The sequence below is a fragment of the Anguilla rostrata genome, chromosome 10 (genome assembly GCF_018555375.3).
Source record: "Anguilla rostrata isolate EN2019 chromosome 10, ASM1855537v3, whole genome shotgun sequence".
Lineage (NCBI taxonomy): Eukaryota > Metazoa > Chordata > Actinopteri > Anguilliformes > Anguillidae > Anguilla > Anguilla rostrata.
In genome coordinates this window covers 13,801,456-14,089,813 of record NC_057942.1, presented here as the reverse complement: position 1 = coordinate 14,089,813, position 288,358 = coordinate 13,801,456, and the positions used below count along the sequence as shown (strand labels likewise).

The 288,358-nt window shown below is 45.0% G+C and overlaps 5 protein-coding genes and 1 long non-coding RNA gene across 18 annotated transcripts in view; 4 read left to right on the top strand and 2 right to left on the bottom strand.

Annotated features, from left to right (window-relative positions):
• The window catches only part of LOC135265079 (serine/threonine-protein kinase Nek7-like), a 61,909-nt gene extending 52,132 nt beyond the window's left edge, over positions 1–9,777 (top strand). For all 5 annotated transcript variants that reach the window (XM_064354318.1, XM_064354316.1, XM_064354317.1 and 2 more), the window contains 2 exons: positions 4,063–4,176; positions 7,064–9,777. In XM_064354318.1, the coding sequence (XP_064210388.1) occupies positions 4,063–4,176; positions 7,064–7,174 (225 nt within the window). In that variant the 3' untranslated portion in view covers positions 7,175–9,777. The remainder of the gene's footprint in view (positions 1–4,062; positions 4,177–7,063) is intronic.
• A 30,948-nt stretch (positions 9,778–40,725) lies between these two features.
• On the top strand, positions 40,726–82,877 carry adgrd2 (adhesion G protein-coupled receptor D2). 4 transcript variants are annotated; one of them, XM_064354308.1, is made up of 27 exons: positions 40,737–40,863; positions 46,110–46,270; positions 46,580–46,650; positions 47,009–47,051; positions 47,565–47,810; positions 48,071–48,700; positions 56,458–56,580; positions 57,977–58,071; positions 58,806–59,087; positions 59,828–59,939; positions 60,552–60,686; positions 60,802–60,910; positions 61,378–61,483; positions 62,170–62,225; positions 64,992–65,118; positions 65,291–65,394; positions 65,576–65,678; positions 65,784–65,937; positions 67,314–67,447; positions 67,831–67,946; positions 69,586–69,706; positions 71,753–71,794; positions 72,242–72,295; positions 73,141–73,288; positions 73,409–73,467; positions 80,521–80,551; positions 82,303–82,877. In XM_064354308.1, exons 2-27 carry the CDS (start codon positions 46,261–46,263, stop codon positions 82,308–82,310), a joined length of 3,219 nt encoding a protein of 1,072 aa, XP_064210378.1. In that variant the 5' UTR covers positions 40,737–40,863; positions 46,110–46,260; the 3' UTR covers positions 82,311–82,877. The 4 variants fall into 4 exon arrangements, with proteins under 4 accessions (XP_064210376.1, XP_064210378.1, XP_064210379.1 ...); XM_064354307.1 differs by having other exon boundaries at positions 40,763–40,840; positions 46,027–46,270; XM_064354306.1 differs by lacking the exon at positions 46,110–46,270 and having other exon boundaries at positions 40,726–40,863.
• A 1,200-nt stretch (positions 82,878–84,077) lies between these two features.
• LOC135265078 (nuclear receptor subfamily 5 group A member 2-like) lies at positions 84,078–110,533 on the bottom strand. Of its 4 annotated transcripts, none has more exons than XM_064354312.1 (8): positions 110,460–110,533; positions 110,307–110,348; positions 106,749–106,867; positions 106,382–106,523; positions 104,187–104,842; positions 95,980–96,099; positions 94,835–94,982; positions 84,078–88,118 (listed from the first exon to the last, which is right to left on the bottom strand). In XM_064354312.1, the coding sequence occupies exons 2-8, from the start codon at positions 110,329–110,331 to the stop codon at positions 87,865–87,867; spliced, it is 1,464 nt and encodes a 487-aa protein (XP_064210382.1). In that variant the 5' UTR covers positions 110,332–110,348; positions 110,460–110,533; the 3' UTR covers positions 84,078–87,864. The 4 variants fall into 4 exon arrangements, with proteins under 4 accessions (XP_064210382.1, XP_064210383.1, XP_064210381.1 ...); XM_064354313.1 differs by having other exon boundaries at positions 110,443–110,461; XM_064354311.1 differs by having other exon boundaries at positions 110,307–110,501.
• A 16,850-nt stretch (positions 110,534–127,383) lies between these two features.
• nr6a1a (nuclear receptor subfamily 6, group A, member 1a) lies at positions 127,384–251,686 on the bottom strand. Of its 3 annotated transcripts, none has more exons than XM_064354303.1 (10): positions 251,407–251,686; positions 228,331–228,378; positions 143,794–144,024; positions 140,447–140,502; positions 137,968–138,134; positions 137,281–137,511; positions 136,098–136,352; positions 133,732–133,853; positions 133,281–133,433; positions 127,384–132,965 (listed from the first exon to the last, which is right to left on the bottom strand). In XM_064354303.1, exons 1-10 carry the CDS (start codon positions 251,471–251,473, stop codon positions 132,829–132,831), a joined length of 1,467 nt encoding a protein of 488 aa, XP_064210373.1. In that variant the 5' UTR covers positions 251,474–251,686; the 3' UTR covers positions 127,384–132,828. The 3 variants fall into 3 exon arrangements, with proteins under 3 accessions (XP_064210373.1, XP_064210374.1, XP_064210375.1); XM_064354304.1 differs by having other exon boundaries at positions 133,732–133,847; XM_064354305.1 differs by lacking the exons at positions 228,331–228,378; positions 251,407–251,686 and adding an exon at positions 157,877–158,093.
• LOC135265074 (uncharacterized) lies at positions 197,478–216,986 on the top strand. Its single transcript, XR_010332842.1, has 2 exons — positions 197,478–198,130; positions 214,170–216,986. It is a non-coding gene; the product is annotated as an uncharacterized LOC135265074 (long non-coding RNA).
• Positions 251,687–255,244: 3,558 nt separating the features above from the next.
• Positions 255,245–281,198, top strand: LOC135265073 (olfactomedin-like protein 2A). The gene is made up of 8 exons (XM_064354302.1): positions 255,245–255,576; positions 268,693–268,956; positions 272,268–272,375; positions 273,292–273,468; positions 273,814–274,069; positions 276,991–277,257; positions 277,544–277,729; positions 279,244–281,198. The coding sequence occupies exons 1-8, from the start codon at positions 255,505–255,507 to the stop codon at positions 279,846–279,848; spliced, it is 1,935 nt and encodes a 644-aa protein (XP_064210372.1). The 5' UTR covers positions 255,245–255,504; the 3' UTR covers positions 279,849–281,198.
• The last annotated feature ends 7,160 nt before the right edge of the window (positions 281,199–288,358 follow it).

The window sequence follows — 288,358 nt, the reverse complement described above, 5'->3', positions numbered from 1 at the left end:
CTACTTTTTCCCTCCAGATTTGCCATTCCCAGACATACTGTATTTGGAGGCCCAAACATGTTTCCTCCCGGACAACAAAAAAAAGCTAACCCAACAAAAGAGGAGTGCTGAAACACACACGGCGTTTCAGTGGTTTAGCGTGTTTCATGAATTGGCTGCAGTCAGCACTGGCAGCGCGCTCCATTTTATTGCACTGTATGCAGCAGCTTTATGTACTGCTGTTATATGCATTCTCTGGTTAAGTGCATAACCAGTCACAGCAGTCCTGAGCTCATGCAGCTCTCAGGTCTGGGCTTTACTTCCAGCTCCCCTCCCTGGGAGATGCCATGGCCCCATTGTTTGTTGCCCCAATGGGTCAAACATGAACTCCAGACCGAAAGGGCTTGTCATTGGTTCTTGGGCCTGTGCATCAGCCAGACACCTCACCAGGGAGGCGCCCAACAAGCGGTTACCTGAAGGGGGGCGCTGCTGTCTCGGCCCAGCCCTACCTCCGAGGCAGGAGGTGTATGGAAGGGCGGGAGCTCGGAGCCCCGCCTTCGAGGCGGCTCTGGAGGCGAGAGCGCCCCCCTCAGGCGGTTTCCGCCGCGCTCCAGCGCCTGGCAGCGGGCGAGACCGTTCCCCAGCAGCGCGGCGAGGTGTCGGCGCCACCATCTGGCGGCCGGGCGGTGGCGGAGGGACCGGCAGGGTGTCCCGCTTTGCGGGGCCGACAGCAGGAGCTCGTGGGAGCGGGGGGGAGGGGGGGGTTGTGGGATTGCCTGCAGCGTCCCCTGGAGGACTGAGAGGGAGAGGGAGGGGGGAGATGAGAAACGTCACGCGCCGCAACATGTGACAGGCGCGAAGACTTCCGAGCCCCCGCAGGAGAGAGTGTGTGTGTGTGTGTGTGTGTACATCTGTATGTGAGAATGCGTGTGTGTTAGCGCGTGCGCATGCCTGTGTACTTGTGTTTTGCATGAATTAAAGTGTGTGTGCGTTTGTGTGAAACTCTTGGCAGTCCACTCTTGGGAATACTACCCAAGGCCTTTACTCTGGGCCCTGACAGCAGTCGCTGAGGAAGGTGAAGGTGGGGTGGGGGGGAGGAAGGCCCCCGATGGTGTTTACGGTCAGGAAGCCCCGTCACTGGGAGCACCGCGCCGGAACTTTCCGCTGGCCCGGCACACCGCGCGGCCCCCTCCGCCGGGGCCGCTGGAGCGTGCGACAGCCAATCAGTGTCTCCGCCACGTCCCTGCAGGAGGGGGAACTGGAAGAGTCAGCGCCGCAAAAAAATTAGCCGTCGTTTCGGTTAAAGAGCGCGACGTTCCCAGGCGAGCGCGGAAAAGGACGGCGGGCCTCCGTCTCCCGGGACGCGTCCGTCCGAGCGTTCCGGACGGTGCGGCCGCCGCCGCCCTCGCCGCCCTCGCCCTTTCCGGCGGCGGGGAGCCGAAGCCAGCCGTCCCGGCTCCGCGCGGCTCTGCTAAGACTCTGACGCGCGCTAATCCGCCGTCTCCCTCCACCGAGAGCCCCTTCCGTCTCCGGCAGACGTAAAGAGCTCTGAAAGCGCCGCCGGTTTGATCAAAGAGGGGGATTATCGTTCCCGATGACTTCCTTCGGCACTTCGGGAGCGCAAATTAAACATTTTTCAGTCGGGCGCGTCTGCCGCTCCGCGAGATGAAAACGCGGCGAGCTTTCAGGAGCGGCTCTCCCGCGGCTGCGGGCCCCCGTGGAAGTGACGAGCGCCGGCGGAGTGATGGATGTTTCCGGAAAAGACACCAGCTCTCCTCGCTGCCGCCGCCAAACTGTTGGAAAAAAAAAAGAAAAGAAAAAACTCTTTCTCCTGAGCGTATCCTTCCTTTGTTATATAGTTTTTTTTTTTTACATTTTCAGCCAAGAGTTACGTCCGCTCGCTAGACGGCGCGCGTACTCCGTTCAAAACTCGAACGGACTCAGCGGCGGCGGAACGCCCTGCGCCGCGGTCAGGATGATATTTGGGCTGGCTCTACAGCAGCCTGCTGGAGACGGTTGTGGGGGGGGTGGGGGAGGAGTGGCGGGAGTGAAGGGTTGTGGGGGTGGGGGGGGGGGGGGGGGGGGGGGGGGAGGAATGGGGTGGGGTGGGGCGAGGCCGCCCTGCGGGGCCCACAGCTGTGAGAAGGAGCCCCTCCGCACAGCCAGCATCACAATGTGACTGGCCCCGCACATTCCAGTGTCAGGCAGGAGTGGAGTGTGTGTGTGTGTGTGTGTACGTGTCTGTGTGTATGTGTGTGTTTGTAAGTGCATGTCTTTGTGTGTGTGTGTGTGTGTGTGTCTGTCTGTGTGTACGGCGTGAGCAAGTGAGAGAGAGAGAATGTGTGTGACGGGGGGACGGACGATCACAGTCTTGCAGTCGAGTTGTGGAAAGGTAGCAGTGCCCCCCCCCCCCCCCACCCCCCACCCCCCAGCGCTTCCTTCGCCTTCCTTCCCCCCCCTAGACTAGCGCTCACTGATCATGGTAATGAGCTTCAGTCACAGCTCAGGGTTCAAAGGGCAAAACGATTATCAGACATCTCCTTATTAAAAATGTAACACGTCGCCAGGGCGGCCATTTTCAGCTTAGCACTTCTAAAGCACAATTAGCAGACGAGAGAGGGAGAGAGAAAACAATGAGGAGACAGTCGCGGTAATACCATCAATAATAACACTTTCCACAAAGCTACTGTACAGAATCTGGAGATTATATCGCAGAAGCTGAAGTCTAGGGCCCGGTTAGGAGTGGCCGGGGGTTAGGAAAGATAGAGATGGAAGGATGAGAGAGAGGAAAGAGGTAGAGCATGTAGGCAGAGCATGAGGACATCAGCACACCCATCGCTGCTTCATCGGAGGGGGGTTTTTATTGCCTTTATTTGTTATGGGGAGGGGGGGGGTGGCGGTGGTGGTGTGAGCATAAGCCAGAGTGACAGGAAGCACTTGATTGGCATTAGGGGATAATGAATAGGTGTGGGGGCAAGCGGACCGCACGCTGCGATGACGCCCAGGAAACGGAGCGCTAACCGCACCTCCCCCGACCCCCCCCCCCCCCAACCCCCCGCCATCTCCGCGCGCGGCCGGGACACGGCGACAGCCCCGGGCTGCTTCTGACATTGTCAGAGGAGCACGCCGCGCGAATTACAGGCGAAAAGAGGGGAAGGTTTCGCGGCGATATTCCCGCACACCGTTCCCTTAAAGAAGCCTGTCACTTTTTTTTCGCCCTCCTCCCCCCCTCCCCCCTTGCTTGTTTTTGTTATTTATGTCACAGCAGTTTCCTCTGTAACGCTTCTAACACAAGCCGCTTTTCTCCGGGAGAAGAAGAAAATAAAACTACCGGGACGAAAAGAGAGAAGGAGAGAGAGAGAAAAGAAAAAAAACGTCGGCGGCATTAATGTGGGGGAAAGCGTTCCCGGGATCGCCTTTATCCTCGTAAACGGCACCGCGAGGGACGGGCTGTGTGATGGCTTGCGTTCGGGTTTAGGGTTTAGTGCGCCCGCTCTACGGGGTGCAGTTCCCCCCCCCCCCGCCCCCCGCCCCCCGCTCGCCGGTCCTCAGGACCGTTTTGCGGCCGATTCCCAGGTTATTCTCGGGTTAAGTGCAGCGGCGCGGAACCGGAGTGCCATACGGTTTCCCTCCCTTTCCTGCGCGCGTTTCCAGGTGCCAGCCGCTCGTTCCATCGAACGGGAGCGAGGTGAGAAGCGTGGCGGTCAGAATTCAGCTCGTGAGCGAGGAGCCATTTTGGTGCATTTCAGCTGCACGGGCACATCAGTCTGGTACGATGTCTGTGCCCTCCTGTTAGACGACAGAGCAGCAGGCGCTCATGCTACATTTCACGTTAGCTCGCCCGCAAACAGAATGGAACGGCTCTCATCTTTTTCCAGCGAGGAAGCATCGGTTAAACCCGGAAACAGACCAAGGAGACGAACCTAAAGTTTCCTTCAGAACTGAGCAGGATGAACAGACAGGCTTCCAGACGCTGGTCGGCGAGCAGCACGTCACGCTTAAACGGGTGCTGCTGCTCCCTGCCCGTTCCGGGGTCAAAGGGCAAGCGCTAACGGGCTTCGCTCTCTCTCTCTCTCCCTGCAGATGGCTGCCCTGCAGAGCCCGTTCTACGGGGACAAGATGAACCTCCTGTCCCTGTGCCAGAAGATTGAGCAGTGCGACTACCCCCCGCTCCCGCCCGACCACTACTCTGAGAAGGTGAGAGCGTACCTAGCCAGGAGACGTCAAACAGAGCCGCGGGCCTCAGTAGCCAACCCCTTCGGCCAGGCCAAGAGTCTGATGAAGGTTTCTTAGTGGAGGGACTTTGGTCTGTAACAGACTTTGGTCTGTAACCAGTTGAAAATGAGACCTGCTTAGACCACCCAGACCGGTGCCAGCCATAGCATATACAGCTGAGTGGAAGTGGTACTAAAGATTTTAAAAAGCCAAAACAATCCCAACTCATCTACAGATAACTTTTTAGGTGACCATTTTAAGACGCAGTGCTATCGTTCTTATCGTTATCATTCTTAATAACTATTAAAGAACCAAAGAATACAAATACTGTAAAACTGAGCTTGCTTTATTCGTTTGAGATTTTAAATAGATTTTAATTGAATAAAATACATTTTTTAATTATCCTGAAACAACAAAGCTCTTACACTGCCTGCTACATGAGGACTTGGTGTTTGTCTTCTGGAGACCATATTGTTCATGTAGGTAACATGGAGATTTACAATTTAACCAATCAGCAGTACGTCAGTTTACCCGGCTGCCAATCAGGGGTGAATATCTGTTATAGAACACTTTCCATGTCAAATCTCCAGTTGTTTACAAATCTGTAGATTTGGAAAAAGTAAGTATGCACCTTTAACTTATGGCTTAATGAATGCAACAACAAAAAAAACAATTGCACAGGGTATTTATACTACACAGCGATATTCCAAACAGGGTCTGTAAAACTCTGGGTTGCTGTTCGTGAATTTAAACCCCAAAAAAAAAAAAATTTTCTCATTAGCACCTCCAGTTGTAGCGCCGCTGCTCCTGCTCACAACGTGCCTGCTGAAGGATGCTATTTAAAGTGGAAATGATTACAGCGCGGGGCAGCTGTGCGCCTGGGATTGTTCCTCAAGCCCCCTCTTCATTTTAATTGTCCTCTCTCCGCTAAATAGCAGCCGGTTGCGCTCCGGGCCAGATTGCATTGTGGGTGCAGCTATTTCTCCAGTTAGCGTCTCGGCACGGGCGGATCGGCGTCACCCACGGCGACCGCCTTGCGTGGACGGCAGGGGATGGCGTGAAGTGGCGGTGGGGGGGGGGGGTTGTGGGAGGGGAGGCTGGGATGGTTGGGGGGGCTCCAGAGGCTGCAGAGCCCAATGACAGCCACCCTCTGTGGTCTGGGCCCAGTGCCTGTGCGGGACACTGAGGACAGTCCTCACGCGGCTCTGGAGCTGCTAGCTCTCCCGCCTTTCTCTGTCGTCAGCAGTATCAGGCAGAGGGGGAGTCTGGATCTGTGCCCCCTCTGTACGGGAGGAGAAGCCGGCCCCACGCTGGAGCCGGTGACAGCCCAGCCCAGCACTGCCCCACCTACCCTCCTGAGCAGAGTGTGTGGAGCTGTCCCAGCACAGTGAGGGACAGGGAGAGACACACACACATACACACACCTCACACGCACACACACACACTCCTCACACGCACACACACATACTCCTCACACACGCACACACATACACACACACACACACACGCGCACACACACCTCACACACCTCACACGCACACACACACACTCCTCACACACGCGCACACACACACACACACACACACACACCTCATACACGCACACACACACAGTGCAGCTCTGTGCCTCCCCCTCTATAGCTGCAGCTGCACAGTCTCCCAGACAGAGCTGTCAGCCTCCCTGAGGTCCGGCAGCTGCACACGCTCAGTCCAGCGGGCTGGCAGGCAGGCAGGGGTGCAAAGGAAGCTTGGACCCGCTTCCACACCCCCCTCACCCCAGCTGCGGGAGTGAGGAGCTCTGTACACTACAGGCTACTGCACGTCCTGCATTTTCATACTCCCAGTTTTTACCAACCGGATCTCATCCCTGTTTTTCCTCCCAATTTGGAGTGGATCCAGATGCACAAATCATATTAGTTCCCATGCTGACTGTATTTCCACACTCCCCTGAATGCTCTGCTGTCGGCCTCCACTTCAGGTGGGCTTGGCGATGGCAGGCTTCTGCCCCTCTCTCACCCAGAGCAGTTTCCCTTGCCTACCGGGACAGGGACAACGCAGGCGACTTTTTGCCCTCCCTGCCTCCCCCCTCTGCGGTTACGTGCTGCCCCACGAGCCCGTCAGCCACAGCGGGCACCGGGGGCACACTCCAAATACTGCGTGTAGCCTTCGGTCGGTCCCGCCGCAACCCGCCCGGCCTCACACACGCGCCGTGCATTCTGGGTGTGAATGAAAGCGTAGGGGAGGGGAGGGGAGGGCAGAGAACCAGAGCAGAGATTGATGGCAGAGGTGTCCCGGCGGGTCCCCTGGGTGAGGTAACGGGGGCGGTGGTGGGGGGACAGAGGTGGCCAGCTGTCCTGGCGAGCAGGGGCCGGCCGCTCTGACAGGACCGGGAACAAGTCCAGACTCGAGCCTGCGGAGGTCCCTGCGGAGTTACTGCAGCACACAACCCGCTTTCTGTCTTCCTCACTCTGTCCGTCTTTCTCTGTCTCTCTCCCTCTTTCTCTGTCTCTCTCCGTCTTTCTCTGTCTCTCTCCCTCTTTCTCTATCTCTCTCCCTCTTTCTCTCTCTCTCTCCTGAACTCCTTCAGCTGTGTGACGTGTTACTGTAGCTTCTCGGCTTTTAAGGTCTGAAACTCAACATTTTGCTACAGCACATTGTTCTTTATGCTAATCTGTGTGAATAACAAGCTCAGTCTTGCTTAAGGGTATCGAGATGTTTTGCAATCCTCTGGAATGAAAGACATTTAAATTATTTTTTTAAGTGATCCGAGTACCAGGAACCAGGCCTCCGACACAGAGAGAGAGTGTGTGAGAGCTAATTTTAGCTGTTCCCCTGGAGTCTTAGCCTGAGCATGCTCTGTATCTCCTCAGCTGAGAGACCTGGTCAGCATGTGCATCAACCCTGACCCAGGTGAGCGCCCGGACATCGTCTACGTGCTCCAGATCGCCAAGCAGATGCACCTGTGGGCCTCCAGCACCTGAGGTCCCCGCCCCCCTCCTCCCAAACCACCACCACCCACCCACCAGCTCACCTGTGGAGAGGCAGGAGATGGGAGACTGTGGTCAATTGCGAGTCAACCTCATGGTCTAACTTGAATTGAGTTTGTTCATTTTGAGAGAGGGAGGGAGAGATGCCATGTTGTGTGTGGAGAAGCTTTGACGCGAGCGGACTGCGTTTTCCCTTTTCTTTTCCTCGGAAAGCCACTTGTCTTTATCGAGGCCCTCTGTAGTCGTCTGCGTCATGCGCTTAGTTCAAATTTCTCTAGAGCGCAACGCAGCGATTGGTGGAAAATGATACGAGGGCAGGGTGCCGTTCCCCCGTTGGCACGGCAAAAAGGGGTGGAGCTTATGCTTGTGCGATGGACACAATTGGTCCCTCCTAAAGGGTGAGGTAAGATATTAGACAGGCTCATGCCCGCTTTCAGAGCAGTGCGCGCTGACCAGGGGCGGGGTCCTGGCTGGCATGCGCATACTAACGACGCCATTTTGAAATATTGCCTTTTAAGTTTTCATTCTTTTGCTTTTTTTAACGCTTTACTTTCTCCAGTGCTACATAGCCATGTGTCAGAAGGACTGCACTTATATGTACAAGGATGTGGTTGAAACGCCTGGTGGCTCCAAATGATTTCTTGCTTGCTATGGATTGGCGTTCCCCCGCTGTAGGCCGGAAAGCTGGGGGAGTTTGAGCCTGGTAATGCTTTGCCGAGTGCTGCAATTTCATATTGCATTGTTGTAGATGGATTTAAAAAATAATAACTTTAAAGCTTTTATGCAAGCCTTGTTATGAGAAGTATTTTTCTACTGTGAAATTAAGCATAATAAACATGGATTATTCTAACAAGACACATTAAGACGTATAGCTAATAAAACTTATCTAATCTGAGTGGATTCTCAGATGTCTTGATGCTTATGTATGAGTATAGAAAGCCCTTCCTTTGTCCATATGGGCCAAGATGGTGAGGTGTAATTGGTCCTCCTCTGTACCGCAGACCCTATCCCTTCCTGTGTCCAATGAAAACAGCGATGCTTCTTGCAAAAATATTACAAAGATCCTGACCAATCAGTGGTTATCCTACAGGGATTGAGTGGGGAGACTAAGTGGGCATCTTTGAAGACACTGTGTGATCAGCTAGCAAACTCAACACTAGCTAGCTGCAGCCAGGTACCCATTAAGGAAAGTTTCAAGGAGGACTGATCAACAACTAATATTTAGCCAACCCTGAAACTCATCAAGTCCTTATAATCCATTAAAGAATGGACAAATATGAATACGAGATTACTACATGTTGTAGAGACACCCCAGGGAGGGGCATACATAGTGCCTAGCACTGTGTAATAAAATGAGGCTTGATATTGATTGCTACATTAGTTTAACTGAAGAAGCAGAACAGGAGAATTTTTTACGTCCCATCTCCAGCATAGAGAGCATCTTCACTGGTCTCTGCCCTCTCTAGTAAGCTTGGCTAGCTAGGCCATTTCCCAAACCACAAAACCAATAGAGCACGTAAGACTAAATCTTTTAAAAAGTCCAAGGTCATATACTTCTGTCACTCCAATAAGTGTTCGCACTTCCCGGAGCGAAGACAAAACTTTCCGTCGCCCTCCTCGCTGTTCCCCCAACAGGCGAAAAGTCTGTGCAGCGCGGCTGAACTTTTATCTGTCGGCTAATTGATTGCAGGCTGCAGTTAGCAAGTTCCAATGAGTTAATTGATTGCAGCTGTGCCTTGTTGTCCTGGGAGCCCATCCACAGCTCTACTCCTGGGGCTCATTCCGATCGCTTATTTTATCCGTCATGTCACCTCGGTCCTCGCCTGACCCGGGGAAAAAATCGAGGCCCACCATCTTTAAGGATGTTCCAACCCATTAAATGCTCCTTGAAGGAGCTAGGAGCAAGGAGCTAGGAGGCTCCCGAAGGATACTTGAGCAAGGAAGCACGAGTGCATCCTTTGCGAAAGTATCATTTTCGGAACGCGTCGACCTGTGGATCCACCTGTCCCCATCTGCCGTGTCTGTAATTTACGTGGCTTCAAAATGACGCTTGACTGAACGAGGACGTTCCGTTTGCCTGATGCATGTTTCCACCATTCCTCAATCCTCACATCCTTTCCTTGCGTCCTCTGATGGGTGGAGCCAAGGAATGAGGAAAGGACGCAAGGAAAGGATGCAAGGAAGCAAAAATAAGCAATTGGAATGAGCCCTTAGTCTAACCACGACACATATGAAATACAAGGAGCTGGTTTTAATGGCTCAATTGGATTTGTACCTGTTTTACTTTGTTTTTGCATGTCACATCAGGGTCTTCAAAGGTGTACACATAAACTGCCCTCACTGTGTGTCCCTAAGGATCCATTTACACATCATCTCAAGATTCATGGCATTGATTCTCTTGTGGGGCTGGTTTGAAGGCGATCATGTGATCGTGTGTTCACCGTCGCCGCCGAGATGACCGCCGTATAATGATGAAAAGCTTAATGAGGAAGCTCTCAGCCGCGCGGGTACACCGGTCATTAATATCAAACACACCTCCACAGCTACACTGAAAAATGTAAGATGGCAAATGTTCATTAAAAATCAACTACAATTTCCTCTGTTTCCTTTTTTTTTTCCCCCCCCCCCCCCCCCCCTTCATCCCCTTCCTCCGTTTAACAAGTTGCGTGCATCTTGATCTTGTGGAACCTCATCGAGGTCCCTCTTTGATCGCGCAGGTGAAGATGATGATGAATGGAATCCCGGTCCCGGCCGAATCCCGATCCCGGCTTCTCGGCTTCGCCGCGGCGGCCGCTTTTAAACGCCGCAAACAATCGCGCGGAAGTTTCATCCCGTGAGAAAAACCGACGCTCCGCCTGGACCCCGCGAATCCTGCGCTCATGAGCCAGTGCGACCGCCTACCCGCGCCACCCCTTCAAGCCTTATAAACTAGGATGCACATCATCACATCGAAATGTATACCCAACACAGCTAACAATGATACCATAAACTGCAAAATGTCAGGCGGAAATGTCAGATACGCTGCACATTTCTATGGTTCTGACCTTTCCCTTGCTGTTCTTTACACACTCATTCATTAGACTGCCGCGGCCCGTGCAGGCCGGCATTGATGTAGCGAACTGGCCAGGCGGAGGCGCGGACTGTCGATTCCCGGTTTAACCGCTGACATTTGCCACGCTCGGCGACCTCTGACCCCCCTTCAGAAGGAGGCTCTATCATTCTCCGGCCGGATCTATGGGTGCGGGGAGAGCGGTCGATAAACGCGCTCGAACTCGTTTGTTTTTAGGCTCCGAGCCGGCCGAGGCGAAGCGGATATATTCGAGGACGGCGGGATATCGAACGAGGTGGAAAAAAAAATGTAATGTTCTCACGAACGCGTGAGCTTGCTCGTAGCATAAGCTTTCACTGTAAACCAGAGGGACCATATGATATCTGTAGCGGGGTGTTAACAGGAGCCCGCGCGGGGAATGTTCCGGAATCGGCGCGCGGTCTCCAGGAAGCGCCCGCCGTCCACGCCGTGTCTGCGACAACCTCTGGGAGCGGAGGGGTCGCGACCTCTGGCGGGGCGCCAGTCGTGCCATGCTTGTACCTGTAGCTGCCAGAGCTGTTTGAGCGTGGAAATGGAAATTACAATACGTTAATGCGATTCACGGGAGGGGGGGTGGGGGAGGGTGCGACAGCCATTTCGCTGCAGGAGGCAAAAATAAGTTAACCTATCGGACGGGTTTCTGGCAGCAGCAACGCAGAGGACAGAGGGGTCAGTGCTTTTGGTCAGCTGTGGCGGGGAGATGGGGGGGGGGGACTTGACTGGAGTAAAACACCCGGGATGGGAGGGCTTGCGGGTGACTAAAGGATTCCTGCACGGCCTGCAGTGCACATCTCCTCTGTTCCCACTGAGCGCACAGGCAGCCACTGCTGGCAGGGAGTCACTGAGGCCCACTGCAAACAAGGGGCTCTGAATCACCGTGCACAAACATAATCTCTCTCTCTCTCTCCCTCTCTCCCTCTCTCTCTCTCTTTCTCTTTCACTCTCTCCCTCCCTCTCTCTCTCTCTCTCTCTCTCTCTCTCTCTCTCTCTCTTCTCTTCTCTCTCCTCTCCTCTCTCTTTCTCTTTCCTTCTCCTCTCTCTCTCTCTCTTTCTCTTTCTCTTCTCTCTCTCTCCTCTCTCTTCTCTTCACTCTCTCTCCTCTCCTCTCTCTCTCTCTCCTCTCTTCTCTTTCCTCTCTCCCTCTCTCTTCTCTCTTCCTTCTCCCTCCCCTCTCTCTCTGTCTGTCTCCTGTCTCTCTCCTTCCCCCTCTCTCTCTGTCTGTCTGCCTCTGTCTCCATGCCCCCCCCCCCCATCTCTCTCTCACACACACACACAGGCCTGGCTCACTTTTCTCTTCACTGACAGCCTCTGGTCATATTGGAAAGGTCCATTCCTGTAAATGAACTTTATTCCTTTTTTTGGAAGCCATAGTTAAACCCTACTGGACCACATGCACACCTAGTCAAGCTCTTTTTTAAGTACTGTTTTTTTTTTTTTTAAATATAAATTACTGATGCATGAAGCCTGTCAATATCCATGGGTTTTCATTTTCTCATGGGATCATCTTGGGTGCTCCTTAACCCTAAGAATACCCTCTGACATCACATCCCCTGTGGAATCTTTGGGTCTGTCGCTAGTTCAGCGCTCCACTGTTCTCTATTGAGTTTTTGTTTAAATTAGAACAAATCCAAGCATGCTGCATTATCGTGCATTCTACACTTGACTATTTATACTACACACACCAAAGCTGAGGCAATAACAGAATTTGGGATTGCTTATGTAGTAATTAAAAGAGTAACGGGAGTGACTGGAAGGGATTAAACAGGTCGGCAGCAGACCCATTATAATGTGCGTTTGTGGTAAGCAGTAACGGTAACCCTGCTGAAGGATTAACTGGAATTCGCTCCGATTCTCAGTCTCTCAGGAACACACTCAAGCTCATTTAATTTAAAAATAAAACAGGCATGACGACTAATTATAGATAATTTTGCTCCCAGAACAAAACAAAAAAAAAAAAATACTCACCCACTTGCTGTGAAATTCTAACAAAGAAATGCATTCTCAAGCAAAAAAGAAAGAAAAAAAATGATTAAATGTTGTATATTCACAGAATATATGAAATAAATGTGAATGCATTATTGTGTTTCAGACTAGTTCTAATAAGTATTATAAATATAATAATTATAAACCCTCTTTTAGCCTCAGGATATACCCACAGGGCACAGGCTGGTTTCAAAGCAGCGAGTTAGTGGAGCTGTAGGACTTCTCATCTGAAATATCTGCTTGTTGTCTGGTCATCAGCTTCTCCACCTTACTCACGACAAGAACACAAACGAGAGCATAGAACTTGACTAGAACTAGATCTTTCTTTCTGGAATCGACAAGGCGTACAGATATTAAAAGGCACACAGACATTCCACTCATGTTGATATTACTTAGTGAATGTTATCAGTGATAATTATTAGCTTTGCAACTACTCTGGTCAATAATAACACTTAAATTATTGAATTGTAATGAATTATTATGAACGGCTGTGTGATTTAAGATGCATTTGAGCCTTGGACACAGTGCTGCATGGAGGGACGTGGGCGGGACGGGCAAGACCCTGCTCCTCACTCACCCGTGAACTCTCCCATTAACTTCAATTAATGTGATGGTTCATCCGGGCTGGACTGCCCTGTCACGGCCAATAGTAGAGTATTTATCTGATTCTGTTCTTCGCCTGAGAATGATACACAAATTCAATTAAAACTGACCTATTTTTAATGACAAGGATAGAAATGGGGGGCTGTTGAAGATAATGGAATTTAGTCATTAATTTCTTTTTCATTTTGGTCAAAACATTGATTGTGCATGAAATGATCCCTGTAAAAGTTTCCCATTCCATGTAGAATGTACCTAATATTACATGTAACTTTAATTATAAATAACCACTTTTTAAAATGCTCAACTCAGTTGAAGTAATAAAGGTATGAATACGCCAGTCCCTCATTTAACATCGGCATCAGCAGTTCTACTTCTATAAATCTGTAGGCTGTTCATTTCCATGTATATTGTACATGACATTGAAAGTTTTTAGCCCACTATTATAAGTGTTAACTGATGTTGCGTTAGGCTGAAGTTAATACACCGTTTACTGCATGAATATGAGAATAAAAGTGCTCCACATAAACGAATATCGTTCAAATCCATCCCTTTAAAGAAAGAAAGAAAAACGATCAACGCCTGTGAATCCAAGCACCGTTTTTGAAAAAGCAAGGGCTCCCTCTACTGGTAGCCCATACGGCATGCACAATCAAATCAGTGGCAGAATTTAACTGGTCGTTTTTAGAACCATCTTAAAGACTGCTACTGTCATGTCATGGAAAGATAAATGGGCCCGACCAACGCCATTTACAATATGGATAGATTTTTCACATGAGCAAAGAGGGGGTGGGGGGTAGTATCTTTTCTCCAGCAATGTTGCTGCCCTGTGACACTCCAGTCACCATGAAAAAAGACAATAGATTTTCTGAAAAATGAGAATTTTTTCTCTTGACTTCATCTCCAGGCTGAGATGACCAGTGATTCACATTGAAGATGGAATAACTTCCCATATTAAGCAATGCTGCAGAGTATGTGTGTGCGCGCGTGTGTGTGTGTGTGTGTGTGTGTGTGCGTGTGTGTGCGCGCGCGCGGGCGTCTGTGTCTGTTTGAGAGAGCTCACTGACTCAAAGGATCGATGGTGTGAGGGGATTTGGAGCCAATTATTTTTAGCTTAATGGTCCCTCAGGTAAGTGGGGGAAACAACAAAACGTTGAGAAGAAAGCAGCGTACGGACAATCAAACTCCGCTTTGTCGCCACTGTTGACGAGACATTAAATCCGAGCAGTTTGTACCTTCAGCCCACAGACCGGGGGTGGCTTGGGAGGGGCGGGGGCAAGGGGCATCCTAGTAACTGCGCAGTTGAAGCGGATCAAGCCACTGGACCAGCAAGTAACTGAAATGTTTGTGGATTTCACTTCCTTTATCCTGGAGTGATGAACCATTCTGACACCTGAATGGCACAAGGATGGAACGGCACCGTTGTGCCAGACGTGAAATGCACTGAAATCTCTGAGGGTCACATAATAAATGATCACATGATCTTTATTTTACCTTCCATCATTTTGCACAAGATATGAACATATTTTTGCAAAATGGTTAGTACACTACGTGAAGCATAGGCTGTGTTCTTTTGATTTATTTATCATTTTATTTTATTCAGATTTTCCCACTGAAATGCATTATTGTGAATTCATATTGTATGCTTATTGAAGCTGTTGCTTCTGGCCAATTAGATTACGTATTCAAGTTTTACATGTTGAGTCAACTGAAAAATACAAAAACAGCACAATATGCAGGTGCTTGCCTTTTACCTTCTGGCTATTTTATTTATTCTATTTTTTCCACTACAAGGACTGTACTGCTGACGAATATAACTTGTAATTAATTATATGTATACCTCTGGCTTTGTTTTTATAGAGACAGCATTGCTAACAAGCTAGGACTACATTCCCATCTAGACATATATCTATATTTTACCTTTTTTTCTTGCAACTATTAATAAATATCAATTATTACATGGCATAACGCTTGTCATGCATTTGCATTCACTTGGTCATGCAATGGTTTATGACTAGTGACCACGAGTTTTCTGGTGAGCTAAGTTATTCTTGCTATTCTTGTCACAGATTCAAAGTGACTTAGTTTGCTGAAACCATAGTGCAAGCTACAAGCTACAGGCCTTAGTAAAAAAAAATATCCCAGGGGGTATTACCACAGACCCACACCTACTTAAATGCACACACACTTGTCCTCCCATTAAAAATAGTAGGTGTGGTATCATACTACAGCTGCTACCCTACTGACATTGTAGAAATACAGTAGTTTGTAACTGGTTTGTGCTTTTCCCAAAAGCACCATGGCTTGCTTACCAATGATCCACTCTGGGAATGGGATTTTATTTCCAGGAACTTTCACCACTGACATATTTCCATCCATCTACAGTAGCTGCCTAATTCTAGACAGAAGGGCTAGAAAGCTAGTTGGATTATAAAAAAATAAGTCACTTACAAACAAGTAAACTTTGCTGTATAAAATTATATTTTACAACCAAATTTACAGCTTCTGTCCAATCAATTAAGGCCTCTTATGGTCACATATGGTCATATGGTAGTTAGGCTTGTATTATTATTATATTAAATAACCAATTATATATAACTGTGACGGTGTCCATGACCTAATGTTCTTACCCGAGCAGTGATTCAACAGAGCGATAGTCGGAGAAAATACACCCTTAGATTTTTAAAGTCTGTTTTTTTTCTTCTTCAGATATTTGCATTTTCATTTCAGTGAACATTTTTCTCATATTTCACTATTTTCAAAATAAACTTTGATATATTCCAGATATGTTTTAATAAAAGCTTAAACCAAAAGGGGCTTCAGCAGACAGTATATCCCAAAGGCCCAGTTTCAAGTGTAGAATGAAATCCACAAGGAGCTAGAGAAAACCGTAGGAAAAATAGTCTTAATCTGTATCGCCCTATTCGTTTTAGTGAAATCTTTAGGTTTGAACAACTAAAACGAACAAGAATCCCGCGGTATAAATCTACAGCGTGATGAAATGAAAGCTGAGAGAGGTGTCGACACCATCTCTCTTCCTACCAATCCCTGTCTCTTTACCAGCAGGAACTTGAGTTCTTTCAAGCGTTCCCAGAAGGGATCTTATATGCATTGTTCAATGAGCTGCCGCTGGCAACACTTTCTCAGCAGCTTATTCCTCATAAACTATTTAGGTAGACACTTAATACTAGCGGATAACTAAACATCTACGGGCTACAGGGCCAACAGTGAAGGTGCTCACACCTACGGGGCTGTTACGTAATGGACAGCGCAAGTACCGTGCTCGAATTTTAGTTTTTATTTTTTTAAATGCAAAATGCCTAATATTAAAAAAAAAAAAAAAAAAAAAAACGAATCTAATTCAAACAAACATACACCCCATACTGCCAAAATCCAAAAGACACCAGAAAATAAATGCAGGAGATGTTTGGATAGTTGAAGGAGTTTTTAAGAGAGCGGCGGGGGTATTGCACGCTTGTCTCTCCTACAGCAGGAGCAGCCGGTAGAAGGAGGGGGTAACCTGGGGAACGCGGTCTCCAGGGCTCTCCCAACTCCCTCTGTCTGTAAACGAGTCCACACCCACGGTGCTGCAGCGAAGCAACCACTCATCCGTGACAGGCCTGCCTCTGCGGACGCTCTGCTCTCCCTTCCGTCAGCGCTGCTCCGCAAACGTGTCCCCGGACTCCCATGTGCGGCTCTATTAAGTGCTGCATGACAAATGGGCGGCGGTTGCGCGGGAGGCAGAGGGCCCCCACCGGTCAGAGAGCGATGACCACAGCTGCCACAGCGCTCACCGGGGGGACACGAGCGCCGCCCGGAAGAGTTCATTACCGCGACCGACAGGCCCTCCTCCAAAACGCCGTCAGAGGAATAAACACTGCGTGGGACAAAATAAATAACGCAGCGCACGACACCAGCAACGTTCCGGCCCGCATGTGGGTTTGATAAATTATTTATCGCGCTGGAAATGCAGCGTGCGTGTTGTTAATATCCGCACCTGCTCGTTGCGTCTTTTAAAAGATGATTTATGTGTTATGGCGACGCTAAATTTCGCACCAACCGGCTTGTGGCTGCCGGGGTCTGTGGAGACACAAAGTGGTGGTTAAAAACTGGCAGCGCAGGGGAGAAGGGAATCAAACCGGGCCGGCGGACCTGCTACCTGGAGAGCTGTTACAGCAGTTTGTTGCGTCTCACAAATGGAGAGATGAACAAAATCCTCTCTGGCGAGGACGACGAAGTTTGATTGTGTATGCAGGAGAAATCACAAATGAGTTGTTGATGTTTACAGTATGGCGTGCCTCTAACAGTATGCACAATACAGCGCTGTCAGATTTATTATGCTTAATATAAGAATGTAAATGAGATCTATTTAAAGTGGGAATTGTCAAATCAGATTACTTTCTAAAACAACCAATAGTTTACCGACAAATCAATCCACATCCTGTCTGTCCGTATTTGTAGCTGCTTGACATAAGATGTTTTATAATTTGCACGGAAATTTGAATAAAAACGAATTCACGTTGTGACCCCTTGCCAGAACTACATAACCGAGCAGAGGGTGTCTCTATTTAAAGCAAGAAAAAAAACCCCGACGCATTCTTCTGTGCTCGGTTTAAGCATTGAGCATGTGCGACGTGCCACCCACCACAAACTGTAATCTATCCTTAATATCAGCCTAATTCTGCTCACACCAGTGTCACGCACAGAGCTATATTTCAACAATGCAGTAACCAGCACCACGCCAGTGCCACAAACCATCTTAATATTTCATAGCCATATTAAATATGCCTGAGTTTCTGTTCAGCATCTGCTGTCTTTGGGGTATTGCAACCCCCAGGAGACCTGTTTGATCTGTAATTGGGTAGTATACTGAATTAATCAGCAGTTTATCTTATTTTTAATTGAAATAACTGTTTCAAAACACTGCTTACATATTGTACATTGCCAGTATTCCCTTACTTATTGTCAAATTCCATTTGTACTTACTAAATTTTAGCATTTATTTTTTTAAGGGATCCGTAGGAAAAAAAATGACATTAGAGACTTAACCCAGTTATGGAAAATGACTGAAAGCATGTTGAGGTGCTTTTCTTCTACCCAGGCACAAAAGAGCATCTGTAATCTACAGTAGTAAAATGAAAAAAGAGGTCATAAATAAAGCAGTGTGTGCTTGCGTGTCTGTGTGTGTGTCTGTGTCTGTGTCTATGTGTGGCTATGTTAGCGAATACATCGATAAATGTGTGAGCTACACCTCCACATTGAGATTTTAATTTGTCTGGTGTACACCAAAAAACATATACAAGCAAAATATAATATACTGATTTACAATCGGTTTGACAGATTTGGAATTAAATGTAGTCCATAATGTCTGGTGAGCCATGAGCCCATCAGCACTACAATGTGGGCCAAAATGCATTTGGATCACTGTAAACTCAAAACCCGCTCATTGGTCTCCGGCAAGGGGCAGCATGGTCCCTGTACCCCCCTCCCCCCCCCCCCCCCTCGCCCCCGCTCACCCACCCCCACCCCTACCCCCTGAATGGAGAACACCTCCACCCACAGAGTCATTAGAGCTCCAGTGTCAGCTGGTGATTCTCGCCCGCAGGCCCCTAAACCTGATCCCTCTGGCACCGGCTCCAGCAGTTTAGAGCTACATCCCCCACAAACACAAAATTCATATGCAGCCTGTCAGCACAGGACCCCAGTGACACCCCTGCAAGACAGATGTCACCCTGGCCCCACCCCAGACAGGTGCTGGGGGGGCTGGAGGATGTAGACGGTAGACTGGGAGGATCTGGCAACAATATCATTACGTTAAATAAATAAAATAAAAACAGACACTGACGACCACGACACTGAGGGGTTAGACAGTGCTTGTTTGGAGTCAGCACGTCAATAAGCAGGCACAATTTATTAGTGCACTGCACCATGATATGTGTGCAGATTTCTGAAGACCCTTCGCCTCCAATTAAAAATATGGTATCAGAACAATAATGTATACAATCTCTATGCTGCTTTGATTCAAATGGTAATAACATATTGATATTGAAATCATTGCCAAAAACAGTACAACACCAATTTTACTTGCCTAGTATATATATATATATATATATATATATATATATATACATCCATTGGTCCTGAAAACACAACCCCCAGAGACAAGCATGACCATTCATTCCATCACTTTCTCCCAACAATAAAGACATAATAGAAGTTTTTAAAAGCTGCAGCCGTGGAGATCAATGTTCGCAGAGAGGAGGAGGCGGCCGTAATTCCCCCCCTCCCCCCCACCCCTTCCATCCCCCCCTCCGCCCGCTCCGCTCTCCGTGTTTAAGGGAGATCTATGGCTCCCGCGCTTGACAAATGAAGATCATTCTGGAGTAGCTGTTCGGTACTTGGCATCATGGCGGTGCGGAGGCCTGCGGGCCTTGAGGGCAGAGCCGCCTCACATCTTCAGCGATCCATAAGCGTCCCTCCGGAGGCCCTCGCCGCGCCTCGCAGCCAAACGCGGCCCCATAAATCAGGCCGGCGGACTGGCACTCCCGCGCCGCGCCCATCTATCTTAGCGGGGGCGGGCCTCCGAAGGGCGTCCGGCGGAGCCCCGCCGTCCCGGCGGACCGGCCGGGGAAGGAGCCGCCGCCGCTCTGGCAGTGACAAAGCACGCGCTGCTCGCGGCCCAAAGACGCCGCCGAGACGTTCGCGGGGGGACGGGGGCCGTTGGGCTGGGCCGGTGGGCGGTGGGGGTAGAGGGAAGGAAGGATGGAGGGGTGGGGCGGTGGAGGGGTAGAGGGAAGGAGGGATGGAGGGGTGGGGGGGGGTAGAGTGGGGGAGGTACAGGGAAGGAGGGATGGAGGGGTGGGGGGGGTGGAGGGGCGATCCAAATATAAAGAGAAGCGGCGGAGGAGGAGTGCGGGCGCGGACTCCGCCTGGGGGGGCGCTAGTGGAGGCTGGAGCGACTCATCTTCAGACGGTGCCAAGCCGGGGCTCCAGGACCGCACAGAGCGGGGCAGCGCCCCAGGCCCTGGGCCCCGGTTTAGTGAAGCCCCACATCTTCAAAGAGGGGCCCGCGCTACTGCGGGGCATGGCAGCTGGGACAGCTCGGCCTGATCCTCCCCGCTTTCGGGCAGCGCGCCCCTCTCAAAGTTTCCCCGCGACGACGACGACGACAACAACAACAACAACATCGGCGATGGCAAACAACAACTACAAGAAAGGGAAGAATTCTTCAAGTTGCCATTATATCCCGTTATGCACATTCTATGAATATTGCTGTGCTGTCTGCAATGGCAAGACTCTCGTGGGACCTCGAAGTGTGCCAATAGCAACAGCATAAATAACAGTCCCATTCTTCAAATGAATGCAAATTTTTTTTCCCCCCCCAAACTTTGTTCACATATTGATGCGCTCTGCAAATCAACTTCAATGGCGTGAGCGATACAGCTGAGAAAGGGAACCCCGATTATTTTTTCAGCAGTATTCAAATGGCGCTTTCATTAGCCTGGCATTAATTAGACTCCTTGTGCTAATTTGCAAGTCGATACCAGTGGCTGCAGGACAGGCGGCTTTGAATTGCACCCCTGTGATCTTGGGGTCTTGCAGCCCCACCACCCTTAGACAGAGCATGCAAGCCTTCCTGACAATTAGTACAAAAGGGATTAATGTTCCACTTCACAGATACATTATTCATATTTTCTCCCTACTTAAATAAATCATAACATTCTAGAGGGTTTCACTTTAACCCCACCCCACCCCCACCCCCTCCCTCCATCTCCAAATAAGATGCAGCACAAAATGACCTTGGCACCATCTCTGGTACATTTCCTGTTAAAAAAAGAACCTTAGATGAAGATTGATTCAGGAGTGATTCAAGCAAGACCTAGTCTTATCTGAATCCTTTCCCAGATAGGAATGTCTCGGAATGGTTGAGGGCTGGTCAAATGCAGCATGCTGAAAGTCCGCTAGCATCTTTAGCAGAATTACACACCTGCAAACGAGTATTTGTCCAGGACCAGCTATGTGGTTCTGGCCCATGCTCGAGGCCCACTTCCTGTCTGTTCCACGCTCCAATTACCGTGGAAAATCATCATCATCGTTAAAGGAAACTGATCTTCATCCTGGGTTTTTCCAACACACACCAGCATAATACAAGTCTTCCTTCCTCCATCAATATCTACTTGCACAAACCTTTCCTACAGACAGCTAAGTGGGTGGGTCTGTGTTCTTCCACAAAGTGTCCAAATTGCTTGGCTCCTGCAACAACAGGTTTCACAGACATAAGATCAGATAAAATCCCGAATGTTTTGCTTTATGAAACAGTTTTACTGCGAGTAGATGGATGTTCCTCTCGAGACGTAGCTAAAAAAAAAGAATGAAAAATGATGCAGTGAGCAGAAAGAAGTTTTAAAAGTGAACTACTGATTTATATCTTGTGGGCCAGGGGGCATGTCATGACATCAGTGTACTGTATCATGTCATGATGATGTGATTTGCACCTTGGGGATTTACTCCCTGAACACCTCCTGGAGATCCTCAAGATTCCTTTACTTTGATATCTATGGAAAAGCAGCATTTTCTCTTTTTTTCATAGAATTTATTTTACGTCAGGAATCATGGAACACCCCTAGCAACAAGGGACAGAGGCTAAAATCACACAGACATAGATACCTTGGGCATAGATTTCAGTGCAATCCTGAAACAGAATTGGCCATCCAAATATACCTGAATGTGACATGCTTTTTATAACAATTTAAGATGAGTTGTCATGCCTCCTAGTTTGACTTAGCATAGGTTAGGTTGAAGTAATGTTTACTGTGCGAACTGGACTTAATATGTTCTTGGCTATGAATGACTGTTAAAAAATTTGTATTGTACCTTATTGGACCTGTGTTTTGTACTTTTTCCAATGACCTTCGGTATGCACTTATTGTACGTCGCTTTGGATAAAAGCAACAGTTATGTAATGTAATGTAAGCTGGGTTGTCAGAACTAGGCTTCTGAATGGACAATGCCCTCACTCATTTTCAAATGCCTCAACAGCCTTTCTTCGCTAGCTTTAAACTCAAGGTCCTTCCAAAGTACCATTCTGGTTATTGCTGTTCTTTATCAATAGCTTTCGGTTTCTCAAAAAGTAATTAACATTCTTTTCATAACTGAATTTACATCTTTTTAGACAATGGTTCCCACCCATAACCTCTACATGCAAGCCTTCAGTGCGGAGTCCAGTTCCCTATCCGCTACACCGCACTACAACCTGCCTATCTGCCATCGTAATCGGAATGTATAATACAAATCATAAAAGTTCACTTTTCCATTAATATGCGTTAAGTACAGTGACTCTAAACCCATTATTTGTCTAGACTTTTACCTGTCCTAAAAGACGAGTCTGAGCCTAGAAAAAGACAATCTCACGGTTAATCAAAATGCAGTGTGGGAAGGTTCAGTGGAAACTTGGAAGCTTTTACTTTTCAGCTTCCTTACTTTGAGAGTTCAAATGTGGGGTCAAACTCACCACTTCTTAAAAAACTGCAACTGCAGCTAAATGTTTGTGTTTCAGCTTTAAAAGGTCAGGCTTTTAAAAAAAAAAAATGCCCGCGATTGGAGGAGCTCTATGAGCTTTGCTGTGTGCGCTTCTGTCACTGGAGACACGGCCCTGTAACAGGTAAAGCAATTAGCCCAGTGTGAACGCGTTTATCTGTGACAGAGGCCAAAGAGGGAGAAAGCCTGCAGACAAGCTCCCTTTTTATGGAGGCTATTAGGCAACTTCACAGCGCTCTTTTTTTTTTTTTGAGCGGCAAAAAAAAGGAGGGAAAAAACGAACCTCCATTTTTCTACCCAATTAAGGGAGAGGGTTTCTTTTTTTTTCGGCGTTTATTGCGCTTTTACGGCGTTCTGCATGCCGCGATCAGTTTCTGTAACTAGGCAGCGTTGGGGAAAAAAAAGAAAGAAAAAAAAAGCGCAACGGCTCCATTTGCTGTGATTTGTGTGCGACGCTTGACCACCTCCGCATCTGGGCCGGGGCGGCGGACGCCCAGATTAAGGGGTTTGGAATGGGGCGCCCCTGCTGTTTTATCAAGTCTGCCGAATCGGTAATGAAATAAGGAGGGCTGACAGTGACGGGGCTTTTTTTGGGGGCTGGTGGGCGGGGGGGGGGGTAGCGGGGGGGGCGCCGCCGTAGCCGAATCATTTAAGCAAGGCCCCCAATTATGGATCAAGTCTAATAGGAGGAAACAGCATGCTTTAAAAAAGAGGAGCAATAAAGGCACACAAATCAATGAATACGTTGATGGTAATCGGTATGACAGAAAGGCCTGTCAACGGATATGGCTGTGCCCGAGGATCATTACACACCCTATACCCAATACATTAGCGCGCAGAAAGAGACGGAGGACAAACAAAGAGCAGTGGGGAGGCTGGAAGTGTTCACTGTGCCATCTGTATTATGGGCAATGACTGCTCATTTGCAGGCCGACGACGACGCAGCAGTTCAATTTTAAGAATATATTCCCTGTTTAGTGCGCTGCGTTTCGCTTCGCTTAAAGACCTCGACCCCGACATCGCCGGGGTCAAGGTAATTAAGCGAAAAATCTTGTTTTGGCACCGTCTTACACGTACGTTCCCCGCTATTGTTGTCCGCAGTAAAATATCAACTGTTCATTTCCATTTCCTCTCGGTCCGTTCGGCGAGAATTTATCGGCCCTTGCCGCCGATGCGATTTCAGAACTTTAATTCTTTCTCGACAAAACTACAGTAACAAAAGCCCTCGACGGAACAGCCAAAAAGCAGTCTTCGGTAAACAAGATTAACATAGGTTTGGATTTCTCTCCTTCTCTCAGACCGTGTATTAAAACTGCATAAATAACCATCTGTAGTGGTTTGGATCTAATGACGGTGGGGGCCTCATTCAAATCCCCACCCCTGGGAGTGAGATGGTGGGGGGGGGGGGGGGGGCTGGGGGCCCTCTAGCTTGGCCTGGAAGGGCTTGTTCAGCACCAGTATCCTCCCGGAGCCTGCGTTTGCCATCTGCTGCAGTCGCCACGCCTGTCCGCTGGCTCCAGCCATTGGCCGGCGCACTGGGCGGTGAGTCACTCCGAGTTTTTTGGTGGGAGACCAAGCGATGATATTCTGACCAAAAACGGATAGCATTTTTTTAAAAACAACTCAAATGGCACATTGCGCACTCATATTGACAATGAAACCGGGTAGAAGAGGACCATATGAAATGCACAAATACAATTGTCGCTGGAGAACATTGGCAGTACGCTCCCTCTTGTTTTAGCGGGAACTCATTCAGCTGGATGTCTATCGGCTGCAATAGTTATGAAGTGGTGTCAGCGAGGGAAGGGGCGGAAATGATCAGCTGACTGTTGCCTGTTGGCACAGGCCACCCACATCAGCTGATGAGGGTGTGGCTTCAGAGAAGTTGCTGTCCATCCAATGGACCATCCAGTGAAAAGGAGTGTCCCATTTTCTGCCAACACACCTGTGTTTTATCTTCAAACTCTCATGTGATCTGCAAATATAATTGGAGCTGTAAGTTATAATATATGTTGTCAGAGTGCAAATAAAATTTTAGAGGAAGTGTTCAGTTGGCCATGGAAAAACCGAAAATGAAAGGAATTATCTATGCAAGGCTAATCTGAAACCTCTCCCGACTTCAAAGGGTACAGCCGATGTGTCCCCTTGAATTTTACTGTTTCATATAAAATCCTATGTGCCTTTTAAAAATACACTTTTACATAATATTACATAATACACATTACATAATGGCGAGTCTACTGGCTTTAGTGTTTCATACATCGTTGTTGTGTTTTCAATATGAAAGCTGAAATCTTTCAAGCACTTCTTTGCATAGAACAACGGCATCCGCAGCACTGGATTTATTCTACTCCAACAGTTTCATAACTCGTACTACTGAATTATATGGTGGTTTGATTATGTATCGGAACCTAAGCAATGCAGAGTGTAAAAGGATTTAAGAGAACATGAGATGTGTAGCCTGGTTATATTGATGAGAAGGTAATCAGTGAGCGTGGTGATAAAATAGAGTTGATTTGTTAAAACACAGTCTTGCCCAGGTGAAACTGCATTACACTTAATTGAATGTAAGTGGTCTAGTGAAATATAGGAAGACATCCAATCTTTTGGTTTTGATACTGTAATTACTCATAAAACTGTATTTAATGGCAAGAAAATGCTGTTGGTGAAAAATGCAAAAATCTATATTGATTAATGGGTAAATAATTTGGAATACTCCTCGTAGAACGACAATTGACAATCATCAGCAGTCAAGATCATTTTTTCATAAGAATTATGATGTTGTGGTACTGTCATCTTAAACTTTTAAATGGAGTGCACTGGATTTTTTAACATCAGATGAGGTATTCTATGTTATACTGTCAATATTAAAATGGCCCATTCTGTGTGATTATTGTCATTTTTTCATGAATTAAAGAGATTTTTTTTTTAAGTAGGAAGAAAGGTGCACATACACAATAGGTTTCATCTTCAAGTCAAATTATTATTATTATTATTATTATTATTATTATTAGTCCTTAATGTTTAAATATGTTTAAAACTTTTTTTTTGCCAACATGTCCCTGAAGCAAACAGGAACAGAAAATGGCTGCAGTACAGGCCTAGCAGTACAACACCATGCATGATACCCAGTGTCTGGTAATGTCTGTAGATCACAGACTTCAGGCAGTTATCGAATTGAAAGGGTATACAACCAAGTAGTAAATATGACAACTTTATATCAGCAGTTAATTTATCCAATTACTATTTCTCCCCTAAAATGGGGGGACTACGTATAAAAAGGGTATTTCCTGTAATTCCTACATGGATCACCTGATATGGGCTCCAATACCCTCAAATTAAAAGTTGAAAGTCTGCATTTTAGCTTCATATTTGTTGTTTTGTTTCAAATCCAATGTGCTGGAGTACTGAGCCAAAACAACAAAAATTGTGTTTGCATTTAACTGTGTCTATCAAGGTGAATTGAGTGAGAATAGCTTAACTATCAATCAGAATAAATTAGCGCACTAATGCAGTGTAATTTCACGTAAATAAATACACAGAGTGAGAGATTGCAAGGCATTTAAGTACCTGACACTGAGATAAACAAGCCACATTTTTATCCATTATGGAGCATGAGCAGCACATCCAAAAAGGTGCGCACAGATTCTTAGAGGACAATCGGAGTAAAGAGAAACTTTGAGGAGGGGAGGTAAGGATCTCGGAAGAAAAACTGGGAAATGCTGAGCAGTGTTTGGGGTCACTGCGGCCCTGCACCAACCCTCTCCTCAACTCTCCCCTGTGCCCCAGGCCCAAACTGCACCCATGCTTGCTGTGGAGACCTTCGCAGGGCCCAGAGAAAACCCCACCCAGGTCCCCTTGTTCATCCATCAGTGACAAAGCAGGATGGCAGAGTGCTTATTCACGCTTACTCATTGATATTCATTTTACCGCTACTCCTGGCGAGGAAAAACATATATATGCACGGTACGCACGCCTATGAAAATTGGGAGCCCGTCTCCGGCCCCCATCGATCTGGATCATTTTTCAAGCCCTGCTTCCCAGGCTGAGGGGGCCCTGTCTCCCGGTGCTGTACCCAGCCCACGTGGTAACGCTTGCCAAAGCGTGAAATTCTGATTTATGAATATGAAAGAGCTGGCCGGGGCCAGCGAGCGGCGAGGAGGGAGGGAGGGAGGGAGAGAGAGGGGGTCCAACGCCCACCGGAGGGAGGAAGGGAGGCCGCGCTCAGAAGCCGCTGCACCGGTGCAGCCGAAACCTTGAGCTGCCCGCCTCCGTGCGCCCCCCTCGCCCCGCTCGCCCCGCTCGCCCCGCACACCCCCGCGCCCTCGCTCTACCTAATCTCATGCACACATTTCATTAGAGCCGGCATCGGCCAGGAGACATTTATTTCTTGACACTTTTAGCAACTAGACACAATCTTGCATCGTTTGCCAGAGGGGGGAAAGAAAATACACATTTGTCCTTTGTCAGCACAAACATTTTAATTTGATGGTTTCACTCCTGAGTAAGCACCAAATATCTCCTAAACTCCTCAGAGATACAGGAAATGGTTGTTACTCCCCCACCCCCTATGAGAAATAATGCTACAACAACCCATTTTTTTTATGAAATAACATAAACGAATAAATGCTGAATGTTATGGCCATTGTACAGACTTACATGACAGCAGCGTAACCACCAGACCAAAATATTATAAGGTTTTCTACATCTGAACCCATTTTTGTTTCACGGTTAAATACTGTGCAGTTTGATAGTTTCAAATATATAGTATAGCATATAACCAAATATATAGTGCTAACACTAGGAACACTAAGTTGTAGTTTATCAATTTTTAAAAAAAATTGTCAATATGCAGTTTGTAGTATTTTACATGCATACTTTAATCCCATGGCCCATTTTTTAAGACGTACTGTATTTTGTGCATCTGTTTATGATGATGTAAATAGATTACTGTCCATGTCCATTTCATGTTGGCTGGGACCCTGAAAGCTAAATAATGTGCAATTAATAATGGCATCATTGAAAGTAATTTTATCTGTAAATCATGGCTGCCCTGTGCCATTCCAGCCTGTACAAGCTTTTCCTCGTGTTTCTGTAGCCTACATATAACACGCTTTGAATGTACTACAAGAGATTTGTTTGTATGATGCAAGGTTATTCTTTAATAACGGGGTGCTTGACATGTTTAGACTCTTCCCTTGGGTGATGACTCAGAACCTGCTTTAAACAGCCCCATTGTAGGCCAACGTGTCCGCAACAGCAGCCCACAGGCCTGTCTGTTGCCGACATGCCTGTCCAGTTACAGCGTACAAAGCACGGAGTCATGCCTGCCTACCGCATGCAGACCAACCATTGCCTCCGCTTACACCCGTTATTAGGACAGCCGAACCCTAGCGCTCAACACGTAGCCTCCGAAAAAGCAAACGTGCGGCCACGTGCAGAGCACCCTCCGCGTGCCCTGAAACCCGCCGCTTGCCTCGTTGCCCGCCGCTGAACCGAGCATGTGACACCTTTGGCTGTCATCAGAGTTAAAATGGCGTCATAGCATAGCATAGCATCAGCTCTCCCATCACCCAGAGCATCTCCTAATAACGGCCTTTGTTTTATTCATATGGGGTTAGAGACAGCTTCAGCAAAAGGGCTAGATAGCAAATGTAATCTTTAAGATCACTGAAACCTGACATTTTATAAACCACTATAAAATGCACGTGGCTGCACAGTATTGACTGTAGTGTGTTGCGTGCAGATCTAGAACTGTCAGTTCTCTTTTTTTTTTCTTTTTTTTTAAAATAACGGTAAAGCGCTATAATCTGAGTCAACAATTAAATTTCTCAGGATGTCCTCGATGACTAATGAGGATAATGTGCTCAAGTTCAACAAATCTTGTCATCCTATGCAAAAATATCTAATTATCTCATTTACGGCTTGGAGATCAGCTACCTTGCAGGTGCGGATGCGCGGTGAATAGGGTAATTCCAGTGGCTGCAGAGGATTGTGGGGGATGGGGTACACAAGTCACAGTGTGGAGGTGCTGAGCTGTATTAAATGGAAGCTTCTGTTCTCTGTAATTGCACAGCTGTCCTGACAAATCTGTCAGTGTTTGTGGCTGTAATTGCCTTCCCTTCATCAATATACATGGCCCGTAACTCCAGTTTGTAAAAGGAAGCACAGGTGAATGAACATTGCACTTCCTGGGCGATGCTATAATGAATGGCAGCACTACGAGCATTCATTACCGGAACAGGTGCACACGGGTATGCTTCATTTGATGTTAATTATGCATTATGTGTTGGTTACTTCACAGTAATGAAATAAGCTATATACAGGCCGTTTACTGTAAACATATCAAATGAATTATGGACACGTAGCATACATTTCCAGAAATGGGGTTTATAACAACCCTTAAAAACATCAGTTACATTTTAAGAGCAAGGGTGTCTAATTAAAATGCGAGAATGAGCAGGAAGCAAATATAAGTGCACAAATGCATTTAATCCTTTGAGTAGGGTTTTTGGAATGCTTTTCAAAACTCTAAAGTCAGTGTTCTAGGACTCCACTACTTTCAATTACCAGAGGTGATTGTTACATCAGCATTAGAAATTTCAGTTAAGAACATTCTAATCACACATTTGTGATTTTACACCTTAAAGGGTTAATAACTGCATATTGAAATGCCCCAGCAATACAGAGTGCACTGGGGAGTTCTGGCACCACAGCAGCATCTAGTGGAAATTTTGAGGCATGCATATAGGAATGTGATATGCATGTGTTCTGGGTGTGTCTTTTGGATTGTCAAGCATTTAACTGTGAGATCTGAACACTGAAATTGTTTTTAAAAATATCCCCATTGTAGAGCAAACCTCTTTTTTTCTCTATTATTATAAGCCCTTGCTGCTATTCAAAGTGTATTAAAAATATATTTTTTCCTACACGTTTAAGACACTGCTGCAGCCTTCTCTGGGTAATGACCTAGGGACCTTGACACATGTTCCTAAAGTGATTCAGAACAGGAGCGCTGGTCTAGGATCAGCTTCCACAGTCCATATCCTAACCTTGTCCATTATGGACCAAATGTAAAACTTATACCGCACTCTTACTCTGTGTTCCACACTTGTAATGTGATTTGGGTGTGATAAATAGCGATTAAACGGTGATTAACATAAGTGATTAACATAAAAAAAGAAAACATTCAGCACATTTTTGATACAGAACAGGAAACAACGCTACAATTCACAAATGTGTTCTGCGAAACCCGTTTAAGGCAGTTTAATTATTTTATTAGTCTAAATTAACGTTTTTTGAAATGCCAAAATTCTATTTTCTAAATGAAAAACACATTTCATCTCTTCATCTCATTCTTATTCCTTTGAGGAACATCCCAGTCTTCATCTTCCGTGCAGTATTTCATTAATAATTATCTTGCCATTGTTCAAAACACAGAGGAGAAGAAAAAATGTGGGGTTGCGTGAAACCTTGGGAGCAGCCAATGGAACTGGGTTGTTCCTGTACAAGATTGCAGCAGCATGCGGTAGCTTTCTTGTTCATGGTGGTTTTGCATAAGCTGGTCTTAAAGTACTCGTAGCAAGCTAGGCCCAAATCAAGAAAAGGGTAAAGGTTGAGCGAAAATAGTGATTTATATCAACTAAGATGCTTTGTTCTATCAGTTTCCCTTTTTCCAAAATCCCATCAATGAGTTTTCTTGGCTTTGGGGTATAAAGTACGTCACGTACACTAGGATCCAAAAAGAGCAATGCTGACACGTAATGACTGAGCACTGTAATACCATGGCCATGTGAAGCACTAATCTGCCATATGTAATACATTGACTTTGTACAGCCTATAATGATTAGCCTACTTTAGCTGTGATAAAGGATGTAAATTCATGGTCAGACATACAGTAAACAAAGAAAAAGCCATGCGGGACTGACAGAAATACTCAATACTCACAATTTGTTTCTGTTATTGCCATTTGCTTTGGTTTCACTTAGAACAATGGACAATCTGTTTGGACAGTGTCTGTTTTGTTTTTGGCAGAACACTTTCCTGTTTGTTGGTGCGAATCTGTTGTAATGGCATTAAATTGTCTTGTCTAGATGCTAAATTAATGTTGCATTCTGAATTCAGTAAATGTTTATTTTCCTTCGATGCAGGTTTGTGTTCTTTTAAGTGTCAACAGCAGTTTTGGGGCATCAATTTGAGGCATGTGAAATTATTTTTAGTACACAGAATTTTGCATGTTGAGTTCAGTGTTTTGAAAATTGCACTTAAGGTTTAAAATGTGTTGTGTTCTCAATGTATCAAAAACTGTAGCATATCATCAAACATGTTATACCATTCGCAACTTAAACACTGTACATCAAAATCCTATCTGCCTTACTATGAATTACTATGAATGAATACTCTGCATTCCCTGCAGGGAATTTTATTCCTCCATGGAGATCCATGTGAAATGAATCAAAAGTCTTAAATGTGACTGAAAATGCATCAGCGCATCATATTAAACAGCACCAGCTGACATAAAGATACTGATATCAGCAAATGCATGCTTTTGTCTGCTTCCAGTAATGTGTAATGATACTGAATGTGTAAATTATCTTCAAATGGAGTTTTTGTTTAATGTATTTTAGGAACTTTATTGGTTATCTTGCCCGATATCATAAATGCAAGTCTTTTCTTCAACTGCTTCCCATGCATATTTCCAATACTTTTCCTTATACTTCATTTAAAAATCCCATATTGCTAATAATGAATGGAGTCAATAAAATCAATGACTCCATGCATTTTACTGTGAAACTTCCCCCATGAATATTTAATGTGTTCTACATTATGATAAAACCCCCTCGTCTGGCAACCCTGAATGTAGTCTGGACAACAAATGGCATGAGAGGTGCAGACCAATAGAAAAGAGGTGAGCATGCCCCACATTAATAATAATTTACTTCTGTTTGCTTTTCAACTATAAAATAAGTGAAAGAGCTGGGCTTTAAGGAAAATCCTGCATTATTTTCTGAGTGCAAGCACTGCAGCTAAGCCTTTGATTGCTCATTTGTAGCTTTTAGCACACGATGTCACACCTTGAAAATTTGCCCCACCATACTGCTCCACATTAGGTATTTAATAAAGGATAAAGCATATTTGATTACAGTGTAATAATGCATAGAGGAACAACAATATTGTCTAGGTGTGTTACCAAAAACAATAATTTTGCATTCTTTTATTCTTTTATGTCTGTCCATGACTGCCCATTTATTATTGCTTCATCTTACATGGTCTAGTATGGTTCTGGGATTGCAAAGTGCGCAACTGTTGTGGCATTTAAGCACTGATATAAATGCTAGGTTTTTTTTAAAGATCTAATATTATGACATGTGACACAGTACAACCTGTAAATCTTATTGACATTTTAGTCATCCGGAGAAATGACAGAGGTTGACGTCTGAGCTGTGAGATCAAGTGGATTTGGCAATGTCAGACAGTGATAAGAAGATATATTATGGAAATCAGACCTTGGCTTGCTACATTCCAAACACACTGCCTACAGGCCTACAGGTAGGCTCCAAAAGACTCCAACTCCGTGGATCCGATAGTGATTCCCTTCAAAGGAGAAGTTCAGCAGCGAGGAAGAAAACGAGCACAGCGCTTCAGAAAAAAAATGGGACTCCGTTATTGCGTGCGCTATTGACACGGATCAAGGCAGCGATGGTGCCCGAGACTGATCTGATTTTCGGGAGATGTTATAATGATGCTCACCTCCAGTCTGCCTGCAGATCAAAATGACGAGGTGTTTGCGTATAACTGTTCGACAAAAGAACCGCAGAACTGCTTCCTTCATTATCACATCTGGTCCCGTAATATTTAAGTACGAAATTCAGCCCACTGGATTGTCGAACTCTTCAACTTTAAAAACTTGTGAGAAGTTGCACATTTATTGCATCTGCACAATGTTTCAGTTGAATTATTAGAAATGCACTATAATACACTTTAACAGCTTTCACAAGGTCAGTGACATTAGTGTTTTCTTACATAAACAACTCTTAAGTTATATTAAATCCGTGCTGAGGTGATAAATTAAATTTATCTTGATGTTTTATCTTTCAAACCCAGTAAAATTACCCTATAGAATTATCATACTGGTTTACTACCAGTATTATCATTTTAAATGATGTTTTTTTGGTCCTGTTATATTCAAAATCATAAAATATTGTGGTTGAAACTCAGAGAAACCCATCTCCAAATTTAACAGCACATAGATTAGTGGCCAAGAATCCCATGACTCAATTTTCTCAATTCTGTTTTTTTGCTCCTAAAGTCCAGAAAATCTCCCTTGTGATCTTCCTAATGAACCATTTTAGAGGTGTTTTTTCTCTCCTAACACATAGCTGGGATATGCAAGTCCCCTTTTATTCACCAACTGAGTGTTATCAGACCCCAGGCTCCTATATGACACATTTTAAAATTTCATGATAATCAACATACTATCATTACAGTACTGTGCTCCACAGCTATTTCAAAAAGATGATGAAGCATATTGTATTAGCAATTTGTATCATACTGCAACATTTATCTTACTGAATGTGATGGGTGGAATTACACATTTTAAATTAAGTCTTCTGAAGATGCCCAGATGAAATGAATCCTGTTAATTATGTTAATTACACATGTAAATGGCCACTCAGTTCCCAACTGACTCCGTCTTGTTCACTCACAATAGGCTTATTCAACTCAAAGCAATAATGTTCACTTTGTGGTCTTTGTTCTGCCAGTTTTAGGCAAGGTCAAAAGGTTTTATTGAAGGGAATAGACAAGCCTTGAATAAAAGGAAAGTGTTAAAACCATAAATACACTTTTGCCCAGTATCATCAAAATGGCGGCTAAAACACTGTACATAAAAATCCTATCTGTTTTACTCTGAATTACTATGCATGCTTTTCATTCCCTGCAGGGAATTTTATTCCTCCATGGAGATCCATGTGAAATGAATCAAAAGTCTTAAATGTGACTGAAAAGGCATCAGCGCATCATATTAAACAGCACCAGCTGATGTAAAGATACTGATATCAGCATGTATGCTTTTGTCTGCTTCCAGTAATGTGTAATGATACTGAATGTGTAAATGATCTTCAAATGGAGTTTTTGTTTAATGTATTTTAGGAACTGGATCGGTTATCTTGCCCTAAGAGCCCACCTGAAAAGCCTACTGCAGAAAAAGCTGCACCCATGAAGTTTTACTCGGATAACAATGAGCATATCCTCCAGGAAGTCACAGCTTTTCCACACTTGAGAATTGAGAGAGGGAGAGAACACAAGAGATGGGGAAAGGGAAGACAGAAAGAGTGAAATAATGAAGTGTTGATAAGTCACTTTCGGGCTTTGCATTTCTACTCTAGATTGACAGGGACAGACACCTCTCAGCTACAAATGGTGTGTGTGTGTGTGTGTGTGTGTGTGTGTGTGTGCACGTGTGTGCGTGTGTATGTGCATACGTGTGTGTGTGTGTGTGTGTGTTTGCTGCTTGCGGCTGCTTGGTTCATAATGCACTTGCACAATGCATCCAATGAGCAGGTGAGCCAAATATGTGTGTTTGTTTGTGTGTGTGTGTGTGTGGGTGTGTGTGTACGTGTGTGTTCTTCTTTTCAGAACTGTCACTGGTTCTGTGAATGAGAGGTAAAAGAATGATAGCCAGACCAATGAAATGGCAGGAGTCTGTCTGTTTGTCTTTCTGTCCCTTAATGCGAATATGATATTCCTCCAGTCTGTATTTTCCTGAAGCTCTCAGAAGCTGTCAGACAGTCCTCCCAAGTAGCCACTCTCTCGCCACTCAGAAAACAGATTTTGTGCTTAAATTGGGGGTGGCTGATGTAATTAGCATGAACTAGACCAGAGGCCTCAGCTGTCCCCAGTGATCAATAGCTTTGCAGCTTTTTTAGAGTACCAAGATAAACGTTGAGGTGTCGAGCACAAGGAGGGATGTTGCTAAAAAAGGGCACAGGGATTTCCACTGCCTCAAAATAATTGGTGCAGCAGAGATTTTACCAGACAGATCTTGATGAGGAAACGTTGACAAATTATTCCACAGCTTCTCCTTTCTCTCTTCCTGGTTGAAACACTTTTTTTTTTTTAGAAAAAAAAAGGATTCCTGTCCTGCTTATTTACCAGTCTCACACGTTATTTTTAGCCTCTAAGCAGGGTACAAGAAGCACTGCTTCCCAGTGCAGTCATCTGGTTTATTCCTGGGTGTGCTCAGTGCTGTAGATGTGTAGGGACAGGCAGCTGTTGGCGTCGTCACGGTGATTCGCAGGAGGGCCTGGCGTATGGACAGTCTTGCCACATGGTGTCAGCATGTCAAAGGGAATCTCTGAGCCGTTCCTGTTCTCCGTGTAGCGCAGGATACAGTATGACGGGCGATTCAGACGGGTATGTTCGCAGGGACATGAACTGGCGGTGCCCGCCGTAGGCATCCTTTTGTAGCTGAATTCATTTTTAATTCAATTTCTCCCTTCTTCCGTCTCTAAATTTGCTACAAATGCACACGGTTCATCAAAATTATCTGCCGGTATGTAGATAGCTAAGGGAGTAGTCTACGTACTTAATGGCCACATGCTGTGGCAGTGGCCTTACTGAGGTACTTCAGCAACTGTTTTTATTTGACTTCTGAAATTTCTGAAATACGCTTTTTTCTCATTGTTTTCTAGTTTTTGTACGCCACCTAAATAACCACTCATATAGACTATTTGATGTACAAGCTTATTATTTGCATTCATTTTATTCATTTGCACTCCTGTAAAAAGGACCATAAAAAGCATTGATACCTCTAATTGGTTTATTGTATCTGTACCTAATACCCCTGCTAGGTAAGGTAAAAAAGTTATTGCATACTGGTGTACGGTGTAAATCTTCATAATATACGTAAGCGTAACCTATTCAATTGATTCATTTAAAAATATGTTTAAAGATGTTATTCATCAAAATCATTCATATTTTGTATATAGGCAGCTGCCTTGAAGATGAATTCAGAGCAATTAAGTGAACTGCTTTTCCAATTTTCCTGAAGTACTATCTTTATAACTTCTTTTTTTCAGCGGCCTATCAGCTGTGTTGAAATGAAATCCCGTCCTTAAAAATATTTAATGAAATAGAAAAATTATAGAACACTGGTAGGAAACATTTCTCCCTCACTTGGATACAAAGTGGCATTCTACCTGTCACATTTGTGGCCAAGTAGACAGAAAGTATCTTTCTGAATTTAGTACCTTTTTAAACTTTCAATATTAAACAAAATGGCCCTTCAGCTTTAAACACAAATGCCAACGTTTTCTGGAAAAAGAGGACAGATATTTATTTGAGACAGCACTTATCCTCACCCCTACCCCCCATCCCCCCACCCCCCCCCATACCCCCCCCCCCCCCCAAACCTCAAAGGCCTTTACCACAAGCGTATAAAGGAGACCTGGATGAACTCGCATATAGAGAGAAAAAGAGTCTCTTTTTTCCCCCACAAATTTTCATTTCCTCTATTGCTTTTCTTTCAATTGATTTTTGATAAATGTGAGGTTTATGGAGTTTGAACATTTGAAAGCTTTGAACGTGCAACAAAGAGGTCTGCGTTCCTGTCTGGAAAAAACGACAATGGTTCACCTTCAATCGGAGCTGCCAGTGCAGGCAAAGAGGAGTGTGTCTTTCTAAAGGTCAAGAGACTGGGATCATAAAACTTTCCATCTTCCTCTATTTTATTCCACATCAGCACATGAGAATAGTTCTTATTTTTTCTTTATATATTTCTGTTTTATATTTCCTCAGATCTCCAGCCAGTAAATGAAATGTGCAAATTACTAAACCTGCAAAGGGATTAAGTGTTTGTGACTTAAGGAAACTGCTGTGTTTTCACTGTGATGGGTAGTTTGTGTATGTGTGCGCTTCTGAAAACAAAACATTTTTATTATTAAGATATGATGTCGACTATAATTATTATTGTTGTTGCTACATACAGTAACAAAATAACAAGTCAGCATCATCATGATCATCATCATCATCATCATAACTATTCAAATAATTGCCAAAATTCAAAGGATTTTTTGTGCATTCCAGAATACTGCAAGGCCATTTTCAAAATATTTAAGATGTCCTCCATCTGCAGTAGAAGCCCCATCTGGCAGTAAAAGTGAATTGTCACACATACAAACCGCATAGAAAAGAGGGATTTCTGACTGTTTAGTGTGCAGCATAAAAATAAATGTATGAGAGCAGTGTCCAAAATGTTGACAAGCTTTTAATCAGTGGCAAAGCAAAACACACAGCTGCTTCTTTTCATTGGTATAGTCTTCTGGTACAGTAACAATGCAGTAAGATTCCATTGGTGTGCATAAATTAAGGAATTGAAGTAGCATCTGATTGTGTGTTCTTTTCTGAGCTCCATGTGTATATTCATTGGGCTGTTTAGTACCATTTCATAATAAACAGACCTGATAATAATAAATTTATTCAACATAGCGCTTTTCATGAACTCAAAGACGCTTAATCTGACCTACATCTGTGATTACAAAGCAATGGTAGCTTGCTTCTTTTCTATATGGTATGTACTTTTTTTTTTTGTTCATTGCTACTTCTTGACCAACTCCCCAGCTTCACACTGTCACATTTGAGAAGAGGCAAGAAACTGACAAAATATACACATTTTCCAATCAGCTATGCTTCTTATTGCAGAAATGAGATTCCAATCATTCCAAGAATTAGATTACAATGTGACCCAGTTTGCCCACAATGTACTGGGGTTGAGGTTGGGGGGTGGTGGGGGGGGGGGGAGCACCAGGCCATCTCCTTGCGCCGTCTTTTGGCCGCGTCCCTGCCCCTTTGTTCCTCCCCTCAGCGTTTATGGCGGTGCCTCCGAGCCCGTCGCCGTGGAGACGATAGAGCCGTCACCCTCGGCAGACAGGGGCCCTGAATGATGGGCTGGAGGGTCGGCCATAAAGCGCGTCTGCCGAGGCCAGATTAGGGCAGACAAACATGCTCCCAAAGGCCGGCGTGGCAGGAATGTTTGTTTACGAGGGAAGCGTTCCGCCATTTTCCCCCCGGCAGATTTACAACAGCGCCCGGCTCCTCATCCATTTCACCAGATTATTTATTTATTTCTTATTTTATTTTGGGTCTGTTCTGGAAAAAGATCCATTTCAGAAAGCCCGAGGATGGGACAGATCCTGTTGTGTCACCCAAATCTCGTTGGGCGGCCGCATGGGGGTCGCATATAATGGCTTTCCCCTATGTGTGCTCATTCTCCTCTAGTGAATCACCTTCAGTAGGAGGCTGTTTGTCATCTTCCATCCAGGTGGCTACCTGCACAGTTCAAAAAAACCTGCCCTCGCAGACCTTGTGATAACTTTATCAGTGTTATGTGCATTTATGCCCTCATTTTTCGGTTTCATAGTCACAGAGTTTCTGGATGGGAAGTATATGGCTTAAGTTCTGTGAGCCAAAATGATATAGCAGTATAGTTGAGCAGTACAGCATAATCCTTTAACTCAAGTACACTCAAAAGCAAACTTAATCTTTTCTCTTCATTGCATATTTTTAGATTATACATCATATAAACATAATTATCTTGAAGATACCAGCCTGCGGGCCGGACGATAGAAGTAAGTAAAGATTCTGAGAAGTCTACTTGTCTTCCTTAGGGCACCTCTCTTCAGGTGCACTAGTGTCTCTTTGCCGATGTATGCTGAGTTCTAGACCCACCTGAATTCCACCCTTCCATTGCTCCTGTGGTCTGACTATAAGAGTTGCTTGTGTCAGAATGCTTCCTGTGTTGTCACTGAATTTCCACTAGGTGTATTGCCTTCTGGTAGGAATCACTGGGACTGGACAGATCATGAATGTCCCCCTAGGAACCGATGGTGAACCATGTTGATGCACAGATTCATTACAAACTACCGGTATATTTCTCCCATCAATTAGACCACTCGGACCAGACATTACAAGCCTATAGCTTGCTAACTAAACAAGTATAGATAAATAGCAAACTGAATGTAGCGTTTCACTATGCTGTACCTACACTCAAATAATGAACTATTTCTGAAATCTTATCTGCCTAGTGGGAAGGATGGCTCTGACTCTATGATTGAGTGCATTTCAACCGCTCATTTCTAACCTCCTTGCTTTCTTTCCTTGCCTCCTTTTCATGTATGGAAGGCAAACATTTGTGAAATGGACATCTGGAATCACATATTGTCAACTTTGATGCATTTCTATTATTCTATTTGTCCTTTGTTTCCAAGGTCCTTTCAAGGAGCTAGGAGGCTCCCAAAGAATTCTTGAGTGAGGAAACGCACGTAATAATACATAACACATATAATGATCGAGCCGTGGATCCACCTCTCCCCATCTGCTATGTTTGTAATTGACATGGCTTCAAACTGATGCTTGAAAGAGCAAGGACGTTCCAATTGCTTTATACTTGTTTCCTCGATTTCTCCATCCTCGTGTCCTATCCTTGCATCCTCTGATGGGTTTGGATAGGAGCAAAGAAAGGAAACAAGGATATAAGATAAACAAATGGAATGAGCCAACATTGACAATGCGTGATTCCAGACATCAATTTCACATATTTATGACCCGTTTGGCCTTCCATACTAGGAAAGAAGACAAGGAAAGGAGAAAAAATAAGCGGTTGGAACTCATCCATTGTCTCAGCAAGATCCCTCCGTAGACCCCCCAGGTTTAAACCTCGGCAGGCAACGGTGGACCGTTCTGTACATGATCCTCACCCTACATGTCAGCACTGCACATCATCTCTTCAAGTGGAAATTCCAGGACAACTCAGTATGTAATAGTGGCCGCCCAGATCAAAGCATTCCTCTTATTGTGAATGATAGCATGCTGAGGAAATTCTCAGGGGGCATCAAGGAAATCCACCTTGCGATCGATGATGTTCTGACCTAGCTCACCGACTTGGACGTGTCTCTATGTTGGCTACTGCAATGGTCAATAGCAGTGTCTCTGCCCTGGACCTGTTCTAAGCACCTGTAGTCCAGGAAATGAGAGAATTTTGCTCTATTCTCCTTGATAACATGCCTCAGATTGTCCTTGGAGAAAGTACATTATTTCAGAGATGAAATTTGTCAGGCAATGACCTCCAAATACCTCTCATATTTTTCTTGGTTAGCTTGCTATGTTGGCTGAAATTAGATTTTACAGGCATACGATGAAAGACAGAAGAACTTTAATGGCAAAAACAATGACAGCGGGACTGCTCTATCCCAGAATTCACTGCTCCACACTGCTGGTACTTCTGGGAAAGAACCTCCTCCTTGCACTACACAGAGGTCACTGCCCCTTTGTCTCCAATAATGTGGGCCCAGAGAATGTTTGACGTTGCCATGCCATTCTTAGAACTTTCAAGTTGCCATGGAAATGTGCTGGGTGGCAATGGATGCAATGGCTCCAGAAGAAGAAGTCGGGGGGTTCAATTAACTTAACCACTTTATGTCTTTTTTTTCCTGTAGTGGGAAAGCTAGAACTATGTTTCCCTTTTTTGTTCACTCTGGACACATGGTGAGCTAATGTTGATTAAAAGGAGCTGTTAGCCTGCCCTGGCATGGAGATGCATTTTAATTGAAGCAAAGCAAGAGAGTGAGAAATGACTTTTGAACACAAAAACAGATGCCTTAAAGAGACAGCAAGGCCTGATTGTTTGGAGAGGCAACCTTAGGACCTCGGTTAGGGACTATAACATTATTTTTATGAGTTCAAAACAAAGAGAGAAAATGATGAGGAGAGATCATTTGTGTTCATTGACGTTTTAACTGCATTAAACTGTAGCAGGGTCCTGTTTTACATCTGTAAGCAATCAATTTTGAGAATGGCAGGGCTAACTGCTGCTCTTTAGGACACATCACGTAAACTGTGATTGGCGACGAGCAAAAGATACCCCCTGTAACAAACAAAATGAGCTAAAAAATAAAATTAAAATGAGAACAAAGAAAATATCAACAGTTTGTTTCTGTGTGCAAGCTAACATCCCACATCAGATGCATGAAGAATACCAGAAATGATCACTCTGTGTTTGTACGTAAGCGCTTGAATAAGTCTGTGTCTGTGGGGTGGGGGGTGTCCGCACTTTAGCCTGGCTAGCAATCCCAGGTTTGTCTCACTGTTAGCGACTAACAGTGATAAAGGTGAAAATGACTTTGCCTTACAGAGTGATTTAAAAAAAAACATCTCAACTCCGCTTCTTACAAAAGGCCTCCCTGCTGCTCCTCACACACCTGATTTTAATTCAAGCTAATTGCAATCACCAGCAGGTGTGCACTGACCTTAACCAGTCACAGACTGAATCTCAACTGGCAAAAACACAGCATTAAAAAGAGGGGAAGGCATCAAGGTACTTCTCATTCAAAGGCAGCAGAAGAAAATGTGCCTGCTAGGTAACCTTCATTCAGACAATACTGAAGGCAGCATTGTATGTATTGGATGTATTCTTCACCAGGTAAGATATCCCATAGGCCTTCACGATTATTTCAGGCTACTTACTTCTGCTAAAGCAATGCCTGCTGAAAACAGCAAAGTGGCTGTTGTGGTGGCAACAGAGGAGCTCATTTATAAGTGTGAGCACACTGTGAACTCGATCATTTGTCAGTTATATTTTTAAAAATACAGTTTAATTATTTAATACACTAGTTAATGCATATAATGTATTTAAGCCTCGGTGAGCTTTCCATGAACTAGCCAGCATGTTACTTTTCTGTGACATCATCCTGCCTTCAAATTGTGTCCCAAATTAGTTGCCTTTTGAGGTACCTTTTTTGTTAGATTCAGAAGGAGCCACTTCTAAGGATGTCCACATCAGTGCAGCTGCATTCTGTTTGAGACACAGCCACAGTAACAAATTCTAAGACTATTAGCAGTTCAAGACAAAACAATGTGTTATACAGAAGATGTTGCCCTGACTATAAAAAACATGTCAATCATCAGCTGCAGAATGACGTCACAGAAAAGTAAGAAGGTTACTAGAAAGTTCACTGGCTAATTCATGGAAAGCTCAATGAGGCTTAAAATCATTGCATGCATTATTCCAGTGTATTAACCCCTATCGTACCAGCCTGTATTCTGGCCCTAGTTTGCATTCATTCTGTTTTTTATGGTGAAATTTTCAATCAATTTGGTTACACGATAAACCATTTGAAGTGTTAAAACTCATGGTTCTATCTCTATAAAGAATTTTACAATGCCAAGGTTTTAGCCAAGCTTGAGGGTGGCCCTCCCCTTTTATGTGTTTTGGACAGACGACATAGATCACAGAAAAGTTGGTATCCTTATCATGGCAAGAATCCAGTATACAAAATCCATAGTCATTTTTAGTCCCCAAACATGTTAACTCAGAGAAACATCTAAAAAAAAGTCCATTATTCACCGAGAAATTATCATTGTTGTTGTTTTGCCATTGTACACATTCTGAAAGTATTGTGCGGATAGGACTGTTATTATCTCTGACTTAGATAGATTCTCTGAAACAAGATGAGCCAACTTACACGCTTCTTTGAGGAGTCCTGGCCAAGCGGTCCCTCCGTATAGCCAATGAGAGCCGCCGTGTGTGCGTAATGACTCAGCCTGGACAGTATAAGTTCTGCCCAGAACACAGCCAGCCATTGGCAAGCTATTATACTGATGACCCAAAAACACCTTAGCCATTTTTGATTACTTCCGTTAGGGACCTATGAAGGATAAGTGTGTAAAACTGTGAAAATAGTGAAAAAATTGCTGCCTTCTATGGCAGCTGATTTTTGTTTGAGACAGCCATCAAATACATAGTGAAGAGGCCTTTATCTACACCCACGCATCCGCACACACACGCACACACACTACTTTTATTACAGAAAAAAACTTTTTCACATTCTTAAGAAAAGGTCAAGTAAACTTATAATCTGATGACAATGTTCAGCTTCATTGATTCCACACTGAAAGAGAAGTGTAGATAAGCTAAAGGCTATTGTACACGTGAAAAGTTATACAGCAAAATCCCTACGGCTAAATCAATTCTAACAGTGTTTTTCTATGAGTCAAATTGGGACCGTATGTGCTCTATTAGAGTTAAAGGTACTCTAAGCGAGTCGGTTTAACACTGAACATTTTGCTGTGTGCGGGGGAGAAAGTGCCGGTCTGTGCCGAGGTCTGCTTCAGAGGTTCAGTCCGCTTGTCATGTCCTGCCTGCGCCTGTGGACAATGCCGCATTTAAAAGGCTGTTTTTTATCCTGGCTTGTATTCATGTTGCGGTCGTCTGTTGCTCAGGGAGCCCTTTGAAAATGCTCCAATGCCTCCCGCTTGTCCCAATCTAATGGGGCACATTTGTGTTGACCAATGCCGCTTTTACAACTCAATGATTCATTGCGTGGCAGTTTGGCATGCCGATGCTTCGAATGAGTCATTAGATGAAATCTGCCTCTGCCACGGCCTCATATGGAACCTCTGATTCATCATCTGCTTGGATGGGTGACCTGTAGGCCTAATAATACTAATAATAATAATAATGATGATAAGAAGTAGAAAAAGAAGAAGAAGAATCAAAGAAAAATCATTTTTAAAATGTAACCACGGCAACATCATGTTGTTCTTGTCTACCTGTAGAATTTTTACGACCGTTGTTTTCAAACTCAGCCCCACAGTGTTTGCTGATTTTTGGCACATCCCATATCTTCAATTTGGGTCGTTGAAAATGTGTGAAGTTCTAACAATTTTGAAATTCCAATCATTCCCACATAATGCAGATTTGACATTTTTGGACTTAAAAAAATAGTTTCAGTGGCCACTTGACCATATTTTCACCATTTAGGACCCCAGTGATTTCATCTATTAGTCTATAAGTGCATCAGTTTAGAAATGTAACATTTTTCTTAAAGGCATAATTAGCATTAGCTGATTAGCTGATCATATTGATTAAAAGTCCTAGGATGTAAATTTGGAAAATGTATCCATCACAGTATACATAGCTATTTTTACCATAATGCCACAAATTATCTTTCAGTAGACATTAAGTGTCTAATTTAGAACAATTAATTAATTTATTAATTAATTATACGGGGTTGTAATTTTGGTAGAAATGAAAATCTGCATACACAGCTGGCCCAGGGTTAAGTTTGAAAACCCCCAGCTGCACATGAAGAGGAAGAATCCACTTTTTCTTTTCTTTGTGAATGTGGCGCTTAATTTGCTGTTCTGTGAGCACAAGCGCGTGGGACCGTGCAGACTCACCGCTCATTGTGCAGTTGTGCTTGAGTCATGCAGATCAGCTGTGCGGTTCACTGCGGTTCACTGCGGTTGTTCTTTTCAGCGGGCGTACGGTCAGCGCACTTCAGGGTGCAGCCCCTGCTGTGATGTTCCCTGGCTCTCAGGGAAGAGCAGTCAGTTACGCTTCATCTGTGCAAGTTCTGCGTCTGGCAGAAGTAAAGTGGGGATTTCGGTTTCGGGAAGATGATGTGAAGGTGAAAGTGAGGACGAGAGTGAGACAAGGAGATAGAGAGAGAGAGGAGAAAAGATTGAGAGGGGTTCTGAGGGCAGTTGAAAACTAAAAGCTGTCTCGGTAGTACAAAATAGGAAAGACTTTGCTGAAATTAGTCATGTAGTTATGAACATATATAGTCATATTTAGGCGTGTAGTCAGAACAGATAGTAACATAGCTAACACAAAATGTGCTCACAATGTTACTGGAATGTTTTGTCAGTGTTATAGCATTTCCACTACATTGTTGCAACATTGTGAGAATGTTTTGCATTGGCTGGGAAGGTAGCAGTGCTTTCATCATCAGCTGAGTCAGCAGTCCTTGCAAATAGAGGAATGGTGAGTTGGAGTCCATTTAACATCATGCCATACATGCGAGCAACATTTCTGCCTTCTTAGCTAATTTCCTATATTGTAATGTTTTTCATACAACAGGCAATGCTGCTCATGGCATAGGTGTAAATGTATTTCAGCATTCGGCTATATTTTTTGCATTATTACGTGAGTTAAGATCAGGTTACACTGCTGACGTGGGCAGGTTTGGGTCTGATCACAGGGGGCATGGGAATGAGGTCTTCATTGCTGGGGAATTTATAAGAGCTGAATTGGGACAGGGCAGCAATGCTGGTGTATAACAATGCAAGGAGGCGGGAAGTGGTCACCCAACGGCCAACAAAAGCCAACCATAAATACTAGTGTTCGGCATATGGGGGGGGAGTGGTGTCCAGGAATCCTGACCACACTGAAGTGTCAGGCTTCTGTGAAGGGGGCAGGGAGCTTGGGGCAGGAAGCAAAGATAATTAATTCAGTTAAAATTCCCCCACCCTCATTGATCTCAGTACATCTATCACTTTTACTGTAGCACTTGGTCAACAGTCTCTATTTTGGGGGGTGGGCTCTATTTGTTGCATAGAAATTTAGCTGAGCAAGCGACATTTGCATGACCTCATCTGAGGTTTTTGTTCTACCATGTTATGCCATAAGATTTCATTTTATTAATGACTTTCTTTGGATTGTTATTAACGTCTCTTAATAGAAAGCCATCAGCCATCATCATCTGTTTTCAAAAAAGCACAAAACCACTGGTTTTGTCAGCATTATCCAAAAATAGCAGACAAGCATATCATGTGAAAGCTAGGTTGGGTTGAGGTTTAGATCAGGAAATGCAGTTTAATGAAATGACCAGAAATCTGTGTGCTATTCGGATTTTTTTCCCATGAAGTTTATGAGTTGTTATATGCCTCAAGTACACAGAAACTGGTTGCATAGTTTATCAAATCTAATGTTTCTTTGTTGAGAGAATCAAACTCCTTATAGTTGGCAAGGCCCGTGATTGTGCTCAGAAGAATACTAATGGGGTTGTTTGTCTTACGGATTCTTGTACTTCGGGCATTAGTGATGTCATTCATTTTGTCTAAAGGTCCACTAGGCCCGTGTGCATGCGTCTGTGAGTGAGTGAGTGTGTGTGTGTGTGTGTGTGTGTGTGTGTGTGTGGATTTGTATGTGCTTAGGGGTACACGAGAGGCCAAACCCTTCAAAAAGGGACCAAAACAAATAAGAAACAAGAGTACCCCTCTTTCCATCTCAGCACAGTGAGGCTCCCTACCATGGAAACTCTCCACAAAGAGACGCACTCAGAAAGTTTAGAGCGCTATATTTTTTCTTTCATTCCTTGTTCATATCCTCCTTTCTTTCTTTCTTTATGGTAAAAAAGCTGCCAAGGAACACTATAGCTGATATTGTAAATATTATGCAATCCTGTGCATATTTTTTGGGGGGGAGAGGAATACAGTACAGTTTTTTCCCTTGTTATGAGAAGACTTTGATGCCCCCCCTCTGTATTGGTTTAAAATGGGGGAGGAAGTGTTAAGAGAGCACGTCTGCATTGTGTAAGGAGAAGGGAAACTGGGACGTAAATAACACACAGGCTGGTCGGCTCTGGCTGCCACCAGGTCCTTGATGAACTCTATATGCCAAAGCCTGACACTGCTTGCGCAAGAAGCCTTCTTTTAAAAATGGCCCCATTTGCATGACAAAGAGGCTACTGAATCAAGGGCCAAGTGGTGTGTGTGTGTGCGTGTGTGTGTGTGTGTGTGTGTGGGTGGGTGGGTGGGGGGGTACAGAAAAGGTCTGATTTCACCTCCCACTTGGTAGCAGTGGTTTTTTGCCAGACAGGGCAGTGGGTCCTGTAGAGTGGGAAAATGAGGATGGAGGGGTGGAGGACTGTGCTCTGACCGTAGACGCATCTGTGGGAACTGACCGCGGCTGTGGATGCTGGACGCTGCACACAGTACACGGCGGACAAGTTCTGGGGGAAAGCAAGACCTTCCTCAGCTCGCTGTACGGCTGTTTGTTTCTGTGCGATCCGGTTAGCGTTGGGCACATGGATTTATGTCAGCGGGTAAGTCTACATGTTCTGCTTTCCAGATGAGATTTTTTTAATCATGAATAATTTATGGAAAATCATAGCGATAGGCTGCTTTTTTCTTACAGACTACCAAAATCCACTTACTTTCTGCCAACTCCAATTAAGCTCTGTGGCTATATATTAATAAGTTGCATGTTACTGAGGTAGAATACTAACTTACATCTTAAGTCTAAATGACGGATTATCTTTGTCCGGAACAGATGGGAATGTTTAGGATATCCTGACATGAATGATACACCATATAATTGTCCAAAGGGAAATAAACGATATGCTTTGTTTCAGCTCTGAAACGCCAAATGATAACCATGTCAGGAGTCTGGCTGAAAATTGCCTCAGTGGTGAATTTCATTGTGGTAAAGTATACATCTCTCACTGCAATCAATGATCTATCACTTTGTTGTGTGAGCTATGCACCAAGCTTTCCTTAGTGCTGTAAAATTTCAATTGTTTTTTAATCGAAGGGATAGTTTGTAAAATGCAAAGTTGTGTTAAAACCAAGGGGTTTCTGTTTGATGTGGTTCATCTAGTTTGATACGCTGGACTTGTTTCAGTTACTTCTGTCCAAAAAAATTTTGTCTGCTTCACAGCCCCCCCCCCCCCCCCCCCACACACACACACTCACACACTCAGACACACCATCTCTGTTCAGAAGAAAGGGCCATCATCAGTCTGGTATTCACAGTGCCTTTTTCCCCGTCTCTTTGGCTAAAGGTGCTTTGCAGCAGTGAACCTGTGCGATCTTGGACAGACAGAGGTTGGTGGAACAGATTTCTTGCGCTCTGAAAGTTTCACTGTGCTCCTCTATTTCCTTTTAAGCTCTTCTGAGTGGCTGTATGTAGTGTCAGTTCTTATTCCTCTACATCTGACTGGCTATACAGTCTGTCACATTTTTCTAAAACTTTAATTCTCCAAGTCATCACTACAGATAAGACTTGCGCTTTCAGTTGACCTACCTGGTTAAGTAATAAAGAAAATCACAGTAATACAATTAATATTCATATCACACAAAGAAAATTGCAATTGCTTATTTGCTAAGTTTCCTAGCAGAGCAGCCTTATCAACTTACGGAGCCTATATCTAAAATTTAGCTTTTTTTACAGCTTGATGTTCACTCAGTTCAGGGTGAGATTCAGTTCAGGTCAACTGTTTTAGTCAAAGGTTCACTGGAACATTTAGTATCTGAACCAACAGCATTATGGACACAACTCCAAATAATCTTCAATTGCAATTACAATTGTTCATTTATATTTGGTGCTCCTACTGAAAGGTGTGGATGAACCCCAGGCAACCCTCCAGACCCTGGAGACAGTGTTCCAGCTGATAAACATCTCCCTGGACTTCTGGCATGCTGAACGCTTCTGTCTGACGCAGTTCGGCACTCTGGCCACCATGGGGCACCACAGGGAGGAGAACGGCACTCTGAATCTGCTGAAGGAGGCGGGGCTGGACAAGTCTGTGTGGGTCAGAGACCCCGATAGGCTAACCAGGACTATGCCGGCAGTCTCCAAGCAGCGTGAGATATTACCGCTCAGTCTTGTTATCAGAGTCAATCCAGTGGGTAGAAGGAAGACAGGAACAGGTTGTCTATGTTGCTATGGGAACAGGGTCTATTTAATTTGAAAATCCTTGCTTACAGACTGGAGGCTGTTGTAATGACGGTTAAGCATGAGGGACAAGTAGACAGACGCTTACGCATTTGCACAATTCACCCAAGCGTACTCGGTCAGTTCCGAATTCGCCATACAAAAGCTAACGCGCTCCTTCCCTCCGCAGACGTGTCTCTGCTTGCCCTGACCTTCCCGTGGGAGTCCCAAGAGGGCTACGCCCGTCTGGACCTGCAGTTCCAGCCGCTGTCGGCTGTTAGCGTGTGCGTCCGGGTGCAGTGGGACCCGCGCCACGACCAAGTGTCCACGGTCTTCAGCTACGCGGCACGGGTCTTCACCAATGAGTTCCAACTGCGGGGCCGGGTGGACGGGGCGGGGCGCATCCTGCTGGCGCTGATCGTGCACGGCCAGCACCGGCCCTACAAGGCCTCCTTCCCCAACGACGGCGGCTGGCACCAGCTGTGCGTCACCTGGCGCAAGTGGGATGGCTACTGGGCCATCCACGTGGACGGGGAAATGCGGGACGCCGGGTCCGGAGAGGACACGCCCAGGGACATCCACGGGGAGGGCATATTCATCATAGGGCAGGACCAGGACTCGTTCGGGGGAGACTTCACTGAGCCCTTTGTGGGTAACATTACGGATCTGAGAATTTGGGATACCATGCTTGGGGAGAGACAGGTCCTGGAGTTCAACACCTGCTCCCAACTGACCCCAGACCCACTGTTTGCCTGGAGGATCAGCAACATGACCCTCTACCCTAATGTGAGACAGATCCCAGTCCAGCTGCAATGCCCAGGTGAGCTTGCATTGATTTATGACTCTCCGCCCAGGAGATTCTATCACCACTGTGGCTGGATGTATAATGTGCTTGTGGGAGTGATCACACTTAATACAGAGTGAAGCTGATTTACTTTATTCTTCTTGGAGAAACAGTAAATATTTATATACATATAATATATTAAATCACCAAATTCAGGAAAGATATTGACAGGGGTACTTATTCTCTACATATACAGTACATGTGCGCTGTTCATCAAATGATAATTGTACATACATCCTGTAAACAAGTTGGGACCAATCGTGTTAACAGTGAAGTTCATCAGCAATCAGCTGATCTAGACTGGCTGATTAATTTGCCTTGGCAGCATTGCTTTGAAACAGTCTGGTTGGTCAGGCTGCCAGCTGTTAACAGCACCAGTATTGAGCCAAAATGCATCCCTGCTGTGAGTTGTCAGTAACAAATGCATTTTCATATTGGGTAGAGTTTTGGTTGGGGAAGATCAACTATAAATCAAAATATATCCAGGCTTAGGCTGACCTGAAGCATATTTCAGAATGCAGAAGATATCTTTATGGCATCCTTCATTAGTGTGTTTGAGTCAGGTGTGCCCATTTAAAAAGAAGTGGTTTGTCATGATTGTAGTGCTGGATAGAGATTACTCAGCCTTAAATTGATGTGCTTCCAGATCACTTTGGATCCTTTTGTCTCTTTGTTAAGCAATCTTGGGTTCTGGAAAGGCACTATATAAATACAAATAATAATAATAATAATTATTATTATTATTATTATTATTATTAGCATGGACTTACCTGTTTTCTCATTCTTTGCATGTTTTAAGTGTTCATAAAACCCCTTTTTGACCACACCCCAAAAGTATACATTTGCCAACACAATCAAATACTGACTATTGTGCCCACTGTTCTTTTGCTTGTTAAAAAAACATTGTACATTGGTGTGCTTTTGTATGCAACACGTAAAAGCCTGTGGTTTTTATTTTTTACAGTACGTGCATATGTAAAAAGCCCATGATGCAATGATGGATTGTCATTTTTTTTCCTTTTAAATTGCAGCTTGTCTGTCTTTTAAATTAGTTCACCAAGGGAAACATCTGTCACCCCAAAGCAGAAGCTAGCTGGTAGTATTTTACTGAAAAAATAATCGAACAGACAGTATTTGTATTTTTTATTGTGCTATAAAATGAAACGACACACACATATCAATGGCCTATAATCATTTCCTGTAAGTTATAATTATTGATTAAATTAATGTTTCTATACAATTCTAAGATCAATCCCCCTCTTTTCTGGGGAAAACTTGGTTGATAAAATGCTGAGATGCAATATGAAGACAAATGTATCATGCGATTTTGAGCAGCTATTGCAGTGGTGTAGTAAAGTAATGAGCGGTTTAAGTAGTAATGCCAGTATTGTAGTAAAGACACTTTTTAAAAAAAATTGTTTGTTGTGCTTTTGAACAGAGCTGGTATGGCAGTAGTGAATTAAAGGCCATGAAATGATGATTGTCATTGTCACTTCAAATATTTCGTCTTTTAATGAACAGGAAACATGTCAACCCGAACGGCTAGCTTAGTATTTACTAAAAAAATAATCGAACAGACACAAACACTCAAAATACAGCATTCTGTGGAAGAAATGGTTGATGGATGCAAAGCAGAGCAAGACGCAACAGACACATAAATTGTCGATACAGTCGCACGGTAAAGTAAAACACTGTTTAAATGGAAAAAAAAAACAAACAGCAATCTGTTGTAGCGTGGTGAAATAGATGCTAGGTGGGTAACAATCTGAGGAGGAGGAGAGGCCGAAGTTGTAGTGGACACCTAAATGTATATAGTACAGTAACAGAGTAAAGTATAAATATATTTAACCCTAACGGTGATGCCAGTATTGTAGTAAAAATGCAAACACACATACCTTTAGCCTGTAAGGCTTTTAAAATATTTTAATAGACCTTGTTTGCTTTCTTATTAAAAGCAACTTGAATAAATTCTTGTATCCTGCCTCTACCTTTATTTGTAAAGGATTTAGCACTGCAATTCTAGAAATGCAGATTTAAATAATTAGCCCTACTACATTTGCAATCGTATGTGCCAACATTTTTCTTTTATATTAATTAATAATATAAATAATTATCACCACTGCCTCTTGTCATGATCTTGATCTGGTTCATGCATTTGTTTTGAAGCAAAGAGTGAAAGACAGCTGTTTTCAGGATGTGCAGCGCTGAGCTGTGTGTGATTAAGCTCTTCCAGTCCACGTGTTTCATCTGACTTTGCAGGGACTCTGACCTGGATACCAGCATTTAGAATCATTTCATATAAATAGCCAATCTGCTTGCTGATGGTCTCATTTGCTGATGTCGGTCATATAGAGGCATCAATATTAATTTGAGACTGTTACACAATCACAAAGAAGTTGCTTGTAGTTGTTTTAACGAACAGTGTCCACCGCTGAATCTTTTTAATCTTTTTTCTTGTTGCATTAGGGTCAGAGGGACCGTATTTTGAGGGCCCCTTGATCGGCAACAATGCTGACATAGCCAGTTTTGTTGAGGAGATCAGGAGTGTTAAGTATTAGTAAATTTTGTGGAGTTCATAGCCTGGCAGTAAATTACATTTGTGTTTGCAGTCTTGCTTAAATAAATTTTCATGCAGACTAAAGGCAGGGGAACCTGTAGAGCTAGTCAGTGGTCTGCTGCATGGGAGTCTGCCAGAAAAGCAAACAGACTGGGTGAAGAGGGCCTTCTGGTGGCTGGTTGCAGACATGGAGTACTACTTAAGGCCCTCAGCTTGTTCTGGGGGGAGATATTGGCCTATCCCCTGTTCCTACTGAAGCTTCATGCAGCTACACAAGTGCATTTCTATTGCACAGATTTTTTATGAGCCAGGTGGGAAAAGGCAAAAAAAAATGCCTAAGTCAACTCTATAGCCTGTGTTCATAAACTGTAGATAATGTAAATAATAAAAGAATTTATGCTTGTAGTCATAATTTGGGGTATACTACAAAGCAAAATTATGGGGTGGTAAATTCAGCTTTAATCCTGGGTTTTCCATATCATGACATACTCAGTTTTACTCAGAGTATGTTGCCATGGTAAGATGCGACTAGCCTGATCCAGGCCTGGTTATGTTCTGGCTAATGAATTGCAATGCATAAAAGCACTGCCCTTTGACCAATCAGCTCCTTTATACAATGGTGTTTCTATTCCTGGAGAAAATTGAGAGTTGTTTAGACCCCCAATTTTGTATTTTATTTATTTATTTGATTAATTTATTGAGGTACACTGGGTAGCACTGCCGCTTCATAGCAAGAATGTTCCCGGGTTTGAATCCCAGCCTTGCTGTCTAGAGTTTGCTTGCCCTCTTTGTGGGTTTACTTCATAGTCCAAATTCATGCAGGTTAGCTAAATGAAGACTCTAAGTTGGCTGTTGGTATGAATGTGTGAATGGTGTGTGTGTCCTGCGATGAACTGGCAACTGGTTCAGGGTGTATTCCTGCCTCTCACCCCATGTATGCTGAGATCTGCTCCAGCCCCCCTGTGACCCTGACCAGTAATAAGTGGGTTAAAAAATGCATGGATGGTTACAGACAACGCAAACAGAGATTGATTATCAAAGCCTGCATTAACTTAGCAAGTTCATAACCACTGTTGTGATGTTGGTTGAGCGTAATAGCTAACAGGTTGTTAGGTTTTGTCAAGCCAGCTAATGCAAAGAAACTGAGCAATTTTTTTTCTAAGAATGCCCAATGCAATAAGAATGTCCAAGGCAGGCCCAACATGAATAAGGACATAGTCACACATGCTTAGCGTTGTATTCAATAAGGGATCAAAATGTCACAATGAAAATGAACAGGAATGGGATGGATGCAGTGAGCAGTTACACTGGCTAGTTGACTGCATAACCACACAGCATGTAGTCAACATATCTGTTTGGCAGACATGGAGGATGGGAGCAATGAGCTATCCTTCAGGAATTATACCAGAAGCAGCACATACATGTCAGTTAATACCAAATATGTTCTTCTATGCACAGTCAACCAGCAGATTCTTGTGGGCTGCTCAGAAACTGCCTGTAGAAACATGATTAACAATCCTTGCTCATTATTATTAATTAAATATTTGTCACAATTATATCACAGTTACGTTTTTCAAGTTGTGTTAATTTGTATTACTGTTAACATTGCATGTGCTGCCAACATTTTTGAAACCGTTTAAGTACCTTTTCTAAGTATCTTTAATGAACAAATCTATTTCTCTTGAGGGTCTTATTTTCTGTCATTTAAAGGCATACTATGGAGGATTCTTAGCTTTGCTGTGGTCTTGTGTTTACAATCAAAGTCTCATCTGTCCACTCACTCATCCCTCACCTCCAGGAGGAATGCACACTAACATAAAAGGAAATACATGGAAAAATGACTTAGTGCACACTGAATGAACACAGGCACACAAAAAACAATTAACATAAAAAATGCCTTCTTAAAGCACAATTTCTGTCTGTATATCCCACGGACTCAATATTTGAAAAAAAAGCTATTGAAAAAAAATATTGCATACAGGGGAGAATTTGTTTACGTTTTTATGGTGTGTCTTCAAGCCAATGCGCAACAATTTTCATTTGACAGTTATGCATTAGTTTTTGGTGTGACTTGTTTTGTATTTATTTTTTTTATTTGGAACAATATTTAGCACAAGCATAGGTTTGTCTGAGTACTGTTTTTTTTTTATTGAGTTAGCTCCTAAAAGAGGTCATGCACAAGTTGTGCATGTATGATTGCACTTAATATAGGCTGTTTACATTAAGTATGTGATTCTGATTGAAAATCACTTGTTAAGCTATTTCAGAGAATGCATTAATATCAAGATATATAGTAAGTTGCCAAAAAGCTTCATAACAGAGATATTATTTTGATTTTGACAATGATTACACATTCTCACTTCTTACAGCAGGGGCGCACAACAAGGGCCAATCCATTTCAGGATTTTGTGCCAGCATTTCCCAACATTTATTGAATTGGCCCAATCATATCTTGATCTGACATGTGTATAAGCACCAGCTACAGCCGCAGACTGCAAGTGTATCCTAGAGATTTCACTGTGCTGAAGTATAGGAGTGAAGCAGCATAGTTTATAGAGCTGTAAGAAATGGTAACCGGTTGGAACAAAAACCAGCACACAGATCGACCCTCCAGGACCGGAGTTGTGCACCCCTGTCTTACGGTCATTAGCTTGGATACCTGCTGAACTGTAAATGCACAGAATTCTGATTCATCAAATGGCCACATAGGTTGTTTTCAGTGTTTCTTATTTCTTCTTCTTCATCTTCTTATTTTAATTTTTCCTGCCCCTAATCTCCGTATTATCAGTTGTCCCCATTCTTCAATGTCTGCTTCAACCAAAACCAATACACTTCAGTTAATCACACCATCTGTTCTTTGTCCATAGTAGATAATTGCAAGGCACGCTGGTAACATTTGACATAACGATGTGTGCATGTGATTTCATCCAATAGAACATGCTCAAAAAACATTTTGCTGCAAAATACCCTTCTCTGTACCTTTTTTAAATAATTAATGAAAAATGAACACTATTGCCTTATCAAACCAGCAAAATTCTCCAGCAAACGAAAGTATCTTTTTAAAGTGTATGTCTTATCATTATATGAAACCTGTATCTTTTAGTTTCTTGGCTTTGGTTACCTTTCATGACCAAGCTAGGCCACTGCATTACAACCAAACACCTGAACTGAAGAGACATTGATGGAATCAACTGGAAAGCAACACATGAGCTGGCCTGCTACCTAAATAGCCTGTTAAATAGCTTGATTCCCTGGATGGCAACAAATTTGTTGAGTTACTTGACATGTATAAGTCACAGACCTGTACATGAACACTATTACCACGATACGTCTTACTGTACGGTCTTGTATCATCCTGTGACCTTTTGGCTGAACAAGAGTACTGTCATGTAAAAGTTTAACAAAATAAATAAATATATTTGTTCCAAATAAAGATTTCTCCATACAGCAGACCAATTAATCAAAAGCCTGTGCAGCCATGACCAAGTAACAGTGCAAAAGAATTCAGGAAAAATAGTATTCTGAAAGAAAATGTGAACATACAGTATTTATGATAAGGTACTGACAGCTGTTTTCCCAATGATGAAAACAGTGTCTGTACAGAATATTCTTGAAAGAATTCAACTGCTAGGGAGTGCTTGACATTTGGAAACACAAGAAACATTACTATGGAAACTGTACTGAATTTGTTTTTAAACTTTGTGCCTGAATCTGACCTTGAGTAAAACTTTTCAATTATAGTTTCAATCAAGTGGAGAACATTGTTTATTTTGTAAAAGGTTTTTTGTGTGCTAATTGTTTCAAGTCAAGTGTTAGGGTTCCGAGAGCATTTCAAGCTGTTTAAAGAATTGTTTGAAAATTCTTTTTTTTTTTTTTTAAGGTGTTTTAGACCATGTCTTCTATATTCTGGAAATATAGCCGTACCTTCCTTATTCATTTCATAGAAGGTGATAAGTTTTAGGTTAAAATCTATATATGTATCTACAGAATCTTTTGTAGTTGAAATTTTGTGGAATGCAATGAAATGATTTCCGGAATTCCTGTATCATATGCTTGTTTTTAAGAAACCCATTTCAGTTAATGGAACAAATGTATTTTCTTCATCAAAGCAATTTTCAAACTGTTCACCATGCCACCGGATTTAACCATTTGGCTGCTGGGTAATTTTGGATCACTTGCTAAACGAGTACATGCATTTAGGAGCAGTTTGTGTGAATTGTGAATAGGTGTACTTTGGGATATGGGTTTTGGGGACAGGGGAGTGGGCAGAGGTTTTTTTTAACTGTGGGAAGGGTTGTGGGAGATTCCCAGTGATGACTCCACTGACCAGGACCCCTGGCTTACTGTAAAACAGGAAACTGGCTGTTTCAGTTTTAGAAGGCAGACCACACAGTGGGGCCTTAAAAAGGTAAAAAAAAAAAAAAACATTAATCAAAATGAAATAGCTTTGGACGGGGGAAAAAAGTGTCTTTCCTCAACTTAGTTTCACTCATGGCAAAGGATAAATAAGATTTTTCAAACGAGGCTCATCCTTTCCAGTGCAGATATGGTGCGAGTTCCCATTGATGTAAAATGAGTGATTACACAACTGCCGCTCAGTGATAAACTGCAGATTCCATCAGAGAACTTCAAAGAGAGTTGGGAAATGTCTTCTTGTCAAAGCAAATGGCGGGATCATGTACACATGAAATCACATTAGCTGGATGAATGGAAATCTTATTAGGATGAAAGCTAAAAAAAACCCTTACTCCTCCACTGCTGATGACATTGAGCATTCTGGGGCAAAATGGTTGCCGAGCCCCGGAGATGGCTGCTATAATCAATGTATCTGAAGAAATAATAATAAAAAATAAATAAATTAAAAAAAAAAAATAATAATAATAAATTGACACTACTGCTGTCCTATTCTATGATAAATCAGCTTGTCTTATAAAGGCTTTGAGAATGACACATTGTGGTATGCACTCTTTATATCCCTGATCACCACTCATAATGTTTGTGCAAATGTTTGCACTCAATCTTATTTGTGCATAAGAGTGTATAAATCTTAATAGCATGTGAAGTTTTACTATTTTTACAAATGACTACATGTAAGATGCATGAAGGGTGTTATATTGTTCTGCTAGCCCTGCTGAAGGTAATGATGGCTGTACGCTCTGTTCTCTTGATGGGGCAGCTTTCTACAAGCAGAAAAAAGCCAAGCTGTGCCAGGCTCTGAAGGGGTCCTCCTCAGGACAGCCTCGCTACACCCCTGTTCCCTGCACAGACACGCTGCCCTTCATATGCACCACCAGCACAGGTAAGTGCTATGCCTCCGCTCTCCTGCGCTGCAGTCTGCCACACCTACTCACACACGCCTCCACATCTATGCACGGCTCGCCCACCATCGTGCGCCTGAGCTCGCCACACCCGCTTCTGAAGTCAAGCGCCTCCTGATCTCCGCACCCGTACGCCATCACACCTCTCCTGCTTCTGCAGCTGAGACCGCTATGCCTGCTTCTCCAAACCCTGACACCTCTGCTTTCCCGCAGCACCACACCTGTGCACCTCTCCTTCCCCACACTGTACATTTTACTCCATACATGCATACGTCTACACTTTTGCACCTGTAATTACCAGCACGTCCACGTGCTGTTACCTGGTTAAATAAAGGAAATATATATATATAGATGCACTATATGACCAAAAGTATGTGGACACCTGACATCTCATCCAAAATTATGTCCATACATATGGAGTCCCTTTACTCCACACTTCTGGGAAGGCTTTTTACTAGATGTTGGAGCATTTCTGCAGGGATCTGCTTCCATTCAGCCAGAAGAGCATCAGTGAGGTCGGGCACTGATTGGATGATTAGGCCTGGCTTTCCAAATTACATTACATTACATTACAGGCATTTGGCAGACGCTCTTATCCAGAGCGACGTACAACCATGTGTATAACCGTAGCCAGGGACAAGTGTGATTCCAAACAGGTTGGATGGGGTTGAGGTCAGGATTTTGTGCAGGCCAGTCAAGTTCTTCCTCACCGTTCTTCCTCACAAAACCATTTCTATATGGACCTGACTGTGTGCCCGGAGACATTGTGATGTTAAGACAGGGCCTTCATCAAATTTTTGGGGAAGCACAGAATTGTATAGAATGTCATTATATGCTGTAGCATTAAGATTTGACATCACTGGAACTAAGGGGCCTAGCCCAAACCATGAAAAACATCCCCAGACTAATGGGTGTCCAGACACTTTTGGTCATATAATATAATAGATTGTCACAGACACAGCCATTTAATCAGTCACACTAACAGTCTGACACAGAACCTGACACAAACTCAGGTATAGACAAGAAAACATACCGTAACATATAAACATAGACATAGCCCTGGACACAAAAACAAAGGCACTGATCCGTACAGCAAACACAGACTGACGCACAAGCGCAGGAATCTGTACTTGCATAACAGATCTTGATGTTCATTGTCTAGCCTGGAATACTGGCTTTTTTGTGTGTGTTAGATGTTCGTCCAGCATTTGTTCTTTATTCGGTGCTATTTGCTTGGTTTGTGTTGAACCTGTGTGTAGTATGTGTTTGGCGTACACCACTGTCGTTTGTGCAGCGTGCACCTGGCAGTTACCCCGTGCACATTTGGCACGCGTTCAGAGCATGGTAAGTGTGCGGACGTGTCGCGGTGTCTTGCAGAACGCTTCGCGAAGATGAAGGAGCTGAACGAAGCGCACGACAGGAAGCCGAGCCCTTTCATGCAGCACCTGATGCAGCTCTCCAACAGCACCCTGGTACGTTACCCAGGTTCACTTCTGTCTTCACTTCACAGCCTCGAGCACAGACTCAGCGTCGGAGATTTACAACAGTGTACATTTAGTTAGCCTGAGCTGAGAAACATTTGTTCCAATGGTGCAAACGTGTGGCAGTCTTGTGGCTTGTCACGTCAGCCCTTGATAACATTTCTCCTCCTCCCCAAATTCATCCCTCTGTCATCCCTCCCCTACATTTCAACTCACTGCAGAAGGTGCAGCGACTTATTGCAGTTGTCAGGATCAATCCATTCCTTCATTTGCAATGACTAGTATGTGGCTGTTCTGCCAGGGCATAATTTAAAGCAGTTATGAGGATTATTTTATCATTTAAAAATTTTACTGATTTTCATTTTTAAATAAGCTCCACTGAACATGAGACAGTATTTATTTTAATTCACAGCATGAGTCTATTATCCACATTTTGTTCTAAACCCATTGTTTCCTAAATTTGGGATAAAACCGACTTATGAATCTTTACAAGAGTACTTGTTGATCATGAAATATCCCTTTCATGGAGAATTGCGTTGTTCTAAATAAAACACTCTGGCGAGTCTCCATGGAGGTACTTTAACATATATTTATAAACAATTGAATTTCCACATTTGATCACACATCAGCATGTTTCAACGGGGTGCGTTACAGAAAATTGCGTCTTAGGCCTGGAAAGTTTAGACACCTGTGTTTTAAACAACTGCTCCCTCTGTTGGTGGCAGACGCAGGTTACAGAGGGGCTGATCCCCGATGAGCCTCAAGAGCTGACCTGGGCTCAGGTATCCGGCCTGCTCGACGTTTCCAGGCAGGCCTTGGCAGAGTCGCCGGGCGATCTGGAGCCCGCTGACGTGCTTCACCTGGTCCAGTTCCTGGCCCGCGCGGCAGAGGTCCCGACGCGCTCCAACGAGAGTCACGAGGCCGCCGCCCTCACTCGCCACTTCGTCACCGTGGCGGACAGGATAGTCAGTCAGGAACAGGCTGCCACGTGGCATGCTATCACGCAGGTAACACCTCAGACACCCCCGCCATGGTGAAACAGTCAGAACACAGCCTTGGTCAGGAAGCATGTTACATTTCCCCACTAGAGGGCAGTAAATGCAAAAGAGTGCTCCCAGTGATGAAGAATTTGACTGAAAGCAGGCGGACACCATTTTCCCTTCATTGTGTAATAAACTATACATTTTTAAATGACTGATATGAGAGACAACTCAATATGATCTTGGTAATCCACAATGTAAATACATATAAATTGTATATAAATGCATTTTAGCGTATAGTATGGTGCTTTATATGTGAAACAAATCCTTCTGTCACAGCGTTATTTTGAATAATGGAAATAGGAACAGCACTGACAGAAGGTTCTGTGTTGTTTAAAAGCAAACCATTATCTGCACAAGCCTTGAAACAAATGCATTTACAAATCATGAAAATAACAACAGACATTGCTTACATAGCAAAATATTCTTAATTCATATCAGAGACAAGGCTACATGACAAATCAGTACACACACATACAGAGAGAGAGAGAGAGACAGGGGAGGGGATAGAGAGAGAAAGGGAGAGTGAAAGTGAGAGAGAAAAAAATAGAGGACTTAATTCATACCCACTTTCAATATTACAGCAAGCCCTTACAGTATGTCTAACCTGTCATGAACAACATAACAGTTGTATCACCTCCCCCAGCCCTCTAGCATCCCTAAGGCGACAGCTGAAGAGGTCAGAAGTTTATTTGTCTGTTTTACAGGTTGTAAATGGACCAATGACAGTGGTAGAGAGCATTGACCGGATGGTGACCAATCTACAACCTCTGATGATGGCTGAGAGTGACACACTTCTGATCCAAACTGACAATATCAGTGAGCCAGACTCCTGCACACACACATACACACACACAAACAGACACACACACACACTTTCAAATATACATAAACATATACATTATGTACAGTACACATATACATGCGTATTGATAAAGCACACATGTACATATATGTGGACACACATGAGTACTCAAACACACACACACACACACACACACATATACACAGACACAGTTCTTGTAAATTTTATCACCATCATTTTTTCTCTATTTTTGCCTTCTTGCAGTATTTTTTTCCATTTAGTAAATTTTACTTCCCATATTCAGTTGTATTCCACCTAAAATGGCACAAATCATTCAACATAGTCTTAGCACTCACTGTGTATATTCCCCATGTTATCAAGTTAGTTGTATGTGTTTATCAGAATGGTTGCCCAAGCTAGCATTACAGTTGATTCTTATTGTTCTTGTGACGCTGTTGTTGACTCTAGTAGAGTAAATAATGATTTTTATGTAGCACTACTGCTTTTATGATCATACTTAACTGCATCTATATACTTTATCTGGTAAACGGCCCTGGATAAAAACATCAGCTAAATTGATGTTAAGTACATTTCTAAACAAAAGTATAATGCATTGGTTTATTCAGAGCTGACAGTCCAGCAGAAGAGTTTGGGAGATGACGCCACTGGTTCTGAATTCTGTGGACTTGACTTTGAAAATGACACCGGCCTAGACTGCATCTCAGTCCCAACCCAGGATATGCAGACTCTTCATGACTTTGGTGAGGAAGTCACAAAATGGCTATCACCGAGTCAATATACAAAGAGATGGCTCAAACATTCTATTGCCTCCAAATGCCACATTTTGTTGATTGTGTGCCTAATGTAAATAACCAGGCTTCCGGAAGGTTACCCTGATGAACACCTGGTATGGTTCCCTGCGCCCGCTGTTTCAGACACAAAGCAACGTCACCCTGTTTCCTGCCGTTACCGACGGCACTCAGAAGTAAGTGTTGGTTTGTTTAGCATTGAGTCTCAAAACAGTCCAAGGAAATCCATTATTCCTTGTACAACTGGATGCAGCTAAAAATAGCCATAGCGCCAAGATGGGGACTGAAGAAGATAATACAGGGCGAGTCGCTGAATGGTAGCAGCATTTGAAAACGTAGTTTTGTTCCCTGGCCGTAATGTTACAGTATGTTTTTAATCTCTGAATAGTCATGGCGTCAGACAGCCATTTTATTTTTTTATTTGATGAGGTGACTCAGGCTAATCTTCATTTTGAAAGACGGGCTGATGTTAGCATGTCAGGTCAGGCTGAAAGCTACTTTCCATCTGCAGACCCTGAACATGTTATCATGATGTTGGTGTAATTTTAGTCCCTGCAGATTCATACTGTTATAGTGTAGACAGTGATTGTCAGGCAGGTTTTCTCAGACCCTCACTCCTCACCTTGTGCTGTGTGTGTTGCAGGTATTTGGGGACAGTACTGGGCTCTTCTGTCATCTCCAGCACGGTGCTCGGGGACGGCCAGCCTATCAGCATGGCAGTTCGCTTCCAGCTGCAGCACAAACCTGAGGTTAGCACTTGTCGCTCTCCTCTGGTGCTCAAACGATGAAGCCCAGGGTTCATATTCAAACAAGCAGTCAAAGTACATGAAATCTGAAGACTAAATTCAGTAGAAGTCAGCGGAGAGGGCTGCTGGATGGCTCTTTTGGTTAAGGTACAAGGCTGTGGTGCATGAACGAGCCTCATGGTCTCAGATCAAATTCCGGAACGTGCCAGTGCCGACTGTAGCCAGCAACTTCATGGGGTGATGCGCAACTGGTGATCGCGTCCTGCACGGAATGGGAGGGTTCCGTTTGAAAGGGTTCCACGTTCAGCGCCATCTAGTGACTCCTGCTGGTCTGTTAGGCACCCATAGATTGCGATCAAAACCGCATATGAAAAAGGACTTCCTCCAACTCACATCTTGCTGTATGTGAGCTTAACTGCAGTATGCAGTGTCTAAAGAAGCACCTGGAGAATTGGGGATGTCTACACTGCCTGTGGGGTTCACACGATTAATACTGCTTGGACAAAGGGGTGGTTGCAGACATTTGGACATTACGAAACAGAGTGGGAATTAGCTATGTACTGGTGACAAATTTATAGGAAAAAAATGTTCATTCTGATTTATTTTTATTAAATCAGGGCTTTAGGGCTTTAATTCTGTCAAGTATTTGAAAATGTACTGACTGTTTTGTTCCTTCCCACCTTTTCCAGAGCCTTCCTGGGACAGCATATGATCCTGTTTGCGCATTTTGGGATTTCAGTCTCACGTGAGTAGCCATCAGTGCTGTCATGTAATTCACACATGGTTTCACACCTGACCTGTAAGCTACCACTTGCAGAAAGTCATTCAGTTATTTCCGATATTGATTAACGGCAATTATGACAATATATACAGCAGCAGTTTTCAGTAAAGCAAGATTGCCTACGTAATGAAATGGTTAATTCCCTGTACTCCGTGATTTCTTTTGCTCCTCCTCATTCTCCTTTTTGTTCTTGTTTTTTTTTTTTTCATCTTACTTTGCTATTGATTTTACCTTGTATTCACACATAGCATAATGGAGACACATGCAAGGCATTCTTGGTTTTCAGCGGTATTTAATGGCTGCGATTCACTGGCAGTCAGTACGTAGGTCATGGGGTCAGTACACATCAGTCAGACTCAGGTGGCCATTTACCTTGTGGCCCGCTCCTACACCTCAAGACTATAGACCTCAGATTCACTATAGTAACCTGATGGCTGCCATTTTCTCTTCATGTTTACTTCTTTGTCAAAGGTTCAGGTGGAAGAGGAGTCTCCATTGTTATAATTTTTAGTATTCATTAAAATATATTTAAATATGTAAACAATTCTTCTTGCTTCAAATCCTACATAATCGCACGCCCAAAGAGAGCCTGACCACATATTTACACTTCAGTTGAGTTTAATTATTTGTTTACTTTCACTGTGAATAAATATAACCAGGAATAAATTATTAGCTTGAAGGAAATAACTTTTGGTAGTCTTTCAACAGGTTCTCTCCCTATGTCAGCAGAGTACACATTTGCTTTGAACTTGATTCTATTTTCACACAAAAACTCACAATCACACACACACATACACACACACACACACACACTTAGTTTTCTTGCTGGTTGTCCATTGTATTCTATGATGACTATATTCTCATATTTATTCTTGGAATTTAATCCTGGAAGCTACGGTTGCAGACCAGGCATGTAAAAGTGATGTTGGGGCGGTAGGGCCAGTTTTATGAGCATGCCTCTTTGCGCGCTTAGCTATGTAGTTTTGTGCACATTGATTTGCCATACGTTCCACGCCCTCTGAAGAGTAAGAGCACCAGAGGGTGAAGCAGTAAGTTTTTCTAATGAAGAGGGGATGATCTCGCATCTCTTCAGCATAGTCTTCATTTGGTCCTTGAACCGCTTCTTCTACCCCCCTTCAGATGTAGCTGGCTATGGAGCATGGGAGAATGACATGTCTGAGTCACCTGAATTGATGGTGGTTCAAGGCGGACTCAATACTGCAATTGCCTGTCTGTTCTAGCAGCTCTGTGTGTTGCAGTCTGTCCTTCCAAGTGATTCCAAGGATCTTACATGGCAGACCTCCAAGGTTTGGTGACGAGGTGGTGGCTGTAGACAGTCTATACCTCACGTCCATACAGTAAGGTGGTTTTGGATCTCATCAACCATTGTGCCATTTTTGGATATTATGCTTTCCAGGTACTTGAAGGTAGGAACGGTGGTTGGTTGCTGCTGTGAGGGTTGAGTGGTGTGGGAGGTCGGCGACCATCTGACAGATTACTTCTGTTTTTTGGTTGTTGATAGTCAGTCCCACTCTCCTGTATGCAGTTACGGCTTCTGAGGTCATTTTGTGGGGCCTCTGGTGTGTGGGCTACCAGGGAACAATCATTGGCATACTGGAGCTCAGTTATTTCCTCTGAGGTCAACCTGTCTACTAGCTTGTATGTTAGGTGTTTTTGTTAGAGGGTCTGGCACAGTGGAGTGGCTTCTTCTTTGGTCCACTTTGACATCTTAAAAGATAGACATGCAGTAGAACTTTTGTCAGAGGACTCTCCAGGCTCTCGTAAGAAGGGTGTCTTTAGGATCAGGTGCCAGTGTTTGGATTTAGGATGCATCCAAGATGCCTTGTATTTCTTCTTATGTCAGAAGATGGTGTTTGTTATGCTGAGGTCATGTTCAGAGCACAGACTAAGAAAGTGTATGTCATTGGAGTTGACTTGGAGTTGTCCAATACTATGGATGCCAATCACTCCACCTGCCACCACAGCTTGTTTTTCTGTCAGGGTTTGCTCCCTTCGTCTTTTATCCTCCCAGACTCACCAGACAACAGAACAGTGGTTGATAGGTGCCAGGGTGTGTCCACTGGTGTGGGCCTAAACACCATATATTTGAGGCCCACTGCAGCTAAGAGTCCCCCTGCTAAATTAGCCTGTGTGGCCATTGGGAGGCCTGGCAGGAGTCTCGGTGAAGGAGAGGCTATGTACTGGCAAGGGAAGGCTTACATGCTGGTTCACCACAATGGCTAGCCACCAGCAGCAAGTTTAAAACAAGAGGGTTGCAAGCAGGTGGGAAGCATGCATGCACCTTCCCTCAAACTATGCACTACTGCACCACATGCATTGCAACACCCAGTGTGCTAACACACACGCACACACACCCATCACATCCATTCATTCATAGGAATTGTCCTTGGTCACACCAATCCTAATTTACAATCATAAAGACATCAAATTGTAACATCAAATTAAATACATATCATAGTGAAAGAGGCAGAACTGTCAGTTTGAATTATAATCAAATGAGCTTCTGTTTAGCCTGTAGAATATGTGATTGTGTCTCCTGCACAGATGGTTCTGGAACATCCAGGCTGTCCCTGAAGGGTTAAAACATGGGGGCTCCCTGCTGAAGCTGTACTAATGTGTAATGTCAGCTCAGACCCAAGTTATCTTGTGATGTTCTTTTATAGTGAACGGATAAAACCAGCCTGGCTGCAATTTCTGGTTCTCTCTTAGGCCAGAAGTTGGAGGAGGCTGGTCCACAGAGGGGTGCCAGGTCATTTCCACTGGCAAGACCTCCACCTCCTGCTACTGCAACCACACCACTAACTTTGCTCTGCTACTGCAAGTGTACGAAGTCCAGGTACCTGAGATTTTCAGCAATTTTTAAACTAGTGTCAGCAGTGTGGTTTGCCCCACACGGACATTTTCCATCTGTGTAGGATCTTTCAAGCTGTACAGGACTGCAGTTCATAAGCCAGTTTTCACTTACCATTAACTGTCCCTAACATTGAGCCCTGGTCTGGTCATTCCAGAGGAGTCCAGAGGACCAGAGTGCCCTGCAGGTCCTGACTCTCATTGGCTGTGGAGTGTCACTGTGTGGCCTCATCCTCACCTTCATCCTCTTTATGGCTGTGGGGTGAGTGTGCAGGCATCCTAGCCCCAAAGAACTTTGAGTCACACCATGATTGTCAATGCAGGCTTCCCGCCTTCTGCATGACGCACAGCGATTTTGCTGACAGACTTATCAAAATGCATTCGTTGTTCTCCTCTGTAAATGGCCTTTTTCTCTTCTCCTCTGCTTTTCCTGTGAACTGTAGTGTGCCCAAATCAGACCGGAACACGGTCCATAAGAACCTCATTGTGGCGCTGGGGACGGCTGAACTGCTCCTGATGTGCAGCGACTCCGCGTCACTCCACCAGGTGGTTCTCCATGGTGTGCAATCAAGGGCAACATGCTTATACGCATTCAATTAAAGTTTTAAGCTGATTGGACTTCCCTCTTGTCATTGTGTGTCTGTCCACTAGGAGGTGTGCCTGGTGGTGACAGCAGGGCTGCACCTGTTCTTCATGGCTTCCTTCACCTGGATGCTGGTGGAAGGCCTGCTGTTGTGGAGCAAGGTGGTGGCTGTGAATATGAACGAGGACCGCAGGATGAGGCTGTACTACCTGATTGGCTGGGGTGAGGACACAGGCACACACATGCACATACATGCATGCTTCCTCTTAGACTGTAATTTTCTTTGTCTTCAGCAGAAAATGCACCACAGTTATGTCATCCTCAGTTTAATTAAAGATGGTGCAGCCACTGAAAACAAACCTTTGTAAACAACCACATTGACAAACTAAAACTTGTAAACTAGCCAGAGTTTAGACAAGACAATTCTTTCCCTTCTACGCTCTAACAACTCCAGTACCCCTGACACAAGCAACCCATAAGTTGCATGTGTTGGGGGTACCAGGTACATGCAAACAAGCATGCTTATGCTCAAGCTTAATCACCAAAATGTAATCTTTTTTGCCATGCCCTTCACATGAGGAGATGCACTCATTTTCAAGACTGTATCTCAACCAGCTTTGAGATATGCCTGTTTAATTCTAGCCACTCTAAAGCATTTTAGTCAGTTGTTGCAACACCACATGGCCCAGCGCTATATTTGTTCAGTGGCCGGAAATGATTTTTCCATCACCCCCATTTGTTTGATTGGGCCAATGAAGTATGGTTTGCATCTAATTGTCTGCTGAGAGGCACACAAAGTTTAATTGTGAATCTATTTGGAAGTTATATTCTTTTTGGTAGAAATCACACCCACTGCCACACCCCCCTTCAACAAAAAGTATGAAAATTTTGCCACTTCTTCCTTGCCCCATGACCAGCCTTTCTAGGAAGTTTTGTGGTATTACGTGAATCCATTCGTAAGTTATATGCCTTTTTGTGAAAAGCCATGCCCACTCTCACTCCAATTGGTGTGAAAAGCTAATCAGTTCTTCCTAGCCCCAAGGCCAAGCTTCCCACAAAGCTTCATGCAAATCCATTCATAATTTTGGAGACATCCTGCTAAGACAGACAGACAGACAGACGGACAGAATCAGGCGAGAACATGACCTCTGTCGACTCCCCCTGTTGGTGGCAGTAAAAATGTAATATGCAGACAAATGGGCAGTGCTTTACTGTGGGACAACAATGGACAAGGACAGTGAGTCAGTGATGAATAAAATAAACATAAAGCTTGTAACAGTAAATAAGCACATACACACAAATACAAAGGCATACTAGCACACAATCGTGCACACAAAATGGTACATCTCTGTAAAAGTGAGGTGTACACATGAATGTGCAGTATGGTGGTGAATTTAGGTACTGATGCACAGACTAACATTAATACATCCATCAGGTCATTGGCCAAGGGAGGGAATTGGAATAATGCTGTGAGATACGAGCATGTAGCACATCACATCACTCACCAAAACACAGACAAAGATGTCTATTTATTGATGTTTATTTTTTATTCTCTCGATCTCTCTCTCTCTCTCTCTCTCTCTCTCTCGTTCATTCAGGTGTGCCAGTTGCCATTGTCAGTGTGACCTTGACAGTTTCTTTTGACAAGTACAAGGCTGACAATTACTGCTGGCTCAACGTTCAGACTGATATCATTTGGGCCTTTGTTGGCCCCGTACTTTTTGTTCTGGCGGTAAGCACCTCAGCCAAGTACGCCTTTTCTCTCCACAGTCCAACGCGATTGGTCCCTTCTGCGAGCATTGTGGTGCAGTCAATAGTGTGGTTCGTAAATGCTGCTTGAGCCCCCACAATTTAGCGCTTCACTGATGTACCTCGGCACCTTATAGGTCATGCTGGCTTCCCTGTCTTAACTGCTGCTCTGTATGGCATCACAGCATGGCACACAGCGTAGCACAATAGATACATTTTATAAACTTTAAATTCATCCAACACATGCATTTATTTTTTTAAATCATTTATGCTATGTATTGTGTCTTTACGTGAGCCTGTGACTGTTTGTCACGGCATATGTATGTGTGTGTGTACAAACATGTGACTGGCACCGTGTGTCTCCAGGTCAATGCAGTGGTACTATGTCGAGTTGTCATGGTGACAGTGTCAAGCGCTCGACGACGTGCAAAGATGCTCACGCCAAGTTCTTCTTCCCAAATACACGCATTGGACCTCACTTGGTGAGTCACAACCACGCACGCAAACATTCGCACACAGACACATTCACAGACACACACACACACACACACACACACACACACATACATATGCTTTAGTGTTAATGGAGAATGATGTAGGGAAGAATGTGATCCACAACATGCTTTTCTCTCTGTCCAAACACAGGATGGCAGGTGTCACTGTGACCTTTTGACCATCTGTGGCAGATGCACAGATGTACAGATGTACAGACAGACAGACAGACATGCAGACAGATCGTTCTCCAGGGGATTAGCCTAGGTTGTGGTAGCATTCACCAGGGTCTTGCAGGGTTACTGGGTGAACTGAGAGTTGAGCTGGTTATGTTTTCACAGGATGTATTGTATTGTAATTGATGCACCTGGCATGGAGGTGTTGTCTTCAGAGCAACATACTAGGGAGCTGATATTCCCAGGATCTGGGAGAGTGTGTGGGGTTTTATCAGACAACACCTGGGCAGTGAGGAGAGGACAGGGTCTGCTGGGACTCTCTCTCTCTCTCTGTTTCTCTCTTTCCCTGTCTGTCTTTCTCTTTCTCTCTGTCTCTCTCTCTCTCACCCACACACTATGCAGTGCATGTATTCACTCAGTAATGGAGTTGTTTACTCTCAATAAACATTTTCAATCGGAGTGTGGAGTAACAAGTGTCATTTATCCTGAAACTGTATATTTATGAACCAGAAAAGTTTGATATTGACCGTGATGGTATTTCTTTTATTAATGAAAATAAAAAGGCAGCTTTCAGCGCAAATTGTTTTGTAATGTCACATTATGTTTTTTTCTTTTTAATAATAAAAATCTTGAGAGTGGATGGCTGTATGTCTTTACCAACACCATCGCAAGACCCCCCCCCCCACCCCCTTCCAAAGGAATCCAAAGGAGTTTTCAGGATAAAAAGTATAACTTAGTCTAAAATAAATGAAATGGGAGGGAGGAGATTGAACTGCTCATTTTGTCCTTGTACACACAGTTGAATGTTGAAAACTCAATCTCCTAGCCCCAGGTGCAGTGTGTCTGCAACAATACAGATGTTAACAAAGACAACCTCCTTGCCTCCTCTTCACAAAGACCTTTATTTATATAGCTATTTGCTAGATGATTCTAAAGAATGGTCGTGATTGAAAGAAAACGCAGCAAGGCTGCAGTAGCCTGAACTGTGTGGCTCCGAGTTGCTGAATGAGCCAGGCGTAGACTTAAAGAACATTTTACATTTTCAGACTGTACTTTTCTCTAGTGGAAGATGCAGACTGCAGCTGACGTGTTCCATCACACCTTCAAAATGCCTCTCATGCCTAATGCCGATTCAATTGAATAATTAATCGCTGCAAAATAACATATTTTGCTAACAATTGACGGATAAAAAACATAACAGTTAAAATCCCGGATTCCGGCAGAAATGACCTCCAAGCTGTGCAAAGCATTCAATTATTGTGTAGATTTTACTACTGGGTTTTGGCTATCTGGACAATTTGCTTAAAGGTAGGAAGTTATTTCGCATCAAATGATGTGCACGGTCTATGAAGCGAAATGTCCTATAAGTGTGTGGCTAAGGCTAAGTGATTTAATAATATAACCACACAGAGTATTTGGGCTAACACGTGGGCCTGGGTTCTTGGGTCTGCAGGGCAGCGACCCGGCCCGTTCTGATCTTGTTACCAGTTCTGGGCCTTACCTGGCTGTGTGGAGTTCTGGTGCACCTGTCCACAGTCCTGGCCTACCTGTTCATCGCACTCAACGCCTTCCAGGTGAGTTCTGCCCCTTCGCCCCCACCCCCACCCCCAACCTCATTCGCTTCACCATCTTAACACACAGGATGTTAGAAAACACACCCTTAAAACATTTATTCTCAGTTTCCCTGGCGGACAAGCGATAGAGACAGACAGAGAGAAGGTGAGAGACAGAGACAGAGAGAATGGGGTGAGGAGGATACGCAGAGAGGAGAATAAGAATGAGAAAAGGAGAGAGACTGATGAGGGACAGAGAGAAAGAGAGAGGTGAGAGAGGGGGAGGGAGAGAGTAGAAGAGATTTGGAGGGGGCTGCTGGTCCTGTTCTGTATGTGTGCGCGTCTGTGTGCAGGGACTTGGGTGGGTGGGGGTGTGTTTTGATAAGTGGAAGTGCAGTGCGGGGGATGGAGCAGCCGTGCGCTTTGAAGGACAGGTCATGGCTGGGCTCCAGGGCTGCCAGTCCGCCGGCCAGATTTACCTCCACCTCCTTATCGGGCCGCCGATAAAGCCGGCCGCGATACGGCGTAAATCAGGTGTGTCCCGAGTGGACTTCCTCCAGATCCGGCTCTCTCTCCGCCCAGGAGTTTACAGCTCCGCGGCTTTTAATTAATAAGAATCACCTGGCCCCAGATTGACCCCTAGCATGGTGCTTGTTAATTTAGATTTACTGTGAAGGTCCTGGAGAAAGAAAGAAAGAAGAGATAAATGCATAAATTTGTCTGAGGGAGGATACCTCACCCGTATAATAAGTGAGTGGAAGGAAGCCATAGGAGAGGCTGATCTTAGAAGTCGAGCACCAGCCCACACCCTCTATGGTCATTACGTTTGGCCCACTTCAGAGCTCACAAGCAACAGCCAACGGCTCCCCAACCAGCCAGGAACCCAACTAAACCTCTGTAATGGAGGAAAAGTAGTTCAATTCTAAAAAGATAACCGTAAGGATGCCATGAAATCTACCATTTTGTAGAGACGCAGCAGATGCAGTAACTGCTTACGTGCACTAGAGGGCAGTGGTGAACATTTAAAAATCTGGATGGCAACTATGCAAATCAGCAGCACTCATACGTATTTTTTTTATAACAATGGGCACAGTTAAACCTGACACCTTTTCAAGAAACCAAAAAGGACCAATTTATTTCCCACATTTTTTGGCACACTAACACAACGGATTGTTTTCCTTATTATTTAGTTATCAAACAGAATAAATGACTGACAGGTTGTGTCTGATATTTCAGTAAATGGCTCAAATATTAATATTTTTTGTGTAGTGCTTTGTGCATTACATTTACGGCATTACATACACACCATTTTATCACTAAATTAATCTTATTAATTTAGTGATAAAATTCAGCATATTTGCAACATTTATGGATGCTCCTCTATTAAAAATGCAAAATGACTCTTAATTCCTGTGTTTGGGCACATGCTTGGTATTGGTAGTGTTAAGGTAACTTTTGGTATGTACAATGCAAAACTTATACTAATAATTCCATAAATAAGATCTTTTTAATGGAGGTCTAATGATGATAACAATGATAATGGTCTGCAGGGTGTTGGTAACTATCCACGATTTTGTGCCCACATCAACAACTGCATCTTTATGCAGAATTCTGGGGCAAGGTTTGTGGCTTTGTGTGAGCAGTCTGTGTGTCACCTGGCACCTTTCTCTATCACTTTGGCTGTTTGACTGCTAAATGGTAGGTTACTGGGTTTAGGGGGTGAAATATTGCCAAGCGGCACCTCTTGATTTGGTCTTCATTGAGAAAACTGCTTGGGATTGAACCTACATCGAAAACAGCATCACTACCTTGTTACCTAAAAAGAGATCCATAGAAATATAGTGTATAAATTTTAATCCGCTCTGGGTTACAACTGTGGATGGAAGACATCAATAAATTGTTGACTAGTTTTTTGGTCCAAGTAAGTTTTCTCTGAACTAGGAATGGCCCTTGAAGTTCAGAGATCCTCCTTTAATCATCAAAGGAAAAAAACGCCTTTTTGTCAACCGTAAAACAATTTATGTGTTAAACCTGCCACTCTCTTGTTTTCTCTCCCCTCTTCTGCAGGGCCTGTATATCTTTCTAGTGTACGCTGTTTACAACAGTGAGGTAGGTTACTGATGCATAATCTGCTCTCTACTGAACGCGATTGAAAGGAGCTTGTGCTCCTTCATACCATTTCCACCGTATTTTTTGGGATTTCAAGGGGCTGAACGTGAATCCAGGCCTCCTGAACCTGCAGGATGTAGCCATGTTTTCGGGTCTCTCTGCCCCCCTTTTCTCACAAGCCGTACAGAAGTAGAAAACACTTTCAGATGCTGAGCTTTCCTTTGAGACACCAATTCAGTTTAACCTGAGCAGAGCAAAACTGCCTTCAGTTTACCTGCAAAGAAACTAGACCAACACTTGCCAACATTTAATTGTGAGCTAAAGTTATGGAACGTTCAGTACAGAACAGCAATGTGAATTTCTGTGATGCAGCCCGACGCCTTCTGTCCACAGTACACAATGCGAAATACCTGAACCACTGTGAATTCTGTTTGTTTGTCTGGAAAGGTGAGGAATGCCATAAGAAGGATCAAAGAAAAGAGGAAGGCATTGTCCTTTACGGTAAGTCTGCTCTCCGCCTAGAAGAAAGCAGCTCTTCAAGTGTGTCTGTGTAAAGTGGTATGTCTGAAGGAATGCCAGTGAGGTAACTTTCATTTTTTGCAGAATAGACTACCAGCACATCCGTCTGCCACGTACCCACCTCCACCATGCTATTTTCCTTTCCTCCATGCTCTCAGTACAATTCTGTAGGAGCCAAGATATGCCAGTTTTTTTATAAAAAGTTCTTTGTGATGCACCAGGTACTTTTACATAAATTGAGGCCTTGAATCAGTGACACAGTCCTTAGTCATGTTTTGGGGCTTAATGTTAAACTCCCAATGTAATACTCATAACGATAATTCCTTATTATGGAAGAACCTCTTGTGCATCATTGTTCAACATGCAAAAAAAAACATTTACAAAAAAGAAATAAATAATAACGTGAAATGGAAAAATAATTTCTTTTGATTTTCACACTGATAATTAAACCAACTTTTCAGTGGATATAATACAATTTCAGTCCAAAAGGTGAAAAAATCAGGCTATGGTTAAACTGTCATGAATATCTGAATTACCTTTGAATTGGTTATGAGCCCCAGACAAAGAGAGTCAGACAGACTGGATTTGATTTTTTATTTTATTTTATTGAGCCAGATATATGACAGTGTAAACGTAGCCTAGGACAGCAAAATGGATAAAGAACAGAGTAAATCATTTGAGTAAAATGTTTTTGCTGGATTACTATTGTGCTTCTTCCTGATCTCAGACATTGAGATTGATGCATTGGACAGGATCTGGTCAGTGAGACTCAACAAGTGAGTGAGGCCTGTCATTCAGGGCATGTCATTCCCCCCCTGTCTTTTCAGAACTGCTCCCAGCCAATCGGCTTCCTTCCATCGCAGAGGACGACCACGGCCTCCTGGACCCGGTGTGTTCCGGCGCTGTCCAGCCCAGAGACCAGCGATACCTCCGCGCCAGGCCGCACCTCCTGCGGGTCCCTGGTCATTAAAAACGGTGGGTAGGGTGGTGTGCGGCAGAACGGGGGCCTTTCGTCTGACCTCACGTATTCAACCTGTGCACCAGCGCTGACGCACAGAGCGATTCATCTCAATATTATCGATTCTGTCTTTTCAGAGAGTTTCAGGAAAGAGAGCTTTGTGAGTTTCTCCCTGAAACCAGCCGCAGAAAATCAGGTATGCTTTAAGAGAGAGATAAGAGGTTTCTGATGTACAGAAAACATGGTAAACCACATGGCAGAACCTGTGTCATTGATTCTATGTTACTCACTTATATAACTGAAGTCCTGGTACACATGAGCCAAACCAGGTTTTCCGTTAAACTGTGAACACATAATCCACTAAATGTGCACTTACTGAATGTCACTGTGACAATGTCAGCGTCATTTCCTGTCCCTTCAGTATAATCCTTCAGTATCAGCACATATCGTTCCTAATATATATAAACATATCGTATTGCAGGGAGAAAGTGATAAGAATGATGATGATGACGATGATGATGAATGAATGAATAATGATGACCACAGAAATTATTGTGATGATGATGGTGGTGATGCAGCTTTTGATGAATACAGTGATGAACATGAGTTTTCACAGTAGGAAATCTGGCTCCTGCAGGTGTTAAAGAATCATATCATCTTGCAGAGTTAGAGAATGACCATCATCGTTAATAGTGATGATGCTAACGGTAAAACATAATGGTGACGATCATGCCGAAAACGATGGTGATGACAACGATGATGGTGGGGATGGTGATGAGGATAATGACGGTGAAGAGTATGATGATTTGGATGAATAGGGTAAAGACAGTGGTAGTAAGGATGAAGTTAGTGAGGATGATCCTGGTGATGATGATGGTGATGATGATCATGTATAGGAGAATGATGGTGGAGGAGGGAGGGAGGGAATGATCCTGAATTGATGCCAGAGTTGCAACTGTGCTTGTGAACAGACATTTAGCAGTTCAATTCTATTTTGTCTGCGTATCTGTGCACAGTCATTTTACCATTCCTACACAAACTCAGGCATGCAGTCTGAAAAGGAAGCAGACATTACACAGCCTCCAAAACGCTCGGAGAGCAATTTCAAAAAATACCAAAGAAATACCAGAATTCCAAGGCACGTTGCAAGGTGAAGGGGGGTGTGGGGGTGTGCAGGAGATGCAGTTACAATTGTTAAATAAACTCTAGGTACAAGTCTTCTGAAATTTGCCAACACATTTAGTTTTAGTCTCCTCAAAGGCTATAAGCCCTTCTTAAATGTAATTACCTTATTTACAAAAAGGCCTAAAATAACATATTATAGCTGGGGGTGTCCTAAAAATCTAAAGTTTTGGATGGCTACTGTTATCTACAATAATGAACCAAAATCATGTTGGTAGCTGGGAACTGTGGGCAGATTAAGTTGCACGTCATGAATTCCAGTATTGCCTGTTATCTCCAAGGTAAAAGTACCGCTTTTTTTTTTATCTCAGAACACATTAACTTAAATTAACACATAAAATAACACTAAATTAAACACTTAAGTGAAATGGCATGTTTTTAAACACCACCGACTTGGAGAACAGGATTATGAACTTGCACAATAAATATAGACTTCTTGCAATGTTACATTTTACGTTTAAAAAAACTATTTTTTTCAATCCAATACAAATGTTAATTTATATTGTGCTTTCTGAAGGTGCGGGATCAGGATTCAATCAGTGTTCCTTAACATTGACTAACAAATAAGAGCTTTGCTTTGCAATGCCAGGTATTTATGATTTAAAATGACTCTCATCTTCCTCCAAACCCCACTTATCTAAAGTTAAGTTGCAGGTTTTTATCTGAAGATGTGGAACAGATGATGACAAACCAAAAACAATAAAATAAAATAACAATTTTTAAAATCCCACCTCCAGTTTGGAGACTATCTTCATCGGTCTCCGCCCTCTCTAGTTAGTCTGGCAAGCGAAGTCAATTTCTAAACCAGAAAACCAATATGACACGACACAAAGTACTCATTCACTCATTCAGAACAAACCTTTCCTCTTTCCCTACAAGTCTGTGTTGTGTTGGTGAGCTTTTATTTGTCAGTTTTGATTGCAGGCTATAGTTAATATGTTCCAATGGTGAGATATTTGTTTGGAGTTATGCCCTGTTGTCCTGGGAGCTGCTTGCTGCCTTGCCAGTCAGTGGGGTAGAGTCACGTTGTGGGAGTGTATACCAACCTTAGAGGTAGTGTTGTGGATGTGCGGCTGAGATGAATCAACAGGCACCCAATTAGGATGTTGAACACGTGATTAAGGTCTTTCTCCTTTTCTCCTTAAACTTAACATAATCATCATCGTCATTTGTTTTGTCCTTTAATTCTTCATTATCTGCCAAATGGTTCGTTTTTTTGGGTCTATTGATTCACTTTGGTCTTTAATTTGATCAACTAAAATGTTTTGTTACCTCTTTTTTGGCATTGTTTGCATTATAGCACAATCAGCACAATGTTAAGCACAAACTATTCTGCATGGCCTGCATAGCTATTTCTGACATAATGTGGTGTAAGTGGATAAATAATCCTTCTAAACATGAAAACCACATAATTAAGAAAAAATTGAACAGCTTGTTAAAATTCTTGGACTGCAGTTGTTGGAGTGAAAATCAGCATGCACAGTGGTCCCCCTGGGCTGAGTTTAGGAACTACTGTTCTAAATATAAGCCTACACCACAGCTGCCCAACCCTGTTACTGGGGATCTACCATCCTGTTGGTTTTCATTTCAACCCTAATTTGGAACACTTGATTCTACTAATTAGCAGCTCAATGAGATCTCTAGCTGTTGAATGAGGGGTGCTTTTTTTGGTTTGACTGAAAACCTACGGGAAGGTGGATCTCCAGGAACATGGTTAGGCAGCCCTGGCCAACACAATAAAATTTTTTAAAACAAATAGCAGTTTAATAGGAATAATTTAGGACTTTAAGCTTACATTATTGAAGCATTATTCATTCATGCTTTCATTAAATAATTTGGTAAAAGTATAGACTCCGCAGTTATTCTCAGTTCATGTAGCTGTCATCAGGATGTAAGCTGAGTTGGTATGGGTATTGAACAAATCCATCTCTATGGGAAATGTTCATTAAATGTGAAATATCCTTAATCGCACACAAAAAACTGCCTGCGCTAACAGAACAGAAAATGAACTATCCCTTTAAAGAGCTTCGGTGCTGCTGGATCCAGATGGACCCCTGGCAGCTGGAGAACAGGGCTGTTTACCATTCTGCCCACCTTGTGCCAGCACTTTGGCATGGAGAGCAGAATCAGATAGAAGGGAGAGATCAAAACAAATCGGAGGGAAAATGTTTCTCATCTGCTGAGGAAAACCTCAGCCAGCCAAGCAGCGGATGTACGTCTAATCCAAATGATATTGGTGGGATGGCACAGGAGCATTATCGTGTTCCACCTTAATCCAGAAAGTGTATCATGTTTTGTGCCCTCACCTCGCTCGCTCTCTCTCTCTCTCTCTCTCTCCGTCTCTCCCTTTCTCTCGCTGTCTCTCTGTCTGTCTGTCTGTTTAACATTATTTATTTTACATTTACATTTGTTATGTGTCTGTTTCTTTCTTTCTTGTATTTTAACATTCCCTTGCTTAGAGCCATTCACACATACAGTGACATGTCAACTGTAAAAAAAAAAAAAAAAAAAAAAGACAAAATTGCGTCCTTAAAAAAAACCTTCCAGTTACTTCAACAACATCTTACATACATGAGAGAGCAATAAAATATAAATGAAAGTACTTCGTTAAATTCATCATTGAGCACTCATGGGCTTCCAGTTGTCATCAGTGAAAACATCATGTTTGCTTCCTTTCCAAAATGTGCAAGTTCTCCTGTTGAGCGTGTGTAAAGGTAATGTGGAAAAATAGCCTCTGGCCTGCAGGTGAGCACATCAGTGTGCTTCGGTTTGCACAGCAAACTAAATTAAGGGTGCAATATACAGGGGGGCAGTGTGTCATAGGATGCAGTACCTCATTTGAGGATCCACAGTAGTCTACCAACTACCACAGCCTACAGCACAAACCCTGCATTCCTTTGTCCACAGACTTTTATAGGAACAGTAAAGCAGGTAATGACATGTGCTGACCGGTGACCTGGGGAGGAGGGAGGAGGGGGGCTGTTCTCTTACCAAAAATATTTATGCATGAATTAGGGAGTAAGGGGTGAGGACCTTTTTAATGATAGGGGTGCAGGGGGATCTGTTTCTGCGTGCACAAACTTGAGATAATCAACATTTAAACTAAGCAAACTAAAATGTAACATTTATCTGTTGACACCGTGTGAATGATCCCACAAAGTTATGTTCTGCTGTCATTGCTATGGGGACAGTGTGGGTCTGATGGGTGGGGGCCTGTTGGGTGTGTTGTGGCAGAGAGATAATTGAATTCACAGCCAAAAGTATTGCCAATTACTTAAAATTACTGAATTTCAATTTTAAATCTCAAAAAGCTTAACATAAACTGGATATTTCAAAAAATAAAACTTCAATAGAATAGAATAGAATACTGTATTTTTCCCTGGGGAGAACTTTGCATTACGGAGAAGATGTTTTGGATGATATAATGCAAACTGTTCTGCAGAATGGCAGAGGTTTTTGTAGAATGATGCATAATTAGCTATCAATTGACTGGAGGGTCACCACTGCACAAGGAGATGGAGAAGATCTGGCCAAATGGGTAACATCGTGCCCAAATATAGGATGCCAATGTGGTCAGGATTCTATTTATGGGGACTATGAGATTTGGATATTAACTGCAAAAACAAACCTGTTTCAGTTAACTTTCTGAATTTTCTTTTCACAGACTTAGTGAAAAGACCTGCTGGCGTGGGTAGATGTAATATGTCTGACCTTAATGATACTCAAATGTTCATTTGTCTCCATGAATAGACAGGCCATTAAGTACCCAATAGTTGATTTGGTGTGCTAGGCGCTTAACATGAATAGATGAGCAGTTCATTGTCTTAGCTGTCAATGATGTCTCAAAAGCCATCCTTCCTCTTGGAAGGACATGCAAAATCAAAAAAATATATATATTTTATGAAAGGATTTACTATCAGAAAGTAAGAAATTACCTGGTTGCATGATTTTCACAAAGAACAGCAAATAAACTAGAAAACAAGAAAACAAAAGAATAAACTACACAACGTTTGTATAGCAGGTTTCTTTGTTGGTTCTGGTTGCTTCAGATGTAAAAGCGCAGCAGTAAGGATCATTTACATTTATATTCTTGGTTGTTTTGAAATTGTATTGTCACTGCAAATTTCTGTAAATGTAGCTCCTACTAGCACACAGCTGAAAATCTTTTGTTGAAATTACAAAACTTATGTATAACGAAAACAAATGGAAACAAAAGGTATTTGAGGGGAAAACACTCTTATGAATTATAGTTCTTTGTTTTTTCTTTGACTTCCTTTTCTGATTACTACATTTGACTAAGTTGATACGACTTCAGGGTGAGAACAGTAGCTGTAGACCTTTTTCAGTTTGATAAAGCTGTAATTGCAGTTAATGACCTTGTGAAGGATCTGCTCTAATGCCCATCCCTGTTATATGATTATCCCCGAGCACAGGTTTTTAAGGGGGAGGATGTAATCCAGTAAGCCTAGATGTTGATCGAAATTCAAAACATCACCGGTCCTCCCTGTTCGTCCCTATAACCCAAGCCACCCTGCTCTCACCCTGCTCGTCTCAAATGTTTTTTTTTAATATTATGATTATAAGCATCCAGTTAGGTTGATTCATCTTGTACGGACAGAAAAATATGTGCCATACATCAGTAACCTACATGATTTCACTAGAAACCTGAGAAATAATCACTGCAGCAGTAGTTTTCTCCTATTCAACAAGCTGGCTTTCAGAACTGAAAACTGACAAATACATTTTGCCTAACAAAAGTGGAAAAACCAGGCATTTGAAATATTTTCATATTGTAGCAATTTCCCACATACTTTCACGGAATCAAATTTTCACTAAATAACAAAGTAACATTTCCCTGAGCAACATAGAAATGATCTCTGTCGGGACAGTTACATAAACAGCTAGTTTTTAAGTTTTTTTTTGTTAGCTGTGTTCATGTCTCACAGTTATGCACAGTCTCGTGGTTGTGTTTATTCATCAAAGAACATACATTAAAAATGAATTTTAAAAAAACATCTCCCAGATAGATTTGCCCCCCTTTAAAAACACTGCATTAGCACCACAACGGCAAATTCCTTCATAGCCGAAGAGCAACGTGTTGTGAAAGGCTCCATTACAAACCTCTGTGAACCATTACTTATATCAAAGCAAAGGTGAGACTGAATAGTTTTCATTTTCACATTTATTTCCCTTGCAAACAAAATGTATTTTCTTTGTTTCTTTGCTGTCATTTTTTGTTCAATACCACTATTTGAAATAACCAAACAAAATTCAGCTAAGTTTCATTAACTCTAGCCATGCGGCTGATGAGATGAATGTACGCTCAATAGAGAAACGATGGCGAAGCCAACCAGTCCCTGCTCTCTCGTGTATGTTGTTTTTGGATTCGTTTATAAAGCTGAATATATAGGCTACCGAAGCAATTCAGGTGAAGTACATTGCTCAAGGGCAAAATGGATCCTAGCTGAGAATTAAACCCAGGTTACGAGCCCAGCTCTTTAACCATCATACACTACACTGACGCAGCTATGTTGTGTAGACTGCAGCAGGTCTCAAAGAATGCATTTTCTGAGGACTGTACACCTATTGTAATGTAGCAACAGACCAGTCCAGACATCTGCAACACATTTTTTAACATTCCAAAGTTTTGTGCAATCATTGGCCAAGCCAATGCCAAATGCACAAATAAAATAAAGTTGTCAGTGTGTTCTGGGCTCAATGTACGGAGTAAGTGGCCATGATGGACACTGTCTCCAAATAGCCACCGTAAATGCAAAAAATAGGCTCTCTATGGCATCCCATTATGTATTCAACCTGATTGCTGTGACTTTTTAAAAAATCACATAAGAATTAGTGCACCTGCGCACATTTAACAAATGCTACCTTACACTATTAGCAGGTGAGGAGCCGGTCTCCCAAGTTTCCTGTGTTCCTTGTGTGTCTCTTACAACTTATTACAATTGCAAGGTTGTCACTGTGATATATGAAAGCTGTTTGTTAGGCTACATTTACAAACAGTGTACTTGCATTAACCTCCCCTTCTCTCTCTCTCTCTTTCACACACCAGGTGGTTCAATTGACAGCCTTCAAGCCATCAGGTAACACATGTTTTGGACTGGTCTGAATCAATGTCGTTGGCCAATAATGCAACATTAAAATATGTATTCAAAACCTGATGCTCCAAGGTCCCAGGTATATTTAAGCAGGCTTTAATACTTCCCAGAGGCAAACCTATGCCACTCAAATGAAACCTGAGGAGACATAATTGCTCATTACTTCCCATTACTGAAGACTGAATGGTCATTGTCATCAGAATATATTAATGTGGGGCATGTTTTAAGCAGTTTACTCTCACATTTTTTGATAATGCAACCGACTTTGCTTTCTTTGCGTGGTGTGGGGGCACAAAGTAACAGCCAAAACAAACAACTATACACCTGTTGACAGTATTTAGTGGGGCCAGCCACTTAGCAAGTTCAAATATATGATTAGGTTGCCTACTTTCACTTATGTTTTGAGTAGGTAGACAGAGTAAATCTGGCTGTGATCTTTAGTTCTCTAAAAGTGATGTTTGCTCTTGTCTCTCTTGGCCCATCAGGAACATCCTCAGTAGATAAATTCAGCCATCCAAAACAGTGTGGCATTCAGATCTTGGCAAACTAGGATATCTGGAAGGGATATATATAAAGTGAACCTTTCCATCAGTTTCATAAGGAGGGGTCTGGCACAAACATTGAATGTTATTTTATGTGCATTATTTGCTCAGATTCAGCTTACGGTATTAAATCTACTTGAACATTGGGGCTGAAAAAAAAAACGTAAGGCAAATTGAAACTTTTCCATTTTTCTCTTGCTTGTGGTACCCTTCAGTACAATTAATCTAAGACTCATTATTCTCAAATGAACTTTGAATGAATTACATTTTGCTGATATTGAGAAAGGCATGAGCTCCCCAAGTGCAGATAGATTTCATTTTCTGAGCAAAGCAAATCAACGCATCACTGTTTGCGGCAATCCGTTTGTTGACCTAAAAGGTACACTGTGTCTATAGGAAATGATTGAAAGCATGAATTCTATAGGTTGAATGGTTCGAAGGGCATTGCTGTCATTTTATGTTTTTCTGTGCTTGTGGGTAGAGGGGATGGGGGCTGGGGGGACACTGAACCGGGGCCTCTCCTCAATGCATATTCAATCTATAAAGTCCCTAAGGGGTGGGGCTGGGGTGTTTAAAGTTTTCCAGCGTGATTAGTGTCTGCGCGTCGTGGAGTGCGATCAGCATTGTGGCAGACTCCCTTTATGTCAAACGACCAATTAATGGCTTTAAAGTGGCACTTGAGGCACTGTGTGGCGACAGGACTGCGGCGCTGGGAACACGCTGAAAAGCTTAATTTCCTCCGTCGGAGGAGAAGCACATTCAGTCCGCCGCACATCAGCCACTCAAACACCTGCTCCCCCTGTGGGACTGACTACGCTTTCTCCCTCCAGTTCACAGAAACACAAATACTCGGCAATGAAAGGGAGCTTTTCTGATTAATTGCTTGGAGGCTGGCTCTCTCTCTCTCTCTCTCTCTCTCTCTCTCTGCTGGATTCAATATTGAACGTCAGCTGTGTTTTATTATTTATTTACTTTTATAAAATGTAGGCTCCTGTTTTGTTTTGTTTCTCTGAGAGACAGCTGTGGTATTTCAGCAACTCTCTCTCTCTTTCTGTGTGTGTGTGCATGTATATGTGTGAAAAAGAAATAAAAGAAAGGCGGTTTTTCAGTGTACTTTATTTTTGCATGAATCTGCTTGTACGTGTGTGTGTGGGGGGTTGCTGTTTATAAATATCTGTGTCTGTTCCTCCACAGGTTGCTAACTCACTGAAGTCCACTGAAGATAGAAAGACGTGCTCTATGAAGGACAGGATGACAGACACATGCAGTACATGCTCCCAATCACACATAAATGAATACCATACAACTATAGAATGGTCATTGGTTATATGTCAGTACACACAGTGTGTATTAGGGATATTAAGGAGAGAGAGGGTGACTCTATCAACTGCCCCCCCCCCCCTTATCTCCCATGATTCTCTGCAATTTGCAGTTCCCAGGGTTAAGACTCACCTGTTGTTTGGGAAATGGACGTTCCACAGAGCCAACGATTTTAAACACTGGCTTCAATCTCCAAACATCACAGCAATTCCTGTTCAGTACCAATTCATGGGAAAAAAAGAACTGCGCCTTCAACTTTTTATTTGTATGCTTGTTTTGGTATATTTGTTGTGAGAGTCATGTACAGTAGTATTGTTGCAATTAAACAAATCAATCTTCCCATCTCTGTTTGAAAATCATGTCTTTTTAGGATATGACCAGACAATATGATCATGTTGTCAGCATATGTGTTTGTCAGTCAGATATGCAATTAAATCTCAATCACTAGAGGTTGACAGATTCCTGTTAATGAATGCTTCCTGAACTTTTACCTTCAGTATTGCATACACTACTCTGTTCATCTGCTCTACTCATTGGACAAAGCCTGCATGGTCTCTGACCAATAGAAGCTGTATTGAAGGCTGCTCTGGGATAAAAAATGGAGGTTTCTTCTGCCTGTTCCCCACCAAACTATACTGTATTTACCAACAAGCTTTGGTAAGACACACTGCTCAGTTCCATACTTTAGTGAACACACACACAGAATTGTTGATCAGTTCAACTGCACGTGTGTTCATGCTGCTATGAGCATGCTCTGTCCTTTACCAAAGGAAGGAACATGCTCATTTGTTTGAATGATTGATACATTATATCACACTGTATATAGCTACATATACTGCATATATGGCAATACATACGTGTATAGATAGTGTTGGGGAATAGTTTAACTACACTCAGTTAAACTTGTAGTTTAATTACATTTTGCAGCAGTTTTCTGGTAGTTAAACTACATTCAAATTTGTGTAAACTTGGTCCTAAATTTCTGCACACACACACACACACACATAAGCAAACATACAGTATGTCCTGTTTTATTTTATACATTGCACTGGAATTGCATTGTGAGGTTTGGTTATATGCTGTCACACACTGGCTCAATTTCCCCATGGTCCTGTGTGGTAAAACCCTTTGGTGGTTCTGCTGTCTGGAGATTTTGTACAGGTCCAAATGACTTATAAATAAGACAGATGGTCAAATCTCCTCTGTGCTTCTTCTTTTTTTTAAGCATAGCCTTTTATAAAATATAATTTCAGTTTCTTGTTTTATACTTGCATTGTGCTACTTTGTGGATGGTACACACTGTGTCCACTCCTCATGTGGAAGTCAGTTTTTCAAAAATGACCTTTAAATAGATGCATTCGTGCATACCAGACAATTCTTTGTGAGCAGGGTCAGTTCTACATTTTTGGTTGTGAGGTGGGTGGGACTTCGCCATCATGTTACTGGCAACAACAACCATGTGACTTCAACTACCAGTGTTCCGCGACTCATTTAAACTGCACTGTATTTTGTCATCATGCATTAGTAAAATAACAAGACACATCTAGGTTGGTTATCGATGTCTCCATATTTACAACTCCGCCTTGTTTCCAATGTTGAAAAAGGAGTAAAACATTTTTTTAAGAAAATGAAAACCATTGACACGTGTATAGATTTACTAAATTGCATTTATTGATTTAAACTATTACAATAAAATACAGTTGAAACACAGGTTCATTGTTTTGTGTGTGTGTGTGTGCATGTGTGTGTGCGTGTGTGCGTTTTGAAAGTTGAAAAGGAGGAGTAGCAGCCAACTGTGGGGCAGTGTTTAGGGTGTAGCCCTTAGCAGCTTGTGACGTCCTGTGCGTCACATGACCAAGAGCACTCCTGCTGTCACCTGACCATGAGGGGGTTCCCATGGAAACAAAGACCCCCCCCACCACCACCAGCAAAGGACACGGACGAGTAAAACTCGCCGTGTGTGTGGAGGGGGTCTGAGGCCCCAGAGAGCAGCTCTCCTACTGACCGTTGTGGGGGAAGGTGTGACACGGCTCAAACACAAGACACAGCACGTGTGCATGTTTTACCGTCAAACTTAAAAATAATTCTCGAAGGACTCTCAGCACAGTATTGTACACTGTAAACATTAGTCGAAGATTTGACAATATAAATGTGCTGTACAGTACAGGCCAGCCACAGCAGGGCATAGCTCTCATTTTCACATGTAGAAACCAGAGTTAATACTGGCAGGTCAAAAACACGTTAAGGCAGGTGTTCGGATTGTCTACAATAATCGAAGGAGGAGCTCTGCGCATGTGACAGGCTGGCTGCCCAGGACCTGGGGTTAGACTGGGCAGTGTAAAGTGGCAATGGCTGTTCACTGCGAGACATATGGGTGCAGTGGTGTAACATGGGGATCAGACCACAGCATCTCGCCACTGCTCCATCCCCTCCTCTCCTTCCACCCCTCCCCTATATGTGATTATTTATAATAATGCACTTTTCTTTTCAAATACAAGACATCTCTATTATTTATAATGTATTTGCAGTATATATTTTACAATAACAGCATGTCTATATATTAATATACGACTTTCTTCTGTTTGCATGAAGTGTTTGTATATGTATGCATATATATATACATATATATATATATACATGAGATATTACATATCGCTGGTATGTCTATGCGCTTCTTTTAATACTTGGTTCCGATGGCATCCTCTTGGCTACTTTATGCTGCATACCTTTTAATCCCACTTTAAAATTCATCAGCGACGTATTTGTGTACAGTGATGCTCTCTCTACGCACAATCGTATTTGTGTGTACATTTTTCATGGGCTGAGAGAGCGTGCGTCATTGTCCCTTGCGTGTGCGCGAGCGAGTGTGTGTGTGTGTGTGTGTGTGTGTGCGCGCGTGCGTGTGTGCGCCTCACACGTAGGCGTGGCGTTTCATGTTCCTTTCATTTTAAATCCCCTCTCCTGCTCTGCAGTGCATCCTCTTTCCCTTGTTCTGTGCCTTCTGTACATGGCTGTTGAGTTTGAGTTGGTTATTATTTTAGACCTATTCTGTATTTCTTCACTAAAAAAAAAGGTTATTCTTCATGACCCACCATTGTCTGCACAGTGAGAGGGACTTTTGTGCTGTAAGGACAGCATTTAATTGAATCCTTCAGTGTAAAAATCAATCTAGAATATATTTCATTTATCCTTATTCAAGTATAGGACTGCACAAGATTTGTATCATGTCTTTTCCACCTCCTTCTTTAGCGTTTGCCCATATAGTGGCATTTCAACAAAAGAATTTAGTAGAAAAAAATCGGTCTGATTGTCAAATATTTATTACAAAATCCCCTTTCTCCCTAGCTACAAGTACACCATTGAAAATGCGCGATTAATGTGACCAAATTATATGTGCAACACACGGCTTTTTCTTCTCATTTGTTGCCTGGCTATAAAAGGATCTAAGCAGGAGCACTCAATTCCTCAACCTTTCCCTGATCCTCGGTGACAGACCAGGATCCATACTCCTGTACAGTAAATGAGACCTATTCAAAGTTAAACGGCCGACTTGTGTTTTTCTTCTTCTTTTCCTGTCCACACATGGGAGGGGATCAGGGTTGCCGTGGGTCTGCGATGTCTCTCTGTGCTCAAGCCTCTCCTACACTCTCCGTCTGGCCGGAGAAATGTTGCTGCCAAAGATGGCTTCCTGCTTCTCTCCCCCACATATCCAAGCACTGAATGCCTAAGAAAAGCTGCTCTATCTCTCTCTCTCCCCCTCTCTCTCTTATTCTCTCTTTCTCTTTCATTCTCACTATCTCTGAACTCCTGCCTTTACCCTCTCCTTCACCACTGACATCCCCACGGTGGTATCCTGTTATTCCTGTGAAAATGTGAGGTGGATTGCACATACTGTAACCAGCTGATCAGGATCACAGTCATTTCTATTTTCCATGAAGATAAATTTTCCTGGTTCTTTTTGACTTTGATTAACAGAAACGATCACAAAGTTAAAGGTATAATTTGCCATACACTTCCATGACTGGACAGAGCCTTGCTGGGAATAGTGAGAAGGAAACTGCCCTTTATCACCATGATATTTTAGAACTGAAATCTGAGGGGTTTTTCAGATGCTAGCTTTGAATGCCCATTCAGAGAGGATGATTCATTTTCAATTAAATTAAAAATGCATTTTCGGTCAAAAGTTTGTCATTCTTATTCGCTATCTGTTCAATGCTAAACAGAATGACTTATGTACACCATCAGAAGGGCTATGGTTAACTTAAGAATGCAATGGTGAGGCTTTGTGACAAACTGCAACTTTGCATAGTCTTTGACTTTTCTCTTTAGCTTACCGTTTAGACTTACATTTCAAAAATGTATACATCAACAAGGTATGAAAAAATATCCAACATTGCTTGGATACTTGATCCGTACCTTTTCAAAATGGAGCTCACATCTAATTTTCTTTTATTTCCTATAAATACAACATTTGAACAAAAGTACAATCTATGACCTGTCATTGTTAATTACACATCTTCCTAAAATACACTAAGGAAATCTTCAGTGTTTTTTTGTTGTTTTTTTTTGTAATTTTTACTTTCTAGGAACTGAGCTGGATTTGATTTGATTATCTGAGCTCAAACTTTATCTCAATTATTTGTAGTTATATAAATTTTGATGTCTAGATGTGTCTCTTGCTTGATAAAGATTCCTCTATGATTCAGAGGCAAAGTTTTTGTAAAAAGTATGAAGGTTGGAAAAGTAAGACTGAATTCATTTATACAAAGGATTAAATGAAAACATTTAAACATCTCTGTTTCTCTGAAAACAATTTGGGTTAGGTTTCTGTTATAAAGTCCCTAAAGTGAAATAGATTGGATAAGACTTCACAAATCTCACACAAATAACATACAGTACGAATAACATGTGAGTCTGACTCAACTGTTAACAGTCAAACGTGACACAACGCACTCATTTTGAAACACTGCATTAAAAATGACAACTGGTTGAAATACATGTCACATCAGAGCTGGGGTCAAGTGCAAAAATTTCCAAAGGCCAAAGTTTCAATCCCAATTCAGAACTTGGGAATTGAATGTACTCAGAAGGGAAACTGAAATTTGAATAGTCCATAGAAGCAAAAATGATATCCAGAGTGAAGAGAGAGAGAAACTGACCTATACTCTGTTCGAGTTTTAAAAAGGGATAAATGTATCTGGAGCATATGATATTAGTTTACTTTGTACATGTCAATACTTTATACATTTATTAATAAAAGAAAACAAACAAAGAAAAACATGAAACTACAGAGGAGTAAATAAAGGTGTCAGAGCCTCTGTCTGCACGTCCCTCCCTGGCTCAGTACGTGGTTCTCTCTCGGGTGGGGTGGGGGGTTGCGGGGTGTGGAGGGGTGTGGAGGGGTGGGCGGTGCTGAGGGGGGCGGATCCCCGGCGCTCACCCGCAGGCCCTCTTGGCGTGCAGCATCTCGATGAGGAGGTTGTTGCAGGGCACCTCCCCGCTCAGGTGCTTGTAGCACAGGTAATCCTCCGCCTGCGAGCTCAGGCTGCGCAGCTCGGGCAGCCGAAGCAGCAGCTGGCCGAACTTGTCCAGGAACTGCGGGTAGCTGCACAGCGTGTACTCCAGCAGGGCGGCGTTCACCTGCTCCTGCACGCTCTCCACAAACTGCTGGTTCTCCAGCAGCTTCACGTCTGCGGGAGGGAAGAGTGAGATGACAACAGTGAACCGAGAGGCCTGGCGGACATCAGTAAAAGTGCCTGACTGATGTCAGTAAAAGTGCCTGATTGATGTCAGTGAAAGTGATACCCAAACAATGCAATGCAGCAGGAGCAAGACCCAAACCTACTAAGTAAATAAGAACATTAAATGCACATGCTACTTTTGTGGGCTGCACTAAAAAAACAAACAAACAAAAAAGAACTCTCTGACTATATACACCCTGCACATAAAAATGAGGCAGCAGGGAAGGGAAAAAAATGAATAACTGCCTCTTGCAATATTTTTGATGGTGCCATTGTTTGAAAAGGGCTTGACAAACCCAGGAGAATTACGCACAAATACCAGTGCAAACAGCGTCACTATCAAAAAAACCTACAATTTACATCAAGCAAAACTGGTCTTTAATATTAACAATAAACTGTATTAGATACTGTCATTCTTAAACGATTCCAGGTCTATGCTTGTGAATTTTATGTTTTGAAAGGCAAAATTAAGCTACAATTCAAATTTCAGTATTATTATAGCAATTGTGTATTAAAAGCATTGTGTTCAGACATTTCTAGATTGTGCAATGTAAAAATATCTTTTAAAAAGGGCACTTCAAGTGAAGTGAATTCTGTAGATAGATATCTTCATACAAATCTGAGTAAATCATATGGTAGCATTTTACAACATACAGTGATACTGTCAGCATGGCTTGGGCATTTACAACCACAAATAATTATGAAACCAGCTTGATAGCTTTGCTATAACTTCCCATTTACAATCTATTCATTTAGCAGTCCATTTGGTGTACAGCCACACTAAATGAAGTGACAGTGAATTAAGAAATTAGACAGAGCATGTGTCTCAACAGATATGTCCCAGTAGAACAGTAGCCATACACAGGGATGTGAAATGAGCCAGGACCAGCACAGCGTCATAACACGCTAACTGCTCCTATCATGATATTCGCGCAACGAGAAAAAACCACAGGCTTAAACAGAATGCTACATGGTAAATGGACTGCATTTAGATAGCGCTTTTATCCAAAGAGCTTTACAATTGATGCCTCTCCTTCACCCATTCACATTCACACACCAACGGTACAAGGCTGCCATGCAAGGTACCAATCAGCTCATTGGGAGCAATTAGGGTTAGGTGTCCTGCTCAGGGACACTTCGACACGCCCAGGGCGGGGGATCGAACCAGCAACCCTCCGACTGCCAGACAGCCGCACAGCTAGCTGGTCACTATGATTAAAAACGATCAAAATCATGCTATGCAGTCATTTTAAATACAGACTGATTCATATACATTCATGCAATGCATTCTTTCAGTTAGCAGATGCTGTTATACAGAATGATTTACAAGGACATAGAGCAAAAGTGCACCATCAAAGCTACGAGAGCACTAGACCTGACTAATAACATTCCCGACATAGTGAGTGTTAGCACAACATCAATAAAACACTAAATATAAGACAACTTATGCTGACCTACAACCATAATACATGGTGTGAGTAATACACCATAAAAACGTAATACACAATAATACTCCATTCACACGGCAGTGCGTAGGTCATCCCCCGATGGACACCCTGAGATTGCCTTGCCTTCATCTGACTGAGTCTTGACTCCCACATAAAACCAGTTATATTCAATGAGGATACACACACCCAGTGTATACACACTCACACACACGCGCGCGCATACAGACACACATACAAACACATACACACACCCAATCAAACATACTCACACACACACACACAAGCATACACAAACACACACACACCTACACACACAATAAGGTAGCCATACGACAAGGTAGCAAAATCTCTCACTGCAGCAATATCTGGAGCATTGAGATTAAACCAGTAGTGCCTCTTGTAATATCAGCTGTCTCACGTAAACATGACAGTGACATGCACATACCGCCATTTTGGAATAGTGGTCCAATGACACAGCTGTAATTGTTCTAGAGTCTTTATGGGTCACAGATCAGCCACTGGTGTTGTACCTTTGAGAAAGGCAATAATCTCTTCCAGCATCATATTTCAGTAAAAACTGTAAGCAGGTCTGGGAATTTCTGCTAAAACTACAACAAATGATGTTTAGGTATAGCCTTAGCTCCGCGTCTTTAGGGTACAGCATGTCTTCAGTAGGACTCCAACGCTTCAGCCAGGCAAAAATGTATCTACCCAACAAAGAGATAATGTGAAAAGAATCCTCTGATTCTCTTGAGGACAAAGAAAAATACAAACATCTTGCCTCCATTCTCATTCTACTGTTGAAGGATTTCACTTATTCGCTAAGAAGCGAGGCTTGCGCAGAATGGAATTTGCAGCATTTGGAGAAAAGGTTTGAGCTTAGAGGAATTCAGTCACCATAAAACCTCCACTATGTGGTATGCACTAACTCCAAACTAGAATTTCTCAGTGACTCAGTACCAAACACTGTGGACCCAAGGGGACCAGTAGTTTTTGCATTGCATTTTTTGCATTTTATTTTTTTTTTGTAATCTAAGAAAATTTTATTACCAAAAAGAAATCATATTAACAGTAGCGATATGGACTCACACAGCTTTATGTATCTTCCTTAGACTAAATCTCTACATATTAATATGCATGAATGTGTGTGCGTGTATGTGTGTGTGTGTGTGTGTGTGTGTGTGTGTGTGTGAACCTCCGTGTGTAAGACAGGGTGTGCATTTGGGTGAAGAGCAAGCACGATAGCAATATGTTTGAGTTCTGCTCTATAGCAGTGTGACAATAGCCGCCTCTCACTAATGGATTGCTTTTAAACATCAGCTGAGTCTGGCAGGAGAGGCATTCACACATTAATTAAATATTTTGAATAATCTTTTCAGTGCTGCTTTGGGGTGAAAGAAAATTGCCCTGATAAACCTGACTCCATTGATCGAGAAATAAGATAGAGAGAGAGCGAGAGAGCGAGAGAGAGTGACAGAGTGTGTGTGTGTGTGTGTGTATGGGGAGGGTGTGCATCTGTGTATGTGTGTTGTGAGACAGACAGGAGAAACGGCAAATATTCTTTACTTTAACAAGCATTCTCATTATTTAAACTGCCTTTTGTTCACTGCTGGCTGGCACTAAATTGCAATCGCTTAAGGGAATGTGGGCGATGAAAGCCTATTTTTCCGGCAAAAGCAGCAGATACTGCATGAATGTTAGTTGGGAAATCAACTGATAGGCCAAATCATTAAGCCTCTATTGAGCATCACTACACAACAAAGGAAATGGATGCTGTCTTTGTAGACGGTGCCTTTTCAGAGGGCCCAAATTTTAATTAATTACATTTACCTGTTGAGAGCAGGAATCTATTTAGACAATAATTGATTCCTTCTAAATAAACAAATATCTGAGCCATTGATGTGACACTGCTTTTTGGTGACCACTTAATTTAAGTGATTTGTCCAAAAAAATCATTTATGAAGACATAAATGCCTTACTCACAATAACCATACTCAACTCATGTATCGTGCTTAAATGAAATGAAACACAACAATTTCATGCCATTATTTGACATCCTGAGCTTTTCAATGAAAGGGAACAACATTGTTGATGGAAGATCATTCAGGCTAATCCATAATTGTTTTGGCTAACAGACAAATCCACAACCAATTTTTAATAAAAATGTACTTGTGTACTTCAGTACACTGATGAAAACATGCAAAAAAAGAAAACCAGAAACTTAGGGCATTTTTGCAAGAACAGAAATGAAAACTGAAACAAAATCAACATTACAGTTCCTGAGGAAAAATGCTGTCAAAACTTAGGCAACCGTTAACGTATTCCTTATTAAATATGAAAATCTGCAGCCGCCAAATTATGGGCAAGCTTCATCTTTCTAAGTGATTTTAACCAATCGCAGGTGTGAAATGTTGGAAGTTGTGGATGACATCTCTGTTGTCAGGGGACGCTTGCAGCAGATACATAGCCATGTTATTGAATTGTCTTAATCCCTTAGCTTGCTATCAATCAATAAAGGGTGATGAGTTGGCTACCGATTGAGACTGAGAGTTAGTCGGTACAAATATTATTGAATGATCAAGCTGTAAGCCTATAGTTCATTACGGGAAACTTAAAAGTGCAGTATGTAAGTTTTTTTTAGAACAGTTTTGTTTCCTTCACATCCCAACGGACATCAATAAATTATAGGGCTCTAGGAAAAATAAACCTATGCTGTTTAAGCAAATTGCACACTCCAGTTCCAGCTGCGTTTAGTAATGTTCATCTAACCAACGTTTTGCCCATAACTTTGTCTGTCACATACAAGCAAAAACACTGGTGTCTGCCTTTATTGACTGTCGTTAGCCCATAGCTGTAAATAAATATATTTACTTTACTTTTCAATGCTCTTGTCCTCTCTACAGTGCTAAGATGCCAGGCGTGCATGCATGTGTTTGGAGGGTGGGGCTTTGGAAGAACAGCTTATGCAGCATTCCAACTCGGAAAGTCGGAATTTCCAACCTCCTACAAGGAAAAGTGCAATGGAACGCCACTTGATGCTGGAGTTCGAACTCGGAAATTCAGGCGAAATTCAACAACCCCAACTTCAGCGAGAGGCGTCATATGAGGTCACACGAACATGGCGGCACGCATGGCCAACTACACTGTTAATGGTAAACAATCGTCTCTAGACAATTTTAAGCTATTAAAATAGACCGTTGAGTAACATTTCTTACATGGCATGACAGGTGTGTAACAACACGATTAAACATCAACTTCTCTGGTTTAGCCATTTTGCTTAAACGTCATCTTTCGGAGCTACAGTCACTGGAGCGCTTTGTGGTCGGAAGTAAGAAAAATCAGGTTTTTGATTTTTGACATCTGACTTTGTCTGGAACGCAGTATAAGGGGAGGGGTTGGAATGGGTTTTTTTTTTTCTTCAAAATCTATCTCTCTCCAAACTTACAACCCTTACAAAAATGAACAAAATTGAGTGAATGATAAAGCTGAATCATTATGTTATTGATAAGCAAGTTTCAGTAGAGAAAGGTCAGCTTGTGAAGTTAGATATTTATAAGAAATCATTGGTACAAATATCAATGCATGAATCAAGCTTTAACATTCGTTATTGATAAGCAAACATTGATACACAAATTATCAAGTTGCAGCGTAGTTTCTAGGATGATAAAAACATATTTTTCTCTTTGACACTTATTTAGGGCAGGCTACATCATGTTTCCCTGCGTGGTGAGGCCACTGCAAGCATTTTTCATTTCCCAAGATGAACTTCCAGATTGCTAGACAGTTTGATTTGGCAAGATCATCTGGCTTTCTGGACACGATGGACCGGTATCATCCAAGTAGGTCAGCAAAGCATGAATTGAAGAAACAGAGCAGCTAGGCAGAAGGTAGCATAACCCTGCATCAGCTGTTTTTATTTATTTATTTATTTATTTATTTTAGTTGCTGCTGCCACCTGCGAAAGCTACCAGCGACACCACTTCTGCTAGATTGCCAACTAGTAGACCAACACAAACCACAATGGTATAGCAATGACTTATTGATGGCCGAGTCGGACCTGTCAGGCAGCTATAATTTGAGGATAGCCCATAGAGTGTATAGAGGAATTGGAGGAAGCAGGAGGAGCCAGAAGTTGTGGAAACCAATATGGTGTCCAATACACCACAACCCCCAATTTCCCCACAGAGTATCATGGAGAAACTCCGGCCCTTTTCTATCAAAGTAAGGTGTTTACAGTTATATTGTCAATCCAGGCATAGCCAAAATACATATAAAAACAAGAATCAATGCGTGATTTTACTTGACACAATTTGATAACAAAGTGGAGTTTTTTTACCCATTGTACATCAATAGTAGACTCTGGTTGGCCAGCATAAGCCTCAACATATGAGTCTGATTAGTGAAACGCCTACAGTTGATGAATAGCCTACAAGGAGCACAACCGTAAAACTGTTTGAACTTCCATGGTTACTGAACTGTTTATGGGTAATTGAACTGTGTATGGACCACAGAACTGCATCGAGCTAGCACTGCTCAGTGTTGATGAGCGCAGGTGAGATGCTCTCACAGCTGAAGTAAACATAACCAATTCTCTTGACAAGAGAATCCCTCAAAAGAACCATCTGGAATGAGTGGACAGCTACACAAACGTTGCTGACATTCCATTAGCTTATGTAACCAGGTAGTTCATTATAACGCAGTAAATGGTATCTATTTTGATTTGTTTGCAAAAAGATCCCATCCAATCATCTCAGATACAAATAGCTACACCAAGTATATTCTGAGTTACATTTTCATGGAGCTACACCATCATGCAAGTTCAGGGCTCCACTTGAGTGAAACTGAAATAAACCGATTTTGCGAGGAGTTTATGCAGTAACTTAGGACTACTTGTAGCGACCATGGTAGCCTATAGTTAGCGTGTTCATGATCACAAAGAAGAGGGATTCAGTCCACTGGATCGGCATTGTAACATTGACAGTAAGTAAACCTTCTGGTGATATTGCTATTTTTCTGAAACAATTATGCGGTATTATGCAAAATATAGCCTACTATAACTATAATTAGCTAACAGCAATATAAGAAGATGGATTGATTAACCACTTTATTTGCTTGGTTCACTCAAGTGTACACCAGCAGCAAACAACTGAATTTACAGCTTTTAGGTTACAAGCCCAGCACCTTGACTACTACACCCAGCTGAAGCAGAGCACTCACCTGGGTTAAAAAGGATGAGGAATTTGAAGCAGGCAATCTCCCTTCTGTCCACCTGCAGGGACTGCAGCTTCCCTACCAGCTCTTGCCCTCTCAGGACCAGGTTGCTCAGAGTGGCTCCAGCTTGGGCTGTGATGGACGCTATCTCGATCTGCCAAGACATTAAATGCATTGAATACACACATAAACATACCCAAGCACACATGCGCTCACAAACACACACAGGCACACTCGCACACGCGCAGACACACGCACACTCACTCACACACATGCAGTCTTCCAGAACATCCAAAGAATGTGTAATTAATTTTTTTCTGCGCTTAAATACAGTACAATTGGGTGTTACACAATTGCTAATTCTCTCAAGGTAAATCAAGATTATTTGGGTTGACCAAGATGAAAAAGTTATGATCCCAGCTATGATCCCAGAACCATTTCTCTGCACTTTTTCATGTTCTGTTCCCCGAAATCCTGTATGAAGAGGCTAAAATGGCACTTGGGAGCTAAAATGGTGCCTCATAACCGAACGAAATCAAAAAAGGAAACATTTTGTATTGTTCTTCCAAAAGCTGTGACTCCATTCCAGACTGCAGATGGACTGGGAATTATCAGACAATTGTTGTTTTTTCCTGCTCTGAAAAACCGACCAAGCATGTGGAAAACAAGGAGAGGTATCTGTAGGGGTCATGGCCAGGGAGAGTGGTACTTCCCAAAAAGTGGACAGCGCAGGCACATGAAGGGGAGGGGCGAGGGGCGGCAGAACATCACGCGTAACATCCGCGCTTCTGTGCCTCTGAGTTCATCTGCCCGCAAGACCCCCTGATGACCTTGCTAAATACTGTTCATAGGACTGCCTCATTTACTGCCTAATGAGCCTATTGTATCTTATTATAATAATAAGATAAAAAATAAGTCCAATGAGAAAGTTTGATTTAATTTGTTTTAGAAATATAGTAATGAAGGGCCAAAATATATGGCTGGGATTTGACATTCACTTCCCTCCCTATGTGATAATGAAAAAGATGATCATCAAAAAGATATAACAAACATTATGGGAACTTTGGTGAGAATAAAGTCTGATATGTGATCGACATGGAATGTATTACAGAGAGTCAGGCTGGATTTAATCATTCGGGCTTCAAACTTACTTCCTGCCCGGTGACCAGGAGCAGACTGCCGTCCTTGCCGTGCTGCACCTGTCTGAAGATGTGATCCAGCACAAGCAGCTCACTCCAGCAGTTATGCAGGAGCTTCATCTGGTCTCCCACCTGTCATAAAGAGAAACAGTCTGATTTAATCAGCACTTAGGAGGAAAGAGGGCCCACATCACGGAGACAGAAGGGGGGAAAGACCATTTATGGAAACAGGGATCCCACAAAGTTCAAATCCCTACCCACTGCTGACCCACCAGACAGTGGTGAAAGGCACCTCTCTGATCCCATTGGTTTACACCCTGACTGTAAAATGCAGGAGGCTGCACTTGTTAGCACACCAAAAAGCAATGCGTTTGCATTTTGCCTTTGCTTCCTTTTCTCCAGTGCCATAGTGAAAGTGCATGTACATTTATGTTGGGAGCTTATGTAGATACTATATGTTTGAGAACTCTGGGTGCAATTACAAATTAATATATTTGCGTTATGCTATTATCAATATATTATTGTAAATGCACATCAGTTAAAGACTTGTTTATACCTATAAGAAATCTGCATGCCATCCAGAGTTGATGTCAATTTAATTACAAATCTGTCAATCAAAGAAAATGAAATCCAATTTGTGAATTGAAACTTCAATGGAAAAATGGCCATCATACCCGGATAGCCTGCTCTCCGTGTAACCAATAAATGAGGAGTCAGGTTTCACTTTCATAAATGCAATGATAGGAAAACACTGTTTTGTTTACTCTTCGTTACGTATTACAATGGTTTGCTTCCAGGTTATTACAGTTGGTCAGAATAAATCCTTTATCGGCGTTAATTCGTTTCATTCTTTCCTCCTGTTCTCTGTGCACACCGACTCCTCGCAAGAACAGAAGAATGAAACATCTGAGTCTTGCGAGAGAAAAGAGACAACATAAAAGGCTCTGAAGCAACGGTGCCGCGGCGCGACATTGTTCAGCAGCGGCAAACTCCGCCGCCAGCTTGCCTCGTGATGTCAACGACTGTGGAGAACGTCCCCAAAAATGTTCCAGACAACAACAAAAAAAATCCATTGCTAATACGAATGATCATTTTAATCTCTGTCACCGCGGAGAAATGCATCGCTGCGCGTACCTTAACGGTCGCCTACGCGTGACAATAACGGCGAGCGGAGCGCCGCTCCCTTTGTTGCAGCCCACGGTTGCCATGGCAGATTAAACTGTGCGGTGCTCCCTGCAACCTTGCGCGCCACAATAACAGCGCAGGCCGTTTGCCGTGCAGCACAGCCCGCTGTTCACCGCCAGCGACATCGATAACCTCCAGAGACGCAAAGTATCACAGGCGGGCTCTGAAGATGGGGTTAACCTGAGTTCATTTTAATGCAACGCTGCTGAACACGAGCATGCCACAGAAATATGCAAGACTCTTGTATTCAGGCACATTTCAATTATTCTCACATTAGCATATGTAGAAGACAGCTTTTATGGTTTAAATGGTTTCCCTCTTTTTACTCTCAATTGGGCGTTGCATCGTTCATTGTCGGCGCTCATTGTCACTGCGCAGACGAGCACGTGCTGTCCTCTGAGGCACGTGATGTCAGCTGACACCTCTTATCAGCAAAATGCAGTGTTATTCATGTACAGATACATTTTGTTTCGGTCATCGAGTTGCTCCCTTAGGCACACAGCAGTACCGTTAATTTACCACTAGGTGGCAAAAAGTGCCAGTAAAGGAGCCCCGCCACCTGAACAGTGCCTGTTCAGTTCTTGTTTAAGATGCATCCAGACGTATGTGGATTAGACACAGATTTGATGCATAACAACATGCTGCAGCGGTGGACATTTATGACTGTCAACAGGTCAGCATTCTCAACTAACTGCTTATGACACCTAAACCAGCAGTGAGGGAGTACAGCAGGTTTCTTCAGCCCTCTGGCACAGCATACTGAGGGAGTGCTGGTCCGAAATCCTGTAGTTCGCTTGCTTATCAGCGAGCTTGACTGTTTGGAAATGCCTGAATTGTGAGCCGAGCCTGGATGACAAGCCACACTGATTTTGGGTAACAGAGTTTTAATTTTTTCCATCTTTATCAGTGTTTGCCTCTCACACAGGTGGGTACTGCAAAGAACACAGCAGCCATTGTGTGCCTTTCCAGTAAAACGCAAAGGCACACTCCCTCTGACCAGGCCTGACAGACAGTGGGAGCGATACATTGTTACCCACACTCCCCTGGGCTAGCCAGCACAGCTACAGACTGCCAGAGATGAACACCTGCCTTTCAGCAGAGTTGCTTGGTAAAGAATAAATGCTATTTGGCATATAATTGGTCTGGTATCATGGCAAATTTCTTCTTGAAAAGCTGTCTTGACCTGACAAAGATCCATTCGGATCACAATGAAAACATTTGTTTTGGGTGCATCAATTGTGACTGCAGTGCACTATTCTTCTTTATAACAAAAGCTTTGCAACTATGTCAGTACTGATGCCAAAGCACTGGAAGGAAATCTCTTTAGTATATTTTTCCTATGGTTTGACCTTATTTGGCAGAGTCGCAACACATTCTGTACATACAGGCTCGATCAGCCATAGTTTCGTCCAATCCATTTCAAACTCCAGTGATGTCACTTCCAGCCCTCTGCACTCATGTTGTGCTGTGGACCAACTGTTCCTCTCAGACACACAAAGATGGTGGGAGATAAACGAAGACGTACGCGGAGCAGGAGCCGTAAGAAAACCGAGGAAGACGAGGGGAAAGAGGAGGCTCCGCGCTCCCCGATCCTGAATCCCCTGTCCTCAGAGGAGCCCCTGGAGCAGGTGGCCGCGTGACACCCTCATCAGGCCATATTTACGAGCGCCGGGGGTGACCTCTCCCACCTCCTCACCTCTCCCAGTCCTCCGCCCGCCCTCCGTCCCTCTCCTCTCCCATTAAAGCGGCGGCGGGGCGCGCGGCCGCCCTTCTCCCCGCAGCGCTCCATATTACTCCGAGCCGAAGGCCAACGCCGTCAGTAACTCTGCGGCGGGTGACACGGGAGAGCGGGTTCCGCCGCCCCCTAATGGCGTCGTCCGGGGCCCGGCGACTCGTTTATCAGCCGGGCTGCTGACAGAATTACTGTACCTTAAATGAAACCATATATCTGCCCCGCAGGGGAGTCCAATCTCTCTCTCCCCCCCCCCCGGGCGGGTACGAGGCAAAGGCACCCACTTCTTGACTTCTTGATCTTGCCTGCCGGGGGGTGGTGAGAGGAAGCTAAAAGGACTAAGAGTGACCTACCGCCAACACAGTCAGACTCACAAGCGCGCACATACATGTACACACGTGCGCACACGCGCACACAGACACGCATACTGACTTCCAGTACATATGCAGAATCACTTACTATGTTTTCTCGCGCGCTGTAAATGTGTCTCAAGGGAAAAAGCTAATCCTTCCACCAAGCTAGATTTCTTTCTCGGTTCGCATCACACTTTGCTCTTTCTCAGCAATATATCACAATTTAATTAATACTGCAGACTGTCCAAAGGCAACAAATCTGTCTAATGTGCGAACAGGGAATCAACTGGGGGCAACTGTACAGTATGTATGTCAAGTGTGGTTACTGGTTCATTAAATGGTAACACCCTACACAACTTTCATAAATGTGCAGTCTGTCTCGCAGTTGCTATGGTTTCATATCTTACAAGAATCATAAATATTATATTTAAGTCTATGGCTATGAACATGTCATGTAATGCAACACTAAGCTTATGATCTCATTTTCATTTGCAATAATTTATTCATTAACTAAACGCTGTGGGGGGAAAAAAAACCCTTCATAAGCTTATGGTCTGATTATGCCCTTAGACATTTAACTTCTACTGATTTCAAACTTCCAAACTGGCAGATTGTCCCCCTATAAGGACACATTGAGGTGCCCAGTATTCCATTAGGGCACCTAAAACTAGTGAGGGGAGAGAGCTTCCATGAACCCATTACAGGTGGCAGTACAACAAGTTGTCGGTCTCTGAGTTGTTTGAACAAACAAAAAGGTTTTTCTCTCCAGAGCAAAGTTCACCGATTGGCTCAAATCAGAGTCACTGATACCAAAAAGAAACTCCCAATTTTTTGTTTCATGAAACCTCACTATCCTATCACTTGAATAAACCTGACAAAATAAAAATAAAAAATGTACCAATAAGTATATCTGTAAAAAATATGTAAGATGGACAGAACACATAAGCAAATACGTGTTGATGAAAAAATATCACACACAGTGTAAATATTAAAATAATTTTTTTTAAAGATGTATGTTTACATTTAGTTATTTTTCATACCTTTATATGTTAGTTAATTCTCATTTTTTCTCTTTTTTAAAGAGATTTTAAACATGTATACGTGTGTGAGTGTAAAAGTCTACACACACAGAGCGGGAGATAATCATATTGACATTCACATGCACAAAAAAAATCTATTTGTAAATACTGACCCAAGTTGTTACGGTACATTAAAAATTGCTTATTTATTAATTTGGCAGATGCTTTTGTCCAGATACTTCTAAGGCCAATATGGAAGCTGTTCTGGTAGCATAACTGGAATGCTTTACTAGTTTAAGAGTGTGATACAGCTGTTGCACCTGTAGTGAGACAGCAGTATCTTTTATGGAAAGGACAAGGATGAAGCCACAAGATACACAGTGGCTAGTGAGCTCCGCCAGGCATGAAGATCTATTGTCACGACCTACAACACATGATTACCTCTTAAGAATAGAGTACGTGACAAAGTTTTCTTCAGAAAACACCCACAAAATATCTGCTTGATTTTTCCATTTGTTTCTCTGGCAAAAGAGCTTACGGCATATTCTGTTCTTACATTCCAAAATCTCTGATGACTGAAAGCTTATTGGCAATATCCTCCACTGCTACTGAGCTACTGCAGACCCCTGTGGTATCAGATCAATGCTGGGGTCCGCTGGGGAAGAGGACGCTACAGTCGGCCCCTGGCATCAGCTCTCTTCTTCTGTACCCTGTGTGTCGTGCTAAACCAAAAAATGGGGGGGAGGGGGCAAAAGATGGCCCATTCCACAACAGACAGAAATTCACTAGAACAGCCTAAAACTATTTTTCCATTAATTTTTTTCTCCTTTGCACTCAACAGTAATGGTAAAATACAATAGATGGGTACTCATGAGTTTACATTCCTGTCTTATCCACTGGATGGAATGTAATTAGTGGGGGGGAGGGGGTTCAGGGGAGTCTTTCTTGGCAACCAGTTCATCTTTGTTCTCTCTCTGCACATAAATTCTGTCAGAGGTTTCATAATGGCTTGTGAGCGAACACTAACATTTCAATGTCACCAACGGGCACAAAACAGCTGACACGTAGATCTGAGAGTGAAAATAGCAATTTTCACCTTTGTACATATACGTTGCCCTTCTACGCACATTGCAAAAAATGGTTTGTGCTATTTGATAAGAGCTGTAGCTGGGCTTATTCTCTACTGAATTTTCTGTCATCGAAAACAATTTCAGGGTTCAAATTATAAATAGAACTGTTGCCAGTAAGGTAAGAAAACAGCTATTTATTGACACAGGACAAGTACTGTAGAAAAGAAGGAAGGAAGTTCATTTCACACGATCAAGTCCTGCACCGCCTGTGGTATAACACATAAAGCAACAAAGATACAGCAATCAGCATTTAGCGTACAACTTCTGGCCTCAGCGAAAGCTGGGTGAAATTATGCCACTAATTTAAAAAAATAATCATCAGCTATAATTTCAAATAAACAGACTTTTCCGAATAGTGTACATTTCAAACAAGCGAGAAGGGGAGGAAAAAGGGGCTTCAAATTCAACCCAGATATTAATTTGTCATTGTATTTTTTTTTTGTTGGCCTTATCATAAAAACAATGACCCCCATTGTGCTGTCTATCAGATCAGCCCCATGCTCAGAAAGAAGTGAGCGCCTCTATCTCTCCGCATTCTGCGTCAGGAGAACACAGGCTGGGTCAGCTTCCTCTGACCCTGGTTTAGGCTCAAGTGCTTTATTTTAGGATGGCCAGAGCCTTGCCAAGCCAACTCTATAACTCTGAGCCTTGACAACCCACACGGATTGAGCCCACAACAGTTTTAAATCATTCCCAAGACAGCACCTCACAGCATCCAAAATGAGCGCAGGTGTACTTTTCAGCAGACAAGGGGCCTCGGTTTCTCACGGAAGCCGTACGCCTGGTTCCCCAGCGGAAGTGCGGCACCCACGCACAACTCAGCGGCCAAACGGGGCACTCGTACAGCCCGCCCGATTGGCCCGAGGAGTGGGCGCGGGTCAGGTTTGGACAGTTACTACAACGGCTCCACCACGCCACCCACCACCACAAACAAACTCACAACAGCACTCTTTGACCTCTCTTCACACCAGACAGCGCTCGTACGCCCCTATATGATAGTATTGATTTTCTCTTTTTACCTCTAAAGGCAGAAGATGGAATTCAGCCAGGGCCATAACTCCTACGGTGTGGCACATTTCAATTACATCTTTCACTTGACACCACGGTCTGCACTGCTAGTTATCTCTTGATCTGGCGGCGAGGCCTCTTAAATCATCGCCCAAAAGGAGACGGTCCAGGTTATGGTGTCACTTCAACCGCGCTCCCCATTTTTCCAGGGTCTCATCCAGGAGCCCCCTGACAAACCTCCGGTGGCATACAGCCTCAGATAAAAAAATACCACTGATGCTTAAAACATCCCCCAGAACACCTCAGGGAGCGAATGTCTGCCATCTTATGACTGCGGTTCTACTCTGTTAAATTCTTCTCAATGTCAGTAATCTCAGTAAATGTCATCTTTTCAGGGAAATGGAGAGGTGCATTTTACGGCATTGACACTGCTGTATAATGTGACTATAACGTATCATTTCGCGGGCATTTACTCTATCAGATATTCTGAAGAGGACTGTGAGAACGCAGCTCTCACTTGAACACACTACGTCACAAACCATTTCCTTGCCCAGTTTTCTGAATGGAAAAACACGATACATCAAGATGACATTAGCTTATCATCATATGTTCCAGAAACATGGTCAAGTCATGCTTGTAAAGATCACTGGTAAGATGTCCTCATAGTGCTGTGAATTATCAAACTGACTTTCAGCCTGTGAAAGAAGTCACTTCCTGTGTGTGTGTGTAGTCCCAGGCTCTGGCAGAGAGAGAGAGAGAGTCAGAGAGAGAGAGGGAGGGAGAGAGAGAGAGAGAGAGGGAGCACTGCCCCGGGTGAAGGCGAGGGGAAGTGTAAATCTTCCCTTTTGACGTGAAGGGAAAATCAGCGCGAGTTTGCAGTCCACGCCGGGTTATCACAGAGCGAATGCCACTCTCCGCAGCGCCAACCGCGAGCCGTCAGTGCTGTTTCCTCCTGGCTGACAGCGCAGGTGGTTGCACCTTGTCGGGAGGACGCACAGTAGCCCTTACGTTCGCGCTCGCCTCTCTGAGCAAGAACGGCGAGGCCCGCTTTCTGTGTTGAGTGTGCGCCCCATTCGCGACCGCGGAAGCACCGGGCTGGAGCTCCTCCAGAGCCGGAGGCAATAGGGATTTCATTAGCACTTTCTCGATTCATGAGGTGCTTCTGCACTCACTCAAGGTAACGCCTGTCATTCCCCGCTCCGGTTTGTCAGTGATCTACGTCCTGCCGAGGGAAGCCGATGTGGCCTTTCAGTTATGTCCGCTTGGAGGGTACCTGCGCCCTCGGACTCTTGCCTGTCCATCACACAGCACCGCGATGGAGAGTAAACACAATCACCGTAATAACAAGATGGCCTTGGTTTATTGTCTCGGAGGACTAATTCCAACAGCAATGACAAATGACTATTAAGAGTGAGAGCTAGATGGAGATAAGTGCAGACAAAAATTTTTAAAAGTAGGCTTATGGTTGGCCAATCTACAATCTACAATCGCCAATGGACAGAGTGATTTTGCTTTATATCTCATTACTTTTATTATTATGTCATGTATCATACGTTTAGGCAAAATGACTTACAGCACATAAATTGAGTGCACCCAGCACCTCCTGCAAGTCTATGTCCTCAATAATCCATTTTATTGAGAGTAAGGTCTTTTTTGAAGATCTCCCATTATACACCACCCAGGGTTAGCTATTCTGAGCTGCTACGTTTTGCTACACTGTAAACCAAAAAAGAACCCTTCAAATCATAAGCTGACTTAATAAACTGAGTAAATTAGGCATAAGGAGACCTACCTTGAGCTCTTTGAAGAAGATGCAGCTCCGGGCCCACTCCACGATGGAGAACAGCGTCTGGTCGGCCATGCGGCACATGAGGCCAAAAGTGTTGAGTTTCTCGTGCTTGGCACGGCTGCTCTGCTCCTGCTGCAGGTACGCCAGGATCTTGTTCTGCACCTGCAGCTCGTCCGGGTCGCATCGAAGGAACTCCAGCACCAGCTGAGGCACACTGGGGGGCTGCGGGGACCCCTGCAGGTAGGCGTCCGGGTACGGGTACCCCGCCAGCGACTCGGGCGAGCTTGTGTAGTGGTCGGGGTACTCGGACTTGATGGCCCGGCTGGGGAAAGGGGCGTACTGGTACTGGCCGGCCAGCGGGCCGTGGCTCTGCACGGTCAAGCCGAGCGACGGGGGTCCGTAGGGGCTGCGCTCGTAGTCTGTGGGGGTGATGGAGGCAGGGGTGGACGGCAGAATGCCCTTTGAGCCGGGGTGGAGCCCCTGGAGGCCGCCCGTGAAACCATAGTCAGTCTGAGGTGGGGACACCAGCGGAGGGGTGGCCTCCAGCTTGAAGCCGTTGGCCCGTATCAAAGCCTTCTTCTGCTGCTTCAGCGCTCGGTCGCGCTTGTACATGGGGCCAAATTTATTCCTGCCCCCTCTCATGCGGTCAGCGCGGACCGCTGACAAGAAAAGGGAAGACAAAGATGTCAAGACCTTTTTTAAAGCAAAGATAACATGGACCTTTTCTATGTGTCATCCACACTTAAAATGCCATGACAAAAAACTGGGTTACTGCACTGATTCTGTGTACAATTAATGGATCTTGACAAAATTCATACAATCTTTACTGATCTACAGTTTTTACAATACACATTATTTCAGTTTTAAGAAAAAATAAACTGGGACAAAAAAATGTTTCTGTATTATATAACATATAAAAACATGAAGCTATTAGCAATCACTACGGTAAACTGTATTTCTTAAGACACCTAAACAGAAATTAATATTCAGCATGAAAATATAGGAACAGTATGAATGAATTTCAATCCCGCCTTGAGACCATAGACCCCCTTCTATTTGTCTGATGCATCTCATTTCTTCCATATTAGACCTAGAAATGCTTTCTGTTCCTTACAATGTTAAAAAAAATCCCTTCACTTTTTGCTATTTCCCTTTCTTATGAGAACCAGAGCTTATTCCCAGAGCTTTATCAGCCAGTCAAGAATGTGTCGTTTCTCTTCAAAAAACAGGTGCTTTTCTGCATCCCAGTCAGTAAAGCGCATACAGTTTATTCCCAAGATACCATCCAACTCAGCTCCAGCTCACTTAGAGGGTTTTTTTTTTTTTTTTTTTTTCAAGAGCCAGAGCCACGGCAACTGGTGGTAAACCGAAATCAATCCTTCCTTCTACTCGGCCACTTATTAGAGTACATTTTTTACATTAATATTCAAACAATGAGTATGCAGTTAATGCTCATATTATCTTCGCGGAATTAACCTTAAACATACGTTCAATTGACACCCTCAGACGAATTTCTGATGCTGACATTGAGTACATAATGTCAAAACAATATTAAAGACCTCTCACAAAACAACTGCCGTTTCTATGAATTTTGTAATTCATAAATTTCGTCACTATTCAATCTTTGATTGTTTTGTACATATATATCGCTACTCAGCACAATGTATTGAACGGCAAAATGTTGATAGCAAGGCTAATTGACAGAGATTCGTAACAATGTGATACATTTTTATACTATAAGGATATTATTTTGACGGTCGTTTAAAATTGCGCAATACAAACTTACTTTAGTAAATGATTAAATATTTTAGTTTCTTCTTGTGCCTTCAGAGAAATGCTTCAAGTTATTCGCTAGAGCGGAATATGTATATTTATACTGACGCTATACATTAATAAGTAATTTATGTCATATATAAGCGTCAATCGCTTCAGTTAGAAGCAACCCCAAATGCCAAACAGAACACGTTAAAATAAAAACAATGTATATAATCAAAAGCGTACCTATTGTAAAAAAAACAAAAACGATGATATAGCATGGATTTACAGTATAGGCATAGGCTGATCATCAGCATTGTTTCAGAATAATATAAAGAAAGATAACAGAACACAAAATTGCATTTTTTTAGAAGACCGATTTTCCGTCTTCTTTTAATTCTGCGTTCCAAACAACGTTATAAAATGATTTCATAACAATTTACCTTCTAGTCTCATTCCAACACTGAGACATTTCTGAAATCGACAAAAGGGACATCTTTTCCTTTGAGTTTTGTCAATTTTACAGTCCTGGTTTTCTGCGCATGTGTATCTCTTATTATTCTGAACGGTTCTCTTGAAAAAGCCCTGAATAAAGAGAGAACATTTATATTATACACATAAATAACAATAGCAATAATAACAACAACAACAAGAAGTAATAATACTAATAATAAGAATACTACTACTACTAATAATAATAATAATAATAATAATAATAATAATAATAATAATAATAATAATAATAATAATAATAATAATAATAATAATGCTTTATTCCAGATTGCGAAGTAGTCAGCCATTTTAGAATACCTTACAACTCTCACAGGTCAGTAGTCCATAGTGGTACCCAGAAACTTTATCCCCACAAACTGGACACAGCTCTTCCAAATCGTCATCGTATGTGTAGTCCATTACTTTAAGCGGAAGACCTATGAGACAATATGGAATTATAATGTAATAATTTCAACAAATAACCTAATGTTAGATGCGATACACATCCAAAAAAAACGTGCTTTGTATGAACGAATTTATAAGACAAAACGTGCTTATTAGCAGGTTAGTCCACCACTGTCTCTAAAAAATATCTGTATGAAAAAGGCACAAGAAAAGCGAAAAAAAACATTTACACTAGATCGAAGACTGAATGTCAAACGTTTGATCAAGAAGCCTCCAATACAGACACCGTGTGAAAAATATATAAAAGCAAATATCAATATCAAAAACAGCTGCGAGAGGGAGAACATATTTAATTACGACTCAAATGTTAATTGAACATCCTACGTTATATGCCAAATTAAATGTAGATTATCACATGACAACTCTTTGAAAAACATGCGAAATATTACAATCACTGAATCGAGAAACATTTCAAAATTTAATACACGCGTTTCACATCCAAAAGGAGAAATAAAGGGGAAAAAAGAATTCATAAACTACAGATAAGAAAATACTTCACATAAGCTAGTCAGCCATTATGTCGAGCTGATTTATATGTTAAAATGACATGTGAAACACATTGTGATCATTCCTATTTTAACCCAATACACAATACATATTCTATCCTCGTTTTTATATGTACTTAATTGCAAAATGAGACCCATATTATTTTACTGAATTACATTTACATGTCTTTAATTACAGCCTATAGTCAGCATTACCCCAGAGCAGAGCAGCACCGTAACACTTTGCGTAAACCAGAACGCACAATGAAAATGAACTAAAACTGCACGTACACATCGGATTCCTTCATATAAAATTAATACAGTAAAAAAATGTTATATGAATTTAAATACGTTTATAATTAGGCCTACCTTGAACGTGTCCCACGTGCAATTCTTGGTTGAAACGTTGATATTCCGTGATTAGTAGCTTATTCTTCAAACAGAAGCGTTCGAATCTAGTGCAGCGTGCGCAATCATTCGTTGTACCTCCAATACACACTTAACGGTTTCAACACTAGCAACCGCTACACTTCACACCTCTTCCCTTACCTCTTTAATATGCACCCATGTGCGTACCCACGGGCATAAGCACGCCTCCCATTTTCTACCGTACAAATCTCCTATTGGGAGCCACGCCAGAGAGCGACGGGTGAACCATCCTATCTGGAAAAAGAGACACGTATAGCTACGGTGTGCTGCCGTCATTTATTGACCTAGTATTTTTTTGATGGAGAAAGAAACGATCCACCTCATGCCGAAAACACGAGTAATATTGCCTCACCTCCAAAAGGATCTGAAGAGGTCATTATTGTTATTATTATTATTATTATTATTATTAGTATTAGTATTAGTATTATTATTAATGTTTAATTTGGCCTAACTTACCCGCAGATATGACACCTAGGCTACGTGCTGTTTTAATGTGACAGCATTAGCTTAAGTTACTAATCATGTATATAGTATATACTGCTATCTTTATGGTTGACCTAAAAAGTTAGAATCGCGTTTTAAGTGGTGTGATTTAATGGCATAATGTGCATGCTGCTGTTAAGCGATGACTAAAAACGCAGTTACTTCATTGCAGTTTATTCAAGCGCGCACATATTTCGAGTAAATTCAATTACTGGGCAATAGGACGATTTGTCTAGGACACTTCGGTTGTATTTAATATCTAGCCTAAGAATTAAATCATACATAACTTAAGCCAAATCCAGTAAGAATGGTTTTACTCAAGAATTTGTTTAATTTTTCATTGCCCCATAAAGACAAGGCACGAATGCCAAAGAAAATGCATTGGATACACTATCGCAAAGAACACCTAAGATAAGATAAATAAGAAACCTTATGAATACAAATTAATGCACAGGTTAATCACTGAGACACATAATGGGTTTTCAGAAATGTTTACAAACAGCAACAATTTCCAATATTAAAAAGTGATATGTCTCGTATTTTTTCGTGTTTTCTCGTATTCGCTATAGTACGGAATACCGGTGGCCCATATAATGTATACTGCGCACTTAGCCTATTCTAAAATATAGCCTAATTAATAATTTCAAAAGATTATAGAGAATATAGGCCCTACTATGCACATAAAGTGGCATTATGCTGCAGATATCCTAGTCCTTACCGATTGACCCCAATGAACAACATGCAACAATTAATTCACAAATAATAATAACAGCCTCTATATGAAACGTATGAATAGGCTACATATGGGTTAAATAGGTTAAATATGTGTTCAATTTTAACCAAGTAAAGCATTAACAGGAAAATTTGCCAGTTAATGCTTTACTTATCCAATCCGAAATTAGTATAAAAGTACCTGAAAAACTTCCCACCATCAATGTTATTTTATTAATAGTGTATATAAATTCGTGCAATTCCGTGTTCTCTCGTTGTATTCGTGCAGCCGTTTCAAGGTAGAGTGACGTCATGACTGGGATAAAGACTAAAAGTTCAACTGATTTTTAACGTTTGCTAGACTTTTCAATATTGTCTGGCTCCAGATTGCAGGTGAGAGCTAACTAAGCGTTAAATGCTGTGTTTGTATTTTTCCTCTAACATTACGCTGTATTTTTTTCTTAACGTGGCTTCTGACGTGAATAGCAAGCAACCTCCATTGGAAAAGAGTGTACAAAAAACAACACTACTGTCTAATAGAAATTGATTCACTGAATTTACATTGTTACACAAAAAAACATTATACTAAAAATATTTGTGCTTTGTCTTGAAAATTTCGGCAGAGGACACATTCAGGACATTTCCCTTGTGATTGTTTTGCTTGAGTAAGGGCTACTCAGGTAGACCTTCATTTTTCTGAATGAAGCACATAGCCTATATGATTTCGTGTGCAATATCATTGAGGTCTGAGAATGGCTGGTCTCATTATGATTGGGGACTAGGAATAACTGGTCCCATTACACTTTAAAAGCACCCCATTTGAAACTCTTGTGTTGAGAAATATGAACTTGCACGAAATATGTGTGAGTACGAGCTACACTCGCACAGTAATGCGTTTTAAGCTAAATTCAAGATGTTGAAAAGTTGTGCAGCTAGCAACTTTTAGCAATCTAACATCAAAAGGCAGCGCATTTGTGAAACGAGAATAACCGATATCATTCTCTAAATTCTAAATTGCATTTTTTATGTGTTACGTTTTCTCACTGTACTATAGGCCTATATGAGTTCGTTTAAAGACGCTGTATTGTTCCCTTAAAATTAATTATTATTTTTTATTGATTTGTTGATTCATCTTCATTTACCACCGGGTATTATTTATGTTTCGATTTATTTGATCGTTTCTTTCTGCTTTCTGCTCGAGTCATGTTTTGGATAGAAAAAATCACTAAATGCCATTGCCAGGAGAGAGGGGAAGAAACGATAAAACAGGTCTTATTATTGGTTAGAAAACAGCTGCACTTACTTCCAAGTTCGTCTTCTTGGATCATGCTGGATTCTGTAGAAGCTACAGAAAGGGACATAATAAAATGAGATGTCCTAGTTCTCTCTTCACCCCACAATAAAATCTAAATGATGAACTCTCGAGAAAATTGTAGTACATATAATAATATTGTACCGGGTCGACCTCAATCCGTGCAGCCTACGAAACGCAATCCCCTGTGCGTCTTCCCCAGATTTTTTTTTTTAACTAAATGATGAGTTAGAGAATTCCTGATTGGACATTGAGCTCATGTGACAACTATGAAGCGATATAAAGTGATACGGCCATTCTGGCGCTGAACTGAAAAATCTGCATACATCTCCCTGTGTGTAGCCTAATGAAAGTATGAGAGGGTTTGGTAAAATGCATTATTTATTAAATAGTTAAGAAGAAGACGAAGAAGAAGCGTCGCGTTTGGATTAACAAAGCCTTAATTTGGTTACATTCACACATGCATAAATCCAGTTTATAAACCAGTTTATTGTTTGATTGAAACTTCATGAACTAAGACAAATATAACTTGAAAGACAACCACTGAAGTATTACATAATATAAAATGCGTAAATCATTAATATTTCGTTTATTTAAAGATATCCAGATCTATGCAGTAAGTATAGGATAAATAGTCTATGCCCCAGGTCTAATCTAATATGGGCGCGAGAAATGTAATAGGCCAATCAGCAGCTGGACTCCAGGGAACGTAGGTCATTGTTGGATTTAAGTGTACTATGCTATGTACTATCCATGGTTATAACATACCTGAATTAGTTATCTCATATCACTTTTTCCTAAAAGAAAGTTTTCAATGAGTCTATTTATGAATGTGCCTGTCCTGTATGAGCGTGCCCATTTCAATTTACCTGTGCCCCGCCCCCCGATTTATTTGAATGGCGCCTGTATATTATGTCTTTATTATTTTATGGGTGGTTTGTAATTTTTTTTATTCTCATTTTTCAGAATGTTGAACACCGGAGCTTTGCCTTGGCATATTTATTTGGCGTACTACCCACGTCCATTTTTTAAGTTACATAAAGGTTATCAGTTTTTTCCTATACCCACTAATACTAATTCAGCATTGCTTCAACCATTCTCAAAGACATTTGATTTTTAAGAGAAGGACTGGACAGAAAAGGCGCAAAATGATCAGAAAATCAATCGTTTTGGTCGGCAGAAGAGAACACACGAGGTTGCGGTAAAACTGCCTTTCCCTCGCTGTCAGAAGCAGCCCAGGCATAGACTATGAAGATTTGTTTTGTGAATTACATTCTGGTCCTCGGGACTAATCTGCATGCGTGCTCAGTGCTCAGTCAAGTAGGTCTAAGGGTTTTTTTATTTTATTTTTTTCGATGATGCTACCAATTTGATATGATGTTCTCGTTATTCAACACGGTTAGTTGAATGAATAACAACATTAAAAGCAAAGTTGCGCGAAGCCTACGAAAGCACTCTAAAATGCGCACCGCGCATCCAACACTTTACGCACACCTCAGTGCTATATAGATAAAGGACTACAGAAGGAGACAATGAACCTTATTGTGGGTATATCCGTTAACACGATACGTAGCCTATAGGCTATAAGACAAGTATGTAGCCCACATGGAACACGCTCACTGTGAAATTACATCACTGGTGATCGACGTGTGATCAGGGAACCTATTTGCAATTAGTGTGGCTATTAGTTACATACGTTTTAGACGTTACAGTGGATGAGGCATGTTTGAAGAACGGATATTTCCAAGCTCATCTTGAAAATCAATATTGATTTGAATCAGCATTGCTCATAATGGTCAATAAACGTCGTGTAAACGCATTGTAAGCTACAGCAGGGAATTCAAGGTTGGTTAATAAGTGAATAAACTCACAGTTGCATGTGAGAGGCAATACATAGAGATTCTCCGGTATGTCAAAGCGCGCCGGAAATAATGGTTTTCAAAGAAGGCGAGCGTCATAACGGCCTGGAGTTACGCTATTGCGCGTAACAATCCAGGTGAGGTGAAAAGCCAATTTATGACGTACTACTACTAAAGACAATAAAGGGGATTCAAAGTTGGATCAAAGGGTTTGCTGAAAATGTGCTTTTGCGTCTTTCCGTTGAATCGACATTTTGGTGGCGTTGAATAAAAACATCTGTAGACATAGGCCTATATGGCCGAGGCCGCATTTAGTAGGGTACTCTAATGTTTAATTTTCTAACAGCCTACTGTTCTCAGCAACGAATGATGAATTACCGACTGGGAATATACAATATTTAGAATTAGCCTAGGTGTTTCGTAGACAGCGAATAAATAATACAAGAAATATAACATTATTACAGGTGGATAAACGTGTCGGCATTTTACCGACTTCTTATGACACTTGATTACTAGGCTACTAGCTCGATGAGCTAAATGTAATGCAAGCACAATGTAACAGTAAATGTAACAGTGTTTGGATTCTGCTAATTTACTCGGAAAATATTCAGCCTAGCACTAAGAAACTTTAAACAGATGTGGCATGTCAGTAGTCATTAGCCGTTTCAATTACATTTGTAACTTAATGGAGCGGCATACAATTAAAACCAAAGTACACGCAGTCCGATGTTACATTGATACCACCTAGACGGCATGATTGTAACAGAGGTGTGGAATAATTGTAACAGTAAATGAAAATGCCCTATAATTTGCACACATATTTTCTTTCTGCACATACTAATATGAAATTATGAAGCAAGGGACTTTATTCATGAGAAAGACTGTGCATAACCACTGCGTAAGCACACTGACGCACAAGGAACTTCATAACTTACCAAATCTATGGGTAAAGCTGCTTTTGTTTGTTTCTTAACACCCAGGTAAACTTTACAAAGCAAAAGTCATACAGACCAATCTGGTGTGTGTTTTATAAATGCTTGTAACCAGGTGGCTGTTCCTTTTCCATTAAATAAATAATTAACTCCTGATGCTACTACTACTGCTGCTGCTGCTACTACTACACTGCTGGTACTACTAATAACAATAATAATAATAATAATTATTATTATTATTATTAATAATTATAATTATAATAAATGAATAATTATCATTATTTCCTCGGCCAAAAATATTGAGAATTAGCTCTTAACAGTCCTCGGAGAAACTGTTCTAGAGCCCCAAAGAGCTGTGTATCTGCACTGCTTATAAGGATCAATGAGTCGGGTACTGATTTAAGATAAGGATTGCCAGGAGCAACACCAAAGCCTCTATTCAGTATAACCACACTAACCTTAACTTCCTATTTTTTTTAAAAAGTTACTTTTTTATGGCTTCATATACTTCAGTTTTGTTCATTTAATTCACCAGAATCTTGAAAATTTTACATAAAGGCCTTTTTAAGAATGCAAGACTGATTAGTCAAGGAAGAGGCATATTGTCGGTAGAATGATTTGAGTCTGGCTGTTCATGGACTACATACGCTCAAGACATGTGACATGGATTCAACTTGAGGCATAGTAAGGAGCAACTTATCAGAGAAGGACAAGTTTCCCAGGTCTGAAGTTGTTTTGAATCAATGTACAATGGGTCATGTTGAAAATATCAGGATAAATGTGATAGCATTGAATGAAATGTATTCGTTTGAGAACAGTCAAGTGCTCCGAAATGATTATATAAATAAATGCATGTCTTTGAAAAATGCAAATTCTAGACATGTGAATGTGAGCTGATTGTGCTGAAGAGACTCATTACCAGAAGGACAAGGATGATTATACCACTCGTATTAACACATAGCATCCATTCCTCATCTGTTTATCCTCTGGAGTTTTGGTGCCAGATATGCAAAGAAAAATGCTAAATTCAAGGCATTCGTTGAAAGATATTTATTTGCCTCTACAGAAACAAAAACAAACCCCCCAAAGGTATTTTTTTTGTTAATTCCAGCGCAACTTGGTAATGCTGTCTGATATGGCAAGGGCATATCACACAGTCCATACAGGTATCATGAAGCTGGACTCTGAAAACCGCAATAATGGTGAATGTATCTTTGTTGGTGCATGACCGCATAGTCTCCAGTTAAGCATTTCTAAGCTCTGCATATCTCTGTTCACAACAGTATGATACTGATGTCCAGGAAGGAGTCTTGAAACCAAAGGCTTGTTGATTTCAGCCCTAGTTCATTGTGGATTCACGTGTCGTATGAGTTCTCCCCAATTGCGTCAGTATCTCACGGTATTGTTGGACAACCTGCAGAGTACACGCTAAGCAAATCACTGTGGACATGGTACCCAAACAAAAAGGTTTCACCCTGAATTACACCTGTTGTTTCTGCACTTGGTATATAGATGCCATATCCACAAAATGGGTTTGGCAACTGTGGCATTCAGCTGCAGCTGGTCCCTGCATGCCCAGGATTTTATTTTATTTTTTTCTGAGTGTGTACCTTCACTAACTGTGCCAGACTGCCCCCTATAGCATATGGATGGGGATGTACTTTTATGACCAGGCCAGTACCACTGACAGTGGAGACTGTTTATCCCTGTTCAGAGGCTGAGCTGGTATGGGGGGGGGGGGTGACCCCAATTGATCACATTATTTGGACCCCCCCTCAGTTAAAGCCTTGCCGGTTTGGCCTAGCACCCTTTGACCCCACCGCACCAGAGGATCTCACCACAGGAGAGCGCCAAGGTCTGAGATATTGCCCTATCTGCACATCCGCTTAATACGGCCCAGCGCTGGAAAACAAACGGCCAGCCTTCCAAAACACTGGTGAGATGAGGGGAGGAAGAAGACATATAGGCACTCAGACCAGCCTCCTGTCAATGAAGCAGAGACAAACGGCCTATCTTGTGTTTGTCTCCAGGATGAATTTTGTTTTGCGAGTGTGCTGTGGCTACAGTTCAACCCAGCCCGGCCTCAGACACGCACTGTCTCTGCCGCTGAGATATATTTTCTAAAATAAATAAAGATGAGATTTGGGCCTTGCATGTTGTTTTGGCTTCGCCTTTTCATATTTTCTCCTTTGTCCTGCATTCTTTGGTTTTTCTTCTTCAGCTCAAACAATAGGAGTCGGTGCAGAGAGATAGGCGAAAATTTCATCTGGGTGAAAGTTTCTAAGCCACGATTCAGTCCTTACAGTTGTTTTAGGATTAATTCCTATGCAGTTATAAATATATTTATCAAGTAGTTTTTCTTTTTTTTTTTTCTTTTGCAACTACAGCTCAACAGGTTTTGTTAAAATTCCAAGAAAAAAGCATCAACAAATAAATAAAAATTACTTATTTGTATAGTGGACCCAAAATGACACATTTTACGCACAAATACGCAGCTTATAGTTTAAATTAATCTTATATATTTTACTGAAGTGAATCATATATGTAACAGGGTTTAAGTTTGCTGCATACACCTTTAAGTCATGACACTAACATGACCAATGCACATAATAATTGAACCTGAATCCTACTGGTTATCCTACTGGTTTTCTAGCCTATATTTCCTGCTATTCTACATTGCTAATTGATATTTTATTATCCGTACTTACTAAATATATGCATGTATGTACTATGTATGTGATGCTGGGCCAAAAACCTACACATGGTAAAGTATCTATATATGTTATGCCTACAGTACTTCCTCAAATATGCAGAATTTGAAAAGCAAATGGGAAGCAAAATCGATGAGAATGACCAGGTGAAAAACAGCTTAATTTGAGCTGTGTCTGGTCTATTCCCAACAGACTTTTGGTATAAGGAAAGATTTCTTACCTTTTATTGGATTTCATTTTATGTGAAGTCACTCTGCCTTTATTAATATAGTATTTCTTTCAGTTCTGCATTACAGACTATAAGGTGATTATAGTTCCTTCTTACGATAATGAAAACGATAAGAAAATTTAAAATAAAATAAGCCCAATTGGCTCTTAACCTCAGATGTGTTCAGGTCGGTTTCGGGGAACACTCATTTTGGCAAAATTATGAGATTTGTAGAGTTATGCCCTCTGCTGGTTTCTTACAGTCAGCACTATATTTGGCAAGTTTGCCCATTCGTTAGTTCACCGTTGGCAGAATTGTTCTCCAATAAAATCACCACACTTAATTTAGCCCTCTAGGAGAACAATATGCTAAATAAAAAAATAAAAAAAGAACATTTACCACCACAAAAAATCAGGGCCACTAGCGTCAGCGCTAACATTCGTGAATGTGTGTAAGAAAGGTTATTTATAGACTAGCTTCATCCTCAGTACAGAGCTGCAGCCATGAAAAACATTTAACGTGCAAGATGCGTTTTCTAGTTGCATGAAGCCTAATCTTTCGCATTCAATGTACCAGCACTGCAAAATTGGTACTCGGCGAACGCTCTCCACATTTTTTCTGAACTTCAGAATTAAGATTTGTACTTCCTGTTTTTGCATAACATAAACACATTAATCAGAATAAAGTCAGAATAGGCTACCAACATAAATATATGTGGTAACCCGCTGGATCAGCGGTTTTTGACATAGAATCCAGTGCTGTTTCCTTTTGTGATAATTCTTTCGTCGGTGAAGACAAAATAAACATAACTTTTTATAACTTGTTTTCCCCCTTTGAAATAAGGCGTTATTAAACTGCACTCACTGTGCCATTTAACCCTCAAAAAAATAAATAAATAACTGAGCATGAACCTCTTTCAAAGACCCTTTCTGGAGAGTGTGCGTTTTTCCTTTGTGTGACTTTAATCTTACAAGAACAATTTTAAAGGTGACGAGCGAGATACCGAGCAAGGAACAAAACGGCGAGTCGCCTCTGTCCGCAAACAGCTCCGAAGCTAATTGACGTTTCTGCCTATGGCGCGGTACGCGGCGAAGCATTGTCGGAGGGATACAATGATGAGCCGCCGCAGTGGTTCGCCCTTGAATCATATTAGAAATTAAACAGCCGCTTCCCCGGAGGTGCTCTTGTGTGAACTTTGCTTTATGTTGGACCACAAAAGAGGGATAATCGTAGGCTTTCACAAGGTTAACCTCTTGAATTGCTATGTTGTGAACTTATAATTAGGCTCTGTATTTTCCTCTCTCCCTTTGCTTATTTAAATATATTAATTAATTATAATTAATTAAATACATTTTTTTGTATTGAAAAAATATTTAGTAAATACATACCCATTCCCAAATGACTAAACGTAAGTGAAGTTCCAATATCTATTATTGCCGCTGGAAATTGTAATTTACAATTATGACAAAAGATATAGTAATTAGAAGAATATACAAAATATTATGTTGAAGGCATTCAAAACAAAATACAAATGTAGCCTATGTTTGTTATGAATGGCATGCTTACAAACTGTAAAAATAGCTTAAATGATTAATTCATTTTTAAAGTGATAATAAAAAATTTTCTAGCACCAGTGAAAGACTTTCTCAAATTCAGCCTTGAAGATGACAAATCTTTTGAAGTGCAAAAATGATTTGCCTTTGAAATAATTTATTCATGTTTGGACATGAGATTGAAGGACTAGTTGAGGTTAGGGCAGAGAAGAATGCGTTTTGTTTGATGTTTGAAGTATTTCAAAGTATGCTTGTCACAGCCTCATATTTTCAGGATTGTATTTCAACTAATTTCATTCTCAGCTTCATGTCTTCCAGTATTTTTAAATGGTTGCAATTTATTAGGTGAGTGTCACTGCCAGTGTATGCCGTGTGCCTCTTGCTGTCATTTACTTACATTCGCTCTGATATTCTAAACCAACTTTCAGGTAGGAAATGAAATTGACACTATAATACTTAGCTAGCAATGAATGGTCATTGGCTTGTTGGCTATATATCGGAATATATTGCTAATCAAATGCAAAACTTGGGGGCCTTGCTATTAATAAATAGCAATAGGAGGACAAATAGGCTGCACACAGAAACGTATGTGTACCTGAGATACAAACAAACGTGAAGTCCATATTCATGTTAGTTGGGCAATGGGTGAAAATGCTAGCAAAAGCATTGGGTTAGTGGGCTACTCACACATTTTCTGAGCTACTTTCTGGGAAAATGCTCAGGATGGAATTAAAACTTTAAATTAAAACTCGGAAAATGCCCTTTGGGATAGGAGCCATGTTGATAGGAGGCATAAAGACAGACATGCCACACAGGTGTTGTGATGAAGGGATGATTCCTAACTCTAACCTCCATAAGGCTGGACTTACTTGTCCTTGGACAAAATTCTCTTTCCAGAATTTGGACGAAGATCTAAAAATTTGTTAACTGCCTTCACTTCTAAATGGCCATAAAACGTGCTTTGCAGATAGGAGAAACAAAAACAAAGAAAAAATGTTTTTCCTTCATTTCAAGCACCAGAACATCACTGGTACATCACCTATTCAGGCACATGATGGAAGCATGAAGAGAAGCATTTTTGACACATGCCTTTGCTCCATCCTGCAGAATTATCTAAGAGAGAGAGCAGATGTTTAGATGCTTTGCCAAAATTAATCTTATTCACATTCAAGGTTACTACTTGTTACTTTGGCTCATAAAATTATTTCAGGTTCTGGTCTTTTTTAAAACTGTTTATACAAATCCCCAGAGCCATAGTTATTCAGCAAAAATGTGCATATTTGTTTTACTGAAAATAATGTGGTCTTTTGATACTAAAATGACTTCAAATTAAACATTCAAAATGTAAAAAGAAAATGAGTGTAGTATTCCCCAAGTTACTTTAAAAAAAGGAGTGGGGGCAAATTTCACAATCCTTTGGGGTGACTAATTTAGGCATAGTGGCCTTTGAAAATACATACAAGTCTATCGGTAATAATGTAGCTCCATTTACCAATAATCACAATTATAAAAGATTTTGGCAAACATTACTGAGAATTCAAGAGCTCGTCAAAGAAGTATTGAGCCAGTTCAAGTAAATAGAATGTGTTAAATCAAAGCTATTCATATGATCATGAATAGGTGAAAAAACAAGAATTTGTTTTGTGTGATTCACCTTATGCTCTTTACATAATAAAGAAAAGAGCTTGAATAAAAAATAAACAAAGGCCACTTTCAAAAGCCATTGTGACATTTCAATGTGGCATTTATAGCTGAAGGCCTCAATGGTACGACGCAACAATAAACACTTGTGAATCAGTCATTAAGCACAATCAGAAAATATAACTGCATCGGGGGCAGTCTGTGTATCCTAAGACCTGGCAATTCATTTTTGCCCATTGTAGGGGACATGGGTCTCTAGCCTAAATCTCAATATCCATATATTCTGCTATGCTGAAACTTACATTGACCATGATTCCCAGTTCCAAACAAATTCCATTGCCATTCAGCAAACTCCAGATATTTATTTTTGTTTTTCTGGAAAAAAAAAACTGATATCATGAAGGTGATGTCTGATGGTAGATTTTAAGACTTTGTATCTTGGGGACGCTTGCTCTGCATGTGTTCAAAACATATTTGCTTCTTCTTCCAGGCAGGTGGATCCCCATCCCAGTTCTTCCAAAAGTCTTAATTATTGACCTAACACTGGATATTTTTTCATTTTATTTTAACCATATTTTTTATATCTATTTGTTTATTTGTTTGGAACAGTCTTCTGAAGTTCAAAGCAATACCTTTGCTTATTTCATACAGCATTTTTTGTTCATTTTTGGCAGGTGTGAATAATTTTGCAGGACAGTATATATAATCTTCATAATGTTTGGGACAAAGACATATTTGGTTCTTGATTTGGCTTTGTTCCTCCACAATTTTCTATTTGATAATCAAACAATTCACATGTGTTTAAAGTGTAGATTCTTAGCTTTTATTAAAGGGCATTTTCATGCACTTTGGTTTCATTGTGTTGAAATAACATCACGTTTTATGCATAGACCCTCCATTTCAGGGTGCCATAATGTTTGGGACATTTTACTATAAGTTAAAGCAGTCATGCTTAGTGTTTTGTTGCACATCCTTTGCATGCAATGACTGCTTGACGTCAGTGACCCAAAGACGTCACCTGGTGCTGAGCATTTTCTGTGGTGATGCTCTGCCAGGCCTGTACTGCAGAGAGCATCATCTTCAGCTCCTGCTTGCTTCGGGGGCTAGTTGCCTTACGTTTTCTCTTCAGCATATGAAACATATTGGATACAGATCGGGTAAATTACTTGGATAATACTTGGATACTTGGCATAAAACTACACTTCAACTACAGGTAGCACTCAATGCAGCTAGGAAAATGCAACTCAGTGCAACTAACCAGTTTCCCTGACTACAGTAACAAGTACGATCAGCTGGTCTAAAAGGATGTGTTCATAAGTCACTTTTTTTTCTTTTCATTAAAATTTCTTATTGAAGACCGTTCTGAGCATGGAATTTTTTTACAGTCAACAACAGCAGGCACGTAAATTAACAGGTCGACCTTATCTCTAAAAAGGCCAAAAAACATAAAAAAGAAAAAGAAAGTTGGAAACTGAACCACCCTCAGAGGAAAAAAAGCAGGCCATTAAAAGGGGTTAGCGATTAACAGGCGATAGGGCCATTCATAGCCTTGATGTGAGGAGGCATATCGCTGTCCATTCGGGCTTATCTGCCTCCCTTCTGAGTGTGTCCTCTCTGCCACGTTCCTCAAGCGTGTCTTCAACAGGTGTGGTCCTGAACCCCCCCCCAAATCCCGCTGTGGGGCCCGGCCGTCTCCCCGTGGCTCCCCGCTGGTCTCCTTCTCTTCGGCCCTGACACGGGTGCTCCGCTCGCCTGATAAATCTCGCTCTGTCCCCCTCACACACATCCCTCCACCCCTCCGCCCCCCTCCCTCACCGCCCCATCCACCCGCGCTGCCTCCTCCAGCGGCCGGGCTTCCAGATGGATGTAACCTTGTTCCCGCACATTTCTGCTGCTTCTCCCACTTCCTCTCCGCGGCTCGACAGGCTCCCTCTGTCCCTCGCGGCGCTCCCGCCCCCCACCACCAATAGCAGGCGCGCGGGCTCCGCGCCACAGATGTGACAAACGGGGTCGGGAGCTGGCCCTAACCTTGGGCTCGCTGCGACTGTGACGTTCGTAGGCCTCGTGTCCAACAGATTCAGGTGCTATAGAAAAGGGGGAGCCAAAAAAAACACTTTAATCAGTGAACATCTGAAACAGAATCTTAAATTCTCCCCAAAAATGATGAGCGACAGGAAAAGCTCACACAGTTTCTACAGTTTTTGCTATGCAGCACTAGAAAACAGAAGAGAATATAGTAAGAGAAATGCACTTGCAAACAAATAAATGTTTTGCTAACAGTTTCTTCTGTATTTCTTTGATGCAACACTAGAATACAGAATAGAATACCCTGAGAGGAATGCAACTGCTAACAAATAAAAGTTCTGCGAATGAACAGAACACACAAGAGATGATGGCAGTTATGTATGGTGTTGATCTTCTGAAGCTTTCATAGTAGAAAGGAACAGAATGATAGCAAACAAAAAAAAAGTCAATTAGAAATAAAATAAAATGAAAATAATGTCAACAATTGTGTTTCACATTCAGAATCATATTTGAAAGAATTCCCAAGTGCCAATGGTGAAAAGAAATGAAGAAGTAAAACATTGGGAGAAGTGATCATTCATAGAATATACATACTGAACTGAACTGAATTGAATTGCATTTATTATTGTGACATGCACCTAGTGATGCCCATAAGAGCTAATAAGACATGAAAAAACATTCTGATGAATGCATTCTGATGTTATATATCACATGCAAACATTTGCACAATGTAGAATGGGAAAAAAAAAACCTTTGCAGTCCGTTTGCATTGTCATCATCCTTACACAAGCTTCAGCATCCAATTAAGAATGAATTCATTCTCAACAAAGATTTATTTTGCTTTACGTAGATGTCAAAATACTGTAGTAGCTGAAGTTTTTCTTCATCTTCCAACTTAAATAAATGTACTATTATATATTAACTTATCAAAAATTTTGATTCTCGAATTCTCATTGTATAACGTGCAATAAAACATAAAATGTGTCTCATTTTCTTTCTCTCCTTAATGACAGTGTGGGCACACTTTTCCTTTCTGATGTATATTATTGAATCGACCAGACTCAGAAGCAAGTATAGTAGAATGCAATGATCATACAATGTCGCACTATGATGATAAAACAAGGACATTTTAAGCTCTTCAAATTTCTGGTGCAGTTGCTTCACACAGTAAATACAAATTTCATGAGGCACTTAGATAATGCCATCTTATTTGTGGGAAAAATGAAAAGAAATATATATCACAGAATAGGAAGAAAAAACAAGCCCAGGTAGGGGACAACCTATAATATCTCCTATAATCAAGCCGGATTCCGTGGTGACTAAAGAATAAACCTTGTCCTTTCATTTGCATGTGTCAGTGCAATATATGTCCTGCCACTGGTTCATTATTACTGAAAGAGCAATCACCTGTTAAAGTATAATTCAACTGACAAACTCTCAACACAACTTGCTCCTGATTTATTCATTTTTACCCTTTTTGCATTTTCTCATTTTGGAATCCCTGCACATATTTACGGGTCTACCCATTGCTTAAATGTCCTCACTCAACTCAGGAATGCACAAGCTAGCACCCATCTTCTCAAAAGTGCGTGCCACCAGCCAGTGGCCCCCTCCATGATGCTAAATGAATTCCAATCTGCAGTAAGAGTGTGTCACAATGGCCAGCAGCTCTGCCCAGGAGACAGAAACAGGAAGAGCAAAATAGGTGCTGAACCCCCTCCTCAATGCACTTCTGTGGATGGACTCCCTTGTCTCACCACCTGGGGGGCCCTGCGGTGGGTATTTCAATCAAAGTGATGGTCCCGTGGTCTGTTATCTTCTTTTGATACTTCTGGTTTTAATCTGTTGCAGGGGATGGTGAACACACAGTACTGATAAGGGGAGTTTCATCGCTCCAGGGTTCACAAGATGGCATTGCACAGGAACAGCTGCTTAAATATACAATACCAGCAATCCTGTGCACCAGCAGCTCTGATGAGCATACCCAAGTGCACTGTAAGAAGCTTGCATTGGAAGGTATATAGCCAGTTAGCCCGTAGTCTGAAATGACTTGGAATTGTGCTAACGTGAGGGTACTATATGCTCCCTGGCCACTGTCTCTTGAACGTGATATGAAAACTTTTCGCATTTTTTTCCTCAGAGTGGAATTCTCAGGGAATGTTGCAACATCAAGGGTTCAAGGACCGAGGGCAGTATTTTCCTGTATTGTCAGGGTTCCTATCATACCCTCTTCAGGCCAGTTTTTGTTTATTACAATGTTAGTCTTTGTGCTATGCTAATTTAGTAAACATACTGAATTGTATCTTTTTTATTTAATAGCCCTTTAACTGGAAGCTCAACTAAGTGACTCAACTTTCACCTATAATTCCCTTGAAACAGCATCTGAAAGGATTTTCTGTATCCAATATATGTTGACATCTACACATTTGCTCTCCAACAAGTCACTGTATCAACATCTGCTAAGTGAATGTAATGCAATGCCTGTTCATGCACAATTTATATTACGCAATATATTTTATTTTGGACCAAGCATTGCTTGTAGCCATTTCACTCAGTTATACATTTGACCTAAAAACTGCAACAGGGAAGCTCAGGACTCCTGCACACTTATTAGTGTGCATGACACAGCATGTAAAGTATGGTTCTTTGCTCATATCTTCACTACTTCTTCCTAAAATTATATTTTTTTATATTTTTGTTATTGCCTGCAACTATACCTAGTTTTTGAGACATGTGAGACTTTGTATGCACATACAAAGTTTGACATAGCATGACATACTGTAGATTGCTTTGTGCTCTGCTTGTAGATATAGACTAACAAAAGCATATATTTCCATAGAATGCAGAATGCACAACATTCCAAGCAGAATATTTAACATTCTGCACAGGCTATTGTGAGAAAACAAGGGAGCAAGGTTAAGGTACATACGGTAATATACTGTACATGTCTGAACAAACACGTGCAAGACAACATAAACAAATCCCTCTACTGGTAGCCAAAGGAATTCATACAAGTACTATGTAAAAACTAAACTACTGCTCCTTCTCTCATTGACTTCTACTTCCAAAATACACAGAATAGTGCTATCACATGCAAACAATAATAGAATGGTAGCAACAGAAGAGGGCAGATGCTGGAAAATTTAAGTAAATTATAACCCAATTCCAGCAGAACCTGACCCGAACTACCACTAATCTATGTCCAACACAGACCACAAGACATCATAAAAAGAGGATTAGAGTGGCTACTCAAGGCTTAGAGTACCACACACCAGAAAACATCAATGATTGCGACATCACAACGCAGCAGTGACATCACAATGCTACTGGAATTGGTTCCAGATATTCTGCAGGCCGTACCCCGGTCCTAACTGTTTCTTTTATGAGCTGGAGCTGTGGATGGGAGAGATAGCTCAGAAAGGACCCGTGCCCTCAGCCTTGAGTGAGAATATGAGGGAAGGTCAGGGACAGAGGTGGGGGGGTTGCATTAGAACAACCTGTCAATGTGCAGCCTTGGGCGGGATAACTGATGTGCTCTGCACCCGTGGCCCGCCCCGCGTCAGGTTAACGGGCGTGATGTAATCAGCTGTCCCAATGACGGCAGTGAATGAGCCGACCACTAATAACCGAGAGGGGACATCGTCACTGGTGTTCAGAGACAACAGGGTCTCGCCCTCATGCTCTCTCTCGCGCTCTCTCTCTTTCTTTCTGGCAGGACATATTTTAATTTAACATGTTTGACATGAACACATTACATTAAACACAAGCTGCAATGATATTGTCATGAAATAATGAGTACAACCAAGTAATGATAATTATGAGAATATTCATTAATAAAAAAATGACTATTTTACATATTTATCATTATGGCTCACAGCTGTCCCTCACAACTGTACCTGCTGCAGGTAGCTACATATTGTGCGGTCAATTTTTGGCAGCACCTTTCCCTGGAAGGTTTGAATTTGGTGTGTTTCAGGCATTTTTGTGGAATTGCGTTGTGAACTTGGGGAAGAAATGTTCTCCAATTTCTGTGCAGCTCTCTCTCTCTTTGTTGCAGTATGAGCACGACTTCTCTTATTGCCAAGCTCTGCTTGCTGAATCTGAGCTTCAATGTTTTTCTCAACTTGCAGTTCATCACTGGGGTCAGATTGCCTGCCACCGTGTATTCTCAATTTAAGACCAAGTAACACACAGATTTGCTCAGTTTTTTTGCTTCAGTTTCCCATTATAGTTTGGTTGATTTAATTGGAATGGGGCTCGTGACACTGTATGTCGTTAGCAGGGTTAGTGAACTGAGCCTCAGGACCAGGTGGTTAAGGGGGATCTTTTCAGGGCTCAACTATACAACTATAGCCAACTATACATCTTGTATACTCAATAGTAGGCAAGTAAGCTGTTTGGGACAGGGCCTAGGCTCCCTTTAGATTCTGGTGGGTTAATGGCAGGTCTGCTGTATGGCTGCACCATCTGACCTGACATGGAATAAAAGTATACTCCCTTAGGGCTACAATGTGGAAATTATGGAAAGCACAATTGACTTATTACGTGGCGGACTTGCATGCATATATCAATTCGGAATCAAAGACATGTAAGCTCCAGGGCTCATAAAAGAGATGTCATTCACAATGCGACTACCCTGGTTAAATAAAGGTTAAAAAGTAGATGTTGTAGATGTTTCTGTGAAGCACACTGAATAGAAGTACATGCCTTAACTTTGAGCTTTTTTTGAAACGAGCTTCCACACTATGGCATCTTCCTGTGCTACACTGGTGTTCTGATGAATTGAGTGTAAGTATCAGGAAATCTCAATGCAAATCTCTTCCAAGTGAAATACCACCCCAAATCAATCTGCGCGGTTGCCATAAATATCCACGTTCCCCGCAGCCAGGAGAAAGAGGAAGGAAAGCCTCCTTGAAACAGGAAGATGACAGCAGCGCAGAAAAGGGGTTCCGTTTGTGTGCACAAGCTGCTCTCAGCACAGCGAGCAGAGGAAAGTCACACTTCCTGTTTTCCTTTCTCAAGTCACTTTCAGTACCGGTGACAACGGTACTCGCAAGTGATGGTGGACAATGTCACAAGGAACAGATGCTCTACTTCCTCATCTTCCGAAGGCAACTCATTTTTACGGTCATATTTATGCCACATTTATATGAAAAACACCATCAGAATAGCTTGTATGTCAACAAATGCATGGAACAGACATACCCGGATAACTATTCCCCACCAGTCTGGGCATCTATGTATACATTAATGTGCAATGAACAACATGTTTTCTGTATAGTAGTTCTGTCAGTCCAGGTTCTGGAAACTTCTCAGAACCTATGTGAAAGCTAGGCCTCCTGTAGTAGTAGGCAGGGATTCCCCTTCTAGCTGGTTTGGTGCCATATTGTTTGAGTGTCGGAAGTGAGGGTCCTCTTCGACCAGTGCGGAGGAGAGCCGCTGGCTAAAAACAGCCTCCCGCTCAGCTCGGTCCACAGGAAGAGGACCGAGCATCAGCGGACGCAGCTGTCATGAATTTTAGCGAACGCTAGCGCGGCGTCTTTATTTATTGAGTGGACTTTGTTTCTCTTCATATAAAGTGCTGGGGGCTTTATGAAGTGCTGCTATCTCTGGAAAAATATTATGAGATGTTGACACCGATAGCACCTCCCCCCCTCTGACGATCACAATTTGTCACAAGGATGCTCGTTGCCCAAAATAAATGCACGGCACTCGATTGAAGTTTCACTCAGGAACTGTTTGTTTTTCTGTGAATGATAGGGCTTCTCGAGTGGGGCAAACGGGCCATGAGGTGGGCTGGGGGGACTTGGGGTCAGGGGCACTTAGATTAGCTCATATGGGCTCACCAGGAATCTGCTGACTTGCGTGAAATGCTAGCGTATGTGTGTGCCTGTGTGTTCATGTGCGTGTGCGCAAACCCTGCATGCAAAGATCTTAAATCTACTCCTCTAGATAAACTCAGATATAAGGAACAGAAAACAAGGTTAAGTAATTTTACATATAATATTTCTGGCCAATTTGGGATAAGGGAGGGGGGGGGGGGGCAACCTAAAATATTTGTAATCTTAGAAAATATTATCTTTCATAGAAATGCTGACTTTCAACGTCAGTTGAAATAAAAAACACCAAACAGCCGTCCCACAGTTGCATAAGGTTCACATTTATTTAGTTTCAAGTCCTAACACATACTACACATGCTTTTGAACACTTAATGGTCACATTTTTCAGAGGTAGTAGAAGTAAAAGGGCAGGAGAAAGCTGTTAACAAAGCAATGATGGTAATAATTAATGCACCTGAAGTACAAAGAGCAAGAATACATTTCCCACATAACACAATATGAACCCAGTTAAAATGAGTCCATGACAATCTTTTTTTTATTTTTCTGGCAGTTGACACTACAGTTCCCCTGTTCAGTTATTGTGTTACATTCAAAGTAAGCCACTACTTTGCTTGATCCCCTTTTCAGTGCCTTTTCTGCCATCTAGTGGTAAGACAAAGGCACTGTTGTTACTTTGGGGGAGCCACTCGCTCATTCAGGCTATGTAGGATTTTGAGGGAAACAATTTTTGGCTTACATCAATGCAGAGGTATGTTGTACTAAGAGGTATTTCAGTTCTTCTGCTTCTTCTTTACATGTTTGCTTCCCACTCAAAATTCTAAACTGTGTTTCCAATTAACAAAGGCCTTGGTTGGCAAAAGCCTCATCTCCCTCACTCCATTAAGGAGGACCTGCTTTTATATTCTCTACTTATTCCCTAGCCTGTGCACTCATTTGTGCAGTTTAATTGACTTCACCTTTGATAGTCTTTCAACAGCCAATCAGTGTACCCGTAACAGTTTAGGAAAAAAAGAAAGCTGATTGGCTGAAAAGTGTCACAGCTGTGGGGATCAGCATTGAAACAGAAAACAGCAAGGAAAAAGGGAGGAAAAACATTAAGCTGTCAAGAATTACATTCATAGTGAGAATAACAAGCAACATTAGCCATATTAACACTGAATAGCTCCACACTTAAAAACCAGAGCCTTATTTTCAAACTGTTGATGACAATGGTTATTATAATTGTCATAGAAATGTATCTTACATTCTGTGTCTCACAGTTAGATAATGAAAGCATTAATGACACAATTAATTGGATAGTACAATATGAGATCTCATCATCTGGTGGAACAGCAAAGGTGCCATGAATATACAACAATATGTGTGAGTGTTTTTTATTACAGTGAAAATAGATTAGATGTGCCCTGCTGGTTTACCTCTGCTCTCTTACATTCTCCAAAAAAGAACCTGTGCATAGAAATCAAATCAACACAACAGAAGGAATGGGTAAAAAAATCACACAGTGAACAAGGCCCAATAGCACAAAAAGGTGTGACAGGACTAAAGGTATGAACAATTGCACTGGAAGGATCTGTGTTTAACAGACCACTTGTTTTTGAACAGGAGAAAGGTGACAGGATCAATACAAACTGTAGAAGCCATCATGCTCAGTAGCTCCTCCCAGAGGCAAACAACAGTCAGTATATTCTGCAGTTTAGCCAAAGGTGAAGTAGGATTGCATTTGAGGCAACAATGGAAAAAAAAAAACAAGACAAAAATAACTGTTCAAGATTAGTAAACTGAGTAAAAATGACAAAGCAATGTAAAAAAACAGAGAAGAAGAGTGTTTGACACAAGCAATGAGATATTGGTGGAGAGAAACCAATAAATAAGATTAACATTCGTTCTGGGGCAGTAAGCAGCACTTCCCCAAACCACATAAGAGGTAGTTTCAGTGTAGAAATTGCAACCGATAAAAAAGTATCAACTGTGAAGACACATTCCACAATTCAGGAAAGACAAATAAAAACAAATGTAAAAATCACTCTAAAATGAAGAGAGAGAGAGAGAGAGAACTGGCAGATAGACATATCAGCCTTTTTGGTTATCGTACTTTAGCAGTTTTCAGTAGTACTTTATCTCAGCTGTTGAGACGGACAAAGACCTCAGAGCACTGCCTGCTACTGAAGCTCTTTCAGAAAAACCAGTGCAATGACACGATGCAGGAATCCCACCCCTAACCCGGGGTCACCAACGCCACTGGGCGGAGCTTTCTCGGAGATCACATTTAAAATACTAATCCCTGAGCTTTGACCAGCGGAAAGCTCTACGCAGAAGGCTTGTCACCATCGCACATACACTTTGACCTTTATTTACATTAGACGGTCGACAGTCGCCAACGAGTCACATTTAGTTCCAGGCCAGGACCCCGTGGCTGTACTGTCGAAGGAAAGCGATTACATCATCAAACATTGAACAGTTTTCGAAATATACCAAAAATTACAACCCTTCACTTTAAAGAATGGTTTGAGATTTTTTTTAAAAATACGGAAAGACAAAATCGTTCACAATAACTATCAATATAAGAATAGACATTAAAAAAAAAATCTGAAGAGGGTAAAATTAATGCAATATGGTTCTGCCACTTCGCTAGGGTAGTGAGCAAAAATGAACGGAGAGCTAAAAGGCTTTGCATTCTGGGTAAGGGCAGTGGATGCTGCAGCAGGCTGGCACGCTAGACACTGGCCCCGCAGAAACGGCTTCATGCAGTTCGGCATGAGTCACCCGAATGCACGGCATAGCAGAGCCACAACTTTGGTATGGTTGCTTGCTAATCATTGTCTGGTGCAAATTGTAAACATTTTTTCAAAAATATATTTCGCATTTTTGGAATGTCTTCGACGGGGAAAGCGGCGACAGACGGACGGACGCGCTCGCAAAAGCCTTCGTCGGCGCCGTTTCTCGGCTGGCGGCTGACCCCGCCCCCTCGTTCCCGCCTACCAGCCCGGCGGAACTCGAGAGCGGACCGTCGGACCTTGCGCTCCGCCACCAGCGCGACCCGAGGAGAAACCCGAACGCCGCGAAACCGGGTGCGAGTCGCGGCGAGGACAGGCGAGCGCCTCCGACAGCAAGTCTCCCCGCTCCGAAATGTGAACCAAGCTTTTCTACTTTTTATTTTATTTTTTTACTTACTTTTTTTAACCTGATGAAACTTTTGAAATTGATATTGAAAAATTGTCATTAAAAAAAAAAATCCCTTCAAACCGCAGCCTACCCCTCCCACACAAAAAAAACAAACAAAAAAACACCTCCTATAAAATAACCTACAATGTGCTAAAATCTACGACTAATAAATCTACGTGTACATCAGCTTAGTGATATCTGAGTAACTTCCAAATGCAAGACAAAAAAAAAACAAAAAAAAACACTCACTTTACCCTGTTTAAACACAAGTCGATAAGGACTTGAGAGAAGAGACCAAAGAGAGCCCTAGGGGCTGGTGTGAGGGGCGGACACAGCCACGCCGGAGTGTCCGAAACAGGGTTTCTCTCGCGCTGCACCGGGCCGAGCTCCCGTCGCCTGGCCCTACCCTGACTCCAAAGCCGCCCCTCCCCACACGACAGGCCCGCATCGTCCAACAAGAGATTAAGAATTGTTGCGAGGCTTCAGAAAAGGTCAGACGCTTCGTCCTGAAATTCAAACAATCTGAAAACCGTTCAGGTCCGAGCAAATGAAAGAGTAAAATACTAAACGCGCGAAAGAAATCGACGTCGTGAGCAAAACCCCGAAACCATTTTCGCACGGCTTAAACAGTGCGCGTATCTGTCTCGCGCTTCCTCGGCCGGTCCAGCCGCCGTCGGCCGCCCGGAGCAGCGCCCGACAAGAATGAAGGTCCAAGCCGCGTGACCGAGCTCACGCGACCACGCCCTCCCCTCCACGCGGCCTCCGCTTCGCTCTCGTCCGAAAACCGCCACACCGCCACATTCCGCCTCAACCCGAAGCATCCCGGACCGCCTCCGAACCCGAATGACCACCCTCAGGGGAAACGTGGCTCCAGCGGGTCAGTGTTCACTGTTCACTGATCTCAGGTCAGCGATGCGCAGCCGCGCTGACTGGAGCCCCACAGCGTCCGCACAGCAGCTCAGAACCCGAGGCCAGCATGACAAGGCACTGTTCAAATCCCATCGCGGCAAAGAGCAGGGCGGTCGACGCCCGGCAGGCAGGCCATAGGGGGCCCCCTCTGCATGCGAGCGCAACGGTTTTTTTTTAAATCATTCTCAAACGTTCTCTTTAAAAATCTTTTTGTCGTCAATCGACACACATCATCAGCTCAGCGCCGTCACTCCCCACACAGGAGCCGACTGAAAACACTTTTGCATAACGCTTCTAAACTTTGGTCAAAAACAAACAAAAAAGAAATATTCTCGAAAAATAAAAGCAAAAATATGTTCCCGTTCCCGTTCCCCTCCCTTGTCCCCAGTCTAGGATTGTATAAAATACCCGTATTCTTTTTTTTTTTTTGTCCCCTCAATGTGAACACCTGCGAACTCAGACAAACAGTGTAAATGAGGTAGAATTGTGCGGTCAGTGGAGGAACTGGGACGTTGGGTAGCATGGCTTCATTAGCTGCACACGCTCAACGGCTCCCCTGCATCTCTATATAAATGTTTAAGCATATTTAAAATATAATCAAACATCTTATTCAAAACACTGAATAAATTATTGGTGGAGCTAATGGGCTTTCAGTTAGACACCGGAAGCTTCCATCGTGCCACCTCTCTTAAGACGCGCTTTAAACTAAAGGTTTAAGCAGTTTGTTCATGCCGGTTATATGCCCCACTGCCATTTTGGCTCAAGCTTCAACTGCTTGTAAGCAGTGATCCTGGATTTTAAATGTTTTCCTGTGAATCTGCGTAAGCAGCACATCACCAAGACATACGAGGAGGCAGCCATACTTCTGAACTGCATCTTGTTCTAGCAAAGCTTGGAAAACTGCCATGAGTTACACTATGTATGGAGACTAAAGCATACACACACATACTCAGAAACACAGATATCCAGGCAGTATTTGAGAGCAGTGACAATCCTTCTAAAGTGTATGTTTTCCTAACGTAAAATAATACCAAAAAAATATATCTGTACATAACCTTGTCATAGCACTAGTTATATACGAACATACAAATATGAAAAAAAAAACAGTGGGGAAACTCAAAAATATTTTGGTAGCTGTAGCAATCTTTGGTAACAACTAACAAACAACACTGATTCAGAACCTCAAAGTAGTAAGACTAATATTCCAGAGCTGATTCTGAGCAAAAGAATATTGATAAAGATATCATTTTAGACTGGGGATCATTTCTATTTTTAAAAAAAAAAAGTGAAAAGGGTACCTGAAATATCAATAACACATTCCTGAGGTAGTCTTTCAATAAAACACAATTCATTTCTTATATATCTGCCCCTACTCAGAAAGAAATAAAATATATCTATAAAAACTAGTCCTAAAAATGGCAACACCGTAACATTTCACAATTGGTTACACACTTTGTAAACTGCAAAGACCGATGCATTTTTTTGTGCATTTTGTTTAGTACAGAAGTACGTGCACTGTATAGCTCGTCATACATTCAGCTCTGTCGTGTAATAAATATATAAAGAAACAATAGTAAAAAATAGCTGCTTGTCACATTCACAAAAAGGGGGTGCAGTCCCTCTCCGGCCCCTCTCTGGGTAGATGGTGGGTTTCAGTCGGGGGGGGGTGTGAATCAGTTCCCTGGGGCGGTACCCGTGGTTACGCATGGGGAGCTCCCGGCCCTGAAGCTGTTGAGGCTGGACTTGCAGGAGTGCAGGACTGCTTTGAACAGTAGGGGGAGCTGTTCCAACGGAACGTTCACCAGCTTCCCTGAAACGCAGGAATTTTGCAGTGTTTGCGAGTGGCGGAAACAAACATATTGCCCCACTCTCTTCCCCCAGCATCTTACATCTGATTTCCAACTGAAAACCAGAAGCAGAACTGGAGCCAATGACAATCCGCATGCCAGCAACATGGACGGACCAGGCATTATAATTCCATTACAAGGATGTGGGACATTACGATATTGGTATCCCTCATTAGACAGGGACCACTTCAGCCCTAAGCCCTTCCATAAGGGAGCAGCTGACAGTGGATCACTGGTCACATGACCCAGGCCGAAAGCCCACGCCCCAGCGCACTCACCTGCAATGCAGCGGATTTCCGGCAGACACATCATGATTTCGGGGAAGCGTTTGGCCTGGTGGGGGTACTTGAACTCGGTGTAGTCCTGGCACACGTACCAGTAGCGCTTGTTCAGCTGCTCTAGCTGGGACACGTTGGTCAGCCCCCTGATATCTGTATGGAGAGGATATTCATGGCCTTGCTCGTTTGATATATTTATACACACTCCCTGACATCTTCCTTTCTTCAAACAACTTGTACACTTTCAAAAAACACTGACATTTACCTTACAGTTCATTGGGAAATACGAAAGAGCACACCTACTACCAAATTGGACTGTTTGACACGTGTAAGATTCACAGCCTATAGGTACCAATGGGGGCGAGTTGGATGAGCTTGCTGTTGCGCAATGCTAAGGTTTTTTTTGATGAATGCTGCGGGGTAGAGTAGAGGCAACGCTTGGTCTGCTCACCTTGGTTAAGGAAGTTGATGGCTTTCATGCAGGCATACTCCTCGTTGCTGACCTTCAGTTGGTGGAACTTGCGGAACAGGTATATCAATCTCTCCATCACCTCCATGCCATCCTCACTGAACCTGCAAGAGAACGTACACACACGCGCACGCACGCGGATGCACACACACACACACGCACACCGACGCACGCACACAGACACACAAAAACAAGAAAATGGTAAGGATCCATGCTACATAATCACCATCCCTAATGTTTTCACAGTACAAAATGTGGTAAAACTGGAGCAATTGCACAAGAAGTTGAATGAGTTGAGAGCTTCTCTGCTCTCTGTTTGTCGGCAGGAGAGCTTTCTGTTCTCTGGCCTCTTTGAACATCTTTCTGTAGAGAGGTCAGGGCTGGTGCCAAGGCCTCTTCAGGTGTGCGGTCCGGCTGGTTGTTACAGTGCCCGCCCCCCCCCTGCCCCCCATAACCCCCACCCACCACCGCCGGCCCCCTCCCTTTCTGCCCTCTGCTCCCGCCCCCCGCCTCTCAAAAGAAGGGGGCTCTGACTCCGCCAACATCTTGTGCGCTGAGCGGGCTTGCGTTTCCTGACCGAAGACTCGTCAGGTGGTATCGCTCTCACCACCCCCTCGCCCCCACAACCCCCCCCCCAAACCTCCCGGATACGCCTCCACGGATACACCGAGGGGCCCCGGGGTCCGCTCGGGAAGGGGGGGCCCAGACGAGCAACGCCTCCCCCGCCGCGCCGCGTCACAATCGCGCGGCCTCACCCCGGCCCGACGCGAGCAGCCCAGCTGGGCCGCAAGGTCACATTCCGCGCGCCGCTTTTAAACGCACACTCTCCTGAAGGTCACCGCCGCGGGGAAAAGATAGCGCCGGAAAAGGATAAAGACTCGGGCGAGTCAAAAAAATGAAGAGCGGCGAGCGGGCAGACGGCTGAGCGATCGGATAAGGAGAGGCGACGCGCTGAGAAACCGGCTAAAGGGAGGGAGGGAAAGGGCCAATGAGAGGCGAGCGTGTAAGTAATCTGCGGTGAGCGATGAGGAGGATGGGGGGGGGGGGGGGGCTGGGATTGCCGCTCCAGTCTAAACACCGACTTCAGGGAGCGGGTTTAAATGGGGTCAAGCGGTAAGCCCTCGCTCGTAAATCTCAATACGAGTCCTGCCCCCCGCCCCTCCTCTGACGAATCTTCCGAATTCTGACATATTTCTTAAACGGCGTAACGGCCGCTCAGCCCCCCCGGAGGAGGAGGGGAAACGGTGAAGAAGGGCCGCCGCGCAGACCCCGCCTAATTTACACGGCGGAGAGCGCACCGAAGACGCGCCCGCCCGCCGGACAGGCCCGTATTTCACATTTTCCCAGACGGCGCTATCGGCCCTCCGTTTGGATCCCTCCCTCCTTAAAGCGCGACGCCTCTGGCATCCTTCCAAAATCAATAAACGTCGGAGAGCTGATTAAAAAAAAAAATCACGAAGAAAACTGAAATAATGTCAAGTAATGAAGCGGAACTATCCCTGAGGCCGTTACAAAGGCACTCCAGTCTTTTCAGACGGCCGAGCTTCGCGGTAACGAGCGCGATTCATTCCTGAAGAGAGGCATACGCTTCCAAAACAATTATCTGCAAACTGACAGCAATAAATAGGCATCTTATCTCTCTCTCAGACCTCAGCCGTCCGCCTCCCCCTCCCCACCGCAAACCCTAATAAATGCTCAAATGCTCGTTAGCCAGCGGCTCTGTAACCCAGACAAGCCTCCCACTACTAAACTCCGGCTGACTGCGAGGAGGGCGATGACCCCCCCAACCAATCCTGTTTATCTGATGTGACCCCACCCCCCCCCCCATACAAAATCCCCAAACCTAACCCCCCCCACTCCCACCCTCCATTGACTGCGGTTCAAAGTGGATTCAGGCTAACGCTCTGATACTCATTAACCAGGCCTACAGATGCCAGAGCTCAGCGGTCCGGTAAGACCGCCGTTAAAGCAGAGCAGCTTAAACCTCTCGGTCCTCAGGCTGAATCGTACAGCTGGACCGTGCATCTCAGAGCTGTGCTGAGAGAGGAGGCGGTCTGCCGAGACCAGAGAGTGAGGCTTCGTGAGCCACTCTGTAAAGCGCCTTTGTGACGGTTTCCTGTAAAAAAGCACTATACAAATAAATAAATAATTAAATGAAACTGAATCAATTTTATTTGATTTGTCAACCACAAGAGGGTCAGGGCTCCATCATTGGACTCAAGGAGCACAGTCCTTTTGATACAGCCAGACTTTTTGGCTAGTTCGTTTGAACCGGCGCTCAAAACTAGACGCCGCCACCGCGCCGCGTGCTCGGCCCCGCCCCGCCTCCCCCCGAAAACCCGGCTCACCCCTGCAGCTCCTCGTCGGAGGGCGTGTACTTGGAGGTGACGTCGGCCAGGTCCCCGAAGATCTGCGTGCTGTAGATGGTGAGGCAGGACAGCAGGATGAGCTCCTGCCAGGTGGAGCTCAGCAGGCAGGTGTAGTCCTCGATGGAGAGCTCGCAGAAGAACGGCAGCTTCTTGATCCAGGAGATCTGGCGGAAGAGCAGCTCGTCCGCCAGGCGGCAGAGCAGCGCGAACAGCTCCACCTGCGTCACCTTGTACCTGTGCGGGGGGAGGAGGGGGAGGAGGGAGGGGGAGGGAGGGGGGGTGAGCGACGGGGGGGAAGGCGCAAACGCATACGCGCGTCACCACAGAAACCGCTTTTATTTCCCCTTTATTTAACCAGGAATTCCCTCTGAGAATCACTTTTACAAGGGAAACCTGGCAATGAGGGTGGCACAATGAATGAATGCTAACGTTACATGCTAACAGACCCCACTGAAACACAACAAAATAAAATAAAATAAAAACCAATTAAATACCAAAAGCACACCTAGGATATACCAGAAGAAAACTAATTTCTACAAACATGATAATACTTCTCCAGCATAAAATTATAAATGAGAGAATGAACCTGCAAGACACGGGCAGCCTATTTCAGCAGTAATGAAACTGAGCCTTTAAACGGCCTTTAACCAGACGGCGACGCATTAAAACCTGCTGGCTTTTACGCCAACCTGAGCTGCTTCAGGGAACGTGTAGCATAATGATGAGGGAGCTGTTCTCGTAACAGGTTCATTACCCAGATGGGACACCACTGCACGCTTGAACAAGGTGCTTAACATTGCTTCAGTACCTATCCAGCTGAGTGAATGTTTAAAACACAGTATAAGCTGTCAAGAAGTGTTTAAGTTACCCTGAATAAGAACCTCCATTGAATGTAAATGGGGGGATTCATATCCAGCTGTATTAATGCTAAAAACACAGTGGCTCTTTAAAAGTGTTTAAGTTGAATAAGCTGCTAAATGTAAATGGTTGGATACTCTGCAAACTGTAACCTTATAAGGTTACAATATGCACATGACCCTCTGTACCCATTGCTTGGTTTTTGCAGCTATAAGTCTCACTGAAGGACAGCATTTGCTAATGAATGAGCTACACACAACGGCATGCAGGTGGGCTCAGGTTTGGCCAAGGGGGGGTTACTCACCCGTCCTCGATCAGCATGGGCGTGGCCAGGGGCGCCAGGTCCTCCGCGGCCACCAGCTGGGAGATGAGGGTCTGGGACTGGGGGTAGAGGCCGCGGGGCTGGGGGGGCAGCAGGCCCGACTGGGCGGCGTAGCTGAAAAGGTGCGGCAGGAACTGGTAGTGCGAGGACACGGGCGTGCCCATGTACTGGTCCCTGAGTGCAGCCGTGTACCCGTTCATCTCCAGAGAGCGGCTGCGCAGACACAGGCGGGCACAGGCGCGGGTGAGCGACTCGCGACGCGCATTCGACGCGCTCCGATCACACCGACCGGACAGCGCCCTTTACCACGACTACATACAACAACCATTTACCATGACTACATACAACAACCGTTTACCATGACTACATACAACAACGGCCTTTACCACTGTGCACAGTACAGGACATTCCTGACATTACCACCCATTATATGCTGGTCTTTAGGATGAATGTGACACAAATTATGCATTAATATCTAAATCAACAACTGTAGTCACGGTTACCATGTCTCACTGTGTGTGATTTGCCCAGTGCAAATCCAGTTTGGTCACAGAAATAAGAGTTACAGCAGTAGGGCTACAAATCTTAACTGATATTTCATTAAGTGGATCTAACACTATTGCGTGCAGACTGAGACCTTTGGCTGCACAGTTAAAAGGAACAACTCACTTGGATGACAGAGTGGATACAGGGGAGGGCTGGTTGCCCTCGGAGACGCCGTTGCCAGGGGAGCTGTGGTCGCTGTCGCCATTGTTGCTCCAGGCGTGCTCTGGCAGGCTGGCCTCTTCCTTGAACTCCTGTCCCGACATGATCCGCTCGATTTCCTCATCTGAGATCTGTCACACGCGCGCACACACACAGACACCGCACACACGCACACACACACAGACACCACACAAACACATGCACACACACACACACACACCACACACACCATACACACACAGACACCACACACGCACGCACACACACAGACACCACACAAACACAAACACATGCACACACACACACACACAGACACCACACATGCACGCACACACACACACACACACACACACACAAACAAACACACAGGCAAGTTCCACACAGGTCAGTGAGGGTCTGCGCATCAAAGGGTCACTTGAGAAAAGATACAGGACCACGCTGCTTTCGGCCAAACAAAGCAGAGCACACCGCGGTGAACAATGCCTCATCTTCTTTGTGACTGCTGCTTTGTCAAAGTCTCCATTCACTCACCGGTTTGTCTACAGCACTAACTAAAAGGGAAAAAAAGAGAATTATCCGGAAAATCTGAATCTCGGATCGGGTTTCTCTCCCGGGGAGTCACGGAGGGCCACATTCAGCGTGCCGGCGGACGGCGGGAATCAATACCCGGCCCGCGTCGCGTCCGCCGGGGAAGATAACCAATTAAATCAAGAACAATGACGCGCACCCACGTCGGCCATCTTCTCCCCCGGCGAGGGCAGCACCTCCGGCGAGAGACGCGAGGGGCCACCGGAGCCGCGGAGGGCCTTTCTTTCATCAGCGCGCTCCCTCCGCCGCGTCCCCTCTCTCGCCTCCCGCGGCAATTCACATCCGCCAGCGCGGCTTCCAACGCACCCGCTCGCCCGCTCTGAAAGACCCGAGATTACCGCTAATGCGAGGTTTCTTCTTCTTCTTCTTCCTTTCTTTTTTTCCCCCGCAAACCTTCCGGAATGGCAATTACCGCTAATGAGTTAGCCCCCCGTGACAATGAGGCCCGGCGGGCGGCGCGGCCCAGCCGCTTTGTCCGGGACGGCTGAATCCCGAAAGCACAAGGCCGCGGGCGGCGAGGCGGCCACGGATACGAGCGGCGGCAGGCCGAGGCGCCCAGCGCTTCCTCAAAAGCTGCAACGCGCGGGGAACGCTATCAAAAGCCATTTTAGCGAACGCTTGTGCATTTCGCGTACACGGACACACACTCGCACACACGCACACACGCGTGGTGAATATGTAGAACGCCGGGGTCAAACGGAGATAGGTGGCAGGAGGGAGGAGGAGTGCCCGGCAGGGATACGGAGGGCTTTGTCGCAGGAAATCGTTTCTGACAGCATTCATCATTGCTGAAGCAGACAAGCTGCCCGTTTCTGTACTTTGCGCTGAGCCGAAACCGAGAGCGCGGCAGAGGGTGTCTAAACGCCGAGGACCGTCTCCTCCTCGGCCATCTCTTCATTTCCCTCCATTAAAGGGCTCCTTGTGCATCTGCGCTGGCAGCTAGCCGCACCTCCCTGGCTTACCAGGAGGAGTCCTCAGTTATCTCCCAGTGACAACAGATCGTTTGCTGTACCTCACGGTTCAGCTCTCAACCTCAGTGTTACATTTTAGGACTGGGGTGGAAATTCACCGGTCAGTAAGGAGGGCACAGGAGAGGTGAGATGTGCCGGATAACATGGATAAAAAACAAAACAGGAATCGCCAGAAGTAACTGTGTTCCTTCTTGGTCCTGCTAGAGCAGGGCTGCCCAACCCTGTTCCCGAAGTTCTACCATCCTGTAGGTTCTCACTCTATCCCAAACAGAGCACGCCTCATTCAACAGCAAGAGATTATGCTGCGCTGCTAATTAGTAGAATCGAGTGTGCCAAATTAGGTTTGGAGTGAAAACCTACAGGACGATAGATCTCCAGGAACAGGGCTGGGCAGCCCAGTGCTAGAGAGGTCCACTGATAGTTCTTTAGACCCTGTATCAAAAGACTAACCAGATGGTTAATTCCTTCCTACATTCCTTTCATCCATCCTGCCTATTTATTAAGCACAGGAGGCTCTGTTTACAAGCAAGAGCTTCCAGTAATTCCAGGCCTGTAGTGAAACAACTGCAGTCGATCACAGGTTTTTAGAAGACGGACCAAATAGGAATGCTTCACCATCAAAGGGAGTGAAACGGAACCGTTGGGGAAAAATAGCGAGTGCAGTTAATCATCCTTATTGCGAGACAGCAGAATGTTTATGGAGGTTTAGGCACTGAAATCCTTGTGTAAATGCCTCCCCTGATGTTGAGAACAGACAGTCAGCCACCTGGTTAGGCGACGGTAATGTCCACGGCCGGTCACTGGAGGCACAGATTCTCTCGCGGCGACAGTACCGCTGAAGTGACGCGGCACGTTTGTAAGAACCGTGAGTAGTGAATAATTACCTGGACGGGTCCGATGCTCTTGTTTCTCCCTCCTGGCATCCCATCCTCTCTGATTGCTGTGAAGGAAGGAGACAGACAGTGAGCCACCTCAACGCAAACACAGGAAACGGCACCCATCCCCGTAAGGGTCGCCCACGTTTTCCCAAGTCTGCGGACCGTGAAAGCCTTTCTGTGCTTCCATGCATGGGCCCAGACTTTGAGCTCTGGGGACCGTTATTGAGAATAGAGTGCCCTCTAGTGGTAAGAGGGAAGCAAATGGCACTTAAAGCACATGATAATCACCCCCTTACTCAAAAGTCTGAAAACCTGAAGCAGAGCAGCCCCAGGTCTATCTCTTCCTGTAATAACATGGGACTGGGGTGGGGGGGAAGCAGCCTCCCTGCCTAAATCTCACGGTTGATCAGTTTGTCTAAGGATTACATAATTAATCATGTACCAGGAAAATTATTCCCGGGAGCAATTAAAAATCTTCAAAAACTGATTTACTGTTAATTGCATGTTTCACGGCGTTAAAAAATTTGTAAAAAGACGGGAAGTGAAAACTCAAAAGCCAGTACGTGACTGTGATATGCATCAGCCAGTGATGAAGGGTATCGCCATGCCCTGTATGCATTGCATGAGGACGTGGACAAAAAACCTCCTCTCCCATTCTCTCTCTCTCACACTCTTTCTCTCAAATACACACACAAACACAAACACACACACACACACACACACACACACACACACACACACACACAGCAGGAGCGGTGGCTCTCTTCCACAGGCTGTGTATTTTCTCCTCTGGCTTATCGCGGCGGCGCAGGCTGATGCCCCCTGGAGCGGAGCGCGCGTGGCGAATCGCAGCTGTCGGCCTCGTCTCTCCGCCGCGCAGAGAAATCCGCTCCAGCCGCTGAGCGGCCTGCTCTCAGCAATCCCGTTTCAGCGCGCACACACACACACGCATGCACACACACACACACGCACACACACGCATGCCCGCTTACCCCGAGCACTGTGGCAAACACACCTCTCGGCTGCCTCTGTGTCACACAGCCGGCCTGTGACTACAACAGACCTTTGTCTATGAACATATCCACAAGTTGTCCAGGAGGGAGGAATGACAGCTGCAATTCTGGATTTGGCCACTAGGTCGCACTATAGCCACGGGCTCCTCCAAAATAGCTCCAGTGCCAAATGGGAATACTATACTGTAATTTGGCATTATGAGGTCTCCCGCTGAGCTGCCAGGCTCAGATCAGCTATAATATTGGGGGGAATTCTGCCTGTTTATATTCACCAGACTGACATGTGCACAATAACATGTTCACTGTCAGTAGTGTGTAAGATGAGCTATAATATATCCTCTCCCATGCCATCAAATCACACAATTTACCTCAGTCACAGTCATTACTGCATATTAATCAAATCAGTACTAATTTAATTTATGCAAATACACCGTCTCCGGTAAATGGCAGTTCTACGTGTATGTGTGTGTGTGTGTGTGTGCGTTCTTCACACTTCTACTCTGTCAGCGTCACTAATCAGTTGCTGATGATATCAGTCGTGTGATGTATCAGATATCTGAGAGCTCATCTCTTCCCTCTCTCTGACTTTATACCATCTCTTATCTTCACAACATCAGGACTACGCACTGCCAGGAAATCAAATAAATAAAGGGTATGGCAGCAAGTTTATTATTTTTATCTCCTTATCAGAGGCAATAGCAGCTAAAGTGTCCAATCTAAACTGATAAATGTATTGCAAGGCTGAGATTGCAACTGAATAGTTACTACTTTTATGTGCTGTTTGGTACCGTTTCTTCATTGAAAGAGAGATCTTTTTCCCCAAACTCAGTATCGCTGATGGGTTCTGTACTGACCATTTTGTGTATTTTCTGAAAACCAATGGGGCTGCCACTTTTTAAAGACAAAATATAATCCCACCACGCTCCCTGAAAGGTCAGGACCTCATAATTAAGCCCATCCCATTAGATAAACAATTTCTGCTTTTGTGTTTTGCGTCATTTGGTGAGGGAAGGGACCGTGGACAGACATGTATTCAGCCAGACAAGTCACAACATGATCTGAAGTACATCTGTCCACAAACTCTCTAGTTGGCAGCCACTGAATTCACTGAGGGGGAAACTGGAAAGCTACAAGAAATATCAGGAGCGATTTCAGAGAGGGCATTTCACTGCATCATAATGAAGCAACAGACGTTGGTTGAGCCTAATTTGTTCAGAGGGGAATGTAGGGAAGGGGAGGAGTCAGGGGCGGAGTCATCCATCCTGCGTTCGACGTGACTGGCCACGTCGGCCAGTGTCACACGGAGTTACGGACGCGCAGCCCGGCCGTCACAAACACCGCAGCGCCTCCGAGCTGCGCCTTCCCGTCCTGTTTATTCAGAGCAGCGTGGCTGTCAGCCTTCATCATCGTCACGTCTTCATCTTCGCCCCTCCGGTTAGAGCCACAGAAATATCCGCCGCTCCGGGCCGGGTGATTCACACAGGCCGGAACACGCACACCCGAACCCGCCCCCACCCTCCACCCCCGTTGCTCACCACCTCCCCTCCTGCCAGTTTAAACCGTCCCCATTGCCCTCTCTCTGTTCCACACGGTCCCCTGGGTGACTCAGACTTTCTTGGGCCTTAGTGGTGGTTTAAACTGAAAGGCTGTCAAGAGCAAAGAGAAAAACCTCTAAAGGGTCACATGATGAACGCCCTGCACCGAGACACGCAGCGACCTTTCCGATCCGATACCCTCTAAGCCAACGCGCGCGCTGGCCCAGAACATTCTGCCTAGCGCCCAAGGGATTCTGGCAAAGGGCCGCCTTCTCCACGCACGCGTGGTGCGACGACACTGCTGAAGACAAAGTGAGGCTTTGAATCTGCGCAACGGGTGGAGCGAACTCGAGCCATTCAAAGGCTTCGGCCTCTATGCCAAAAAAGGCACAACTAGCTCACAGCTAACTAGCGAAATTAGCTCCACCCAGTCGGCACGACTAGCTCAAAGCTAACAAGCTAAGTTAGCTGCACCCAGTCGGCACAACTAGCTCACAGCTAACTAGCTAAGTTAGCTTCACCCAGTCGGCACGACTAGCTCAAAGCTAACAAGCTAAGTTAGCTTCACCCAGTCGGCACGACTAGCTCAAAGCTAACTAGCTAAGTTAGCTTCACCCAGTCGGCACGACTAGCTCAAAGCTAACTAGCTAAGTTAGCTCCACCCAGTCGGCACGACTAGCTCACAGCTAACTAGCTAAGTTAGCTTCACCCAGTCGGCACGACTAGCTCAAAGCTAACTAGCTAAGTTAGCTTCACCCAGTGGCAGGGCTCAGGACCGCGGTCGTTTGGCGGGGCCCCTCCTTACCTTTGCGGTTCATGCCCATCTGCAGACACTTGAGCAGCCGGCAGTACTGGCAGCGGTTGCGCTGCTTGCGCGACATCTCGCAGTTCTTGTCGCGGCTGCAGCGGTACACGCGCTTGTTGCAGATGCTGCGCTTGAAGAAGCCCTTGCAGCCCTCGCAGGAAATGATGCCATAGTGCAGGCCTGTGGCGCGGTCTCCACAGATAAGGCAAGTGCGCTGATCACCCTGATCATCTGAGGGGAGAGAACAGAGAGAGAGAGAGATAGAAGGTTACATATCTCACTGGAAAAACACTACTATGGATGCGAAACTATGCTTTCAACTCCAATGCTTTAAAATGATATTTATATCTGCAAATGACAAAAATAAAAATCAAACAGGATTTTTTTTTTTTATATGGACAAATATGACCGAGTTCCTTAGACATCAGACAGCAAAGCATTGTGGGTAGATGCCCATGATCCACCACCATGTCCTCGCCTTCACATTTGTTGTTTAACTGAAACTGAAAACCTGAATCCAATGTGTTTGAGTGAGATTCTCAATGTATCTTGAGGAATCATCAGCTACAAACTGAATAATTAGTTACCTGCCCAACCCTACAAGCCCCACCCCCATACCCCACCCTACCACACGGTCACATGTGGATTAGGCTGCTCTCAGGACAGATCATAAAAAGGAAACAACGCCCAGTGGCAGAGAAAGTAGGCCTGCAGTAAGTGTCCTCGCTTACGTACAGACCTCCATTTCCGTGACCTGGTAGGTATATAACAGCTTCGGTTTCCTGTTAGCGGCGGCTCTTAGACACCCGCCGCCGGAGGACAGGGCTTCCTGTGAGCGCCGCAGATGAATAATTCAGTCCTCCCCAGGCGCGGCAGCCAGGGCCGCGGCGAAAGAGGAAGAGGCGGTTAAACCCTGCCCCCTCGGAGGCCGATTCCCATCCCCGCGCGCCGCGAGCCGCCCGAACGCGCGCTAACCGCGTCCGCCCATCGCCGCGGCGCCCGGAGCGGCGGGAAGCGTCACATCGGATTGGGGACGCGAGGCGCGGCGCGGCGACGGAATCGGGCCGGGGACGGTGATCGGAACGAGCCCCGACGGCGGTGGCGGCCGCCCCCGCCCCTCCCCCTCCCCCTCCCTCGTTCTCGAAGCACGGCGTGCGCCATGGCGTCGCGAGGCCATGACACAGCCGAGGCTCGCGCAGGACGCTGAGTGCGCCGGCGGCGGGAGAACGCTGAACTGGGACATCGCTGAGGCGCGTTCGGCGGGAGCTTAAGTAAACGAGACAGCCCGACTTATCTGGGGTGATGTCAGCAAGGCACGTCAAGGGGATGACATCATCAAGAAAGGACAATAGTAGACAGAAGCTCGTGCTCCAGGACCTGAATGTTCTCAGGTCAATTTTAAGAGCAACGTGAAAGAGTAAAGTCAACCTGGGGCAGGAGCAGTCAGTTTATTCATGAGTGGTTCTATACCAACACTCTGACTTTGCATTGGCTTTTCCAGGTTTTATATTCACCTGTACTTATCATGTAATCTCATTGAGGCTCGTTTACAGGAACAGTTTGCAATATCTGGCCTGCTCTATAGTGGAATTGGTTGCAAAATGGGGTCTGTTCTATAGAGGAACAGGCTGATATATGTGGCCAGCTCTGTACAGGAACAGGCTGGTATATGTGGCTGCTCTATACAGGAACAGGCTGATATTTGTGGCCTGCTCTATACAGGAACAGGCTGATATATGTGGCTGCTCTATACAGGAACAGGGTGATATTTGTGGCCTGCTCTATACAGTAACAGGCCGGTATATGTGGCCTGCTCCATACAGTAACAGGCTGGTATATGAGGCCTGCTCTATACAGAAACAGGCATATATTTGTGGTCTGCTCTATACAGGAACAGGCTGGTATAAGTGACCAGCTCTATACTGGAACAGGCTGGTATATGTGGCTGCTCTATACTGGAACAGGCTGATATATGTGGCTTGCTCTGTACAGGAACAGGCATATATTTGTGGCCTGCTCTATACAGTAACAGGCATATATTTGTGGCCTGCTCTATATAGGAACAGGCTGATATACTGTAAGTCAAATGGGAGAAATGAAAAGGTGCAGAGTGAGGGGAGAGGATCAGGGGGATGTTAATGAGGACCATGTGGCAGGAGATGTTTTTGGGAATCTGAAAGGGAGGGAGAGGGGAGGGGTGGAACTGGGCGTACGGAGCCAGGCGCGAATAAAAATAGTCTGAATTACACAGAGCTGCAGGCCTGAGGTTAGCCAGCGCGACCACACAAGCTAGGTCCAGGGCCGGGACGCGCAGAGACCTCAATGCGCACCGCAAGCCAAGAGACACGCCCCTGCGGTCCCGCCCCCGCTCGGACCCTGACACTGAGGTACAACAACAACCTCCTTCGGTGGCCAAAAGACAGACCCTTAATACAGAAAGGTGTAAAATAACAAGTATTACAAAATAGGAAATAAAGTGTACAGTGACTATTGTGGAATATTTCATATTAAATTGACAGTCACCTTCTTGTGTTCTCAAAACATTTCAGATCCAATCCAAATGGTGTACAAGTTCTGACAGCCATACGTTGTTGCCATAGAGCACAGTTTCTACATCCACTGCAGAGTACAGTTCTGCACATCCACAATGTATCTCTAAATCATGAGATATAGCAACTCTGCTCACATCAAGTGTACTACTAAACCAGGAGATACGGCAGCTCTGCTCACATCCACAGTGTACTACTAACCCAGGAGATACGGCAGCTCTGCTCACATCCACAGTGTACTACTAAACCAGGAGATATAGAAGCTCTGCTCACATCCACAGTGTACTAGTAAACCAGGAGATACAGCAGCTCTGCTCACATCCACAGTGTACTAGTAAACCAGGAGATAAAGCAGCTCTGCTCACATCCACAGTGTACTAGTAAACCAGGAGATAAAGAAGCTCTGCTCACATCCACAGTGTACTACTAAACCAGGAGATACAGGAGCTCCACTCGCAGCGAATCCACCTCTCCGGACAAAATGGCTGTCATTCACCATTCTGTCGTTTACCTTGCAAGACTGAATACATATCTAAGGAGACAATGGCCTGACAATCAGCTCTGACTTACAAATAAATGCCAGTAAAACAATTCCACTTTCACATGACTGAATCCAGGTCATTCCCTCAATAAGGACGCTGTACAGTAACATGATGGAAATTCAGGCAGGGATGCTCCGGAGAGCTGCCGCGGTTCCCAGCAGAGAGGCATTTCACACGCCCTGATTATTCAGGTCATTTCCTGGGAAGGGGGTCCAGCTCCTGTAGCTCTGGCTACAGGCTGGAACACACTAGCACATCTGGTACACACTGCACAGTACTATCGGCCTCCTGACTGTACAATGAGCCAACAAAAGCACATTCACAAACACACACACACTCACACACGCGCGCACACACATACACTGACACATGCACACACTTGAATGATTTAAAAAATACATCAGTTTGGGTCGATATTCAGCGCATGGCTAATTGCTGTCACCTTTTAACAAGTCAATCAAGTGTCTATCAGAGTCCAACACACCCTGCAGCATCTAAATATCCTCCACCATTGCAAAGTGACAACTGGATTACGGAGAAAACCAGGACACATAAACCAGATGGAACTGTCACATGATTTGGGAAGAATAAAACCTGCACGCATTCACATGAGGAAAATCAGCTGTCATGGACCGGATATCAATATTTCACTGGCAAACAAACTGCATTGTGATATTATAAAAGCGCTGTTTTTCTGCTTACTGCAAGAGCAGAGACAGATAATCTCTTCCTTGTGCAGAACAGCCTGAGAGGCAGCTGCTGCATTTCATTAACAGTCTCCATTCTACCTGAACACACACGAGAAGGGATCCATTTTGGAACGGCGATTACATTTTAAATGTCACCATTTCCTCAGCATAAAGGCGGAAACAAACGTGTCCTAAACAACACTGTAGCGGGCGTATTTACCGTATGTATAAATGCCATTATGCTTTACCAGTGCAAGTGTGTGTGTGCGTGTGTGTGTGTGTGCGTGTGTGTGTACACGTTTGAGTGTTTGTGAGTCTTTGTATACACGCGTCCCATTCAAAGGAAGCGAAACAGAGACTTACATTAATGGGAGGCATACAATACGCCATGGAACGCAACAACAAAAAAATTATTGAGCTGTGTCAATCACCAAGGTAACAGCACAAGTGCCGCAGTGCACCACCGCTGCATTTCCTGTCTTAGGAGATGAGGGAGCCCAAACTAACAGAAAATAAATAATAAATTTAAAAAAAGGCTGTGTAGAATCTGAAATGGAATAATCCCCACCTTCCTCCAGCAGATGAAACCCGCCGCACAGGGAGAGAATTAAGCTCAGCTCTTAAGTTTTCTTTTTTCTCCGCTGTCTAGGGACTTAGTGGTATCTACACCCACCCCCACCTCCTTCAATCCCCCCCACCCTTCACTATAGCCCCCCCCCCATCCTCCTCCACCCCCCACCCCTCTCCTCCCCGCTCCACACGGCCACACACCATCCCCCCTCATAAAACCTTGAACAGATGGGCTGACGCCATGGTAACGGTGAATAGCCCAGCTCTGCAAAGGCCTGAGCTAGCTGGAATGCGCCCGTGTGCTGCTGGAAGTCAAGCCTCATCGGACACAAAGGGTTAAACCACAGAGAGAGAGAGAGAGAGAGAGGGAAAAGGAAGAAGAAAAAAACAACAACAAAAAAAACCCAAGTCAGCCCCTCCGTGACTTACGTTCATAATTATGATATCAGTCACCTCTGCTGTCCATCACACATGTTTGCAGGTTAATGAGGCATTACATGGGACAGTTGCTCCCCTCACGCCCACCTCTAACCCCCTCAGTCCCCCCGCCAGCGAGTAGGGAGGATGGCCCCGTCTCCCGGTGCCGCGATGGGATTCCAATGATTGAACGATCAAATCTTTCCAGCGGCAGAATAATACAGGCCACACGTGTCCCTTACAGAGAGGGACTACTGCTCGCCCACCGCACAGGAAGACGGGGGAGAAGAGAGCGAGGCGGCCGCACCGAGCGCGGACGACAGAGTGACAGAGAGGCCTATTCCCAGCCCATTAAAGGCATTGTTTCCATTTCCCTCCCCTCTCTCTCTCTCTCTCCATTGGAGTAAGAGCAGTGAGCTTTCAGCCCCGAGAGAGTTAAAAGAGAGATGGAGACAGAGGCGGAAAAGAGAGAAAGAGAGAGAGCGAGAGAGAGAGAGAGAGAGAGAGGGATGGGAACGGGCAGAGCACGGGGGTTCTGATCCGGGGTGCCGCGCCGTCCCGGCGGGGCCCTACCCAGAATCCTCAGCGGTCACTGCCTCCTGACCCGGGGGATTTGTCACTCCCTCTAATTAATGTAAGCCTGTTGTGCAAGAATGGCAGCTTTCGGGAAGCCCGCACCTCGGTTAGCAATGACCTCTACATCGATCCCGCCCTTTTCATCTTATGCAAAGCAGCGGGGAGCGGTGAGAAAGCGCTCAGCTGTGGGGACGTGACGGAGGCGTGACGAAAAGAAGAGCCGGCGAGGGAGGAAGGAAAAAGTTCACATTCTCGCACCGTTCCGGAGACAACTGAAGCCTGGCGCAAATCCGATAAATAAATAAACTAACGAGGCCAAAAACTGAAGTGGAGCTGAATGGTGGAATGTGGAGTAATGAGTTCTCCATTGTCTTTTTTTGAGTGGCCCAAACAGTGCACTTTCTGAAATTGTTACTGGTCCCTCTTCCAGAGAGGAAGTATAACTTCACACTGCCTTTTATCGCCTTCTTAATCCACCTTCAATACAATTTTCCAGTTCAAATATAATGGCAATAGACAACTTGACTTTTTTTTCCCCCCACAATTCATATCACCATTTTCTACATGCTATCTAAAAGAGAAGAAATTGTGTTCAATAACTGAACGCTTTAGCGATAGTTAGCGGTTCCATTACAGTACGGTCAGTTTTAAAGCTTGAATTATTTATTTTTACCTTGACCAACAGGTGTGGGGGGAGAAACTGTTTGTGAGAAGGAGAGCGGGCGCTGCTCTTTGTTTACTCAGTGACAGAGGATATGGGTGCAGCGAGACTCCAGGTTCATGTTCTGAAAGCAATTAGCAAGGAAGGAATGCGCTTCTCAGAGCTTCTCACAGATATGCTAAATGGCGAATGGGAGACTTCTAAAGCCCGGGGGCATTAACATTTAAAAGGGACTGGCTTTTGGTTTGTCTCTTTTAGGGAGCGTGGGGGTGGTCATACTGTACAGGGACAATAGGGCCTGACCGTTCACACAAAAGGGTTTTACAGTCAACAATGAGCAATTAACAATGAAGGAAGAGTTCATAGCTCATATTTAAGTCCCCACTGCTCTCAATTGCAAGAGAACCTTGCCTCAGGACGCTGGTGAATGATGAGCATTCAGGTCACAGGGAGAACTGGAATGAGCCAACAATGCACGCGGTCGCCAAACAGGGAAATTCAGAGAGCAGGAGCGGCGCAATGCATTCTGTTTTGAAAGTGAGCGTGAGCCCGTTGTCGCGGTATGAATGAGGCCCCTTTGAGACACCGGGTCTGTGTTTGCGGAGCACGTCCATTGCAGCGCTCTTATTTTGTAAATACGGGCAGCGGCGCACGCGCGCACGCTTTGCACTCGCACGTTGATTTTTTTCCCCCCCGGGACCGCCATCCGCGTCCCAGCCAACGCAAGGCGGCTAGCAGCGGGCTCTCCCGCCCAGCATCGTTCTGAACAGGTCCTTAGCAGTGTCCTCGCTGGAAAAATACACTTCAGGTTTCGCTTCTGACTGGTAAAAGAGCTGTGACATGAGACTGGTGGGAAGATGTGGTGGGTGCCTGAAACCGCAGCATAAAAGTCTCCGCAATTCTGACATCCCCGTCAAGTCCTGGTTTTCTTTCAGTTCTTAAGCTTACTCCCGACATTACACGCGGCCAAAATCCGTACAGATTTTTCCTTCAAAGGGCAACAAAGTAAATATAACTGCAACTCTAAAAAGTTGTCTTTGACAGGTCCAAGGTTAAGCTAACATAACATTTCAGTTTTTATAATAAGAAACACAAGAAAATGAATGAAAACATGCCAAACACCACACCCCCCTGAGACAGCGGTTATAAATATAAATTATTTTGTTACCCGGACAGCTTCATGCTCCAGTCCAAATTTTCTGGTGCATTTCAGATATTGGCAGCTTAAAATGTTGGAAGTAAGATTGACAAAAAGAAAAGACAGACAGAAATAAAACAAACAATTCAGACAGACGTCAGAATAGCGAGGGATTTGAGACGGTGGTTTTCAACACTCCACAGTGTTCCGGAATTTTCCCACCAGTAACATGGTAGGTTTTTACCAGTCAGAATCAAAGCTGAAATGTATATTCGACACCCCACCCCTCAAGCCCTTCATGTTGGGGTGAGGTGCGGGGCGGCGTGGTGCGGGGCGCCGTAGCCCCATGCGACGCGCGACGGGCTGGGTCCTGGCGGCGGTTCCGGCGCGGCCCGTGCCACAGAAGGGTTAAACCGGCGCGATGGTGCCAGAGGGCTCACAAAGAGCGGCCTCAGCCTCATCTTGAACTCCACCCTTCTTCTGGCCCCGCCCCCGTGATTCCTCCCCCAGGGCCCGTTAAAGCCGGCATTGTCTCCCCGGGGTCAGGCCGGGTTTCATTCCTAACTTTAACGCAACCAGGAAATGCAGTCCAGGCCCTTTAAACCGGCTCAATGGAGAGGGCTCTCTTTAAAACCCAACACCTCCGCCACTGAAAAAACACCTCTGCTGCCAAAGCTGCCTGTTTCGCTCATTCTGTCCTTTTTTTTTTTTTTTTTAAAAGAGAAATTTGCTGAGATGGGCTAAGGACCATTAGCTCAGCACATAACCCAAATCTGACTACGCGTTTCCAGTGTAAACACTTTGGGTCTCAGCCTTTTTCAATAGCAAAGCGATGGCAAGGAGGAAAAAAACTGCAGATATGGGACTCTTGACAAAGCCAACAACCGTACTGAGCCATCCGTCTAAACTCTTTTTTCATTCATCTGAGCCCTTTCCCATGTCCCTCTGCTCTCTTTTGTCCTCCAATGTCATGTTGAGTTGCGAGTGGAGGTTTTTTGCGACGGGGAGAGTGTGACTGACGTCCCTGTGAGGCGGCGTTATCTCGCGTTTCCATCACAATCATAGCCAGCGGAGAGGTAGAAAAAAAAAGAATGTGTGTGTCGGTGTGGGTGTGGGTGCTGGGGTGGGGGGTCAGTGGGGGGTATGGGGCTATAGCTGTACTTTTCCACAGGAGCCTTCCCCGACACAAGACCCAAACCAAAGTTCCCCTTTGCGAAAGTTCATTTGCGACGGCCGCTATCTCTCGCACTGCGTAGCCACGCTAGGACGCTACGCGTCGAGCGGGTTGCTCTGCTGGGTACTGTACGCACTCACAGCCACAGCGGCGGGCCGGAACAGAGCTGAACCTGACCCGCAGGCTTACCAAACCCGTGGGGGGGGGGGAAACGCAGCAGGAGGACACCGCGGCAGTGCAATTCCACTTCTTTTTTTAACAGCGAAAATCACACGCGTGCTGTAGCAAGCACGCAGCGCACCCCTGCCCCTCCACTTGACCAGACCACGGGGAGACGCACGTCCCTAACCCTTCCCCGCTCTCTCTCCCGTAAATGCCACAAAACAAACTCCCACCCTGACCAGAAATATGCCCTTTCCAGCCCATCTCTATTAAAAATAACAAGATCAAGAGGCTCCAAATCCTGTTTCTGTTTAATTGGGAGACTCCAATCATCCTCCTGACAACAGAGATCCCTGCCCAAGAGTGTCTACTGGATGGGTTCCACCCCAACCCCCCACCCCACTCGAACTGCGTACTGAGATCTTAAGGACATTACCAGTTGTTCCCATTAGCATTTGGTAATTGCACTCAAGCCAATGGCAACGCGCTAATCCTATGTAAATGTGCAAATCCTGGATTCTTAAACATTTACTTAAGATATTAGAAAGGTTGCCTTTTCATGATGTTACGCTGATTTTTAGAATTTTTTTTTTTTTTTACCGAACTGACGTATGAGCATTTTGTCTCCACGTGTGTTTACAAGGTTTTCTTAAAAGTCTGCGTTCTGCTTACAAAACAGTCCCTCTCTCTCTATTCCGTGTTTACTGTCAATCGGGGACAAAGCCGTTGAGGCTAACAGTAGCCCTCTTTTTTTTCTGGCGGGGGTGCCCGTTTTCTTTAAAGGTATCGTTTTTTTGGGGGGGTGCCATTTTAATTAAATGTGTGCCTTTTCATTCTTATTCCAGGATTGCACGGCCCGAAAATGAATTGAGACCTGGGGGCTTCAAGAGGAGCCCAGAAACACACAATCACTGAATCACTGCACTCTACGTTTTATAAGCGGGGAGGGGGGGGGGGGGGCGTTTCTTTGCGCTAATTTCACCCTGATTAGTTTAATCCGTGCGCTGGGTAATTAGGCCTCAGCTCCAGAATCAAAGCTCTCCTCTCAGAAGCCTCCATCATCAAGCGGCTCCAGCTGTCCTTGAGCAATCAATGGGGAGCCATCAGGAAATTAGGGAAATCAGAACCCCAAAATTACCAAACACGACACATGACTGAGAAGCATATTGATTTCTTCCTTTGAAAAAAAAAAAAAAAAAAAACAGGAAAACAAAAACAAATGGCGTTCCACAGTGAAATGGATTTCCCACTAGGACCTCTCTCCCTACTCCATACCCCCCCCCTCCCCACGGTGGGGAAGCGACCGAGTTTCTGCCTTTCAACAACGGCCGTTTGCAATAATAAGGACAACGAAAAGAAGCGTAACAAAAAAAGGGCAAAGATTTAACTTTGCTTGCAAGGTCAACCTTGAGCTTCAAATGGTTTGCTCAATATGAGGCGGTGTGTGTATACTGCATTTGGACAAACTCAGCCCAAACTAGAAAAGGGGGAAAAAAAACCCATTAGGCTCGAGATGCTGCTTGAACTATGAACAATATGGAAGTGCTTAACAGTGCAGACGCCCCACAGCGACTCTCTTCCCATGGATACATAAAACGCTAATTAGAGTCAGCCTCTCCTAGCCCATGCACTGTACTCAGCCAAGCCAATGACTCTCTCAGCATCACTCTCACCGTATCTACGGCTTAATCCTTTCCCACGATGCACGCTTCTCTTTATGAAAGCAAGGGCCCGAAAATGCAAATAAGCCGTTCCTAATATCCCTGTGTTTTAAACTTTGTCTGTATGTGTACGTCAACAGCTACAGAAAAAAACATCTTCTGAGCTTGTTACTGTATAGTGAATGGCTACAATTAAATCTCTTCTGTGTGTGTTTCTGTCCACTTCTAATGAACTGTCTCTGTATAGAATGCTACTTATACACGCATGCCTACAGCCTACAGCTCCAATTAAGTAACTCCCTGTGCATTATGTGTGCTTGCATGCGTGTGTGTGTGTGTGTGTGTATACATGCATGTCTACAGTTGTAAGGAAGTAACTCCTGTCTTTGAGTATAAAAAAACAACGTACAGGTATGTCTTGACAACATAAATGAATTTGAGACAGAACAATATTAGATTATTAAAATTGCGACAGCTGCACACTTGACACGGTGCAGTCAAGTCTGCAGTCAAGTTTCAAGATGCTCCTGACCTCTTGAGGGCGTGTTGGCGTACACACTTTGAAGCGCTTGTCTTTGAACTCTCGCACCAAGCTGCGATTATTTTATCCATCAAATGCTACGCGCGCATGAAGCGCAGCCTGGGTTCTACTCCGCTGCGTCGGACACCCATAATGCACCTCAATTCAAGTCCTGCAGAAGCTGATCTCCACCAAAGCCACTCGGTATACAGAGAAGATAAACCAGAAAGAGAGCATCTCAGGAAGAGCTCAGGTTTAACAGTCTGTTTAGGTTCGCTTAATGCTCTGACCATGTGCCACGCATACTGTATGGTCCACGACCGACTTCAGTTGACCGTTTTGATTCTTTTTTTTTCTTGATGGTAAAAAGAATCAAGTCAGCACTGAATCCGTGTGACTCCTGATTCTCACACAACAAAAACACACCAGCTTAATTTATCATGAGAACAGCCCCTTAATTTTTTGTGAACAGGAAGAGGGGTTGGGGGTTGTGGGGGGTGGGGTAACACATTCACAGTCTAATTGTAAACCACTTTTGTTGTTCACAACACAAAGTTTAAAGCCAAGTGGGCAATAGAACCTCCCTATCAAGCAAACATGCACCAGGCTAACAACGTGTGCTTAAATAATATATAACATTGCATCTTCAGTTTTAAATCATTGACAGTTTAGCGCTTGATTACTGTAGATGGAATTCAAATATTTCAAGCACACTAAAAGGTTGTGAAACCAGTGACAAAACAGAGTCTTTCAAGACAACTTGTAAATGAATTAATCAAATGTGACTGCATCAAAACAGGTCCTTTGTTTTGAAAGGGTATCCGATTCTGTTTGTGTGTGCTGCTTTGAGGGGGTGGGGGGTGGGGGTTGTTGGGGGAAGGGGTGGTAAAGGTTTGGATATCACTCAGTTTAGAGACAAAAGCATCAGACACTGTGAAATTACCGGTGGGGTCTGAATGTTAAAATACTGGCACCGATGTACGAACTCTGTATAAATCCTACATGAGGAAGACAAAAAAAAGCCCACAGTAAGCAGGCTTTAGCATTGGCTAAATTTAGCCTGCATTACAGAGCTCAGAGCCCCTGACCTCTTCTACTGTTATTGATCTTCACACAGCTTTAATTTCCCCTCCCCCCAGTTTCTACTACACACATACCCACCCCCACCATGTCACTACCTTCCCCCACCCGGAATGCTAAAGAAATAAGACTTCCTGCTCTGGCTGAATGACACAGAGAGACAGAGAGGGGACAGGGAGAGAGAGAGAGAGGGATCGCTGGGTGTCCTTACATGATGAAAGACTGAATGGAATTAACCCTCTCTCTGCCGAAACAATAACAGCGGTGAGACCCGGCAGGGGTACGGGGGTTAGCGCATCGGAGGAGGACAATACAGTAGCGCCAGCGTTCCCACACGGCGCGGGAGACGCCCGGCGCCCCGCAGCCGGGAGGGCTCGGAGGAGGGCGGCCACGCGGCGGGCGCGCTCGCCACCAACGGAGCACCGCCGTCACCGAGCGCAAACGCAAACCCTGGGAGCCGCACCGGCCTGCGACGCATTTCCACCCAATTTAGGAAGAAAAACTGGCAACCCCCGACAATATCCCTTTCTGCATTCGAAGCGCAAAACGAAAAAATATACAAATACAACAAAACAAAAAAACAAACAAAAAAAAAGCACCTAATGTAAAATGGAAGCGTATTCCGAGAAGACGTCGCCTTGACCTTACGGGTTTCCTCGGCAACACCGAGACACAGCCGTTCCCAAAGCGGCCATGTTCAGGGCAGGGGCACAGGGGTGCAAAGGCTAGAGTCCAGTTACACAACACCGAAGCCCGGCGGTCTATCTAAACGTGATGCACGCAGACAGGCAGCCAAATATTGGCCAGATAGCATTTCGCCCCTCCTGCTCTCCCGCTGCCTCTCTCAGCTAACCCCGCGTCAGGACGGTGCAAAGTGCCCCGCTTTGACATGCATATGCAAATGGTTCAGCTCTTCAAGGGGCTTCCAAGAAAACAAATGATTTAAAAGGATCTTTGCACCTCGGCGCATTGAGGGAGACCTCATTTTCATATCAAATGTCCATCCTGCAAACGAGGTGCCGGATGGGGGTAAAAAAAAAAATAAAAAAAACTAACAGGCAAACTCCGCGGCAGAAACTGCGTTTGCGCAACAGCGTCACGTGATCAAGAGCGTCGCGCTTTTCAATCAGCATACAATTAATACGGTGCCGCCCCCTGCCCCCGTCACCTTCGCTCATCAGAAAAGTTAGCCTTTCCGGGCACGGCTTTAACTGCGACGCACAAAACAATTACACTTCACACCGGCTCAGTTTGAGCTGAGTTAATCAAGCAATGGGCCGGGACTGCGTGCGTAAAAGACCAGGAGAAGGGTGTCACCACACCACCATTCTGATACTAATCAATTTCATCTCAACTAATACGGACCAACACTGCAGACACACAACTGGCTACGAAACTGCTGAGAATGAACCGAATTTGATTTGAATCACCCTCTCTAATTTTTAGGTGGTGAAAACCATTTAAAAAAGAAAGAGAAAAAAAGAAAGGAAAAAAAACACAAAGTTTGGACCAGCTGTGGACCACAATAAGACCCAGGGGACTTTACACTGCACTGTGGAGCCACCATGACCCCAATTCTATCAAGTAAACAGTTGCCTGCATACAAAACCTTTTCCAGATGGGCCACTGAGCCACATACCACAAATTAACTGTGCACAAACACATATAGATCTGCACCAAAATGGAGGCCCTGCATATAGCCTGCACATCTAAGCACCAGAGAAGCATCTATTCGCCGACAAGAATTCAGAAGCTTTTTTAGCTTTAATTAGTCAAATTAGCTCCTTATTCACGAAACCGATTTTTCAAACTAAACCTGATATCAAATAATTCAACCACGTGAATCCATAAACAAAAATGCTAAGCTAAAATGCAACTTATTTTTCTCATTTTGCATGAAATGTGTATGCCCAGTTAATTAAGAAACATGGTAATTAAATTACTGAAACAAAAAATAGAGTGCATAAACATATATCCACAAAAACTCATTTATAAAAAAAATTAATTTATACCAAGTTCTTCCTTTTTTGTTTAGGAAATAAACATTTGCTGTTATTCCCTTCTGGCTTTCAATTAGGCCTCATCAACATGATACAATTTCATACCTGTAATGCAAACAAGCAAACATGCAAAAAATAATACCTATCTGAAAAGATCAAAATAAGGAAATAAATCAATGAGCAAAAAACAAAAGCTGAATTCCAAGCCATTAAATTACTGTGCTTTCAAATGTCTCTCCAACACAAACCCAAATGAGTGGCTTGTGATGTGAGAGGGAAAAAAAAAAAAAAAAGGAAAAGACCCAACCCTCCAGCTCCCCCATTCAACTCTCAGGCTTCCTTACCTTCCCATGTATCCATTTCATGCTTCTTGCGATTTGCCAGTGAGTTGCCTGGCAGCCATTCAAGCACGTATTCTGCTAGAGAAAAGCCACAAACCGTGGGAGATTCGGCCTCATGTCTCTCTCCCTCTCCCTCTCTCACACGCTCTCTCTCCCTCCCTCCCTTTCTCTCTCTCTCTCTCTCTGTCCTCTGCCTCGCTGCTGCTCCTTGTGCACTCTGAGCTCAACCTGGCTGAGCCAGCCCTACTGGTCAGTTTACAGGCAGGTCATGTGACCGCAGAGTTCAAGCCCTGGGGTCATAGCTTGGCTTGAGGTCCAATGATGGCCGTGGGTTATCTGAGTGGAACTGATAGGCCTATTTTCTCAGAGGTTTAACAATGCTCCCCCCACCCGAATGAGCCCACCCCCTGCTCCTTCTGCCCTCCTGTTTAAAAAAGCCCAGGCCTAAAAGCATGAATCAGGATAAACACAGGAGGCCAAAACAGGCAACACAGCCTTAAACTAACTCAGTCATTCCTGGGTTTACTCACTTAGCTTCACTGAGGTTTAAACAAGTTCAAGATTGAATAAAGGATGACTAAATGTACAGAACAATAAGGATAAAATCCAACCGAGCCATTAATTTAGCAAAGAAAGTAAAAAAAAGACATTTATGAAATTACTGCAATATTTGTTGAACAAGCAGTGTGACACAGAAGTTAATGAAGTTTGTATTCGACCAGTATTAATCAGCTTTATTCCCGGGTGGGTCATTGTACAACAAAGGTACTTAGCCTGAACAGCTTCAACAAACATCCAGCCCTGCACATACATGGAACAGAATAGAATGAGTTAAAAAGAAAGCTTCTGTAAGTTGTTTTAGTTAAGGGCCATCCGTCAAACAAACAACCAATTAGAATTGAAGAGACAGCCGTTAGTTCGGATGTGCGTGCCGGGTCCCGCCCATCTGTTTGCTCCTCTCTACCAAACCCTGAGAGCTGCGGCGCTGCTGGCTACCCAATTTCCTCCTCTTCGATGAGTGTTCCTTGTACGCCAAGAGGGTGAATTTTGTCCGGGTGCAAAGAATTACACATTGAAGTCATATTCCAGGCAGTGTGTTCAACGGCATCTAATGCACTGCTCTTCACGGTGGTTGCATAGCCATTTCTCTGCCAACGTCATTGCCCAGCTAATTGTACAAAAGTGGAATCCATTTTGTATTCATGGACCAAAGCAGGCCCATGCTAGAGCCATGCAATTATGGTACTGACCAAAATAATAAGATAATTGCAGCTATTGTAAAAGAACTGGCAAAACTGGATGAAGAGTGAACTAAATCACCTCAGTGTTCTGCACAGATGTACATATGCACACACAGCAGACAAATGACACAAATACACGCTCAGCAATTTTTCTTGGCTAAACGCATAAACAAATCAACACTAGTTGCATGAAAACAGAGCTCCATTAGTTCAATGTTCCTTCGGCTAGTGTCTGTGTTGTGACACCTCCCGTGAGGTTTCGTCCATCCCCTGCTCTGTCCCAACAGGAACACGGGGTACAGGTTTTTCTCTTCCCTGTCCTGCAAGGGGACAAGCTCCCCTACCTCATGCACCCCCCAGAAGCCAAATCCTGCTCCATCCTGTACTGTCCAATCGCATCCTGCCAGCTCAAGTCCACTCAAACGATGCTAATGCTAATGAGAGCCTGCTTAGAAGCCACAGATAAGGGCTTTTCGCATTGAAATGAATTAGTAAGATAAAAACTGCCTGTGCTGGTTGAGGGGGGTGGTGGTTATAAGATAAGAGTTTGCATTTACTGCCAAGAGATGGATGGGCACAGGGCTAATTCTACCGAGCCTGGTTTCTGGAACATTCCCACCCTGACCTTTCTCCATGGCATTTCTGTAAAACCTAAACCACTCTAGGCCAAAGGTGTCACTGAGAAAATTCCTAAGCCTAATCCCCTCCTCATAAGAAGGTCTTCACCATATGTTACTCTGCCAGGGCTCAGGCCAGAGAGGGGTCTCCTTAAGCCCTCTCTCCACACAGGGCTGACCACAGGCACCGGACCGCCAGCCAAAAAAATTTCCACCTGGTCTGCCACAGGATTTGGACGCGAATGAAAGAGCAATGAATTTTCCCTGGGATAGGATTTACGAAGGGTGACCATTTTGGCTTGTGAAAAACTATAAGAAGAATGGTGAGTACGAGCACACAATGGCTGCCAGGTTGGCGTGGGGAGACCTTGCTAAAGCACTAATCAGAACTGAACCCTTCCAGCAACACTGTTGCGTCAGTAAAGGCAAGTGGCAACACAGCATAGTTAAGGAACAAGTTCAACAGTCAGGCAGAACACTGCCATTAACTTTCCACCTAGGGCTATGACAACTGAGAAAGCACGCTACCTCCCCTGCGCAAATGACGGACGTTGTTTGGTTTGCGTTTGTGTATTTCCATTGTACCCTTCAGCAACGTCTTTCTGCTACAGCACGTAAATAGGCATTTCAGAAAAATAAATACAGTGAGCTCCAACGTTTGGGACAAAGACACTTTTCTTGATTTAACTCTGCTTCAAAATTTATATACTTTGGTATTTACCTTGTAGAAATTACAGCATTTCTTATATACACAGCCCCTCCCCACCATTACAGAGGACCATAATGTTTGGGACCAATGCCTTCACATAGGTTTCCGATTAGTCACGTGTGTTCAATAGCTTAATTAGTGCAGGTATAAAAGAACTTTCAGTATATAGCAAGTAAGTAAATAAAAATAATAATTCATGAATGAATGGATGAATAAATAAATAAATAAATAAATGCAAACCATGTAAGCTGCCCTGGACTGTTGTGCAGGGCACAACATTTCAATTCAGTAAAAATGACCTTCATTAGTGAAATCACACAGAATATCAGCGAAGGAGCTATGTTCATATGTTCTACCAAAAAAAGTTAACAAATCAGAGGTCACAATCAACTTAATTCAATTTTAATGGTGCTTACATGTTCTGACACAAAAGGGCCTGACCTAGCCATGTCACAGCTAATGAGTAATCAAACATTATAAAGCACAGTGAGTAACTTCAAGCAAGCAAGAGCCCATATGCCACACTTGACCTCCTGCCTGTACTCTTGGGGCTTGGAGAAAATGCAGAGCACAGCCAGCAATTCTTGCCTTTGACCTTGAAGTCAAAGGTGAAAGAAGAATCGTGAGACCACCTTGGCTATCTGTCTAACCAAAAGACATTCTCGTTACCTGCTAGCCCTGAAGGTAAGGTCAGGTAAAGGTTATCTCTGAACTTTCTTCAATGATTCCACTGCGAAGGGTTGTCTTGCTCAAATTCCTTGTTCAGCTGATTTCATTATCGCAACACAGGTTAAAATTTCTGATAAAATGTCAACAGAAGTTAAACTGCAGTAAAATTATTAGACTGTGTAAATTCATATGTCCCTCATAATAGAGGAATAACAACAGTTTTCTGGCAAGATTCCATGACAATGATCCAAGCATCTACAGCACAGTTCTGGACTGGGCACAAGGGAACGTTCATTCGGAAACTGCCAAATCCTACTCTCTTAATCATGACTTTTACTGACTTTTATCTTGTTCTGCTAAAAAAAAAAAAAAATCGATGTTCAATTTTAATAATGTTGCCCTTTCACTTTTGTTGTGATAGTTCTGGTTCATGTACACTACACTGCCCATGCACCATATGGCATTTCCCAGATAAAGGCACAACATGGACACTAATTTAGCATTACTGACTGCACATTTTAATAATGGGAAAGAGGAGGCTCAATTTAAAATCTGTCAATCGGATTTCACACATTCAGAAATATGTCACAATGTGAAGGCCAAATAAGTCGGAAAAAGCCTCCAGTTCCACAAACAGCCCAAAGCATTACAGAAAGCTTGTAGAATAAACACAATGGAAGAAACTTGCATTATATTACAGGCATAGACCAGATATGGTAGTGGGAGGAAAATAAGCAGTGCATTCATGAAAACTGATCTGACTGGTCCATGGCCTCCATTTTGTTTTGGTTCCTTGAAAAACTATTCAAAACAATCACAGTGCTAGCTCCTCATCTTTCAAAGAATTGTAACATTAGCAAGATCTGTCATGTGCAATTAGTTAAACTGACTACTATTGTAGTAGTTCACAATTAATTAATACTATTAGTAAGTACTTGATATTAGTTTTAATAATTGTTGCGGAACATCAATAATTAGTGATAACTCATTTAGATACTTTAGAGTACGTTTTCCTACATCTGTGTGGAGAAAACGTCTATATGTAGATTTTTTAAATTCACTTCATCACCTAACATTTATTTAATTTTTACAGTTTACATTGATCCTTTTGATTTTTTCTCCTCGTTTTTTTTCTTCTTCCAGTTAGAATGCCAAATCACAAGTTTACTTAAGAAGATTAAAAATGTTGCGGGGCACCAAATGTAACATAAAATGTTGTGCCGTTAAAAGTTTTTTGTGTCACAAAACGACAAAACAAAAATGTAAAATACATCGTGAAATTCGTCCAATTGTGGGAGTATTTAGTGGGTATGAAATTTATTTTGAGGTCACAAAATGCACTTCTGTTACACAAAATATATTTTGTGGCCATAAAATTTAATTTTGGACACTTGGTCAGGTGAGCATTTTGTAGACAAATTAACTTTTGTGGCCGCGAAAAAAGCACAGTGTATTGTGATTGGCTGGTGTAGTCGTGTGATGGTGATGCTAAGTTTCATTTTCATGTTGTTGAGCTGCCATTACAGATCTCAATTCAGAAATTCCTGTCATTTTTTTTTCTTGTGAAAGGTCTTGTGAAAGACTTGCCCCAGGCATATGGGATGCTGGCAGTTGGAAGCAAGTCCTATGAAAAAAATAAATATGAATCACATAGAACTGTTTGTTTTTTCTGTGTGGTGTCTATTTTTTTTGAGTGGGTGGGGGGTCATCTTGATAATGATAAACCAACACACAGTAGCTTGAACTAACACAGTGGTTAGCCTACCAAGCTCACTGCCTATATAGCTAATAACATGTCGGGAAAAGCGATTTGGTTATCGTTAGTCGGTTGGCTAATTCAGAGAGAGAACATCAAAAAGTAACATTAACCTGTCAGGAATATTGGCCATTAAAATTTAAATCCATGATTAAATAAACATGATGTAGAAAAATAGTTTGTCTTGGCCACGCACATTCATTTAGCTCAGCAAAATGCTGATCACATAATTCTCACCAAGTGTCAAAAAAGTGCATTTCATGTCTCAAAAGTGCATTTTGCGGCTACAGAATGTGTTTTGTGTCATAAATTGTTTGCCAAGTGTGACAAAAATTCTTCTTTTATGCCGCAAAATGCTGCATAACTGTCACAAAAGTGCATTCTGGGGTCAAGAAATGCACTCCACAAGACGAAATGCCAAAGTGTCACAAGAGTACATCTGTGGCCACAAAATTCACTTTCATGTCAAACAAGTGCATTTTCGTGACCACACCATGAAATAATTCTAGTGTATACTTAATATGGTAATTGTATTATAATCATTTTACTGTGTAATCGTTCAAAATGCATTGTGCATTTCATGCACAAAATATTAAATGTGGTTTGCATTTAGTGAACGAAATTCAAAAATGCAATTCACACTGTGGGGAAGATATGCAAAGCACATTTAACATTTTGTCCACAAAATGCAAAATGCAGTTTACATTTCGTTCAGGAAATGCAAAGCGCAATTTACTTTTCGTGCACGCAAGACACCATGTTGTTTCTTCATTTAGTTTAACATGTTGACCCCAGCCAACCATATTCATTTAAATATGGCCAATTACTAAACATTTAATTACAGTATTTAAGTTATTCATACTCGCACTATTCAAATATAATTATAATGAAATAGTTACAGATGAACAGGTGTTGGAAACTAGCCTTGGCTACAAGCAATACAATACAAGTCGTATGCAGTGAACATGGATTCATTTTACAATGCAGTAATTTGTCCTTATCAAGCAATGTGATAGATAAATATAACATGACAAAGCATTTAATTCCAGGATAAAATAAGATGGGCCTTTATTTATTCTGAATATTGATGTAAAGGGTTTGGTTGAGTTTGAATGTTACATTAATTGTTACTTTATTTTGACATAAGCTTCTCAAGAAGCACTCCAACTAGTTGGCACATGACCAATATTTAATTATCTTTTTAGAACATAAGCATAAGCTGTTTATTTTATTAATATAAACAACTAAACAAAAACATGTAATTATGCTGTGTTATTATGATCCTAATGGTGTTGGCGAGTCTCAGAATATTTGCTTATCATTTGTTTGCATGTTTTATTCCTTTAAGTGTTATTTTTGTAGCAGTTTCAAAGAATTGCAATCTTAAAGCCATTAGGATCTCAAGGCTTACTGTGATCCACCAAAGTGGATCTCCATGCGGGGTGACATCTTCCCACTGCTGGCTTTGGGTACAAGCATATTTGTGGCCCAACCTATATTCCTGATCACTAATTTGCAAGTTAGGTAAAACTGATAGCTGCCTGCACATTTGCTCTGAACTCAAAAGCACAGATCATCAAGTTCAGCGATATCCTCTTCACCAGTGCTTCATAGGTAAGGGAGAGTGTGGCTCAAAAAGCAAGCCAGGAAACTCATAAACCTGGCACTCCATCACTGATTAACACAAAGCAGATGTCACAATAAAGGTTTCAATCATCAGTGCTAGAACCACAGTGGCAGACATTTCACAATAGAACATCAGGTAGTACATGGGAGACTATCTACAGTACGACGCAGAATGAAAATACGATTGTCAACGCCATCAGATCATCTACAGTACTGCAGGTGAACACAGGAAGCAGTTAGCCTCTGTTTGCAGGAATATTCTGCAGGCTTAGCACCTGTACCTCGGTAGGGTGTGCCAGGGATTGTGGGAAGGGGTGAGAAGAATGCACCCCTCCCCCGTTTCACAGAGGAAAGGGGAGTGCCCCTGAGAAGAGGCAGCTGGCCCTCAACCCCACTGTGAACCCAGGCCAGGGAACAGGGTCAGAGGGGCAGCTGCTTCCTCTACACTTCACAATGCGCGCACGCACTTACACACACACTCACATACACACACATGCGCGCGCACACACACACACACACACATATCCACGCACACACACACACTCTCATACCCACGCAGGTACTTACACACACATATACCCACGCATTCACCTACACACACTCACATACCCACGCACGCACTTAATCACACGAACACATACACACGCATGCACACAAACATCCACACACATAGCTACGCACACACGCGCACACACACAAACACACACACGCACACACGCACACACATAGATACGCAGGCACACACAAACCTGCGTGCACGTGAACACAGCACACATGCACATAACACACCCCGCTCTTTTGTCCACAGAACAATCTCTTTGTTCCCCTTTCTAAACCTGTCCTGGGATGCATTCATACGTGCACCGCGAGCTGGCAGTGGAATGAAAGCGCGGTGGCGTGTGCTCAGTTCAAACGGAGGCTTCCCGGCTGGGTCCTGTGATGTGGTTCCTGGCCAGGAAGCGCTCAGCTTTGATCAGTGCCTCCGTAAAGCAGACACCTGAAGGAAGCCTTTCCCCGCTTTCGTCACGAACAGTGGTTTGGAGGGGGGGAGCCTCGCCGCTCCTCCGTTCTCTATCGGCGAATCACGCCTGCGATAAGTCTAATCATCTGTGTCCACTATCAGGAAGCAGGCTGCGAGCGGCTAATTCGCATGACGACACAACGGCAGTGAGATTTTTTTTTTTTCCGAGCAGGAATAGCAAGCAAGAGTGAGCACTCTTGCACAACGGCAATGCCGGAATTACACAAATTTGTGCCATTTTGATGGTTTCGTTTTTCGGCTCAGAAACGGTACTGGGGTGCGGTGGGAATTCACACATCTGCCCAGATTTATCTCTTTAGGTGCAAACAGCTTCGAGATTCCCCTTTTCAGGTCAAAATAAGGCGGTCAAAATGAAGAGAGGAAGGAATGCTGATGACTGTATTTCCAAGCAAAGGTCAGAATCTAAAATGACCAGTCAGAGTGCTTCACCTGGACAACAGGGGGAGGGGTGGAGGGGGTGTTGGCGTAAGCAATATTCCTCACATCATCGATAAAAGCTTTTCGATAGCAGGCTAATGCGATCACTGATAGACTTTTGCTGAGTCTTACCCAACCCCCCCCCCCCCCACACCCACCAAAATCAATGCGGAAGTCACATGGTGGAGGTGTTGACTTTGAAGAGGCACGACTCTGCTCTTTTTGTGTTTCGTGTTTATCTGGTTTAATTTAATGGTTGAAGGCATGGGGGGGGCGGGGGGGTTGTGGGAGGGTCAAAGTGAGAAAGGCCGGCATCGGTGTCGACAGCAGTGAGCGGAGACGGACGAGCGGCAGGCACAGAGCTTCGCGGACGCTCAGCGTTCCGGCGGGAGGGGAGGGACGCGCCGGAGCGCCGCGGCGCGTGTGGCTTTGTGCGCGGCGGCCTGCCCCGCCGTCCCTCTCTCTGCGGCCCCAGGCCGCGGCCTTTCAGCCTCCCGGTTCCAGGCTCATTGTTGGCCCCCGGAGCTCATTGACAGTTCAAAGCCCCATTCAAATGGACCGGGGGCCATTATGTCGGCTACTGTATGACAATGACTGAGCTGAGCGGGCTGGTTAAGACAAAGCTTCTCCTCAGTCCCTTCCCCTCTGCACCACCCACCCACATCAGCAACCTACTTTCAGCACACACCATTTACTTAATACACTCACATGAGTATACATATGTACACAAAATCACAGGAGCTCCTGTTACTGCACACTGCATTTACATACAGACAGTTCTTTTTACTCTCTTTCAAAAATATTTTTCTAGTAGAGCACATATAGTGCAATATATATTACACAATTATAAATGAAAGCTTGCTGTGATTTGTGGCCTCATCCACGCCAAAACACTACTATATCAACCCTGTAACTTCGCCAGTAATCGGGTACATTCCAGCTTTCCTTTATTTCTGTCCCTCCATTTCGTCTGACTTTATCTGGACCACTTTCTTTGGCGTTTCATTTTCCGTTTCTGACTCTGGTTTCGGTTCCAATGTTTTTTGTTTTCTTCTCCCATGTCCCCTGTGGCAACACGAGTGCAAAAATGTGTTCTGACAAATTAATTTAGATTCTTGGATTGATTGCTCGACTCCATCTTGTGTGTGTGTGTTTGTCAATGAAAATGGATGGCTGTTTCCAATGAGGACGCGTTCAGAGGTAAACTGAGACACATCTAGATGAAACACCCTGAAGCCATACCAGCGTCTTCAGCTTTCCGCAATCGCTTCGGTTTTGAAGGAGCACTTCCACAGAGGCAGAGGTCGTGTCAACTCAAGTGTGGATTAGATTGAGGACCAACCAGATTAGATTTAACAGCAGTTGTTTGGAACACTGGTGCCCAATAGATCAATGAGTTTCGACCAGTTGCCGGGCAAACAAAACTGAATCATCTGTATTGATCGCCAGACCCAACGCTGTACAAACAAGCGCACAGAAACAACAGGCCTAAACCTTCAGAAACCAAAGGCAATCATTAGAGACGTTTGTACTCCAACACCCAGAAGCCAGGGCTCGGGGAAGGAGAGACGTTTCTAGAACATTCCGCGGTGTTCTCTATTCAGCGCCGGCTCGTTTCTTTCACGCCCAGCTCCAATCTTTGAACTCACGGGAAGCGATTAGCTAATCCTCCCCTCTCCGCGCATCCGAACGGATTTAAACACGCGGGATAATTTTTCCGCCGCTTCTGACTCGGGGGGGAATTATGCAAAGCGGCGGAGGGCTTCGAGAGCAGGCGCGTCGCCGGCGTCGAGAGGCGGGGCTCGCTCCGCGCCGTCGGGTAATCCCGGGCGCACGACGCCCTCCCCATCCCGGGCCCAGGGCCGGAGCCGCCGCGGCCTAATTCCCGCCACCGGGTCTATTTTCGGGGGGGAAGCCGCAGGAGCCGATTCGCGGCAGAGTAATCGCAAACGCGGGAGGCGCAGCGGGACGAACGCCCGCCGCCTCGTGCGGTAAGCTCCCACTGTGAGGAGGAGTGGGGGGGGGGGGTTGAGGAAGAATCCGCTCTGTGTGGCGCTAAGTGACGCCACCAGGGCGAGGCTGGTGAAGATAAGCCGCTCCCCACAGGTGAAAATGAAACGAGAGCGCACTGGCACCACGTGCGTTCCCTCGGCTCCGATACCTCGCTCGGTAAAAAGAATTATGTGGGGGGGGGGGCACTGAAACAGGGTTTAACCGCAGCCAGCAGAGAGAGAGCGGAAGTGACCGGAAGGCGCGAAGCCGCGTGGTAATGGAGCCTGACGGACCTGGCGGCTCGGCGTGCAAATCGCGCTCCTCGGCGTGCGGTGTGCGCGGTTTCGACGCGCCCGTCTCGCAGATCCAGAACCGCTCCCGTCCTCCGGCGACAGGCTGGCAGAAATCCGCGAAGGGAGCGTGACGGGAAAGGGCTACGGCTCGCTCAGCTTCCTGTCTGAGCGCGCGCGTCAGCGTGCCCGCGTCTGCTGCGTGCGCCGCCGGAATATGTATGAATCCAATCCACAAGCCGAATTACACACGTCTAATCTGTGAATGTGCAGAAGGGCGCACGGGTGTCAAAGCATTTTTAATGGAGTGATACCACATATCTTAATGTAGGTGCAAGTCTGTGTGTGTGTGCGTGTGTGTGTGTGAGCCTGTGTGTGTGTGTGTGTGAGAGAGAACTGAATGAACATGTATGTGTGCTAAGGGAAGGGAATGGATGCTTGTGAGGTAAGAGTGGGTGATTGAGCGGGTCACAATATAGGGCTGTCTATGAGGGTGCTCATGCACTCCCCCTACAGGCCGAGCCGGCACACTGCATGCAGTCCTGCACACGGCTCCACCAGCCAGGCCAAACTCACTAATTACTCATCAGCATAATTACAGTCGCGTCCACCGGGCCGGGCCTCACGTTAATGTGAATGACAGAGGGAGAGGATTAGGCTCTGAGCACGGCGCTAACTCACGGCGAATGTTTGTTCCCGCGTGCAGACGAGAGGCTTTCATCCGACACATTAACACGCGCGGGCATTTACGGCGCGGCGTTTAGCTGATGACTCGCTTAAGCACATACCGGCACAAGGCAGAGCTGATTCCGAGCCATCAGTGTCATAACTGACAGTAGCGGTTAATACTTAAACCTACAACATGCAGTTAAGCGCCATAGTAGGTGCAAGAGAGAGAGGCTGGGAATGCAGGGCTTTAAGTAGAAAATTTTAATGAAAAATTTTAATGCACAAGCATGCTCATGTTAGATGCAGCATGAGCACACTCTATCCAGCCCAGGACTTATGTGTGCGTGCATGTGTGTGTGCATGTGCATATGTTTGTGTACAGGGACTGGAAGTAAAAATAACCTCATGAGGAGTTCATAAACACAGTGATAATCTGTGATAAAACACAGATATTCAGCCAGACAGCTTAACAAAAGGCTTGCCAAAAATAAACACGTAAATGAATATATTACAGTTTAGCTTTGCAGCAGCAGAAGATTTAAATTTAAATAGGCTGTGCCTCGCTGCAGTTCCCCCAAATGGGCTCAACCACCCTGCTTTCTGGCGTCCCTTTGAGTGCTGCATGTGTCCACAAACACTATTCATATAAGAATGGCCCCCATTCTCAGTCAACAAGCCGTGGAGAGTCAGACCACAGCACACACTGGAAGAGCTGTGTCCCTTTCCAGAACACACGCTATATTCAATCCATCATACGTCGCTCCGCACAATAACCCCGTCATTTGAATACTGTTAGCGCCGCGAGCGCGGCTTAGCAGAGCCGTGTTTCGGGAGGTCCGTTAAAAAAACCCCGCCCCCTCCGCGCCCCGCTTTCCGGCGTTTAGCCGCGGGGGCACACGCGCCGCAGCGTGCTCCACACAAAGGGGATTAGGCCGGGGCATGCGGGCCTCTCGCTGGGACTGCATCACCGCCACGGCGCTCACAGAGGCGCAGTGGACCGCTTCGGCCAGTAGAGGGAGACAGCAGCCAAAATCAGACGTCAAGCAGGAGAGGAAAAAATTCATGACCCCTCTCTTCAATGTGAAGAAGAACTGCATCTTTCGTCTTTTTCTTAATCACATTTATGCACGTTAATGCATTTACCACTCTTCAGAAGTGCGGCATGTATTACACACCCGTGCTTAAGCAGTATCTAGCGTGTGTTTTGATGTGTGTTCACGTCGAGAACGGAAAAGGACTGTGTGTAGGTGTTAGAATGCATTCGTATTGAAAGCTGTGATTATACAGCCGTGGGTGTCTCTGAGGGACAGGGGGAGACAGTCTCCCCACCCACCCCCATATTCTCTTAACGCAAAAAAACTCAGAAGTACAAAACATGTACCAACAAGCACAGGCACTTTACACACCCCGGGGGAAATGGAGAAAAGAGGAACCAAGTAACCTTCTTAAAAGGACGCAAATGCGAGCATGCGTGTGCTCACACACACAGACACACACGCACACACACACACAAAACTAAACGCATAGTCACGCATTCATATACACATTCATGGCTAAAAACATGCACACAAGCAATCGCAGATATTCACAGTCCAGCAGATAAACACACACACACACAGAAGGTATCCCATCTCTAAATTAAAATGAAGGGTAGACCTTGCTGGTGCCACATGTCCATAGCCACAGCCTCTGAGATGGGGTTCCAGACCCCCCCCACTCCCCCTCCCCCAGAGACCACCCTGTTTTAGCATTCCACTCCTGGGAGGGACCCTACAAATATAGCTCCTGCGTTGTTTGTTATTTGTGGCACATGGGGTTTCGTGCATTGAAAAAAAGGAGAAGGAAAAAAAGATGAGACATTCAGATTTTTTTTTTCTCAGTCAAAATCATAATGACAAGTTTCAGAGATAGAAGGGAGCAAAACTCTATCTATCTTCCCCTCTTTGTCTCTCCCTTTCTGTGTAACACTCTCTTTCTCTCAGTCTCTTCTTCTCTATGGAACTCTGTCTCTTCCTCTCTGCAATTCTTTCTTTCTCTGACTCTCCTTCTCTCTAACTCTGTCTCTCCCTCTCTCTCCCAAAGGGTGTCTGTTCTAGTCTTTGCAGGATTGGTGCCTAGAGAACCCCAGTGTGAATCCCTCTCCATTCCCTCTCTCTCTCTATTTGTAGCCTGGGCACCAGCACCCCAAAACGCAGTGGGAAGGGCGGTATTCCCACTCTCCAAAAGCACCCTCAGGAGCTTCTCAGATAAATCACAGCTGAAGCTGAATTCCTGAAAGGCAGATTGGTTGAACACATTCCTCACCACACACGTGTACACACACACACGCGCATGCACACATGCACACAGACATACACACACGCGCGCACGCGCATGCACACAGACATACACACACGCATGCACACACACACGCGCGCACGCGCGCACGCGCATGCACACAGACATACACACACGCATGCACACACACACTTTCACACACGCACACTCAGCCCCTGCCACCCACCCACACACACACGCATACACACACACACGCATGTGCACACTCTCACACACACACACAACCCGACCTATAGTCACAGCCCCTACAAGTCAAGTGTTGACGACGACTACAGAAAACAAACAAAAAAAAAATGCTTGAGGAATTTTTTGCTAGCCCAGCCAATACGGACTCTCACAGCTCCTGAGGAGAGCGCGCGAACAGGGGCCGTCTGCTGGGCTACGGGCGTGGTGTGCCCTGCGTGGAGTTCAAGTTCAGAGCGCGCCTCTCCTCCTCCTCCTCCGCCCGCTTGCCCCCCCAACCGTCTGCCTGCCAGCCTGCCTGCCTGCCTGCCTGCCTGCCTGCCTGCCTGTCTGTCTGTCTGTCTGTCTGTCGTCCGTGTGACAGGCAGCGCATTCGACACCCTCCACTGATCGGGTTTCTGGGCTGGAGACGAGCGGCTCTGCCTCCCTCCCCTCCCCTCCCCTGCAGGTGTCTCGTCACCGTTTCCTGGAAACGCGCGGAGGTGAACAAACTCTCCTTGTTCTGCGGAGCGGGAGCCTGACCGGCGGGAACCTCTGGGCGTGGCCCAAAACCACCGTGGAAGTGCGCGGGGTCCCTGACCCGGGCGATCCCCGGCTCGCAGCGCCTGCTAAATTCACACTTACAAAACGCCCTTCCCCCCCCCACACACAAATGCCACTTGCTTTCCAAGATTTCACCGGGATTTGCCCCAGCTGACATCACTCCAGAAGAAAAGCGTTTCAACTGCCCAAAGGATAAAAATGGTCTAAAACGGTGCCGTCTCCTTCGAGTGATTCCTCAGTAAAATGAAAATGATGAAGCCAAAATTTGATGCCTAAAACTTTGATGTGCAGCTGAATGGAATTTTGAGCGTTAACCGATTGACAATTGAAGCAAAATACAAGCGTCTCTGGTGTGACAAGGAAGTATTTATTAATTAATAATTTTTTTTTAAACAATGTTCTCGTCAGTTCGAATTCTCTCGCGTGCGACGATCTACGTAAGACACAAACGAAGCGAAGCGCGCGTGACGTGACTGGAAAGCAGGGGGAAGATTTCAGATTCGCTGGAAGAAATGAACTTCCCGAGAAGCGGCACGCGCGTTCAAAGTAATCGCTCCAGGGCGCTCCCGTCCGTCCTTCCCAAACGCTTGGCATAGTTCCCGCACAGGTGATCAGATTTTTTTCCCCTCCTCCGACGAGATGCTCCAATAAATACGGCGATGAAAAGTGAAAAACAAGCGCAATTCAAGTGGTGCGCTTCGTTGTTCCGGTGGCTGTTACATGGATATCGGTAGAGCTCCAGAGGGTGAACCCGTACAGGAACGGTCCCAAGGAAGGCGTCGCTCTGCCGTTCCTTTCGCGTCAACCGAACATTGAAAAACCGAGCCAAGTTTACCACGGTCCACTGGAGCGGTGTGGTCCTCCCGTTGGAAGTGTACCCTGGAAGGCACTTTTTGCCGGCTGCACCATGAATACATCGCAACACTCGTATTCCTCCTAAATCTGCCCGTTGACGGAAAGTACTTTCCCAGTACTGATAACTATGATGTACTGAGACAAAGGCATCTAAAGACAGCAATAATTTATCACCACGGAGGCCTGGAGATGTGGTAGATATGGGGGGGGGGGGGGGGGGGGGATATGCCTGCATGTCAAAATGTGAGAAGCTGTCACCGTCTTAACAGTTCACGTCTTCGGTGACGACGTTCTCCATTTTGTGTCACAGGAAATAAGCAGGTTGAGGGACTTCCTGTTTTTAGGAGGTGCGACTGAAGCCTGGCTCAGAAACGTGACGTTCGTTTCGAGAGGCCCCTGAAGGACCCGTCTGTCCATCCACACCTAAATAATGAATGGTAACGACGTTCCGGAATGCGCCTTACAAAGGACGAGGGCCAAACACGCGTTTAAAACCATCTTCCGGTTCACACAAAAAACGCAACAACTTGTACTGAAGTTTTTACTTCAAAAATAATATACATCTTACAAATACGGCTGGCATACTATAATGGAGAGGCTTTATACTGTGGTAACTGACTTAATGCGAACGTGCGGAGCGCTTTGGTCACTTGAACTATGAGACACAGGTCTGTAATCGGTGAAGGGTGCTAATAACGTGTTAAGCAAAGCATACGTTGCCTACATACACGATGGCTACAACCTTTCTGTGAAGTAGCCAGAAATGTCATAAGCACGCTTCACAATGCTGCACAGTTCTCACGGTGAGTTCATACTGTGTAGTAATGCTTCAGTAGATATCTTATCAACTGTCCAGTATGCAAGCCTTCCAGGGCTTAATCTGTCCATCACCGTAGTGTTCTTGGCTGAAATAACTGGAACACCTACCACAGTAAAATGTTCAGTGTTAAATCAACTCTCACAGAGTACATATGTTCCCAACCCGGATTCATACGTACTCTGTTAGGGTTGAATTAACACTGGATATTTCACAGTGTACTGGCACTGAATGTACCAAGACTAGAGAAAATTAATCATCTCAATTTGGAATATGCAACACCAGAACAGGCTTGCTATGTGACTATGACACAGCTAACATTTTTTCACTGTTTTTGGGACATCCCTCCCTCTGTTCCGTACTTACCACAGCATTACGAAAGTCAAACCAGCCAGGCCATTTTTCTCCCACTCTCTTCCTCCACCCCCACCCCCCACCTCTCTCCCTGCCCCCTCCCCTTTTCACTCCCCTGCCCCCAACAGCACCACCACCTCCCTCCCTCCCTCCCTCCCTCTCCTCCTTTCTGTCCAGCCCTCCTCTCCTTGCTCCAGAACTGTCAGATCGCATTAGCTCCCCTCACGCTCTCCGCCTGCAGAAATAACAACCGCAAACCTCGCTGTACAGCCCGATTCTCCTGCTCTATTTATCTCCTGACAAAACACAATTTGTTGGGAAAATACTGATGTTATTTTTTATTCATCGCCGAGTAGCCTGCGCTTACACAACGTGCCCCACTAAACAGGAGGAAACTTTACTGGGCTGAAATGAATTCAGCACCGACGCGCGCGTCTTTACTAACGCGCGGAATGTTAGCGTTAGCTTTAATCGGGCTAGCGCGCGTCCGTCGGTGGAAGTGCGTGCACCTGACAGGGCGTGGGGGGTTTGGATAACTGTGGAAAAGCACCGAGGAAGAAAGGAGGGGGAAAAACCGAATTGTTTCTGATATCATTACACGGTCTAAAAATAACAGCCCGAAAACTGCTCATTACGGACGAGGAACCTACTAATTTGGTGTGCTCTGCGCAGCCCTGGATTTGGAGACCTTGGGTCTGGCTCGGCGAGACAAAGGTCTGACTGCAGACAGGGAGTAGCCGCCACCGCTTTTCTCAGGCTGGTCCCCTGCTCTTCCCCGTAGACCCCGAAATCCGCAGATAGCTTGGTTTGCAGGCACCTGCACATTGTTTTTGTTTAGATGCGTGTGTGTACATGCGTGTGTGTGTGTGTGTGTGTGTGTGTGTGTGTGTGTGTGTACATGTGCGTCTGTGGCTGCAAAGGAAGATTTAATACCTCAACAGGGGTAAAGCAAAATTTTCAAGAAATCTTGGCTCGGTGGTGGGTCTGGCGCCAAGCTGAAATTATGCTCTGCAAACATTTTTTTTCCAGCATGCTGGACACCTGGAAAGGCTGGGTAGAGCCCGCGCGAGCCATTAGCGCTGTCATTTTCCGTCTCCGGGCAGCCGCCCTGAGCAGCGCAAACAGAACGCCAGTCAGACGAGTCCTGAAATGAACCAGCCGCACGGACACGCCCTGTTCTCTCCCCAACGACGGCCCTTACCGATGGCAACCAGATCACCCCTCCCTCTCCCTCCCACCTACACACACACACACGCACACGCACAGTACTGACAGCCAGCTTCTCTTCAGGCTAAGTCACCTGGTCACACCTTTCAAACATCATTAGCATGCTGCGCCTTATTTATTTATTTGGTATTGTGTATAACTGTCAGGGAGCTGGTTTTGGAATTTGTGGATTCCAGGTCAGCAAGATTCAGAATTTAACACGAAATACTTTGGTAGGGAAGCTGTTCCTTGCGCTCTGAAAGGACACGGCGTGCTGGCAGGATGCGGTTCGCTATTTGTTATCCAGCGCGGTTTATTTTTCTCGTCGACGGCATCCCCTTCTCGAGGTCGTCACGGCAACGTGCTCCTAACAGCCCACGGGCGTTTGCTCCTGTCTGTCTGTCTGTCTGTCCGTCTGTCCGACCCCGGCCTACTCTTTCACAAAGGGGAGGAGAGGCCAGGGGAGCTCCCGAGCGTCGTGCTTCTACAGCGAGCCCCCGTTCCACTCTCTGATTCCAGCTCTCAAATGACAGGCTGTGACTCACAGGCCCACGGGCGGGGAGGTAATGACACGCTGCGCCGCCCAACGTGACTATTAGCCAGCCCTCCCGAGCAGGAACTGCCAATAAGGCCCCCCTGTTATTAAAGGCCGCCAGGCCTCTAATCAGGTGCGTGGAAGCCCCGGCCCCTTCCCCGGTCCGCATGAAAGAGCGTGAGCTCGGACTGCGGACGCCAAGACCGGGCCGGCCGCCGCCACGTCGCGCTGGGGACGCTGAGAGGAAACCGAAAACAAACCCCCGGCCCCCGCCCGACGCCCCCGTGCAGTGACGCACTTCACAGTCGGCTGGGGGCAGCCTTTCAGCCGCATTCCAGAAACGCTTTTTTTTTGGGGTAAGAATGTCAAAACCTCGTGCCGCGTGTCTCCGCCGCCCTATCTCCGCGCCGATCGCACCCAGCGCTCTCTGCGGCTAAGTGCCTGTCTGTCTGGACCGCGGCGCGTTGCGCAAGCAGCGGCGGGGACACACCTGGTCTGGACGGGCGTGGCGCGGGCCGGCGCGGGCTAGCGCGCTTCCGCTGCACAGTCACTCATTGCTCTGAACACCGCGTTCTCTGTGAGACTGCACCGGAATACATTCGTGAATAAACAGCCAGGAAAACGAGCACACTGTACTATGGAAATTCAATAGAAAAAAAATACAAAACTAAAAGAATGTTAGGTACATATGCAATATTGAAAACCATTTCAATTATTTATGAGACCGAACGTCGCTCGAGTCGTGTTCGTTCTGACATCCTGCTTCAGTGTTTTCTTTTGATTCTTTATTCTGGACTGAAAATCGAGGCTAATACACAAAGGGACTGGCACAACGGCAAGCCACGGAGAGAAATGGAGGAGAGGAAGCCACAGAAAGTGCGTGGAGCTGAGGATCGCGAAGGCGTGGAAGTGTGAGAAAAGGGACTCCTCTCTGTGAGGAAATCCCCATGGCGATAGACCGCATTCAGAGCAGACCCGACAGGACTACCCCGAAGAAGCCTTTGAACCGCTCGCGCAGTAACGGCAGCCAATCGAACGGCTCGTCATTGCACAGCCAGGCGTCTGCAGGCTCCTTATCTCAGGATCACAAAGGCAGTAATCTCAGGGTTTTTTTCGAGATCCCCCCGCACGCTTACGACAGGATGACGGCTTGATTTGGTATTTGGCAAACAATGGACGCTGAATCTACCATAGAACTCAGCTGCGTGACTCAGAGGAGACTCTAAACACAAAGCCCATTCTCAGAGCTTCTTTCGCTGGTAAAAGATGCTCATGTTGACCTGTTCTGTTTCATATGAGTGTGTTATAAAAAATGAATCACTCAGGAAATGTGTATAAAAGTGTTACATGCAGTCAAGGAAACGGCCTGCACAGAAGGTTCAAACACTGACATGATGCCGCTGTTACTTTTAATGATCATCCACAGAAAATGCTCATTTATGAATACAACTTGCATGGCATGGCTAAACAGATGCACTATTCACACAATTATACAATATATCTCACAAATACATTTCAGTCTTTTTACATAAATTTAATTGTAAGCTATTTCATCTTTAATTTAAATTTTCAAGGCTAAATACTCAAACTCAGTAGCCTTAAAAATACATGTTAGGCACCTACATGTTAGGTTATTGGGTTTCAATCCAGTGGGTGAGCAGTGATATCTGTTTGTCACAGGAGCTGAAATGTAGCTGTCATGACATCACGCTAGGGAGTCCGATTTCTCATGAAGGAGGACATTGTTGGACTAGGTGTTCTGTCTACCCCAGGGACCTTTTGGTGACACTGACTCACTGACTGTACCTACAAAAACTCACCTCCTTTCAGCTGAGATCCCATTACCTAATATGAACCCTTATCACCATCAACCAACTTTCATCTGCACATATTACTGACAAAAATATGCAAACAACATTCAACATGTATTAATAATAAAATGTTACTGATTTTATGGTGAGGCCTAAAGCATCCTGAGGTAGCTTCACAGAGGGAGCTCCACGAGATTCAAATTTGGACTTGCTTGATTGACTGTTTAATGGACTGATCCAATAAAATGCAGAGGACTGAACCCTGTGAGAGAGGTTTAACACCCAGTAGTGTACACAAGCCATTCGTTTCAGAGGAGCTCAGAGAACAGCGAGGGACCAACATGCCATTATGCAGAAGCACCAGGCAAAGGATCGCCCTTCTACCTGTCATTCCACCTGCATCTCAAGTAGTCTTCACTTTAAGAACAGGAACGCTGAGTTAGGACAAGTCACTCCAGCGGCAGTTTATTATGGAGCCGCTGACTGCCGTGACACTTGATTGAAAAACATAAAGCAGACTTCTTCATTTTGACATATTTACCCATTTCAGCCATCGTTGATGTCACCGTTGTGTCGAGAAGGTGAAATATCTGCCTGGTAATTATACGCAAGGAAGCATCTACTCAATCAGCGCAGGAGTTCTTCCGACGTAGGGTCTGATTTACACTCGGCAGTGCCCTTGATATAATTGCGCAATTATGGCCTGCCGGCACCGACTCTGACGCACTGACTTCGCTTCTGCGACGGAACGCGGAGAGACAGGGGCGTACGGTCGCGACACCGTACACAAACAGCGCGCGGGCCCGCCCGGCGAAACGACGAGATGAACGATGAATCCGTTCACGGTAATTAAGACTTAAGAACGAGCATGCCGACGGGATTACTGTCGGTTCGAACGGCTCCCTTTTCCATCCGTCTCATTTTTGCCCTTCAGCTCTGAAATCTGTCAATTGTGGCTCCGTGAATATTCACGCCGTACGATTATTGTTTTCTCTCGATCAAAGACGAACCACGCGCGCTTTCTATCTTTGTTAAAAACGCATCGCGCCGTGCGCACAAAAACGAACCGGCACCGTGACCAAGCGGGACGTTTCAAATTAGGAAAGGCTGAACGTTGAGAAGAGCGCGTTTTGGCTGAGCAGCCCCAGCCACGCTTTCCCACGTTTAAGAACAATGGAAAAGCGGAGGGAAGCATGTAAGGATATTTTATGACTGTCACTTTCCCTTAGAAATACAATATAATTACTGTTCCACCACAGCATCACTTCCGAGGGAGTAACGGCAGCTCTCCGCGCTAAACCCAAGTCGGAATATTACGTGTGCGCTCCTGTTTTGACACGGGTTCGCATATCGCCCATTTGCAGGAGGCTCAAACGAGACGTTCCTCAAAGAATTCTGCTTATCCCGGAAAGAAATGTAGGGCACGACGTCTTCTGATGTTTCCAGAACTGACTGAATCCGTAATTCTATGCAAATGTAACATTTTCATACATGACTATTCATAAGAGCTCTTCCAGCTTGTTTTGGCATTTACAAATAAAATGTGAAACGCGTCCGCTCCCGGCTCCCAGAATGCGAAGGTGGAGGCGGAACCGAGCCGGGGAAGGAGAGGCGGGCGTGGCGGGGCGGAGCGGCGGAGTCAGGCGCGGGTCACCGGAGGGACGGCGGCGAGCGGCGAGCGGCGAGCAGAGAGGGGTCGGCGGGTTTGAGAGGGGAGCACATGGAAGCGCTTATCGCCGGGGTCCACAGCAGCGTCCGTGGGCCATGCCCTCCGCGGATTAGACAAACAAACGCGCGGGACCGCAGCTGCGGCGAGGGCCTGGGAGCGGGGAGTGTGGGGGGGGCTTGTGAGACACTGCACAGATGGACACACAGGGAGATCAAGCACGGAAGGGGGGGGGGGGGGGGGATAGCCGCTGCTGTGGTTGTGGGCCACTAGGCCAAACTGTACCTACACTTTAAGCCAAAATCCCAGACTGTCCATTCTTGAGTTTTCATTTCAACCCTGATTTCACACACCTGATTCTACTAATTAGCAGATCTCTAGCTGTTGAATGAGTTGTGCTTTGTTAGGCTTAGAGTGAAAACCTGGTGGTGATGGTAGATCTCCAGCACCAAGGTTGGGCAGCCCTGGTGTATATGAACTCACAGATTTTTATTATTATTATTTTTTTTTTTTACAGTTGTGATGGTTATAGTACATATTATGGCTTCCTAAAAACATTTCCCCAGCGAATAGCCTCCAAAATTATAGGTTGAGACCAGCTCCTACAGCAGTGCACTTACAGCACATACAGACTGGGTTTAGACCAGGTCTTCCGTTAGTGTTAATAATGCACACAGACCAGATTTAGACCAGCTCTTTTAGCAGTGCACTCATAGCACACACAGACCCGGTTTAGACTTGCTCTTACAGCAGTGCACTTATAGCACACACAGACCCGGTTTAGACTTGCTCTTACAGCAGTGCACTTATAGCACACGCAGACTGGGTCTATACCAGGCCCCGCAGCACAGACACGTGAACCAGGTCACACGGCAGCTGGCAGAGGCAGCAGGCTGGACGCAGCTGCGCTGGAGCTCCCCGCCGCGGGCTAAGCGAAGGGCACACGCTGTACCCAACCGGTGTACGGAGCCGCGCGCGGCGCCACAGAAAGAGCCGCTCGTCCGCCTGGCAGAAAAAAAGTAGCGCGGAGAACCACAGGCCGCGTGTCGCGTAAAATAAGACAGAAGCCGACGCTCTGGGTCGATGCCCAGACCCCGGTATCTAACGCAGCCGAAGGGAGGGCTGCGGCCTTCTTCTCTCCTTAAAACGCCGTCAAATTCACAGTTAGCGCGCCAGCTCAGCGCGCCCACAGGCCCCCAGAAACACCGCAAACAGCCACCGGCGTCGACGTGAAACCAAGCCAGGTTAAAAAAGAAAGGCTTTTCCCTCAAATATATGTACTTGCCCAGCCTGCGGGCCCAAAACATATTTATCTGTATTATACTTGGGGTTTCGGTATTATTCTCTGGTTGGTACTATTCTGGTGAACAATAAAGATACAGACACTGGCATTCACTTTGGGGAACACTCAGGGACAGATATTTCTGTTTGTGGCAGCATGGCACTGAACGGGGAGGCTTGGAGACCTGGGGGTTATGAAAACTGCAGGACTGCTCCCTGAAACAGGTGGTCCAATGCATCAATGTGCACTTACCAAGGGTAATGACACACAGAGGGAGGGAGCAATGGCACATACTCACACACACAAACATAATCTCTCTCTCTCTGTCTCTCTCTCACACACACACACACACACACTCTCACACACACACACACACACACACAGAACAATCACAGAAGCACCGTGTAGCACGTCGCTCAGCCTGTGACAGATGTACTCTGTAGGAATGGAGTGCACTTATGGCTGATGGAAGTCCAATGTTGCCCCGCACACACCAGGGCCCACATTCATCGGCTTCACGCACAGGTGAAGGACTGCAGCGCAGAACGGGGTGGGGGTGGGGGAGGGGAGCCCGGGCCCAGAGCAGAGGACTGCAGAGCGTTGGGGGGGTGGGGGGGAGTTGGGCGAGGGGAGGAGTGAAGCCCGCAGGCGAGGCCGGGCCCCCGCTGGAGAGCGGCAGAATGCAGGTCAAACGGAGACTGGGCATCATTCACGCTCCAGCGGCCCCCCTCCCCGCCAGAGCGACCGGGTCAGAGCGCCGCTCTCACGCTCGCTCCTACAGGAGCTCTCTTATACATTGCCTCTACAGAGCACACGCAGGCTAGGGCTCAGACACGCACACGCAGGCCAGCGCTAACGCACGCACACATACACACACACAAACACACGCAGGCCAGGGCTAACACACGCACACATACACACACACAAACACACGCAGGCCAGCGCTAACACACGCACACATATGCATACACAAACACACGCAGGCTAGCGCTAACACACGCACACATACACACACACAAACACACAAACACACGCAGGTCAGCGCTAACACACGCACACATATGCATACACAAACACACGCAGGCCGGCGCTAACACACGCACACATACCACACACAAACACACGCAGGCCAGCGCTAACGCACGCACACATATGCATACACAAACACACGCAGGCTAGCGCTAACACACGCACACATATGCATACACAAACACACGCAGGCTAGCGCTAACACACGCACACGCAGGCCAGCGCTAACACACGCACACACACACAAACACACGCAGGCCAGGGCTCCAACACACACACATACACACACACGCAGGCTAGGGCTCAGACACGCACACATACACGCACACGCACACACACGCACACGCAGGCCAGCGCTAACACACGCACACATATGCATACACAAACACACGCAGGCTAGGGCTCAAACACGCACACGCACACGCACACGCAGGCCAGCGCTAACACACGCATACATACACACACACAAACACACAAACACACGCAGGCTAGGGCTCAAACACGCACACGCACACGCAGGCCAGCGCTAACACACGCATACATACACACACACAAACACACAAACACACGCAGGCCAGCGCTCAAACACACACACACATGCACGCACACGCACACACAAACACACACAGGCCAGCGCTAAAACATACATGTACACCAAAACACACACACAGGCATGTACCCAAACAGAACTAAAGGTGGACTGAAAGGCACCTCTAGGTACAGTTGTCCCCCATAGCAGTGCATTACATTACATGCCACTCACTTTGAAGCCTGATTTAGTAAAATACCGTACAGCATCAGCCAATGGTGAACATGAACAGGCAAGAGAGGATAGAAATTGGCCAATGGTGAAATAGGACAGGTCTGCATGGGAAAGAATCAGTTAATGGTGGAATGGGGCAGGATAAGAACGGCAGGGGAGTTAAATGAGACAGGGTTGTGTGGGTGAAAACTGAAGTTGGGTTAAATGAGACACGGTTGTGTGGGTGAAAACTGAAGTTGGGTTAAATGAGACACGGTTGTGTGGGTGAAAATTGGAGTTGGGTAACAAGGTACAGAGTTGTGTGCATGAAAACTGGAGTTGGATGAAATAGGACAGAACTGTGTGCGTGAAAAGTGGAGTTGGGTAAAATGAGACACGGCTGTGTGCGTGAAAACGGGAGTTGGGTGAAATGACACAGGGATGAGTGGGTAAATAACATAAACAGGAAGAGGCGAACGAGCACAGTCGGGACCCACACAATTTAATTCACCGCAATCAAGCCCCGCCCTGCAAGAACAGCCTCTGCCTTTCGCACAGATGCGCTACGGGGCAAAGATGGCATCCCTCTTTCAGCGAGCGAGCCAGCGGGCGAAGGCTGTGCCACAGAGCGTGCCCTGACAGACCGACACACCGTTCCTGACCAACGCCAAGAACAGCACAACCTCAAAAAGCAGAAATGTTGAGATCACTGAAGAGGGAAAAAAAAGGAATTAGGACACAGCTGTTTAGCACTGTGGGCTACAACTTAGACTCAATATGTCGCGGAAAATCAAATCAGAAAGTGGCACACACAGCACAGCGTCCGGCTCAGGGCTGCGAATCACATACTGCACTGATTTCAGGTTAAGCCAAACGGCTCTTCATTTTTCGTGTTTGTCTTTTTAAAAATGTTTTATTTTTATCCGAGAGACGCACACACACCCGCGGTAAAACACAACGGAGCGGAAACGACAGACTGGGTGAATATTAAATGGAACGGGATAAATAATGGAGGCGCGCAAATGAAATATGGATGGAGGAGCCACTGCCGCGCGCGGGTGGAGTAGGCCCTTCTCCGCCGCAGAAAGGACGGGACGCCGCGAACAGGACGGGACGCGGCCGAGGAACGACGGCGCTGGGGGTAAGGAGAGGGGATGGATTATTTCCTTATTTATTTATGTATCGTTCGTTATGTAGCGCTCCGCGTCCTGCAGCCACACGTCGAAAAAAAAAAAAAATTGGCGCAGAATCTGCAAATTTATTTTTAGAGGGCGGCAGCTTCCGATGAGAAATATCTGGGTTACCCGGTAACCCAGCGTCTGCTCCTTAGTCAGGCCCGATCTCTTCCCTCGTGTACGCAGAGAAAAGAGGAGAAGAGAGGGGAGCAGAGATGAGGGGAGGGGAGGAATGGGGGAGGGGGAGGGAAGATGAGGGGAAGGGGGGGGGGGGGGATGGGGGTGACCCAAGAGAAAGTCTCCTACTCAGACCTTCGCTCTGTGACTGCGGGCTAAAAATACCCCACTTCCTGTTCAGCGGGCCTGGCTTCCCCAAACGAGCTCAATCATTTAAGGCCCGAGCGGACGGGGGGGAGAAAGCCATTAGCGTGTCTCTGTGGCAAAGCCTCCTTACTTACAGTAGCAGCGCAGCGCAGCTCCCAGAAAGGCCTCCACGGCCACAGGGCCGCTTACACAACATCAGACCCCGAAAAAAGCGCAGCACGCGAGCTTCCTTTCCGATCGCTCGGGGCTCGGGGGTTTTCGCAAGGAACTGGCGGTCAAGACGAAATTCCACAGAGGGCCGCGCGCAGCACCCCACCCCCCCGCCCCCGCGGTGCCGGACACTGTTCCGAGGCACCGATAGAGGAAATTAGCAGCGCGAATGTGCGGATTGAGGAGGGGATACGTTTCTGGGGCTTACGCTAATGGTCAGATTGGATTACACGGAGCAGGTCTAAGGGGACTCCCGTAATGACTGGCCACCGAACGAGTACACAGAGATCGGTGCGCTGCAGTTACTCCAGAGCTGGCGATAACCAGTCTGGCTGTGGAAATGAAACACGTTTAGCATGTTTCGTTTTTACACGCAACTAAATATGAATGCACATCGGAATATACTCACAATATGATATGTATATATGAATATAAATAATATTTACAATACACAAATACTTCTTTGTTTTTGTCTTCTTTATCTGTTTATTATTTCTATCCCATATTTGATTTTGTGAGTATTTTACCCTATTAGCTACTTTTTAGTTGAATGGAAGGTGCTCTTCAAATAAAATGTATTGTTTTCTTGACATTATTATGTATAAGGTACTTAACAGTGCCCTTCATAAAGTGCCCTAAATTTGGGGGCTAATTTATATATGGTCAAACAAAAATGTTTCACAATACCCTTTAAAAAAGCTCAGAATCAGCAAGTGAATTGTTTGATTACAAATCTATAATTACAGAGTACAGAGTCAAATCAAGAAAAAAACTTTATCCTAAACACTGTATATCCCAATTTGTTTTTAGTCATGTTAAAACTGAAAGACCCATGTGCCTGTCTGACAGCGGTACAGACAGGCACATTTGCAGACATCACAGTGTTTGTAGTTTAATGAGCCAGTATGCACAGTACAGGCCTTCAGAAGCCAGTGGCTGGGGTTTGCAGCACAGAGCGAGCGAGCGAGCTTCAGGTGCAGAGCAGAGAGAGAGAGAGAGAGAGAGGGAGGGAATGCCTGCCCGGGGGCCAGGCACGTCCAGACAGACCCCTTATTTGGTCTACCCCTCCCACGAGCCCATAACACCCGGGAGGACAGCCCGCGCCCGTCACTCCACAAGGGGGGACCCCCAAATTCCAAACCGCGACCCTTCTCGGGTTCAAGTGCGAGCGCCGACGGGGCCCAGGTCTGACACTTGAACCCGTCGAACCCAACCCCTCCCCCCCCCCCAAACCCGGGCGAAGTTCAAAGCGTGAGGAGGGAGATGCCAGGCCCGGCGGATCAAAGCCGCCCCGCCCCGCCCCGCCCGCTCGCCCGCGCAGCCCCAGCCCCGCCCGCCTCGCAGATCGTTAACTCCGCTAACGCTAAACGCCCTTCCCGTCACTTCCCATTCCTCAGCCCGCGCGGCTCCGAAAGGTCTCCGCCGTAAACGGATTGCGACCGCATTCGTCTCTGACAGAAGCCGCTTGCGCTGCTCAAGCTCGATTAGATATCGGGCTCTTTATTTATTATTCATTTCTTTTCTGCTCAGCTGTCCAGGCCGGTTTGGGCTTAGCTTAGCGCGGGGCGCGATGGCGGAAGCTCTCCGCATTGTGTGCGGATAATCGAATGAGAGGCAGGGGCCCCTCAGCTGGGGGCCAGAGCAGATAAAGGCCGTCTTCACAAAGACCAGAGCCGGGCCAGAAGAACTCCAGGTCCTGGAGGGCCACGTGCAGGTTGGGTTAGTTTCATATCTCTGCTCTTAAAAGCCTAAATAACCCCCTGTTCCCTTCATTCAAATTTTTTTCATACATTTGTTTTTATAATGAAAAACAACACGGCTGACAGTTCTCGCATATTTTTTAAATAAAAATTATTTTGCCAGTGCGTTATGGGAAATGTCACGTTACTATATAAGAATGTCTGCAGCTGACTGGGAGACTGAAGGCGGAGGGGCGGGTGAACCGCGGCCAGGTGTCCGCGCGCGGGAGAGCCGCCGAGGCGCTGGGACGAGGGGCGGCTCCGCCCTCCGCTCCGCGGCGCGGCCTGGCGCAGATCGGAGAGGGGCCGCGGGACGCGTCTGGGCGCGGAGAACAAAGCGCGGCAGGACGCTTCCCCCGGTGCGCGGTCTGCGGCCGGCGGCCCGCTAACCGGCTCCTGCAGAGCCCAGCCGCACGCGCCGGGTTCCGCGCGGGAAGAGACGGGCCGCCGCGCGCCTCACAACGGCACAGGGCTGGCACAGGGCTGGCACAGGGCGAGCCGGCCGTAGCGGTGGCACCGCGAGAGCAGCCGTGCTGCTAACAGGATGCCAATGCCTCCAAAGGGCCCACATGTGCGCCATGGAAACAGATGGGCGCTCGCATGCATACGCACACACACACAAGCCACGAGCACACACACATATGCGCAAATACATGCACATATGACAACAGCACACAATGCACATATGTGCGTGCACACGTGTGCCCAGGCACACGCATACACACACACACACACACACACACACACACAGGCGTGCGTGCACACACACACACACACACACACTCGCGCACGCACACATACACTCACACATAGGCTCACACGTACACACAGGCGTACACGCACACACACACATGCAAGGCAGCCTTAATGGTAAATTCTTAATGGCCATATATCACACAGTCGCTGGGTTCTAGCTTCATCCAAAGCTGCTCAGGTTCCAGAGCAGGGCTTCTCTAGGCCATCACAGTCCCGCTTGTGCCCCACCACATAGTGGCTTATTCACCTCCAACCTGCGGGCCAACACAGCCCAGGAAAAACACTTGCATAAAAATGTAGGCTTTCACATTTTACCGATATACGCACGTCATTGAACAACATGTAAAACACTGAAATTGGCTCTCTCAAATTAAACATGAATATTAGATATTTTAACCAATTTTCCAACTACACAGAAAATCCTTCGAACACTTTATTACTCAGAAGCTCTAGCGGCAAGGGTTCTGTATTAAAAGCTATAATGCGCTCAGAAATTAATTCGCTGTCTAAGTACACAAATAATCACAAATAATGAAGTCATTTTTTCAAGCTGACTGAACTATGTAAAAATGGTGCAAAAACCCACCCCAGCTTTTTGCTTTTTGGAGCAGGGCTGTAATTCCCACATGGGTAACTCCATATGGATGTAAACACTCACAAATTACAGCTGACAGTCTCTGCACTTAAACCTCACATTCATTATTTCATTTCAAATTCAATGTGGTGAAGCAGTGGAATACAGAGCCAAAACAACAAAAAGTGTATCATTGCCCAAATACTTACTTGTGTATGAATAGCTTCAAAATGTCTGGGACAAAGACATTTTTTTCTCGATTTGACTCTGCATTCCACAATTTATTTTATACATTTAGATTTCACCATGTAGGGATTACAGCACTTTTTAAATGGATGGTAAATGGACTGCATTTATATAGCGCTTTTATCCAAAGCGCTTTACAATTGATGCCTCTCATTCGCCAGAGCAGTTAGGGGTTAGGTGTCTTGCTCAAGGACACTTCGACATGCCCAGGGCGGGGTTTGAACTGGCAACCCTCCGACTTAGATATAACCCCTTAATTTCAGGGCATCACGTTTGAGACAAATGGCTTCACAGGTGTCTCTGATTAGTCAGGTGTGTTCAATTGTTTCCTTAGTGCAGGTATAAGAGAGCATTCACGGTCCAGCTTTAATTCCACCTTTTGATTCCCTTTAGAGTCTGTTACTGGCATCTGTCAACATGAAAACCAGAGCTGTGCCAATGAAAGTCAAGCAAGCCATTACGAGTCTATGAAAATTGTAGAAAACCCACAGGAGAAAAAGGCCAAACCTTAGGCTTACCAAAATCAACTATTTGGAACATCATTAAAAAGAAAGGTAGCTCTGCTGTGCTCAGTAATTACAAAGGGGCTAGTAGGCGAAGAATTACCGAAGAATTCCTACCATAATGAAGAAACCCCTAAACACCAGTCCAACAGATCAGAAACACTCTTCAGGAGGCATGTATCAGTGACTACTGTCTGCAGAAGACTTCTCAAGCAGAACTACACAGGCTATACTGCAAAATTAAAACCACTAGTTAGCCGCAAACACAGGATGGCCAGGTTACGGTTTGCTAAGACGTACCTTAAAGAGCCTGCAGAGCTCTGGAAGAAGGTATCAGACAAATGAGACAAAGACTGAGTTGTATCAGAGTGATGAAAAAAGCAAAGTGTGGAGCCAAAAAGAACTACGCAAGAATCAAAGCACCCTCATCTGTGAAAAAACAGTGGTGGGGGTGTTATGGTTTGGGCATGTATGGCTGCCACAAGTACACAAGACTCACTTGTTTTCATTGATGATCTAACTGCTCATGGCAGCAGAAGAATGAATTCTGAAGTGCGGAGAAGCATCTGCTCGAGTTCAAGCAAATGCCTGCAAACGGCAGGTAATCCCACAGCAAGACAATGTTCCCGAAGACACTGCTAAAGCAACAAAGGAGTTTCTCAAAGCCAAAAACTGCAAAATTCTTGACTGGCCAAGTCATTCACCCGATCTGAATCACAAAAGAACACGCATTTCACATGCTGATGATAAAACAAGCAGGAGCTGAAGATGTCTGCATCAAAATGTATAAAACCACCCTTTAATAGCTGAGAATCACCCTTTAACTACATGTAAATCTTTTTACTATAAATCTAAAATTGAGGAGTAGAGAGCCAAATGTCTTTGTCCCAAACACTATGGAGTTCACTGTATACACACACACACACACACACAAGGAAAATAGGCCAAGATAAAAAGGGTGACAAAGTGAGCAAGTGAGGGGGAAGAGAGAAGCATTTAGCACTTGTTTAAAAGAAGACTAACATGGCATCTGATGCTCCTTCCTTCTCTCTGTTGTACTCGGCATGACCATAGCATCAGAACTTTCCTGCTTCTCTCCACGATCCACACCAGAGAGAGAGCTACACCGCGCTCTGAAAGTCAGCGTGTTTGCAGTGAAGTTAGAGCATCTTTTCCGCTCATCCTGCCCCCCCACCCCACCCCACTCCCCCACTCCCCCAATCGCTGCAGGTCAGAGGCGCATCCGTGTTATATAAAAGCCCCATTTCACAGCTTACAAAAAAAATAAAAATATCGCCACAACTGGCAGCAGCGCGGCGAGGTGACCTAGTTTCCCAGCGGCCCGGGAAGCGGGCGGTAATTCCCGAGGTCTGGCCGAGACGCTGACGGGCGCAGACCCGGGCCGTCCTGCGTGATTAAAGGCCGTGTCACGGCTGAGTGGAGACCCGCCTTTCTCCACAGCCCCCCCCCCCCCAACTGCGGCCTGACCGCGGGGACGTTTCCGCGCGCTGCGGTCTCCTCGCTCGCACGCGCTCAGTAAGGGGGAGCCCTTCAGGATGCGCTGTAGCGCCTGGTGAGGTCCGCTCCAACTGCGGTGCTGATGAAGCGGGTGTGTGTGTGTGCGTGTGTGTATGCGTGTGTGTGTGCGTGTGCGTGTGCGTGTGCGTGTGCGTGTGCGTGTGGTGTGGTGTGTGTGGTTGTGCTGTGTGTGTGTGTGTGGTAGTGTGTGTGTGTGTGTGTGTGTGTGTGTGCTGGTGTGTGTGTGTGTGTTGTGTGTGTGTGGGGTGGTGTGCGTGTGCTGTGTGCGCGTGGTGTGTGTGTGTGTGTGTGTGTGTGTGTTGCATTACATTACATTATATTTATCTGGCAGCTGCCTTTATCCAAAGCGATGTACAAGAAGTGGGTTCTAAGTCTCCCTACACAGTCACGGTCGTGTGTGCAGAACGGAACCGAGCGAGCCACGTTTGGGCCCCGGCCCCGGCTTGGTTCGGCCCCGGGGAGCACAGATTGTGAAGCGGCATGCCGTCGCCGGGACAGCTGCTGGGCCCCCCCCCCCAGGTTCCCGTTCTGGTTCAGCAGTATCTGGGGACATGGCTGCAAAGGAATTGTGGTATTGGAGGAGGGGGGAGGGGCGGTGATGTCAGGGACCGTTAGTTTCAAAAACGCGCGACGCTCCTGGAAAAACAGAGATAGGAACGGCCAGGGCGTGGAGAGAGAGGCCGGGTCTCTGACAGGTTCCCGAGCTGCTGCTCAAAGCGACCTGTCAGGCCCAGATCTCCGCCTCCCTTCCCATAATCCCACAGGACAAGGCCAGTGAGGCCCCTGCGTGCAAAAACACGCCCCTTTCTAAAACAACAAGCCATTTTTCCGACCAATCTACACCCACCCCCCGGCAAAAAAAGGACAAAACGCTGGATCCCTTCCTCTCAACATCCTCGTCCTGCGTTCCCCACATCTGTGTACACAGGGAATCCTCGTGCAACTGCCTGAAACAGCGCCTTCTGCACGAAAGACGGCGGCGCGACAAATGATATACGACAGGTGGGGAAAAGGACACTGAAAAGGACACGTGCTGTTTTCCTCCGCCCGTGTTTAAAGTAACAATCACCTTTGTTTAGCATTTAGCTCCTCATGAACCGAGTTCACCCTCAAGGCCACGGCCGAGGTGGCCATCGCCGCCTCGCCTCTCCCAGCCCGTCCTGAGGGAGCCGAGCGGCCAATCGGAGCCCTCGCGCCAAACAGGAAGGGGAAACGGCTCCAAGAGGTCAAACTGCAGGCCTTCCAACGGTAGTTTTATCCTATCTGACCGAGGTAAACTGAGACAAAGTTTCCTATTATTTCCCATTTCCGCCCATTATTTATTCAGTGGATTCAAATGAGATTTATACATACAGAGGTTGGACGTAAGGCTGCTGTTCCTTTTTATAACTCACGAACAAACACAGCTGCAGATAAATTCTCTTTTCAGTGAATGCGGCAGCTGTGGGACGTGGACTAAAAGGGGTGTTTCAAAAGGCTGGTGAAGAAGATCCAAACCACTCATCCCCTCCTATTCTGAGTCCGGGCACCTTCACAGTATGAAGCGCCTGTCCCGTCCTAAAACGAGCCTGAGGAATACCCACCGAGAAACAGACGCAGGCTATGAGGCCCCTGTCACTCCCACCCCCGGCACAGCGAACACTTAAGAGATGAAATATTTAAACATCGCGTGTCTGCGCTCTACCGCGGCCTTCTTTAGCGCAGTTCTCCGCCGCACGCGCTCACGCTCCCCGACGGTAGCCGTCCTCGCCGAATATCTGCCGGAGCACACCGGTGTGAGCGTCCGTGCCGCGGCCGCTAGCCCGTTACCGCTGCTATAAAGACCGCTGCACGTACAGCACAGGGAACTCTAAAATAATATCAAATTCAGGGAAACAGAAGACAAAGTAGCCTTCACAAGAAGGACGACAAGGAGTCACTGCGCTTAAAATCTGGAAAAAAAGAAGCGGTTTACCGCACTGCGGTGTTTAATTGCGAGACTTCTAAAAATCGAGCCTCCGCACCAACGTTACAAAAAGGGCCTTCCTCCGAGTGAGGCGCTGCTCGCACCGCCGCGAAAGCTAAAACGCCTGAAGCGCTCGAGGACCAACGGCCGCGTTCGTCAAACGTCAAAGCAGGGGAAAGCCGCACGCGCAGACGGAGAAGGAAGCAGATGAGTCAGCGGAGGAGGGAGGGAGAGAGGGAGAGAGAGAGAGAGAGAGAGAGAGAGAGAGAGAGAGAGAGAGAGAGAGAGAGGAGAGTGAGAGGGAGAGGGAGAGAGAGAGAGAGAGAGAGAGAGAGAGAGAGAGAGAGAGAGAGAGCGACGAGCGCGCTGCATCGGACGCGGGGACAACCCTGCGCAAACAGCGCAGTCAACAGTCACATTTGATTACGGCCCGCTTTTAAACACCCTTCATTTGCATGAGCACAATGCACTCGCCGGCATATGCATAACTGTCAGGGAAAACTGCAACGGCACACGGGCCTGCCCATAAAGCCAGACACGCAAACACAGCCAGACAAATGATGAGGCTGCGCTGGTCAGAAAGCATTTCAACTGCACAATAAGCAACGATTATTGCCTGCGGAGTCGATGCACCTCACACAAACAATTCAGTGGATCTGGAGATACGTAGGTCCTTCTGTAGCACGTAGAATTTTAATTCTGTTGGTGACCTTTAATGTAACATCAGATCTGGTGAGACATGCATCACGGTCCACTGGGTAGCGGACTCAAGATGTATGCAAGCCCCTCCAGTACCCCTCGTCGCCCACATGTTCGACCCCCCCCCGTGGCACTGTGAAACTCCTCCTTATCTATCACCATCTCTGCCGTCCGGTCTCCTTTAAAAAAAAAAAAGGCAAAGTAATATCGGGCCGTCTCATAAAGAAGTGAAGAGCAATAATCCCCTCAAATGTCAAGAGCGGTTTCCTATTCTGAGGCTGCCGAACGCACCAATGAGAGCACGGCGCCGCCGCCGCGCAGAAGCGAGCGGTCGCGTAGCGCCTGAGGTCTTTGGGACCGGAGGGGGAGAGGCCAAAGCGAGCAGCGAAGAGTTCAGTCAGAAAACAGAGACGAAGTGAAGAGACTCTCCCTTCCTCGGTCCATCCTCTCTCTCCCCGCCGGCCTCGTACCTTAAAGAAGGGCCTCGTTCACACGCCGGGCGGGCGGGGGGGGGCGCCCCTGGCGTGCGGAACATGTGGCTCTCGTTTGGGGCCTGAGGTGCGGTCGCCAGGCCCGAGAGCCCGGCCAGGGGAGAGGCCTGGCTAGCCGTCCCGCGGTTCGCTTCACACGGAATAAAAGAGGAGGGAAAAAAGAGAGAGGTGAAATAAAAAGGTAATGCCCCCTTAAGTCTGGCCCTTTGGTTTGTGCTTAACAGACCACGCGAAAGAGGGGCCCTTCTTTCAGGAGGCCTGCCCTCTCCAAAGCGAGCGCTAAGCGAGGCCGTCCCACTGGAGCGCTGCAGAGGGAGACCCTGTCCCGCTCGCGATATGCTTGAGGCGTCGCTCCTGTTTCGCCTGGCGGGCGGTACCCCTGTTGGCGGCGTCTTCGGGCGGCGGCTCGACGGCGGCGCCGGGTGCCACGTCTTGCACGGCGACGGAATTTTTCGTCCCCGTGGTTTCGGGAACCCTCTCCCGCGCCGAACTCCCACGGACGAGGGGGTGGAAGTTAGAAGGCAGACCGAGCGAATTTACCCCCCGCTGAACAGCAGCCAGATTAAAGCCTGGCTAGCGATTAGGGACAGGAGGCAGCTGCGTTTGGGACTGTGGGCCCGCAGGGGTCGGACCGGGCCAGCAGGACACACTGTTCCTCCGACTGTTCATCCGCGCGCGTGTGTGTGTGTGTGTGTCTGCGTGTATAGGCATCATTTTAGGACCAAGAACCTAGGCAGGGGGCAGTCCTGCCACTGATCATAGGCTCCCAAGCAAAAGACCACTAAGAAGCTTTTCAGGCAGGACCAGGTCACTGGGTTTGGAAAGAAGTTCACGTAAGGATTCCCCCTCCCTCTGTCCACCTCCCCCCTTCCCTCCATTTTTTCCTCCTGGTCCCATTTGGCCATTAAAAAAATAAAAATATTTGCCCTTCCAACCACCCCCAAACCCATCGCTCCCAACTCCACTGCAACAGTCTGTCCAGCCCACATGCAACAGAGCTTTGCATGCAACAGAGGCCCAGTCCAGTCACAGCCACACTGCCTTGCCAATCACTGTGCAGATTACGCAGGTTTGGGGGGAGGCTTACGTAGTCGGCGACTGTGATTGGGCGACAGTAGTGGATAGCGCTCCCTCATGCAGGACCTCAGATACTCCAGATGTTGTTTTGATCAGAGTGGTTTATTAAGCCTGGCCCAGCGGGTGGTACTTTGCGCATGGGTGTGTGTGCGTGTGTGTGTGTGTATGTGTGTGTGTGTGTGCGCGCATGTTTGTGTGAGTGTTTGTGTGTGCTGTCCGGGATTTGGAGAGGGATTCAGCGCTGCGGTTATCTAGGTCTTTGTTCTTTCAGCTCTGGTGTTTCCCAGGTTGCAGTGCTCCCCACAGCCTTGGGCCTCCGAGAATCGTCTCACCTACAGCACTCCCACCACCCCCCCCTCCCTTCCCAGCATTAGCTGGCAGGCTCTTTAATTAAGGTTTGAGGGGAGGGCCCACACACACACACACACACACACACACACACACACACACACACACATAGACACACACACACACACACACACACACATCCCAATGGAATGCACCGGCTTGTCACTCAGGTGTCTCTCCCTGTGTCACCCATTTCCTCTCAGTGACCGTGACCGCTCGTTGACAGAGCGCTCGCCGAGCGCCGTCTCGTCTCCGGATGGGGTGTGTGTGTGGGGGGGTGGGGGGGCGCAGACAGAGAAAAGGCCGCTCGTCTGAGTTTTAACACCGCCGTGGGTGAGAAGCTAACACTCCACAGACCAAACAAGCTCCTTCTCTCCCGACAGGCGGCTTTTCAAGAATGACAGGCAGGCAAAAGAAAAACAAAAAAACTTCCTGTCTAAACCTTACAAAGGTAACTTCTCCTTTTTTTATAATTAATTTTTTTTAAATGCGTAAAGCAGTCGGGTTTATTTTGGGACATGAATCGCACATGTGGACCGGGTGGCTTATTTTGGATGCTCGTGTCTTTACACAGAGAAACTCGAGCAAGCCGTCGACCCTGGTTTCACAACACGCGCGTGCGTGAAATTAATGCTAAACATCTTAGCCACACAGAGACGAACGGCTCAGAGCACTACGAGGGCGCAGCGGAGGGCATTAGACCTGTCCTCCTATAGGTGGGTCAAAAACACCGGTGTGCCACGCCCCGTGAGGGGAAAGGGGTCACTGAGGGCATCCGCCACGCCTACAGTAAACACCGCCCGCCTCAAAACAGCATCCGTACAGATGATTCCGGTTGGCGGAGAGGGGGAAGGGCAGACCACACAACGCTACGGAATACGACCCCCCTGCTTCTCACGGGCGGGGAAAGCTCTCTTCTCATAATTGGTTTCAGTTTCTGGGAGTTGAACGAGTTCAAGCCCCTCGCGCCGTCGCACTCCGGCGTCTGACAAACCCGCCCGCCCCGCAGGACCTGTACCGCAGGCGGAGACGGACCGCGAGCGCGCGCGGGGTTGGCCGCGTTCCACCGAGAACCGCAGCGGAGTCAGACACGGGGCAAAGCGACTCCGGATATCTCCAATCACGGCGAATCGCGGTTCACATGCGCACCGTAAGACTGAACTCTCTGTAAGAGAATCCTCCTTCAGCCAATCACCGAGTAGCATGGCGTCAATGTCACCCATTGTGACGTCGCTCCTCCGGGCCTGTGACTCAGACCCCCGTGGCAGCAGCGTTCGTCCGCTCTGCGCGTGCGATTGGCCCAAAAGCTCCCCGCGTGGCGGCTTCGCCCAACCGCGCTAATTAGAATATTCCCCACGGATGATCGTCGAATCCGACCCATCCCCTCCCCCACGCCCGTGAACACAAGCCCCCCCGCACGGACGGAGGGCGCGGGACGTCACGCTAACGCACGCCTCGGCCCGTCCTCGTCGTCTGAAACGCGCGGCGGCGGCAAGCGACCTTTGAAAAACAGCGACTAAATCGTCTTTTTTTAACCTCGGTTTCTGACACCCCACCCCCCCCGCACCCACCCCCCGAAACGACAGGAACGGAGGTATTCCGCGACCGTGAAAAACCGTGGCGAGGGTTTTATCCGGGTCGCTCACGTCCAACCAAGCGCGAGGAAAAGAGCTGGGCTGGGCAGCAGTAACGGTTTCTGATTTTTGTGGTTGTCCAGGAGGGACGGAGGGGCTCAGACCGGGCCGACGCGGGACGGCCGGACGATTCGCCGCCGCTCCTCACTCCTCCCCCCCGCCCCCTCCCCCCCAACTGTGACACTCCGTCTTCCTCCGAGACGCCCGCGCGTCGTTATCCTCGGGAAGCGATACGCCATCTGAGCTCACGCAATTACGCCGAACGACGGGAACCCTGAGGATCCCAGAGAGCAGCTCGCGCTCTGAAACTAAACACTACACTGAGAGCAGCCTGCTGAAAGAGCTCACATCAATAAACACTCACACACAAACACATAACTACACGCGGCTCATCTTAATATTTCAATTAATATTTCACCGTTTTTCCTCTCCCACCGTTGTGCTTTTACAGAATTAAAGGCGTCCAGCATTAGTCATTTTTCCATGGCCGTTCTTCTACGTACCTGTGCCGACATTTTGTGCTGGGTTTGTGGGCTTTTAGATATTTTTATATACATATTTAACTGAATGGATGGCCTAACGTGCATCCATATTTTTCTGAAATACAAGAGACGTGTATTATAACGCATCATCTGTAGATTTAAAAACGCGTTTGTGTCAGGTTACCGCTGCTGAATCCCATTTGCAGGAGGCCGCAGGCGCTGTGCCCATGAACGCGCGCTGCCGCACGTGCGTGCGAATGCCAATTTGCACGCATCAATCATGCATCAAATTATGTGAATATCCATATTAACAGGCCAATGAGATTATAAGTTAATCACTCTCCCCGCGGAGGCTCGATCCGCTATGGGATGGGGCGGGTGGGGGGGGGGGGTGTACTCGCTCACTCCTGCATCCCGGTGCCCTCTCGCACACACACACACACACACACTCTCACACACCGCGAGCCCACCTTTCATCTCCCGCAACAGAAATTCATACACGCGCAGTCCGTAGGTAAGAACGCGCAAAAAAAAATCTCCGGGTAGCCATCATGCCCTTGCAAAGAACGAAAAAATTAATTTTCATATCAAAGGCCGGACAAAATAAAACATTTATCACGCGCCGAATCCGTCTTTTTGTATTTATGCGTTCTTGACTTTTTTATGGCTCGCGCTTCGTCCGTCCGACTCGCGCTTCTTTCCTTTCAAGTTCCGACTCATCAGAGAAGCCTGGAAACTCAGCGGCGATAAACTGCGGAGCAAAGCCCAATCCGGACCTGATTAATATCGGCGTTTTTCTGAGAGAGGGGATTAATCAAAGCTCCAATTTACGGGCCCCCGCTCCCACCCCACACTCAGCGGCAGTCAGGCCACTGTGGATAAACGCTCTGATCTGTAAATTAACCAATTCTGTCCTCTTCCAAAAATATTCCTCTCACTTTACACCCCGTTTTTTAAATTATATATTTTTACGCAGACACGCTGAGAAACGCATACATACACACACACACGTGCACACAGATGCACAAACACAAACGTGCACGTGCATGCAGATGCACACGCGTACACACACACACACACACACACATGCAGCAAATGCACACACACACGCAAACGCAAACACGCGCAAACGCACACACATGCAAACACACACACACACACACAAACATACACACACACACAAACGCACACACACACGCAAACATATACACACAAACACACACACACAGGGAAGGAGAGCTGCTACTGCTACTTGATCACAGATCTCTGGCAGGGAAGAGAGAAAAGGAGCAGGATTCTGACTTCTTTCATTCCGAGCCTCTGGCAGCCAGACACCCAAACAGAGGCCCCGCCTCGTTCCGCAGCCCTTGAATGGCGAGAGATTCTTGTTTCAATGATCCCTGCACCGGCCAATCAGGAAGCCTTAGCCTCTGGCTGCCGGGGCTCAGCGAATAGCCAGTGTCCCTCTCCTCCACATGACTAAATTTGCTCCTGTCCATCAACTGGGTCATATATAGTTCATTTCAAGAGAGACAGACACGGCTGCAAGGAAATGTGGAGCGGTTCAATGCCTTGTGCTGCTCGGCCGTTTCCCTCTCTCTCTCTCTCTCTCTCTCTCTCTCTCTCCCCCTTCCTCTCTCTCCCCTCTCTCTCTCTGTCTCTCTCGCTCCCCCCTCTCTCTCTCTCTCGCTCGCTCGCTCTCTCTCTTTGACCCACTGATATTTGCGAACATAACAAATGGCCAAGTTCCGCGCGGAGGGGCCAGGGAGCTCCGCGCAGGGAGGCAGAGGATCAGAGAGGTGAACGGAGAGAGAGAGAGAGAGAGAGAGGGAGGGAAGGAGCCGCGGAGGGGGAGAGAGGGCGAGACGGCTCCCATTCTTCTCATATCTCGCTCCAACTTTTGTGCGCGCGCGACCCGGGGAAGTTACTCTTCCACCCAGTGAGCCACATCGGCAGCAGCGGCAACTTTTTTCCTCTCCTTTTTTATTTTTTGGTTTCGTGCTTTTTTTTTTTTCCTCCCTCCCCCCCTCCGGTCTGATTTTTCTGACAGATCGCCCCTCGCACGAAACGCGGCCGGCGTGACGCGTGGACAAGTTCTCGGGAGTTATTTCTCGCTCTCCGTCAGGGGTAAGCAATGCTTTTCTTTCTGACCTCTCCTCCTCCTTTCCCAGAGTACATGCATTTTCCATCCTCCTCCTCAACCCGGTCCCGTTTTTTAGCTGTCTGTGCTGGAAAGTTCCGGCTGCATGGCTGCCTCTTTGTTCCCTGCCTTGCTGGTTTCTTTTTTTTTTCTTTTTTTTCCTCGGTATTGGTGAATTTATGTCCCGCCTGCTTTGTGTTTATTTATGTGGATATTTGTGCGGTTTTCGATGGTACATTTCGAACTGGAAAAGTTTGCTTAGTCATCGCAGCCCTGGACAGGGTGTGTTGCTGTTACCACCGCATCTAAAATGTCACAAGAAAGATTATGAAACTCTCGGACTCGCGTTGAATACTGCTGTTGCAAATGCACTTGCTCCTTTTAAAGTGAAAGAGCGTCGACCGCAAAGTGTTCAGGCAGCGAGTCAGTAGTGAGAACGTGTCTCTCTCTCTCTCTCTCTCTCTTCCCCCCTCTCTCTCTCTCTCTCTCTCTCTCGCTCTCCCCGCGCGTTGGGGGGAACGCCGGCTCTGCCTGCATTGCTCGTAGACAGGGAGGAACTCAGCCAGACAGGGGACAAAAGCGGGAGTCTCATCCAGACAGCCCAGGTCAGTGATTAGGCCAGCTCTGGATAAGACAGGGCAGCCAGCTGCTGAGCAGAGGGAGAGAGGGAGGGAGGGAGGGAGGGAGGGAGGGCGCGGAGCGGTGCGGGGGGGTCGGGACAGAGGAGGGGGGTGAGGGGATGGGGTGAGGGGAGGTTATGTGCGAGTCCGTGACTGGCTTCTCAAAAGGCAGCACTTTTTTTTTTTTTTTCCTTCTTTTCCCTCCGTCTTCTTTTCTCTTTCTTCTCGTATCAGCGATTCTCCTCGCGTCGGAATGTACGGGCAACGGAGTGGGTGGGACGCGTCAAGTGACACCCCAAAAAAAAATAGAAACAAAACAGTCTGCGGCGCGATTGCGGCGCTCAAAAGTGACAGAGAGAGGCGGAGAGAAATGAGGCTGGAAAAGAAAGAGAAGCGGAGCTCTTCTCCTGCATTTCTGCGGGTGAGGGGGTGGCGGACGGTATGCGATGAGTGACAGGAAATGCTTCCAGCCTGTGTGCGTGTGTGTGTGTGTGTATGCGCTTGTGTGTTTCTGCACAGTTGTGCATTTGCGTATGCGTGTGCGTGTGCATGTGTGTCTGTGTGTGTTGGTGCGTTTGCGCGCTTGTGTGTTTTTGCAGTTGTGCATTTGCGTGTGCATGTGTGTCTGTGTGTGTCGGTGCATTTGCGTGCTTCTGCACAGTTGTGCATTTGTGTGTGTGTGTGTGCGCGCGCAAATGTGTGTGCACTTGTGTGTTTATGCGTATTTGTGCATTTGCGCGTGTGCGACCTGCTTTAGTCTAAAGACTTTAATCTAAACTGTTACCCATGAACACGCGGAGCGAACACTGTTCAGGCGTAGCGGTACACGAGGCGCAGGGGCTGCAGTGGGACTGGCCCACAGGCAGAGCTGTGCAAGCGAGCCGCAGCCAGCCCCTGCTGCCACTGTCACCCAATGTCATCCTTTCACCGGCCAGCTCCATGACACGCTCCGGGCAAGGGCGGCTGGGTGCAGTGACACAAGAGCTTCTCTGTGAAAAGGGCTGAACGTACGCGAGGCGCCGCGCGTGCGTTTCCTTCCCCGAGCGCAGACCACGGGCACTCAATGACCTCAGAGCACTGCAGCCTCACAGTAAGAAATGGAAAAATACCATTTTATTCCTCCCGTAACAGTCCTAATGAACATTTTAAATAGGCTATAAAAAAGGAAACATTTGAAAAAAAAGACTATAAAAAATTGCTATGGGTTGATTCAAATATGCTGGAAGCGATTCAGATGAAGTAGATAGATTTGAAATAACGCAGCGGAGGACCCGTTTCTCTCACCCGCTGTTGCATGTTCGCGCGGCAAAGAATCGCCTGTTGTTGTTTGTGAAGAAGGTGACTGTGATAACGGTGGTTAGGGGTAGGGCCTGTGGTAACCAGGGTGAGGGGTACAGCCTGTGGTAATGGGGGTGAGGGTGAGGGGTAGTGTCTGTGGTAACAGGGGTGAGGGGTACAGCCTGTGGTAACAGGGGTGAGGGGTACAGCCTGTGGTAACAGGGTGAGGGGTACAGCCTGTGGTAACAGGGGTGAGGGGTACAGGCTGTGGTAACAGGGGTGAGAGGTAGTGTCTGTGGTAACAGGGGTGAGGGGTAGCGCCTGTGGTAACGGGGATGAGGGGTAGTGTCTGTGGTAACGGGGGTGAGGGGTAGTCCTGTGGTAAGGGGTGAGGGGTCAGTCTGTGGTAACAGGGGTGAGGGGTAGTGTCTGTGGTAACAGGGGTGAGGGTGAGGGGTAGTGTCTGTGGTAACAGGGGTGAGGGGTAGTGTCTGTGGTAAAGGGGGTGAGGGGTAGTGTCTGTGGTAACAGGGGTGAGGGGTAGTGTCTGTGGTAACAGGGGTGAGGGTAGGCTGTGGTAAAGGGGGGGTGAGGGGTAGTGTCCTGTGGTAAAGGGGGTGAGGGGTAAGGCTGTGGTAAAGGGGTGAGGGGTAGTGTCTGTGGTAAAGGGGTGAGGGGTAGTGTCTGTGGTAACAGGGGTGAGGGTAGTGTCTGTGGTAACAGGGGTGAGGGTGAGGGGTAGTGTCTGTGGTAACAGGGGTGAGGGTGAGGGGTAGTGTCTGTGGTAACAGGGGTGAGGGTAGTGTCTGTGGTAAAGGGTGAGGGGTAGTGTCTGTGGTAACAGGGGTGGGTGAGGGGTAGTGTCTGTGGTAAAGGGGGTGAGGGGTAGTGTCTGTGGTAACAGGGGTGAGGGGTAGTGTCTGTGGTAACAGGGGTGAGGGTGAGGGGTAGTGTCTGTGGTAACAGGGGTGAGGGGTAACACGTCCCGCGCGCCTGAATTGCGTTCGGGCCTTAAAGCCCGGGGCCTCCGCGGTCGCTGCCCCTACCTGGATTTGAATAGAAACCAGACAGCAATTCACTGCACTCAGTCACCACTCCTGCGCCGGACAATGGAGATGTGTTAGCACACAGTCACAAGCCTGCTAACACAAAGCTCAGAGGCACCGCGTCGGGGGGGTCGAGGGGGGTGGGGGGCCTGGAATTAGAAAAGGAGGGCTCCGGGGGCAAGGGGTGTGGGGGTGTGGGGTGTGGGAGGGGGTTCGCAACGGACAGGAAATTACCGCCTTTGATGAACCACTTGCGGATTTGCGCTCGCAAAACAAGGCAGAGAGAGAGAGCCGCGCGCCGCGTCGCCTCCAGGGCCCGCGGGCAGCCGTAAAGCGGGCCGGCAGAGACGCGGCCGAGGGGCCCCGTCTGCCGCTTCCTTTACCCACCATGCACTTGTCAAAAAAACTCAGGTGCCGCGCAAACAAACACTCAAAAGGATTTGGCGCCCTTTGTTTCCCCCTCTCTCTCTCTCTCTCTCAGCCTCTCCCCTCTCTTACGCTCACAGTCACCGTTTCCTCTTGAACGCTTTGTCTCTTCATCCAAAAACGAAACCAAAAAACGGAAAACAATGCGCTCCCTGGCAAATTTGAGCGAGGCTGCCGTTTTTAGGTTTTTCAGTATTTTACAAAGGATGTCCCGGAAAAACATACGACATCTATAATCCTGGACAATCTCCCCAGTTCAAGTCCATCACTAAATTAGATTTCTCCGGGAAAATAAAAACGTAGAGTTTTTTTTCCCCAAGGACAGAAAAAAAACCATAGTAGCGGGTGCTGAAATATTCACAGAAAAAGAGAAGATATGCGTTTATGCAGCAAGGATTCCAGCCCATTTGGGAACCCCACAAAGACAAAGCACACACACAGTGGGTTAAAACCTTCCTATGACTACTGCTGTCACTATCTCTGCACAAATTTAAGACACATAAAATACAATAACTTCCATTTAAAAAATACAATTTTTAAAACACATTTGTTACAGGATTACCACGAATATAAAATATTTGGAATGCAGCATAAAACCAAATTAGCTTCGGTTAACTTTTTTGTTTGGGTTATTCAGGAAAAGGACAGCGGATTGTCATTGTTTCCCCGCGCAGGGCTGGGGAAATTAGCTTCACACAAACATGGGCTTGGCTTTTATGTGCGCTGCCCAGAACACAGGCCAGGGGGAACGACCGCACTGACCCCTCATTACTGACCTGAGAAACAGGTAGGGGAGGGAGGGAGGGGGGGGAAGGGAGAGACATAACAAATCCACCCACCCCGTGTAAAAAAAAAAAGAGGCCAGATATGTGGTGCAGGACGCTGCTTTTTTTCCTCCCTTTTAACGTGTTTGGGCTCGCTGGCTCTGGGTCGCTGATTGATGAATGCAGGTGTTCCGTTGTCAAAGCGCTGGTCAAAGGGAGCATGCTGGCGCTGCTCGGGGCTGGGAGGACGCCGGTCCTTCACTAGATGTGCCTGCGAGGCGGATTTTCAAAGGGGCACAGACGCCTTGAACTCCCTGCGATAATGTGTAAAGAGTCGAGATTTCCACGCTTGTGAGTGTGTGTGAGCTCGTCTCCTTTGTTTGGATGTTTGTCCGTTTGGTCCTTTTACCAGAGAAGCGTGTCTCAACACTCGGGCCGGTGCTCCGTGGTCGGTCTCACGCTGAAACGCCGGGCACACTAAGTCCCAGACTGTCTCTGCGGTCGATGAGATGGCAAGATGTGATTAGGAGGAGTTGCAGAATGTTTTTTTTTGGGGGGGGTGCACCGCCTAGGGGCACGGCAGGTTGAGCGAGCCAGCGAGAGAGAGGGAGAGAGAGAGGGAGAGAGGGGGAGAGAGAGAGAGAGAGAGAGACGCATGCCAGGTCATCACCAGTCTTCCAGAGAAAACCCCACTCCCGAATCTCACTCTGAGTGACTCAAAGCATTCCAGAGCTCATACGCCAGCGCCCGGCTGGGCCAGGGACTCTGGTGATTAATACTGTACGCACGCCTGCCAAAAGTTCCGTAAGAACGCGGCGGGGGAAAAAAATACAACCCGGGAATTTTTTTTTTGTTTTTCTTTTTAAAGGGAGGCTAAGAGGCTAAGCGCTCAGTTTGCAGTTCGCTTCTCCCAATTTCAGGATGTGAAAAAAATGCGGAAACACGGGCTTAATTTAGATCCGAGACGAGAACAAAGACGGATGGGCGTTCGGTTTCAGTATCCCTGCAAGGATTTCTGCGGCATTAAATATTCATTTGCCATTGATTCGCCGTCATTATTTTATTCATTTGAAGAAGAAAAAAAAAATGGGAACAACAGCCCCGAAAGCAGGTCGAAAGACAGTCACAAATACCGGCTGATATTTATAGACAAAGACAGATGAACGGGTGTTGCACTTTTTTTCTTTTATCGTGTCGACAGAATTATTCAGAGAGAAAAGCTCCAGTCCCCCAACAGTGTACTTCACATGGGAAACAGAAGCCTCGCCTGTCAGGAGAAATTAGAGGTTTTAATAACAGAATTTTTACCTCATTTGCATATGTATCGCAGATTCATATTTGCGGTTCTTCTATTGTGCAAGATGATATATATACAATTAAAGTCTCACGTGAAAAGTATTTTTAGAAATGACTGTTTTTGGCTTTTGTTTTGCGCGGCGCTCTTTGTTTCCCGTTCAATTTTCCCGTCGAACAGAAGGAAAACAAAAGGCATTCCGCGGAATCTTTCGTAATTTAGGAATTTTCGGAAATATTTCAGCGAGGGTTCGCGTCATTCGCACAGCGTCCCGCCGTCCACGTCGGAAAGGAAGAGCGGCCGTTCGGCGAGCTTTTCATTTCTGCTCACTGAATATCAGGGTCGATTAAGAGCTGCGTCTGGAAGCCATTCTCCATGCATTAGGGCGGATTAGACGGCCACATCGAATATCGGAACGCTGGGCCGGGCCGTCAGCCTCGCTGACCCACATTCCGCCGATGTGCCTGTCACTTCCTTTCACGTTAACAATCAGCTGAGAGCGCTTCTGGCCTCCGAGCCCGCGCTCGCCGTGCGCGCGGCCTCCCCGCCCCCTCCGCGTCGCTCGCCCGCCCGCCCGCTCGCTCGCTCGCCCCCTGAAACACGCGCGGGGGACTAGCGTTTCCGTTTAAACCTGTGAGTGGATTTTAATGCTACTGGCTAAAAGTTTTAAAGCTAAATGCGTAATAAAGAATGCACTGCATTGTTTGTGAAAGAAAGGGTGCACCATGCAAAGCAATTTTTAAAAAGTGCATTATGTATACGTAAGCATTTTATACATATATAATGCACCCACACGCGTGCACAGTGCACTCCTTAAGTATTTGGACGGTGACTCAATTTTTTTTGTTTTGGCTCTGTGTTCCAGCACAATGGATATGAAATGCAACAGTGAATACGAGGTTAAAGTGCAGACTGTCAACTTTACTCTGAGAGTAATAACACCCACATCAGGTGATCAATGTAAGGATTACAGCCTCTTTTATACATCGTCCCCTCCATTTTAGGGCACCAAATGTAACTGGACAGTTGGCTGCTCAGCTGTTTCTTGGCCTGCTGCGTGTTGTTGCACCATTAACTCATGTACGAGACAGCAAACAAAAGGTCTAGAGTAGATTCTATGTTTGGCATTTTCATTTGGAGTCTGTTTCTGATGTCGCAACATAAAAACAGTGTCCATGCCAGCAAAGCATGTGTCAAAATTAACTGTTTGGTGCACTGTTAAAAAGCAAGAATGCACCGGTGAGCTCAGAAATAGCAAACAACCTGGTAGTGTAGACCACAGAAGACCACTGACCAAAGAATACTTTAATTTGTGAAGAAAAAACCCTTTCCATCTTTAAAACGGATAAAGAACAGGATGTAGGCATAGATGTGTCAAAGGCTTAAAAGCATAACCGCAGATGGTTCATCACATGATGTAAAACTGCTGCTGGTACTATAAGCCTCTGCCTCTGAATGGCAGGTTAAAGTTAGATTTTTTAAAAATAAGAACTGTAGTTCTGGAACAAAGATGATATGACTATTAACCTGTCCTAAAGTGATATAAAGAAGAACGTGTAGAGAAAGAAAGGAACTGCATACAACCCAAAGCACACCACCTCAGCTGTGAAACATGGTGGTGGAGGTGGTGTTATGGCTGGGGCACGTATGGCTGCCACTGGAACTGCTTACTCGTCTTTATTGACGTGACTAATGATGACAGCAGCAGAATGACTTCTGCTCAGATTCAACCAAATGCCTCAAACTCATTGGATGGCACTTCACCTTGCTGCAAGACAATGACCCGAAACATACTGCTTAAGCAACCAAGGGCCAAGAAGGCGAATGTTCTTCACTGGCCAAGTCAATCAGGCAAACTGAATCCAATTGAACACGCGTTTCACTTGCTGAAGACCAAATTGAAGGCAAAAAGCCCCCGAGACAAACAGGAACTGAAGACAGCTGCAGTACAGGCCTGGCAGAGCACCACCAGGGAAGATACCCAGCATCTAGTGATGTCTATGGACACCAGACTCCAGGCATCAAATGCAACCAAGTGCTAAATAGGACAAATTTATTCACTTTAATTTCTCTAATTACTTTTGGTTCCCTAAAATGGGGGGGGGGGGGCTTAATATAAATTGGGCTGCAATTCCAACAAGGACCACTCCATATGGACTTAAACACCGTCAAATTGCTGACAGTCTGCACTTTAATCTTGTTTCATTGTTTTATTTCAGATTCAATGTGCTGGAGTACAGAGCCAAAACACTGCGTCACTGCCCAATCGCTACCAGGCTGCACAGCAAACACAAACATATGTAGACACGCCACAGAACAGCGGTAGTGCATTCATACTCGTTTTAACAACTCAAAGGCGCTTCAGCGTTCGCTCGCGACGCGTCTTTCACCGCGCGGGAGATCAAAGCGGCTCAGCGGTCAGGGCAGGCGGCCGGCCCTCGGTGGCACGAGCGCCGATCAGAGAGACGACGGCGAATGAGAAAGCCGCGTGACGACGCCGTGCCGCGGCACCGTGCGGCCTTCTGATCCAGAGCCCGGAAGCAGCACATCGGAAAGGGGCCCCGGGGCCCGGGACGGGTACGCAGAACAGGGCGCGGCAGTACATACGTCCCGTACCGGGGCCGCGGTGTCGCGTTGCGGTTTTTTTTGCGGTGCGGGGAGCGGCGGGACTCTTGCCAAAGACACGGGCCGGGGGGCAGGAACAGGGGAGCGGCCGACTCCCGTCACAGCGGAGAAAGATAACGCCGCGCGGCCGATAACAGCCGCACAAAGAAAGCCGGGACAGAACGTTCGCTGGCAGGCGTGTGCGCGCGCGCAACGGGGGGGAGGGGGGGGAGAGAAATATCACACAATCAAAGTCCCAGATTTGATATGCGCCGTTAATTACGTACAGCTTCTTCCCTCGCTAATAAACAAGAGCCTGAAATTTAACAGCAATCCCAAGAAGAATAAGTCATTCATGAGCCCCTGACCCAGTTCAACAGGAAAAAAAACAACAAAAAAAACAAGGCGGTTCTCCAGATTCCACAGGAACCCGACGGAGGACGCTCAGGCCCCCGCGTTAATGCCGAAAATATGTTGGGGCGACGCTTAACGAAGGAGAAACGCGACGGTTTTAAGCCAGAAAGTCATTAGGTGAGGAAAGGCAGGCTCGCCAGTGTTAGCGGGCCCCGGTGCCAGCCCGGGGGGATCGGGCTCTCCTCCGCCAAGCCGCAGTTAACTGGCAGCCGCCGAATGAGAAAGCAGCTCGGCTGACTGGCGAGGCTCGGCGGGACGGAGGCTTCTCCGACCGCCGCCGATCGGCAGGCGGTAAAGAGCGAGTTTTAGCGCCGGTGTCCCGCGGCAAAGGGACCGGCGGGGTCGTCCGGGAAACAACGCGCCGGTACCGGAGCCGTCGCCGTCGCCGTGCGCCCCGAAACGCCGCGGCGCAAAGGATTTCCAGAAATTAAAGGGACGGAATAATCCTCTCTTCGAAAGCGACCGGATCGACGGGGGGAAGAAAGGGAGCGAGGAAGAGGGAGAGATGGGAAGAGGGGTAGAAAAAAAAAAACTGGTTAAAGAAATGAAATTAAAAGCAGTGCCAACCAAGACTCCTCCTATGCGATCCTCTGCCTGTCAGATTAGTTATTTTAATCCCGAAAGGTTTAAAGACTCTTAAAGATTTGAAAAAGAAGCATGAATTCATCAGATTCTCCCCCCCCCCCCAAAGTTCGTAGAGAAAGAACCTGGGCACAAAGGGTTAAGTTCGGAGCAGAACTCTGACCTCTCCTTATCAGCTTCAGCCACAGAGCACAGATTCACCTTTGCCAGCAGTTAAATAAAAGCTACTGGTGGGGAGGGAATGGGAAGGCTGGGGGGGGGGGGGGTATTGAACTAGAAACGTTATGTAAATGTAATACGCCAGAATGGAAAAGTGTCACCAGCTTAGAGCTGGAAATCAAACAAAGCCCTAAGTACGCAGCGCCCGGTGCTAAGCAGACGTCAGTGCTGGGGGGAAGCTGCCGGTGGAGGTCGTGCATTCCCGTAGTGAAGCCCCCGCACACAGGTGTGTGGGGAAACACGGGGCTGGTGCGCTACTGAGAAAGTTGGAGAATTTTCCGGTACTTCAGGGGGGTAAAATGCCACGTGCCTTCTCTGGGGGCCGCGCTGAACCGACAGGCACGCCCGCCTCCCCCGCGGCGTTGTTTGCGGATAGCAAAGAGCGCCCCGTCGCGGTGTGAGCTGTCACCGATCCGGCAGAACCGAGCGAGGGGGCTGGCGGTCAGACAAAGCCAACGCCGTGGCCCGGCCTATGACAGCTCAGAGGAGGCCGCCTCACGTTTTTTTTTTTTACTTTTTTACCCCACTCCCCCCTCCACTTTTCTGCCCGCAGCCCGTTTAGCGCGTGCAAGGCCGGACTCCTTCCGGGTCAGCGGCCATCGCAGCCATTTACAGCGAAGCGGAGGAGAGGAGGCTCCGGGGACTAGCCTCCCCCTCCCACTCGCTAGCTTCGCGGCCCCCTGGTCCGCCCCGATCGGGGGGGGGGAAGCCGGCGCAGTGGCTGAAACAGCCCCGAGTGGGGAGCCTGTCCTGGGTAACGTAAACACGAGCAGGCAGCGCTGCTCTCTCCCGTACAAAAGGTCATCTCAACTGCAGGCCGATGGCATGCGCTACCAACCCTCTGCCTCATACAGATAACAGAAACATGGGGGGATATGAGGGCCTACAGGGGGGGCACTGGAAATGTTCGTTTCCCACTCCAGCACCCTGATTTAAAAAAAACCTTTAATTTTCCGTTCGGTCTCCCCTTGTGTCGGACGCCCCCAGCGACCCCTCCCGGCAGGAGGTCCCCAGCTCCGGCCCCGCCGAGCGGCGTGCTCATTAAGATTATTATAATCGCGACACTCCGGAGGACGGCGGGCGCTAATCCGCGGGGCCAGAATGAAACGCGGCGGCGGCGCGAGCGTCTACTCCACAGATTAAACGGGCGGATTAAGGAAATCGCAAAACAGGAGTCGGGTAACCTTTTGTTCGATTTCCCGCAAAAAAAAGAAAAAAAAAAAAACATCCCTGGTGCAGACTGTTCCGTTAGCCCGCCGCTGAAACTGCGCGACGGTTACAGGCGGCTCCTAGCGCACGCTACATCACATCGGCATCGACACACTGGCGCTAGTATCTTCGTTAAAAAAATCACAATCTCTGTTGGTCACATGATGTCAGTTCCATTTTTTGATTGGCGGACATAATGCTGGTGTGCCACCATTTCAAAATAAAACAAACCTGGGGGAAAAAAAATGACAGGAAAGAAATATTTAGTTTTGGTCAATTACCCTTTTAATATTTGAAAATGTCCACAAATTATAGAGGAACCTGACACATCTAATATCTTTGTGAAACCGAATTCATAAATGGCTTCATTAAATATGGATTGATTCCGTACGGCGGTGCTCCTGCCTCTTGATGTTTGGTCGTAAAATTGTTCAGACGCAAACAGGGTTGTGAGTTTTTAATGATGCGCAAGCAGAAGTGGAATTCTGCACATTAGACAAATTGACACATTAGTCAAGGAAAACAAATCTGTCAAAGCGCAAACTAAAAATGGCGAATTAAAGCGCGTGGATCAGGGAGTCTGAGATAAATATTTGCACCGTATGTACAACTTTATTTGAAATAATCAGCTTAGAATACCGTTTAAAAACCCCAAGACGCTCACCACCCTGACCGAATGATCCCGCGGGCGCGCTCCCACCCCCCCTCCCCCTTTCCTAAACGCTGATAAGACTTAAGAGGCGGGTCACCCCCACATGAAGCAGGGCTTTAAGCATCCTTAAGGATTTGGCTCCGGAGGCTCTAACAATGGCGGGGCTTTGAAGGAAATTGAGGCCGGCCAATAAAGCTGACCTCCGCAAAGCGGCTCAGGGTTAGCGGGAGAGTCGCGTCCGACATCAGAGGAAGAAACGGCGGGGGACAGGCGGAGGGCGCCGCCAGCGAGAGGGGGGGGGCGCTCCTTCACGCGGCGCCGACGCCGCGGAGGGCGCGAGGGCGCGTTCGGGGGTCTCGTGCGCTCCTAACGCAAAGCGACCGTCAGGGGACCCGCCGCGCTTCGCGCTCAGAGAAGGGTAACCGAGCGACCCGGGGCTCGTCTTCCTCGCAGCACGGTGTGTCAGGGAGTCTTCCATCCGGAGGGGACTGGAGGGGTCGCGAAAGGGTGGAGAGACCCGGAGAGAGCGTGACAGGGCGCTCGCCGGAAGAGCGGAGCGCGGGCGATAGCGGCGCCCTGAGCGGGCCGCCGGGCACAGCGCCGCGTGGTGAGGGCGCGTCAGACAGTAAGGCGTGGCAAAGGGGCCGAGGGAAAGGCAGACTATCCGAACCAGTGAACCTGTCGTGCCCCAAACTCCCCCCCCTCCTCCCCTTCACAAACACCAAGAAGCTTCTCTCCCACCTCCTGGCCCCTGCCAGCTAAGCCCCACCCCCCCCCCAATAGGCAGCAGCCAGGACTGAGCGAATCGGTGGGGTTTAACTTTTTGAAATGCGACACCCCGGACCTCGGCAGGGTCTCGCAGAGTTGCGCTCGGACTGATGGGGTGCAGACCTGGCAGCACTGGGGCCTGGGAGAGATCAGCCAAGCGACTGCCATTACTCCCCGCCCACCTGTCAATCACCCCGCGGGACGGAGCATGGACACCAGTCCGCTCGCCTCCTTCCCTTTCATCATTAACCCTCAGTAAGCTCTCCTTTGTTCCCCCTCTGCAGGATTGCATCACCACATTTTACTCCTTTCACACAGAGAGATGGAGAGAGGGAGAGAGGGGGAGGGGGAGAGAGGAAAGGAGAGAGGGAGAAAGAGAGATACCAAGGTAGGGAGGGAGGGAAAATGAGGGAAAGAGAGGGGGAGGGAGAGAAAGAGAGACCAATGATTTCTGCAGATTTCAGAACAAATAAAGGCTTTCCACTTCCCTCCCTTTCTGATTCCCGCCCGGCCCTTTCCCTCCATCCATCCTCTCTTCTTTACGATCCGCTCAGAATCCGCACACAGCCTTTCCCACAGCGGGGGCGCTGGGAGGTTTGGGGTAAGAGAGCTTTTCCGCACCCACTGCTTTATCCTCTCCGTGTCCATCGCGGCCCGCAGAGGTGGACCCGCGGGCGGCCGTCACGGCAACCGCTCCGAAACGCCGCGGAGCACCGGCCGGATCGGGCCAGCGGGGCGCGTTAGGCTTTCCGCCAAACAGAGAAGCGCGCCAGAAGACTCGCGAGGGAAGCGCACGGGGGGTTTTCCCACACCCCTGGCCACAGGTGGATCAGCACGCCCAGCTGCGCTTCCAACACAAAGAACTCCATATCTGGAGCTGGCAGCGTCGGGCTTTTTTGTCACCGTGCCCCGGTGAATCATGGGACGGCGAGGACCGGAGATTCGCCAAAGGAAGCCGCGGGGCGGAACATCTGCTGGCGGGAATCTCGCCGCGGGTATTTTAGAGCTTACTGGCATCTGGACAATTTTGGAAAGTGTCGAGTTAGCCAGTACCCGCCCAAAACGCGGTCGCTCCCTGTCGGTGCACTTTCGACAGGAACGACAGGAGGCGGGAGAGATTTTTAACGGGAGCGTTCTTTTGTTCTCTCCACATCTCTCCCAGCTAAGATTGTGATTTATTTTTAAACGTTCGAAGCACAACACAAAAGCAGCCTGCTGCACAGACAGGCAGATTTAAAAAGCCAATTCATCCTCACTTCGTTCATTTGTTCACGCTGAATGCAGAATATTTTTTAAGTGTTTCTTTTAATCTTTTTTTCTTTTTTTTACTTATTCCTTTTACTTAACCATGACGTTGCTAGAGGTCAGAGGGGGGGGGAAAAAGAACACTTTGTGCTAGCTCATGAGCTTCCTGCAGTTGTCTGCCATCAGGAATTTGCTGACGACGCGAGGTTTGATTTATGTCACTTTCAGTTACACAGCCAGACTGGTCTCAGCAGCAGCGGCGGCGGCGGCAGAGGCCTCCATTCCGGCTCAGGCCTTTCATCAAACCTCCATTTCGGCTCAGGCTTTTCAAACCGCTACAGCTACGGCCTTCATTCGCTGCAAAGCGCTGTGAACCGTACAGCTGGGGGGGGACAATCGAGCGGTGGTTTGAGCGTGTGAATACGGGAGCCGCAGCCCTGCTGCTGTCAGCGGCCCTCTCGCCATTTCCGCCGGAGCCCTGGGCGCGAGGCTCGGCGCGCGAGCCACCCGGCCGCGACCTCAAATTAGATTTGAAACCGTAATAAACGCGAATGATGCCGTGCCAAACTTCGGCGCGGCGGGGTGCGGGGCGGGGGGGTTGGGGGAGGGGCCACAGGGGAGAAATCAAAGAATGAAAATCTTGTTAGCAGGAGGCAGAGAGCCAAAGCTGGCCTCCCTCTGCCAGGAAGGAGGAGCGGGCCTGCCAAACTCGGGGCTTTTGCGTGGAGGCCAACATCAACTCCATCCAGGCTGGAAGTTTAAAAAGAGAAAGACAGCTGCTCATGCCAGGACTATCGTACTTACTCCCGTTTTATGGGATACCACTATGATATTATAGATGGGACAACCAGCAGGACATATTTTAATGCCAAGCGCTCAGCCATCACAGAGAGACAGTCGGGCACCTCAGTATAATGTTCCTATGAAAATCAATCATGGAGTACCCAGACAGTGTGCATGGAACACGCTCTCTGTACTGGAGTCTGGCTGCTCTTATAGAACAACATTGAGGGCGTCTGAAAGGATCCCTCAAACGTCCTAGCAGAGCCCACCACCACCTACAGTGATGTGATCGGCCTGTAAATGCGTATGACATCATTCAGTCTGTGGTCTGCGGTGAAGGCGGGGTGGGGGCACTGGGGGGAATGCGCAGTTGGGAGGAGGGGGGGGGGGAAGGGGGGGCGTACGGATAAGGGGGCGTACTACGGATACGGGTTTTGTCTGCAGAGCCAATCGATCGTCTGCCATAGCATGGGCAGCTCCATTGATCCGTGCGATTTATGCGCCCGGCGCAGGAAACTACAGGCCTCTGAAAGCCTGGAGCACTGCGTCAGTCAGCACAGCACTATATCACTGCTGCACGAGTCACATCACATCACAGCCAGCGCTCTCTCCCTCTCTCTCTCTCTCTCCCTCTCTCTCTCTCTCCCTCCTCTCTCTCTCTCCCTCTCTCTCTCCCTCTCTCCTCTCTCTCTCTCTCTCTCTCCCTCTCTCCCTCTCTCCCTCTCCTCTCCCTCCCTCTTCCCTCTCTCTCTCTCTCTCTCTCTCTCCTCTCTCCTCTCTCTCCTCTCTCCTCTCTCTCTCTCCCTCTCTCTCTCTCTCTCTCTCTCTCTCTCTCTCTCCCTCTCTCCCTCTCTCTCTCTTCTCTCTCTCTCTCTCCCCTTCTCTCTCCTCCCCTCTCGTCCCATAGCCTTCCCTTAAACCATCACCATTAGTGAGCAGGTAATGCAGGTCCAAGCTTTTATGAACCTTTTAAAAAAAAATTATACAGCTCAGAGCCAATCAAATCTCGTCTGGCCTGAAGGCTATGGGGAGCTGGCAGGGCGGTGCGTAAACAGTGAACGTTTTGGGTCGGTTTCTCTGGGGCCGTGCCCTGTCCTGGCCCCGTAGCCGCCGACCGCGAGAGCGTGGCGTTCCTCGCGGCGCCGGAGGTTCTGTCAACACAGCTGAGGCGGATTTCTGCGCCCGCCAACGCTGGCGCGCCCGCGGCAGCCGAACTTCCACGCGCCCGCGATCGCTCCAGCCTCCCCGCTAGCTTTTTAATCAGCGCGGCGCGGACGCACGGCTAGCTCGCGATCGTTGGTTTTCCCGTTTATTGCCGAAAGAACTGCACGGCTCACTAATGCCACAGAGAGGGGGGAGAGATTCACACAGCTTCGCGCACTTTTGTGTGGATTTCGCTGCGCCGAACTGGGAAACAAAAAAACAAACAATAAAGAAACATTACATTTTATGGCGCCGTTTACCCCGTCTGTAATACCAGCGCTCCACGCAGAAACCCAAACGCGCTCATAAATTCGTGAAGAGCAGAAAAAGAGGGAGAGTGCATTAAAATCCCTCTTGCAGGTGGTGCTTTTAGGCAGCGCTGCCAAATGGGACAGTGCTTTAATAATAAATTATGTACGATTTTACAGCCCACAAAAGCATCTGCAGGAAGGAGACGCGCGCTTCACAGGCCTGGGTTCAGCCCAGGGTAAAAGGGGACGGAACTGAGCTTAAAAAACCCTCATGACACACAAGGCTAATTAAAGTTCTGTGTCCGTGCCCATGCCGAAATCTGCTTCTGCGGAAATCTGGCACAAAATGGAGTTTAACACTGGAAACTTCTGGAAACATTGAGGTTCCCTCGTAAGGTGCTGAGCAGAGCTCTAATTAGGGAATTAGGGAGCTGGCCTTCAGACAGGCAGGTCACAGGTTCACAGGAGCGGGGAATTGGTGGTAGACCCTTGAGCTAAGTACTTGCCCAGAACTGCTTGTGTAAATATCCACCGGTACAAAAGGGTACTGTACAGTCAGCATACTGTGAGGTAACAGCTAAGAACATTAATAAACATGAAGCGAGCTTGCTGATTGGACCTGCTGATCTCACACTCTCCTCCTCCTCTCTCTCCTGGTTTCCCTACAGCTGGCTCCTGGGACGGGCTCCGGACATAAGCAGCCACTCACGGTGAGGAAAACTGCTCTGGGCACAGCAAGCCAAGACTCTCATCAGGCAAGAGGAATGTCTTCACAACCACAGAGGAAGCTAATGATGGTATTCACTACAGTGGCAAGGATTGGAGCTTAGACAACCACCATGCACTGATAATCCTGGCTTGATGGCTTCTTACACAATCAGGCCTGAACTGTACCTGCATATATACGACACAGCACTCGTCCAGTGAGCATTGAGGGGGGATGTGGCTAAAAAAGTGAGGGTCAACTGACAGCATAGTCTGTCTACAGATATGGTGGGTTTGCAATCAGCCCCCCAGGTATTGGAGGTTTGCAGGCCAAAGCTGGGCTGAGAACCCAGGGCCAGTACTTCTGCGGTTAAAGGTGTGCCTTGCCACAGCTGTAAGAACTACACCGGCAGCAGCAGAGCCAAAATGGCGTCTGCAGCACCGAGCACAGCATGCGTTCCGGCGCATTGCAGCCAGGGTGCTGCACCACGGCAAAGTCCGAGCTCTCCCCGGTGACTTCAGCGAACATTCAACGCTGTCGGTGAGTTTGCGCTTCTGACCGAAACCATCGACCGTTGACTGTACCCTGAGGGTGACCGTTTCACAACCGCGTTGCTAGCGAGGAACCTCAATACGGGCAAAAATAAACTCATGAACGCGTGCAGGCTCACCACTGCGAACACATACTGCGCCTCAATCGGAGCACGTTCCCTCACAGCTGTGAGCTTCAAATCGTAACCAGAGGAAGGGAGGGAGAGCTGCCAGTCAGAGAGAGGGCTCCCATTTCAGTTGCCTCTTCACAAACCATAATGGCTGCAATAAACATTCATTGCTGTCGGTGGGTTTTACATGAAATCAACTCACTGATCAATGAATGCAAACTGCGGTGCAAACTCCTCGAGGCCCGTGACGGAAGCATCCATCGCCCGCGGCGACGGCGGACGGCCAGCCCGCCGCCTGCAGTGAACCGAGTCCCGAAGCGAACCCCGTCGAGTTTTACAACTTTAACTTTCTGAATCGTGTGAACCACCCAACTGGAACACGGTCGCGAGCGTTTAACCAAACAACGCACTTCCGTCCTTTTTTACCACCATATTTATCGGGGAACAGCCCGACTTTCAGTAGACCTCAAATAAAAAGAAATGAAAAATGAAACGATCAGCATGTTCCCATAGTTTTAAAAAAGCCACCTCTCTTTTTTTAATTGAAAGGCATACAGTCATGTGGAAACACGCTAACTGTAATTGGCCAGTTAAGTTTTGTAACCATGCTGGGAAATTTTTAACACACTGACATTTTCCAGTCATTCCAGACCAAAAGCGCATTTAAACATTTTTATTTTTTTTTATTCCTTTTTCCACTTATACAGTGGAAAGTGTGCGACGGCCCAGTGAACACCAGGCCACATTTAGTCCCAGTCACTGTCTGCCAAAAAAAGGTTTGTTTTGGGAACATAAGGCTGAAAGTAGCCTACGTGTAGGGTTTGTTGTTCGAAAGAGGAACTGTCAAGGTTTCATTTCCACTTGCTTGTCAACATGATTGTTTGATTGCTGAGAAGACAAACCCAGAACACTGAGGATTTGAAAGACCTTTCCTTCAACGCACCGGCAGACGGTGAACTTATAAGGTGAAAGTCTCTGCCAATGGCGCAGAGCTAGCTAGCTAGCTAGCTCCCCCCGCGCGGAGCTCCGCGCCGCACAGCTGAGATCTGTCTGACAGCTGCGCTGGGAGGAAAAAAAAAAAAACCGGTCGCAACCCCGCACTTCAGAGAGCCAATAAAACCCGAGTGTTCCCGCTGCCAGCACGGAAAAACGATCCAAACAACGGTAAGAGCGCACATCTGCTGCAGTGCGCTCCGTTTCAGCAAACGCGCGGAAAAGCCTTCACATGAGCGTGTCTCAAGTTGCCTTTTTTCCCTCTTTTTTTTCTTTTTTGGGGGGGGGGGAGAATGGGTCAAGGACGCTGGAGTTTGTGCTTCTGTTCACAGTCTCAGAAGTGTTCAGTTCACCAGCTTGGTGTCTTTATGGGCCACTGCCACCCTGACTCCTTCTAGACCAGGGACAGGGCAGTAAACTGTTAATATAGAGTTGTAGGGCACATTACAGAAATATCTGGAAATCGCTGGAACAATATTGTATTTTGCAACACAAAAAAAAGAAGAAAAAAAACACTTTCAAAAACACGACACAGAACTACGTCGATGAAAAAGCATTATCGCAGCAGTGCCACCACACAGCACGCCCTAAAATGAGCGTGATTAACAAAGAAGGAAGAAAAGAATCAATAAGCATTAATCTTACTGTAAGAAAATGCCACGCAAAAAAGAACTGCGTTTATAAGCACCGTACACGGGGGGGGGGGGGGGGGGCAATAAAGCTCCAGGTGATAAATGTCCTTCCAGAGTTCAGTACAGCCCATGCCTGTGGGAGACTGCCAGCACACCAGGCTATGCGTGATTCCACCTTATCAGAGCGCATTCATTCCTCACACCCAGCGATGACATTACAAACACTACCATAGGCGTATTTCATCACAGCCATTTTGCTGCACGTGAAAACCTTTTTTTAAAGCCCGTCAGGCTGGTCCGTGTTTTCAGTTCTTTTATTTACTTTGTATTATGTGTCTAGAGATATCAACCCACATTCTTTTATCCATTCAGTAGTGTGTTCACATATTTTATGCACAAATTTATTTTCCTTGTTATTGTAAGCTTCTAGAATGAAATGATCGCTTTCATAATGTAATTGGCTCAATAAAGTTGCCCTCAAATATGGTCATTATTTGACTCCTGTGATTTGTCAATGCTGACAAATTTTACGGCTACAAATGAAATATTCTCCTAGCCATTCTGTGATCACACTACACACAGTGAAACTGACTGTAGACCTATTACAGGATTCTTTGAATTTATTAAATTTTATCTTATCAGTTTGTTGCATACCGTAAGCTATACAAAGCTATGAAGGCACAATTTTTCAAAGGAATTTCAGTAGATTCTAGTTGATTATAGCTCATCTTACCATAGATATCTGGATCATGATTTATAACAGAGCTTCTGCATTCTGCGCAAAGAAAACAGGAATGTAACATTCAGACCGAGCGCGACAGAGTGGTCATATAGCACTCGTTACACTTTCTCCCCAAATTTCGATTGTTTTAAGGTTTGTGCGCGCTGCGGGACCGCGGTTCTGTCACAAGAAGCCATTGTGGTGGGAAAGAGGGCCTTATTCACGGCCGCTGGCCGAGGCTACACGCCTGTGACATACATTAGCGAGCCACAATGGCGCGCTTGTTTATCGCGCTCGCGCTCCGCGCTGTCATTAAACACAGTGAAGTTATTGAGAATGACACGCGGAACACTGTGACCCACTTTCGGATGACCCGTCAGCCCTCTGCAGGCATGACCCCGAGTCTCTCTCTCTCTCTCTCTCTTTCCCCCCCTCTCTCTCACTATCTCTCTCGCTCACAAGCGCAAACACACACACACACACACACACGGGTCAAGGTGCATTAAGCGCAAAGCAGGAAGAAAATGTGGGCGGATCATAAATAATAAAAGCAAAACTGGCAGACCGTATAAAAAATAAATCAGACGCGCGGTGGGTTCGGAGCAGAAGTCGGCGGCTCCCCCCGGTCCCTTCCCAGCAGCGGGAACACGCGAGCGCGGCGTACCCCCCCCCCCCCCGCACGGTCCCGCCGGCCCGAAACGCAAAACTCCCAACCTGCTTTTAAATCGGCAGCGTCGCCTGTAATTATCCGGAACTTACCATGTCGTGCTCAAACCTGAGGCAGATTATGCTAAAAAAAAAAAAAAATGCGGCCATCTCGAGGGTGGACAGAGAGCTTAATGCAAACAGCCTGACTGCTGCATCATGGGACACACATTCTGGAACATTCCCAGGGACAGTCACGGAATGAGGGGCTCTGGGTAAGGTTCGCGACACCCGAAGGCCTTCTCTCCCGTCAAACGCCTCTCCCAGGGGCCTGTGTGTTCCATCGTTTTTTTGCTTTTTGGTTTTTTTTTTCTCCAGCCAAATCCCATAACTTCATTGGTCCAATCAGTTAATCAACCATTTACGCTTGCGCATTTCAAACAATATCCAGGTGCAAAATATTCCATCAGTATAGTGCACTAGTATAACCCTCATCTTCCATATGCATTTTACTATTCTATAAAAAATAAAATATAGCAAAAAATTGAGTACTGCACATAAATGAACCTTCGAGAGTTTCACACCAAGCCTCATGTTGTCACTCTGCAGCAGCAAAGCAATTGGGCTTAACCAAGAGGCTAAAGGAATGATTTCCAGACAGGATTTAGACATGGAATTCAACTTGAAACCTGAACTGTTTCAGTAATAAAATATATGGTGTTTAAAAGGTAAATATGTCATGTTTACTACTATACAAGCCCCCTTTGAGAAGACAGCCGATAAAAATTTAAAAACAGCTATAAAAATTAAGGTGCATGTGATGTTACTCAAAAGACAGAGACATAACACTCAGAGTGATGTCATTCTACAATTTATGAACAAAGGGCAATGGCACAGACAAATGTGCGATGTGTGTGAAAAGAGAGGACTAGCTGGATAAATGTATCCCTGAAAGAAGTAAGGAAAATTCTGCAGTCCTTAAATAGCTTTAGTAGGAAAAAAACTGGCAAATTTTATGCAGTTATGTGAGGACAAAACAAAAGCCAGACCTGGGAAACCGCCAAGTCCTTTCTTTAGTTCACTGAGGCCAAAGTCCCCATGTGGAATGTTTGCACAGAAATCTCTGTAGCTGCTGCCCCCGTGTGGACACTAAGCAACATTACCAGAGATTGGGACCTGCCATTGTAATTTTGACCACTAGACAGACAAACTCCAGTTTTCCCAGAGGCAGAAAATGCACCGCTGTGCTGGCTACCAAAAACTGAGCAAGGCCTTGTAAGTATTACATTAATTTTATGTGTACAAACATATTTCGACAACCATAAATGTATTTAATCAAAACAAAATTAATGAAACAGGTTCAAAACAATAATTTGTTTGAATGACGGCTCATAATTCCACATACATGTTGGTTAATGTAACGGAATTTGCTTGTCTCCCAGTAAATGTATAAATTCTAAATAGTCAACGCTATATTCATGAAATTTTATTTCCTAAAATACGCATAAAGAATTCATTAAAAGTCTGTGTTAGTCACCAGGCTCACTGAAGGGACAAAAACATATAAAATTTTCACAGCTGGTTCTTTTTTACGTAAGGCTAGCCGCACTGAGTCAGAGGTTATATAAAACCGAAGACGTGATTTGAGAAAACAAGGCGTCAGCAGTCGGCGATGAAGTCACGTAGCCCGGTGAGGCTAACGCGAGCGAGCGCGTGCGTGCGCGACTGGGTCCTACAGTGCGAGTCTGTCATCGGGCGCGGCGGTCTCTACCCGCGCGTCACACTTACGCTACGCCACCCGCCCGGCTCGGCCGTGACAGTGGCACGCAAGTGAGCCCTCAGTCTGAGTTTTCCAAAAAAAAAAGGCACCCCATAATTAAGCGTTAACGCAGAGGCCGCTTCAGGGGTCTGGCAGGACGACCCCGCCCCTGCCCCGCGCACGGCGGGATCAGCCCCGGCCCCGCTGTTTTGGGCTGCCCCATCGCCGCGGCGACACGTTTTCCCAGCGCCCCGCCATTCCCCCGCGCGCCCCGAGGCGGACCCCTCCGATTGAGGCAGTCTCACGGGGTCAGCGGTGCACGGCGAATCGGCTGGCGGAGCGCAGGAGCGCGCCGTCCCCCCGCCCCCCCCCCACGCACGCTGACTGCTCCCTTTTCACCCTTAATCCCATTGGTCACGCCGGCAGGCCGCAGCTGCGGGGATTGGCTGACGGGGCCCGTGTAGCCATGGAAACTGGGGGGGATGGAGCGGGAAGCTGACAGCCAGCGCAGATTAAGAGCAGACTCAAGCGGCACTCGGCTTTGTTCTGGGGATTTAGGCCTCAGATACAGTACTCCTCTGGATAGGAATCATTATGTACTTAAACCCGCTCCACAACGCTCCTCAATCTCTCCCTCGCGCGGAATTAAAGCGCTCTCTGACTCCTTTGTCTGTCGGGGGGGGGGGGGAGGACAAGGGCAGAGCTGAAATCCTGAATCCTCCAATCACTGCAGGCCAAGCTCTGGTGGGAGGCTTTAAAAAAAAAAAAAAATAATAAAAAAAAGCCTCACTGATTATTTGTTTATCTGCAGTTCTTTTGGCTCTTGAGGGAGAAATCTTCACAGAATGAGGCAGAGTGAGGTCATTCCGCATTATCCCGCAGAGAAGCACAGCGCTCCTCCGGAGATTTTAAAAACTGAGGGGGGCGCTGCAAAGTGCTCATCCACGCTGTTGTTTTCGATGCGATCGAACTCCAGCAGAGTCAATCACCGCTCTCGCAGTTACGTCTTGGTGCAGCGCATTACCTCACAACGGTCTGAAATGCAGTACACCAACACAGTGCTCAGACACTGCGTACGTTGAGTTAATGAAACGGGACTCGACGCAGGAGCCAACCGCCATCTTCCCGTACCTCCGTAAGCATCTCTCCCTCAAACCCAAAGACACTTCAGCGACTCAAGAAACCAATGCATGTCAATTACATGCTTCAGCTCTTTCAATAGAGCCAATGGAGAAAACTCCACAGAACCTCAATCCCGAAAATCAGATCCCACAATGTGTCAATGAATCATACATCAGCACTGATACCGCTGTATCAATCACTTTTTTGATAGCAGAAAATCATCCTACCAACTAAAAAATACAATCATGTACACAACTATGTTGTTTTTGTAAATTATATCTATAATTTACTTCACTTCAGGGCCACCATACATATGGATCCATGCATGTAAAAATATGCAATACGCTGGAACATTATGAGTATTATTGATTTTTATTACTGAACTGCATTATTACCGAAGTGTTTTTTTCTTCTCACGCAAAGAATAAATGAGCTCTCCAGCAAATACAAGACTAGAGAAGCCAGAGGCCTATGATGTAAACCTTTAAACTTAATGACGGGTAACAGAGCTATAGAAAAAGAACTAGAACTAATCTGTAAATCCCTTCAGTTAACTTACAGCCACGGCTGACCGCACACCCGGGCCTGAATGGGCAGACTGTTCTGAGATCGCGAGCTTGGACCGCGCGCGCTGGCAGGGCGCAACGCGGCGTTGCCAAGGCCGTTCTGGCCGCGTGGCGCAGAGAGCCGGCTCGGGGTTCTCCTCAGAGCCACGCGCGCAAACAAGCCCGCCCTGCCCCCAAATGAGAGAAAACATCTCGAGACGTCAGCGAATCTCAAAACTGCGCCGCTTGGCCAAAGTGCCTCTGCAGTCTGCGGTTTATACAGAAGATTCCAGAATTAGCAACGGGGGAGCTCAACTTGGGATTTACAGAGAGAGGACACACACGTGCGTTAAAGCACACACACACACACACGCACAAACAAACACGCATACACAGTCACACACGCACAAGCGCGCACACAACTGTTGGACAAACGGCTGACACTGACGTCTAGAGACACTTTACTAAGACACGCCAGTATCGGAGTCGAGCTCACATCCTTGTGACCACACGGTCACGGCTTTGAACCCCAGATGGGGCAGTGTCCTGTAACCTTGAGCCAAGTGCTCGACCTGAAGCACTTCAGCGAACTATACAGAAGCACAGGCTAATAACATGAAAGAACGCATGCTACGAAAGTCACCCCTGTAAGACATCCCAGAATACTATAAATAATGTAAAATAAATCATTCACTTTTTTTAAGAGCAGGAGAGAAGAAAAGAGACCTGATACTTTCAGAAGTGATGAAAACAGCTGTTGCTGGTCCAACTATTTGCCCTTTGACCTGTACCCAGGTCACCCAATAAGGGTCTTGGCTTTCCCATCCCATAGAACGGTGTTTACAAGCTCCAGCCGTGCTGGGAAGAAGCCCTCGAATCGACCTAACCCTAACCCCCCCCCTTCTCCCCCCCCACAAGCCCTTGCCCCTCTCGGCCCGCTGGGGGTGCCCATCGCAGCGCTGCCAACGCCTAACAGAGGGAGGCGAGAGAGGAGGGCGACCGCGTCCACACCAGGCCTCGTTTTATGGCCTAATTGGACTCGGCCACATAAATCAAATTATTTCTCCCACTATGGGCAACAATGGCGGCCTTTCTCTGCGAGGCAGGTTTAACAACCCCGCCCCCCCCCCTCCCCACCCCCTCCCTCCGGTTACGCCTGGTTCCCAAAGGTTTACAGCAGCACAGGGCACACAGCCTGATGGGAACGGCGTCTCTGCGCTGTGTGTGTGTGTGTGTGTGTGTGTGTGTGTGTGTGTGTGTGTGTGTGTGCGTGTGTGTGTGTGTGTGTGTGTGTGTGTGTGCGCACACGGGTAGTGCGGTCAAACTGGAGTCACGGCAGGGTCAGGGAGGGCATAAGCTTCTGAACTGCGTCTGACCTCCGACCTTTGGCTGGTGCCACCTGGCACCGGGGTGAGAGAGCACGAGAGAGAGAGAGAAAGAGAGAGAGACAGCGAAGGCGAGTAAGAGAGAGAGAGAGGGTGGAATGGAGGAGGAGAGGGAGACAGAGGGAGGGAGAGACGGGGGCAGAAATGACCTTCGGCTGAACCTGGAACTTAACATTGGACTCCCTTCTCCATGCAGTTGCCCCACAGAGAGGAAACACAGGCCGCACCCGCGAGGCTCCAAGCAGGGTTCAGAGGTCACGGACACAAGGAGAGGGGAGGGGGAGAAAATATGCGGAACAGGCAACACCCCTGTGAATGCGTGCAGCCCTCAAAACAACACTAAACACTATTCTTTAATTAAATATTGTTGGCTTTCAATTTTCTCTGAATATCAGTTCTGGATTTTTTGTTTTATTTTTACACACCATTTCACTAGATATCTAGCTAATATATTTATTAATTTAAATAATATATTCCGATAATATAAACATTAATTATATATTTAACTAAAATAAAAAAGTAAGGTAGCAAATAAAACAGCAAATTCACCATTAACATTAACCGTTATATTTACTACATATACATTGACAGTATGTAATTAGATATAGTATATAATTATTTACTATATATACATATATATACACATTATACATACACACAGACACATATTCAACTGTGGGACACTGTCAGAAATGGAAATATGCACATTTTAAATGCCTTTGAGCTGACCTAGTTTTCAGAGGCCGTTTTCATAACAAAGAGACAGCCACATTTCCCTGCTCACTGGGTCTGTCCCTCGGTTCCCAGAAGCAAGTGACAGGGGTGACAGCACAGGCATCCAACCCCAGCCCCCCACCCTCAGCCCACCGCCCCTGCTTCACCCACTGAGCCAGGCTTCACCTCACCAATGGAAAGATCCAGAAAGAAACTATCCTAATAGCATAAAACACACTTGCGTACACTGAATTTGTTTATGCTGTGTAGAACAATTATTACAAAAATCATTCATCATGGAATTTGTTGAGGGCAACACATCAATATAAAGAAAATAGGCTTTTTAAAAAAATAAAAAAAAACCAATCTCATTAAAATTATGATTTGTGTGTCATGCCCGAAGCTTTCGATCTTGGACAAGCAAATGCTCATGCCCTTGGAGCCCTCTGGTGGGTATATACGACACTACAGATTACTGCTCCACAGTGGAATTAAGATGCCTTTTGCACAAAACCTTCCATTTGGTAAGAGCACTTAAGTATAAGTATAGCACCCTGCTGCGTGCTATGCCTTGCTAAAAATGTCACTGATTTAGCGCACATTATAAACGCATTTAAATAACTTCACAGATAGGTTCTCTCACAGAAAGGATTAGAGAAACAAATCTAATTTAATTTCAAGCTATTAAAAATAGAAGGCTAATACGTGCTGAACACAAAGTCAAACTAAAGAAATGCGTGAAATGAAAAGTTCACACATGGCTATAGAGCTGTACACGGGTTTCCTTAAATTGATTATTTAATTGAAAACGTATTCAATTTTAAAGAAATATTGGTGCCCACAACAAGTGGAACTGTCGGTGTGGTCAGCCTTTGACAGCTCCTCAGCAAGTGCGTTAGGGTGACGTATGGCAGGATAAAATCATAAGCAAGGAGTTCACACCTATTTATTCCACTTCAATAAGCTACCAAGATGGCTGGCGTGGGCTATGTGTACAGCTCTAGTTTTTCAAAATACAGTTTTAGCTCGAGATGACTATAGGACAAGAGTGAATGCAAAATGAATAACATTCTTTTTACTGGCACATAGGTGACCACGCGCTCAGTGAAATGGCTATCAAGGGAAATGGTGCCATGTCAGTTACATGGAGGAAGGAGCCACATTCTAAACTGAAACTAAAAACACTGAGGTAACCTTTTTTTTTGCTTCACTGACCCTAAGCAATGCAGCAGGAGGATTTAGCGTATACCAGTACATATGCACGAACAAACCAGCGAATGAGCAGCATCTGGAGCGTCTCCGCCCCCCGGTTAGCACCGCTGACAGAACGCGCGGCAGTTGGGGGTCGCCCGCAACTCGATTATGGGCTCAGGCCCGGAGTGCTCCGTAATTGAAAGGCGTGACATACTGCCGTCCTCCCGCTCTCGTTTAGGCCAACGCCATCAGTTATGTGGACAGGTAACAGGTATAATTCTGTTAAAGAGGGACTGATACGCGCGTATCAGGTGGCCTGTGAGGCACCCCCACCCCCTGCTCAGGCTCCCTCGGTACCCCCACAGCACCCCAATCTGAAAGGCCTGTGTGCACGGGACGGGCTGTGTACCCAGAGCTCCATCTACCCCACTGAATTATGGAACAAAACAGAACAAAAATATTACTTTTTCGGCTACATTTACCCGAGATTGAATGCGTTTATTGATCTGCCTATTTGCAGACTCATTGGCAAAAGGCAAACCCTGAAGCTATTTTTCTCTTAACTCTATCAGCAAATGTAGCATGGAGATATTTTTCAGTGGAAACCCATTCCACACCACACTGGCTATGCATATGTATGTGCACAGAGGGAAGGATCTATGAGGGGCGTGTAATAATTTCTTCAATCAAAATTAATCTAATTTGATTGATTAACAAGTGTGTCAAGGATCTGAATAATCCACAGGAGAGTTTTCTCTCAGTTTGAAACGGCTTCTTTCTTGTCAAATTAGAGAACAAAGAAAACGGTGCAATACAGGAAAATGTAGTTATTTCAAAGCATTGGCTTTCTAAAAATGTGACAGTTATCTGTGTAATATACTGTCCTTAAAGTTAGCAGATTAATGTTAGTGCTTTCATTGGTGCTTTCTCATGATATTGGTGCTTTCTGCCAAGATGAATGGTGCAAAAACTAGCTTGCGTTCAGATACAGAGATTTAAGAAAAATACACCTTTTAAATATTCTGTGGATTCGTCCTTCCCAGCGCTGCCAGAAATATCCAAATTATCCTGAAGCATACCACACACCAACCTCTTGTCACTACACACACACACACACACACACACACACTCACACACACACACACACACACACACACACACTCACACACTCACACACACACACACACACACACACACACACACACACACACACACACACACACACACACACACACACACAAACTGAATCATTAAGGGGGCACAGTGCTGAAGCTACTGCCCTCAATGGCAGATCCAGGATCGGTTCCAGGGCAAGTGTGAGTCAATTCAACACACTTTCGGACTGCATCAACACAGATTTTAATGAGATCTGGAAGGGCGATTAGGTCTCATAAGAAACCAAAATATAGATATAGGCATAACAAAGCTTGGGATAATTAGCATGACTCCATCATACTGACGTGCCATATTTCCATTACCATAGGTCATAAAGAAATGACTCATATCATTTTACAGGTCTTTTCCAGCTCTCTTACATATATACTATGTTCAGCCCAAAATGAAAGGAAAGTGATTATAATCTTGAAAGTTGATCTGTTTTACAAACCTGTATTTGAAGACGGATCAAAGTTTCACCAAAGTTAATGCCCTCACCACCTCCAGGAAATTTGGTCTTGGATTTTGTAGTCATTTCTGAGATATCGTTAACTTATTTGAAGTGGGATCACATCACTAATTCCTTACAATTTTGTTGAACAGTAGTTAATAATCAGTTCTAACAGACGTAAAGTCAGGCACATGCAAAATTATAATGCACTTCCTTCTTGAACAATCCTCACCCCAACCCCAACCACTACATCAAAAACAGATGGAACTGATCTAGGATCAGCAGGGAGTAAAAATACACTGTATTCGTCAAATCTTGCAAGTCATGACAAACACAGCATGCCAGAATGGGCCAGACTTCAGCCATTTTCCAAATGGAAAAAGGTAAATGGACTACATTTAAATAGCGCTTTTATCCAAAGCGCTTTACAATTGATGCCTCTCATTCGCCTCTCATTTTCCATCCATCTCTCTTTAAGAGAAGAGACAGGGTATTGATCAAGTCTCTCAAAATACTGTCAAATTCATCAATATGCAATACTTAAAATAACTTAAAATATCAGGTCCATACTATTCACACTTTGGGCCAAAAATAAAAATAAATGACAGAAAGAGGGGGCCGAAAGTACAAAAACGCTAGAAGGCGCTTAATTAAAAGCACGTCATAAATCTACATATTATCTTTAGTCTTAATATTACAATTCTAGAAGGACTGGTTGTATCAAGAAGAGAAAGATTCTGAAACCTGACTTCACAATAGCCCAAAACTAATTGTGTATAGCCAACAAGCACAAGACAGAATGTATAAAATCACTAATAGCTCAGAAAGCTAGCTCAAAATCACTTTCAAGTGACATAACATCTCAATATGGAGTCAATAAGAGTATACTTGTGCAGTTATAAACCAAAAGAGATTGTGGTGCAGGTGACAAGATGAGCAGAAATGTCATGTGACTTTATTCACCATTTTCTAAGTTCTAAGCTTCCTCACTCCAAATCTTTAGAAGGCCATAGTGACAGCTGAAATCTCATGTTTCTTGATTTATCTAGAGAGTCATGTCTATGCTAAATTCTCAATGATTAATTTTTAGAGCAGCCCCTGCTCTAGACTGTGAGAAAAAATCTACTTTTGCCCTTTATATCACAGACTAGATGAGAGCTTAAACACATCAGACACAACCGCAGGCAATCAGTGACAAGCGCTGAGCTGCTATACTGTGGCTCACAGCCGCATGCTGCAATACAGCATGCCATCACCACTAGGGGGAGTAAGTCAGTCAGGAATGAGACAAGGCAACAAAAAAAATCTTTGCTGAATCTTTGTTGCTAATGTTGCCAACCTAATGAAAATCAGCAGAGATGCTAAAACTGTACATCGCCCGAATAACAAAGATCCAGTAATATGGCACAGTCACGATTCCTATTACGAGCGCCTACAACCTGCAATACGTTTTCTGAAAAGTCCAATTATTTTCACCAGAACCGCATTCTGTTTGAGGGGCAAGGGGCAAGACTGCCACTGAAAAACAACTTTTCAATAGCACAGGGTTTTTTTCACCCCAGAAGAATCAATGTTGTCCAAAGCAAACCCATTTCTGTAGGACCACGACGAGCTCACAGAGAGCAATGGAGAAAAAAAACTTATATTCATAATGAGTACCCAAAGCAAAAAAACTTGTGGAAGACTGAAACTGTGGTGAGGAAGTATCAATCATGACGTGTACAGGATGTAAAGAAGAAACAAACACCCAGTAAGCTTAGGGGTACTGCTATGAATAAAAAAGTGAAAAAGTGGTATGAATTACGGTATACAATCACTCACCTTGAATCCACTGAGACAAAAACTGGCTGATACTTTACAATTTACAATTAAGAAATGGTAACATGTTCTGGGCTTTTCAGATAAATCTGACCATTTGAAAATTATTTCAACACCTCAGTAGGGGATACATCAATAAACCTCACAAGGGCAAGATTCAAGACAATGCATGTGCACCCATGCAGTTTTACAGTAAAATATAGATGTGTGACAATTGCAATGATTTCAGTTTTAACTTTAAGTCACAGTGTTTTACTTCAGTGAGTGTGGGTCTTCTGTGGGAATGTGTAAGATGCATTAAGTGCACATAATAAATGAGTTAACTCACCAATCCCCTCACTCTGTTCAGCCTCCAGAGAGTGGTCTGCATAGAAGCCTAGAGAGAAGGGAAATAGAGCAGAGGAATATTTTAATCACTTATAAAACTTTGGATGCGCAATATGAGAGATTTATGTGAGACTATAAGCTATGTTAGAAATGATTCAGTACTGCTACACAGGACACACTCTCTGTTAACATCAAATCAGACCAAGGCTTCTATGGGCCAATCCAAAGCAAAATTTAAAATAACAATGAATGTACACTTTCTACATGACCGATTCATTTTTTTTAATTCAGGAAAAACACAATAACAGACTGCAAACATAAAAGCATTCGAGTTTACTCATTTCAAATGTATACAAGATGCATATAAAAATAAACATTTTCATATTTTATTTTTGTCAGACAAACAAGTATTTTCCTTCAGATTGATTAAAAAGTTTCTGTTGTATAACAGGCTCATAAGAAAAAAGCTTTGCCAAACCGAAGTTTGGTGAATGATAAGTTTCTCTTGGATACCAAACCAACGCTTTCATTGATTAAATGAAGACCTTAAAACTGAAGGCACTGAGAAATAAGACGCGGGGAGTTTGGGAGGAGCTGCTCTCTCCGGCCAGCCGTAGGAGCGGGGCCCGGAGATTAAGGCCATTGTGTAGACGGGGATTTGGGGCAGGCGGACACCCCGAGACGGCCACGCGCAGGCACGTGCCACTCACCTGGCCGTATCCCCGAGTCGCACACCCCCTCAGCGCCCCCCCATCCCTCTCCGGCCCTCACCCCTGCCCCCGCTGCCCCAGAGGTTAAGTAAGTGTATCGCGGTGGGGGGGGGGCGGGAAGGGGGTGCTGGAAGCGCGAGGGCTAAAGCCTGCTGTTGTTTGCAGATTGTATCATCCCCCGCCTGAGCCTGGCTGGATCAGCTCGCATCAGAATCAGATCATCTGAAAACAGCTGGCTGCCTTTCTGCACCCCCCCTCACCCCCCCCCCACCCCCCACCGAGGGGTTGGCCGGGCCCTTTGTCCCCACCGGAGCTGCTCTGTGTGTCCCCTGCCTCCTGGCTCCTTCTGGAACTTTCTGACTACTTGCGCACTTCTCAGATAACTTGGGTTCGTAGCGTCAGCTTCACAGACCGTTAGCCTCCGTGCAAACGGTAGCATTAGGCAGGGCAAGCTGCCGCCATAGATCACCGCCTGGTACCGCTCCCTGCATTCAGCCATTTCACTCGACGTCAAATGAAACAGAAGTTCTTCCATTTACTTCACAGTCACCGGTGTAATTTGAGTTCCCCGAGCATGAACATGAATGCAAAAAAAACTGCACTTGCGTTGGGAGGTAAAACACTTGCACTTATTTGTCAAAGGAAGAGCTGAGGACAAATACTTGTGCCATGGTGCGTGAAAATGTTGCTTTCATGAACAGTTTTAGGAACTCTACATACAAAATAAATCGTTATCCCAGAGTGCTCATTTTAGCACCATTTTCCACAGCGATGCGTTTTTATAAAAGTTGTTCTACTCACCACATTACACTAATTCTGCACTTTATGGTAATTGATCTGGATTACAGTTATTTTTAAATAAAAACAAAGTACACAAATTCAATTAAACCCAAGTGAGTCTTATTGCCAGGCCTGGCAGCTTAACAGCTTATGGGAAATCAAGCTCAAATAACTGGCCAGTGGCCCCAAGCCATTTTGCACTCTTAATCATTTTCACCGTCTTGTTGATATTTCAGTTTCTGAGAAATATAAGGCAAGATTTCAGAACACATGTCTCGTCAATTTGAATATTCGATGGGGTACTGAACTTAAATCAGCCATGTCACTCCCAACAATTAGCAGAAAATAATTTAATTAAGAGATCCCTCCCTGCTTCTTTTTCTCTGCACCTTATAAAAATGAAGAAAATAAAACTCAACGGAGGTGTTCCATATTCTTGCATATAGGCTTAACTCCTTTGCAGAAGTTGACAGTATTTTCCCATTGTCAAAACGAGCACAGTTGACAGAACGCTTACATATGCAGTATGTTTGGGCAGCCAATGGAAAGAAATGACGAGCAGGCATTTGACAAATCATTATTCTTGCTTTGTGGGAATGTTTTTAGAAAGCCTATCAACAGGGAAAGCAGGGACAGCCTGGCACTCTCCAGGGATGTCACTCAAAGGCACCGCGGGAGGCGGCTTCCTGTGCAGAAGAGGCCTCTGTCCCGGCGCGGCGGTTCGATTGTGTAACGGACACAAGGGGCGGGAGCGGCAGAACCAATCCAGGATGCGATGAAGCGGCGGTCGTGATGCCATGCGCGCCTTTTCTCCCCCGGCTCTTCAGATCCGACGCCGTTCCTTTCACATCCGTCAGTTTCCTGCCCGTCTATTCTCCCGCGCTCTACAGTCAGCTATCCCAAGGCCTCAGCCTACCTCTAGCATCTCGGCGGCTCGCGGGTCGGTAATTACATTTGACCCGTCCTTACGCAACGCCATTTACCAACGCGGCGCGGTGCTGATCCGGGTCCGTGAACCCGGAGTCTGGCAAACAACCTGAAGGAGCGCATTATGCAACCGCGAATGATTGCCCGCAAAGGAAAATGCATCCCTCACATTTACCTTCAATTCACCACAGATGGACAAGCGCCACAAAAGCTCACACAACAGTTCCTGAATTGACATAAACAAACTGAACGAATGGCGCCGAGCTAAAAATGCACTGCAACCATTATTCCTGCCAGCACACACTACGAGCGCTCCTAAACAACACCTTTTCAATCTTTTCTTTTCTAATAAAGAAGAGTGCCCTCCATTCATTTTTTTCCAGTTTTTTCTCTTTTAGAGAAGTAGAAAGCAGAGAGGGTTACAGATAGAGAATGGACAACAGCTGAGAAGGCTCAAACCCCCACCTGCACAGGGGGGAATCGCATGTGGCTGAGTCAGCCGCCCTACAGACTGCACCACACGGCTCGCACCATTTCACCAATTTCAACACAGGTTTAGAAACTGTGGCGCTAACACAGCACACTTACAATCTAAATTCACTACACAGCAGTAACATATTGCATGTATAAATAAGTAAGCAGACACTGAGCATCAACTACAATCCCCACACCTACCCCATGCGGTCCCCATTTGGATATAATGCATGGCAGCACTGGAATTATGGGAATTATAGTTCCCCTGAATACAGCTGCAGTCGTGCAGACTCACCCAGCATGTTGATTGTCTGTGCAGCGGCAGTCTCCCCCTCCCTCTGTGTGACTAGCACATGAGACTGCTCTGAATCTATGCCCTGCTCTGCCTGCGCTCAGTCCCGAGCTGGCCACTGGTGTCCCCAATAACAGACCCCCTCGCTCACTCACTCATTCATTCATTCAGGGTCCAATCATCAATTACTGTGTAGGGTGCACTGTCAGAGTGTAAGTCCAACCCCACCCCACACCTCCCCATGCTGCCCCCCACCCCCTGCCCCCCCCCCACCCCCCACCGCCGACAGCTGCAGGTCTCTGACCTGACACACGCCATCCGCCGCCTACACACTCCACTGAACAGCAGCATATGTTCCCCCCCGAGCACACACACTTATAGACACACACAAAACACTTTGGCACACACAAGCACGCGCACACACACACACGACACTGGTGTAAAAATGTGCATGCAGATGTATAGAAAGACAGACATGCACACTCATGCAAAGGTAATGACTATTCATTCTTATACACATGGAAGAGAAACATATTTGACACAAACTTGGGTAGACACGGACACATTCAGTAAAAGAGAAATAAATAATGTCCACAGGCGCAAACACAAAAACAACCTGATGCACACACACACCACACAGAGGGAAATACACACTTCCTCCCAGGTCCAAGCATAATAAACTAAATAATAATCTTACAACACAAAAATAAAGACCCTTATAATCTACACGGACATTCATACACTGTACACCATTAACATGCAGAAGGCATATCTAATGTACAAAACATAAATGCACAAATAGGCAACACACGACAGGTGAAAAATTGTTTACATTTTGATTTCAGTTATACAAAATTCATCATTTCAAATTTTCTAAATATTAATTTTGACATGTGCATTAAAAATCAGAACAAAAGCTAAAGTTAATACACAGACTGTTCCATAGAGTTAATACACAGACTGTTCCATCTTTAAGGCATAACATAACAACTATTATTTTATGATGTGCAAGCATTTTCAACCAGACACTGGGCTCCGCAATTATTGATTATTGATCTTTCACAATTACAGTACTGGTTTATGCACTGGTCAACCTTATGCTTCTGCTTTTTTACTTCAGGGCAATGTGGTCATTAGTCACTAATGACCATTAGCGGCATTTTTATGCAACAAAGTTTGCTTTTGAAGGTTTGACAATTTCCAACGGTCACACTGAGTCAGAGCCTGCTGAAGGAATGTAATGGTGACTAACATAATGACTGGGCTAGTGGGAGATGGAAATTAGTTGTATTTGAATTTGTCTACCATTTCATCATTTATACATTTTCATTTATAAAATCAACACCCTTGTGTTTTTCAGTGTTTTTATTTTATTTGGAGTAGATACTCTGCTTACCCATAAAAATATATATGAGAATTTCTGCTTAGAGAGAGAGGGTTAAAGAGAGGTTGAGACTCGAACCCCCGACCGAATGGGGGGATTTGTACACGGGTCGAGGGCAGGAGTGCTTATGGACTGTGGCTTGTGGTATCTCCCTCTACAGCAGTGGTGTCAAACTCGTTGCCATGGAGGGCCGTGTGTATGCAGGTTTTCATTCCAGCCTCAGATCTTGATTATATAATTAGTTAAATTATTTGCTGAATTAGGGATGCAGGTTTGTGCACAATGGTGACCCGACGTCTATGGTGACCCACATTGTCTAAATAAAAATGTTCTTATATTCTGTGCTTCAATGCAGTTAAACGCATATGGCTGAATGAGTAATTGGACTCAATTAAGGCAGCATTAATTGGTTGGAATGAAAACCTGCATACACACGGCCCTCCATGGCAACGAGTTTGACACCGCTGCTCTACAGTATGTTCTGAGAACCAGGGCATTAGCTACATGACTGCAGCGGTGGCCATGACTCTGCATCAGTTAAGTATGTGCATTCCATATATAATTGAATCTATATGCAAATAGTTATCATTTAAATAGCATTTAAATTACATCCTAAACATACAATACTGGCAAAAATTATGGAACCACTACATTTCAGATTTTGACCACTAATACAATACTAACTAATGCACAAAATGTCTGTTTTAGGCATAATAAATGTAATATGTAATGAAATATCAACATAAAACAAAAATGAAGAAATACTTATCATTTGAGATAAACAAGCAATAATTATTACCTTCCCTTTTGTATTGGTTTATACCTGCATAATTGATCAGTCTAATGTATCACAATCAATCCAATCAATCAATTAACTCAATTTAATTGATAATTCGTTTCAGCTGATTGAACAGAGCCAGGCTTGATTGCAGCTAGCCCTGTTGAATCTCACACATACTGAACCTTTCCATTAGAGCAAAGTAGTCACCACAATGTTCCTACAAGCACACAATGCCACAATCAAATAAAAGTTCTTATACAGAACGAGTCACTGAATTACTGGTTGGTTAAGAAAATGATATAGTGGAGCATTGATGGTCATAATTTAATTTAATTAGCAAAGGGGTTACAAAGATTGCTTTAGTTTAATTGAATTACTTGTGTAATCCAGTGAATTACCATGAAATTTACTTAAATTTGGAATGGCCTTCTAAAATGTCTTGACACATCCTGCAAACTTCTCATATGATGGTTATATTTATATATATAAAACACATAAAACATCCCATTTGAATCTACTGTGCACCCAGATTATTTCTACAGAATGAAATAATGGCAATATTAAAGACAATACATACAGAACTGGGTTTGGGACAGTGCAACCCAGCATAAATCTATCTGAGAGTGAGGTACAACCACAGGGACAGAGCTGTGGGATGCTGCTGTTTGGGGGGGGGGGGTAACTGCACCAGCTCTGCTGTGCAGTCCTCGGCTAATCCCTCTGACCCCCAGATTGACCATTAGAGCCTGAGGCAGGGCAGGCTGCTGGCCGCCCATGCTGCCCGCACCTCCTCTATGGTCCATTGTGTGGTGACAAAGAAGCTGGCAGTCTTTAACCTTTCACCCCTAAAGCCCCTGCAACCCTGGGCACATTTAACACACATGCGAAAACAAAATGCTGAAACCTCTCCACGTCATTACAGCAGCGAGCAGGGGACTGGGAGAAGGGCATGTCGCACAGCGCTCAGCTGTACTGCCCATCTCTGTACTGTAATGGGGGAAGGCAGCAAAGGCTACGGTCTCTACGGTGCTCACTGTAAGACTGCAGGGGAGCAGGCAGGTTTAACCCGGGTGCGAACGAAGCAGGTCTTTGCTGCTGTTCTTCTAAACGCCAGATCCCGCTTGATTCGATTCAAAGAAACGGTAACATTACATAACGGATGGCTCCCTGTGAAATCAATTCCACTTCTGTCTGTCCTCCTCCTGTTTTCTTTAGAGCCAATACACAAATTCTACTGTTGAGGTTAACCATGTAATTAGAATGTTTAAAACTTGTATTTTTGAACAATTAGCCTAACAATTAACTGAAATGAGTTACCTTTTCCATGTCTTACCATTTTCCATTATCCAAGCAACATTTGATACTCTTTGACTTCTGACTGACAAACACAAACTTAGTGCTATGTCAATGCTTTCCAAAAAAAGCAGCAAATACACTATAAAATTGCAATTCAAAGTGGAACTTAAATGATTGGTCTTCTTTTGCAATTTTGAGCAGATTAAAGGGCCAAAGCACTCTGGTTACTTGACAGGTAAGGGTACAATTACTAACTGCCGAAAGACCAAAAACCCAATTACAAAAATGTGAGTTAATGACAATAATGAGTTCTCTCAAGACAAGTGTCAGAAACATCGGAGAACACCTAATGTTATCGGAGCAGATGTTTGCCACAGATTTTGGTCAGTGTGAAGGCAATATCCAACTTGAAAAGCTGGAAAAGATCAAGACCATTCCTAGTGTAAGGGGGACATGAAACTGTCTGAACAGACTAACTTGATTTGAAAAAAAGAATTCAAACTGGAGTAAGAAATGGCCTTCTGCCAATTATTCAGCACTTTCACAGAATAAAATACCAAAAATAACATCAACGATCAATGATGACAAGAACATTCTGTAACTTTTTATAATCATAATCCATTCTTTTAAAACTTTTTAAATAATGATTAATGTTATATTAGTTGTAAACGTAGTGTACTGGTTAGCCTATATAACAGCATTTATAAAAGCTTTTGCACAGGCCATTATAAAAACTGAATAAACATTTTTTTTTGGTATGAACCTAAAAAATCTGAAACAATTCGAAACAATGTAATAAATTCATTCAATCAGAAAATATATAGATTCCACAGAGCCCCATATACATCCACACAGAGCAACAGGCAAACGCTCCCCCAGCCCTCACTTTGCTCTGGGGAACCTTGCGTTTGGCTTTGGCCGTGCGTCAGGTTACGTCCCCCAGCACTGAATTCCTGAATTTTGCGGAACAGCATTCCATTCAAAGACAAAGCAGGCAAAATGAGGACACGTTCAGGAAAGAAGATATAAACTAATCCAACCTGGAAGTCCACCCCATCCACTGGAATAAATGACAATGGAAATAAGTGAAAGCTAGTTTTTCCAGATATTTGCACCAGTCTTCTCTGATTGGCTTACAAAATGAGAACTTTCCCACTGATGAAAATGAATAACCACTGTTCTATTTGGGATTGCACAAAAACTCGTAATGATAAAACAACAAGTAGGCTAGCTGTTAGAGATGTGCTTTTTGCTCATTGGTAATGACACCAATTCTCACTTCGTAACCATTAAAACAGGTTTAAAAATTAGATTTGGCTCACATGCAAAGCAAATTAATGACATTCCAAATAATGTAACACTGGGCCACAACTATCATCCATCCTCACGCAGGCTAATGAGCTGTTAGCTTTGCTATATGTAAATAAAATAAAATAAAAAAAACATTCCAGATATAATCATACGTGAGGTTAAAATATATTTATTTTAATTATACAATTGAGGTGTCTTTGAAAAAAAACATTTATATTTTCAAAATATCAGGTTTGCTTAGCTAGTTGGCTACATTAGTTACTTTGCCTCTTGAAATGAGGCAAAATAAGGAATCTGTCAAGGTTGTAGTGCCTTCATTAGTTCATTAGGCATTAGGTGTTTTGTGGGTGTTTATTTTTCAGATGACTGAGCCCTGTGCTGCCATATGAAAAAAACATTACCAACACTATAGTTACTGTAACCGTTACTATTGTTAACCAAGATGCCCTCTGCTATTTTTTATCAAAAAGAATAGAAATCCTTTTTGTTCTGCTAGGGAGAGTTTCAAAGGCATTCAGCCCGATTCATGTGCAAGTTATTTTACCACTCAGCAGCACTATTGTGTTTTACTTCAGCCATTTCTCATAGTTCACTGTAGCATGTTTGCTATTGATTTTCGGTTATAAAGAAAAAACAAAGAAAAACCACTAATAGCAGGATTGTGTGTCCATTAAGGACAAGGGCAAACCTCGGAAGGGAAGCCAATGCATGACCTCGGCACTGTTATCTGCGGCGTTTCAGTATATTCACGAAATGCAACAACAGCGGATAACCAACCACAGTCAGGGAAACTGCCATTTTGTAACTTCTGAGAACCGTACTAAAATGAGAAAAACGTAAGAAGCCACAACGTGTAAATATCTGATATATAAATGTTTAACGATGAATCAGGCGCACGCTTCCCGTCCTTAAGCCCGGGGCTCATTAGAGGGAAGAAAGAGGAGGTGTGGAGGACGCGGGGTAGCCAGCGCGGTGGGAGACCGATGACACCGCTGTAGGCGGGCGGCGCTTGTGTGGCAGAGTGTAACTCTGTCCGTTCTGCCAGCCCACCTCCGAGCCCCCACATCACTCCATCACTGTCCGCCCCAGATGGCCGCTGTTCCGCTTGGGCAGCGGAGGAGCACCGGGCCCTGTCATATGAGCACGGAGGCCCCTACCTGTCCGGCTGCCCTTATCTCGCCCGCTAAGTGAATGATATCTCTATCGCGTTTCATACCAACAGGCCTGGCCCTGTGCGTGAGTGTGTGTGTGTGTGACAGAGAGTGTGTGTGTGTGTGAGTGTGTGTGTGTGTGCGAGTCTGAGTGAGAGATTGTGTGTGTGTATGTGCGTGCGTGTGTGAGTGTAAGTGAGAGCATGTGTGTGTGTGAGTGTAAGTGAGAGCGTGTGTGTGAGTGAGTGTGTGTATGTGTGAGTGACATATTGTGTGGGTGTGTGTATAAGTTTAAGTGAGAGCTTGTGTGTGAGAGAGAGAGTGAGAGAGAGTGAGTGTGTGTGTGAGAGAGAAAGAGAGAGAGGGAGAGAGATTGTGTGTGCGTTTGCCTGTATGGGTGTGTGCGTGTATACATGTGTGTGAGTGTGTGTATGTGTGAGATATATTATATTAGGTGCATCACATGTAGCGTGTTCATGTGTGCGAGGGGAGTGTGAGCATACAGGCAGTGAGCGTGTAGTGTGAGTAAAACACGTGGAGCGCGTGCATCAGAGCGGCTCGGTGGACTGTGTGCGCGATAGGCATGCTGTTTCGCGCGCGGCTGGAGCGTATGCGTCACCGGGGTGGCGGAGGTGAGACAGCAGCTGGAAAATGATGAAGTGATTGCGGAGCGGCTCTCTCCGGCTGCCTCTATTATCAAAGCGGGAGAGAGAGGAAATGGAACAGGATGCACTTAAAAACGGAGAGAGAGGGGGAATAAAAACATCCCTCTGCCCTCTTTGTCTTTGGAAAGGTGATTTATTTCAGCTCGTCACCGTAAGCCACAAAGGCGGGCCTTCGCAGAAGGTAGAATCGTTTCCCTCGATGTCTGTCCGTCTCCCTTTCGCCCTCTTCATCTTGTGCGTAAAACGGATCTGCTGCGTCGTACAGCTCTCTACATTCACCTGAAGTGTCGTGCCCTTCCCTACTCTGCTTCCCCGCAGCCTGAACTTTTACCCTCGCCTCCTCCAAGACTCTACACAAAATTCCTTCCCAGAGGCGAGAAATAACAACGGACAGATAATGAAAAGAACCAAAATAGCCAACGAACAAAGAGAAATTACAGCTAAATCATAAACGGAACATTTTCTCATATTCTGTGGAATATGGCAAGGGAAGTCTCCCATTCAGCACAATGGGAAAATGGCAAATGGGGGAGGGAAGAGGGAGGAGGGCATAGACGGATCTTTGTTTCCACTACATTACAGCAAATAATTTATCATCTCCCATGAAGAGCCGGAATGGTGTCACAGTTGAATTGACTTTAGGCAATGCTCATTTAGTTCTGTTCCTCGGGACTGGGGCGCGTCTTTAAGGGTTCTCCGTCCGTCACGGGGAAGCTTTAGAGTTCCGGAGCAGCAGATGTCCCACAGGCCCGCTTCGGAGAGGGTGGGCCAGTGCCACCCTGAAGAAAAGTCCAGCTCAGTTTGTGCACCCGTTGCGGCGAATCGACGGCAACTCAAACGCTCCCCCCCCCTAGGGAAAGGAAGACAGTCTGCTTCTGGACCGATTCCACCCACACAGCTACCGCCCACCTCAAAGGAACTGCACCACCAAAACTGGCACGGATTGGGACATAGCAGGTCCAGTCCCTCGCGGCTGGAATGCACCGGGTCTTTAAGGTAATGGGACATCCGATCAGATTAAAAAATTGGGACAAAAAAAACTCTTATCCCCAGATAATCACCCCATTCAAGAGGGGCGACCTGTCGGTCTGGAAGAGGGGCTCCGTGAAAAGAAAAGGCGGTGCCCACCCAAACCTGCGACACAGGAAAGCGATGCACGGGGGAGGGAGAGGGGAAAGCTGTCCGCCCTGCAGAAATACAGTAAAAGGAAACGTCCACGGGCAGACAATTGCTGCTCCGTCACTCTCTCAACCCTCCTTCCTGTCGCATCTGAAAAGTTCTTTCAAGAAGAAACCAGAACAACTTGGGCATCTGTTCAGCCTAACTACAATGCCCTTTGTCCTTCAATTTCAGTAAACTGAACAACTGGAAGCTTCCTGCAGCCGTTATATGTATTTTCAAAACAAAACAGTTTTCCTTCATTTCAGCTGACGTTAAGAAATGGCAAGAAATGAAGGAAGTGGAAAGCGCGCAACGCTAGCTTGAATCCTACGCTCAGTGTTTGAATAGAGCCCGCGTGTCACTGTTTTACATTCGCCACCTTTTATGTTGCAAATGTGTTTGCGTCCCGACTGTACTCAAGGCTATCATTAGCCTTATGCTCCCAAGTGGCACAATGGAACAAAAATGGCAAGGCTGAAATTAATTATAAATACAAAAGGTCCCCAGAGATGGGAATCAGGACCATTTCCAAAGACATCGCACCATCACACACAGAAATGAAAAGGCAAATTCATATGATGATACACGACGTGACACATATTTTAATACTAAATGGAGTGTAATTCACAGAGAGAGAACAACCCATCTATATTTCAGAAAAGTGTTAAATAAAACATACATCACCATCAATGTTATTTTCAAAATGTCCCAGATTACAATCGCTCAGTCAGTCCGGGTTCATTTGAATGAACAAGCATTATAGGCTTGATAAGCATAATTGCCCCCAAAAGATTTCCAAAAAAGTCTAAATCATTATCTTGTCGATCAAACAGTAGGATAACCCATTTTAAAACTGTGCATAATAATAATAATAATAATAATGTACTGTGTATAAATTCATTACATCATGTGATGATCTAAAGTATTCAACTACACAGCTCATTAATTAAAGGAGATTCTTTTAAGGTTAAATACATAAATTATTCTTCACTTTTTAAATTGTGTTAATTCTATAGCCTGCTATTTTCAGGCACAGCAAACAAAATCAGTTTGTACACCCTAGTCCTGGGCTGCCCAACCCTCTTCTACTGTCCTTTAGGATTTCACTCCAAACCCTAGCAAAACACACGTCATTCAACAGCTAGAGATCGCACTGAGCTGCTAAATAGCTAAATCTGGTGCGCCAAATTAGGGTTGAAATGAAAACCAACAGATCTCCAGGAACAGGACTGGGTAGCTGTGCCTTAGTCTCATTAATACAAGCCAAATCTAATCAGACTCCCTCTATTGGTCAATTAGATACCTGTTGTTTTAAAAACACCTAACAACCTGATATAAGCTACATGGCCAAAAGTATGTAGACACCTAACATCCAACACATCATCTAAAACTATTGGCATTAATATGGAGTTTGCTGCTCCACCCTTCTGAGAAGGCTTTTTACTAGACGCTGGAGCATTGCTCCCATTTGGCTTTCCAATTGATCCCAAAGGCGTTGGATGGGATTGAGGTCAGGGCTCTGTGCAGGCCAGTCAAGTTCTTCCACACCAATCTCGACAAAACCATTTCTATGTGGACCTTGCTGTGTGCCCGGGGGCATTGTCATGCTGAAACAGGAAAAAGCCTTCCCCAAACTGTTGCCACAAAGTTGGAAGCACAGAATAGTCTAGAATGTCATTGCATTAAGATTTTCCTTCACTGGAAACAAGGGAATTAGCCACAAAAAACAGCCCCAGACCAAGGGGTGTCCAAATGCTACCCCTTGGTCTTGGTGACAAATGCTAGAGTGAGTGTCCCTGATGTGTTCTTGGGATGATTATAATGCAGCAGTAAGTCAAGGTCTACCTGCTCTACCTGAAACCACCACCCTAGCTCTGGAGTGACAAATCCACTACTGCGGACAGGTCAGCCGATGCTAGACACAGCCCTGCTAAAAACCAGGACTATAGGACCCTGCGAGTGCCTTTTACCAACTGAGCTACTCGGAAGCCACACAAATAAAATGTTTATTTTATGGAAAAACAACTGAGACAAGATAATATAACCCTGTTAATGGATTCAAGTGTTTACAGTTTTAGACTTCCTTTACTGCGTCCCCTGTTAGCGACTGAAGGCTGCCTAATAGAAAACTCTGCAAAGGGAAATGATCGTCATACAATACTGAAGCACAGCGCTAAGTTCACCAAAGGCAGCTTCCATTGATTTAGGGCAAAAAACGCTACATTTCCTTGATTATGGGATGGAGAAACCGCCGCAGATTTGTATAAAAACAGCAGTGATCAGTGGCCCTTTCTCAGCACTTCAGAGACAGGAAAGCACATCTTGAACATAACATTAAACTAGAATATTCTATCAGCCCTAAGATAAAAAATTCCTCAAACACAAACCCCATTTCATTTTTAACACTCTAGCAGACAACATAATTACAATTCTTCCTATATAGATAATGACATACTTCTGATAGAATTCTGTCGTTAAAGTGAGTAAATGAATAACGTTAGACATCTGATAAAAAGTCCACAGTCTCTCTATGTCACAAATATTTGTGAAAAACAAAGCTCTAAATTCAGATTTCCTTTTTTATTAACGATTGAACATTTGACAACTACACAATTTAACATGTGTTCACTTTAACATGAGGTGTTCCATGTCTTCTTTAACCTGTACCATTTGTCAAAGCACACATTAAAAACCTCAGATTCCAAGACATCCTGGTTGCTGCTCAATCTATTGAACCAAAGGCTAACCCTGGGTCTTGTATTGATCCATTTGTTCATTAATGATTAATTAAGTAATTAAGGAATGACATAAAATACATTTTGAACACAGATAAAATGGAGAGAGAGAGAATAGTGAAGCACGTAGTAAAGAAGAAGAGTGATTCAGAACATCCATAAAGTCCTGCGTTAATGTAGTCCAGAGCTTCATCTGTGAAGATCAATCACACGTCCAATCAGCTAACCTCGGCACTTCAGCCCCACCCCCCCACCCCCCCCCCCCCAGCCTTCTCTAAATGCTACGTGTGGCAGCCGTGGCAACGCGCACAGATTGAGGTGGAAGTGCACACCAAGAGCCACAGGCTGTCCGGTAGTCACTCCCCTGACCTCGGCCGCTGACCTCTGGCCACCTCGTAATACCGCGCGGCACAATGTCCGCTCTGTGCCTCCTCCTCCTCCTCCTCCTCCTCCTCCTTCACCTCCTCCCCCCACCGCGGCTCCCGGCCTCACAATGCGCGTCACTCTCTTTCAGACAGCGGTCTGTCACCGCTGCAGCCTCAAGTTCACAAGTGGGGCTCGGTCCGAACGGGGGGAGCCATGGTCATCGCCTCCTGAGTGACGCGCGCGTGTTCATCTGTGTACGCCGCGCGTTTCGAGGCACGAAAAAGAGACTAACAGATGCGTTCGGAAGAAAAACAAAAGGCCAGTAAACACAGAAAGTATTTTATAGTTCATGTTTTTTTCCTTGGGGGGGTGGGGTAGTCTTGAAAAAAAAAAAAAAAAATCACCATCTTTTCACCAAGTTTTCCTTAAAAAAAAAAAAGAGCGCTTCTTCATTCAAAGTTGGGCCCAGGTTTTTGTGTGCAAATACCTTTGCTGAGCGGGGGAGCTAACCTTGCATGTGCAGCTCCTTATCAACCCCGGTCCTTTTAATCTCCCCCTCGGCAAAGGGTCAAGCCCTGGTCAGGGGCAGGGGGGAGCGGGGGGTGTTATTCCACCACAGTGAATGACAAGCTCAAAGGGACATCTTCCCTTTCAACATAAAAGGGCCAGAGATTTACAACCTCTGGCCTGGCCAGCGTAGTCCACACTCTGACGACCAATAGCCGGGGGCCATCTCGACCCGCTCGGGGTTACGGCGTCACGCGCGCGCATAACAAAGGGCGCCGGCCGCTACTGTAAAATTACACCCCAAACCTTTTTAAAAACGAGGGAGGCAAAATGTCTGATTTATATGATTCGACATTAACGCGTTAACCCAGTGTGGCTCTGCTTCAAAAGGAGGAGGTTTCCGCTGGAAGTGAAGGCCGCACTGCAGCCCCCTCCACCCCCCACCCCGGCGCACTGTGTGTGCTCTGCTAATGCCAGGAGCGGCCGGGGCTGGTCGCTCCAGATTGCTAGCAGATTCCAGTGGCGATGGCCGCTGAGCACGCGACTGTGAGCCTTTCGCTGTTGACTGTGAAATTTCGCCGGTGTTCCGGTCTGGAATTTATGCCGCTCGTTCCGAAGCCGACCGCCAAGGGGTCCGGCACCTGCTGAACATACTGGCACAATAATTGGCCGGGCCGCACATAAACTAAAAATGTTAAGGACCCCGGCACGGCTCCACTGTGTCTGTTACCTGCTAACAACAGTAAATGTCTCTCTTCCTCAAGCACATTGTAACTGCCGTCCAGGTAGCTCATTTTTTTAAACGGACGCTATCCACTCATTTCAGCTGTACGTTTATGGAACCTATTCAAGTTGAACACCTCGGCCAAGCAGAAAGACTCAAGTCGTTAACCGCTGCAACACGGTGGCATCAAACATCCAAGGGCAGCAAGAAAGCAAGAAAGAAAGAATGAGCAGGAGAGAGGAAAAGAGCTAAGGATGGACAGTGAGAAATAGAGCCAAAGATTGTGGGGGTGAGAAAGAAAGAATGAAAGAAAGAGGAGATAAAGAGCAGTGAGCTTCCAGGTTATCAAAGTGTTGGGGCACTGTCAGTTTATTACCGCAGAGGAAGCGCCTCCGCATGCATCTCCAAGGTTCTCACTGTAAATGGCCTGGTGGGACGCCTGGGATTAGCCTCCAGAGTGCTTCATTACACACCAAGTTCAGGCCTTTATAGCGGCCTGTAAACCCACCCTCCCCGGCCCAGAATCAAACTCAAATGGCAGCCATTTTACAGCTCCGGGCTTGTCAACTTGCTGAATATCACAGGCCCTTGAGAAAAAACCCCCACCTCAGCATTCAGGCAGGGGGTGATACTGTACCAACTGCATCCAGCGAGCGCCTTACAGTAACACTTCTGCCCTCACTTTATCACCCTCTGTCCCCCCCCACACCATCTAACCCCCCCTGCATTTGAATACCAGCTGTTTATGGGTCTTCCCCCTGGAGAGTCATCTCTGGTGAACTGTATGGGTCCTACACAATGTCTGTGCGCTGGAAGCGCCAGCCCTGCGCAGGACAGCCCCGGCCCATAGATCAGGCGCAGGCAGTAAACGCTGACCCGGGCACCCAGGGGTCAGCGAACGCCTCGGCCACTGTCACCCCGAGCGAAGGAAACCTCAACTGGCCGACATTCCTGATCTGGAGAGTCGCAGGCGACGCAAAAATGTCACGCGGGAGGAATCAAAGGCTATGCCGGTGAGTGTGTACGCGCGTGTGAGCGTGTGTGTGTGTGTGTGTGTGTGTGTGTTTATATGAGAGAGTATTTAAATGTGTGTGTGTGTGTGTGAGAGAGAGAGAGAGAGAGTGTAAGTGTGTTTAAGTGTGAGAGAGAAAGAGAGAGAATGTGTGAGTGTGTGTGTGCATGTGTGTCTGAGAGAGAGAGTGTGTGACTGCGTGTGTGTGCACAGTTTTAGTGTGACTGTGTGTGTGTTTGTGTGAGTATATACAAGTATATGACCAAGTCCAAACCAGTTCTTTCTGATCCTTTCCAGCCGAATCCACATTTCTGAGCAGAAACCAGCAGAGATAGGGCTCATTGATCCCCGGCTCAGATCAATCTGGGTTCGGCCATCTCGACATGTGACGCTGGAAAGATCGCGCGTGTCGCATTGACCCGCTTCAACACCACCGCGGTTACAAAGGGGGGGGGTCACGGCTCCACGGCAACCGTGGAGAGCCCAGCCGCGCCTGAGCGGCTGATACGCATCAGGACTGCGTCTGTGCCGGTATCTGCTCGCGGTACAGATTCCAGCGCTCTCCACAGCCCTTTATCCAGACCTGGCCGCATCCGTCACCCTCCCCTGCTGCCCGTGTCCTTATCCCTTCCCAAGATCAGCGCAAGAATGCGCGTTGCCTGGTAACAGCGCTCTGTGTACAGTGGCAGGACGGAGACTTGGGAGCAGGATTGATCCTTCAATTGCGCATCTTCAACCCTTCAAACCTCCCTCCCCCACCGCCACCGCCGCGCCGAGCCGAGCCAACAGGTTTTCCTCTCCTCTCACCTCCGCATTGCTAACGGGGGGGACAGACTGAGGCACAAAGCAACCATCGATTAAAAAAAAAAGAGAAATCTTTCAGTCTCAAAAACGATTACAGATTTTGTGGTACTGACCATCCAGATATGAGAGGAATGCAACTTAAAACTTGATCTTGTAAAGATACAAGATACACTTGCAAAGCCGTTCCTGTCGGTGAGAGAAGCACGCCATTTTGTCGGGATTTCCGTAATGCGATGCCTCTGCGGATGAAATTCAAGGACTTTGATGTGCCTCCCCAGGACAAGCCGCCATGTCGCACCATAGGGAAGCCATGCTATTTCTGAGTGACATTAAGCCTTGTGGAAACGGTCCCCGCCGACTGGGTGGCCTGTGTGTGAAGCGCTCGACCCCACATCGTGTGCAGACCTCACTCTCAGTCTCAGGCAAGTTCAAACCCCTGTATCACCATTGGGGACGCACCCCCCACCCGCCCCCCCCCGCCCCGCCCCGCAGTGCCCAAACTGAACATACTGTATACAGCAAATGAAGTGCTCGCGACCAGGGCACAGACGGCACACCCCGAAAATATTGAGGCGTACTCCAGACGCGGTACAGACCACGCGGTGACTCTATACCCCCGCGCACACGGCAACACTCTGCTCACGCCATCTGTGTCCTTCACAACACCAGCCCTTCCCCTGAGGAAGAGGAGGCTTCTCAAGATCCTCACAGCCAGCCGCCCATCGCTCATGTGCAGAGAGAGAGAGAGAGAGAGAGAGAGAGAGGGGGAGAGAGAAATGGAATGGAAGATGGAATAAGAGATGTGGAGGGAGAGAGAGAGCGAGAGAGAAAGAAGAGGGAGGGAGAGGGAAAGAGAGACAGACAGGGAACCAGAGAGTGGAATGGGAAGGGAGAGAGAATGAGACCCACAGAGAGACAGAGAATAAAAAATAAAGAAAAAGAGATAGAGTGAAATAAAATGAGAGGGAATGAATCAGACAAATAAAAGAGGAAGAGGTGGAAATAGACAAAAAAGGAAGCAGGGGAGTAAAGAATAAATAGTCAGAGTGAGAGAGGGAGAATGAAAGAGGAACTTTTATTCTCAGAAAGAAAAACTGAGAGAGAGAAAGAGAGAGAGGAGGGGGGAACGATCATCAAAACCCTGACAGCAGTTTCAATGACACTTTGATGTGAGAGAAGAAATGGCAGAAAGTCCATCAAGCAAAATCAATACAGTTCTGTGGCCAAAACGCTCATAATCAGAGTGCTTTTCAAGGATACGAGGTCACTGAAAAACCAGGATGGGTTAAAATGGAGTGTTCCAGAATAAATGTACAAAAGGAACCATTGCCAATATGATGACTGCATTCTTTAATAATAAAAAATCTGGAAAGTTTACAAATATATTGAATATGTGTTCAGATTTAAGCATAGGTTTAATGGGGGTGTGTATGAAATTGATTCCAAAAATTAAGCTCAATTTCAAATCACTTTAAACATCTGAAAAAACAATCCTGCCAATTAAAATGGCATGAGGTTAATTGCGAGGCAAATACAAATGTAAAATTCTAACTACACAAATGCCCTTTGGTCTGCTGCAGAAATCTATTTGGAAGCAACGTCATTATGAAAGTTTTCATTACTGAAATGAGTTTGTACGTAGTTAAATCGTATTTTAAACAGAAATAATTCGACTGAATGTAACTAAAGCATGATTATGTAGCACAGCACAGTAGAAGTTCCATACAGTGCTACCCTGAGAAAGAGCGGGAACCTGAACAACGTGAGGGTTGGGTGAGAGATTCGCACCGTGGCAGAGAACATGACTGCCCGCCTCTCCCACCCAGAGCAGATGGGACCGAACCCTGCCGGCGGTGTCTCCTACCCCACCCCCCGTCCCAGCGCCAAACTTCCTCCACTGTACTCTTCCATCATTATTGAGCGCCTCAGCATGGGGGGAAGCTGCCGCCCTCCTCCTCCCCCTCCCCCTCCCCCTCTCCCCCACACACAGCACTGTACCCCCAGGGAGGGAGAGAGCGGCACGTCCCCAACTCCTCCAGACGCAGCGGAGTGTCGCGCTTCAGCTCAAACCGCCACCGCGCTCTCTCCTCAGGCGCGCCTCGTCCGCGCGCGTGGACGGTGCGGTTCTACACACAACCAACCGTCACACTGTGGAGTTACATCACATCCAATTACATCACATCACTTATCAATGAAATCACCTACTACTGGCAAAAGTGTGAACTGATCTTAAATTCCTTAAAACACCGCCATAAAACCCTTAATGCTGAAAAGTTCAATAAAACAATTGCATAGTTTTGTTAAACCCTTGATAGAAGGGTATGAACAAAAACCATGACAAATCACTTGCAGCTGAAGGAGGGCTCCATTTTTTCCATGATAAAAGATGCTATTTGCCGTTTTAAAAAGAAAGCTAAAAATAAAGTGGGGTTTATTTAAAGAATTTTACTAAATACTAAATTAGAAAACTTTTCATTTTGGGTAATTAGAACACTTTAAATAAATGTGAAGTGCTCCATTGTGTTGTCTCAACTGAAGACATCTTCGTCAAACATACAGAGAATGGTGAAGACCAACTAGAGCAAACCAAAATGACAAAATCAATTGCACTACCAATTGCTGCTGGAAAAAAATTCTCTCTCATACCCTCTGATGTATGGTTTTCAATAAATACTTTAAATCCTCTATACGGGTAATCACTTTTAAAAAGACATGTTTAATTGATCTGCAGCTAAACAATGTTAGTGCTGGTTAGCCTTTCCAGATCTATGAAAATTAGATTTTGACTTGGACTCGGTACCTTAGCGACCAACCAAAGACACCAGCAGACAAAGAGCCCAAACTGATCAGAGAAGCCTTTTGCCATTTAGAGTAATGTACCTGTGATTAAAAATGCATTGTATATAGTACTCTGCACATGTATTTAACTTTGGCAACAAAAAAAAAACTCACAAGAGTCTTTCCTACTGACAACTCCTTTTATTATCAATCACTCATTTTAAAAATGTAATTACACTGAATAAAACAACATACATTTATACAGGTTTACACACGTTTACTTAACATCCCAAAATTAAACACCATATTAATTGTTGTGTCTGGCATGAACAATTTCTTATATTTGTATTATCAATAACTGATTTGGAGGGAATCTATTTGATACCTTCCATTATCATAACTCTGCGAATATATAAATCCACACCTTAGAAAAAGTCACTCAGATTTTTATTTATTGAAAACTGATTTTTAAAAAGGGTAGTTATTTCTACCTGTAACATTATATTTACAAGAACATTAGTATTTTGGCATTTATCGGACACAAACTTAATTGCTGTACAAAATACAATGGAAGTAATACGATTAGAGAGTTCTGATTCGATTGGAGATTGTAAGTATTTTTAATTCAAACCTAATTGAAATGCATTTCAGGATATAACTTTGTACATCTTAACTGATCATTATCTGCAATGCTATTTAAAATGTCATTTGGCATTCAGGTCGAGGTAAATCCCTCAAAACCTGGTTACGTCGGTGTGAGAAAAGTTAGATAAATCGTAAGGCAGGAAAAACTGCAATGAATAACAGATGTATTGCATTCATAGATTGCATTATACTATTGTCCGCATAAGTAAATAATATGATACGAAGATTAACTATTCGTTGCTTTAAATTATTTAACTCATTTTTTTTGAGGGATACGAGTAGTGGAATAAATCATGTTTATTGCATATTCCCTGTGTGCATGTGTGTGCGCGCGAGAGAGAGAGAGAGAGAGAGCGTGCGTGCGTGAGTTTATAGAACTCACGTATGTTATTTCGCACCATTACCCCAAGTAATTAAGATTATATTTAGGTTTTGAGAGCTTTATTAAATTAATCCTGTATCATAACAATGGCCTAAATTAACATACCATTGATGTTTAGATTTGATAGATAAAGAATGCAGGGCATCGACCATTCCGTGTTCAAGTGTCACGAACAGCCCCATCGAAACCTGGAGACACCGCGCCATAAATCAAATAGCCTGCACGCGGACATTCCAAATTTATTTTGATAATCCTAATAATAAGTACGTCTAAATACTGTAATGGTAATGATAAAATGTATAACGATCCAACAATCCAATATAAGAGTAAACACACACATTATCCCCGGTGGAAGAACGTGAATGGTTTAGGCTACTTCAAGAAATAGGCAAAGAAAATTACTATTCCGATAGATTATTCAATGGGGTTGCTCTTGGTGTGTTCTTTCGCCATATCTAAAAATTGAAGCTTCAAAGCAGTTTGTGGAATGAAAACAGGATGATATGACTGATAATTACTTTAATAAGAAAAATGCGGTTTGTCGCATAATCATTCTCTCACATTTTTTCATGTGCGCATGCAAATGAAATAGGCCTAATCGGTTTATTCAGAATCGGTACTAGCAGCTAAATTCAGTTATTTAGTGGATACTTACAGCTTGTTGCATTTCAAGTACAGTGAGACAACAAGCACTTATTATTCTCCCTGTCAATATTGCTGTCCAAACAGCTCACAAAATGTTTGTTTAACCAATGCATTAGCCTAATTGATGCAATTAATTAATCTGCCAACCATTCAAACAGCCGCTAAAAGAAAACATGCCGTCATCACATCGCTTTACATCACATAAGTTGAAATACTAAATTCTATTTATTTCCTTTAACCTAAGATCAAAGGAATGTATTTTCGTCTTGGGAATGTCAATAAATCTCAACAGCCATTCAAACGGGCCCCGATGTATGGCATTGGCGCCTGGGTTTGAGACAATAATGTATTCCTCACTTCCCTGAAACAAAGGGCAATATTAGTTAGCTGTTAACAATAGAGGTTTATTTCTCCTTAGAGAGAAACAGGGAATTGTAAGCATTCACAAATAAAGGGGTATTACTCGTTTAGTTATAACAGACAAGAATGCATTCCACAACACCTTTGATTAAGCTGTTTCACTATTCACCGTATCTTAGGCACAGCTATAAAGATGATTGAAATGCCACGCACAGGACACATTCAAGGAGTGTTTACTCTTAGAAAACTTGGCCAAAAAAAATTAACGTTTCAACGTGACACTGGTGGACAGCAAGCTGTGGCAATTTAATTTTATGTTGGGCTTGTTTTTTTGTTTTTCTTTTGTTGGTAAGATGCCAGCAACTCTTTGTCCGCAGCTAATCACTTCATTTTCAATGACACAGCAGTTCAAGCACGTTTCACAATCCAAACGGCTGTTTGCCATCTGAGCAGTTTTGACGGAGCGAAGCATCTTTGGCTGCTGGTTTTCGCCCCCACTCCTGGTCATTTTTATCTTTTGTAAGGGGATTCACAGGAATCTGTTGCTATACCTAACTGCTTCAGGGCTTTCTCCCAAGTTCAAAAGTTCACCTTTTACGATCTCCCGAAGACCACTGACTACCCCCGTCCAAATAAAAACATTCCTATTCCTCCTCTCTCCAAATGAAACTTTTACACGCAAGACAAGGGAAACATACAGCAACATTCTTAAGTGCAAAAAGGATTAATTAAACTCAAACAATGCTCCATTAACCAGTAAGGGTTACACGCGCACTTTAATTACACGCGCACATTCTCAAGAGTAATTCGGCAGTTTTTCTCCTTTTATTTTTTATTTTTTCAAGATGCAGCACATAAACCATACAACATGCGCACAATATAATGAAGTATTTGTTGAAAAACAAGTGCATTAAGACATCTTTAAAATATGACATGGATACTCTATTCCAGTTGCTACATTGTCACGTTAAAATGACACTTCAAAATAAAACAAATAAATAAAACACATGAATAATAAACTATAGGCTATACACTATTTACTGAATTAAATATTCGGCGAACGCATCTTATTTAAGCAACTTAAGCAAATTTCTTAACTTACAGCGTAATCCTGATGCAGTGGAAAGGTATAGCAATTTGCATCAAATATTCATTGCAAACATAATTGAACAGGGATGCAGACTTACCGTTGACGGACTTCACGTTATTTCTCTCAGTATATTCGAACCCATTTGTCCTGTTCTCTATCTCCATACTCCTTTCTAAATACGGCGCCCTCTCCTCCACTTCGGGCAGCTCTATCGTTATTTTTAATGCTTCTAAATAACTAGCTATCTCTCCTGGCTAATGATCCTACAATTAGGCTCGACGGAGTCTCCGTTGCTCCATGCGTACTGCTGTCAGTACACAGAAAGATATCCACGCTCTTACACCCACAAAAACAGCCCGTCGTACAGCCACAACATTTACGTAATGACGTACTTACAGGTCACGTTAAAGCATCTTGGGCTTTGTATGCTTTTGTATTTCTCTTTGTAGTTCCTCAGTAAATGATTCCCGATGGAGAGACGGCTTCCGGCAAAGAGAATTGCAGGAGCCTCTGTTGGAATTCATGTTTTTCGTTTTTTTGGTAATTTGTTCGTTTGTTTCATAAACATTCTATTGAACATACTTGTAATGTAGGCCTACTCCAATTTAAACACAATACTTAAAAACAAACACTATTATAATTTACACCAACTACATATGAATATGGCAATTTATTCAAACTAAAAAAAATCCTTACATGTTTCGAAAAACAATTTCGAAAAACACAACCAAAAAGAAGTCAATGTGTTCTGTGCCTTCTATATCAAACCAAGTCTTCCATACTTCTTCCACCGTGCCACCAAACAGGAACCTCCTCTTACGGTTTCAACTTATTATCAGTAAACCGTTCCTAATTGTATTTACTTTCCCAGTTCCTTTTCCTTTGAATAATCCAAGGATACACTGAATACTCTGTTACCAAGCACAATGCGATCCCAGTTTGTTTTATCTCAAGGCCTCTTATAATGACTACCCAGTATCTGAGCAACCCCACTCCAATAAAATGGTTAACATTTGACACATTTTTCCAAAACCAACCATAGCACACAATGTAGTCAGCCAATTACACACAACTCAATGGAAGCATTTCTAAAGCATGCAATAATTACATCATGGGTTGATATAAGTCACAGCTATTTTGTATGATATGAATATTAAATTGTGTAATTACAATGATACAAGCTCTTAAAATTGATCCTCGCCCCCTCCCCCTCCATTCTACTGAGGAATCCCTGGCACTCTTTATCAAAACTGGGTTTAGGTACACTCACTTAATTGCATGCACAAGGAATAGACCAGAGATCAGTCCAAGGGCTATTTTAAGTTTCACCACAAGGTGGCCATCTTGGGTAAATAAATGTCAGAGAAATAACGGGGAATTGAGCAAGTTTGTTCATTTGAATTGGATAGTATTCTGTAAATTTCATCCTTGGCCCTGAATTAAGCAGTTGTCTCTTACCATTCATATTTCATAAACAAACCTTTTTAGAAAGGCAGACAATATGATCCCTTCACACTTTATGAACAAAGGATTTTTATAACTGTTACAAACCTTTTTCAAAATACTCAGTAATTCACTACAATTTCTGAGGGGCCGCAATTCCATCTGAATCTTAATTTAATGCAGACTGTCAGTCATTTCTACTCATGTTCATTTATGCAGTCCTACAGAAAATGTACATGGAAACAAGATGGGGCTTTGTGCTATGTCTGCTTCTATACTATCCGCTTGATGATGGGATATTTAGTAAGGATACTCGCGAAAAAATAAAATTAGCTGGTGATAGGATCGTTTATATACCAGCACATTTGCAAATAGAACAACCAGGTTTTATCTTGGTAAAAAACTATCAAAATTAGGCCTTTAATCTGCTATTTTCACTCTACCTGTTTTATCTCACAAGCCATTTTAAAGCATGTATTATTTTATTTATGTAGTATAAACTTTACTCCAATCTCTTAACAAAACCCAAACTTGTAATTGATATAATGTAAGGCAAAGCTCACAAGTATAATACATGGAGGTGATCTTAACTGAGGATTGGTGGCCAGTTCTTAATATAACAACACGTGTTCATTTAAAAAAAAAAAAAAAACAATTAGCAGTTTAAAGTTTGGTCCATGGCCTAATGTAGACTATTTCAGACCAAAACATTTCCATTCCTATATATTCTCAATATCATTCAATTGCCAGGTTGACACATAATATCTCTTGACAATGCATTGTTTTTAATAGTATCCTCTGAAAATTTCCCCTGAAGACAGAAATTTGTGTCTTATTAAAGGAGAAATGCTGAGCTGAATTGCTCTAAAGGAAGAACATTCTGCTTACTTCTAAAATGACTCACAGAAAATTAATCAAGAAACTTGAAGACTTCAGTTGACTGGTAGGTCATTTGGAGAAAAACCACTGAATGCAAAATGCAAGGAGTTCATGGCGAGAAACTCCCTCTTCTTAATTCAAGGGCATGCAGCCAGAACTGTCCGAATCTGGCTGAGGGGAAAGAGGGAAGTGGTAATAAGAGGTGATTTGCGACATTTGATTCATGGGGTACCTTCATTCACAAAGCAATGACAGTATGCCACAACCTCATACAATTTGTTTTCTTTAATCGGTTTTTGAAAATGTGTAGAAGCTGCCAAATTTTGTTATTTTGTTTTATTTATAAATCAAATACATCGTGAAATTAAGCCATTACCCCGTGCTACCATTACTTGAAAGATAACACCCCGTCCATAGTGAGAATAAAAGCCTTTCACAGCATTTGTATTGTAACGTTTATTTCCGTTACCTGCGAAAATTTTAGTCAACGTCAACCAGGATCAATTAATGCGAAATTAAGAACATCACCGCTTTGGTGTCTCCCTTTTGGTAGTTTCTCTGTCATCGTCTCCTTTTCCCCCAGCACTTACACAAATACAAACAATGCCAATAGATATCAACTGCCAATAGTTGAGGTTCAAAATAATAATGCATGCTTCAATAATGTACACATTTGCTTTAATCGCGACTACAACGTATAACGAAATAGCAGCGAATGTTGACAAAATATGAGTAGCCTACACCATTAAATAGTAAAATAAAATGAATGCTTGGGTGGAAAGGGAATGAGTGTTTCACACCCACGTCCGACCACCCTCTTTTCAGCCTAATTTCAATATATTTTCAGTATTATAATATTGAGCCTCTCTGAATAATGCTGAGCCATTTTTTCAGTGTTGCTTATAAATGAAGACGGCTTCGGAAATAACTTGTCCAGATCAAGACGACAGGGATTTATCAGTATGAACTTTAAGTTGTCAAGTCAAAGAAAAGTTGCTATACCAACTTGTACCAGAAGATGCCACTGCCCTAATATCATTTGAGGTGATGGGCCGTTTTGCAAAGGGACTAATCTGAACTATTATGATATAAAGTGTATAGTGCTGTTGTTTGTGCCGCTCGGTCTTTCCGTTAAATATATATATTCTTTTTAAAATGTGTAATTTATAAATGAGTAATGAGTAAATTATAAATGTGTTTATATTTGTGTATGTACGCTAGAGCAATTTTGATTGAATATCTTAAACATTTTTATACCGTTTTATACTCTCGTTTCGTTCTGTCGCATAAATGATCTTAGATTTAACAGTAGTGTGTGTGTGTGTGCGTGCGTGCGTGCGTGCGTGTTTGCTTTAAACCCCATTGAATCCTCGAGGTTAATTCAGATCTAGCAGAGTAAGTCACCACTTGATTAAATGTAGGATACTATATGACAGCGTAAAATTGATTATATGTGAGCTCCATGTACACGGAAAACGTTTGTTGTGTGTAATTAGTATAAAGAGTCAATGGGAAAGTAGCTTATATCACATAGGAGTGCGTAAACTTGGCATTTTTGCTTTGGTGTCCAGGCGATGCCAGTTGCTCCTCCTCCGCTTGTGTTTTAAGAAAGAAGAGGGTCTGAGAGTGTTGCAGTACTTACAGACACGGTCCGGGCAGGGTTGTGGGGTGTCCGGTGTAATTGTGGGCGGCACGCAAGACACCATCAGCCAAAGGCTCTATGGCAACGTTGAACACAGCTGTCTGCTTCTCTCTTTTACCCATGTGAATTCACCAATCAGGAAACGTTTGTTCTTTGTAATTAAGTTTTACCTTGTGAGAGCGCGAAGAGCTGTCCACCCTGCTTGCGTGAGTGACTGGATGCGCCGGAGAGATGTGGAGGTTTACAAACATCATAGCTTGCATTGTCCTCGTGCTGTTCAAAGATGCCACTTCTCAAAACAAGGTGGGTTCAAGAATAACCTGTATTCTCACAATGCTGAAGTCGCCCGATCTGCCTCTAATCACCTTTGCATTGTAGTTGGTGTACAGTCATATCTGATTAATTATAATCAGATATGACTGTACACCACAACGCTAACTTCACCGCCTATGCAATTGAATACGGATTTTTAACTTACCCGCTATCTCAAGTTACAGTTGTATAGTATTACCCGATTTCTTTGTACTGTACTTAATAGTGCTGAAACATACGGTGAACTGTCAATGCTGTTAGCCTTGTATGTTAGAGGTGTGGGTATACGTTTCGATTAACTCTGGCACACAGATCTAATTTATGTAGACAAGTGTGTGTAGATTGGCAGATCATACCGAATATTCTTCAGAATATGCATAGTAATCAGTGGTGAATGGATTAAGATGTGTTGAAATCTCTTTTGAACGCTGTGTGGTTTCAGAACATCGTCTTGGTGTGTGAATGTTCGAATTGCCACTTAATGGGGAAACAAATGAATTTATCAGTTTCCAATCATAATAGAGCCAGACGTGTGTTTCAAACTACACGTGTTGGCTAGACGATGTGTCCATTCATGAGCTATAGCATCGTTTTTTCTTATGTCCCGATGGCATGTTTTCAGTTCACCGTTATTCGCAGTTTTCTAAGGATACACTTTCTTGTTCAAGAGTAGCGTGTTTGAAAAATCATTCATATCTTGTCATAGTATATTGGGGTGGATAAGAGTTGGTGATTCTTTCCCTCTGAGGTCATGTAATGCGTAAAAATCCTGCAATCCTAAACGTTGCAGCACTACACTTTCTGGTGAATGTCCATGGCTGATTTCACCAGACTTGATGTGTCAAAAGGTCATTCATCATCAGCACACACAACCACAAAGCAGGTGGCAAGCTGTCCACAAGCAAGAGGAAAATGTTCAAAGTGTTGAGAAATACTGAAAAGGGATATCTGGTTAATTAAACGTAAATGACGAAAGGGGAAATATGGGTAAGTAAACGAACTGAGAACACTTTTGCTGTAGCATTTTAATGGACATTTATTTCCTCTACACACATCCCGAACTGTTTCCAGACATGGACACCAATTACGCCAAGTTTATGTTAATTCAGCCACTTAGTATTTGCAGGGCTATCTCTACACAATGATAAGATACTAATTCCAAGTTGGAAACAGTTTTGCTCACTGCTATATTTAGAAATCCTGGCTTTCTCTCTTTCTATTTCTTTCTATACTGCATGCTGTCACACATTTGTATCTTCGTGGTGTGCAAATTTCAGAGCGCGGTGGAAACTGCTGATATGGACATTAGATTCGTGTATGAGCTACCCGGCGAGTAGCCTACATTCATTTTGAAGACGCTCGCTTCTGTGCAGCGCTGAGAGCGTGGCTTTGGTCGTTCTGTGGGTGGGTTCACATTAAGGAGCACTTTTCCTTATTGGTTCATTTCAGTAATGCACCAAGATGACATCACACATTAGGCAACAAGTGTGCAGTGTTTTCACGACTGTTGTTTAAGTGAAGATCGATGGGTGAAGAAGAGAATAGAAGTGTGCCTGAGAAATTGTTCGTTTCACTGGAAAGAAAACGGAGAAGATCAAAAAGATGTCATGAATTATTGAGACACTGCGCTGTGCTGCTTAAAACTAACATCCCAGTCTACAGGCTGCTGGTAGCCTAATGCAGGCGAATATTCCTAGGTGCTTCGAGTGATACATCTGCATTTTGATTTCTGGTGATGCACTTTGCTCCTTGTGCTTGATTGATCTTATGATTGTTTTTAACTTTTAAGTCCATGAACCTGAGAGCTGGTCTATGACAATGCACATTAAATTGTTTTTTCATGGTTAATGATAGGCTCAACATTTTATTGTAATATATTTTGACAGTTGAAATAATAGTCTGTTTAACTTTCACTGTTTTGTATACAAAAGTGACAGTTTTACGTCCTGAACCTGTTGCATCGTCTCTGGTAACGTAGAAAGGATACCATTTGTTTGCTGGGCCAAGAGAACGTGTTGATGGAGCTCATTCCTGTCCTCTGAGTTTGTGTTAATTATTGCCACAGGATGACAGCCAGACCTCATTGGGGCCAAAAGGAAATCTGCATGTGACAATTAGGACATTGACTCGACTGACTGCAAAACAAAGGCCTTTGTGGCAGCAGTGGGGCCATAAACCATAACCCAAATGACTCAGTGACGAGAAAGACTGGCCTAAACACGAAGTCGTTTCCCTTTCAACTGAAGTCTCCGGTTATATAAATATGAGCATGCGCTGGTATGAAGTGCATGATGTAATATAATACTTTGAAAACATGGATAATGTATTGTATAATCTATAGCTATCACGTTGAGGTGGGAAATATAGTGTTAAATGAACGTTTATGTTGAAGTTTATTCTGGATTTATCTGTAAACGTGATGATAATAAATGTTGTAATTTTGTGCAAAAAGCTTTGCAAAAAGCACATCCCCCTCTGGATGTGAAGCATGATTTCTGTACTGTAGCACAATCTGTTTTGTGCTAACCATGAAAGGGGTTAAAGGGTCGCATCTAGCTAGGCGCAGGAGGGCGTACACTAGCTCTAATAATAGGGACAGTATGGTACGCTCGGGAGTGATCACTGATCATACATTCCTTTCTGAGCGCATCAACTTCTCAACAGATCACAGGCTGTAAAAAGTAGTGGATGGATTTTAGCAAATGCCATGTCAAGTTTTTTATGTGAAGCAGGAATCTTGCTGTGAAATCCCTGGAAAAAATGTATTTGTCAGGGCAGGCCCACTTAATGTTGGATTAGAACCATTTTAAAGGACCCTAGACGCCTCAGTACATCCCTCTAGGCATTCATTTTACTGGTAACTGGCCCTTTTCAGTGAACAGCATATCCTTGACTGAGCCAAATCTTTAATTTACACAAGGATAGAAAAAACATTACCTTGATGTTATTTAAATGTGGTGAGGGGGGCAGGTGAGTTGGGGGTGGGGTGAGGGGTTTGCAGCCGAGAATTGACTTACTTGACCCAAGTGCTCTATACTGTAATGGAGCAGAGATCAGCCACAAAATAGTCCTAGATTCATTGCATATATTCATGTAAACACGTGTCTTCATGGCAACTCCAGTGCCAATGGGTGATTTACCCCCCCACACTATACTTCTCCTTGTTCGGCAGGCCCACACATTGCCTGTTTCCTCCTCCCCCAGTGAGGAAATGGCAGTTGGCTTTTTCGGGGGGGAGGCAAGAAGAGAGTGACCTAGGAGTAAATGTCCCGTTTAACACATTAAACATGTTATGTAATTCTACCTGGACTTTATACGGATCTCTAAATTTATGTTTTACTGGAGCAGTTTAGGTCAAGTACCTCGCTCAAAGGTTACAACAACACTGTTCAGAGACCAAAACCTTGTTTCAATAGGTAGGCCTGGTTTTTTGTAAACCCCCATTTTCTGCCTCCACTGTATACAGGAAGTGCGGTGGTGTGTGACCAATAACATGCACGTGTAGGAAAGGAAAGGGCAGCAGCTCAGCAGTTGTGGTCTTCTGTGGTGGTGGGCAACAGGAAAAGGTGCTCGTGTTGTAAAGGGAAGCACCGCTGGGTCCAGTCAGCTTTGGCAAAAGAGTCACTGGTGCATTTCAGTTCACAAAGACACCCCGGGGAATGTGGCAGCACACCCCCGTCGGCCCTCGACGCACTCTCGACGCGCTCTCGACGCGCTCTCGACGCCGCGTGCGACTCTCTGGTTTTTATTGCTTTTTTGTTCGTTTTCTCTTTCTTGCGGAGAGCGCTCTCTCCCTGTCTCTGCGACGGCCGCCTTCCGCGGCTCCCCTTTCCCATGAGGCCGCCAGGTCGGAGGCGTCCTGCCCGCTCCCTGGAGACGCTGGAAAAATAAACTGCGCCGCTCACCTCGGCTGTCTGAAGTTACGCAGACAGGAAATGACAGTGCCCCCCCCCCTTCCTCATGTCCTCTTTTGCACACATGCATACATCTGCCAGACAAGATGTCACTCAATATCCCGCACGCTTTCACACTTTTAAAAAATTCACTGCATTTAGTCAGCTTGTCACCAACTTGGGAACATTCAGATTAAATACTCCTTTTGTCTTCGGAAGGTCAGACCGGTTAATTATTCCTTGGCCACTTTTATATTTTGGCACCCATGCACACCGAGCGATTTCCAAATTTGGAGTGAGATGCCGTCGAGTGGGTTGAAGACAACAATATTTGCCTTGTTTGCACAGCTGCAGGATTTTTGGAAGAGTAACCTCACTCCCCCTCTCACAGATCAGAGTGCCCCCGCCTCTCTGAAAGGGCTCGCTAATCCCTCCTCCCCGGGCCCAGACCTCTCGTTCCAGGATGACAACTTCCCCCCCTGCAAATAAAAACCGGGATCACATGACCCATCCTAATGACAACCAGCCAGCCAGCCAGCCAGCCGGCCTCCCTGTCCTCTCATCTCTGTGTAGTGGGTGTCTGCAGTAGGGAGACACGGGAGGTTATTGTGCTTGCAGGGTCACCGTACAGCTAAACTACGCTCTGTAATATTCCATCCTCTCTGATTTGGAAACAGTCTGTGGCCTGTTGTGGGAAATTATAGAGATGAGGATCCTCACTGCTGTTATTATTCATTACAATGGTGGCTTTGATATTTCAAATTCCTCACAAGCACAGGTGCAATGGAAGGTTCAATAACAAATTAAAATAATAATAATTATTATTGATTATTATAATAATTTTAGAAAGCTGAAGGGGATCAGATGTCTCCCCCAAGCTTTTCTTTATTTCGTGCAGTGTCGTCTCCTTGTGGGGTGTCCAGTGCAGAGAGGGTGTTGCCTTGCCAGTGATACCCCCCCCCCCCCAAGACTGGTGTGAGTCGACGGGCGTTGGCTGGGCAAATGAGAGAGGCAGTGGGGCGGGGTGCGGTGGCATGGGAACAGCAGGGTGTGGCTGCTCTGTCTTTTGGTTGCAGACACGTTGAAGATTACAATGGGAAGGTCAGGTAGAGTGCAGAGGAGCAGGACGAGGAACCCAGGCCATTCTATGGATGAGGTTTTGAAATCTGGAGATGCATTAAGCGGAACTGAGAAACCCTGCCCCCTAGCTTCGACATCAGGAATGGCAACCACATTTATGATACAGTTCTCCCCTGTAAATCACACTGCTTGAATAACGTATAAGGACAACCTTAGCCAACATGCCTTAGAACAGTACCTCATTCTTCCAGGTTTTCTTTTAATGTGTCTTTCTGTGAGAAATCATTCTACACCATCCCACAGAATAGGCAAAATGCTTGTGAACAAAGAATCTTGTCTCAAATAATAGTTATGAGCAGAAACCTGTGCTTGTCTGCAGTCATAATGCCGTGCTGTGCAGTCATAATGCTGTCCTGGTGGACATCCTCCACCGTCAGCACTTCCTGTCTGACCATAACATATGTGCACTTCCTGTACAGAAACTTTTTTTCCCCAACCAACTGGTCATTGACCTATCGTGATGTCAAATTTTGGAGTATGTTTCAGTGGCACATTCTTTGTACTTTTCTCTAAGACTACACTGCCTCAGGATACTTCATTTATTACAGACTGTTTTTCATTTTTCCTGACAATTCTAGAACTCCCCAGCCAATACGGTTTGGTTGAAAAGTTTTATGGCTTATCCTGAAAATGCTGAAAACAACATCATGAATTATCTATTGAATTTAGAATGACAGCCGCTAGACATCGTCACACGTGAATTTGTTATGATTGCATTCCAGTGCTTTATCATTTGTGTGTGCTGAGACAGAGCATGCTCACGTCGTCCCTCAAATTGGAAACGAATGTTGAGAAATATTAGAGAGTACGCAATTTCCCCATGAGAGTAGGCATTACACAGGCGTTTTACACATCTGGCTGCAAAAACAAAAGCACATGCAAAGTGAGGAATGGCAATGGCAATTCATTTTCCTAAGTGGCAAGGTCATTGTAGTGTACTCTGAGGTCAGTGTTTCAGAATAAGTACCATAAATAGTTTGGTTCCACGTGTGTGTGTGTCTGTATATCATGCACGTATGTGTGTGCAAGTACTATACTCTCTATGTGTATAGCCATGACCTGTAGCAGACCAGGTGAGAAAAACACTATTCATTTTTGTAAGCCGCAAGGGTAATACAGTTATTCAATTAAATTAAGACTACCTTGAAAATGTAGTTGTAAAAATATTATTTAAAAAAACCAAAGGTGTGTAAATAATGTTATTCAAGACTTTCTTGAATCATCTCTGTTTGGGTCAATACACTGACTGCTGAGCGGAGACCATTGTATAACTGGGACACATATGAATGTGTGTGTGTGTGTGTGTGCGTGTGTGTGCGTGGGCGTGTGTGTATGTGTATGTATGCGTGTGTGTGTGTGTGTGTGTGTGTGTACAAATTGTGTATTGGACAAATTGTGTATTGGAGAGCAGTGTGAAAGTGTCTCAGGGGAGCATGCTATATGGCTTGAGCTGCCGGAATGCAGGGACCCCACCATCCATTCTGGCCCATCTCATTAGCTCAGAGCAGATGGGTGTTTTGAACACAAAACTCAGATCCTGAGGAGGTCTAGGATTACAGTGTCGTTATCTGGCTTTTATTTTGATTTGATTTCCACAGTGGTGTCTGGTCAATGTCTCTGGACGAATTGTGTTTGGGTGGCTTCTCTTTGATGTTAGAGAGCGGGTGACCCACATCGAGTTAAATTCCATCTTTTAAACCACATCCCCCTCCTCCCCCACTCCCCAATCACATGGTCACAATGGAAAACAAAAGTTCAGCAAAAAACAAGAGTAAACCTGACCCACAACCTTTAAAATGTGTGCCCTCAAAGTCAACAAGCATTTTCTAAGCTGACCTCTTTGCTTTCAGGCATTATGCAGTACCTTTTAGGCTTAATGTTATTTCCTTGTCCCAACAGATTTTGACAAAGACACGGTAATCCCCATTGCTTATCTCTTATCTGAAAGCTGGAGTATCAATCTGACCCCATTTACAAAAGGCCATGGGTTCACATAAGCAGATTTTTAGCATATGCTACTACCTAATGAGGTTTGGGAAATGAATCAGAACTCAAAATAGACAGTAAATTAATTACCTGTGTTATTTTGCCCCTATGTGTGAGGTAGCAGCGTGGTGGCCACTCAGCAACATTCCACAGTTCACTCGCTTTGGTGAATTGTCTCATATTAAAATCGCTCTTGTGACTCACCACCTCGTTCGTGTTTATGGACACTCTGCTTGCGAATACACAGACTCGGCTGCTTCTTTCCTCTGCTCCTGACCTCTGACCCCTAGAGGAAACTCGTCCGCTAGCGTGTGAACCTCTGAGACTCGTGCCAAAATCGTGAATCTCGAGGCAGTGTGGGGAGGCAGCAGGAGTAGCAGTCGGCGTGCTTCTCAAGAACAGCCGGCCCCACCTCTTGTGCTGGTCCGGGGTGCCGCGTCACTAATCCAAACCTTTATTAAGAGGGGTAAAGGTCATAGGAAGACAAATAAACCTCCCCACCAAAATACAAGCTGAGAACATCTGAGAACTGTAATTATCTCCTGTTTCTAACAACATGCTGCAGGACCCCGGCGGGTGTTTTGTCAGCTGCCGGGCAGTACGGTATCTAACAATAGATTAGGCACCACCTGACGCAGTACAGAAGTCTGAGACCAATAACAGATATGGCAGTTTATGTGGCTTAGGGCACAGACAGTGTAGCATCTGTGCTGAGCGCCATCATCGAGTGACGGGGAAGAGCCGCCTTAAAGCGCGAAGGCTGTGCTGGGTTCCACGAGGTCTGGAAGAAAATTATACAGGCAACGGGAGACGGCAAAGTGGTAATGCGGAGCAGCGCAGAGATTTAAGGGCTTTCCCGCAGATTCGGCTCGGGCATGAATGACTGTGCCACATGGTGGCTGTTGATTAAAACACATCCCCAAAGCGGCATTTTCGCGTAACCTGCAATCTACGTTTCTTACTTGCGTTGGCTCGGAGCTCGGGGGCGTGACAGATGACACCGCCATTCATCCAGGTCAAACTCTTTTGAACTCAAGCTGGCTCTCGGGCTGAGGGAGAGGCCAGGGTTGTAGCCGCCTGGGAGGTGTCTGGTTTACTGATTGTGGCCAAGTCCTCATAACATGGTCCTGTTATGAGGCTAGAATTCGGGCACCTAAGGGCTGTCCGTGTTCATTATCATCTACTACATTTGATTGGCAGCAACAGTACAATGGAGAGACGGTGCTCAATGGAGGCGATATCCCTGTGGCTCATGGACTAAATACATCCATGATCCTGTCCATGCAGCCAGCATGGAAAGTGGAGAAGTGATGGAGATAATTTACAGTGAGCATCATAAAAGGGTATCCAGCTGCATCAGTCAATGGTTCCTAAAAGACATCAAAGACAGAAATGGTAATACATCTATAATATGTTTTCCAATGTTATATGAGTCCTCCAACAGACCTGTAGATGCTCAGTTCTGTTCTGGATTTTGTTCTGGATATTACTTGTCAAAAGGGCACATTTGGTCTTGAGGTTCGCCCAATGACTTTGTTTCCAAAAATGTTTTTTTTTTTTTACAAAAGAATCCAAAGAATATGGTTTTTTAAATGCGAATGACTGACCAGATGATATAAATGTACTGGAAAGTGTCCTCCCCTGATGTTCACACTGCAAGTGAAGTGTGTGGGAAGGACCGGTAAATTCTAATGCAATAAATATCTTTTGTCGTCAAACCTTTTTCTTTGTCAAATAGAAAAACACACAGGCAAACTCAAGAAGGAAGAGCAAACTTGAGCTTTGGCTTAGTTTCAATTTTGAGATGTTTACCATTGCCCCCCCCAGTCCCGACAAGCCGGAATTTCTGTACTTTTTCAGCACTTCATACTTCACTCTAAGTTACAAGCCTCTTATTGCTGTGTTGCTAGGGAGCTGCCAAACCCAGTCTTGTGCCGTTTTCTCCAGGGCTGAAGGACAATAGGGGCTTCAGGGGGTCTGGACTGGAACCCTTCCAAGCCTGGTTTGATCTGTTAATCCGATATTCTCATATGGACAGAATATTTGTTAACCTGCGGCCATTTTTGGTTGACATCAGCAGAAAACAGCCTTCTTGCCCTGAAGGCTACCCTAGGGTCCCTGACCAATCGCTGAAGAGGGCCCCGGGCGTAAATCTCACGTAATGGAGGTTAACATCCCATGCTCTCACTGCGGCCGCATTCCTCTGCTAATGAGATCCCACTTACGACCCCGTTTCTGTTTACCTTGATGAACCACTTTGCTTTGAAAGTGGACGCAATCAACTTTGATATTTGCTCAGAGAACATAGCACAACCGCATGATGTTTTGTTAAAACAGTCCTGCAAGGCACAGTCTTTGGACCTGTACAGTTTTCTGCACACATGTGTGCATTTCATCTTTGAGTAAAAGCATGTATGCCTAGCAGAAAATAGATAATAGTATATTTTTTACTGGAATACTCTTACTTCTTAATGCTGTACTTTACAACACTATTCTGCACATTTCTCTCTTGCTCGCTCGCTCAGTTATTCTGCAATGGTTGTGCCTTTGCTCTCCTCATTGCAGAACATATGCAGTGTCTTGAACATCCCATAGCTGCTATGAAAAAATGGTTTCAAGTCAGTCATTTCATAGCCCCCTTCTGGTTTTCTAACAAAAAAAGTGTCGACCTCACTGCTGGCTTGGTCTCTGCTCACTCGTGTCCACCCCTGCACAGCAATCAGGGGTGTTTGGGCCCCAAAATAGAATGGCAGTAATTGAGACAGAAGTTGAGCCTTCAGCACGGCTGATCTGAGAGATAGCGTAACCTCTCGTGACATGTGGGTCACCTTTTGAAGCCCCATCTCTGCGCTTTGCGTAATTTTACTAAGTGCTCCAATAGTAATTGTGGGTACTGGTGCGTAGTGGTTCTGGTAATCCCAGGAAGAGGTTATCTTGTCTAATGAATTGAATAATCACAGACCCCCGTGAAAACAGGATGTTTTAGTATGGACTGTGGTCATAATAAATGTGTCCACACACACGCACACACACAGACACACAGACACACACACACACACAAACACATACACACCCACACACACACACACACACACACACAAACACACACACGCACTCACACACACACACACTCTTTCATGGTTACAGAGATACTGATTCTAAAATGTGTCCTACTCATACAATGGACTCCCTTCAGCAGAAGACAACAGTCAGTGTATTTACTGAAACACAAAGGATGCAAGTCTTGGACTACGTTATTTACACACCTACGGGTTTTGAAAAATCCATTTTCTATTACTACATTGTTATTTTAAAATTCTGTTATAGTGTTTTTGTTTTGTTTTGTTTTGTTTCGTTTTATGTTAATTCCTGTAACACAGTGTATCCTGGTTGTCCTAGGTACCCACAAAAATCCTCATTTTTTACTTCTTCGTAAAGTTTTCCCAATCAGTTTTATATAAGTCGACAGAGTACAAGAAAGCATGTAGTAAGTGTAGTAAGTATGTGGATTTGATCCAAACGAAAAGTATAAACCGTGTGCAAAAAAAGAAAAACAAGAAATTAAACAGATACATTCTGACTGTCACGTAAGAATAGCAGTGGATTCTTCTGAGGCAGCAGCACTTGCCGTTGTGTGGTCTGTTATAGCAAGTAGAGCTTTCCCCTTATAAACTGCAGGTTTTCAGCCCAAAACCACAGGCTCAGGTACCAGCTTTGAGTCAGCTACCAAAAGCCACATCACTTAATTACAGACCACGGCAGAGGAGAATAGCGGGAGGGTTACGCTGGTTAAAACATGAGCCCTACAATGGTCATTCAGTAAATCAAAGGGAAAAGCAGTAAGGCATGCTGGGTAAGAAGCTTGTGCTTATTTGTATCTCTGCTCTCCCCGGCACAGCCAGATTTTACCCAAGATTATGATGCAACAGAAGCAAAGCACATTTGCCCTCAGTCCTTTTTGTTTCCCCCAATGCTGTGGTAATATATTGTGCTTATTCAAAATCACCTCTCTTCAATCAAATCCTATACAATTTTGAAATCCTCCCTCAACCATTGACTAGCATAACATTTAAAAAGCTTCTAAATTGTAAAGCTTCCTCTAAGAAATTTTCACAAAAATTCACCCCAAAATTTGGCAAATAGCTCCCCAGTCTGGCAACCCCTATCGTCTGAATCACCTGTAGGGCAGATATGGAAGAACATCCAGCCTTCAACATGGCTGACGCATGGTTCAGAAGCAGCCACGTCTAAGGCGGAAAGGACAGACAGGATTCTGTAATGAGGAATTTCTGTAATGCAGGGATCTTATGGTCCTCTAAGTGGTACCACATGCGGGCTGATCCGGAATTTATAGAGATCACTAAATCTCATTTGAGAAAAGATAACAGTGTAAGTACCTCTACCAGAGGGTTCAGAGAAGCTGGCCTATCAGACCGATAGGAGAGCAGCATTTTGTGAGTAGGGGAGAAGATGTTCAGCTTCTGTGTGACGGAGGCCCTGTAGTCTTAATGGCAAGGGCAGGGGCAAACGTCTGTTAAAAATATTGCGTTTTCACTTATTTCCATGAGTTATGTACAGTATTTGTGTTTTGTTCTATTAAAACAGGTCAACTTGCGTGACTAAAAAGGATTTTAAAGTTATGTTACCTATTTCCTCTATATACACTCTATATACAAAAGTATCTGGACATCCCTTGGTCTGGGGCTGATTTTCATGGTTTAGTTCCTTTAGTCCCAGTGAAGGCAAATCTTAATGCTACAGCATACAATCACATTCTAGACGATTCTATGCTTTTCCAGCAGTTTGGGGAACGCCCTTTCCTATTTCAGCATGACAATGCCCCCGGGCACACAATGAAGTCCATATTGAAATGGTTTTGTGAAGAACGGTGTGGAAGAACTTGACTGCCCTGCACAGAGCCCTGACTTCAACCCCATCCAACACCTTTGGGCTCAATTGGAAAGGCAACTGTGAGCCAGGTCTAATCACCCAATCAGTACTCAAGTGCTCTTTTGGCTGAATGGAAGTGAATCCCTGCAGCAATGCTCCAACATCTACTATAAAGCTTTCCTAGAAGAGTGGAGGTTGCCATAGCAGAAAATGGTGGACCAACTCTATATTAATGCCCATAATTTTTGATGAGATGTTGGATGCCTGGTGTCCACATACTTTTGGCCATTTAGTGTATGTAGAGCATATTGCTTTCTGTTAAGTTATTATGCAAATCATATGAAAAAACAGCAGAAACTTTCATTTGTGGAACTTGGCTTTCATACCATCATCAGATTTGTACATCACTATTAGAAGCTAGTAATCTGACTACCCAGTTCACTCTTGTAATGGGATGCATGAGGCCATGAGAATCAACTGTTAGCTCTGTTGGTGATGATTTCACTTGTGTCAATGACTTTAATGTGTTACACCTGGAATTTGAAATGTACTATATATATTCAAAGGGTGGAAGACTTGTGTTTCATGTTCCCTATCATTTTCAGTGTTCTGCTTTTGGTTTATAAGAAACCGCTCTGAAGAAAATGAAAAACGAATGACTCAACTGGCAAATGGGAAAAGTGCATAAGAATGACAGGATGATTTATGGATTTTTTGCCTACCACTATGAGGGACAAAATGCCAGAGTCAGCATGTTTCCATATACATATACAGAAATGGATTTATTAGGGGTTCAGCTCCTGACTGATGGCTGTGAGACACTGCAGAGAGAATCCTAATCACAGCATTCACATGACGTGATGGTGCAAGAGAATGGTCCTCATTATTGAGGAAATGCCATATTACAGTACTAAATGAATTGCAGCCACTTCGAAGGTAAGTGGTGGACTCTGGACAAAAAAGAATGTGGGCTTAATTTTATGCAGCATTAGCCTAATTTTTTGGGCATAATAATGTAAACAAGGGCTGTAGTACTTCATTTTTTCTGCTCCTGGAGATATTTTTCCAGCCACTGAAACCATGCTCTCAAAACCAAGTGTGAAAAATGTAACAGTCAGTAATGGTTGTCTCTTGAAGGAAGACATGCTTTGTGGTTACTGAGGACTCTTCCTGTTGTCCCTTGCATGGACCCCTCCAGATCTTTGGTGAGACGGAGCCGGTGCGAATGACGTCGGAGGGGTCGGACTGCCGCTGCAAGTGCATCATGCGGCCGCTGAGCCGCGACGCCTGCGCCCGTCTGCGCAGCGGCAGCGTCCGCGTGGAGGACTTCTACACCGTGGAGACGGTCAGCTCCGGCTCCGACTGCAAGTGCTCCTGCACCGCGCCCCCCTCCTCCCTCAACCCCTGCGAGAACGAGTGGAAGATGGAGAAGCTGAAGAAGCAGGCCCCGGAGCTGCTGAAGGTAAACTGGGCTACCATCCACCCTTGTTTTCTCTCTCATTTACATTTAAAAAGGTCTGGAAGGTCTTGTTTTTCTTGCTGGTCAAATCTTTGTGGTGTTGAGTGTTCTTGAGCAAACCAGATGTTTAAGGCACTCACCATGAGTGTAGGCCGTGTAATGTCGTTATCTGACTATGACTACATATGCAATAACAGGACATAGCCCTAACTTGAAACTATAGGGCATGGATACTCAAATCTGGACCTTGAATCAAAATCCGGCCTTGGTTTTCTTTTCCCCCAGGTAATTAACTGAACAATTAGTGCTACTGATTGGCCAGACTGTATTCACACCTGACTCCAAGGTAAAGGGAGGGTGGAAAATCAGGAGTTTTTGGACCTGAAGAACTGTGATTTTAGTAAGAGGGCTATACGGCATAGCCTGCACTCGTTGGCCAAGGATGGGTGATCCTCCAATCAGTGCTAGCTCTCCCCTGATAAACCTGGAAGTGAATAGAGTGCTCCATTCGCTTCCAGGTAAGCAAATGGGATGAGTGGACGGGCTTCATCTGCTTCGTTCCTTCTGTTAATGTGCTGGTAATATAGTGATGAACTAAGAGCTGCAGGTGCCTATTCCACACTGGGGACAGAAAATTTACTACCAATCAGCTTCCGTTTGTTTCATTCACAAGCATTGATGTAAGAGATGGTGTGTGGGGGCTGGGTGTGTGTAACAGAGAGGCAGAGTGTGTGTGTGTGTGTGGAGGGGGGTGGGTAATTGGATGAATCCGCTCAGGTTTGTTGTCTCTGCAGGTGTCGACTGCAAAGTCTGGCTTTAATTTCTTAAACAAACAGGCTGTGACTAAGTGCTGCCTTGCTGTTTCCAAAAGGAATGGAGGTTTACGTACACAACTGGGACCGGAGGAATGAGGAAGGCCCTTTGACTAATGTGGCATGCTCACATTCGCGCAGTGGGGTCTTGCTGTTTTTCCAACAGTGGGATCAAGCCATAAACATCAATGCTAGACTTTGCTTTACTGAACCACTTACGAGGGAAAACATTCATGCCAAGCTAAACACTCTGGGCTGTATTTCATACTCGGTAGTGGTAAGATTCAGATTTGCTTTTAGCACAAAAGGTTCAAGTGTTGAGTCGCATGAGGGGCAATGCCATTTGAGTAGGCTACTTCGCTTGATGTGCAACGGTAACTATTCATCTATTGAAATGGATCCTGTGGAAGAGCCATGCATGTAACCTTGCATAAAGGTATCTGTGAACAAAATAAATAATAATTGATCATAATACTGATATCAGAAGGGCCAATGGTCATGTATTACCTTCACATTTTGGTATTTCTTTCTTTGTGATGACCATGATAATGCGATCATGTACGGTTTAGAAAGCAGCAGAGGTTGAGAAACAGTTCAGCGAGAGATGAAAAGCAGCGTGCAGGTCTCAGCTTAGCTCCTCATTCAGCTCTTTGAAATATGGTCCTTTTTTCTTTTATTTTTTTAAAGTGCATATGACTCTCAGTAGGAGGCAAGACACGCAATACCCTGAGTGAAGAAAAGGAGGGAAAGTGGACCAGATGCAGGAAGGCTGGCCAGGAGCACCTGATGTAATCAGACTCGGTTTGGGACCGTGTCCAAATTTTAAACCACCTGCTAAAATGCAAAGCGTACACTTGGAAGAAGACCGGAGCTCTTTCAGAGCATCAGAGGGCTTTGTTTCCTCCCAGCAGGGAATCACCCGTCAACGCGGGGGTAATTTTCTTTTAGTTAGGCAGCGGCGGGAAAATCAAAGCTTTTAAAGAATCTAAGCCAAATAACTTTCTTTCGTCGGTCAATAACCTCTCTCCCTAAGCCCAGAAATAACATAGGATCGGTTAAATTCAGGAGGTATCATATATACGGAGGAGGATGCATTATTGAAACATAACTACTGTAAAATAATTGTAGGCCATACCTGAAGCTATAATTTTCCTCCCAAAACTTTTAAATGAAAGATGAAGTTATTTAACACTGACTGTACAAAATCATCAGTCATGATGATGCAGGGACAGTGGTGGAAAAGTATAGACTTCTCAACAGATGGCTGTTAACATTGCCTACCAGGTAGAAAGGAGGCAATGCAACATGTATATGGTAAATCAGGGATTATCAGTTGTTAGCTATTGAATGCATTTGAGCATGACATAGAACACACAAGCAAAACAGGCAAACTTATAAACAATAAATGACCATATGCTTATAGTCAGTACAGTAATGTTTTTGTTTTTCTTTGCATTTGGAATGCTCTGAGATATCTACAGACCCATCCATTCATTGCAACGCCATTAGCCAGTTCAGGGGAGTCCACACCAGCGCAGGTATCCTCCAAAGGGCATGTAGCTAGCTGTCGCATCTTGTCATCCAGCCACTGCATGATGATGCGGTGCACTGCGAGGCTGCAGGCCGCGTTCAGCTTTGCCACAGTCAGGCTGAAGTTCCCCAGGGTGCATCACTCCACTGAGGAAGAATGCCTTAGAAGGACATGCAACCCTCACAGTGTCCACATTTTAACAATATTTATATTGATGGCCAGAATGAACTCTGCTAGACTGGGATGGCATACTTCTGCCTTCCCACATAAACAAACACGCACATAAACGTACTGACACGGCATCTAAGAAGGACCAAGCACAAGAAGCAGGAGGGCCCATTGCTGCTTGAGCTCAACTTACAAAGGTGCAATTATGCTCTCATCTTTCTTTCTTTCATTCTTTTTAAAACCGTAAATATAATTTGAGTCTTTCACCATTTATAAGGCTGATGAAAGCAATGTGTTCGCGTATCCAGCCGGGGAGTGTTCGCGTTCCACGCCATGTCACACCTGTATCCAGCGTGTCTTCCTTTGGAGGGCAAAGCAGAGCCATTAGCGACGCCAGGGTCAATCAGTCTTTCTCATCATCAAAGACCTGCTTTACGCTCAGTCCCAGTTGCCTCGTGTCTCGCTCTTCATATTATGTAACCCACAACCAGCACTGTCGCCACACACAACTACATCCAGATTTTGTCTGAGGACACGAGCAGGCTGCAGGATTTTCCAGACTTAAGTGGTCGTGGTGACTTTGGGATTTGGCCTGATTCCATGGGGGAAGGGCATGTGCTGAACTTTTAAAAGTCACAGAAAGAGATTAGGGTCGGGGCCTGGTGAGAAATTAGATTAAATGAAAAAGCGAACACCGCCCAGTGAAGGGCTAAGCGAATCGCACGCACTGAACACGGTTTTGCTTTCTGTGGCTTTGGGGGTGCGTTTGACTTTCTGTGTTTGTACTCTGGTTTTCTTGACAGCTGCAGTCTATGGTGGATCTCCTGGAGGGGACGCTGTACAGCATGGACCTTATGAAGGTCCACTCCTACATCAACAAGGTCGTCTCTCAGATGAACAACTTGGAGGAGGTAAGGAAAGGCTCCCAGTGAACATTTTTGTGGTGAAAGGTCGGTGGAACCTTGGTGAAACGCCGTCTAGTGAGAAGTGAAAGTTTTCTAGCCAAACTGGACATAGCCTAGCTATATCAAGGAAAAACCTGAGCTATAATGGGGTGAGCCTAATCTGTTGATGTCAAAACATCTCCCAACCTAGAATTCCACTCCTCTAGACGTCTGGATTCCAGCTTTTGCTCTCTGGGCTTGAACAGCACAAAGCGAAACAGCTGGGGGAAGAAAGAGCCTTTGGGTTTTTTGAGAACGTTTTTTTTTTATTTATTGGATCTTATTTTTCTTAGTGTGGCACTTCCTTATTTGAGAAGAATTAATTCCATACTGCCAATGCTGCCTATTCTAATGCTGACAGACTTCCTGGAGATGAGAGTTCTGGGTCGTCTGGTGGGATTCAAGTGGTTCCTTTTAAATTGAGTGGTCACCCGCACTTTGCCTTAGTTCTTTCCCATCTGCCTCTCTTTCTGATGCTAATTGAAACCAACCAGAGGCAAAAACCACAAATATTCCTCTGTCTCAGTCAGAAACACACAAAGATACCCCCCACCGCCGTCTGGTGGTATGAAGGGATTTCAACTCTTCATCTGTAAAGTCAAGAATTAAGTTTTAACAGGAAGTCTGAGCAGTGCATGACAAATTAGGTGTGTAAATCAAACGCACACAGATGTAAAATTTTCTTTGCAATGGTTCCAGCAAGGTTTTTCAAACAAACCTGTGTATTTCACTGCAGGTTATTTCCAATCACTTTTTCTGTATATGATATAGCACTATTCCTTAAACTATATCAGAAAGAAAAATATGTTAAAAAATGAATGAAGCCACTCTAGATTCCTGCCACCAATCAGAAGGCCCCATGTCCCCATTCTCCTTCCTCCAGACCATCAAGACCAATCTGACGCGAGAGAACGACTTTGTGAGGGACAGTGTGATCACCCTGTCCAACCAGTTAAAGCGCTACGAGAACTATTCTGACATCATGGTGGGCATAAAGAAGGAGATCTCCAGCCTGAGCCTGCAGCTACTACAGAAGGACGCACCCGAGAACAAAGCCCAGGTACATTGCCTGAACTGTGCATCTGTACTGTTTTAACTTACTGTAGAGCAAATCCAGTGGCTGAATCACACAGTAAGATAGGGACATATCATAAGTGCACGTGCACACTCACGCACAAACACACATATTTGCACCAGAGCTGACCCTAGGGTTTTGGTAGCCCTAAACAAAAATGTTGTTGCGGCCCCAATGTGATCCAGCTGAAATCATACACTAACCATTTAAACTTGCATTGTGTGGCCCAGGGATGACTATGGCTCTAAATGCCTGAGTGCTTATGCCAGCGGCCATTTCGGATTTGGACACACACAGCTTACACACTTTATTAAATATCTCCATTGGTAGCAAACTGCTGGAGAAAAAACCAAAGATGCCAGCAAGTACCCCGCCAAAAAGGCGCCTGCGTCCAAACCGCCCCCAAAGCCCCCCAAGGAGAAGGTAGTGAAGCCCAAGAAAGAGCCGCTGAAGCAAGCGAAGCCGGCCAAGCCCGACCCCACAGCCAAGGCCAAACCAGCCGGACACCAGCCTGGGGTCATCCGGGGAATCACCTACTACAAGGCGGCCAAGCTGGACGACGCTGAGCACGGAGGAGGCAGTAAAGGTGAGGGGTGGTCCCGAGGAGACGTTGGTGTTAATTAATTAAAATAAAATAAAAAATAAAAAATAAATTTAAAAATTAATAAAATAATGGATTCATTTAAAATGTCAACTGTATTCTTTAAGCCTCACCAATTCAGCCCTGTCTTTAAAAGTCACACAGCCTTCCTGTCTCTCAAATTCCATTGAGAAAATCCCATGGTAAAATGTCTGTTTTCATGGACTCATCTGTTGTAAGCCCTCAGTTGATTCCATAATTTTTTCTTATTTTTTCCTACTAATCTACTTCTAAATAAACTCTTGGTCTGCCGCTGGCCTCATGCATTGATCAAAATGCTATCTCTGCATTGGACCTCCGATACTCATATCAGATAGATACACCGCCATAGACTGAGTAGAAGCTAATGAGACCATTACAGTTTAAAACATGGTGATGTGTTGATACAAGAGCAGTCATCAGGATTAAAGGTCAGCGCAGAACAAGCAAGCCGGTTTATTGAAGTAATGCTAGATGTCCACTGAGACCGTTAAAACAACATTAAGAAATTCATACTTCTCAAGCTGAATCAAGTCCCACCCCCAACTCCCTCTTCAGCAGAAGAACCTCCCTTGGGAAATTGTAACATTCAGTTTTGTCATGCGTGTGTTTTCTCTATGGAAAATAATGCCATGACGTCATATGTGCCTGTTGTTTTATTAAGTCTGTCTAAGTGACTGATACCTTGCACTAGAAGGTAATAATAGTGAGACGAAAAGCAGACACTATCCTTGGATTTTAAAAAATGTCCGCCTGAGATAAGGAGATTCCAGAGAAAAGGGAGGAATGGGCGCAAGGTTTCAGATGTACCCTCCTCCCCCACACCAACACAATGCCATCAAGCCAACTGATGAAACTGATAATCTGTAACCAGCATTCTTTACAGGCTGTCACCAGTGCCCATGTCGACAAGAACATATCACTGAACTGATGAAAGAAAAAAGTGGGCTGGCTAAGACAGGATTCTGGATTCAGTTCCAATCTACTGTCATTTAGCAGTCAGAGTAAAACAACAGAGAACTGAGAAAATCAAGCTCAGTCTGATGGGATTACATTACATAGCAGTATTACATGATGCATATTTCAACACTCTTAGTCTTGTGTGGGTAAAATATTATTTTTACACTTTAGGAGCCAACAAATTCATGGCAAAAAATTTGCCTTTCTGTTGTGGTATGTCTTTTTCCTTCAGTCCTTGCAAACTGTAGTCTATGATAATTTCCTTGTAAACCTGAATGAAAACGAATAATCAAAATTAATATGACAATTTTTATAGTGTTATTATTTTCTTTTAAAAAATTTGAGCAATGATAACAGTCATTGAATTAAAATTCTCCTTGTGCATGAGGAAAGTGCACATGAGAAGGATTACTGAGTCTTTGGAAAATAATTCGATTTCTTGTGTGAATCCTGTTTTTTGTCACCATTGGGGATATTTTGTAGTCATAAATATTTATTTAAATTAGTTAAATAATTTAAATTTAAATGTTTTGGGTGATATTGCAAGTACATATATTTATTGATATGTGTTCATGAGAATGCCATGCCCTTACTATGCTCTGGCGATGGGATGTATTGTGATTAGACATGAACAGTGAACAAAGAGCTGAAGCATTCCATGCTGCCCTCTAGTCCAGATGACTCTCAGCCAAAGTAGCAAAGCAAAAACACGACCTATTTGTAGGTGAGAAGCCCCTTTTCTCCTTGTTTTTTTATGGGGTGGTCCTTTCAGACCGCTTGAAAAGATTTGATATGGATCACAAAGTCAGACAAGCACAGAGCAGACAACAGTGTGTGCGGGACACCTGTCCCGACCCCATGTGCCTTTTTGGCACCACCTCCGCTTAATCCCACTGGACCATAAAAAGGGCCTGACCCCGGGAGTGGACGAGAGGGGAGGGAACAGGGCGAGTCCAGCCGTCCCTGTCAGAAACGTGAATTGAATTAGCCTAATTTCCATAATCCCGCGGAAAGGGCATCCCGTCCGCATTCAGCCGGGGGACGCGGCCTGCCTGTCCATCGCACGTCAAAGATAAACAAGGGGCTCCACGCCCAGGGGAAGGCAAGGTCTGACATCCACGTCAGACAGACTTCCTGTGGGACTTTGCCCTTCTGCCATTGTGATTAAAAGTAATAATGTTGGAGCGACTCGGTATCCACAGTGAATAAGCTCTGGGGGTTTTGCAGCTCTACGTCTGTTTCATGTCAAGTTCAAGGACATGACAGAAGGCACCTGCCTCCCTTGCTTGGCACATTAACTCTTTTCCCTTTCACTCTGTGAGAGCCATTGTTGCAAACAAGTTGATGAGAGGGGAAACAAGGGAGGCCCTATTCCTACAAGGACAGAGGAAGAAACTTGTATTTTAATTCCGTATTTCAGTGATAAATCCACATGGATTATAAATAGTAAATAGTAGGAACTTCTACTCCTACCACGATCACCTGTTTATTCTGGCCTTTGTGTGCATACGCCTGCATGTCGGTGTAAGTGTGTTTATGGTGTTTGTGTAGGTGCATGTGTGTATATGTTTCAGCGTGTGTGTGTGATTTCCGAGGCCATCGTGATTGCATACAGAAATCCCCTTCAGCATTTGACATGGTGCAATGTCCCTCACTGCAGCCACACATTCAGGATTTTCTGCGGAAGGAGGGGGGTGGGGGTTCGTGCAGGGAAAGAGGAGGAATGCTGGACGTAAACAGTGTGGATGATGGGAGATGAGGGCCAAATCTTTTGGTTTCCTGCATTTAGAAAAACCTGGTGGCAGAGGTTTCCTTTAAAGCCTCTTGGTGCTGTCTGATCTGTATTCAGCAGGACTCTGTGGCTCTCCTTCCCGACAGACACAGGAAGTGGTCACACGGAAACTAACTCTTCCTGTCGTGTCTCGCAGAGAACGCAGGCAAAGCTCAGGCGGCTCAGGAAGCCAAAGAGGACGCCGCAGAGGACGCCAGCTCCGAAGTCATCTTGGACGCCACAGAGGTCCCCACAACGCCGCCAACAACAACCACACCCAGGACCACAACTACTACTGCATCCACCACAACCACAGCCACCACCACCACTACGACTGCAGCCAGTCGAGAGGCGCCAGCACCAACCATTGTGCTGGTGCTGGACAATTCTGACAACAGCAGCCGGTCCATTCCCAACAAATCAGGTATGCTGTCTTCTGTGTGTCCACACTGTCATTCTCTGTTAAGTTCCTGTAAAGTGTGAAAGCATAATCCACCTCCAATACTAGAAGTCATTCCTAGAATGGGGCATAGTTCACTTCAGGCTGGTTGAGTTCTAGACTAATTTCCTGAATTATAATTTAGGACACCTTCCCATTTTAAAAAGCCCTACACAACAGCAACTGTGTAAATTAACAAAATATCTTTTCCCAAATTATTTTGTCTGTTGCTTAATATTTTGGCTGAGATGTTTCCTTTAACTGGTGGCAGTGAAAGATGTGGACTGTGAAGGGACCATAGCTTCAGTGGAACATCCAGAGAAACAGCACAGCTATGGACGCAATGAGGGAGCCTGGATGAAGGACCCTGTCGCCAGGGATTCCAAAATCTATGTTACCAACTATTACTACGGCAACAACTTGGTGGAGTTTCGGAACCTGGAGAATTTCAAGCAAGGTAAAATACAGGTTTTCATTGCATCTTTCCATTGCTGGTGACTTTTTCTTTACTGCCTTACTCATCCATTACCACAGCATCCATTACCCTTAGAACTGTTGGTTGCATTCACGGACATGACAAAGTAAGCCTATCATTGTTAAAGTGTCTGGTGTAAGTGCCTTTCATAGGATACCGGAATTTTTTTCATTGTAAAAGGAGCTCTTCTATATTATCTTTACCAAGCAATATTGTTTACTGAATACTGTACTGAATACTGTATTTGTACAGAAAGCATTTGTAACAGTTTGCATGAATTGTCACCAATCTCCTTCCGGAGAATAGGGAGGGTTTCATATCGTTTAAAATCAATGAGGCATTTCCCCTCCCTGAAAAACAAATTTGGTTTTGTTTGAAATTTCAGTTCTTGAATTATAGTTACAGCTGTTGCACAGTGCATTGGAATTTCCCTGTTGTACACAGTGACAATTTAAGGGCAAAGACGTTCAAGCTCCAGCTGCTGGGATCTCTTGTGCAGCTGACATTTGGCCTTGAATGGAAGAGCCCCACTCACACCCATTCCCTTCAGGCCCATTTGGAGCTTAGAGGGTTGCATGCTTTTTCAGATACAAAGCAGAAACCAGGCTGGTTCACTCTGACTGACAGGTGTTGGACTACCCGAGTGGTATACCTGCATGACTATTTTGCTTTGACATAACACAGAGAATTTTCCTTTTACACAGATCCAATTTGTAACTGTCTCAGCTAATGAACACGCAAGCGGGGAATGGTTTATGTAACACTGTGAATAAACCTGTTGCACATTTGAATTGGTGAGGCTGTAAACCTGCCTCTGTATGATAGACAGTTGTAGATGTGGTTGAAAATGGATAGGGGCTTTTTGTGGTATTGAGTGGTACAGAACTTCATTCATTACAATCACTCTTCCTGAAGTGCAAACATAAGGACAAGACATGGGCAGGTACTCAGAGACATGTGTTAGTGCAAGACATGTTTATACAGCAGGGGTGGTTAAAAATAAGCAGGTCGGAACAATCTTTAGAATGAGAAAAGTCTGTGTGTACTATACTGCATATGTCCCAAGGACATGTTCATCTCGGCTAATAAAAATATTTGTGAGATCATTTATCTTTCACTGATGTCTATAATATTTGGCTAAGTCAAATGTATCATGAAAAGGTGAGGTCATAATTGGTCATATGAAGCTAGGATATGCAGTCCATAGTGACATAGATGTTTGCCTGGATTCAGTTAATACATGTCCTTTGACCCACAATTAAATGCAAATCTTGGTTTTGTCATCATAAAATCCGTTTGGCGAGTCACTAAAATTAACTGACTAAATTGCATTTTAAAAAACATTTACAGTTAATCATGAATCAAAAGTGAGTACAAATGTCGATTGAATCCAAAATCATTGATGGTGAAATGAGAATCTCTGTTGAGTGAGGATTGCCCAGCTGACAGCGCCAGTAAGATAACTAGATAACAGGACTACTCTGGTCTCTCTGCAGGGCGATGGAGCAACCTGTACAAGCTTCCGTACAACTGGATTGGCACGGGTCACGTGGTATACAACGGTGCCTTCTACTACAACCGGGCCTTCACCAAGAACATCATCAAGTATGACCTGAAGATGCGCTACGTGGCGGCCTGGACCCTCCTGCACGATGTGGTCTACGAGGACACCACCCCCTGGAAGTGGAGGGGCCACTCGGACATCGACTTCGCCGTGGACGAGACCGGCCTCTGGGTCATCTACCCGGCGGCGGACTACGACTACTCCCAGCAGGAGGTGATCGTCATCAGCAAACTGGACCCCGGCGACCTGTCGGTGAAGAAAGAGACCACCTGGAAGACAGGACTGAAGCGCAACTCATACGGCAACTGCTTCATCGTCTGCGGCGTGCTGTACGCCATCGACGTCTACAACCAGAAGGAGGGCGAGGTGTCGTACGCCTACGACACTCACACCAACACGGAGGCCACACCGCACCTGCCCTTCATCAACCAGTACGCCTTCACCACGCAAATTGACTACAACCCCAAAGAGAAGGTGCTCTACGCCTGGGACAATGGGCACCAGCTTACGTACAACATCAACTTTGTGGAGCAGTGAACAATGTGGGGGTAATCTGTGCACCTCAATTAACTCCATCCTATCACCAAGCACTTTTTTATTTTTATATTTTGTCATTTTTAAAGCTTGTTGATACTATGCGTTTGCTTGTTTTTGTGACTTTCTTCTGTTTCAGTTGACCACGTTATTGCCAGTGTTTGTTTCCTAAACAAGTGTTTGTAAAAGAAGAAGTGATGCTTCTTCGAAACGATATAAACACAATCTTTTCGTTTTTTTTTCACAACTGTTTTTGTATTTTTATATTTAACCCCTGGATTCAATCAAAGTTTTGATGGTGACTTTGACTCAGAATTAAACAGTTCTGTCGTCAACAAAATCATTGCAAATATGTGTGTTTCTATGGATAAAGAAGCCTGCATATGTTTGTGAGTCAAAGTTGAATCCAGGGATAAGGGAACAATTCAAACTGCAGCACTCAGCTGCAGCCAAAGGTTTTACAACATGAAACAATGAAAGGAATGTTGTGCTTGACAAGACAGCAGTTCTGCTGTCAAATTGGTCAAATATGTTCAATAGTGCTTTGGCTAGACATCTATTTAGTTTGACTGAATTTACCCCTGTCTTCTAACAAAGGGACTGGATGGATATTCTCTTGCGAAGTTGTCATGTGGTACAGTAAATTGATGGTTGTATGAGTTTGAAGCCCAATTACTATATTCTGCTTAAACAATTGAATATAACCAATAATTGTTCAGAGGTCTAACATATAATATGCACACACACGCACACACACACACACACACATATATATGTAGGAGATTAATAGCTAGCAGCACTATAGGTTAAGGGGAATGAAGCCAGCCCATATTTATAAAGAAGCCCACATTTTAAAACCTTGGACTGTTCCATAGTGTAATAGATTTAAAATGACATTTCATTTTATAAGTACAGCAATTATAAACTATTCACGTTTAGTTTTTTGTCATTTTGTAAAATAGTTTTCCTTTGTAAATAAAAACATCAGTATGCATTTGTTAAATAAAAATACTGTTTTGTGCTAAATGTACTGTAGGTATCATAATTAATATTTGCTACTTCACATTTCAATTATTCAATATTTATTCAGGAGAGGACAGATAATATCTTTGTGTTACGTCTCAAAGTTTGACCAGACATGTTTAATATGAAACATTTGCTGTAAAAACTGGATATTTTACAAAAGATGCTGTGCATAATTTAGTTGATGATGTTTGATACACATACTGCTTTTATGGGAACATTCTTCTCAAGCCCAGAGACACATTTTACACTAAACCCACACATTATGTTGTAATTTGACCTTTTCTTCAGTTTCTGTGTAATGGTTCCAATAAACAAAAATATGAAGTCCCCTTCAGTTTGTCAGTTTGTTGAGTCCTGTGAAACTTGACTTCCATAGAGGTATCAGTCATTCTAAAACGATGATGCGTGGTTGACTTCATAATTATCATTCTATGCAAATGTTAATTTGAACATTTGAAGTCATTTCATTTTTGGGAAAAAAGCCAGTCAGTTTGGAAATTACATAACTACTGCGGGTTGCTGTATGGGAAAAGAATGAAGGACTATGTTACAGCGAAAGCTTGCAGTGGTGTGCTGTTTTTGTAGGAGAGCTACAACTAGACCGTTGAGAGCCATAAGAGAGGGATTCTGCACTGGGATTCACTGTCCACTGACCTAATTGTTTAGTTTCATATAGAGAACATTTTCCCCAAACAAGCCTCTGGCTTCAGACCAAGATCAATAGAGGTGCGGATACAAAACAGTCCATGTTTACCGTTGGGCCTCCACTCTTGGTGTGGATGAAACACTTCCAGGAAGTGTTAGCAATTACGGCAACTACAACTAATAGGACTGTCGATCCTCATCAAGCTGCTTAGCATCTGCACTAAAGGCCTGGTTTACTAAGACCTTTAGCATGTACAAAACCTATTAGCACAAGCAAAACCAATAACATAATCAGTGATTGTTTTGCACTAATCACTGGTTGTGTTATTAGTTTTGTGCGTGCTAAAACGTTTTCCACATGCTGAAGGCCATAGTAAATCAGGCCCTAAATTCTTTATTCTATGAAAAACTTCACTGCAGTGAAGTCACTGCAGACTCAAATTTTAACTAGAGTCGTCAATTTCATGAGTGATAGTTGTGTTCTTAACATGAACCATAACTCCCGCTCTCCCCAAACTAGAGGATGTGTGAAAAAACCTCAAATAAAATGGCTCCTTTTTTATATTATTGAAGTGAATAGCAGAAAGCAGAGGGGATCTGACAAAGAGAAACCAGCAAGACAGAACTCCAGAATATAGAAATTTATCAAATTAAAGCAGAAGACAAAGAATGCTATGGCAATTTCTGAGGGTTTTGCAATGGAATAGTTGATTAGAGTATATTAAAGATAAGTACACACATGATTATGAAGGTAATTTGGTTGAATGAATGATATTTTTTAAAGTATGTAATTAAATATTCATTAACTGAACATAATTAAAGTTAACATAATTATGTGGTAACTGTAATTTTTGGTTAAACACAAATATTTTCATTCATTGTGTCGAGTTACTGTAGGCAGGTATACAATGTATCATAAAAAAGTCACACACCCTACATGCACCCCTGATTTATTCATTATGTTGCAAAACCCCCCCCGCTCAACAGACTCCAACAAGCACCCCCCCTCCCCGCTCGACAGAATCCTACAGCACCCCCTCCCCCCTCCACTCAAACACAGCCCACAGATTTGTTTAGGGCTATCCTAGGGCCGGCCCTGAAACGACAGGTGTGTGTACGTCCGTATTCATACATTATAATATACTGTATATACAGTACCCCATTCAATTACAACACATCACTACAGCCAAATTAAATCAATACATGCATGGAAACCACAATTACAAATATACGAAGCTCATTGAAATGATCTCAAATCAAAATGAACATTCAGTCCATTAGGTGTCCACAAGTATGATATACAAAAAGCCACCATCTGTAACAAAAGAGCATCGATATCACCCCCTCTCCTCGTCAGACGTACATCACTAGCCATACATAGTTTTACAAGCAGTAGTACGGTTGCAGCTTCAGTCCACTTTCAAGGAAGTTAATGAACAGGTGTCCAGTTATTTCAAGCTTATTTTAATTTTGATAAGAAACACATTTATTCACCTTTTGGGCGAGGAAGGGTCATTCAGAAGGGTCATAATGGAATTTAATGTTGTGGAATTAGTAGTTCACATGATGGTGTGAATGCAAGTTAAAAAACAAGAACCAAGCTGGCACATCATTTTCCGTAGCATCACCCAGTGATTGAGGGCACCAGTTGGCTGGGTTGCCCCAATGTCGTTACTCAAGACCAGCTCCTCTGGTTACTTAGGGATCTAGTTTGCTCTGACCCAATGACTGCACAGCTCAGTTTGCATGTAGCATGTGCTTCAGAGGACAGTGATTGGGAATTCTGAATTACAACAATTCAGAAGAAAAATTATTTATAAAAATTTGATTAAAATAGTGAGAAGAGAAGCATACATACTGACTGGGACTTTTATTACAACACTAAATTGTTGTAGCCATTTTCAGGTGTTGCCTTCAAAGAAATTGCAGTTCCCATTTTGGCAAAGAACGATTCATTTGAAGAATAGGAATACAACGGTCAATCTCTGAAACTCTGCAGCTTAGGAGTTACTGATGTGAAAATTGGGTGTTTAAAAGAAACAGTAATTAGATGTTACAAATCACCGATGCAGCTGAACATTGAACACACATCGGCTGAGTTGCACAGGGAGGAATTTATCTTCCTAATTAAACTGGGAGATGATAATACGGTCAGTCTGGCAGAGCTACAGTTGGAATTAGGCAAGGATGGCAGGGAACCCCCTACCTGCGCAGTGAGTTCCAGGTGACCTCTGCTGACCACCAACCGCAGTGGGTCAGGGCCACATTTAACACTGAACTCATTTTCTGGGGCATGGTGCCTCCCTGCCAGCTCTCAAACTCTACCTCCAGCTGTCTTCCCAAGAATAGAAAAAAGGGAGAAAGCAGGAATAGTTACTGAGCCTGCGTTCCATCCGGTGGTAGATCTAAATGCAATACAAGACTACTGCGAAAATTTCGATTGAGAAAACTGAAAAAAAGTAAAAGATGGTCTCAGACAACGTCCTGCAGCTTTTCAATATAATTCTTCCAGATGTGTTATTCTTCAACTTTTTATACAACCATTATCTTTGTATATGTAAGGGGGGTGATGCTAATTTCATTTTTTCCTTTTCCCAAGTCACAGCTGAAAATTGGTTCAATCGGTCCAATCCCCTGGATCAATGAATCACTATATTGCTCTTCTACCCATTGTTAATGTGAACACTGTGGGGGGAAATGTGTTTTCCCAGTGTTAATGGGGAGTCGTTGAGTGACTCAATAGTTCTCTTCCTGGTGATGCTTTAACCCAACCCTAAAGGAAACCTTGTGCGTGCAGGAGTCACGCAACTACATCTGGGTTTGTGTGTTTGTGTTCATGTGTCCATGCATTCCCACACTTGTTCCAGAGCCATGGCTAGCATGGGGACTGATCCACCCCGAGCAGCAAGCCAAGCCGAACTATATAAAGTATAAAAATGTGTACTTAAGGGTAGGGTTTGATTGGCAGGCAGCTCTGTTATTTGGAGATTAATAATTCAATTCAAAGTCATGCAATGCGGATGTAGGGACTGGAAACTGGCTGTAACCTGAATGCTGGGTGGGGATGATCTCTCCTCATGTGGCTCGCATCTGCTATTGTGTCCACTGCTCCATAGCATATACTCCCACACTAAGCTATATCAGCACACCAAAGGCATTTTCCATCCCTCTGTAGCTAATACCCAGATTGTGCCGATGGGACTGTATCCAATCAAAATATCATGTTTCAAGAGTTATAAAATGCTGAAAAGCAGGGAAATTCAGGAAAAAGCATCACAGAGTTTTTGTCTGGCCACTGTCTTGACAAAAATTTTAAACACGTACTGTATTTTAAAACAGCAGCCTGCCTTTCGTGGCTGAACTTCAGACAAAGTGCTGCCTACTTGGCAGTTTCGGGGTGGGCTGCAGATGATCCAGTATCTTCTCAAGCGGCTCTAACAGATGTGTGAGCACTGAGGACATGTGTCCACATCACCTGTGAGTGAAAAAACACCTGCCTGGATGTTTCGCGGACTCAAACTGAATGAACCTTAGTCTATATAGGTCAGGCAATGTGCAGTTAAAAATGTTTTCCTTCGTCTTCCATACATCTGACGTATTATCTTTGGGGACCTATTGGAGGACTGAAATGTTCATTTACCCCCACAAGGATTTTTATGACCAGGGGATTCCTCCCAACACATTAAAAGCTGCAGGTGTGGGGGACTCCAAAGAGGCTAGGGGTGAATTAACAGAAATGTCCGTGCTTAAAAAAACAATCCAATATATGGCGTGGTTGCAAGAGTTGGAGAAACAGTTAGAGAAGGTCATGACTGCAGTAAACTAGGGGTCCTAAACTGATTCCTTGAAGCCTCCCGGTTCCCCTTTAAATGTCAGTTTCCAAGTTTCTTCAACACGTCAGGCAGCAGAAGGTTAAAAAGGGAATGGGCTGATGAAAATGTTTCACAACTAGAGACAAAGGTCATAAAAATACAGACAGCATTTTTGGTGTCCATGTAAAGCTTGTACACTAGAGAGGAATGAGCAGAATTTGAAAATTGCAAAGAGTGTCCAGCGTTATGATATTAAAAATAGATTAGCTGATACTCTGTCCAATGAAATAAGCATTCACACAGTATGAAGAGCTCTTTCAAAACACCAGTTTCCAAAGAACCAGAATGTGTTGTTTTCAAAGAAGAGGGGGGAAGAGGGAGGTAGAGACAGACAGGAATTTCCTAATATTACAAGTAAGCAATTTGTTATTAACGTCATGTTACTATGAATTTCCAATGAAAGAGAGAGGCCTTCATCTTTTCAAAAGTTGAAAATGGATCTTCAGAACAGCCATTGAGAAACCATGGTATTATACAAGACTATTTTGTTTTCCCAATAGTTTAAATGCTTTGCATTACAGAGTTCTGTGACATCATCACACGTTTAGCTTTTGCATGTTGTAATGTAGATTCTCCCCAGTGAGTAACAGGGAAGGTCTGATTATTTTCAGCATGCAGACATGTGTCCTTGGAACACAAATTCTTGCATTACCTCATATTAAAGAGGACAGGCACATCCAGTGTCCATTCAACAGTCCTGTGCATATCAATGGGCCCCTTTCCGATCTCAGCATACATTCAAAACTGCAATCTGAAAATGTTTAAGATTATCTCTTCTGAGCATAGATTTACATCAAAGGATATGGAAATGCATGTACCAAAATTGGTTTCATATGGGTTCATAATTTTTTGTACAATATGATTTTTTTGGTACATTGTGTCCTGATTTTCTGTGTAAAAAGTGTAGGACTGCTACAGGTTTACACTGGCTACAATGTGCAATGAGATATGCAATTAGAGTACTGAGCTGAAAGCCAAGGTCTCCAGCAAAGGAAACTAATTTCACTGTTATAAATGTTTGTGTAGCTTCAAGGTGTGATGTCACCTTTTTAGTGGACATGCACATGACCTGTTCATGTCATCCGGATCATTTTCTGGCAAACACTCGCAGAAGCAGTCTTATGTAATAAAGCCCACTGTGAACACATCCTAACAGAGCAGTTGTTGCACTTATTGATCTGTGGATGTTTGAGGCCCTGTAGAGCCAATTTGCCAGTATAGATGAGTGGCAATCCATTTGGTTCCTTGTGCAGTCCCTGTCTGTCAGCGGCATGCTCTGGACTAAATGTCTTGTGGTCATTTTGTGCATTAGTCTTGTTGGAGACACATAATAGCCCTCCCTTCTAGCCCTGAGTGACCAAGGAGAGCTCATCATTTGCTAAACAGAAGGTCCACAAATGCTCTAAATATTCATAACATTGAGAGTCTGGCCACTGATTACTTTCTTGGTACAGCCGAGGGACCCGCTCAGTCAGTCACAGTGGGAATGAATGAGAGACCCTCCAGTTTCAACTGCCTTCCTAAAGTTGTAGCCAAGACAGTGACAGTTAGAAGACAGGTGGAGCGTGCCTTGATCATCTCAGAACCCATCTTTTAGTAGAGTACATGCCCTTCAGCTGGCAAACCTTCACATTCCATAATTTGGTTAATTATACATAATTTTAAATGCAAATACAGGCTAGTTTTTTTTTTTGCATATTAGTGTTTAAACACATTTAAAAACTGAGATCAGGGGCCATCTGGGTAATGTAGAGGTATAAGCACTCACCTACCACCAGTAAACCTGGGTCAATCCCGTCACGGTACTCCGCTGGCAGACGTTCCCTCCACAACCATGGATGTTGTAATGACTCTCAAAATTGCCTTTTCACAAAACATGAAATCCCTTGATTGCAATCAGCCTGTGGCGCTTGTTCTCACACAAGCTGATGCACCACCTTGTTTTGCCACAGAATGAACTGGTTTATTGGGCACAATGGTGTATGCACCTAGCTAGAACTGGAGCAGCTACATTCATGTGTTTTTGACTGATTTATCAGAACTATTATAGGTACTCGTGATGTAAGCCTTGTTAACAGAACCTGTCTTAATGAAAAAAACACCCAAATGGAGCTTGAGGTGATTGTAAAAAATATATATAAGTATATGAAAAGTATTTTAAAAGTTCAGAAGACTGGAGTCTAGAGGACCATAAATGTAAAATATAGCAAAGTGTAACAGAAACAAAAGCTTTGCATGAGAGATTTTAAACGTTTCTTCCATATGTGTCTCAGGTACAGACCCACGTGTCTCCAAGCAGAGAACTTGATATCAGCAGTCTTTACAGGGGGGAGGCTCAGTAATCACTTAGCCCATGCAGCCACACTGTTCTCCAGGTAACATGAATCCTGCTTGTTCCACAGCAACTGCAAGCTATTGTTTCAAATCAGAGTACAGCCATGCTAAACACTCTGCCCTAGATCCGTACTTCTTTGCTGAGCTAAACCAAGCAAAGAAGCCCAAACCACCTGGCACTGTACTGCCTGCGAAATGCTTGTTTGATATTAGCCAGAACTTCCCACGTGTGAAAACTTCAGCCCTTTTATTTCACACTAATATGTGGGCGCAATCATTGCAGTTGTGACATAAACAGCCCAACTGGATATTTTACCACAAGTTATTATTAGGGTGCCCAATAGCTATGGTTTAAAGTTGTTACAGTTTTTTATTTAAAACAGTAATACATGTAATTGTGAATGTATGGGAATGTCTGAAGGTTTAGGCTGTCTGTTGAATGAGATTAGTTCCAGCAGGGTGTGTAATATGCCTCCTGCTTTCTGTCTCAGAATATTTTACATTACGAAACAAGGTAATGTGCAATTTAATCTGGTGAGGTTTCATGGCGACTCAGTTAAACACAGCTCTTCTGCCAATACACTCCGTGTGGGAACTGACATATATGTCCCAACATGGTTATGTGTGTTAACTTTA

What these genes read in the sequence shown, in the direction of transcription:
- adgrd2 (XM_064354306.1), top strand. Translation starts at nt 40,839, where the DNA reads ATGTATTGGATGTATTCTTCACCAG. An exon ending in GCCGGCAGTCTCCAAGCAGC is followed by an intron (nt 47,811 to 48,070) that starts GTGAGATATTAC and finishes TTCCCTCCGCAG; the next exon opens with ACGTGTCTCTGCTTGCCCTG. An exon ending in ACTCCGCGTCACTCCACCAG is followed by an intron (nt 65,679 to 65,783) that starts GTGGTTCTCCAT and finishes TCTGTCCACTAG; the next exon opens with GAGGTGTGCCTGGTGGTGAC.
- LOC135265078 (XM_064354311.1), bottom strand. Translation starts at nt 110,364, where the DNA reads ATGTCCCTTTCTGTAGCTTCTACAGAATCCAGCATGATCCAAGAAGAC. An exon ending in TGACCTGTGAGAGTTGTAAG is followed by an intron (nt 106,524 to 106,748) that starts GTATTCTAAAAT and finishes CTCTTTATTCAG; the next exon opens with GGCTTTTTCAAGAGAACCGT. An exon ending in TCCTGGTCACCGGGCAGGAA is followed by an intron (nt 94,983 to 95,979) that starts GTAAGTTTGAAG and finishes ATGTCTTGGCAG; the next exon opens with ATCGAGATAGCGTCCATCAC.
- nr6a1a (XM_064354303.1), bottom strand. Translation starts at nt 251,473, where the DNA reads ATGGAGATAGAGAACAGGACAAATGGGTTCGAATATACTGAGAGAAAT. An exon ending in CATCAACTTCCTTAACCAAG is followed by an intron (nt 133,434 to 133,731) that starts GTGAGCAGACCA and finishes CTCTCCATACAG; the next exon opens with ATATCAGGGGGCTGACCAAC. An exon ending in GGAAATCCGCTGCATTGCAG is followed by an intron (nt 132,966 to 133,280) that starts GTGAGTGCGCTG and finishes CCTGCGTTTCAG; the next exon opens with GGAAGCTGGTGAACGTTCCG.
- LOC135265073 (XM_064354302.1), top strand. Translation starts at nt 255,505, where the DNA reads ATGTGGAGGTTTACAAACATCATAGCTTGCATTGTCCTCGTGCTGTTC. An exon ending in AGATGAACAACTTGGAGGAG is followed by an intron (nt 272,376 to 273,291) that starts GTAAGGAAAGGC and finishes TCCTTCCTCCAG; the next exon opens with ACCATCAAGACCAATCTGAC. An exon ending in GTCCATTCCCAACAAATCAG is followed by an intron (nt 277,258 to 277,543) that starts GTATGCTGTCTT and finishes AACTGGTGGCAG; the next exon opens with TGAAAGATGTGGACTGTGAA.